Below are 242006 nucleotides of genomic sequence, written 5' to 3'. Positions count from 1 at the left end.
CTCTTTTATTTATGCTAGAAACATTTGAATTATTCCCATTTTGCTATTTTGAAATATACAATAGATTATTGTAGACTATACTCAGTCTTATTGGTCAAACTGTACCTTTGTACCCATTAATCAACCTTTCTTCATTCCCCTCCCCTTACTCGCCTCTGGTGACCACCAGTCTGCTCTTTTATTGTCATGGGATCCGCTTTTTAAACTTTCACATATTGAGTGAGAACACACAGTTTTGTCTTTCCGTGTTTGACTTCTTTCACCCAACATAATGACTTCTAGTTTCATCTGTTTTGCTCCAAAGGATAAGTTGTTTTTTTTTTGTTTTGGCTGGATAATAGTCCATTGCGTATATATGCCACATTTTCCTTATTCGTTCATCCTTCGATGGGGACTTAGGTTGCCACATTTTGGCCACTGTGAATAGTGATGTGGTAAACGTGGAAGTGTAGCTATCGCTTCGATAGATTGATTTTCTTTCTTTTGAATATATGTCCAGCAGTGGAATTGCTGATTTCCATTTACCTTTCTCTGATGACTAATGAAGTTAAGCACTTTTCATAGATTCATCATCCAGAAGTATATTGTCTTTGTAAATCACCTACTCAAGTCTTCTGCCCACTTTTTTTCCATTGGATTATCTGCTTTTTTTTAAATGTTGATTTGTAGTTCTTCATATTTTGTAGCTATGAGTCTTCTGACAGATATTTGTAATAAGACTATCTTACCCACCTTTGTGAGTTGGCTTTTATTCAATTAACGGTGACGGTAGAGAAGAGTTTCAATTTTAATGTTTCAGTTTATCAATTTTAAATAGTACTCTCTATATCTTAAGAAATCTTTGCTAAATCTTTGCCATGTTCTCTATGATTTCATCTGAAAGATTTACTATTTTACCTCTCACATTTAGACCTGCTATCAATGTGGAATTGATATTTTTATTCGGTGAGGTAGAGGTCAACATACATTTTTTATCCTGAAGTGTGGATATTCAATGGATCCAGTGCCATTTACTGAAAAAAACATCCTTTCCTTGCTCCATTGCAGTGGAAATCTTTATCATCAGTCTGGTGACTATATATATGAATCTGTTTCTGGAATCTTAATCTGTTCCATTTGTCAGTTTGCTTATCCTTATATCAATGCTCTACATATTAATTATTATATCTTCTAATATGATTGTTATATGATTTGCTTGTTCTTCTTCTTCTCTAGTATTTCCTTTTTTTCTTTGAGACAGAGTCTCGGTGTGTTTCCCAGTCTGGAGTATAGTGAATGGTACAGTCTCAACTCACTGCAGCCTCTGCCTCCCTGGTTCAAGCAATTCTCCTGCCTAAGCCTCCCGAGTAGCTGGAATTATAGGCATGTGCCACCATGCATGGCTAATTTTTGTATTTTTGGTAGAGAGGGGTTTCACTATGTTGGCCAAGCTGGTCTTGAACTCCTGGCCTCAGGTGATGCACCTGCCTCAGCCTCCCAAAGTGCTGGGATTATAGGCGTGAGCCACTGCCCCTGGCAGGAATTAGTGTCCTTTTAAAAGAGACTCCAGAGAGCTCCCTTGTCCCCTTCTGCCATGTGAGAACACAGCAAAAAGATGGCCATCTATGAATCAGGAAGTGGGCACTCACCAGACACTGGATCTTCTGGCAAATGGATCTTGAATGTCCCAGCCTCCAGACAGAACTGTGAGAAATAAATTTGTGCTATGTATGTCACTCAGTCTATAGTATTTTGTTATGGCAGCCTGAATGGATTAAGACATGTTCTTTGAAGGTATTGAGATCCTCCCCTGTTCCCCAACAGCTTTTAGGGTTTTTGTTGAGGGTTGGTTTTTGGTAGTTTTCTCCATTATGCCTGCATTTGGTTTTCTTTCAATTTATACTGCTTGAGATTTGCTGAGCTCCTTCAACTTGTAGTGTTATGTCTTTTATTGGTTTGAAAAATTCTTGGTTAATTATTTTCTCAAACACTGATCCTGTTCCATTCTCTTTCTCCTGTTCTTCTGGGACACCAGTTATATATAATTAGGCCTTCTGTGCATGTTCCATATATCTATTATGGATGCATCTTTTTTTTTTCCTTTAATTTTTTTTTTTTGTGCTTCAGTTTAGGTATTTCATATGACCTGTCTTCTAGTTTACTGATTCTGTATCTTGATATATCCAACTTTTTAAATTCATCAACTGAGTTCTGAATTTCATGTATTGTATTGTTCACTTCCAGAATGTCCATTGTGCTCTTTTTTATTTATGCCATTTGCTAGTAAAAGTTATTCATCTTTTTATCTGTTTCACATACTAATTGTTATTTTAAATTCGTCGTCTCCCATGTCTAAGATCAGAATCATCTTCCAATCTTTATTTGTTTGGTCTTAATTATTAGGCATGTCATTTTACCTCTTGCATGTATGTAGTAATATTTTATTATGTGCTGGAAGTTATGGATACCAGGGTTATAGTGACTTCAAGTGTTGTTTTCTCTACCAGAGATGGTACTTCTTTTCCTCTTTTATGCAGATATGGTGAGTGGGTTGATCACCTCAATTCAATCAAGAATTGGTTTGGGCTTAGGATTGGGTTGTAACTTCAGGAAGGTTAAGTTAACTTGTTTTCCTAGATTGTTTCTTCCTTGGGATTTTCATGCATCTTGGTCTCCTTAGCCCTGAAAAGTAATGAGAACCTTTCTTCAGAGGTTTTTAGCTTAGTTCTTTGGACTTTGCCTCCATGAAAATTCAATGTTTGGCAAACATCTTGAGGGAGAGAGCAGATAAGTGTTCAAAGAAGGCCTCTTCTAACAGTGTGTTTTCTTCCTCAGTCCTGAAAGTAGGCAGATTTTTTTTTTCTGTGTTTTGGTAGCCTCTGCCAAGGTTTCCAGCATTCTATCAGAGCCAGAAAATGTCTCATGGGGGAGAACAGTAAATGGGTTTGAGGCCCCTCAAGTTTCAAAATTGTTATTCCAATCTTGAGTGAATGCTACATGCTTCCATGCTTTCATTTCCCCCAGCACAGATCCTCTACCTCAGTCTGTGCCCAGATTCAGCAAGATAGAGTCTCACTCTGTTGCCAGGCTAGAATGCAGTGTCATGGTCTCGGCTCACTGAAACCTCTGTCTCCTGGGTTCAAGAGACTCTCCTGCCTCAGCCTGCTGAGTTGCTGGGATTACAGGTGCGTGCCACCATGCCCAGCTATTTTTTTTATTTTTGAGACGGAATCTCACTCTGTCACCCAGGTTGGAGTGCAGTGGCACAATCTTGGCTCACTGCAACCTCTGCCTCCCTGGTTCAAGTGACTCTTCTGCTTCAGCCTCCCAAGTAGCTGGGACAACAGGCACATGCCACCACACCCAGCTAATTTCTGTATTTGTAGTAGAGACGGGGTTTCACCACGTTGGCCAGGATGGTCCCGATCTCTTGACCTTGTGATCTGCCCACCTCAGCCTCCCAAAGTGCTGGGATTACAGGTGTGAACCACCACGCCCAGCCAATTACACTATTTTTATCTCCTCTGGACTGAAGAGAGCAAAGATAAGAAGCTGAGCATTCCTAAGCATGGCAGGTGCCAGAAACCTGAATACCATTCTTGCAGATGTGACATGAACAGATCCATGGGGCAGGTGGAAGCTGAAATGACCTCCAGAAAATGGAGTCTCTGTTTTCTCCTGTAGAAGTGGCCACAGGAGTCTCCCTAACCCACTTCATCTATTCAGAGAATAAAGAAGGATAGAATATGGATAATGGGCATATGGGTTATTCTTGATATCTCTTTGAGACACTGGCCAATTTATTGTATGTTCTAGAAATGTACTTATGATATACCCCTTTAAGTCAGCAATATAATGGTTTAAATATATTATTCCACTGGACTGAACAAAAGAACAACCACCTAACTTTATGCTAAAAAAAAAATCTAGGTTTATTATTTTTCTACCTTGGGCAAAGGAAAAGAGTAAGCTGCTCCTTTAAGAGGAAAGTAGAAGTATATGAAAGCCATATTCTGCCTTCCAGACACATGACATGGCTTAGCATGTGTGGTACGTGATGTTCAATCCATTCATCAAAGCGGAATGGCTACTGTATGGTGCAGCTGCATGAACAAAGTTGGGAAGAGAGCAATGCAGGTCTTGGAGCTGGAAAAATAGCCTGCATTGAGTCCTTCTTCCTATCTTCTTTTCTTAAAACCTGGAGAGGTAGGAATAAAGGGAGCCCAAATCCAACTCGTGTGTTCTCAGGTTGACCAGATGAGCATCTGAAAGGACCCCCTTTATCTTTCTTTGTCAACCTTATACACAGATAGGCCTAGTATGGTCACAAAGGATTGCAAGTTCTGAGGTCAGGCAGCCTGAGATTGAAATCTTGCTGTGTGGACCTAGGCAAGTTTCTTAAGTTCTCTAAGCCCCAGTTTTTTCATGTAATTGACCCTGAACCACTCATACATGGGACAGCTCCAGCTAAGGATGAAAGAACTGAGCTAAGATTTGAGCTGCCGCCCAAAAGAAGGAGTTTCCATTTGATTTTGGCAAAGCTGTTTATCTGCGGATTCAAAGAGGCAAACCAACATGCCTCAACATATTTGGAAAAATATAAAACAGTGGCACTATAATATAGTATTCACAATGTCCAGGAATTTATAAAGATTGGCAGCCATATGGAGACCAGAAAACAAGAGCCATTCTCAAGAAAAATGATATTTAAGGGAGACCAATTATAACATGACTTAGATGCTAGAATTACCAGGTAAGGATTGTAAAGCAACTATTTTTACTATTCTCAATGAGGTAAAGGAAAATATGCAACCAGTGAATGAAATTACAGAAAACCCCAGCAGGGATGTTAAAAGTATTAAAAAAAAAAACAAACCTAAATAGAAAATCTACAACTGAAAATTACAATGTTCTGAGATAAAAATAATAACATTGAGTGGCTGTAGCAGCACAATTGAAATGAAGGAGTCAGTGAATTTGCTGATACATATGTATAATCTGAAAACACAGGGAAAATTATTTCTATTATACTTTAAGTTCTGGGGTACGTGTGCAGAATGTGCAGCTGTGTTACGTGCCATGGTGGTTTGCTGCATCTATCACCCTGTCATCTACATTAGGTGTTTCTCTTGATGCTATCCTTCCTCTAGCATCCCAGTCCCCAACAGGTCCTGATGTGTGATGTCCCCCTCTCTGTGTCCATGTGCTCTCATTGTTCAACTTCCACTTATAAGTGAGAACATGCGATGTTTGGTTTTCTGTTCTTGGGTTAGTTTGCTGAGAATGATGGTTTCTAGCTTTAACCAGGTCCCTGCAAAGGACATGAATTCATCCATTTTTATAGATGCATAGTATTCCATGGTGTATATGTGCCACATTTTTTTAATCCAGTTTATCATTGTTGGGCATTTGGGTTGGTTTCAAGTCTTTGCTATTGTGGACAGTCCTGCAATAAACATACGTGTGCAAGTGTCTTTATAACAGAATGATTTATAATCCTTTGGAGTAAGTGTGATGTGGTACTGAGAAGAATGTATATTCTGTGGATTTGGGGTGGAGAGTTCTGTAAATGTCTATTAGGTTTGCTAGGTCCAGATCTGAGTTCAAGTCCTGGATATCCTTGTTAATTTTCTGTCTCATTGATCTGTCTAATATTGACAGTGGAGTTTTAAAGTCTCCCACTATTATTGTGTGGGAATCTAAGTCTCTTTGTAGGTCTCTAAGAACTTGCTTTATTTATCTGGGTGTTCCTGTATTGGGTGCCTATGTATTTAGGATAGCTAGCTCTTCTTGTGGCATTGATCCTTTTACCATTGTGTAATGTCCTTCTTTGTCTCTTTTGATGTTTGTTGGTTTAAAGTCTATTTTATCAGATACTAGGATTGCAATCCCTACTTGTTTTTGCTCTCCATTTGCTTGAAATCTTCCTCCATCCCTTTATTTTGAGCCTTTGTGTATCTTTGCATGTGAAGTGGGTCTCCTGTATACAGCACACCAATCGATCTTGACAATTTGCCAGTCTGTGTCTTTTGACTGGGGCAGTTAGCCCATTTACGTTTAAGGTTCATATTGCTATGTGTGAATGTGATCCTGCTATTATGCTAGCTGGTTGTTTTGCCCATTAGTTGATGCGGTTTCTTCATTGTGTCAATGGTCTTTCCCATTAGGTATGTTTTTGCAGTGGCTGGTACTGGTTGTTTCTTTCCATGTTTAGTGCTTCCATCAGGAACTCTCGTAAGGCAGGCCTGGTGGTGATGAAATCTCTCAGCAATTGCTTTTTCATAAAGGATTTTATTACTCCTTCACTTACGAAGCTCTGTTCGGCTGCATATAAAATTCTGGGTTGAAAATTCTTTTTTTTTTTTTTTAAAAGAATGTCGAATATTGGCCCCCACTCTTTTCTGGCTTGTAGGGTTTCTGCCGAGAGATCCTCTGTCAGTCTGATGGGCTTCCCTTTGTGGGTAACCCGACCTTTCTCTCTGGCTGCCCTTAGCATTTTTTCCTTCATTTCAACCCTGGTGAATCTGACCATTATGTGCCTTGGGGTTGCTCTTCTTGAAGAATATCTTTGTGGTGTTCTCTGTATTTCCTGGACTTGAATGTTGGCCTGCCTCGCTAGGTTGAGGAAGTTCTCCTGGATAATATCCTGAAGAGTGTTTTCCAGCTTGGAATCATTCTCCCTGTCACATTCAAGTACACTGATCAAATATCAATTAGGTCTTTTCACATAATCCCATATTTCTTGGAGTCTTTGTTCATTTCTTTTCACTATTTTTTCTCTAATCTTGCCTTCTCATTTTATTTCATTGAGTTGATCTTCAATCTCTGATATCCTTTCTTCTGCTTGATAGATTCATCTATTGAAACTTGTGTATCCTCCATGAAGTTCTTGTGCTGTGTTTTTCAGCGTCATCAAGTCATTTATGTTCTTCTCTAAGCTGGTTATTTTAGTTAGCATTTCGTCTAACCTTTCTTCAAGGTTCTTAGTTTCCTTGCATTGGGTTAGAGCATGTTCCTTTTGCTCAGAGAAGTTTGTTATTACCCACAGTCTGAAGCCTGCTTCTGTCAATCGGTCAAATTCATTCTCCATCTGTTTTGTTCCCTTGCTGGTGAAGGGTTATGCTCCCTTGGAGAAGAGGCATTCTGGTTTTTGGTGATTTCATCCTTTTTGCACTGGTTTCTTCCCATCTTCCTGGATTTGTCTACCTTTGGTCTTTGAAGTTGGTGACTTTCGGATGGGTTCTCGGAGTGAACCTCCTTTCTGTTGATGTTGAAGCTATTTCTTTCTGTTTTTTAGTTTTCCTTCTAACAAGCCCTTCTGCTGAAGGACTGCTGGAGGTCCACTCCAGATGCTACTTGCCTGAGAATCACCCATGGGGGCTGCAGAACAGAAGGATTGTTGCCTGTTCCTTCCTCTTGTAGCTTCGTCCAAGAAGGATACCAGCCAGATGTCAGCCTCAGCTCTCCTTTGTGAGGTGTCTCTTTGGATATATGGGGGTCAGGAAGCTGCTGGAGGAGGCAGTCTGTCCCTTATCAGAGCTCAGCTGCTGTGCTGGGAGCTCTGTTGCTCCCTTCAGAGCTGCTGTGCAGGGACGTTTAAGTCTGCTGCAGTGGAACTCACAACTGCCCCTTTCCCAAGTGCTCTGTTCTGGGAAGGTGGGGCTTCATTTATAAGTCCCTGACAGGCTGCTGCCTTTTTTCAGAGATGCCCTGACTAGCAAGGAGTGAGTGTAGTCACAGTCTGCCTGCAGAGGTGTTGCTGAACTGCTGTGGGCTCTGCCCAGCTGCTGTGTAAACTTGCTTGTGCCTTTGTTTACACAGATAAGGTTAGAATTGCCTCAGTAATGGCAGACTGCCGTGATAATGGGGGGCTGCCTCGGTAACGGCAGACTGCTTCAGTAATGGTGGACTGCCTTGTAATGGCAAACGCTCTTCCCCCCACCAAGCTCAATGGTCCCAGGTCTAGCTCAAACTGCTGTGCTGGCTGTGAAAATCCCAAAGCAGTGGGATTCAGTTTGCTGGTCTCTGTCGGGGTAGGACCCGCCAAGTGAGATCACCTGGCTCCCACCTTCAGCCCCCTTTCTCTCAGGGGTATGTGCAGCTCTGTCTCATAGGCACTCCAGGTGCCGTCCAAAACGGCTGCTCAGATTTGTGCTGGAAATCCGTGGTTCTGGCTGAATCACCCGCCCAGATTTGCACTGGAAACCCACAGTGCCTGTCAGCCAGTGGGAATCTTCTGGTCTGTGGGCTGCAAAGACCATGGGAGAAGCCCAGCATCCTAACTGGAGCATAGGAGTGGCTAGAAAAGTCCCTGATGGCCTCAGTTGGGTAGAAGGGAGGGTCTTGCAGCTGTTTAACTTCCCAGGTGAGGCAGCACCCTACCCTGCCTCAGTTTGCCCTCATTGAGCTACACCCACTGTCCAAACAGTCCCATCGAGATGAACCTGGTACCTCAGTTGGAAATGTGGAGATCACTTGCCTTCTGCATCGCTCTCACTGGGAACTGCACTCAGGAGCTGTTCCTATTCAGCCATCTTGGCATGGAATCTCCTCATCTTCATTTTTGAGGGTTCTGTCACGATCCGCAATCTGTTGCAGTGTTCCTCACACAGGGCACCAACTGCTGGGTCCGACCCGCAGACACTGACCAAGCGATGTCTGAAAAACATACATTGACAAGGCTTGCCTGTCAGCCTGGCCCGGGGTCCTCTACCAGAGTCAGCAGTGACCTCCATAAACCAGTGGCCTTCGAATTTATTTAGTACAGATTAAATGGCAAAGGTCTCAAGTCAACAACATTAGGATAATTAACATTGCTGACCCCCTGAGTAGAGAGCAATCATGGGCCCTGTGGAAGATCGAAAATTGGTCTTAGGACCACATGACTAAACAAGCTATTTAGGTAAAGTCCTCTGCATTGCTTTGTATCTACCCCTAGCTATTAGCTCAAGGTAAGGGGGTTAGGCTGCCTTCGGCCATAACCTCTTTCCCAAGGCTTTCACAAAACCTTCTGGCCTTCAAAGAAGGTTAATGTTTTCTAAAATTTCTCCCACCACCCTGACTGAACTACAGTGGTATATATGCACAATGGAATGTTATTCAGCCATAAAATGAATGAGATCCTGTCATTTGCAACAACACAGATAGAACTAGAAGTCATTATGTTAAGTGAAATAAGCCAGGCACAGAAAGACCAAGTTCACATGTTCTCACCGTTTGTGGAAGCTAGAAATTAAAACAATTGAACTCATGGAGCTAGAGTAGAAGGTTGGTTAACAGGCTAGGAAGGTTAGTGGGAGTGGTGTTGGGGGGAAGCGGGGATGGTTAACAGTTATAAAGAGCAGTTCTAAAGAATGAATAAGATCTAGTATTTGATAGCACAAAAGCATCACCATAGTCAAGAATAATTCAGTTGTACATTAAAACATAAGAGTATAATTGGATTGTTTGTAACACAGAGGATAAATATTTGAGGTGATGGATACACCACTTACCCTGATGTGATTATTACACACTGTATGCCTGTATCAAAATATCTCATGTACCCCATAAATATACACAACTGCTAATGTACCCAGAAAATTTTTAAAAGTGTAAAAAATAAAGAAAATTTATGACACTGATTTGGTTGCTTTGTAACGTTGGTAAATGTTATACATACAGCATCTGTAGCAAAAGGCAGCTGGAGCAGTAAATGAAATTATGCAAATGGAGCTTCAACATTTTACATGATGTGGGATGACATTAACTGTAAATGGCCTGTGAGAAGCTAAGTATGTATATTGAAATCCTACAGCAACAAATGAAAACATAAGATAAAGGGGAATAACTTTATTCAATAGGAATTATGAAAGGACTTATAAAAGGAATTATAAAAAGGACTATTACCATGGCTGGAGTGTCCTCTCTGCTTGTTGAAGTTCTGTCCATGTTTCCTGCTGGTGCACACATCCTGACTTAGTTGAGTATCTGTCCTTAATATTCTATATTCCCTCTATAGGCCAGCTGTGGAGTCAGAGGAAGAGCATTCAGCATGAGGAAAACCGGGCACAAATACAAGATCTGCATTTTTCTAACTGAAATACATGGACTAAGTCACTTTATCTTTGAGAGATGTGAGGTCTTCTTCTGGAAGGAGGGCTATTGCCACCTGTGCCACAAGACTGCGTTGAAAATTGAAAGAGACGATAATATATGTGATATACTAAATGCACACACCCACATGCATACGTACATTTCATATTTAATGAAATGGCTACTTTCTCTGAACCTACATGGCACATTTTTACTTTTTTGTCACACTTTCTTCCTTGTTTCATTTTTTTCAAAAACAAATACTTGAGTGCTCAGTCAATAGTGCATGATAATACGCTGTGCTATGTCCCTTGACTGATATAAAAGGGAGAGAGACGTCTAGTTTGACTTGGAGAGACATCAAGTCTTGACTGTACAAGTGTTTTCCTTCCCCAACCAGAATCCTCATTCTCCATCATGGCTTGCTTTCTTGAAATTTATTCATCCTGCAGTCCTCTTTGTTGAAAACTTTACTTACCAGCTCCCCTCTGATCCATGTTTTGTTAATTTTGTTCCAAAGCATTATATCTTCATTCTACTATTTAATTCAATACTTCCACAAGAGTTGCAGGAACACTAAAAACACACCCAAAAGGGAACTTTTTTTTTCTTAAATTGTTCTTTTGTTCACTACTGTCATTAAGGGCATCTTTTTCCCTTTAGACGCAAACTCAAAATCTTGTAGACATCTTCTTATTTGTTGTTATTGTAATAATTCATTCTATTGTTTCTATTTCCACATTACCTTTGCATCTAGATGGTAGGTGCAAAGAAGGATACCTTCTTATATAGTATCTATCCTCTTTGGTACTTACTATTGGCAATAAACATCTCATTCCATTTGACCTTACTGAGTTTATCCAAAACAGCAAAATTAGTCTTGTATTCATTTTGTATCTTCACTCTCTCTTCCCCAAATTGCTTTAAGCGATGTCTAATTTAATTAAACTCCTGGTCTCATCACACTTCCCTCCTCCCTCACTGCTCTCTTATCTATTCATTCTTGATTAAAGAGAAGTTCTTTTTATGCTTTCATTCAGAGCTTTTATCTATGTATCTATATAACTCTCTAACATAATTTCAAAATATCCTTGGACTCACCACTTAATCTGAATATTAGGACTGTAGTAATAACCTTATTCTCCCATCTCCCCTCTTGAATTTTCTCTCATCCTGAATCCTGTGGTCATTATTTCTTTTGCTTTTGTTTTTATTTTATTATTTTTTTATTAATGACTGTCATTTTAGTAACATTTTAGGATGAGTTGTGTTATCTTTAGATATAGTCTAGTCTAAACTATGAAGTAAGCACAAAAATATTTCCCCAGGTCAGTTTCTTGAAAGGTTTTAAGAATGAAAAAACAATGTCTGGTTTGATTATCTCTAATTACAAAATTACATTTCAGAAACTAATCTCTCCTTCATTCATTCCACTTCCACCGATATTTATTGGATGCCCTTTATATGACCGAGATTGTGAAGGTACAGTGATGTGTAAAGACAACTCCTACCCTCAGAGGCTTGCAAGCCTAATAAGGGTGATTAAACTTAATAGTCAAATAAAAATGGACACATGAATAGTGATTTACAATATTAAAAGCAGGAGCTATTGTGGTCAACACACCATGTGACCCATGTAGGGCGCTTGTGATTATTCCTAACATTTAGATATGAAAGCTGAGGCTCAGATCTTCCCAACTTGACTCTGCTAGTCAGGATTCACACCCAATATTACTCTACTGCCACTCTGCCAAAAAGAGCAGCAATTAATTAGTTGAAAGTGATAATTTCAATAAGATGGCTCATTAAAATGCTGTAAGATTTCTGAGAAAATGAATTTCAGGCTGGAAAGAACAAAGACTGCTTCTTGTAGGAGGATGACATCAGAGCTGGATTTCCAATACAGCATAATTGGTGACGACAGTATCAATGATGCCCTCACGTTGGTTCTGAGGAGATTCTCTTGCTGAAGAGTTTCCACAGGGCAGCCTTCATGTCCCGATTTCTCAGACTATAGATGAAAGGATTTAACGCTGGGGTCACTGCCATGTACATTACAGTCATCACTGCATCTTTTAGGCTGTAATTGCTCAAAGGGCGGAAATACATGCCCATGACCGTACCATAATACAAACAGACAACTGTGAGGTGGGAACCACAGGTGGAGAAGGCCTTGACCATGCCCTTGGCAGAAGGAACCCGGAAGACTGTGGAGAAGACTCGAATATAGGAGATGATGATGCATAGTAATGGCACAGAGAAAACGCCAACCCCTAGGTACATCATCTTCACATTAAAGTGGATGTCAGAACAGGACAGCTTTAGCAAGGGGGTAATGTCACAGTAGAAATTGGCCACTTCCTGGTTTCCACAGAAGGACAAACTAGCTGTGAGGAGAGTGTGGAGGAGAGCATTGGCATTTCCAATCACCCAAGACCCAACGACTAGCAGGACACAAGAGCGTGGACTCATAATTGTTATGTAGTGAAGTGGACTGCTGATGGCCACAGCTCGATCATATGCCATTGCAGCCAAAATATAGCTGTCTGTGTTCCCCAAGGCTATCATGAAATACATCTGCGTTAGGCATCCCCCAAAAGAGATGGATTTGTTGCCCAAGAGATGGCTGGCCAGCATCTTAGGGATGGTTACAGATGAGAAGAAGATGTCAACCAAGGAGAGGTTGGCAAGGAAAAAATACATGGGGTTGTGAAGGCGAGCATCAGAGCAGATGGCTAGGATGATGAGCAGGTTTCCGATTAATGTGGTGGGGTAAATGAACAGGAAGAGGATAAAGAAGAAATCTTCCTGTTCCTGCTGACCGGTAACTCCCAGGAGGATGAATTCAAGTGTAGAGGACTGGTTATTTTCCCTCATGGCTTCTTCAGCATGAAAGAGAAGAGGAATATTATTATATTAGCATAGTTACTATGTTTAGTGGTAATCCTCCATCACTTCTGACTTAAGTAATGCAGCTGTCTATATGCCTGAGTTTATTAAATTATAGAGATATCCAATATTTTGGGGAAAAATCCCTGTAGGTCAATAGGACTAATTGTCATTCACTCCTTGACAGCCATGTCTAAAAAGTGAGCAGTCTCTAAATCAAAAATACCCATCCTTCCTTCTCCAAGCACCACCAATAAACATCTAGAAATTAATCATATAACAAATATTTAAGTGTCATATCCCATGGTCTAGTCACTTTGCTAGACCTCATGAAGAAGTCATAAATATGTGACAAATACAGTTTATTCATCTATTTATTCAAGACATGGTCTCAGTTCTCAAGAACATTGCAACTTAATGGAGAAGCCAAAATGACACACTAATTTTATTACACATGATAAGGAAAGGACAGCATTTTGAAGTCTTTGACAAACTACTCCAATGCAAAGGGTCTGTTGGTGGAAGGGCCAGCCCAGAAATTAGAATTTTTTCATTAAAAAAACTCAGAGGAATTCCGGAGTCCAGGAGGTAACAGGTAACTACACTGGCACTGGAAGATTGTAAATCACAGGGACCACTGCATTTGGGTCCTACTAAAGCAGTCTGGAGAATTTTCTTCCCAGGTGTCTCATTTTCAAAGTAAATTTTCATTTCCTTTAAAAAAAAATAAGGAAAAAATAGGTTTTTATCTCTTTGGCAAGCCCTCAAATATATACCATCACAATGTCTTTCTTCCCAGTCTTCTCTTTCTGTTCTTAATTATTTCTCTGGGTGATTCACGCAACTCCTTAGTGGCTTCAATCATTGCTTAGTAAGCCGTCAGCTCTACCTGTAGGTGTGAACTTTTTTCTCCATTTTTCCACTTCAGTCATCTACCAACATGACCTAACCGCATACACTGCACATCCAACCTAAGATAAGGGCAAGATTTTGGGAGAAGGAAAACCACATCTTGCTTATTTTACCACCTTCAAATAGATTATTATGGAATATTTCCTTTTTTTACTTTTTTTCTTTTCAAGACAGAGTCACCTAGGCTGAAGTGCTGTGGTGCGATCTTGGCTCACCGCAACTTCTGCCTCCCAAGTTCAAGTGATTCTCCTGCCTCAGCCTCCCAGGTAGCTGGGATTATAGGCATTCACCACTATGGCTGGCTAGATTTTTTGTATTTTTAGTAGAGACAGGGGTTTCACCATATTGGCCATGCTGGTCTCAAACTCCTGACTTGAGGTGATCCTCCCATCTTGGCCTCCCAAAGTGCTGGGATTACAGGTGTGAGCCACCATGCCCAGCTGAATACTTTTTATTATTTGTATCAGTAAGTTTTCTCTTAAAATTCCTTGAGTCAAATCCAGGTGTATTTCTCACATTCCCCACATGTGGGATGCTCACAAGCTTAATCACTCAGTTTCTCTCTCACCTCTACATCTAATCGTGTTGATTCTTTATTTAAAATAATTATTACATAACTCAGTGTTTCTACTAAATGTCCCAGTGCTTAACTCCGTCATTGTTTTCTACCTGAATTATTGTAATGCTAACTTAACTGCTTGACTCCAGGTTCCCTCCTCTTTGATCCATCTTGTACTCTAATACTTAAATTATAGCAGAAACCATCAGCTGCTTAGTCAAATCCATGTTGTTCTCTTCTTCCTGGAAATTCAATTAGACTACATTTCCCAGACTCCCTTGCAGTGAGGTGTGCTCATGTGACTGAATTCTAGCCATTCCACATATATGTCCCAGTTCTGGGCTCCTCTACACCTTCTTACCCTCGTGCCAATTGGATGCAAATGGAGGGGAGGCTGAACAGGATGATGGCAACATATGGTAGAATGAACTGGTATCCCTAGTACTCCACATTCAGGAGAACCTCTCACCACCAAAGACATTTATTGTAACTGTGATGTAGGAGAGAAATAAACCTTTACTTTGTTTAAGCCATTTTACATTTTGCAATCAACTTGTGACAGCAGTCCGGGATATCATACGGCATTTACTAATTTTTCTAAAGAGGTCTTGATTCGAAAATTTATTAAATCTATAATTAATTCAATCCTCACTTCTCAACATCCCTCATCGTACATGTTTGAGTAATATGCTAGGCATGAGGGATGTAAGTCTAATTATCTTTATCATTTCTATTGATTCAGGAGGTAGAAAGAAATTATTTAGTCAGTGAGAGTAAAAGAGTCTTTGGCAGAACTTCCCTTTTAACAAAAAGCAGCCCAATTTTTTTTTTTTCTAACAGGGCAGCCTGAGAAATCGAGCTGTAAACATAGATAAGCAAGCTGGAAGCCTGCATAGGAGAAGGCTGGCAGCTGTGCCAATAGCAGAGGGCTACCTGGGGGCCTGACGTAGCCAACAAGTAGGCTCCATCTTCCTTTTTTTTTTTTTGTTATCACAAAATAAGGGACTGGGCAACATGGTGCAGGCCAGACAGAGAACCTACCTGCATAATTAAAGATGAGGGTGGGGGCTACCAGAAATTCATGCCCTATTGCAAATGGCACTTCTAGTCCTAACCAGTTTTTCACGCCCTATGCAAATGGAACACCTGGTCCAGCCAATCTTTCCTGCCCCATGTAAATCAGACCCCGCCTCCTCACCAGCCATCTAAAACTCCCCGTGTATTTCACTGCAGATCCGGTAGCCCATTCATTTCTCCAGGACCCCTCTCTCCAACAGAGAGCTATTCTCTTTCTGTCACCTGTTAAACTTCCACTTTTAACCTCACTCTTTGTGTGTCCATGTCCTTGAGCCATGAGACAACGAACCTCAGATACAACCCTAGACAAGGAGGCCGTTCATAATTATGATGTACTTTCTCATATCTGCACCTAAAGAAGTTTGATTTTCTCTCTTGAGATGCCCTCCCCTTTCTTCAAACAGAATCATAATACTGCAGGTTTTAAATGGGTCAGTAAATCTGGAGAGCCCAGAGAGCATGATTAGCTCATATGGTATGGAAATGTGATTCAGAGGTGGAGCTCTTGGCATCATGGCAGACTAAGTTGCTGTTGACAGTTCTCATTCCTGTTAAGATACATTGAAGTTATATAAAAATATAAAAGTAAAGAAAAAAAACCCAAAACACATAACCATATCTAAAAGAAAGAAACAGGAATATTTTAGTATGAGAAACAAAAATAAAACTCAGAACAAGAAACATGAGCCATAGTGATGGTATGGTGGCTCCTTGGGGATGTCCATTCAGACATCAGGTAGTTCTTATGAGCTGGGTATAAGGTGTTTATGCCCCTTGATACAGATGTGACCACATATCCACACATAGCAGGGAGATTAATTTGAGACTGTTAAAAACAACCCTATTTGTGAAAAGAGCACTAGAAAGAATTTTGCCATATAAGAATTGGAAATAAAAGAACAAAAAGATAAGAATTAACAGAAAATATGATTGTCTACAAAGAAAACCTAAGGGAATCTCTAGATAAAGTAAGATATTTTGGCAAGTTTATTTTTTATAAACAAATATTTCAAAACTCAATACTTGTACTTAAAATCATTTCTTGTACTTAAGAAACATTAAATTAGAAAATACAATTCATTTTTATTTTTTCCCAGAGACCCTTTTCCTAGTGCAAGAAAATATAATTTTAACAAAGATTTATTTAAAAAAAAAAAAAAACAAAAAACAAAATAGCCATAGAAAATTTTTAGGAATCTAGAAATAATTCTAATAAGAGATCCAAAATTGATTTTAAAAATCAATAAACTTTAGTGAAGAACAAAAAAAGAATATTTAAAAGGTGGTGAGGTAAATTACATTAACGGAAGCCTCAATGTTGTAAAAATGTCAATCCTCTTCCAATTAATCTAAATTTAATGCAACCCCAAACCAAATACAAGTTTCTTTTAAACATGAGTTCAGCAAACTGATCTAAAAATTCATGTAGGAGGCCAGGTGCAGTGGCTCACATCTATAATCCCAGCACTGTGGAAGGCTGAGGTGGGTGGATCACCTGAGGTCAGGCATTTGAGACCAGCCTGGTCAACATGGCAAAACCCCATCTCTACTTAAAATACAAAAATTAGCTGGACATGGTGGTACATACCTGTAATGCCAGCTACTTCGGAGGCTGAGGCAGGAGAATTGCTTGAACCCAGGGGTGAAGGCTGCAGTGAGCTGAGATCATGCCACTGCACTCCAGCCTGGGGGAAAGAGCAAAATTCTGGCTCAAAAGAAAAATTTAGGAGAATAAAGAGGAGAGAGAAGACAATTTGAGGAAAGAAAATGAAGAAGAAATTGTCTCATTAGGTACAAAAAAGGTTTACTGTGATAATTCAGTCACTGAAGTAATACTGACTTAGAGACTGACAGAGAAAATCGATATTTGGTCTAACAGACTTGGGAGGCCAGATGCAGATGAAGCATTTCTTAGATGGTGGTGTATGGCATGAGGTGGATTAGAAACAGGTAGGGAATGGATGCACTGACTAGCCCAGAGTTATTGCACAATTGGTTATCTACGTATGAGAAGTAATACAGAAAAATAATTCCTAAAGGATTAATTGTGAAAAGCAAAACGCCAAAAAATTTAGTGGAAAATAAAGGAAAATTTGTGTATGCTATCAATATAGGAATTGATTTCCTACAAACTCATAATAAAAGGACCAACAGGCTGGGCGCGGTGGCTCACGCCTGTAATCTCAGCACTTTGGGAGGCTGAGGCGGGTGGATCAACTGAGGTCGGGAGTTCAAGACCAGCCTGGTCAACATGGTGAAACCCTGTCTCTCCTGAAAATACAAAAATTAGCGAGGCATGGTGGCAGGTGCCTGTAATCCCAGCTGCTCAGGAGGCTGAGGCACGAGAATGGCTTGAATCCAGGAGGCGGAGATTACAGTGAGCTGAGATTACACCACTTCACTCCAGCCTGGGCCACAGAGTAAGATTCTGTCTCAAAAAAAAAAAAAAAAAAAAAAAGTAAAGAAAGAAAAGGACCAATAAGATGGCAGAAGAGAGTGGTCCAAAGACTTGAATAGGTGAGTCGTCATAGAGCGGAAACTGGCATGACCCAATAAGCAAAAGACCTTTAATTAAATTAAAAATAAATTTAACTTATTTAATCTTAGAGTGTGTAAAGGGTAAAACTCTGACAATTCCAACTGTTGGGAAAAATGAATACATTAGTATTATATTACATTTAGAAAGCCATTAGCCCGTATCCAGGAAAGTTGAAATTCATACATCTCTGACCCAGCAATTCTGCTTTCTGCTTAGCCTCTAGAGAAACTGTAGCACATGGGTAGAATAAGACAGGTGCAAGATAATTTCAGCCACTCAGGAGGCTGATGTGGAAGAATTGCTTGAGTCCAGGAGTTCAAGACCAGCCTGGGCAACAGTGTGAGACACCATCTTGAAAAAAAAAAAAAAAGGAAAAGAAAACAGATGGGCACATATGCATTGTCATATAGGAAACAGCAATGGTCTACCCACGGAGGCACGGATAAGTAAATTGGGCTATTTTTTGGTTTTTTGTTTGTTTGTTTGTTTTGAAATGGAGTCTTGCTCTGTTGCCCAGACTGGAGTACAGTGGCATGATCTCAGCTCACTGCAACCTCTGCCTCTCAGGTTCAAGCGATTCTCCTGTCTCAGCTTCCTGAGTAGCTGGGATTACAAGCAGGTGGCTATTTTCTTATTAATGAATCCCATACAGTAGTTAAAATGAATAAATTCATGGGTTAAATTAGGGAAGAAAAGCAATTGATTATAAAATGCAAGTTGCTGGAAGATATATGGCATGTTACAAAATATACGTAAATTTTAACACAAAAAATAATATGTTTTTATGTGGTAAAAGTGTAAATTCTGAATAGGAATAGACTATCAACAATAGAATAGTGGTAAAGCAGAAAAATAAGATTTTGGATGGGAACAAAGAAAATTTCAAGTGTATCTGTAATATTTATTTATTTAGAGACAAGGTCTCACTCTGTTGCCCAGGCTGGAGTGCAGTGGTATGATCATGGTTCACTACAGCCTTGAACTCCTGGTGTGAAGTGATCCTCCTGAATCAGCCTCTCAAGGGGGACTACAGGTGTGTGCCACCAATCCCAGCTAATTTTTAAAAAATTTATTTTGTGGATCTCCATGATGTGTTTATTTCATATGGCATGCCTGTATCAAACCATCTCATGTACCCCATAAAGATATGGTAAATTGAATTGTACTAGGTACTCACAAAATTTTTAATAAATAATAAAAGTAATTTAAAAATTATTTCTGTAGAGACAAGGTCTTGCTATGTTGCCTACATTGGTCTAAAACTCTTGGCCTGAACTGATCCTCCCACTTCAGCCTCCCAAAGTGTTGAAATTACTCACATGAGCCACCACACCCGGCCTGTAATATTTCTTTAAAAAAAAAAAAAACAGTTGGAGCAAATACCTAATGTTCCATTTGTTAAATCTAGCTGACAAGCTTCTGCTATGTTATTTCACATGTTCTGTGTTAATTTGGTCCCCAGTCTAGTCATGGAGCTGGGTGGCTTAAGTTCATGTTTCATTGAAGACAGGAGACGGAGAGTATGCCCCTTGTAAAGAGATTGAGAATAAATGCAGGTTTAATTAATACAGGAAGAGGGACCCAGGGGCCGTATATCAGACTAGGAGAAAGAGGTGAAAAGACCCTTCTACCACCAAGAAGAGAAGCCAGAAGGTGCATCAACATGCGTGCTAGAGACGCAGCTAGAGCCTTGAGTTCGCTGGAATGAAGTCAGAGTCTTGAACATTGTGGTGCCACTAATACTCACTTTCCTGGAAAGTGTCATCCTCTGAGATATCAGTCATATGAACGTGATGGTACTGAGAATAGTTATGCAGGGACAGAGGAGGCAAGTGTTTCCCTTTGTCATCTGGTAGCAGCGTGGACCACCAAGATACATCTCTTAGTACTTTGCGACTTCCATGGTAGCTCAGCTCATCAGTGACTTGGCAACGAAATACCATGTTTTCTAAGGGGCCCGTTAGCAGGTATCACAGTGCTTTTGTAGGTCTCTAAGACAATGCTCTTTTTGCAGGTGCTCGCGCACTCTCTCTCTCTCTCTCCCCCCTCTCCCTCATGTGCGTATGTGTGTGCACACATACACACACACACACACACAATATTACTACAGGAGGTAGAAAGAGCTAAAGACTGAAAAAACAGAATCAGAATTATCTTTTCCTGACCCTGTTTTTGAGACTAGAGCCCAAGGAGAAATATTATCAAAAGGGGAGGGTCCTCTCCCTCCTTATCTCTCTCTCTCCCCCCACCCGTTGCTCTCTCCCGCTCTCTTTCTCTCTTTCTCTCTCTCTTTTGTCCGTCTGATCTTGAGAATTTGAATACTGGAGTCAGGCCAAGATTTGGGTTCTAATTTTGCCACTATCTCTGTGTATGAATTTGGGCAATTCAATTTACCGTCTTTTTATGTTTGATAAAATGACATCATATCATGATTCTACTTACCTCTTGGACAAGGAGCCCGCAGTTGCTGGCTGTCTACCCTTCAATGTTACTGTCATAGACTCTCTTCCAATGTTTAAGTCCCTACCTGTGGAGTTAGTTCGGATGCTTTTAAAAAGGGTCCTAGCCCTGTGGCCTTCACTTCTTTTTCTGCAGTCAGCTGGTCTAGCACTTGCTATCATCCCTTTTAAGAGCCGCCACGCTGGAGAAGCAGTGGTAGGATGGGGCACAGGCTCCTGGTCCTCTGTTCCTGTGGTGGAGGACACAGGAATGAGATGGTTTAGAAGGAGGAGCCCCAGGTTTCCCAACAGGGGAGCCGAAGGGACAAAAGGAGCTGCCCTGGATGGACTTGAGGACACGGAGTTGAGTTCCCTCCTCCAGGAAGCAGAGAGAAAACTGTGCATCAGTCACCAGGTTACCAAGTCTTGGGAAAGGTGATTCCTCTGGGACTTCATTCAAGACAAAGTTAGAGTAATTGTTGAGGTTTATTTACATACTCCTTCAACTGTGTCCCGAAGGGACCTGCAAAAAGAGCCCTGTCTTAGAGACCTACAACAGCACCTTGATGCCTGCTAAGGGGCCCCTTAGGAAACATGGGATTTCATTGCCAAAGCACTGATGAGCTGAGCTGTCCCCCTGAAGGGACACAGTGGCTCACAAGAGTCATCATTGCCAGGAGGAAGGATGGACTGGAGGCTTTCCAGAGAGTGTGTCTCCAAGGTCCAAGCCCTGGGGTGAGCTATTCCAACCTCGCTGCTGGATGGTGACCTCCGTCTCCTTTGCACAAATGCAGAAGTGCCCCTTGGGATCAATAAGGATTATGGTGCAATTAAGCTCCTAGTCTTTCTTCCAGTCTACACTGGAGCCTGTGTGCTGTTCAGAGTGCAAAGGAGAGTTACACTTCATCTTTTCTCTAGAATTTATCTCAAGGAACGTTAGAATGGAAGTTATACTTGTCTTTAGCATGCAGATAGTAGGCCTCCTTTTTTTTTTTTAATTTGTAGAGTGGAAAGGGCCTAGGGTTATCTAGTCCATTTCACATATGTGACCCCTTGTAGTAGCCCTGATTTATGGTCATTATCCTATGACTTAGCATCTGCGGTGGTACAGAGTTTACTGCCTTTCTGCAGGGGACCCTGAGAAGACGGTGGGTTTGAATTCTGGCTCTGCCTCTAACTAATTGTAATTGACCTCAGATCTTTATGTATTTAACGTATTTACTCATATCTAAAATGGAATACCAACAATAGCAACAACAATGTCTTCATTAAGTTGCTATAAGGATCAAATGAATGAATATCTGGAAGCTCCTAAAACAGAGCCTGGCACATAGTTAGCACTTAGTAAATGTTAACTGTTACGACTTCCTCTATGCTTTGCTATTCCTACAGTACTGCCGTTACTACCTGTCATACTGCCTGTATTACATGACTACTGGTCACGTAATTGTTGTATTACACAACTCTGCAAAATCTATCAGATTATGCACATGGTGGAGGTTGAAACATTTGCGGAATTGCATTTTCCTGCTGACGGGTTGCCGCCTGCACCTTCCTATTTGCTGTGCCGTTACCTGCCCTCTATTGAGACCACGTTTCGGTTTCCTGGACGTGGGCTCTGAGGCACAGATAAGATGACGTTCCAGATAGATGCTTTCTTCTTAGTCATCACACCTTCGTCCTTGTGCTCTTCTCACAGCTTCTTACCAATTCCATGCTTTGTTTACTGGGTACCTATTGGGGCCAAAATTGCACAATGGCATAGAACTATGAAGAAAGTGATGGTTTTTTTTTCCCTTTATTTCTTCTAAAAAAATGGGATACATGTGCCAAATGTGCAGGTTTCTTACATAGGTATATGTGTGCCATGGTGGGTTTTTTTTTAACTTTTAAGTTCAGGGGTACATGTGCAGGATGTGCAGTTTGTTACATAGGTAAACTTGTGTCATGGGGGTTTGTTGTACTGATTATTTCATCACCCAGGTATTAAGCCTAGTATCCATTAGTTATCTTTCCTGATCCTCTCCCTCTGCCCATCCTTCACCCTCCAATGGGCCCCAGTGTCTGTTGTTCCCCTCCATGTGTCCGTGTGTTCTCATCATTTAGCTCCCACGTATAAGTGAGAATATGCAGTATTTGGTTTTCTGTTATCGCGTTAGTTTGCTAAGGATAATGACCTCCAAGCTCCAACCATGTCCCTGCAAAGGACATAATCTTGTTCTTTTTATGGCTGCATAGTATTCCATAGTATACATACCACATTTTCTTTATCCAGTCTATCATTGATGGGCATTTGGGTTGATTCCATGTCTTTGCTATTGTGAATGGTGCTGCAATGAACATATGCACACATGTGTCTTTATAATAGAACGATTTCTATTTCTCTGGTTACATCCCAGTTATGGGGATTGCTGGGTTGAATGGCATTTCTGACTTTAGGTGTTTGAGGAATCAGCACACTGTCTTCCACAATGGTTGAACCAATTCACACATCTACCAACCCCTTTCTTACACATTTTTTTTTAGCAGTCAGCACACACACACAAGATTTATTAAGTTTGCCTTCTTATATGGGCATGATTTGTGGCACGCCAAAACAATTACAATAGTCAGATCACAGATCATCATAACAGATACAACAGCAATACAAATATGGAATATTGTGATAATTATGAAAATGTGATACAGAGACATGAAGTGAGCACATGCGACTGGAAGAATGGCACTGATACTCTTGCTAGATGCAGTGTTGCCACAAACCTTCAATTTGATAGAAAACAGAAACCCAAAACCAAAAACACAATATATGTGAAAAGCAATAAAGTGAAGTACAGTAAAACAAAATATTCCTGTGATTAATGGTAAACATTGAAAGCTGATCCACAAATGTCTTTTTAATCTGCAGCATATCTGACACTATCCCTACGGGTCTGATAAGGAAAAGCCTGTGGTATAAGTAGGTTATTGAGAATTTTCTTTCCATTTTTACACCATATGCAAATGTTAGCTCAAGGTGGATTAAAGACTTAAATGCAAAATCCAACACTAGAAACCCGTGGAAGACAACCTAGGCAATACCATTCAGACACAGGCATGAGCAAAGATTTCATGACAAAGGCCCCAAAAGCAATGGCAACAAAAGAAAAAATTGACAAATGGGATCTAATTAAATGAAAGAGTTTCTGTACAGCAAGAGAAATTATCAATGGAGTAAAGTTGAAGACAACCTACAGAATGGGAGAAAAATCTGGAAAACTACACACCAACAAAGGTTTAGTATCCAACATCTATAAGGAACTTAGACAAGAAAAAAAAATAACTTCATAAAAAGTGGACAAAGGGCATGAACAGACACTTCTCAGAAGAAGACATACATGCAGCAGCCAAACATATGATAAAACCTCAACATCACTGATTATTAGAGAAATTCAAATCAAAACCACAATAAGATACCATCTCACACCAGTTAGAATGGCTATTAATAAAAAGTCAAAAAATAAAAGATGCTGGCAAGGTTGTGGAGAAAAAGAGACCTTTTAAAACCTAAGCATTAAGGCCGGGCGCAGTGGCTCACGCCTGTAATCCCAGCACTTTGGGAGGCCGAGGCAGGTGGATCACGAAGTCAAGAGATCGAGACCACCCTGGTCAACAAGGTGAAACCCCGTCTCTACTAAAAATACAAAAAAATTAGCTGGGCATGGTGGCGCGTGCCTGTAATCCCAGCTACTGAGGAGGCTGAGGCAGGAGAATTGCCTGAACTCAGGAGGCGGAGGTTGCGGTGAGCCGAGATCGCGCCATTGCACTCCAGCCTGGGTAACAAGAGTGAAACTCCGTCTCAAAAAAAAAAACAAAAACAAAAACAAAAAAACTTTAAATTAAAAAAAAAGTTCTTCTTTACTATTTTTAACTCCCGTTCTTAGGTTTCCTTTATTGTGCGCTATAGAATTGTTCCTCTTTCTTGTCCCTATGCATCATTTATATGGTTCTTGTTTTGGTACAATCCCCATAATATTCCACAATGTACTGTCTCGTGAGTAGACTGAATAGATTTTTTTTTGCTTCTTCACATCCAGTGCAGAGTTGTAATTGGAGACATATTTCCACCCACAAAGGCTCCAGATGTTAAAACGTTTCCCAACATCTACTTAATACAGTGACGGCAACACCTCCCTCCCGCCCCTCCCAGTAGGGTTGGGATTGTACTGTATTCCCTACTGGTTTACCCTTCCCTCCTGTAAAGGGTAACATTTTCCCTGGGTGCAGAGGCTCCCTCATAGTCTCCAAGACTGAAGGACCCCTAGTTTTGAGACTGCAGCTTAAGTGTATCAGATTAAACACCATAAAAAGCTGCAAGACACTCTTTTAAGGGAAGAGGAAACTGGTCAGAGAAACGCCTCCAATTTTCATCACCAACTTGATTTTTAAATCCATGAAGGATCTTACAGAACATGTCTCTGAGATCATCTTTTGGGTTAACCCATGATGCAACAGCATCACAAAAAAATATAAAATCCTGGATTACGCCACTGGGATTCACACTGATCATGCTACAAATTCCATGGAATGCTGAATCCTTTTCCTCATTGTCTCTTATGTGTCTCAGAGAGGTGCACCTGGGTCTTATAAACTGCTGTAGCACGGGGGCCAACTCTTGAGGACAAACGTAATAAAGATGACCAATTGTTATTGCTGTATTCTCTAACAACGTCTTTGGTGCGTTGGGTCTGTTAATGATTTCTGCAAGCTGGTGCAACACCATAGGAATATAAGGCTTCATCTCTATACCCATTTGTATGGAGATTTCTCCAATAGTCCATGTGGCATTGTTGCAGACTGAAATGAGTTCCGGATTTAGCTTGGTTCCCAGTATTGGCACGAAATCAGCTATACAAGGCTTAACACGCGGAAAGCAAGCTTTTGTGAGGTCACCTAACAGGGCAAAAGAACTGTCGAACTTCTGGCATTTTATCCTGCATGTACTGATACATTAGTGTTAGGATGTTACTTCGGGCTACCAGCTGTTCAATGTTGCCTCCGAGTCCCTCAGCCAGGCCACTCAGTAAATCAAGAGCCACTATCATAAAATCTTTATCTGGAGCTTCATATTGATCTGGGTGAGCATTGTTTAGCATGACTTGTGCAAGAGTCTTCTGTACTAGGTTTACACAACGCTGATACACAGGTTCACAGTGTGGAAGGAAGCCAGACTGCAGTGCTGTGGCAACCGAAGATAGGCACTCAAGTAAAGGGAAGAGATCTTTATCTTCATCCTTTAACATGTTCCATTTCTGGATCAGTGGAGGCATTAGCATCTGAATGTATTCCAGTTTGTTTACATGATGTCCTACTGAATCTGCTAGTGTTCCTATGGCATCATAAAGAATGAGCAGGTTCTTATGCCGGTATTTACTAAATGCAAAGACCAGGATATCAAGTATATAAGCAAGGTAAGGAACAGGTTCTGTACAAGCCTCCTCTTCTAGAGTAGCAAAGGCACTGCAGGCAGCTTCTTGTACTCTCTTGTTGCTATCCAGGATGCGCTTTAGCAATTCTGTCATTAGTGGCTTCAGATATGTGTCTGGTGGCTGGCAGACTACCAAGTGTGCATAGCAGCTAAGAGTCCAGCGGCCGGGCGCAGTGGCTCAAGCCTGTAATCCCAGCACTTTGGGAGGCCGAGGCGGGTGGATCACGAGGTCAAGAGAGCAAGACCATCCTGGTCAACATTGTGAAACCCCGTCTCTACTAATACAAAAAAATTAGCTGGGCATGGTGGCGCGTGCCTGTAATCCCAGCTACTCAGGAGGCTGAGGCAGGAGAATTGCCTGAACCCAGGAGGCGGAGGTTGCGGTGAGCCGAGATCGCGCCATTGCACTCCAGCCTGGGTAACAAGAGCGAAACTCCGTCTCAAAAAAAAAAAAAAAAAAAAGAGTCCAGCATGTTATGGAACGCACAAGAGCCTTTTTATCAGAGAGGCACTGAATGAGGTGAGGAACAAGCTCAGGCAAGTATGGAATCATGCCCTGCATGCAACCTTCAGCAATTGCTCCTAAAACCAAGATGCCTGATTCTTTAACAACCCATTCATGATGAAAAAGCAATTCTTTCAAAAGGGGCAAAATATGTGGCAGCAGTTCATCATGATACACATTTGCAAGAACATCTAGGGCAGCAGCAGAACGTTTTCTTAGATTCCAGTCAGAAATTGTATCATCATCATCAATCTCATCATCATCATCTTCCTCTTCAATTCCATCTTCATCATGCTGCTAAGCCACCGTCCTTGATCGGTGAGAACGTGGCCATATATCCCGTTCACTATCAGGAATCGTTTCGTCTTCTTCAACATCACCCTTAAGTAGGATAATATCTATATCTGAATATTTCATGCCATTCACTAACACAGGAACCAACTTAGGAAGATGCCTTACGAGTACATCTTTGCAGATTGGCTGTTCAGCTAAAGTTAGCCAAAATTCACAGGCTTCTAAAGCCCCATTTTCATCTTGATCTTGAGTCCTCTGTAGCAGGTACTCAAGTATATCATGCATGTGAGGGAGCAGGCGATCCATTCGGACTTCGAGCAACATCACAAGCGCTCGGCACACGTTTTTCCGTACCTCTGGTTCTTCATCACCAGCCAATCCAAAGAGATTCTCAATAAAAGAATCAGTGCGCAACATTAGAGCTTGAGTCCTACTGATGATAAACTGATTGACACATGCAACAGCATGAGACCTTATTTTGGGACTACTGTGCTTGAAGAACTGTAAAAATTTGGGAACCGTGATGTTGAGAGGACAATCTAAAACGTCACTATCTAAAGTCTCAGCTGAATCTTCACAAATCTTCTGAAGGGCGCGAAATGCCCCCTCACAGGTGTTGCGATCTTCAGAATCCAACAGGCTACAGAGTTTTGGTAAGAGGTCAGGCCAATTCTGCAATTCTCCCTCGGAGGCTATAGTTGTGATCAAAATACCAACAGTGGTTCTAATCAAAGGAGAGGAGTCACCAATGTTATTTAAACATTCACTTTTAATAAAGTCCGTTACACCATTTGGGAAGTTCTGAAAGTGTGCTTTCACGTTATTCTTCAAGATGAGACCACTCAATGACCTTGTGGGTCCATCTTCAGATTTTAATTTTGTAAGAACAAAAATCAAGTAGTTGTTAAAATCTGGATATTGATTAAGTTGTTCCAGTTTTTGTTGCAGGGTCTCTGGATGGTGGTGTCTGGGGACTGGGACTCCTTCAACAGCTGCAGGATTTGCTGAAGTCTTATGCTCGTCAGGTTTCCACTCATACCCCATCTTGGTCTGCTGCCCGGGCGACCAGACTGAGTCACCGCGAATCTGCAATCTGGCCCCAAGATCCGCTCACGGGCGCCCCCTGGGTCCTAGTGCCACGCAGTTTTCTCCAACCCAACCCATCACTCATTCCGTCCGGACTGTTGGCATTTTTCAAGAATACAGTATATCATTGACTATAGTAATCATGTTGTACAATAGCTCTCTTGAACTTATGTCTTTTCTTTTTTTTTTTTTTTTTGAGACGGAGTCTCGCTCTTGTTACCCAGGCTGGAGTGCAATGGCGCGATCTCGGCTCACCGCAACCTCCGCCTCCTGGGTTCAGGCAATTCTCCTGCCTCAGCCTCCTGAGTAGCTGGGATTACAGGCACGCGCCACCGTGCCCAGCTAATTTTTTTGTATTAATAGAGACGGGGTTTCACAATGTTGACCAGGATGGTCTCGATCTCTCGACCTCGTGATCCACCCGCCTCGGCCTCCCAAAGTGCTGGGATTACAGGCTTGAGCCACCGCGCCCAGCCCTTATGCCTTTTATTTAACTAAAATTTTGTGTCCTTTGACCAACATCTCTCTGACACTTTCTTCTTTTTGTTTTCATGGTTTGTTTAGTGATGTGCTTGGATTCCTTTCTCTTTCTCTTTTGTAAAACTTCTATATATCTTCTGGTTATATATATCTTCTGGGCTTATATATATCTTCTGGTTATGGCCATGAATTTTGATCTGATAATCGCATATGAATCCTCTACACTTTAATTTTTTCCTCTCTCACACTTTGTTATTTTTGTACTTCACATATATTCGTATTATATATCCTTTAATGTATTTTTATTTATATTCTAATACTTATCTCCTTAAACTTTTATATTAGTTTTAAAAGTGATTTATCCACCACAATTATAGTTATGCAGTAAGATGTATTTGTCATCATCTTTATCTTTACCAACAAGTTTCTTACTTTCTTTTAAAAATCTTTTGTTTTATAAATTAAAAAAAATTTTTTTAATTGCATTTTACGTTTTGGGGTACATGTGAAGAACATGCAAGCTTGTTGCATAGGTACACACATGGCAGTGTGACTTGCTGCCTTCCTCCCCATCACCTATATCTGGCATTTCTCCCCATGCTATCTCTCCCCAACTCCCCACCCCTCACTGACCCTCCCCGATTTCCCCCCAACAGACCCCAGTGTGTAGTGCTCCCCTCTCTGATTCCATGTGTTCTCATTGTTCACCACCCTTATTCTCAGCAAAAGAAAAATGTTTTCTTAGAGCCAGGATCCCAGCCTGTGACCAGCTGTAGTACAGTGGCATGAGCATAGCTCACTGTAGCCTTGAACTCCTGGGCTCAAGTAATCCTCCTGTCTCAGCCTCCTAAGTAACTAGGACTACAGGCATATTACACCATGCCTGGCTATTTTTTTTTCTTACAAATTCTTGGTACAAATTTGTATAAAGTTTTTTGTACAAATTTATTTTTACAAATAAATGGGTCTTACTATGTTGACCAGACTCATCTCAACTTCCTGACCTCAAGCAGTTCTCACACCCCGGCCTCCTAAAGCACTGGGATTGCAGCTGTAAGCCACCACACCCAGTGGACTTTCTTATGCTATGGCGAGGTTTACTGACATTTGGTTCTAACTTGAAGAACTCCCTTCAGTGTTTCTGGTAATGCAGGTATAGTGGTGATGAAGTTTTTCATTTCATGTTTGTCTGGAAAAGTCTTTATCTCCTCTTCATTTTTGCTAAAAACTCCCTGATCGTCTTATGAAACTTCTCTTGTGGATGACAAGTTGCTTTTTTGTTACTCCTTTCAAAATTGCCTCTTTGTATTTGAATTTTGTCAGTTGACTATATTGTCTCTCAGTGTAGATTTTTAATTTTTGGTTCATTTTCTCTGGTATACTTTGGCTTCTTGAGTATGAATATCCATTTCCTTCTGCAGATTTGGGAAGTTTTCAGCCATTATTGATTTGAATAAGGTTCCTGGTCTTTTCTCTTCTCTTTTCCTCCAGGGACTCCGTAACGTAAATATTCGTGTGCTTGATGGTGTCCCATAAAGCTTTCTTCACTCATTTCTATTCTTTTTTTCTCCCTTTACTGAATTATTTCCAAAAACCTGTTTTTGAATTCAATGACCCTTCAGTTGATCTTGTGTGCTGTTGAACTCTTCTGAGAAATTTTTCATTTCAAGTATTGTGTTTTTCAGCAACATGATTCCTGTTTGGCACTTTAAACATACTTTTTATCTGTTTGTTAAAATTGTTGCTTTGTTAATGCATTGTGCTCTTCTCCTCAGTGGATATCTTGATGATTGTAATTTTGGTTCTCTATCAAGTAAATCACATTACTCCATTTCATTACAGTTTGTTTCTGGATATTTATCTTGCTTCTTTCTTTGGTACATTTTAGCCTGGTTCTTCTCTCTCTTTTTTTTTTTTTTAACTCTCTTTGTTGGTGTCTGTGTTCTGTGCATTAGACAAAGCAGACACCTCTCTCAGTCTTCATGGGCTGCTTTTCACCCACTTATTCTGTGCTAAACTGTGGGGCAGGGACTCTGTGGCATCTACCAGCCCACACCACCCTCTCATTCTTTTTCTGGTGACTAGATTGTCCCGTCAGAGCTCCAAGACAGGTAAGAGAGACACCAGTCCTCTAAGGAGTCTTCCAGACACATTGGGGCACTGGATACACAAACCAACTTCCTCCCTTTAGTGGCAGAAGCTGGGAACTAGGGGGTCTCTTCCTAATTATATGGCCCTATGCTTGGTTAGGGAATCTGTTGGCAGGAAGTTCTGAGCCTCGTAAGTGGCTTCGGTCAGTCTAGTTTAACCTTTGCCTTTCAGTTAGTGTTAGGATTTCTCACAAAGGAAATTTATCCACGAATTGTGTCTAAATTGATGTATTTGTGGGTTAGGGGAAGGTCTGCAACTTCCTCCTCTGTCATCTTACTCTCAATTTTAGTTTTTCTTAAATTTTTCACAGTACTCTTGTTCACTATTTCCACTAAAGCCATTCTTTTTTTCTTTTTAGTGGCTCGACCTCAAAATCTTAAAGATATACCTTTACTATTATCATAAAAATACTATATCCTGTTTTTTCTATTTCCATATTACCTCTCTAGCTCGTCCCTCGTCTATGTCTTCACTGTCTCGTCCTAAGATTGTTCTAAGGGCTGCCCAATTTCACTCCTGGTCTAACCACTACCTGCCCCTTCCTTATTGCCCTCTTACTAATCATTGATTCAAGACAAAGTCTCATCCTCTCATTACTGCATCATGAAGAGCTTTTATTTAATCAGTCTACCTATCTATACATCCATCTGTCTATCAGACTGTCATGAATACCCAATGACCCATCACCCAACCTGAAAATTGCAACTTTAGTAGTAACTGAAATCTAACCATATGCTATCCCATTTCCATTCCCTTAGTCTCTCCTCTTGAATTTTCTCTCATCCTGATCCTATGCTCATCATCTTCTTTTGTTTTTCGTGCACTTTAATGGCATTTATGTATATTCCAGGAAAGCACACTTTTTGTAATTTTAGTTGTTCATAATCACATAAAAAGCATTAATAATCTTTTGGGATTTACATTTTTTAAGCTTAATATTGTGTTGCTAAGATTTACCAAATTGTAGCATGGCTCCGTGGGTCATTCAGGAAAAAAGGATTTCTCTATTGGCTGGAGCGACTGACCCCAGTTATCAAAGACACGGTGAGAGGCGATGAAGCTCATGATGACAGTGATGTCTGGGGTGCTTCTTAGTATTTCCATGCTCAATAGCAAAGGCGAATATAAACCGCACCAACCAAAAAAACCTAAAATGTCACCACTATTGCTGAGGTCTCAGATCCCCAGATGTGGACCAGGTGCAGGCTCTCTGGCAGCTGTGCTCAGAGACCTGAGCATCAAATGCGTGGTCACCCCTCCTTGATGGGCCTTGGTTTTGGTAACACCACATTTGCCTTTTTTATTTCCCTAGTTCTACCTCAGGTGTCTTCTTCATGCGGTTAGTAATCTGCAGGTGGCATCAGCACCTGCCTTTCACTACTTAGTCTCTTTCAGGATACTCTATGTAGCCAATTCTCTGTATCAAATCCTCTTGGCATAAATATAGCAAGTGTGATTTCTTTTTTCTGCACGGATCTTAACTGACCCTAACAGACGTGCAAGCTCTATAATGCATGAGTAAATAATATGTAGTTCGATTATGTTTAATCATTTAGATTATGTTTAATCAATTAAGATTATATTTCAGAGACTATTTTTATACATTTTCCTGGTTTCCACCATTGAGTTCCACCAATATTTTATATGATCAAAATACTAAAAAAGTAAGTGATGTGTCAACACAGCTTCTGCCACCAGAGTACAAGTATATAGTAAGGGTGGCTAGACATGAACGTCCAGTAAAAATTACATTAGAATAGTAATTTGTAACCTTCAAAGCATGAGTCATTTTGATATACACACCCTGTGTCAGAGAGTCAGGCAGATACTATTTTTCCTAATATGTAGATGTGGAAGCTGAGACTCAGACATTTTCAGTTCTACTCTGCTAGTAATTTTCTGCTAGCTGGAACGTGAACCTTATATTCTTGGGCTGCCATGCTGTCAAAAAAAAAAAAAAAAAAAAAAAGAGTGGAAATTTGTACAAAGTAATAATTTCAATAAAATATCACATCTGTTACAAGATTTCTGGTAGAGGAATTTCTGGTTCGAAAGAACAAAAGGAGTTTCTTGAAGGGCAATGATATTGGAGCTGGATTTCCAACTGTATCCCAATTGGTCATTGCATTATCCAATGTATAATCTCACAGTGGTTCTGAGGAGATTCTCTTGCTGAAGAGTTTCTGCAGGGCAACCTTCATGTCCTGATTTCTCAGACTATAGATGAAAGGATTTAATGCTGGGGTCACTGCCACGTACATCACAGTCATCACTGCATCTTTTGGGCTGTAACTGGTCAGAGGGTGGAAATACATGCCCATTGCTGTACCATAATATAAAAAAACAACTGTGAGGTGCGATCCACAGGTGGAGAAGGCTTTGAATACACTCTTGGTGGATGGAACTTGGAAGACTGTGGAGAAGACCTGAACATAGGAGACAATGATGCATAGAATGGCACAGAGAAAACGCCAACCCCTAGGTACATCATCTTCACATTAAAGTGGATGTCAGAACAGGACAACTTCAGCAGAGGCATAATGTCGCAGTAGAAATTGGCCACTTCCTGGTTTCCACAGAAGGACAGACTAGCTGTGAGGAGAGTGTGGAGGAGAGCATTGGCATTTCCAATCACCCAAGACCCAACAACTAGCAGGACACAAGACCGTGGACTCATAATTGTTGTGTAGTGAAGTGGACGGCTGATGGCCACAGCTCGATCATATGCCATCGCAGCCAAAATATAGCTGTCTGTGTTCCCCAAGGCTATCATGAAATACATCTGCGTTAGGCATCCCCCAAAAGAGATGGATTTGCTGCCCAAAAGATGGCTGACCAGCATCTTAGGGATGGTTATGGATGAGAAGAAGATGTCAACCAAGGAGAGGTTGGCAAGGAAAAAATACATGGGGTTGTGAAGGCAAATGTCAGCATGAATGGCCAAGATCATGAGCAGATTTCCAGCCAAGGCGACGGGGTAAATGCACAAAAAGGTCACAAACAAGACTTGATTCTCTTCTTGCCGACCAGTAACTCCCAGGAGAATGAAATCCACGTTAGAGGACTGATTTTCTTTCTTCATGGCTTCTTCAGCATGAATGGGGAGAGGAATCCAGAATTATTAGTGCAGTTAGCAACATGTGTTATGGTCTTCCTTATCTACCACTTAAAATTTATTTTATTTTATTTTACAAATTCACCTGCTGTCAAACATATCCACCACTTTTGATTAGCTATGGCTATACCTGGTTTTTACATGCATAAATATAGCCAGCACGTTTGAGTAAAATCTCTGTTGATCAATGGGATTAATTGTCATTCACCTCCTGGATGCTTATGTCTAAGAAGTAAATAATCTGTGAAGTAATGATGGTTATCCTTCCAAATTTAGCACCACCACCTTAATATCTATAATTTTTTTTATATGGAGTCTCGCTTTGTCACTAGGCTGGAGTGCTGTGGTGCCATCTTGGCTCACTGCAACCTCCGCCTTCTGGGTTCAAGCAATTCTCCTCTCTCAGCCTCCTGAGTATCTGGGACTACAGGCAGGCACCACCACGCCCAGCTAATTTTTGTATTTTTAATAGAGATGGGTTTCACCATGTTGGCCAGAATGGTCTTGATCTCTTGACCTCATCATCACCCCACTTTGGCCTCCCAAATTGCTGGGATTACAGATGTGAGCCACCAAACCCAATATCTATAAATTTAATCACATAACAAATAATTTATTTCATGTTTCAAGTCTCAGATTTTTTTTGACTGTGTGGAGAAATAACATGTGAAAATATATTATTCATCCACTTATTTAACATATAAGACACAGTATCTGTTCTCAAGGACCTTATAATTTAATTGGGAAGCTAGACTCACACAATAATTTTATTACACATGGTAATAAAAGAATAGCCTTTGGAGTCCTTGTTAAAAAAAAAAAATACTCCAGTGCAAAGGATGTATCACACAAGGAGTGCAGTGAACAATTTAAAGTTGTTCCTCCAACCAGTCTAGGAGTGATCCCAGAGCCCAGGAAGTAAGAGGTGTCTACACTGTCATCAGAAGATTCTAAAGCAGAAAAGCAACTGGCATTAGGTCCTAGAAAAATAAGCTCACCTTAACTATACATAATCACAGTGCTTTCTTCATTGGCCCTTGTCTTTGTTCATTTTGTGTTGCTATAACAGAATACTTGAGACTGGGTAATTTATACAGAAAGGAGGTTTAATTATCTCATGGCTCTGCAGGCTGGGAAGTTCAAGAGCATGGCCTTAGCTTCTGTCAAGAGCTTTTGTGCTGCATTATAACCTGTCAGAAAAGGTGAAAAGGTAGCGGACACAGGGGAAGAGAGAATACCCGATAAGTGTATCGGCTTTATCACAACCCACCCTTGCAGGAACATTCCCTTGAAAACTAATCCAGTCTCAAGAGAATGAGAACTCACTTACTACCATGAGAACAGCATCAAATCACTCATGAGGGATCCACCCCCATGACTCAAACACTTCCCAGCACCTCCCACGTTGGGGATCACATTTCAACACGAGTTTTGGTGAGGACAAACTCAATCCACAGCTGTCTTCTCTTCTTTGTTTTCCTTATTTTGTTTTGTAGTAATCCAAGTCCACAGTGGATTCAGCTATTCCTTAGTAAACTCTCACGTCTGTATCAGTGGTCTTGATCTCTTTTTCCCACATTTCCATATTCGGTCATCCTGCTAACATGTCTGACCAAACCCCACAGTTTGCACTTACAAACTAAGTAGTGTGGAAGATTTTTTTGAAGAGAAAAATCATAACTTGCTTGTCTTCCAAATAGATTTTTGTAAAATATTATTCATTTTGTGTACCAATTAATTTGCACTCAATTATTATTGAGTTGAACCCAGGTTTACTTCATGGTTCTCCACATGTGGGATTCGCCCAGAAATACTCATCCATTTTATCTTCCACCTGTACATCTGACCTTGTTGAATCTTCATTTGAAAAAATTCTTACATAACTCACATTTTCTGTCTACTTTCCCTCACTAATTTAGACCATCATCTTTTAACTTAAATATTATAGTAGTCCCTTAACTGCTTCACTACCGCTCCTTCTTTAATCCATCTTGCATTTTGAGATCACATTAATTGTTGCAGAGACTACTAGCTGCTCACCTAAGTCTGCGCTGATGTATTCTTCTCGGATACTCAGTTAGACTGCATTTCCCAGCCTCCCTTGCAATGAGGTGTAGTAAGGTATCTGCATTCTACCAACAGAGTTCTACTCGTGGGTTACGGTTCTGGGCTCCTCCATACCCTTTCTCTCCTTGTGCCAACTGGATGCAAATGGTGAAGAAGCTGAATGTGATGATGGAATTTCATGGTGAAATGAACCTACGTCCCTAGTTCTCCACATCCAGGAGAGCCACTCACGACCAAGAGGACCCACTATGACTATTAAAAAAAAATAACCCCGTCTCTACTAAAAATACAAAAAATTAGCTGGGTGTGGTGGCGCGTGCCTGTAATCCCAGCTACTCAGGAGGCTGAGGCAGGAGAATTGCCTGAACCCAGGGGGCAGAGGTTGCGGTGAGTCGAGATTGTGCCATTGCACTCCAGCCTGGGTAACAAGAGCGAAACTCCGTCTCAAAACAAAAAAGAAAAAGAAAAAGAAATTCTTATTTGCTAAACAATTACTTTTATTTGTTTTAAACATTTTCTTTTCTTTTTCTTTTTCTTTTTTTTTTTTTTTTTGAGGCAGAGTCTCACTTTGTCACCCAGGCTGGAGTGCAGTGGTGTGATCTCAGCTCACTGCAACATCTGCCTCCTGGGTTCAAGCGATTCGCCTGCCTCAGCCTCCCAAGTAGCTGGAACTACAGGTATGTGCCACCACGCTTGGCTAATTTTTGTATTTTTAGTAGAGATGGGGTTTCACCATATTGACCAGGCTGGTCTCAAACTCTCGACCTTGTGATCCGCCCACCTTGGCCTCCCAAAGTTCTGAGATTACAGGCGTGAGCCATCATACCCGGCCCAAACATTTTCTGATGTATTTGTTACTATAATCCACCCTCTGCCCTGCCAGAGTCAGGCCCATGTGCTGCCTGCCCACTGTGCCCCTTTGTCCCCACGTTAGGCAGAGGCGGAAGGCCCACTGAGCCAGAGGCTGGGCACCAGCCTTAACCCTCACTCTGCCAGCACCTCCTCGCTTTCCCCGAGGCAGCACATCTGGCTCACTTTCCCCTCTGTCCCTGGAGCCTGCCAGGGCAGGCCCTCAACCCCTGCCGCTACTTGTCCTCTGGGGAATGTGGGTTCCACCCAGGGTTGGGGGGGCCTCTCTGCTTACCCCCTCTGCACCCAGGATCCTATCCCCTGTCCTCTGGCATAGCTGCTTCCTGCAGGAAGGCAGGTCTTTGGTCCCCCTGAGAAGCCATGCCCCTCATGCTGTCTCTTGCCTGTCCCACCTGTGCCCTGCCCTCTAGCTTGTATTTAAGTCCCTGGGCTGCCCCTCGGGGTGCCCCCTGCTCCCAGGTTCCCCTCTGGTGTCATGTCAGGCATTTTGCGAGGAAAAGCCACTTGGGGAAAGATGGAAAAGGACAACAACAACAACAACAAAAAAGACACCCGGGTGAGGGGTCTGCCAGCTGCATCGGTCAGTCTCATGGCTCCTGGGAGTGTCACCAGCAACAGCTCACCCTCCTCGACTTCCACAGCAGGATCATCCAGGTCTCCTGAATCTGAAAAGCCAGGCCCAAGTCACAGCAGCTTCCCAGTGGGACGTCGCCACCCCCCCGTGCTGCGTAATCTGTCTTCTCCTGGCAATCTGGCAATTTTTTTTTTTTTAAGAGCAAGCAACGGTTATTTATTCACAGCTTGCTACATAAGGGAGTCAGCCAACATCACTTGCTTTTCATGGAGACTCAAAGGCAGGCAGAGGGGGAAGGCTTTATAGTGGAAAAAGAGGAAAGCTTCAGGTACACCCAGGTACGCGCTGTTGGTGCAGGAAGGCTACAGGTGGGCTAATTAGAAGAGGGGCATCCTAAGTAATTGGTTAGCAGAGCATATTTGGCTTTCTCCGGTTTGTCCTGCATTGGAAGTGGGGACAGAATTAGGGAAGCTGTCAGTTACCATCCACTCCTGCCATTCGGGGCTGATTGCTGCAGGGTTGTTCCTTGACTTTCTGGGCTGTTGCTTCAGGTTTGGGGGCAGAATTCTGCCCCCAAACCTTTTTTTTTTTTTTTTAATATGTGGTCTGGCCATTGTCCATTTGCATATTTGGTCTCCCAGACCCATCCACATTAGGAGCAGGACCCCACCTGGCCTGGACCCAGCCAACCACTCCCCACTCAGTGCCTCCTCCTTCTGAGGTTTCGGTCAGTCTTTCCTTTTATTTGTTTTTATTTATTTTTGAGACAGGGTCTTGCTCTGTCACCCAGGCCAGAGTGCAGTGGCACGACCTTGGCTCACTGCAGCCTCCAGCTCTCAGGTTCAAGTGATTCTCCTGCCTCAGCCTCTTGAGTAGCTGGGATTACAGGCATCCACCACCACGCCTGGCTAATTTTTGTATTTTTAGTAGAGACAGGGTGTCACCATGTTGGCCAGTCTGGTCTTGAACTCCTGACCTCAGGTGATCCGCCCGCCTTGGTCTCCCAAAGTGCTGGGATTACAGGTGTAAGCCACTGTGCCTGGCCCTGTCTGCCCTTTCTTGAGCCTCTAGTCTCAGCAAGTTTGGTTGTAGTTTGATGTGTATTAACTCTTAATTCTTATAATAACCCTGGAAGGTAAGGGTATTTGTTATTTATTGCTGCATCATAAATACCCCAAATTGAGCAAATATTTATTTTATTTTATTTTATTTTTCTCAATGAATGGAATTTAATGTAACTATGACATGAACACACATAGGGTGGGGAGGGTGGTGACCAAGCGCAGATGTGGGTGACACACGGCCCTGCTCTCTGGACGCTCAGCGGGAAGAAGTCTGAGGCCGGCGTCTCTCGCGGAATCCCACCTCCCCTGCTGGGTTAATACTGATCTGGCTGAATGACAGCGCCTTGTGACCCAGGCTGGCCCTGAGAAGGCGCCACAGGTGAGGTCTGTGAGTCCAGAACAGGGACCTCCAGGGAGCAGGCAGATGCTGCAGTGGCCCCCGAGAGCGCCAGGTCCCGGCACCGATGTGTAAACAGCCCCCTGCATGTACTGCCAGGAGGAAGACAAGGGTGAGGGCTGTCCTCACTAAGTGCTGCCTGAGTGCCATGGGGCGTGGGGATGGTGAAGGTAACACAAACAGCAATGAACTCACAAAGACAAGTTCCAGGAACACCCATAAACCCATCACGTTCAACAAAATGGCAACAAGATGACGCACTGGCTGGCCCAGTGACGCTGGCGCTTCCTTGGTGGCAGATGCCACCTGCAGCTGGCTGTCTGGCAAGCATTGGCCAAGCTTCTTAGTACCTGGGAGCTCAACAGCATAAAAGGCTGTAACCTCTAGAGGGAAAGTTTTCATCTCCTTCCCCTGAAACTGACTTCAGGGGCAAAGAGAGGAGACTTCTTGAAGACCAGCCCCTTTGGGAAAAGGGGCTTCTGAGATGAGTGTTGATGGCAGAGCAGGTGGCCTGGGGAAGGCAGGGGTCCCTGGGCGGAGGCTGGGAGGCTGGCGCGAGTCCAGGGAGGGCCCCTCCATCCGGTGGGCTTGGCAGGCGTGTCCCGTGCTGGGGCCGGGGCATTGGCAGCGACAGCCCCTCACTGGGTCCGGAGCTGGTAATCTCCGTTCTGTGTGATGTAACGCACCCAAGTAATTCAATAATTTTTTCTTAAAAGACTCACGCTCAGCTTTCTCGACAAGATGGCCACGCCGGCGGTATCAGCAAGTGCTCCTCCTGCCATTCCAGCTCCCGCCCCGGCGGCGGCCCCAGTCTCGGCCCCAACCTCAGTCCCAGCCGCAGCGCCCACGCCAGCACCAGCTGCGGCTCCGCCTTCCGCTGGGACTCCAGCCTCATCCCCAGACCCTGCGGCAGCAGCGGCTACGGCTGCGGCTCCTGGCCAGACCTCGGCCTCAGCGCAAGCTCCGGCGCAGACCCCAGCGTTCGCGCTGCCTGGTCCCGCTCTCCCAGGGCCCTTCCCCGGCGGCCGCGTGGTCAGGCTGCACCCAGTCATTTTGGCCTCCATTGTGGACAGCTACGAGCGACGCAACGAGGGTGCTGCCCCAGTTATCGGGACCCTGCTGGGAACGGTCGACGAACACTCAGTGGAGGTCACCAACTGCTTTTCAGAGCCACACAATGAGTCAGAAGATGAAGTGGCTGTTGACATGGAATTTGCTAAGAACATGTATGAACTGCATAAAACAGTTTCTCCAGGCCGGGCGCGGTGGCTCACGCCTGTAATCCCAGCACTTTGGGAGGCCGAGGCGGATGGATCACGAAGTCAAGAGATCGAGACCATCCTGGTCAACATGGTGAAACCCGTCTCTACTAAAAATACAAAAAATTAGCTGGGCATGGTCGCGCGTGCCTGTAATCCCAGCTACTTGGGAGGCAGAAGCAGGAGAATTGCCCGAACCCAGGAGGCGGAGGTTGTGGTGAGCCGAGATCGCGCCATTGCACTCCAGCCTGGGTAACAAGAGCGAAACTCTGTCTCAAAAAAAAAAAAAAAAAAAAAAACCAGTTTCTCCAAATGAGCTCATCCTGGGCTGGTACGCTACAGGCCATGACATCACAGAGCACTCTGTGCTGAGCCACGAACCCCACCCACCTCACTGTGGACACAAGCCTCCAGAACGGCCGCATGAGCATCAAAGCCTATGTCAGCACTTTAATGGGTGTCCCCGGGAGGACCATGGGAGTGATGTTCACATCTCTGACAGTGAAATACGCATACTATGACACTGAACGAATTGGAGTTGACCTGATCATGAAGACCTGCTTTAGTCCCAACCGAGTGATTGGACTCTCAAGTGACTTGCAGCAAGTAGGAGGGGCATCAGCAAGCATCCAGGATGCCCTGAGCACGGTGTTGCAATACGCAGAGGATGTACTGTCTGGAAAGGTGTCAGCTGACAATACTGTGGGCCGATTCCTGATGAACCTGGTTAACCAAGTACCCAAAATAGTTCCTGATGACTTTGAGACCATGCTCAACAGCTACCTCAATGACCTGCTGATGGTGACCTACCTGGTCAACCTCACACAGTCACAGATTGCCCTCAATGAGAAACTTGTAAACCTGTGAATGGGCCCCGGGCAGTATACCTGCCGGTCTAGGTCTCAACCCCAGGACTCAGAAGTGAAGGAGAAATGGGTTTTTTGTGGTCTTGAGTCACGCTGACACAGTCAACTGCCCGTGACTCTAATAAACATAGGCTACCTTTTGTAAATTTAAAAAAAAAAAAAAAAAAAAAATGACTTATGCTCAATAGCTAATCTGATCTATAATTAAGTCAATCATCAATTCCTGGTGTCTCATATAGTATACATATGGATTACAAGCTAAGCCCTGGGGATGCAGGTCTAATGATCTTATCCCTAAATATGAGGTGCTCTTTCATCTTTGCACCTAAAGTAACTGGTTTTCTATTTTGAAATGCCCTTTCTCATCTTCACACAGAATCATAACACCTCAGGTTTCAAGGGGATCAGGAGTTTTGGAGGGCTCAGAAATGTTAGCTCGTATGATACAGAAGTGTAAGATTTCAGAGCAGAACTCTGGGCAACATGGCATAGCAAACTCATGTTGACAGATCCTGTTTCTATTAAAACATAAACATTCTAGCTGGGCACAGTGGCACCTGTAATCCCAGCACTTTGGGAGGCTGAGGCAGGTGAATCATCTGAAGTCAAGAGTTCAAGACCAGCCTGACCAACATGGAGAAACCCCATATCTACTAAAAATATAAAATTAGCTGGGTGTGGTGTTGCGTGCCTGCAATCCCAGCTACTCGGGAGGCTGAGGCAAGAGAATTGCTTGAACCTGGGAGGCAGAGGTTGCAGTGAGCCAAGATCACACCATTACACTCCAGCCTGGGTAACAAAAGTGAAACTCTGTTTCAAAAAAAAACCCCATAAATATTCTAGATAAATTATAAATATTTTTTTAAAAATGTAGCTAAGCCTAAGAGAAAACTCAGAGCAGGGATTTTAGGCTATAACTGATGCTGTATTGGTCCTTTGGGGTTTTGAACAGGAATTTGGCTCTCAAGGATTGAGTCTGTGCTATTAATGCCCCTTTGGTACAGGAGATGTGTCACAGTTCTTCAGAAGCAGGAAGCTTAACTTGAGTTGTCTACTTAAACACTTAAAATATTGTCCTATATTTGAAAGGATCATTGTAAGAAAAATTTGCCCTATGAGAATTGGAAAGGAAATAGAGACAATTCACAGAAAATGTGGTTGTCTACAAATAAGAGAATTAATAGATACACTAAGAGATTTCAGAAAGTTTGTTAGATATAAATCATTATTTAAAATAATCAATGCTGTTTCTGTCTGTAGGTAAAAATAACTTAGAAATATAATTTGAAAAAAATCCCCATTCATAAAGCAACAGAAATTTTAGGGAATCTAGAATAATTCTAACATAAGAAGCCCAAGACTATTATCAAATATTACAAAACTTAAGGAGAAAAATGGAATAGCTAAAAATGTGGAGATAAAAGCATTGGTGATGGAAAAACTCAATTGGTAAAAATGTCAATTCTTCCCCAGTTAATTTATCAATTTGGTACAATCTAATCAACATACCACAGGTTTATTTTAAACATGGAACTTACCAAACTGATCCTAAAATTGATGTAGACGAATAAAGAGCCAAGAAGTCTAAGTCCATTTGAGGAAAAGCATGAGGAGAAAAAAATTACTTTTTCAGGTATTAAAATGAGTTGCTTTGTTCTCAGAAATAAGTTTTAGTATTCAATAGTACAGTAGGGAAAGTAGAGTTAACAATAATGTATTATTTCAAAATAGCTCAGAAGAGAAGAATACAATGTTTTCAACACAAATGCCAAATGTTTAAGACAATGAATATATCAGTTACCCCAATTATAGCATTATACATTGTATACAGGTATCAAAATATTACATGTACCCGTATGGCTATTACATATCAATTAAAAAATGGGAAGGACTTAAAAATGCAAAAAAAATTAAGTGTACATATTTTTTTAAAAATGAATTACTGGCCAGGCGTGGTGGTTCACACCTGTAATCCCAGCACTTTGGGAGTCTGAGGTGGCCAGGTCACCTAAGGTCAGGAGTTCAAGACCAGCGTAGCCAACATGGTGAACTCCTGTCTCTGCTAAAAATACAAAAATTAGCTAGGTGTGGTGGTGGGCACCTGTAATCTCAGCTACTCAGGAGGCTGAGACAGGAGAATCACTTGAACTCAGGAGGTGGAGTTGCAGTGAACCGAGATCGTGCCACTGCACTCCAGCCTGGGCAACAGAGCAAGATTCTGTCAAAAAAAAAAAAAAAAAAATTACTGTAGTAGTGCAAGCATTTGAGTAGTTCTGTAGGAACTGGAAATTAAGTCTATGTAACAGACTAGAGAGCTCAGAACAGACCAAGCAATTTATTAGACATTGGTATATGACATGAGTTGGTTTATAATACTGTAGGCAGAGAAAGGATGAACTGACTATTTAGCTGACTGCTGGAACAACTGGATACCCATTTATTTTAAAAATGCAGAAAAATAATTCCCAAGGGATTAATTGTAAGAACAAAACTTCCAAATTTTAAAAGAAAATATATTTGTGGTATAATTTGTTTCTTTTCTTTTTCCTTTTTTCTTTTCTTTCTCTCTCTCTTTTTTTTTTAGATAGAGTCTCACTCTGTCACCAAGAGTGCAATGGTACAATCTTGGCTCACTGCGACCTCTGCCTCCTGGGTTCAAGCAATTCTCCTGCCTCAGCCTCCCTAGTAGCTGGGACTACAGGCACGTGCCACCATGCCCAGCTAATTTTTGTGTTTTTAGTAGAGATGGGGTTTTACCATATTGGCCAGGATGGTCTCAATCTCTTGATCTCATGATCCACCCACCTTGGCCTCCGAAAGTGCTGGGACTACAGGTGTGAGCCACCATGCCTGACCTATACTTTTAAAATTAAGCTTACTAAAGGCAGGTATTTTAATTTTTTAGAGTTTCAGAGATGAAAAGGGCCTATATGTCTAGTCCACTCCATGTGCCTCTCACTTTTATAATGGCTTTGATAAATGTTCATGATACTATGACTGAATACCTCCACTGGCAGAGAGGTCACTATGTTTTTGTGTAGGGCAATGGTGAACACTATGAGCCCTGGCTAGTCTTCAATCCTGGCTCTGTGCATGTCAGCTGAAACTGACGTGCACAGTTATTAACTTATATACTCATCTGTAAAATAAAAATAGTGATAGTGACAACATCCTCATAAAGTTATTATGAGCACCAAATTAATTAATACGTGAAAAGTTTTTAAACTGAGCCTGGCCTATACTTAGCACTTAGTAAACATTAGCTGTTATTTACTAACACCTGAACTAGTTATGTAATTGTTGGACAAGCCTCTAAAATCTTCTAGCAGATTCTGCAGTGCTGGATACTGAAACAACTTTTGTTGAATTATGTTTTCTTCTAGATATGTTTCAGGTCACACCATCCCATTTGCTCTATTTTCACTTGCCGTGTTCAGCTTATGTTCCAGTTTCTAGGACGTAGGTTCCCAAGACACAGATACAATGACATCCAACAATGAATGTTTTCTTCCTGGTAACAACATTCAGCTACTGAGGGCCTTCTCAGAATCTCTTACTACTTCCACGTTTTGTTTACTGTGTACTCATTGGGTGCAATGAATTGGGCACTGGCACAGAACTATAAAGAAAATAATGCTTTAACTTTCAAACATTTGCATGTATTTTCTGTGGGCTGTGACTGCAGATTTCATTAATTTATGAAGGAAATCACTGTGTTCCACTTATTCCCCCAAAGAGAAAAATCTGCAGATAAGAGAGAGAGTAAATTTGTTTGTTGGCAAATTTCAGGTTTGGTTAAATCCATTCTTTTTTTTTTTTTTTTTTTTTTTGAGACGGAGTTTCGCTCTTGTTACCCAGGCTGGAGTGCAATGGCGCGATCTCGACTCACCGCAACCTCTGCCTCCTGGGTTAAGGCAATTCTCCTGCTTCAGCCTCCCGAGTAGCTGGGACTACAGGTGTGCGCCACCGTGCCCAGCTAATTTTTTTTGTATTTTTAGTAGAGACGGGGTTTCACCATGTTGACCATGATGGTCTCGATCTCTTGACCTCGTGATCCACCCGCCTTGGCCTCCCAAAGTGCTGGGATTATAGGCGTAAGCCACCGCGCCCAGCCCCCAAATCCGTTCTTTTTTTCACAGACATTTTGTATAAAAGGAATGATCAATGAAATATATTTGCAGAATAAAAAACAGCAATCAACACTTTAGATACTTGGAACAAAGTTTTTTACTTGAACACAATTTAAGAATGAAACAAATTTTTAAAAATTAATTTTCTTGTTCTTAGGACATTAAAACTGAGAGACTGTATAAAAAAAGAAACAAACTTAATGAAAATAAAGTTGAACAGCAAACAGAAATAAATAAGAGACAGAAAAAGATTTGAATTGGCATTTTAGCCAAATTGTCATATCAGAAAATAACAACATAAAACTGACTTCAAAAGTCTTTCCTTAAAGAAGATTAAAAAGATAAAGAGTTTAAAACAATAAGGAAAGAAAACGAAAAACTTTGGAGAAAATATAGAGCTCTCACTTAGGAGGAGTAGTTCCATAAAAATAAAGCAGAACAAACAGAACAAAAGCAACAGTCAAAGTTACAGGCCGGGCAGTGGCTCACGCCTGTAATCCTAGCACTTTGGGAGGCCAAGGTGGGTGGATCACCTGAGGTCAAGAGTTCGAGATCAGCCTGGCCAACGTGGTGAAACCCCGTCTCTACTAAAAAAACAAAAATTAGCTGGGTGTGGTGGTGCATGCCTATAGTCCCCAGCTACTCAGGAGGCTGAGGCAGGAGAATCACTTGAACCCAGGAGTCAGAGCTGAGATTGTACCACTGCACTCCAGCCTGGGCTACAGAGCAAGACTCTGTCTTAAAAAAAAAAAAAGTTACAGAAAAGAAAATATTTTAGAAAATCAAAAACCTCACTGTAGTTTTGAGACTGTTAATGAAATTATCCATAGATGTATCCTAGTGATATTTTGGTATTTTAGTGACAGGAAAGATATTCTTTTAAGAATTGAACATTTAATGCCAGAGAAAAACAGATTACATAAAGAGAAATAAAAGATCAAATTGGCTTTAGACTTCTCCCTACAAAACATCAATTCAAGAAAACACTGAAGAATTATTAGAGTTTTAAGAGGAAAACTTCACGACTCAGAGTATACCCAGCTAGGTTATTTCTGTTGTAGATATATTTACAACATGCAGTGAAAATACTGAAAATATCCTATTAAAATAAAATTTTATTTGCACAAATTAAATTTTTTGGAATAACTTGTATTTTAAGTCTTTGAATAATTTAACAAAGATCATGAATCTGAAGATTGGAAAGAAGTGCAAGGAGCAAAATATGTTCTTTATTTTTATTTTACTTTAAGTTCTGGGATTCATGTGTAGAATGTGCAGATTTGTTACATAGGTATACATGTGCCATGGTGGTTTGCTGGACCCATCAACCCATCATCTAGGTTTTAAGTTCCACATACATTATGTGTTTGTCCTAATAGCAAAATATATTCTAATTTTTGTGACTCAGGTTATTGTTTGGTTCTTGAGTTTATAAATAGAGAAAAAAAGTTTAAATATGTTAATGCTTCTAGTTAACTAAATATTACCTAGTAGAATTAAAAAAAGAAGTCATATCAGATCAACTGTGGTCTTACATGATCACAAGAATAGATACTTGGAACACAATTTTTTACTTGAGCACAATTTAATAATTAGCAAAATTTTTTTAAAAAAATTATTTTTCAGCCAGGCATGGTGGCTCATGCCTGTAATCTCAGCACTTTAGGAGGTCAAGGTGGGTGGATCACGAGGTCAGGAGTTCAGGACCAGCCTGGCCAACATACTGAAACCACATCTCTACTAAAAATACAAAAGAATTAGGCCAGATGTGGTGGCGGACACCTGTAATTCCAGCTACTCAGGAGGTTAAGATAGGAGAATCAGTTGAACCCAGGAGGCAGGGGTTGCAGTGAGCCAAAATTGTGCCATTGCACTCCAGCCTGGGCAACAAAAGTGAAACTCCATCTCAAAAAAAAATATTCTTCACATTCTTAAGACATTAAAACTGAGAGACAATATGAAAAAACAAACAAACCTAATGAGAATAAAGTCACTGAAAATATGATGTCATAGAGTAAGCTGTAGACTTATACTTTAGTTTAAAAGAAGTCCACTGGAGTCAGACATCATTTTTATCTTTAAGCAGAAATAGAAAATGGTTGAAATTCTAACAACAATAACAACAACAACAACAAAAAAGAACAAACAATAAAAGCAGGTAATACTAATAGTTCCAGAATTCAGAGGTGCAAAGTTAAAATTATTTAGTCAATTAACTAATTATTTGAGGCCATCAGGTTAAGATGCCTGAAAGACTCATGAGATTAAAGATTATATTCCACTAAGATATAAAAATAATCAAGTTTTCAAGGATATATTTATTTTGAACTAAAAATAATTATATTTTTATATAAAGGATATATTTCTACTTCTTTTCAAGGATATATTTATTTTGAACTAAAACCCAAATAGAATGCTTACAGTTGAAAATTTTTGCATGAGCCTTTATACTAGAAAAAGAGAATAAGATAATTTTGAGCTTTTTTTCAGTTTAACTCACGAATCCAGGGAAATGAGCTTTTTATCTCTTTACTTTCACATGCCTCATTTTTCTGATTGTAAAATGAAAAGTTGAATAATGTATCTTCCAGTGTTCATGTCTTGAGCATCAAATATTTCTTGAATATCTTTTTTTTTGTGCCATAAGTTATTTTAGGTGCTGAAAAATCACATGCAGAACAAAACATGGAGTGGTCCTGACGTATTGAAGCTTTCATCTGGTGATAGGTAGACTTGATCAAATAAATATTGGAAATTCTGGTGGTGTTAAAATAGGGGGACATTAGGAATATCAGAACATCCAGGAAACTGCAGAGTTCTCTTTGGGATATTTATGTCATGACCTAAGGGATGAACAGAAATTAAATTAAGAGATTGGGGTGGACAGTGGCAGAGGAATGTTTCAAGCAGAAGAAAGAGACCCTCCAGACATGAAGTCCAGGGGTGGGGTTGAGAGGAGCCTGTGTTTTTAAGGCACTGATGGAAGGAACTCAGGAGATACACGAGAAGATCTCTGGCACCATAAGTGGGAGAGACCCCAATCAGAATGAACAAAGCTGGCTAGGAGGAAGCTATTTGTATGCAAATGTAAGCTCTTGATTGGCATTCTTCTTTCCTAAGCACACCAACCGAAGCATAGCATTTGGAGTCAAAAGAATAATGATTGATCCATATTCCACTACTTATCAGGTTGAGGGTACTTGGGATATCCATCATCTCAAACATTTTTCATATTTTTATGTTGAGAGCATTCCAGATCTTCTAGAGTTTTTTTTTTTAAATATAGAATAAGTTATTGTTAACTATAGATACCCTGCCGAGCTATCAAACACCACAACTTATTCCTTCTACCTAACTGTATTTTTTGTGATTTGTATTTGTATTTTTGTACTGTATTAACCAAACTCTCTTCATTCCCCCTTCTCCCTACCTTTTCTAGCCTCTGTTAATCACCATTCTACTCTCTGTCTCCATGAGATCTTTTTTTTTTCTTGGCTTATTTCACTTAAAATGATGGTTCAGGTTCATTCATGTTACTGCCAGTGACAGAATTTCATTCTTTTTTATGGCTGAATAATAGTCCATTGTGTATTTATGCCACATTTTCTTTATCCAGTTATCCATTGATGGACACTTAGATTGATTCTATATCTTGGCTATTATGAATAATGTCACAATAAGCATATCAGAGCAGATATATCTTCTATTTCTTTCTATATATTCCTTTCTTTTGGATATATATTCAGCAGCAAGATTGCTGGATCATATGGTAGATTTATTTTTAGTTTTTTTTTCTTAGCTTCATTGAGCCTCAGTTTCCTTATATAGCACAGATTGATGGCAACATCTACCTTCAGTGACTCTTGAAGGGATTTAGGAAGTTCTCAGCAGCCTCAGCAGGGAGGCTTTGGCATGCTGTGCTCAGTTTTACTTTACAAGGAATGCTCCTTTACTTGAGGTAGGTGAGGTTCTTGCTCTGAGTCTGTCCTCTGAGGTCTGACAGAGCCTTAGTCCTGTGGAGGGAACATGCCCCTTAGAGGTCCTGGCATCTTGTGTTTCTGTCCAGCACATGAGACCCAAGTCCTCCTATCCTGGCTCTTTATTCTGTTGCTTATCACTCCCTACCACCACCACCTCTCTCTTCTCCTGTCTGTTGCTGGCTGCACATAGAGCACAGCCATTCCATGTAGCTCCTCCCCCTCTACCACCTGTGGATGGACTCACCCCAAGACTCTGAGCTTCCCTGGAATCACCACCACTGACAGGAGTCTGTCACTTTCAGACTCCTATCTGACTCATAACTCCTCAATGTTCTCCCTTACCTCTAGCTCCTCTTCCTTTCCCCTTTGTTAAAAGGATGAACACTGGAATTAGAGGTTCTGTGGAAGAAAACCTAGTTCATTTTTCTTTTAATCAGGAATCCTCTTTCCAGGAAACTGGAAGATGCTGTTTTGCCTGTTTACGGTTTACAGTGATGGGGAGCCCCCGAGGGTTCCCATCTTACTTTGTCATGCTGTAGCCTGGGCACATCTTAGTACTAACCAGTTGGGGGTCACTGGTCATTCAGGAGCATATTGCTTAATTTCCATATATGTGTATATTTTCCAAAATTTCTCTTATTGATTTCTAGTTTTATACCACTGTGATCAGAGAAGATACTTGATATTATTTAAATTTTTTGAATGATAAAGAATTGATATCTTTATCTTTGATCTTTGGGAGTAAAGAAGACTACTTGAGGTAGTCTTCTTTGGTTTAAATCTGCTTGTTGGAGGGAGATCCAAGATGGCCGGGTAGGAGGAGCTCAGGATTGCAGGTCCGAGTGTAAGCGCAGAGGGTGAGTGGATGCCACATTTCCAGACAGATTTTTACTGCCCACAGACCAGGAGATTCACAGGCAGAGGAGCCCCATGGGTCACCAGCATGGCTGTTTTGGCTGGCACGGCTGTTTGGCCTGCGCCCTGGCACAGTGGTTCCCAGTGCAGAGTAAACGAGAATGAGTCCCCTCTTAGCCAGCAAGGGGAGCCAAAACGGGGAGCCAGGCCAGGAGATTTCTGGGCAAAAAAGCGCCACAAATCTCAGAGCCACGATTTCAGCTGGCGCAGCGGCTCCCAGTGCAATGGAAACGAGACTGTGTCCCCTCTTAGCCAGCAAGGGGAGCTGAAGCAGGGAGCCAGGCCAGGAGATTCCCGGGCAAAAAAGCACCATGAATGTCAGAGCCACGGTTTCAGCTGGTGCAGTGGGTCGCCGCACGGGAAATCACACAGATCCCGGTGCCTATTCAACAGGTGACCAGGTCACCTGGTAGAGAGCCAACCGTTCAACTAAAAAACAAAAGGCTCTGAGGCAAGGAGCCAGGTGACCAGGCCTGGTTGGTCCCACCCCCACAAAAACAAAAACAAAAACAAAAAAACAGCAATTGGAAACACTTTGGGTTGAGACTTTGACGGCAAGCACAACTGAACCCGGGACGGTCCAGCTCTGTGGAGGAGGGGCGCCCGCCATTGCGGAGGCAGCCTGCAGTTGCCAGGCAACCTGCTGTCGCCAAGGCAACCCGCCATTACAGAGAGAGTCCATCACTACAGAGGTGGGCCAACATAGCGGAAGCAGTTCTAACTACACCCATATAAACAGGACTGCAGGGAAGTTCACATGGCAGTGGGGCGGAGCCCACAGCAGCTCAGTGAAGCCTCTGCAGGCTGAGAGTGACTAGGCTGCCTCCTTGTGGGCAGGAAAAATGGCAGCAGCACAGCAGAAACTCATAAAGCCCTAACTCCCTGGGACAGAACACCTGGGGGGAAAAAAAGGGGGGTTATGAGTTCTGCTGCTGCAGACTTAAACTTAACAAAATCAGAAAGTCAACAACTACAAAGTCGACAGGCGGATAAATCCACAAAGATGGGAAGAAACCAGTGCAAAAAGGATGAAAACACCCGAAACCAGAACACCTCTCCTCCTACAAGGGATCACAACTCCTCACCAGCAAGGGAACAAGACTGGATGGAGAATGAGTGTGATGAAATGACAGAATCAGCCTTCAGAAAGTGGATAATAAGAAACTTCCGTGAGCTAAAAGAACATGTTCTAACCCAATGCAAAGAAACTAAGAACCTTGAAAAAAGACTTGATGAAATGCTAACGAGAATGGACAACTTAGAGAGGAATATGAGTGAATTGATGGAGCTGAAAAACACAACACGAGAACTTCGCGAAGCATGCACAAGTTTCAACAGCCGAATTGACCAAGCAGAAGAAAGGATATCAGAAGTCGAAGATCAACTCAATGAAATAAAACGAGAAGGCAAGATTAGAGAAAACAGGGTAAAAAGGAATGAACAAAGTCAACAAGAAATATGGGACTATGTGAAAAGACCTAATCTACATTTGATAGGTGTACCTGAAAGTGATGAAGAGAATGCATCCAAGCTGGAAAATACTCTTCAGGATAATATCCAGGAAAACTTCCCCAACCTAGCAAGGCAGGCCAATATTCAAGTCCAGGAAATACAGAGAACACCACAAAGATATTCCTCTAGAAGAGCAACCCCAAGGCACATAATCGTCAGATTCACCAGGGTTGAAATGAAGGAGAAAATACTAAGGGCAGCCAGAGAGAAAGGTTGGGTTACCCACAAAGGGAAGCCCATCAGACTCACAGCAGATCTCTCAGCAGAAACCCTACAAGCCAGAAGAGAGTGGGGGCCGATATTCAACATCCTTAAAGAAAAGAACTTTCAACCCAGAATTTCATATCCAGCCAAACTAAGCTTCATAAGTGAAGGAAAAATAAAATCCTTTGCGAACAAGCAAGTACTCAGAGATTTCATCACCACCAGACCGGCTTTACAAGAACTCCTGAAAGAGGCACTACACATAGAAAAGAACAACCAGTACCAACCACTCCAAAAACACACGAAATGGTAAAGAGCATCAACACAATGAAGAATCTGCATCAACCAATGGGCTAAAGAGCCGGCTAGCATCAAAATGGCAGGATCAAATTCACATATAACAATATTAACCCTAAATGTAAATGGACTAAATGCCCCAATCAAAAGACGCAGACTGGCAAATTGGATAAAAAGCAAAAACCCATCAGTGTGCTGTATCCAGGAAACCCATCTCACATGTGAGGATACACAAAGGCTCAAAATAAAGGGATGGAGGAAGATTTACCAAGCAAATGGAGAGCAAAAAAAAAAAAAGCAGGAGTTGCAATTCTCATCTCTGATAAAATAGACTTTAAAGCAACAAAGATCAAAAGAGACAAAGAAGGACATTACATAATGGTAAAAGGATCAATGCAACAAGAAGAGCTAACGATCCTAAATATACATGCACCTAATACAGGAGCACCCAGATACATAAGGCAAGTTCTCAATGACTTACAAAGAGACTTAGACTCCCACACATTAATAGTGGGAGACCTCAACACACCATTGTTAATATTAGACAGATCAATGAGACAGAAAATTAGCAAGGATATCCAGGACTTGAACTCAGACCTGGACCAAGCAAACCTAATAGACATTTACAGAACTCTCCACCCCAAGTCCACAGAATATACATTCTTCTCAGCACCACATCACACCTACTCTAAAATTGACCACATAATTGGAAGTAAATCACTCCTGAGCAAATGTAAAAGAATGGAAACCATAACAAACAGTCTCTCAGACCACAGTGCAATCAAGTTAGAACTCAGAATTCAGAAACCAACCCAGAACCGCACAGCTTCATGGAAACTGAATAACTTTCTCCTGAATGTTGACTGGATAAACAATGAAATGAAGACAGAAATAAAGATGTTCTTCGAAACCAACGAGAATGAAGACACCACATACCAGAATCTCTGGGACACATTTAAAGCAGTCTCTAGAGGAAAATATAAAGCAATAAGTGCCCACATGAGAAGAAAGGAGAGATCTAAAATTGACACCCTATTATCAAAATTGAAAGAGCTAGAGGAGCAAGATCAAAAAAACTCAAAACCTAGCAAAAGACAAGAAATAACTAAGATCAAAGCAGACTTGAAGGAGATAGAGACACAAAAAACCCTACAAAAAATCAACAAATCCAGGAACTGGTTTTTTGAAAAGATCAATGAAATAGACAGACCACTAGCCAGATTAATAAGGAAGAAAACAGAGAATAACCAAATAGATGCAATAAAAAATGATAAAGGGGATATCACCACAGTTTCCACAGAAATCCAAACCATCATCAGAGATTATTACAAACAACTCTATGCACATAAACTAGAAAACCTGGAAGAAATGGATAAATTCCTGGACAGTTGCCTCCTCCCAAGCCTAAACCCGGAAGAAGTCGAAACCCTGAATAGACCAATAACAAGGTCTGAAGTCGAGGCAGCAATTAAGAGCCTACCACCCAAAAAAAGCCCAGGTCCAGATGGGTTCACAGCCAAATTCTACCAGACATACAAAGAGGAACTGGTACCATTTCTTCTGAAACTATTCCAAATAATCCAAAAAGAGGAACTCCTTCCCAAATCATTTTATGAGACCAACATCATCCTGATACCAAAACACGGCAGAGACTCAACAAGAAAAGAAAACTACAGGCCAATAACCATGATGAACATAGATGCAAAAATCTTCAATAAAATACTAGCAAGCCAATTATAACAGCACATCAAAAAGCTTATTCACCATGATCAAGTAGGATTCATCCCGGGGATGCAAGGTTGGTTCAATATACGCAAGTCTATAAATGTAATTCACCACATAAACGGAACCAAAGACGAAAACCACATGATTATCTCAATTGATGCAGAGAAGGCCTTCAACAAAATTCAACAGCGCTTTATGCTAAAAACTCTCAATAAACTAGGTATCAACGGAACGTATCTCAAAATAATAAAAGCTATTTACGACAAACCAACAGCCAATATCATACTGAATGGGCAAAAACTGGAAGCATTCCCTTTGAAATCTGGCACTAGACAAGGATGCCCTGTCTCACCACTCCTATTCAATATAGTACTGGAAGTTCTAGCCAGAGCAATCAGGCAAGAAAAAGAAATAAAGCATATTCAATTAGGAAAGGAGGAAGTCAAACTGTCTCTATTTGCAGACGACATGATTGTATATCTAGAACACCCCATCATCTCAGCCCAAAATCTCCTGAAACTGATAAGCAACTTCAGCAAAGTCTCAGGATACAAAATCAATGTGCAAAAATCACAAGCATTCCTATACACCAATAACAGACTTAAAGAGAGCCAAATCAAGAACGAACTGCCATTCACAATTGCTACAAAGAGAATAAAATACCTAGGAATACAACTAACAAGGAACGTAAAGGACCTCTTCAAGGAGAACTACAAGTCACTGCTCAACGAAATAAGAGAGGACACAAACAGATGGAGAAACATTCCATGTTCATGGTTAGGAAGAATCAATATCATGAAAATGGCCATATTGCCCAAAGTAATTTACAGATTCAATGCTATCCCCATCAAGCTACCAATGACCTTCTTCACAGAACTGGAAAAAACCACCTTAAACTTCATATGGAACCAAAAGAGAGCCCGCATAGCCAAGTCAATTCTAAGCAAAAAGAACAAAGCGGGAGGCATCACACTATCGGACATCAAACTATACTACAAGTCTACAGTAATCAAAACAGCATGGTACTGGTACCAAAACAGAGATATAGACCAATGGAACAGAACAGAGGCGTCAGAGGCAACACAACATATCTACAACCATCCAATCTTTGACAAACCTGATAAAAACAAGCAATGGGGAAAGGATTCCCTGTTTAATAAGTGGTGTTGGGAAAACTGGCTAGCCATATGCAGAAAGCAGAAACTGGACCCCTTCCTGACACCTTACACTAAAATTGACTCCAGATGGATTAAAGACTTAAACATAAGACCTAACACCATAAAAACCCTAGAAGAAAACCTAGGCAAAACCATTCAGGGCATGGGCGTAGGCAAGGACTTCATGACCAAAACACCAAAAGCATTGGCAACAAAAGCCAAAATAGACAAATGGGACCTAATCAAACTCCACAGCTTCTGCATGGTGAAAGAAACAGTCAATATAGTGAAAAGGCAACCAACAGAATGGGAAAAAATTTTTGCAGCCTACCCATCTGACAAAGGGCTGATATCCAGAATTTACAACGAACTAAAACAGATTTACAAGAAAAAAACAAACAAGCCCATTCAAAAATGGGCAAAGGATATGAACAGATACTTTACAAAAGAAGACATACATGAGACCAACAAGCATATGAAAAAATGCTCATCATCACTGGTCATTAGAGAAATGCAAATTAAAACTACATTGAGATACCATCTCACACCAGTTAGAATGGCGATCATTAAAAAATCTGGAGACAACAGATGCTGGAGAGGATGTGGAGAAATAGGAACACTTTTACACTGTTGGTGGGAGTGTAAATTAGTTCAACCACTGTGGAAAACAGTGTTGCGATTCCTCAAGGACCTAGAAATAGAAATTCCATTTGACCCAGCAATCCCATTACTGGGTATATATCCAAAGGATTATAAATCGTTCTACTATAAGGACACATGCACACGAATGTTCATTGCAGCACAGTTTACAATAGCAAAGACCTGGAACCAACCCAAATGCCCATCGATGATAGACTGGACAGGAAAAATGTGGCACATATACACCACGGAATATTATGCAGCCATCGAAAACGATGAGTTTGCATCCTTTGTAGGGACATGGATCAACCTGGAAACCATCATTCTCAGCAAACTGACACAAGAACACAAAATCAAACATCGCATGTTCTCACTCATAGACGGGTGTTGAACAATGGGAACACATGGACACAGGGAGGGGAGCACTATACACTGGGGTCTGTTGGGGGGACAGCGGGGGGTGGGGAGTTGGGGAGAGATAGCATGGGGAGAAATGCCACATACAGGTGAAGGGGAGGAAGGCAGCAAACCACACTGCCATGTATGCACCTATGAAACAATCTTGCATGTTTTTCACATGTACCCCAAAACCTAAAATGCAATAAAAAATAATAATAATAAATAAATCTGCTTGCTGTCTTATAACCTTCTTGTACTTGGATATTGATATCTTTCTATAGGTTTGAGATATTCTCTGCTATTATCCCTTTGAATAAAATTTCTATCTTTATCTCTTTACTGCCTCTTTAAGACCAATCACTCTTAGATTTGCCTTTTTGAGACTATTTTCTAGATCCTGTAGGTATGCTTAATTCTTTTTTATTATTTTTTGTCTCCTTTGACAGCATATTTGAAAATACAGTCTTCCAGCTTCCTAATTCTTTCTCGGGCTTGATCATTTTTGCTATTAAGAGACTCTGATGTATTTTTTGCATGTCAATTGCATTTTTCAGCTTCAGAATTTCTACTTGATTCTTTTTATCTATTTGAATTTCTTTGTTAAATTTATCTGATAGTATTCTGAGTTTCTTCTCAGTGTTACCTTGAATTTATTTGAGTTTCCTCAAAACAACTATTTTGAATTCTCTCTCTGAAAGTTCACATATCTCTTTTTCTCTAGGATTGGTCCCTGGTGTCTTACTTAGTTCATTTGGTGAGGTCATGTTTTCCTGGATTGTCTTGATGCTTGTGGATGTTTTTCAGTGGCTGAGGATTGAAGGTTTATTTATTTCAGTCTTGCCAGTCTGGACTTGTTTGTACCTGTCCTTCTTGGAAATACTTCCCAGGTATTTAAAGGGGCTTGGTGTTGTGGTCTACATTTTTTGGTCACTACAGCCATATCTGCATTAGGGTACACTCCAAGATCAGTAATACTGTGATTTTTGCCAGCTTGTAGAGGTACCTACCTCTTTGATGGTCTTGGATAAGGTCCAGAAGGATTATCTGAAGTACTGGGCAGAAACTCTTGCTCTCTTCCCTTACTTTCTCCCAAACAAATGGAGTCTCTCTGTGTGTGTGCTGAGCTTCCTGGAAGCTTCTTGAGCTTCCTGGGGGAGGAGTAACACAAGTACTTCTGTGGCCACCACCACTGGGGCTCTGCTGGGTCAGACCTGAAGCCAGTACTGCACTGGGAATCACCCAAGGCCCACCATTACCACTCCCTGGCTACCACATATGTTTACTCAAGGCTCTGGGGCTCTACAGTCAGCAGGTGGTGAAGACAACCAGGCTTGTTGTTGGACCACCAAGTTACCTGGGCCCTGGGTGAGTCCAGAGATGCCATCTGGGAGCCAGGGCCTGGAGTTGGAAACCTTAGAAATCTACTTGGTGCTCAATTTACTGCATCTGAGATGACACCCAAACCACAAGACAAAGGCCTTCCCACTCTTCCCCCACCTTTCCTCAGGCAGAGGAGTCTCTCCCCCTGTCCACTACCCACCATAGACCCATAAGGAATGCTGACAGGTGTACTAGGCTGTTCTTGCATTTCTATAAACAAATACCTGAGACTGGGTAATTTATAAGAAAAGAGGTTTAATTGGCTCATGGTTCTGAAGCATAACATTGGTATCTGCTTCTGGGAGGCCTCAGGGAGCATTTACTCATGGTGGAAGTTTGCAGGCACTTTACATGGCGAGAATGGGAGCAAGAGGGAGATAGCTGGTAAGGGAGGTGCCTCACTCTTAACCATATTTTGCAAGAACTCATTTATTATTGCAAGAAAGCACCAAGCTATGGAGAATCTGTCCCCATGACCCAAACGCCTCCCACCAGGCCCCATCTCCAACATTGGAAGTTATAACTCAACATGTGATTTGAGCAGGAACAAACGTCCAAACTATATCATACCACTTCTGGTCCTCCACGAGTCTCATGTACTTCTCACATTGCAAAATATAAGCATGCTTTCTCAACAGTTCCCCAAAGTCTTAACTTGTTTCAAAAGTCTAATATCTCATCCAAGACAAGGCAAGTCCCTTCTATCTATGAGTTTATAAAATCAAAAAAGGGTTATTTACTTCCAAGATAAAATGGGGGTATAGGCATTATACATTCTCACTGCAAAAGGAGAAGTGGGCCAAAGGAAAGGAGCGATAGGCCCCATTCAAGTTTGAAACCCAGCAGGGTGGTCATTAATTCTTAAAGCTCCAAAATAGTCTCTGAATCCATGTCCCACATCCTGGGCACACTGATGTGGGAAATGGCCTCCCAAGGCCTTGGGCAGCTCTACCCCTGTGGCTTTGCAGGGTTCAGCCCCTGTGGCTTCTCTCATGGCCTGGAGTTGAGTACCTGTGGCTTTTCCAGGTGTATGGTGCAAGCTGCCAGTGGATCTCCCATTCTAGGGTCTGCAGGGTGGCAGCCTTTTTCCACAGCTCCATTAAGCTGTGTCCCAGTGGGGACTTTGTGTGGGTCCTCTGATCCCCCATTTTCTCTCCTCACTGTCCTAATAGAGATTCTCTGTGAGGGCTCTGCCTCTGAAGCAGACTTCTGCCTGGGTACCCAGGCTTTCCCATACATCCTCTGGAATCTAGGTGAAGGCTGGCAAGGCTCCTTCGCTCTTGCTGTGCTCCTGCAATCTTAACACCACATGGAAACCACCAAGACTTATGGCTTATATTCTCCAAAGTGGCAGCCTGAGCTGTACCTGGGCTTCTTGGAGCCACAGCTGGAGCTGGAGTGGCTGGGATGTGACGAGCAGTGTCCCAAGGCCACACAGGGCAGCAGAACCCTGGGCCTGGCCCAAGAAACCATTCTTCCCTCCTAGGCCTCTGGACCCATGATGGGAGGAGCTGTCGTGAAGTTCTCTGAAATGTTTTCAAGGATTTTTTCACATTGTTTTGGATAGTAGCACTTGCCACCCCTTTAGTTATGCAAGTATCTCTAGGAAGCGATTGCTGTACAGCCTGCTGGAATTCCTCTCCATAAAAAGCTCTTTCTAATGTAGATTAGGTCTTTTCACATAGTCCCATATTTCTTGTTGACTTTGTTCATTCCTTTTTACCCTGTTTTCTCTGATCTTGCCTTCTCGTTTTATTTCATTGAGTTGATCTTCGACCTCTGATATACTTTCTTCTGCTTGGTCAATTCGGCTGTTGAAACTTGTGCATGCTTCGTGAAGTTCTCGTGTTGTGTTTTTCAGCTCCATCAATTCACTCATATTCCTCTCTAAGTTGTCCATTCTCGTTAGCATTTCATCAAGTCTTTTTTCAAGGTTCTTAGTTTCTTTGCTTTGGGTTAGAACATGTTCTTTTAGCTCACGGAAGTATCTTATTACCCACTTTCTGAAGGCTGATTCTGTCATTTCATCACACTCATTCTCCATCCAGTCTTGTTCCCTTGCTGGGGGGAAGTGGGGGGGACAGCGGGGGGTGGGGAGTTGGGGAGAGATAGCATGGGGAGAAATGCCACATATAGGTGAAGGGGAGGAAGGTAGCAAATCACACTGCCACGTATGCACCTATGCAACAATCTTGCATGTTTTTCACATGTACCCAAAACCTAAAATGCAATAAAAAAAAGCTCTTTCTTTCATTGCCACATAGCCAGCCTCCACATTTTTTAAACTTTCACATTCTGCTTCCTGTTTAAATATAAATTCCAGCCTTAAGTTATTTCTTTGCTCCTGCATCTGAGTATCAGCTGTTAAAAGCTGCCAGGCAACTCTTGAATGCTTTGCTGCTTAGAGATTTCTTCTGCAGTGAGCTGCGATCATGCCACTGCACTCCAGCCTGGGTGACAGTGTGAAACTCTGTTTCAAAAAAAAACAAAAACAATTTCTTCTGCCAAATATCTTAAGTCATGATTCTCAAGTCTGACCTTCCACAGACTCCTAGGCCAAGAACACAATGCAGCCAAGCTGTTTGCTAAGGCATAGGTTGGGTGACCTTTGCTCCAGTTTCTAGTAAGTTCCTCATTTACATCTGAACCCTCATCAGCCTGGACTTCTCTGTTCATATGACCATCAGTATTTTGGTCACAGTAATTTAGCCAGACTTTAAGAAGTCCAGAACTTTCCCACACTTTTCTGTCTTCTTCTGAGCCCCTCAAACCCTTGCAACCTCTGCGCATTGCCCAGTTCTAAAGTCACTTCCACATTTTCAGGTGTAGCAATTTTCAAGTATCTTTATAGCATTTCCCCACTTCTCGATACCAATTTTCCAAGTTACACTACTCTTGCATTAATATAAATAAATACCCAAGACTGGATAATTTATAAGAAAAGAGTTTTAATTGGCTTACAGTTCTGCAGGCTGTACGTCAGCATCTGCTTCTGGGCAGGCCTCAGGGAGCTTTTCTTCATGGCGTAAGTGTGCAGACACTTCACATGGCAAAAGTGGGAGCGAGAGAGTTGTTGTGGGAGGTGCTACACACTTAAACAACTAGGTCTTGCAAGAACTCACTCATTATCATGAGGGCTGCACCAAACCAAGAGGAATCTGCCTTCATGACCCAAGCAGCCCTTAACTCCTGCCAAGCCCCGTCACCAACACTGGAGATTCCAACTCAACATGAGATTGGGGCAGGGATCAATTTCCAAACTATGTCACCAGGCTACTGTCAGTGTCCACTTAAGGCCCAAGAATTCTTCAGCATCGTAGTGAATGCTGCCAGCCCTGGGACTCACCCTTCAGGGCAGTCGGCTCCCCTTGGGTTCAGGGTATGCCCAGAAATGCCATCCAGGAGCCAAGACCTGGAATCAAGGACTCTACCCCACTGTGGCTGAGCTGGTGCCTAAGCTACAAGACAAAGTCCCCTTTCCTCTTCCCTCTGCTTTTCTTAACCAGGAGGAGTCTCTTTTAATAGACACTACAGCTGTGAGTGTGCTGGGTCTAACCTGAAGCCAGAACATCTCAGAGTCTCACCCAAGGCTGATGGTGCGTACTACCTGGGTACTGCTGCTGGTTATTTAGGGCCCATGGGCTCTTTAGCCAGCAGGTGATAGGACTGAGTTATTCCCTTCAAGGCAGCAGGTTCCCTTCTGGTCCAGGCTGTGTCCAGAAATGTCTGGGAATTTGGGTCTGAAATGAAGGCCTCACAACTGCCCAGTGCCCTATCCTACTATGGCTGAGCTGGTATCCAAGCTGTCATTTCTCTTTACTCTTCACTCTCCTCTCCTCAAGCAGAAGGAAAGGCCTCTTTCAAAGCTGCAAGCTATGCTGCCTGGGGCAGGTGAGGGGTGGCACAAGCACTTCTTTAGCTGCCCCATCTGGTGTCTCACTAGGTCATGTGCCCACCGTGCCGGGTCCACTAGCTCTGAGCCCAGCACAGCACTTGAACTCACCTAGGAGTTTCAGTCCTTGTGGCCTAGACTGCCTTTCCAGTTTATTTCAGGCCCCAGAGTACTTTATCCTGTGCTGATGAGGCTTGCTGAAATTTGGATTCTGAGTCAGCTACTGGGATGGGCAATTTTCCTCTGGCTAGGACTTGTCTAAATGCTCCCTTCATTGGCATTAGTTGAGTTTTACCCAGTGTTGGCAGCACTGAGTTTCAAGACAAAGTCACACGGTCACTGCATTCTCTCTCCCCTAAGCACACAGAGTCTCTCTCTACACTGTGTGACCACTGCTGGGGGATGGGAGGTGGTATCTGCAACTCCAGTCTTTCCTGCCCTCTTCAGTGCCTCTTTCAGTGATATGAAGTTAAAACCAGGTGCTGTGATGGCTCATCTGATTTTTGGATCTTATGAAGGTGCTTTTTGTGTGTAGATAGTTGTAAAGCTGGTGTTCTCGCAGGGAGGATGATCAGCGTAGGTTTCTATGGAGCCATCTTGCACTGTATCCTCTATACCTATCTTTTGACAGTTTCTATCAAGAAAGAATGTTGAATTTTGTTGAATGTTTTTTTCTACTTCTGTTGAGACACTCGTTTCTCCGTGATCATTTATTTCTTTCATTTTAAAATTAATTCTGTTAACACATTTTTATTTTGTTCTCTTAATGTGGTGTATCACACTGATTGATTTGCATGTGTTGATCATTCTTGTACCCCAGGGATACATTCCACTCAATCATGGCATATGTGCAGTTAAACTGGGTTCGCTAGTATTTTGTTGGGGGTTTCTGTGTCTATGTTCATCAGGGATATTGGCAGGTAGCAGTGGTTCCTACTTTGTCTCCAGAGAGGGGGGTGCAATTGCTTGGGGTCTGCTCAGCTCTGTCAGGCGGAGTCAGCATGGCAAAACCTGCATAGGTCCTCAGTGGGGAGAGGTGTCCAAAGTGGAGAGAGCTCCTGAAGGATCGCCTACTCTTCTTTCCCACTTTGAGGGGAAATTGCTGCTTGGAAGAGCCCTCATGGCACCTGCTTTTCCAGCCTGAGGAATGGAATAATGCCAGAAAAATGTTTCGTAGACGGGTATGCCTCATTTTCTTCTACTTCACTTTATTGTACTTTGAAGACACTTCACTTTTTACAAATTGAAGGTTTCTGGCCACCCTGCCTTAAGCAAGTCTATTGGTGCCATTTTCCCAACACCATGTGCACACTTCAGGTCTCTGTGTCAAATTTTGCTAATTCGTGATGATATATGGAGATGGAGCCTTTGGAAAATAACAAGGTTTATATGAGGTCATGAGGGCACCCTCACAATAGGATTAGTGTCCCTATGAGAAGAGACACAGGAGAGTGTGCCTTTTTTCTTTCTTTCTCTCTGCCATGTGAGCAAACAATGAGAAGGCTGCCATCTGCCAGCCAGGAATAGAGTCTTCACCAGAGTCCAGCAATGCCGATGTCCTGATCTCAGAGTTCCAGCATCCAGAACTATGAGAAAATTAATTTCCACTGTTTAAGCCACTCAGTCTATGGTGTTTTATAACAACAATCCAAGCAGACTAAGATTATATGAAAAAGGAGAGGATCTGGGGGCAAGAATGAAGGCGTCATGCAGAGATTAAAGTGCCTGTGGACTGCCAAATGGAGAACTCCAACAAGACGATGAACTGAACAATGTTCAGGAGCAAAGTCTGAATTTACATATTGAAAGGTCAACAGAATACAGGTGATCAAGTGAGACACTACTGCACACATAATACAATGGATGATATTAAGTTTTGATAAGGATATGAAGCAACTGGAAATCTCACCCATTATTGATGGAAACGCAAAATGGCACAGCCACTTTGGAAAAAATGTGATGGTTTCTTGTAAAATTAAACATCCACTTCCATAGAGTACAATAAGCACAGTTCTAGTTATTTTCCAAGGAGAAACGAAGACATATCCACACAATTAACTGTGTGCACATATTTATTATATCTTTATTTGTAATGGTGCGAATCTTGAAACAACTGACAGGTTGTTTCCTGCTCCCCGCTACATGCAAACCTTTTTATATCTGCTTTAGAGAACGTGCTTTAACCAATAATCCTTGTATCTCTTATGCTTTCAACCTCTCTTGTGGGGATCGCTCCAGCGTAGAGACCCCTAAGTGTCTCCGCCATAATGGAGTTTGAGCCCAGACACATTTCTCCCCTCCTGGACGCAGTCGAGCTAAGGGAAAGAAGGAAGTGCAAGAAGTTTGATTTTGCAGAAGTTTTCTGGTTCACTGATCTAACAGTTTGGCTGGGTGAAGGCTGTGTGGTTTCACTGCACATGCTATTTCTTGAAGTTCCTGCTCTGGACTTGTTTTATGACTCCGTTACCAGGTACCCACTGAAGCTTGTGACTATTCATATGACATTTGAAATTGTTACCTCTAAGATTTATACCTTGGTTTGACCATTGTAAAATTGATCTTGTTTCTGTGTTTCTGATTATCGGATAAGTAGAAAAGGTCACCTGTTTGTTTTATGGCTTCTTGATCAATCTTTATGACAGTTGATTGTATGCTTCTCCTTTTACTAGTTTTAACTTGAACCCTAGGCTTGCAATGTTGTGATTTTCTCTTCTCCTTTGTTGTAGTTACCTCACTAAGTAACCTGACGTCAGCCACTGCAGGCTAAAGGGTATATAATGAGACCCTGTGCACAAAATAAATTGCTGACTTGGGCAATCCTCGTCAGCCCTCCAGACCCCAAAACTTTCCTGTCGTTCTTTTCTTCTGCGCACTCTTTCTTCCAGGTATTGGGACCCTCTTGCTGGTCAAGAGACCCCCGGCAGACGTGCCGATCTCACGGACCGCAACACTCTCTTCTCTCTTAAGAGAGATAATAAGCCGCTAAACAAATGAGAATATACTCACACAATGAGGTGAGTATGGAATGGAATACTACTCAGTGAGGAAAAATGAACCTTGAGTGCAGAGACAATGCATGCAGGACTCTCTAAAGGATTACGCTAATTGAAGAAATCCAATTATAAAAAGTCTATGACTCAGAGCTGTATACTTTTATCAAACTCATAAAACTTTAAAATTATACCTTAATTAAACTTTTTTAAATGATGCCTTTAAAAATTAAATAAACTTGAGAAATAAAAATTATGCCTTTCAAAAAACAGTGCGAAAATAAATGAGAAAAAAAAAATATGAGATTCAGATTATCTGGAGCCCAGCCTGAGCTCCACCATGAACCCATTCTCTGCCTTTGGCAAGTCATCTGAGCTCCCTGGATCTTATTTTTCCCATCGACAATATGGTGACTACATTTTTTCTCATTTTGTGGTGACATTACAAGGCTGGAATGATGTCATGAATCTCATGTTTTTCTCAATAAAAGTCCAAGATACTCGACAGATGAAAGAAACCGTTAAGGACTGAGGTTATTTGTCCACCTCTGGCATTCTGTGCAATCCCTGAGGGAGCTAATTTTTAGGGCATCTAGGTGTTAATTAGCTCCTGAATAGAGTGCCAAGACAGATTGTCCTGGCCCCTGACGGGTTACCTTGGGTCAGCTTAGCACTCACTCCCCTCTCGACAACAAACCCCACTTAGGGCGCCCAGAGTGCTCACAGGAAGGTAACTCTCCCCCAAGCCCTTCCACTGCTCCAGACCCCTCATTTCCCTCCTTCTCAGGAAGGGTGGATGAAGATCATGAGTGATCTTCACATGGTTAAGGACTAAGTGATCCTTGGACCCAGTGGTGGTGAAATATAATGAGGTTTTCCACTCGGGGGGACTGGAAGGATGAAGGGCAGAACTGGAAAACAGGGAGTGAGAAGGGAGCTGACTGGGGTGATGGTGCAGGAAACCAAGAAAGTCTGTGGAGAGCCAAGGAGGCTGTTTAGGTTGATCTGTGCAGAGAAATCAGTGCAATCTGTATTTACAGAATCTTGTACCTCTATGTTAACCTAGAGATAATGCAGTGCAGCCTTTCATATCACAGAAGGGAAAATGAATATATGACATATATATATACACACACACACACATTATCTATATATGTGTGTGTATATATTCATATATATGGCAAAGGCCTTAAGACAGCAGGAGTTGGCAGAAAAAGAACACGCTCTCCATTCTCACTGGTAAAACAAATTACCCATCTTCAAGAATTTTTGTAAAGTTTATATAAACTAACATATAATGGAGTTAAATGGAGTAGCATTGCTACTAAAAGTTTATATTCAAGTAAACGTTAGCTTAGTGTCTTCTTTTCTTTTCTTTATTCCTTCCTTAATTTGTTCCTTCCTTCCTTCCATATTTTCTTCTTTCCTTTTTCCTTTCTCCAAGTTCCCAGTGATAGATAGGAGAAGCTTGTTTATAATACAAATAACACAAAAACATCTGAACTCCAACTCCAGAGCTCTTTCCATGGTGCTGAATTGTCCTTATACACCAAGAGACAGAGAGAGACAGGAAGACAGAGAAAGCAACGTGTTTCTCTGCAGAGAAAAGGAACTGTTTAGAGCAAATTCGAGGCCAGAGCCTGGAGTGAACTACGTCTCATATGGCCGGGCAGGGTGGGGAATAATTGAAATGAGAAGTGGACAAATCTGACCGGATGGAGAGATATGGCTCAGAGCAAGGTTGAACTCTGTCACTGTGCTGCACTGCTGTGATTTCAAACCCAGAGGGGGCTGGTCTTAATGTTAAACTGGGAAAATCACCTGTCAGGACATTTCCTAAGGTGGCAAGGGCTTCTCACAGATACCCTCTGCCTTCTCTCCAGAATAAATAACCTGTGTCAACAAATGGCCTGTCTCAGGGGTAACAGGAGTTGCGGTATTGGTGTTGTGTGTTTTTTGTTTTTGTTTTTTTTTGAGATGAGATCTTGCTCTTGTCGCCCAGGCTGGAGTGCATTGGTATGGTCTCGGCTCACTGCAACCTCCACCTCCCAGGTTCAAGTGATTCTCCTGCCTCAGCCTCCGAGTAGCTGGGATTACAGGCGGCCGCCACCATGCCCAACTATTTTTCTATTTTTAGTAGAGACAGGGTTTCACTATGTGGGCCAGGCTGGTCTTGAACTCCTGACCTCAGCTGATCTGCCCACCTCAGCCTCCCAAAGTGCTGAAACTATAGACAAGAGCCACCATGCCGGCCAGGGTATTCTTGATGAATCCCTTTGCTGCCTTTGGTCAGACTCCGTGGCTTAAATCCCAGCTCCCAGTTGGGAGGTAGACTCTAGAAGGTAGGTACCACCTGTGAGACACTGCACTTACCTCTGTCCCAAGAAGGATCAGCATCGGCCCAACAGAGTTTGAGGCCCACAAATGGCCAGCAGTTTCTGTAGAACAGGACAGAATGGGGTGTTGGGAGTAGTGCAGTCTCCTGTGTTAGGGTGTTGACATCATCGACATTCTTTGTCTTGTGTTACTCATTTTGAGAGGCCCTCAGTGTGACTTTGGGCAAATTCCTCCTGTTAATGGTTCAGTTCCCTGTCCCTTTCCCCATATGCAAGTACTAGGATGATTCAGGTTACTGTCCGTGTCATCGGAGGCAGGAAAAAACAATTACACACTGCAGTGCATCAGGAGGGCTTTGTTAGGGAGATGGGATGATGACCAGGACTTGGCCTTGCAGGATGCATTAACAAGTCATGCAGACAGCATGGCCCTGCATATGCAAGAGTCCAGAAGAACAAGGCTCCAAACACACTTTTCCAAATCTACCTGTCCCTGCCACAGCCAAGGACATTTTCCTTTATGAATCATCCCTCCATTGTCCAGGCACCTGTGGGATGCCATGTGTGATGGGGGGAAGCCAGATAAATGGCCCTGGGATTTCAGTTTCCCTTTTTCCCCTGGAAAACCTACTCCCCCCCACACACACACTGTGCACACACTAAGGTCATTCATTTTTCCGGTATCATTTACTACCAACATCTTCCCAGATGCTCAGGCCAAGAACCTTGGAATCATCTTTCCACCTTCTCTTTCTCTCACACCTCGAGCCCCAAAATACATCCAGAGTCCTATAAACATTTGGATCCAGAATCCAAATAATTATTAAATGAAAGGATGAATGAATGGAATCTTCCTTGAATAGTTGTGATGCTAATACCTGAAGTCTTAGAAATACGATTCTTCTCTTTATCACATATGATGTCATTTACGAAGCCTCGATATCAACATGTCTAAGTTCGTTAAGAGGCAATGTCGTGTCGCCCTCGCTCCCTCCCTCGCGCCGCCTCTTACTCACAGCGTCCCTTCTTTCTTTCTCCCTCAGCCTCCCGAGCACCAGCGCACTCTGACCCCAGGGTCCCTCCCCCGCCGCCAGCAGCCCATTCGGAGGGGGGAAGGAAGGGAAGAGGAGAGGAAGAGAAGCCCGAGCGAGCGACTACCCAGAAAGAGCCGGTGAATGGGCTTGTGGTGACCCCCGCCCCCACCCCACCCTCCCTTCCCACCCGACCCCCAACCCCCATCCCCAGTTCGAGCCGCCGCCCGAGAGGCCGGACCGTCGTCCTAGGAGGAGTCGCCGCCGCCGCCGCCTCCGCCATGGAGCTGGTCACCATCCTCCAGAAGACTGTGTCGCCCGATCGGCTGGAGCTGGAAGCGGCGCAGAAGTTCCTGGAGCCTGCGGCCGTGGAGAACCCGCCCACGTTCCTCGTGGAACTGTCCAGAGTGCTAGCAAATCTAGGAAACAGGTTGCCAGAGTTGCAGCTGGTCTACAAATCAAGAACTCCTTGACATCTAAAGATCCGGATATTAAGGCACGGTATCAGCAGAGGTGGCTTGCTATTGATGCTAATGCTCAACGAGACGTCCAGAACTATGTTTTGCAGACACTGGACACAGAAACTTCCCAGCCTAGTTCTGCCTCACAGTGTGTGGCTGGTATTGCTTGTGCAGAGATCCCAGTAAACCAGTGGCCAGAACTCATTCCTCAGCTGGTGGCCAATGTCACAAACCCCAACAGCACAGAGCACATGAAGGAGTCGACATTGGGAGCTATCGGTTATATTTGCCAAGATATAGACCCAGAGCAGCTACAAGATAAATCCAATGAGATTTTGACTGCCATAATCCAGGGGATGAGGAAAGAAGAGCCTAGCAATAATGAGAAGCTAGCTGCTACTAATGCACTCCTGAACTCACTGGAGTTCACCAAAGCAGACTTTGATAAAGAGTCTGAAAGGCACTTTATTATGCAAGTGGTCTGTGAAGCCACACAGTGTCCAGATACGAGAGTACGAGTGGCTGCTATACAGAATCTGGTGAAGATAATGACCTTATATTATCAGTACATGGAGACATATATGGGCCCTGCTCTTTTTGCAATCACAATTGAAGCAATGAAAAGTGACACTGATGAAGTGGCCCTACAAGGGATAGCATTCAGGTCCAATGTCTGTGATAAGGAAATGGATTTGGCCATTGAGGCTTCAGAGGCAGCCGAACAAGGATGGCCCCCTGAGCACACCAGGAAGTTTTATGCCAAGGGAGCAGTACGGTATCTGGTTCCGATCTTCACACAGACACTAACTAAACAGGATGAAAATGATGATGATGTTGATGACTGGAACCCCTGCAAAGCAGCGGGGGTGTGCCTCATGCTTTCGGCTACCTGCTGTGAAGATGACATTGTCCCACACGTCCTCCCTTTCATTAAAGAACACATCAAGAACCCAGATTGGCGGTACCGGAATGCAGCAGTGATGGCTTTTGGTTGTATCTTGGAAGGACCAGAGCCCAGTCAGCTCAAACCACTAGTTATACAGGCTATGCCCACCCTAATAGAATTAATGAAAGACCCCAGCATAGTTGTTCGAGATACAGCTGCATGGACCGTAGGCAGAATTTGTGAGCTGCTCCCTGAAGCTGCCATCAGTGATGTCTACTTGGCTCCCCTGCTGCAGTGTCTGATTGAGGGTCTCAGTGCTGAACCCAGAGTGGCTTCAAATGTGTGCTGGGCTTTCTCGAGTCTGGCTGAAGCTGCTTATGAAGCTGCAGATGTTGCTGATGATCAGGAAGAACCAGCTACTTACTTTTTATCTTCTTCATTTGAACTCATAGTTCAGAAGCTCCTAGAGACTACAGACAGACCTGATGGACACCAGAACAACCTGAGGAGTTCTGCATATGAATCTCTGATGGAAATTGTGAAAAACAGTGCCAAGGATTGTTACCCTGCTGTCCAGAAAACGACTTTGGTCATCATGGAGCGACTGCAGCAGGTGCTTCAGATGGAGTCACATATCCAGAGCACATCCGATAGAATCCAGTTCAATGACCTTCAGTCTTTACTCTGCGCAACTCTTCAGAATGTTCTTCAGAAAGTGCAACATCAGGATGCATTGCAGATCTCTGATGTGGTGATGGCCTCCCTGTTAAGGATGTTCCAAAGCACAGCTGGATCTGGGGGAGTACAAGAGGATGCCCCGATGGCAGTTAGCACACTAGTGGAAGTGTTGGGAGGTGAATTCCTCAAGTACATGGAGGCTTTTAAACCCTTCCTGGGCATTGGATTGAAAAATTATGCTGAGTACCAGGTTTGTTTGGCAGCTGTGGGCTTAGTGGGAGACTTATGCCATGCCCTGCAATCCAACATCATACCTTTCTGTGACGAGGTGATGAAGCTGCTTCTGGAAAATTTGGGGAATGAGAACGTCCACAGGTCTGTGAAGCCGCAGATTCTGTCAGTGTTTGGTGATATTGCCCTTGCTATTGGTGGAGAGTTTAAAAAATACTTAGAGGTTGTATTGAATACTCCAGCAGGCCTCCCAAGCCCAGGTGGACAAGTCAGACTATGACATGGTGGATTATCTGAATGAGCTAAGGGAAAGCTGCTTGGAAGCCTATACTGGAACTGTCCAGGGATTGAAGGGGGATCAGGAAAGCGTACACCCGGATGAGATGCTGGTACAACCCAGAGTAGAATTTATTCTGTCTTTCATTGACCATATTGCTGGAGGTGAGGATCATACAGATGGAGTAGCAGCTTGTGCTGCTGGACTAATAGGGTGAGTTATACCCTGCTTCTAAGAGCTGACTAGAACTACTCACAGAAAATGAGAAAACATGTAGTAAGTAATTTTGAGAGTAGCTTGGATAGCAACAATTCACTTTTTTGGCAGAGATTTCTTCTTTGTAGAACCCTTTATGTCCTGTTTTGAGTGTTCACGTGATATTTATTCCAGACCCTCAAGGTCTCTATTGCACTCCATTAAACTCTGATGTTGGTCAACAAATTGCCTCTGTTTAGTGACCTCTACTGAGGGTTTTATTTATCTCTGAAATTTGCTAAGAAACCCATAGCCAGCTTAGCACTGGTTTGGAAGGCTCAAAACATGATACTGGTATGGGTCCAAGAGCTCATTCTCAGCTGTGTTTATTTTGCACAGGGACTTATGTACAGCATTTGGGAAGGATGTACTGAAATTAGTAGAAGCTAGGCCAATGATTCATGAATTGTTAACTGAAGGGTGGAGATCAAAGACTAACAAAGCTGGCTCACGCCTGTAATCCCACCACTTTGGAGGCTGAGGTGGGTGGATCACGAGGTCAAGAGATCGAGACCATCCTGGTCAACATGGTGAAACCCCGTCTCTACTAAAAATACAAAAATTAGCTGGGCATGGTGGCGTGCGCCTGTAATCCCAGCTACTCAGGAGGCTGAGGCAGGAGAATTGCCTGAACCCAGGAGGTGGAGGTTGCGGTGAGCCGAAATCGCGCCATTGCACTCCAGCCTGGGTAACAAGAGCGAAACTCCGTCTCAAAAAAAAAAAAAAGACTAACAAAGCAAAAACCCTTGCTACATGGGCAACAAAAGAGCTAAGGAAACTGAAGAACCAAGCTTGATCTGTCACCATTGGGATGATAATCTGAGGACCCCCACTGGAAATCTCCAATCTTTTGAAAAACCTGGAAGTGAGGTGTGTGCACGGATGCTGAATGTTTGGGAATGAGAGGATGAGTGAGTGAGGCTTGAAAATACACCACATTGAAAATCCTGCCACAGCAGCAGCGCAGCCGCCAACAGCAGTGCTGTTAGTGAGCTAAGTAAGCACTGACTTCGTAGAAAACCATAACATCGGCCATACTGAAAAAGAGAAAACAATGGAGTTACTTATTAAAAAAAAAAAAAGAAAGAAAGAAAAAAGAAAGCTATCCCTTCCCAGGAGAGGCTAGAAGTAGCTTTTCTGTCTTTTGGCCGGTGCCGAGTGGAATGACTGGTTTGGGAGAGGAGGAGGGACTGGGCCATCTGTTGGCCTCTCACCTACAGCACTCGTATGAGCGGTGAAGTCCAGGGTGCCCTGGTGGGCACTTGCTGCACTATCTCCTTCATCAATGCTCTGACTACACAGTGGCTGTGTCTGTGCTTGACTTCTGTGGCCCTAATGTGGTCAACCACTTCTACTGTGACCTCCCACTTCTTTTCCAGCTCTCCGGCTCCAGTATCCACCTCAATGGGCAGCTGCTTTTTGTGGGGGCCACCTTCATGGGAGTGATCCCCAGGATCCTTATCTCAATGTCCTATGCCCGTGTCGCAGCTGCAGTGTTACGAATTTACTCAGCTGAGGGGAGGAAGAAGGCTTTCTCTACATGTGGCTCCCACTTCACTGTGGTCTGTATCTAACAGAACTGGCTTCTTCAGTTATGTGCACCTGGGCTCAGTCTTAGCCTCAGACAAGGATAAGGGGATTGGGATCCTCAGCACTATCCTCCATCCCATGCTGAACCCAGCCATTTGCAGCCTCCGGAACACTAACATGCAGGGCGCCCTGAAAAGGGTGCTGACAGGGAAGAGGCCCCCAGCATGAGAAGATGGGGTGGGTGTCAAAATGCAACCTCCCTCCTTGAGCAACCCCCAACTTTCTTATGCTGAAGGACTGGGTGTGGGCAGAAAACATCTTCAGGGTTGGGTCATGGGATGGGAGGAAAGTAGATAGCGTTGGTCAGGGTAGAGTGTGGTCCACCTCGGATTGAGGAGAAAGGCTAAAGCTTAGGTGAGAGAGTGTCTAAGTCACTAATACAAAGTGAATTGAAGACAGGAGAAAATTATGATGTGGGTCAGGTAGTGAGAGATGAACTATTTTGTATTTTTTAAAATTTAATGATGTTCAATTGAAACATATTTAAAATGTTAATAAAAATGAAATGTCTGGTCTTTTTAGAAAAACTATATTTGTATTTGAGTGGGGGTGTGTAGTTTTTAAAAGATTCTACTTTAAGAAATAAGTCTAGTATTGTAAAGTTAAATTTGGGCTTGACATATGCTAGGAGCAGAGTGTTTGTACCTGTCAGAGCACCCTGTAAACATCTTCAGAGCAACGCTATCAAACACCTGTTCCCAAAACCGGTGGCCCCTTTCTGCTACTTATTAGTAGGGTACATGGTACATGCACAGGTACATGGCAGTGCATGAGCAGATTCTGACAACCCCACCAGAAACATACGAATGTATCATTATATGTTCCCTGAGAAGAAGCATTAATAACTATTTATTTATTTATGTATTTATTTATTTTTGAGATGGAGTTTTGCTCTGTTGCCCAGGCTGGAGTGCAGTGGCATGATCTTGGCTCACTGCAGCCTCAACCTCCTGGGTTCAAATGTTTCTCCTATCTCAGCCTGCTGAGTAGCTGGGATTACAAGCCCCTGCCACCGTGCCTGGCTAATTTTTGTATTTTTACTGGAGACAAAGTTTCACCATATTGGCCAGGCTGGTCTTGAACTCCTGATCACATGTGATCCACCCATGGCCTCCCAAAGTGCTGAGATTACAGGTGTGAGCTGCCGTGCCCAGCTGTAAGTTTTAGTAAGTTATATTTTTAATGGCAAAATACACTGATTTATGTTGGACATTCTCTTCAATATGTGCAGATAATTAGTAAAGGTGAGGAGACTGATAAGAAGGGAAACTAGAGGGGAACATGATTTGCAATTTATCAATGAGTAAGTACTGGAACCTGAGATTTTAACAACAGAGAGAAACTATGGCACTCTAGAGAGAAATAATAGAATGATAGTCAATTTCATGTGCTGTAGTGCCCATTTCTAGAACTTATTCTGTGAAACCTTCAGGCACTTTCTGGTCAAGGAGTTGGAAGTCAAAGACGGACCTTGCCCGACATGCTTATTAATTATTTGAGGAGGGCAGCAGGGAACTCTTAAGGGGCCTGAGATTATCTCAGCACACAGAGGCATCCACAGTCATTCTCCACATCCGGCCAGGCGAGGGTCCCACTGAGCATCATGCTGAGCTCTTTTATACCACTGTCCTCTAACAGATATCTGCCTCCATCCAACAGTTTCTGAGCCCTGAGCTCCTCCCTAACTCAGTGCTGTGTACACTGCCCCATTAATCCCCTGGTCCAATGTCTGCTCCATGTCATTTCATCTGCCAAAGGCTCCCAAGTCTTTCTGATCAAATCTAGACCGTTTTCAGGTATGCAAAGTCTTCTGTCATCCCTTCCTGGCTTCTCCACTCAATCTTCATCTTTTCTTTTTTTTTGAGATGGAGTTTCACTCTTATTGCCCAGGCTGGAGTGCAATGGTGCAATCTTGGCTCACTGTAATCTCCACCTCCCAGGTACAAGTGATTCTCCTGTCTCAGACTCCCCAGTAGCTCAGATTACAAGTGTGCACCACCATGCCGGGATAATTTTTGTTATTTAGTAGAGACAGAGTTTCACCATGTTAGTCAGGCTGGTTGTGAACTCCTGACCTCGGGTGATCCACTCACCTCAGCCTCCCAAAGTGCTAGGATTACAGGTGTGAGCCACCACACCCAGCCCAATCTTCACTTTCAACCACAGGTGCTGACTTAGGTGGTTCATGAATCCTTTTGCTTGTATTCATGTTCTTAATCTCCTCTGAAAGAGTGTGGCCTACACAGTAGGACAGCATCATAATTTTCTCTGTATTCCTCAAGGCTTCTTTTGTTCTCCCCAGCTAAGTTATAATCTCCTTAAGGATGAGATCCATGTCTTATATTATGTCCTCCAAACACACAACAAAGGACTGAGTGGATAGCTGATGTTCAAGCCATCTTGTGGGTTAGCTGACAACAGAAAGCATGACTTAAAATAAGAAATTTGTCTTCCACATAGGAAGTCACTGAAACTGCCAGATATTTTCAAAATATCCGGAAGGTCCCAATATTAGGATAGTATAAAGATATAAAGAGAATTTCTTTTTAAAAAGAAATTTTCTTCTGATGAAATAAAGACAATCATTGAATTTGACATAGCAAGGAGAAGCTTTCCTGACTTTGTGCATGAACTGCAATATCATTTCTCCTCAAAAAAAAAAAAAAAAAAAAAATTACCCTGAAGCGAAAACCAAAGAAGTATCTCCTTGCAAAAAATTAGAAATAGATCATTTAATTAGCAAAATCTGAGCATAACACTACAGGTTGGGAAATTCTAAAATATCCAAAGGCTTGGGAGCACATTACAGAGAGGGGAGTAATAATAAATGAATGATCATAAGTTGTGTCAAAGTGTTTGTCTTTCCTTGATTCATCTTCTAAAATGATTTTTTAACCCTGCTATGCCAATATAAATAATTCATGTTTTACATAAATAACTTAAGTAAAAAGCATGTATTTGTTTAAAAAGAATGAAGGTATTGACATAAGTTGTATACCCTATATTATGAAATTTGGAAAGTGATGATGATGTAAACAGGGTATGGACAGAAAAAAGTCCTGGAGGAAAACCCTTAAGCTGCACGTGATGATTCCCTCTGTGGAAGGGAATAGGACTGGGGAGGGCTGTAGAAAATGAGGAATGACTTTCAGTTTTTACTCCATTTACTCTGGTATTATTACAAGTTTTTCACTGAGTTCTGTAATTAAAAAAATTAAATAAATATATTGTTTAAATTTCAACTTTTACTTTAGATACAGGAGATGTATGTGCAGATTTGTTACCCTGTGATACTGCGTGATGCTGAGGTTTGGAGTACAGATTCCATCACTTTGGTAATGAGCATAGTACCTGATAGCTAGTGTTTTAGCCCACACCTCCTCCCTCCTCTCTTTAGTAGTTCACAGTGTCTCTTGTTCTCATATTTATGTCCATATGTACTCAATGCTTAGCTCTGTTCTGATGAGAATGTGTGGTATTTTATTTTCTGTTTCTGTGTTAATTTGCTTAGGATAATGGCCTCCAGCTGCATCCATGTCGTGGCAAAGGACATGATTTCATTCCTTTTCATGGCTGCATAGTATTCCATGGTGCATATGTATAATATTTTCTTTACCCAGTTCACCATTGATGGGTACCTGGGTTGATTCCATATCTTTGCTATTGTGAATAGCTCAGTAGTGAACATATGAGTGCTTGTGTCTTTTTGGTAGAATGATTTATTTTCCCTTGGGTATATACCCAGTAATGGGACTGCTGGGCCAAATAGTGGCTCTGTTTTAAGTTCTTTCAGAAATCTCCAGACTGCTTTCTACAGTGGCTGCACTAAGTTACATTCCCACCAACAATGTGGAAGCATTCCCTTTTCTCTGCAGCCCTGCCAGCATCTGTTGCTTGTTGACTTTTGAGTAGTGGCCATTCTGACTAGTGTGAGGTGGTGTCTCACTGTGATTTTGATTTGCATTCCTCTGATGATGAGTGATGCTGAGCACTTTTTCAAGGGTTTGTTGGCCGCTTGTACGTCTTCTTTTGAGAAGGGTCTGTTCATGTGCTTTGCCCATTTTTTAATGAGATTATTTGATTTTTGTGTGTGTGTGCAGGTTAACCAATTTTAATGGAACCAAGGAATTACACAATACAATTTTATATTCATCCACAAAAAATCCATCTTGCAACCTTTGGAAATTGTAGAAAGAAAACAGTGGGGAGTGTATCTGTAAGGCTGGTTGCGTCGCCGAGAGCTCGGACACACCCCCTCCCCTCGCGGGGACCTCGGACATGCCTCCCTCCTTCGCGGGGACCTCGGACACGCCCCCCTCCCTCGCGGGGACCTCAGACACACCCCCTACCCTCGCCAGGAGCTCGGACACGCCTCCTTCCCTTGCCAGGAGCTTGGACACACCTCCCCCACCCCCCAGGAGCCCGGGAAAAAAAGCCCTGTCAGGACCTACCTGATAGCATTTTGTCCCATCCAGGCCCCACTCCCTACCTACCATTTTGTCCTATCCAGGCCCCACTCCATGCCTGCCATTTTGTCTTCCTGCTTACCATTTTGTCCTATCTGGGCCCCACTCCCTGCCATTTTGTTCCATCTGGGCCCCACTCCCCACCATTTTGTCTCACTCACCTTGGGTACAGCCAATCAAACACCTCCACTCCCTATATAACCCCATGCCTGAGGGGAGTCCACGGGACTTCTTTGGCCCCTCCTGTTGGACCGCAGAACCTCACCCGGGAGCCTGAATAAATTCCCTTGCATTGGATTATTTTTGTGCTGGTCTCAGTTTCTTCATTTTATCCTCAGTGAGAACAGACCTTACAGATGGTGCCAAAACCTGGGAAGGAGTTGTAAGACCCCTCCTGGGGGAAACTGACTCCTCCACACAGAGCCAGACCGGGGAGCTGCTGTTTCACCATAAGGTAAGACATCTGTTACCCACTACCCCACCTGCTGCTTTCAGGGAGTCCCTGTCTGAAAACCGCTGCACAGCTTCAGGGATTCCCACCTCCGTGGGGTCCGTGACCCCCGGCTTCCCTCCTGCCGCGAGTCCATGACTACGGCTTCCTTCCCCACGAGTCCGTGATTCCAGTTTAGGACCTGAGTGTAAGAGGAGACATCCCTACACTCTTGTTCTCTCCCCGTGAGGGGTTTTTCAGGGTCAGGAATTTGAGGGAGATGTCCCCACTTTCCTGAACTCTCACCAGCAACCGAGGTGTGGGTACTCAGAAGCCCTGTTTGGCATAAAAGTCTCCAGTTTTTTAAAAAACTGTATTTTCGGCTTCTTTCTTTTTCTGTCTCTCTCTTAGCTTTCTCTCTTTCTCCCTCTCAAAATGGTGGCCGTATCACACCCTTAAGATGGCAGCCACTTCTCGCTCTTAGCTTTCTCTTCCACCTAAGATGGCAGCAGCTTTCTATTAACTCTACTTTCTCCTGCTTTCTATTAACTCTACTTTCTCCCACTTTCTACTTTTAACTCTACCATCTCCCGCTTTCTACTTTAACTCTATTTTTCTCCTTTTCTTCCTAATTCCAGAGTGAGTGAGTGAGTGAATTTATGTGTAGTCCCATGGCCTAACAGCTACGGGGCTTGTGTGGGTCTCAACCCACAGTTCCACAGGGACGTGGCCGGGAAGACATCAGACTGGTCTCCCATCTGGGGGGCACCCACCCTTTGTTCATCAGTCTTGTATGTGGTACTGTCTTTATTGTAGCCATGTGGCAGATAGCCCTAGCCATGTCTTTTTGTGTTTTCTTCCTAATTATGATCATTATAAATGTGCAGGCTTTCTGGTATCTTCGTTCCCGACCCACCCTCTGTTCCTCTTGCACCACCGCCCAGGTGCTTCTAGCCAAAGAGACCACCTCTTTGCCCTTAGCCCCTCCATCCTCCTTCTCTTCCTTTTCTGACCCCGATGCGTCTGAGGAATTCTCCTTTCCACTGGCCCGACCCAATAATCCTCCGCCTTATGATGAACCTCAAACCCCTTCAGCTCCTCCACCTCCTAATTACAACCTGGCCTCTCCTGTTAGTGCTCACACCCACTCACACAGTGCTCCCAATGACGAGGCCTCCCTCCTTTGCTCCCTCTGTGAGGTGGCCACAGCAGAAGGCATTGTCCGAGTGCATGTTCCCTTCTCCCTCTCCGACCTATCGGCCATTGAGAAATGCCTAGGTTCTTTTTCCATCAACCCTACTGCTTACACCAAGGAATTCCGTTACCTTACTCAGGCATATGATTTAACCTGGCATGACATGTTTGTAATCCTTTCCTCCACCCTCACCCCAGATGAGTGTGACCGGATTTTTACAGCAGCCCGGGAACACGCTAATCAGGTACATCTGACTGATAACGAGATGCCAGTAGGTGCGGCAGCGGTCCCAGAGGCCGACCCTAATTAGGACTATCAGGACGGTTGAGATGGCCACTGCCGCCGAGACCGGATGCTACAGTGCCTCCTGGCAGGCATGCAAAATGCAGCCCAAAAGATAGTCAATTACAATAAGTTAAGGGAAATAACTCAGGGACCTGATGAAAACCCAGCCATCTTCCTTGACCACTTAACTAATGCTATGATCCTCCATAAACGGCTGGATCCGGCCTCCTCAGTAGGAGCTACGGTCCTAGCCACCCACTTTATCTCCCAGTCGGCGGCTGATATAAGGAGGAAACTTAAAAAAGCTGAAGAGGGCTCCCAGACTCCCATGCGAGACCTGGTAAACATGGCATTTAAAGTTTTTAACAGCCGAGAGGATAAGGCTGAGGCCATCCGACAGGCCCACTTAAGGCAGAAGGTAGGCCTCCAAACCCGAGCTCTTGTAGCAGCCCTGAGGCCAGCAGCCCACCAAACATCTGGTGAGGGAGGTCCATCAAAACCCTTCCGAAATGTTTTAAGGGCCCCGCCCGGGTCCTGTTATAGATGTGGTCAAGAAGGACGTTGGGCCCGGGAGTGCCCCTGTCCTCGACCACCCCCTGGACCATGCCAAAATTGCAAACGAACTGGACACTGGAAGGTTGATTGCCCGTCCCGGACTAAAGGCCCACTCCCCGCACCTCTATGTGGGGAGCAGGCCGGTCTGCAGGAGGCAGTCCCTTCACCTGAATTTCTTGGCCTTCTGGATGACTGATGTAGCCTGGACTCGAGGACCTCCATCACCCTTGCCAAGCCCAGGGTAACGCTGCAGGTAGCGGGTAAGTCCATTTCCTTCTTAGTGGACATGGGGGCTGCCTACTCTGCATTACCTTCCTACTCAGGGCCTAGCATACCTTCCCAGGTCTCGGTCATGGGAGTTAATGGAAGGCTTTCCTATCCCAACCAAACCCCTCCCCTAACCTGTCTCCTCGAGGGACACCCCTTCTCTCACTCCTTTTTAATCATACCCTCATGCCCAGTTCCCTTGCTAGGACGAGATATTCTCCAGACTGTAGGGACCACCCTCCAACTCACTAATCTCACATACACGAAGCCAAACCCCTCACATACACACCTCCTATTGTCTCTCCTAACTGAGACTACGCCCTGTCTTAACCCTTTGCCTCAACCCCCTATCCCTCCCGATATAGTCAATCCCTTGGTATGGGATACTTCCAAGCCTGTAGTGGCAAGACATCACACACCAGTTAAAATATTTCTCAAGAATCCTACTCACTTTCCCTCACATCCACAGTTTCCCATTTCAAAGACCCACCGTCAGGGCCTGAAGCCCATCATCACTCGACTCCTAGCCCAGGGACTCCTTATTCCCACCAGTTCTCCTTGTAACACTCCTATATTACCAGTCCAAAAGCCGTCTGGTGACTATCACTTGGTTCAGGACCTACGCCTTATCAACGAGATGGTAGTACCCCTGCACCCAGTAGTCCCCAACCCATATACCTTGTTATCTAACATTCCCTCCAATACCTCCCACTTCACAGTTCTGGACCTCAAGGATGCCTTCTTTACCATCCCTCTACACCCTGAGTTGTACTTTCTCTTTGCCTTCACCTGGACTGATCTGGACACCAATTTGGCACAACAGCTTACCTGGACAGTTTTGCCCCAGGGATTTAGAGACAGTCTTCATATTTTTGGGCAGGCCTTAGCAGCTGATCTCAGCTCCTGCCCTCTCCAACCCAGTGTCCTCCTCCAATACGTGGATGACCTTTTACTCTGTAGTCCCTCCCTCTCCCTGTCTCAACAGCATACCACCACTCTTCTTAACTTTCTGGGATCTAAAGGATACTGAGTATCCCCATCCAAGGCACAGTTGTCAGTCACCTCAATAGTTTACTTAGGCATTTGCCTCACCCCTACAACTAAGATCCTAACTACAGACCGGAAAAAGGCACTCCTCTCGTTACAGCCTCCAGAAATGGCAGACCAAATCCTCTCCTTTTTAGGGTTTAAAGGATTTTTCCACCATTGGATACCTAATTTTGCCTCCCTGGCTAAACCTTTGTATGTGGCTGCTTAAGACACACCCACAGGATCCCTCTCCCACCCTGGGGTAGTAAAACAGGCTTTTAAAACCATACAAACTGCTTTGTCCATGTCACCTCCACTCCAATTACCCGATCTCAACTGCCCCTTCCATTTGTTCACTGAAGAAAAACAGGGAATTGCGGTTGGAGTCTTAACCCAGCCCCTAGGCCCTGTATATCATCCAGTAGACTACTTATCAAAGCAACTTGACCCCACAGTCAGGGGAGGGCAGTCTTGCCTGTAGGCCTTGGGGGCGGCAACAGAACTCACTAAGGAATCCCTAAAACTTACCTTAGGCCAGCCCATCTCGGTATTTTCTCCCCATCGGCTCACTGATCTTCTCTCTCATAAGTCTCTTACACACCTAGGACCTTCCCGGTTACGAGTTTCATCTACTCTTCATTGAAAAATCCTTCAGTCAGTCTTCATCCCTCTTCTCCACTCAACCTGGCTACTTTACTTCTCCTTCCATCCCACTCCCCTTCCCCAATTCATTCCTGTCCTGAACTAATAGAGGCATTTGCTAAACCACGAGAGGGTCTGTCTAGCCTTCCACTCCCCAGCCCCAACTTTACCTTGTATGTAGATGGGAGTTCAGTAATAACGGCCGAGGGATGGCGAAAAGCGGCCTATGCTGTAGTCACAGATTCAGCCACCCTCAAGGCAGGCCAACTCCCTGATAGGACAACATCCCAAAAGGCAGAGCTCATCGCCTTAACCCGAGCTCTTGCACTAGCAAAGGGAAAACGGGCAAATATTTTTACAGACTCCAAGTATGCTTTCCTTATTACCCATTGTCACTCTGCCCTTTGAAAAGAGCGAGGATTCCTTACCATAAAGGGGACCCCCATAGTCAATGCCACCCATATCTCAAACCTCTTGCAGGCTCTGTTACTCCCCAAAGAGGTCACTGTCATCCACTGTTGGGGGCACCGGGCCCAGCAGGATGCCATTTCTTGGGGCAATGCAAGGGCAGATGCGGTAGCAAAGGCTCTAACCAGTACCAGGCTGGCTCCCACTCCGGTCCTGTTCCTTACCACAGCCATGTCGCCAGTTTACACACCATCAGAAAGACAGGACCTTATGTTAAGAGGTGGAACCGAGTCTGACCAGGGCTGGATCTTCCTAAATAATAAGATCGCCCTTCCACGGGAACAGGCTCCTAAAATTATTGCCAGAATCCACCAATCCTTACATATAGGGCCCAAAGCGTTACACCGCTTTGTGCAACCCCTCTTTTATTCACCAGGTTTGCAACAGATGATTGAGCAGGTACACAAAACATGTGTTACTTGCTCTAAGGTCTCGTCTCGGGGAAGCTTGAGGCTACCGTTTCCCACCCACCAAATGCGTGGCAACCTCCCTGCTCAGGATTGGCAAATTGATTTCACCCATATGCCCACTCACAAAAAACTTCGCTACCTCCTAACCTTTGTAGATACCTTTTCAGGTTGGATTGAAGCCTTCCCCACTTCTCGGGAAACAGCAGACACGGTAGCCTCCATTCTTATTCAAGAGATCATCCCCTGCTTCGGTCTACCTGCCACCATCCAGTCAGACAACGGTCCAGCATTCATAGCCCAGGTAGTCCAGCTGGTCATCAAGTCTCTCAACATCTCCTGGAAACTACACATCCCCTACCACCCTCAGTCATCGGGTAAGGTCGAACGGGCCCACAGCATTCTCAAAGACCATTTGGCCAAACTGACCATTGAGGTAAAACTTTCTTGGCCTACTCTCCTACCTCTTGCTCTAGCCTGGATCCGAGCCACCCCATGGGAACCAACGGGCCTTAGTCCCTTTGAGTTGCTGTATGGCCGATCCTTCCTGGTCTCTCATAATTTCCCAGTGCAACCACCTCCCCTAGCCTTGTACCTTCCCTATCTATCTCTCCTCTGCCACTTACTCAGGGAGCACGCAGATCATGCTCTCCCCATTGTTCCAGGGCCTGGAGACTCACACCCAGCAGCACTCCTTCAGCCAGGTGACAGTATTCTCCTCCAGGAGCTCCAGCCAGGATCTCTGCAGCCCAGGTGGTCAGGACCCCACATTGTAATCCTGACCACCCCCACAGCTGCCAAGCTCCTGGGTCACACCCTGTGGTATCATGTGTCCCACCTTAAACCGGCACCACAAAATGACCAGTGGAAATCCAAATCCCTGGGCCCCACTCACCTTCACCTCACCCACTGCCCCTGCCCGTCAACTCCTAATCTTTTGAATTCTCCTCCTAACATTTCTTCTAATATCTCCCTCTAAAGCCAGCTCCTACTATGCCTGGCAATTCTACTTGCAGGAATCCTGGAAACAAGGTCCCACCACTAGAACCCAATACAGTGTTACAAGCTCATATGTGAGAAGTTGGATGTGTCCGACTCTTCAGTCGAGGTGCCAGCTGACTGACCTGTCCCCCTTACCTTGCCCCTATTCAGCAGGAAGTAGTCAGGAAGAGCGGCGCCCTCTATCTATCATCAAAAGGTCAGAATGTAAGGCTGGTTGCGTCACCAAGAGCTCGGACACACCCCCTCCCCTCGCGGGGAGCTCAGACACACCCCCTCCCTCTCGGGGACCTCAGACACGCCCCCTACCCTCGCCGGGAGCTTGCACACGCCTCCTTCCCTTGCCGGGAGCTTGGACACACCTCCCTCCACCCCCCAGGAGCCTGGGAAAAAAAGCCCCATCAGGACCTACCTGATAGCATTTTGTCCCATCCAGGCCCCACTCCCTACCTACCATTTTGTCCTATCCAGGCCCCACTCCGTGCCTGCCATTTTGTTTTCCTGCTTACCATTTTGTCCTATCTGGGCCCCACTCCCTGCCTACCATTTTGTCCTATCTGGGCCCCACTCCCTGCCATTTTGTTCCATTCAGGCCCCACTCCCCACCATTTTGTCTCACTCACCTTGGGCACAGCCAATCAAACACCTCCACTCCCTATAAAACCCCGTGCCTGAGGGGAGTCCGTGGGACTTCTCCGGCCCCTCCTGTTGGACTGCAGAACCTCACCCGGGAGCCTGAATAAATTCCCTTGCATTGGATTATTTTCATGCTGGCCTCGGTTTCTTCATTTTATCCTCGGCGAGAACAGACCTTACAGTATCCTTGTGGAGAGTCTCTGGTTGTAACCAGAGATTAGTATTTTGGTCTTTTGACTTCAACCCCATCAGCTTCCGTCTCCTTCCTCTTCTCAATGATCACCCTAATCTTCCACTGGCAGCTTCTGTCTCCTTCCTCTTCTCAGTGATCGCACTAATCTTCCACTGGCAATCAAACTCTGCTTTGTCACTGGTTGCCTTGAAGTGCCTGGTTTTCCACCCTCAGACATTTGGAGACCATACTGGAATGCAGCCTTGGGCAAAGCCTCCTTGTGCATATACTTGCTGTGATGATTTGAGTTTTGCTTGTTGATCTGTTTAAGTTCCCTATAGGTTCTGGATATTAGGCTTTGTGAGATGCATAGTTTGTAAATATTTTCTCCCAATCTGTAGGTTATCTGTTTGTTCTGCTGATGGATTCTTTTGCTATGCAGCTCTTTTTAATTAGGTTCCATTTGTCAATAACTACTAAATAAAACTTTTAAAGTGCTAATGGTGAAAATGTAGTGGGCAGTGGTAAGGTGAGTCAACTGTAGTGTTTTCTCTCCAGCCTTCAGAGTGTCCTCTGCCATCCTCACCTTTGAAAAAACTGGTAAGTTTGCCTGTCTATCCAACACAAGGCCACCCTGTTCACTTGATCAAGATTCAGAGACCCAGAAGAAACATTAAGTAGTCATCAGTCATCCTGTCCATCTCTCCTCATCTAAGTTAAAAATCAAACATTCTCATCCTTAAGAGAATAACCCTGGTAGACCTTCTTTCCTCTTTTGATCTCCCATCCCTGAAGACTGAAATTTCACCCTCCACTCAACACCAATCCTTGATCCTGCACCACCATCAACAACCTGTTCCCCCAGCACCCACTGCCCTGTTGCATAGTTTTGAATCTTTATATGGAATTCCAGTCAAAGGTGGTGACTCATCTTGGTTGGGATGGATGTGTGATCTATGTAAATATAAGTCCATGGATTTCTGACACTAAAAGAAACTTCTAGCAATATTTTTGCCCAGCCATCCTAACTGAGATAGCTGATATTCAAAGAAATATGTTTCAGACATTGTGAGTTCTCAGCACAACTGTGAGCTGTTGAGTACGTCCACGGTCCATCTGTGAAGCTCAGCAGATGTCATTTTATACACCATGGGCATCTACATATGTTTACTTGGAGATGGTCTCACACACATCTCAACAACACCTCCTTCTCCCACATTTATCCTACCATCTGTGTCCAGCCCAGAGAAAAGCTCTATTAGGACTCAGCAGAATTATAACAATAGTATATTTTATTTTATCATTTTATTAGTACATAACAATATTTACAAAGCAAATTTAAAATCTACATTCTCATTTGAATTTTTCAGTAGCACAGTTGAATGTAACCCACAGTGACAACCAGGGCCAGGATTAGAAAATAGGAGGGCCAGTTTTTATTACACTTAATTCACAGATGACAGATTAGGTGACTTGCCAGAAGCCATAGAGTTAGAAGGTAGAGCAGCCTCCAGGTGCTGACTCCTGGCCCAGTAGCTTTGCCTTCCTCCCTGCATCCAGTTAATCAGCAAAGAATTCAAAACTAAACAGAGTGATAATGACTGTGGGTGCAATGGGTCTCAGAAATGCAAAAGGCAGTACAGTTGAATGAAGAGAACCTTGAACAGAATATATGGAGGCCAAAGTTTTAATTCAGTCTCTGCCATTTTTAGCCTACAGATCTGTTCAAGTCTTGATTCTTTATCTGTAGAATTAGTCACTTCCAAGTATCTCAGGTTTTTTTCATTCACCTACTACATAATAAATACTCAAGCCCATACAGGATGCCGAAAACTGCAGGGATTAAGAGACTATGAGCTATTAAATGGACAGGTAATATGGCTGAGTACAGATGCATAAACCCAGAAACAATTTATGCACAGTGGATCTTACGGGCAGAAGCTCCTTCTTGGGCTTCAGTGACTGGAGAGATGCCTGAATTGGAGGTGGTGACAGTGAGCCAGGAAGAGATGTAAAGGCCTGAGAAGTAGCAATAAGTGAAACAGAAAGAAGTGAGCTTTGGAAAGAGTCTTGGAACATCAGCCAGAAAATATACAACCTCTTTTTTAGAATATGTTTGTAAAATCTTGAAGTGCAAAGGCATCAGGGGTCTGAAAGGGTTACTTTTATTTGGTATTTATGGGTAGTTGTCCAGGCCAGCATATAAGGACAAATAAATACAAATCCAGCATCTTCTGTGTGGCAGGCAGCAAGCTAGGAAGCTCATGCACCTTGTTACATTGAGTCAACTTTGGTCAAGGGAACACAGCATTGGACTGAGAAGTTGGGAGGCCTGAGTTCTGGGCTAACACTGCTGTAAGGCTGGCTGCCTCGCCGGGAGCTAAATGGACACACTTAACTCTCCCCGTGCCGGTCTCTCTATGCAGGCTCCACACACCCATTCCTGCATTCCTCACTCGACCCCTTCAAAATTTAAAAAGCCTGCCAAAGATTTGTCCAACGGCAGCTTAACATTGACCTCCCCAGCCAGTCAACCCACCAGTAGTCCCGCCTGGCAACCAATGGCAGCTCACCCCATCGGCACCTTGACTTCCCCTCACCAATGAAACTGTCTGCTCTTTGTTTCCCTAGTGATCAATCAAACCCCCTCACCAATGAAACTCACCAATGAAACTGTCTGCTCTTTGTTTCCCTAATGATCAATCAACCCTCCTCACCAATGAAACTGGCTGCTCTTTGTTTCCCTAAAGACCAATCAATTACCTCCACTCCCCATAAAACCCTGCACCCTGAGAAGCCCAGTGTGACTTCTCTGGCCCCTTCCCAGACCACAGAACCTCGCCCGGGAGCTGAATAAATTGGATTCTCATTTTCTCACACTGGCCTCAGTTTCCTCATTTTGACTCAGCAATATACTTTACAGCTGCTCCTTGCTAGCTGTGTGACACAGGGTAGATCACTTCCTCTCTGTGGGCCCCAGTTTTCCCATCCATAAGACAGGAATGGGAATCATACCATGCACTTCAAATGATTATTCTGAGGACTAAATGAGCTGAGGCACAGAATTGCTGAGTTGACAAGTATAGTGTAGAACATGTTAAGATTTCATTGGTTTTTCGTTGAAGGAGTTATCCTGTTTCTAGAGATGTGCCTTCTCTCTAATTAAAACCAGAGTAAGAATTTATCTCCCTAGGCCCAAAACTCTAGCCCTCCCAGCCAGTGCTAGGCCCTTTGTCCCACATGAGCCCTCATTTCCATAAATGAGCCAGTGGAGAACTCAGACATGTAGAAGCCACAGTGTCTCCCACACTGGGAGAGAGCATGATTCATCTCTTGGGCTCCAGACCATTTCAGTATATTTTGGCATGTTAGATAAGCAGCCACTCGTTGATAAACTTTGCCAACTTCCCCAGTTCAATGAGGCCTAGGGAGAGCATCCAGCAAGTTGTCAAAGAAAGGTTCCCACAGAGGCAGCCAGGGCTAGGACAGAGGAGTTAAGTGCTTACAAGTTTCACAAACAGCATCCCTAATTAGCTCCCAAATGAGAGCTCAGGATAATGCAGTCGAGGCACTGAGGGAAGGCTGGAGATTTGCTGATTGTCTTCCGTGTCTCCACTAATAAGGCCAGAGGGAGGGAGGCACAGAAAGAGACTTAGTTTCTTTTTAGTCCTTAGTCTGGAGGAAACTGGGACCTTAGAGAGTGGAGGAGGCCAATTAGTGCTGGGGGAATTCAGTACTTTGGTTAGCAAGACTCATTAGCCAAGTTGGGAAAAGCAGGAAGATGAGTTCAAAACAAGAACGCCTGGGCCTGAGTCAGCCTCCCCTTTATTTGCTTGTTGTCTGCTTATCAAGACTGCATTCCTCTGCCCTCCTTGTTAATTGCACTCTTGTTAATTTCACTCTTGTTCCTACCTAACACAGCCTGCTTATCTTTTAGTTCCAGATGAATAAAAGTATCTGCTGGGTTCGGGGCGGCCAGGGGTGGGGCTCAGGGAGCCCCCTTCCCTGGTCTGGGAAGTCCAGACTCTGGAAGGTGTTGCAGGGTTGCGTGACTCCTGGAGCGTGCTTCTTTCAATTTCAGTTGTGGGGAAATCATGTCTCCTCCTGCAGTTTACAGATAAGTGGTTCCAGCCTGTTCACCACCTCACAATAGGTGTGGAGTTTGGAGCTCGTATGGTCAACATTGATGGAAAACAAATCAAACTGCAAATCTGGGATATGACTGGGCAAGAATCCTTCCATTCTATCACCTGTTCCTACTACAGGGGAGCAGCTGGAGCACTGCTGGTGTACAACATTACAAGGTGTGAAACCTTCAACCACCTGACCTCATGGTTAGAGGATGCCTGGCAGTACTCTAGTTCCAATATGGTTATCATGCTCACTGGGAATAAGAGACGGAGTCTTGCTCTGTCACCCAGGCTGGAGTGCAGTGGCACGATCTCAGCTCACTGCAACCTCCACCTCTCCTGGGTTCAAGTGATTCTCCTGCCTCAGCCTCCTGGATAGCTGGGACTACTGGTGCACACTACCACACCCTAGCTAATTTTTAGTATTTTTAGTAGAGATAGGATTTCAGCATGTTAGCCAGGATGGTCTTGATCTCCTGACCTCATGATCCGCCTGCCTTGGCCTCTAAAGTGTTGGGATTATAGGCATGAGTCACCATGCCCAGCCTAGGCTAATTATTTTTATTGGATCAATCAGTTTATTGAAAACTACTGGCCAGGCACGGTGGCTCGGGTGGATGACGAGGTCAAGAGATCAAGACCATCCTGGTCAACATGGTGAAACCCCGTCTCTACTAAAAATACAAAAAATTAGCTGGGCATGGTGGCACGTGCCTGTAATCCCAGCTACTCAGGAGGCTCAGGCATCAGAATTGCCTGAACCCAGGAGGCAGAGGTTGCGGTGAGCCGAGATTGCGCCATTGCACTCCAGCCTGGGTAACAAGAGCGAAACTCTGTCTCAATAAAAAATAACATAAATTTAAAAAGCCAGGAGTGGTGGCTTACGCCTGTAATCCCAGCACTTTGGGAGGCTGAGGTGGGTGGATCACGAGGTCAAGAGATCGAGATCATCCTGGTCAACATGATAAAACCCCGTCTCTACTAAAAATACAAAAAATTAGCTGGGTATCGTAAGGCTGGTTGCGTCGCCAAGACTGCGGACGCACCCCCCCTCCCCTGAGGGGAGCTCGGACACACCACCCCCCACCAGGAGCCCGGGAAAAAGCCCCGCCAGGACCTACCTGATACCATTTTGTCCTATCCAGGCCCCACTCCGTGCCTGCCATTTTGTCTTCCTGCTTACCATTTTGTCCTATCTGGGCTCCACTCCCTGCCATTTTGTTCCATCCGGGCCCCACTCCCCACCATTTTGTCTCACTCACCTTGGGCACAACCAATCAAATGCCTCCACTCCCTATAAAACCCCACGTCTGAAAGGAATCCGCTCGACTTCTCCAGCCCTTCCTGTCGGACCGCAGAACCTCACCTGGGAGCCTGAATAAAACCCTTTGCATTGGATTATTTTTGTGCTGGCCTCAGTTTCTTCATCTTACACTCAGCGAGAACAGACCTTACAGGCATGGTGGCGTGTGCCTATAATCCCAGCTACTCAGGATACTCAGGAGGCTGAGGCAGGAGAATTGCCTGAACCCAGGAGGCGGAGGTTGCGGTGAGTCGAGATCGCGCCATTGCACTCCAGCCTGGGTAACAAGAGCGAAACTCCGTCTCCAAAAAAAAAAAAAAAATTGAAAACTACTGTGCCAGACTCTGAATTTGCAAGGTGGGAAAAAGTCATGCCCTTGCTCTCATGGAGCTTACAGTCTAATGGGGGCATAGATGTTAAATATAAAATTATTTGTATCAAATTTTAAATTGTGATAAATGCAATGGAGGAAAAAGGGGGTGCTATGAAAGAGTAACAGGAACTACTTTTGATTAGGAGTGATACTAAGCTGGGATCTGAAGGATGGGCAGGAACTTGCTGGGCAAAGATTTTTTTAAAGGGTATTACTTAGGGGGAACAAACATATGAATGCCTTGAACTTGGAAGAAACTTGACACCATTATGGAAAGAAACCTAGTAGGGTTGGACTCAATCAAGAGGGAATAGTGCAAGGTGAGGTTGGAAAAGTAGACGGGGACCAGATTTCATCATCTTATAGGCTTGAGCAAGCATTTTGGATTTTATTCTAAATACATGGAAATTGAAGTTTGGGAGATGGGGGATTAAAAAATAATAATAAATAAATACACTAGAAGCATTTTAAAGTTGTAAGTAGAGAAGTGGCTTGATCAGATTTTAAAAGATCACTCTGGAGGGGAACAAGGGCTGAAGTACGATCCTAGTTGCAATAGTCCAAGTGAGAAAGAATGGTGGCTTGGTCTAGGAAGTAACCCTGGAAAGACAGTGAAAAGGATGATTTTAAGGTTTATTTTGGAAGTACTTCACTTTGGGATGGATTAGATATTTGGAGTAGGGAGAAAAAGGTATCAATAATAATACTTTGGTTTTTGGCTTATGCCATTTACTGAGATACAGAAGCCTGGAGCAAACACAGGTTGGGGAAAAAGAAGTTCCAATTTGATGTGCTAAGTTTGAAGTGCACTTTATGTATCTGTGTGGAAATGAAGAATTCACAAATGTATAAATCTGGTGCTTAGTCAAGCATCTGAGCTAGAGGTACAAATTCGGGAGGGTTGGCATTTAGATAGTTCTTCCCTGGTCTTCACACAGCTGATGTATAATAAATTAAAATATTGTTGATTTGTTGTTTTTTAATAGTCTTACACTTTTTTTTCCAAGGAGTTGAAAAACTGGAAACCTTCCAAATGAAAATTTTCAAATTGAAAAATAAAAATCACAAACAGCACCCCCCCCCCAAAAAAAGTATCTGCTTCATTGTTTGCAATGGACACATCATTTGATAACTGCATTATCAACCCTCTATCTTCACCCATTCGGCCGTTTCCAGCTTCTCACTATTAAGAACCGTAATTTGGGCCGGGTGCAGTGGCTCACGCCTGTAATCCCAGCGCTTTGGGAGGCCGAGGCGGGTGGATCACAAGGTCAAGAGATCGAGACCATCCTGGTCAACGTGGTGAAACCCCATCTCTACTAAAAATACAAAAAATTAGCTGGGCATGGTGGCGCGTGCCTGTAATCCCAGCTACTCAGGAGGCTGAGGCAGGAGAATTGCCTGAAACCAGGAGGTGGAGGTTGTGGTGAGCTGAGATCGTGCCATTGCACTCCAGCCTGGGCAACAAGAGCGAAACTCCGTCTCAAAAAAAAAAAAAAAAAGAACCATAATTTGCTGTGTTCTTCGCACAGCTATTTTCCTAAATGGGCCATATGTATGTGTATATTTTCAACACTTTTATGAATATTTACAAACTATCAATGAGACAGATTGTACCACCAATTCAGTGTGAGAGGTCCACTGTCCTAATCCTAACCAACCCTAAGTATTGCCATTTTTAAACACCCTTACAATGTGATCGGTGATCTCTATTTCATATTGTTGTTTTAGCTTGCACTATTTTTGTCAGGTTGAGATTTTCTTATGTTAATGCATGTATTATTTGTCATAGATGCTGCAAATATTTTCCTTATTAAATTTGTCTTATTTATGCTAATGTTTTCGATGTATATACTTTTATGTAGTCAAGCACATAAACATTTTACTTTATGTCTTTGCTGTTACGCTTGAAACTATTTCCCCATCTCAAGTTTATATTGTCATCTATTTTTTTTTTTACTATTTCTAAGAATTTTTTTGTATCTTATGTTTTTATACTTTTATATTTAAAATTCATCTTAGTACATGTTGTGATAAAGGGATACAACCTTATTTTAACTCTATAGCTTGTGTCCAAATTTTTAATTTTTTTTAGACAGGGTCTCGCTCTGTCACCCAGGCTGGAGTGCAGTGGTGCAATCTCAGTTCACTGCAACCTCTATGTCCCAAGTTCAAGTGATTCTCCTGCTTCAGCCTCCGAGAAACTAGGATTAAAGGCACCTGCCACCACACCTGGGTAATTTTTGTATTTTTAGTAGAGATCGGGTTTCACCATGTTGGCCAGGCTGGTTTCAAACTTGTGACCACAGGCAATCCGCCAATCTCGGCCTCCTAAAGTGCTGGGATTACAGGAGTGAGCTCCCCTGCCCAGCCACTTCCAAATGTTTTGAAGTATCTCCTTTTATTGAATTATATATATACATTTAAAATTTGTCTTATTTATGCTAATGATGTTTTTGATGTACAGAACATTTTGATGTGACAGAGATGGTGCCTTAAAAAAAATTGAAATATATATACTTGTATATTCTGTTACACCAGTCTGTTAGTACCACAATGTTTCAATAACTAACTTTATTTTATTTTTCTAATCAAGCCTCTTTTTAAAACTTGAGGTATAACATCTTGGCCTTTTGGTTAAGATCAAGTATAAAAATTGAAGTAAGATATGCATGTAAAATTTACCATCTTTACTACTTTTTTTCTCTTCAACTTTTAAGTTCTGGGGTATATGTGCAGGAAGTGCAGGTTTATTACATAGGTAGATATGTGCCATGGTGGTTTGCTGCACAGATCAACCCATCAGCTAGGTATTAAGCCCAGCATCCATTAACTGTTATTCCTGATGCTCTTCCTTCCCATCTTCCCCTGAAGGCTCTGGTGTGTGTGTTGTTTCCCCCATGTGTCCATGTGCTCTCATAGTTCATCTCCCTCTTATAAGTAAGAACATGTGGCATTTGGTTTTCTGTGCCTGCGTCAATTTGCTGAGGATAATGGCTTTCAGCTTCATCCATGTCCCTGCAAAGGACATGATCTCATTCCTTTTTATGGCTACATAGCATATCATGGTGTATATGTACCACATTTTCCTTACCCAGACTATCACTGATGGGCATTTGGGTTGATTTCATGTCTTTGCTATTGTGAATAGTGCTGCAAGAAACTTATGTGCACGTATCTTTATAAAAGAATGGTTTATGTTCCTTTGGGTATATACCCAGTAACGGGATTGCTGGGTCAAATGGGATGCAATTAAACTAAAGAGCTTCTGCACAGCAAAGTAAACTATCATCAGAATGAACAGACAACCTACAGAATGGGAGAAAAAATTTGCAGTCTATACATCTGACAAAGGTCTAATATCAGAGTCTACAAGGAACTTAAACAAATTTACAAGAAAAAAAACAACCCCATTAAAAACTAGGCAAAAGACATGAACAGACACGAACAGACACTTCTCAAAAGAAAACATCCATGTGACCAATAAACATATGAAAAAAAGCTCAACATCACTGATCATTAGAGAAATGTAAATCAAAACCACAGTAATATATCATCTCACACCAGTCAGAATGGCGATTACTAAAAATACAAGAAACAACAGATCCTGGCGAGGTTGCAGAGAAAAAGGAATGCTTTTACACTGTTAGTGGGAGTGTAAATTAGTTCAACCACTGTGGATGACAGTGTGGCCAATTCCTCAAAGATCTAGAAGCAGAAATACCATCTTTACTATTTTTAAGTGTACAATCAGTAGTAACATTTATATTCTTTTGTTTTCTCTTCATCCCCTGCCTTCCACTTACCCTGCCTGGCCTCTGGTAACCACTATTATACTATCATCATGAAAGAAACTATTATTTGCTTCCATGTATGAGTGAAAACATGCAACGTTCATCTTTCTTTGCTTGGCTAATTTCACCTAACATAATAACTCCCAGCTCCATCCATGTTACTGCAAATGACAGAATTTCATTCTTCTATATGGCTGAATAATAATCCATCACTGTAGATTTACAATGCGTATTCACATCTCATTCTGGAAATTTCCCTCATTATTCGCTTTCCTCCCAAATGTTTTCAACTGCTCTCAAGTTTTCTTTTCCAGGTTGACTATAGAATTATTTTTGCTGATTGAGATTTTCTGCCATTGGGATTTTAATTCAAACTGGCTTAAATTTATAGATTGATTTCAGAAGAACTGAAAGCCTTAAAATATTAGATCTTCCATATAGAGGCAATATTAGATCTTTCCTTACAGAGACTTTCTAGAGAAGAGTGTCATAGCCTTTTAAAAATTAGAGTTTCTGCCTTTTTAATAAGTTTGTTTCTAAATATGTAATACTTTTTTTAACCATTGTGAAGTGGGTATTTTAATATGAGATGAACATTTTAGGACTCATACATATTGCTAAACTCTCTACTAACAAGAAGGTGGTGGTTTGTCTCCATTTAGAAATGACTTTTGTCAATTTCACTGCATCATCACAAGTATTAACTAGTTTTAGTCATTGCTAATTTGAGAGGCAAAATTATAACTGCGTTTTCAGCTTATGAGTGAAGCTATTTTCTCTTATCTGTTAAACACACTTTCATTTGTCTCCTTGTAAATTGTCTTTATGTTCTTGGCTTATTTATCCACCAATATCTCAGTGTTTTCACATGCATTTCTATTAGATCTTTACATGGTAAAAATATTAACCTTTTCATATTTTCTGCAAATATCTCTACAAGTTTGTTTTTTGCCTTCTAACTTAACTTTTCCATAAGTTTTAAAAAATGTTTATGAAGTCAAATCTGTTGATATTTTTTCCTTTGTGACTTCTTTCTTTGCTTGTGTGCCTAGAATATTAATCTAGCCTGTATTTTGATACATTTTATCATATATGTATCCAAGAGGGATTTTTCCAATGAATAATCAATTACCACAACACTATGTATTTAGTATTTCACTCCATGCCCCACCACCACTGACTTTTGATGCTTAATTTATGCATATATTAAATTATGATAAGTTCAAAAATGTGTTTATGGTCTGCATCTTCCATTCTATCAATTTTCTATTCCTAAGTCGGTATGCTTTTTATTGTTACACAACAACAACTTCACATATTTCCATTCATTCAGAGACCAGCCAGAGACTACACTTTACATACTGTAAGGCTTGTTCTTGGGTTGTTGCCGCATTTAAAATGAAGAAACTGAGGCCAGCACGAAAATAATCCAATGCAAGGGAATTTATTCAGGCTCCCGGACGAGGTTCTGCGGTCCGGACAGGAAGGGCCGGAGAAGTCGCCCGGACTCCTCTTAGGCACAGGGTTTTATAGGGAGTGGAGGCATCCGATTGGCTGTGCTAAAGGTGAGTGGGACAAAATGAAGGGGAGTGGGACCCGGATAAAACAAAATGGAGGGGAGTAGGACCCGGATGGAAGGGAGTGGGGCCCAGATAGGACAAAATAGTAGGCAGGGAGTGGAGCCTGGATGGGACAAAATGGTATCAGGTATGTCCTGATGGGGCTTTTTTTTCCTGGGCTCCCGGCGGGGGGGGGGGAGGGGGCGTGTCTGAGCTCCTGGCAAAGGAAGGAGGCATGTCTGAGCTCCCGGCAAGGGAAGGAGGCGTGTCCAAGCTCCTGGCAAGGGAAGGAGGCGTGTCCAAGCTCCCGGCAAGGGAGGGGGGCGTTTCCGAGCTCCCGGCAAGGGAGGGGGGCGTGTCTGAACTCCCCGCGAGGGGAGGGGGCGTGTCCGAACGCCCCGCGAGGGGAGGGGGCGTGTCCGAATGCCCCGCGAGGGGAGGGGGCGTGTCCGAATGCCCCGCGAGGCAGCCAACCTTACACATACATTATCTCATTTAACTCATAACAGAAGTCCTATGAGAAAAATGTTAGAATTTTCATTGTATAGATGAAGAAAGGCCCAGGAGAAAAATTCTGACAGAGAACACATTCCAGCTTTGTCTTCATTTTTTTCCCAGTTTGTTTAAGAGTATACCACCTGGCTTCTCCCAATCCGAATTTATCCGACTTAGTGCCCATGCATACCTCCTAGCACCTCCTAATTTGGACTCGGGGCCAGATCAGCCAAAGAGCTGACAAGGTGCCAACACATAAGAAGTGTTAAAATGTTACTGCAACATTTCGACTCCAATTCACACACACAACTTCTTTCATAACTGGCAAATGCAAACTCACTGACTTTTCCTGCTGGGACACGCAGAGCCACCCCAGTGGAAGTTTTACAAACTCTCCTTGCCAATGCTGCCTGTCTTCATTCAACATATTGTAGTATGCATGTGGAAATAATGACATCACCAGCCCTGATGTCAGCCAAGCATTCATCATTCATTCAAATACAGCAGGTGATGTAGGCTAAACTTCTAAAACTGAAAAACGCCACCATGCCCAACTGAACTTTTTAGTGATAACGATTCATTTTTTCCCCTGTTGTCTAAATTATAAACATTTTAATCTGTACCTTGAAAAGTTATCTGGTTCGAAAAATCACAAAAGAAAACTGAAGAGAGAATAAATGGAGAATAAGTGTTTCGCTGATGTGAATGCCAGAAAATCAATAATTTTCATGCATATATTGACAAAACTTTAGAACTGTATTTATATAAACTTCCTCTATTCTTCAGAAGTGTAACTAATGATAGATATAAATAGTGGAAAAAAACATTAAATGAAAGAATTTCAAATAAATTAAGATGTTATGTTCAATGTAACCACTAAATCCATTAATGGTAGCCAACAGAAAGAGATGTGCAATTACAATTAAAATCTAGAGGGGATCCAAGATAACCAAGTAGGAGTAGCTCTGGATTGCAGCCCCCAGCAAGCACATGGAGGGTGAGTGGTCACTACATTTCCAGACAGATTTTTATTGTCCACAGACCAGGAGATTCCTAGGCGGAGGAGCGCCATGGGGCTCCAGCGTGGCTGTTTCAGCCAGCGCAGTGGTTCTCTGCTCAAAAAACTCACACAGGTCCGGGTGCTATTTCAGGCGGTGACTGGAGCACCTGGGAGACAGAGTAGCCCATTCAACTGATAAAAAGTGGACTCAAATAGGGAGCCAGACCAGGAGATTCCCAGGTGAAAAAGCACCACGAGTCTCCAGCGTGGCTGTTTCAGCCAGTGCAGTGTGTCTCCACACAAAATCTCACATGAATCCACGTGCCTTTTCAACAGGTGACTGGAATACCTGGGAGACAGAGTCACCCATTCAACTGAAAAAAAGGGGACTGAAATGGGGAGCCAGACCAGGAGATTCCCAGGCAGAAAAGTACCTCCAGCACAGCCAGCACAGCAGGTCTCTGCACAAAATCTCACACAAATCTGGGTGCCATTTCAACTGGTGACTGGAACGTCTGGGAGACAGAGCCACCCGTTCACCTGAAAAAACAGGGGTCTGAGGCAGGGAGCCAGGTGATCAGGCATGGCCAGTCCCACCCCTACAAAGACCAGCAATCTGAAATGCTTTGGATTGAGAGTTTTACAGCAAGCACAGCTGAACCTGGGACAGTCCAGCTAGGTGGGGAAGGGGCATATGCCATTACTGAGGCAGTCCACCACTACGGAGGTAGTCTGCCATTGCTGAGGTAGTCTGCCATTGCCGAGGCAGTCCGCCATTACCAAGGCAGTCCACCATTGCTGAGGCAGTCCTCCATTACACGGAGAGTCTGCCATTACAGAGGGGGGCCGCCATTGCCGAGGCAGTTCTAACTATACCCCTATAAACAAAACTGCAAGGAAGTTCACACAGCAGCAGGGCAGAGCCCTCGGCTCACTGCAACCTCTGCCTCCTGGGTTTGAGCCATTCTTCTGCCTCAGCCTCCTGAGTAGCTGGGATTATTACACTGGCACCCACCACCATGCCCAGCTAATTTTTGTGTTTTTAGTAGAAACAGGGTTTCGCCATGTTGGCCGGGCTTGTCTTGAACTCCTGACCCCATGATCTGCCCATCTTGGCCTCCCAAGTCCTAGGATTACAGGCGTGAGCCACTGTGCCCAGCCTCCCAGTAATTTCTTAATCCTACCTCCCTGCTTCTATTGCCTAGCGCATACATTTGAGGCTTCCATGGAGCTTTCTATGGTACTGAAGGATTTGGAGTGAACTGTGGATTTGGAGTGAACTATATGCAACCTTTCTAAGGTGGCTGGGGAAAATTCTTGTACAGCAAGTCAGGACAAAAGCCATATAGACATTAGGTAGAAAAATTGGGATATTAGAGGAAATACATGATTTTCACTTAAGGAAATGGAATGCCACATGTTTGCAAAATGTATTTCTCCTTTTCACCTTCTTGACATCTGAATATTAAAAGCAGTTGTTAATTTCCTATAATAAATTGAGACAGATCATTACTCTTATAATAAATAATTCCTTTCTAAATGTTATTTGTAAACTTTGATGGAGAAAGCGACTCTTAAGAGAACAAAGATCAGCCTGAGCAACATGGCGAAACCCTGTCTGCAAAAAGTGCAAAAATTGGCCAGGCCTAGGGGCACATGTCTGTGGTCCCATCTATTCAGGAGGCTGAGGTGGGAGGATTGCTTGAGCCTGGAAGGTGGAGGTTGCAGTGGGCTGGGATCATGCCACTGCACTTCAGCCTGGATGACAGACTGGAGTCTGTCTAAAAAAAAAAAAAAAAAAAAAAACCACAAAATATATGACAGTAAATGTTATGTTATATGTTTTTTAACAATAAAACCTATATACGTACATATAATATACCTTTGGGATTTTTAGGATTTTTCTTTCCTAGACTCTGAAATTAGAATCCTCACTGAAAATCTGTTTTGGAGAATTCCAATTTGTCACTCAGTCTCTTGTGTAATTAGTACATGTGGCTTCCTGTTTTGTATTAAATATTCTTCAGTTCTCACTTTACAAAGATATATATTTTTTGTCCTAAGAAGGGCGGAGCAATTAGTTTTTACCAGGTAAACCTCGAGTATTATGTCTAAGAAACATTCCGTGTATGTTTAAATTGTAATTATTTCCCAAAAGCTGAGAAAAGTTTCAACACAGTGAGCATTTGACGTCTGCACTGAGAACAGCTGAGTTATTTGTGCCATGTAGAAGTTCTTAACTGTGGGCTGGGTGCAGTGGCTCATGCCTGTAATACCAGCACTTTGGGAGGCTGAGGCAGGCTGATCACCTGAGGTCAGGAGTTTGAGACCAGCCTGGCCAACATGGCGAAACCCTGTATTTACTAGATATGCGAGGATTAGCTGGGCATGGTGGCAGATGCCTGTAATTCTAGCTACTCGGGAGACTGAGGCAGGAGAATCACTTGAACCTGGGCAGTGGAGGTTGCAGTGAGCTGAGACAGTGCCATTGGGCAACAAGAGTGAAACTGTCTCAAAGCAAAAAAAAAAAAAAAAAAAAATTCTTACCTGTAAATAGAACTTGGGGGAAAGTGTTATATGTGTCAGTAGGAATGCAGTAAGAAGACTGGAGTAAGACAGGATGGGGTCGCATGTATATAAATGAATAAAATAAGTACTGCTAGAACTTGAGTCTGATAAACATTTTTGCCCTGAAGATAATCATCCCACTGAAAAGAAAACGCCCGGGGAAAATGTGCCGGATACTAGGACCAAGCATGGAGACATACCAAATACAGTGCTTTCAAAGAAAACATACTGTCTGTTGTTACCATTATAACTGTAAGTATTGCTTATTCTGTGCTAAATGACTGAACTTCAATTTTTACCTGTTATAAATAAAGAGAACCTCTTTTTACTTTTGTTTTTCAAAAAAAAAAAAACTTTAGCCAATTTCTACCAATTCCCAGAAGTGAAATTTCTTCATCATAAGGTACTATGAAACTAAATCCAATAGCATAATAAAATAATAATGTACTGTAACTAACTGGCATTTATTCCAGGAATGCAAGGGTGGCTCAATATGAAAATCAATCAATGTAATACACCACATTAATGGAACAAAGTGGGAAAAAACCTCATGGTCATCTCAACTGATACAGAGAAAGCATTAGACAATCAAATACCCTTTCATGATAAAAACACATAGCACTCTAGGAATAGAAGAGGACTTTCCTCAAAATGGTAAAGGGCTCCTATGGAAAACCCAAAGCTAACCTCGTACTCAATGATGAAAGACTGAAAACATTTCACTGAAGATCAAGAACAAGACAAGGATGCCCACCCACTTTCACCACTGCTATTCAATATCGTATTGGAAGTTCTAGCCAAAGGGATTATGCGAGAAAAAATTAACAGATATCCAAATTGAAAAGGAAGAAGTGCAAAGGACAAAATAGACAAATGGGATCTAATTAAACTCTAGAGCTTCTGCACAGCAAAAGAAACTATCATTAGAGTGAACCAGCAACCAACAGAATGGGAAAAAAATTTTGCAATCTACCCATCTGACAAAGGGTTAATAACCAAAATCTACAAAGAACTTAAATTTATAAGAAAAAAGCAACCCCATCTAATAGTGGGAGAAGGACATGAACAGACACTTCTCAAAAGAAAACATTTATGCTGCCAACAAACATATGAAAGAAAAACTCATCATCACTGGTCATTAGAGAAATGCAAATCAAAATCACATTGAGATACTATCTACGCCAGTTAGAATGGTGATCATTAAAAAATCTAGAGACAACAGATGCTGGAGAGTGTAAGGCCGGCTGCCTCGCTGAAGAGCCAGACGGACACACTTATCTCTCTCCATGCTAACTCCCCACACACACTCCTATCTGGCTTCTCCATGCAGGCTCCACACGCCCACTCCTGCATTCCTCGCTCGTCCCTTTCAACAAGAAAAAAATTAAAAAGCCTGCCGGAAATTGTCCAGCGGCAGTTTAACATTGAACTTCCCTTAACCAATAAAACTGTCTGCTCTTTGTTTCCCTAACAATCAATCAAACTTCCCCACCAATGAACCTGCCTGTTCTTTGTCTCCTTAGCCCCGCCTAACTGCCAGTGGCTACTCACCCCATCAGTATCTCAACTCCCCTTAACCAATAAAACTGTCTGCTCTTTGTTTCCCTAATAATCAATCAACTCTCCTTACCAATGAAATTGTCTGCTCTTTGTTTCCCCAATAACCAATCAACTACCTACACTTCTTATAAAAACCCCATGCCCTGAGAAGCCTATTGCGACTTCTCTGGCTCCTTTCTTGAACCACAGAACCTCGCCCGAGAGCTGAATAAATTGAATTCTCATTTTTCTTCACTGGCCTCAGTTTCCTCATTTCGACTCAGCAATATACCTTACAGCTGGTGCCGAAACCCGGGAGGGGTTGTGAGACCCCCTCCTAAAGGGGAAACCGACTCCTCCACCTGAAGCTGGACCAGGGAGCCACTCTGCCACAAGGTAAGACTTCTGTTACCCATAGCCTCTCCCGCTGCTTGACTCCGGACTCCCTGTCTGTAACCGCGGCCGTGTCAGGGACTCCTCTCTGCCATGGGCCCAGGGCCCCAGCTCTGTTCAGCTGAGGGCCCAGGGCTCCAGCTCCACCTCGAGGACCTGAGTGTAGAGGAGACATCCCTACGCTCTTGTCTTCCCCCCATAAGGGGTCTGCAGAGGGTCAGGAACCTGAGGGAGATGTCCCCTTCTTCCTGAACCCTCTCCGGTGTCCGGTAGTGTCGTCTGGGATGCCTACTGGTCATCTCTGCGGCAGCGGGTGAGACTTGAGTGACTAGAAGTCCTGTTTACTCCTCCAGGCCCTTAAGGCCTGGATTAAACTTTGGCTCCTAACCCCAAAACCTGCCCTTTGGCAAATCAGCTCCCGTTTAATTATTTTCAGTTTCTCTTTCTCTCTCTCCTTCTGTTCCCGAGTGAGTGCATGAGTGAGTTTATGTGTAGTCCCACGGCCTAACAGCTACGGGGCTTGTGTGGGCCTCAACCCACGGTTCCACAGGGGACGTCATAAGGCATAACGGTGATTCACCTCAGAGCTGTCCTACTTGGACTTCCATCCTGAGGTGACCAGGCCTGGGGGTTATACAGGTACACCTTCAGCCAAGATGCCCCTGAAATATCCCTTCAGGGATGTGGCTGGGAAGGCATCAGACTGGTCTCCCGTTTGGGGGGCACCCACCCTTTGTCTGTCGGTCTTACATGTGGTTCTGTCCTTATTGTAGGTTTGTTAGTTTTGCTAGACTCCTGTTGGCTGATATACAGTGGTTTAGGCCTGCTTCCCTCGAAGTAGGAGACCTCTTACAGTGGGTAACAGACCACTGGCTGCAGGGAACTTTCACTGAATTTTTGCCTTTAGAAATAACTCTGTTCTCTTTTTCCTTCCTGTTTTTCTTCTACCACTGAGATCTTTCATTCCAGCTCCATTCTTATTACATCCTCAAACCCCCTCATGTAGGAAATAGCGCTAGCTCTGTTTTTCTTTGTTCTCCTTCTCGCTATAATCATTGCAGTCTGCAAGTTTTCTCAGCCGCCCCCTCCAGGAAAAGAACTCTTCTGCCCGTGTTGGGTGTAAAGCCTTTCCAAATTCAAAAAAAAGAAAGAAAGAAAGAAAGAAAAAACCAACTTTGTCTCTTTCTTTGTCTCTTCTTTTTGCCTCTTCAAAAGTCATGGGTAATCAGAAATCCCACCCAAACCCTAAGTCACCGCTGGGATGCCTAGTCCTAAACCTGCCCAAGCTAGGCCTCTCTATAAAAAAGAAAAGGCTGCTCTTCCTCTCCACTGTAGCCTGGCCACAGTATCCGCTAGACAACCAGTCCAAGTGGCCTCCACAGGGCATGCTTGACTTTAAGGTCCTCACTGATTTAGATAATTTTTGCCAAAAAAATGGCAAATGGGCTGAAGTTCCCTATGTCCAGGCATTCTGGTACCTCCGTGCCCACCCTGACCTCTGTTCCTCTTGTGATATGGCCCAAGTGCTCTTAGCGAAAGACTTACCCAAACAACTTTTAACCCCACAGGCGACCTCCTCTTCCTCTTTCTCTGACCCCAACTTGCCTGAAGAACTCTCCCCACCCCCAATGCGACCTAATAATCCTCTGCCCTATGTGGAACCCCAAACCCCTCCTGCTTCTCCAGGTCTTAATTTAACCTCTCCGGTCAGTGCTCACACTCGCTCACACAGCAATCTCACTGATGGAAGTTCCCCGCTTTGCCCCCTCTATACTGAACCTCAAATCCCTTCTGCTTCTCCCCTTTCAAAACCCCAGCCATCTCCTGCTCTCCCAGGCCCTAATATGGCCCCACCTGCTAGTACTCACACTCACCTACACAGCGCGTCCACTGATAAAAACTCCCTTCTTTGTCCTCTCTGTGAGGTGGCTGGAGCGGAGGGTGTAGTCCGGGTACACGTCCCTTTCTCTCTCTCTGACTCGTCCACCACTGAAAAACGCTTAGGGTCATTCTCCGCAAATCCTACTGTCTACACTAAGGAATTTCGCTATCTAACTCAGGCCTATGACTTAACCTGGCATGACATCTATGTAATTCTGACTTCTACCCTTACTCCTGATGAGCATGATCACATTCGTACAGCAGCTCGAACGCATGCCGGTCAGGTACATCTCACTAATCCCCAAATGCCTGTAGGTGCAGCAGTGGTCCCTGACGCCGACCCTAATTGGGAAATATCAAACCGGCCACAATGACCGCCGCCACCGAGACCAAATGCTGCAGTGCCTCCTAGCAGGCATGCAAGCTGCAGCTCAAAAGGTAGTTAATTATGACAAGCTGTGTGAAATAACTCAGGGCCCCACTGAAAACCCAGCTGCTTTCCTTGACCGGTTAACCAATGCTATGGTTCTTCACACCCGAGTAGACCCAAACTCCCCAGCTGGGACCACCCTCTTAGCAGCCCATTTTATCTCCCAGTCAGCACCAGACATTAGAAAAAAACTAAAGAAAGCAGAGGAGGGCCCCCAAACTCCCATACGAGACCTAGTGAACTTGGCATTTAAAGTTTTCAATGGCCAGGAGGAAAAGGCTGAGGCCGTTCACCAGGCCCACTTACAGCAACAGGTGAGCCTCCAAACCCAAGCTATCGTAGCAGCCCTGAGGCCAGCAGAGCGCTCGGCAGACAGTGGGAGAGACTCCTCAAAGTTTCAAAAAGGTCCCCTAGGACCTGCCTGGGCTGCTTCAAAAGTCCCGCCAGGGCACTGCCTCAAATGTGGCCAAGAGGGACACTGGGCACGGCAGTGCCCCTGTCCACGTCCACCTCCTGGACCTTGTCCAATCTGCAAGCAAACTGGACATTGGAAGGTTGATTGCCCACGCCGGACTATGGGCTCACCTCCCGCACCTCTATGTTGGGGGCAGGCCAGTCCGAAGGATGCAGTCCCTTCGCTTGAACTCCTTGGCCTCATGGACGATTGACGCGGCCCGGACTCGGAGACCCCCATCACTCTCGCCGAGCCCAGGGTAACGCTACGGATAGCGGGTAAGTCCATTTCCTTTATGGTGGATACGGGGGCTACCTTTTCTGTATTGCCTTCCTACTCAGGGCCTAGTACGCCTTCCCAGGTCTCGGTTGTGGGAATTGATGGAAAGCCCTCCTGTCCCAACTGAACCCATCCTCTAAGTTGTTACCTAGAGGGACACCCATTCACCCACTCCTTCTTAATCATACCCTCGTGCCCAGTCTCCTTGCTGGGACGAGATATCCTCCAAACTTTAGGGGCTACCCTCCAACTCATAGGCTCTTCACAGTCCACCCTATCCTCTACCCATCTCCTGGTATTAACGTTAAATGACAATATACCCAGTCACGATTCCTCGCTTCAATCCCCATCCCTCCTGAACTAGTTAATCCCTCAGTATGGGATACTTCCAAGCCCATCATTGCCACTCATCACATGCCAGTCAAAATATTCCTCAAGGACCCTACCCATTTCCCCTCCCGCCCTCAGTTCCCTATCTCAAAAAACCATCGCCAAGGACTAAAACCCATCATTTCTCGACTTTTAGCACAGAGACTCCTCCTCTCCACCAGTTCCCCCTGCAATACCCCTATCTTACCGGTTCGAAAACCATCAGGCAACTATCGCCTAGTCCAAGACCTGTGCCTAATTAATGAAGCAGTAGTGCCTCTCCACCCAGTAGTTCCCAACCCCTATACCCTACTATCTCAAATTCCCCCCAATACCTCTCACTTTACAGTACTTGACCTCAAGGACACCTTTTTTACTATTCCCCTTCACCCAGAGTCTTACTTCCTCTTTGCCTTCACTTGGACTGACCCAGACTCTAACCTGTCACAACAGTTAACCTGGACGGTCCTGCCTCAGGGCTTTAGGGACAGCCCTCACATATTTGGACAAGCATTAGCAGCTGATCTCGCCTCTTGCCCTCTTCAGCCCAGTCTCCTCATACAGTACGTGGATGACCTGCTACTTTGTAGCCCTTCCCTCTCTATGTCGCAACAGCATACTGCCACTCTCCTTAATTTTCTGGGGTCTAGGGGCTACCGGGTTTCCCCTTCCAAAGCACAGCTGTCAACTACCTCAGTAATCTATTTGGGTGTCCACCTTACTCCCCAAACTAAGGGCTTAACAGTGGACCGCAGACAGGCACTACTTACACTGCAGCCCCCAGAGACAGCCAATGAAATCCTTTCCTTTTTAGGATTCATAGGATTTTTCCATCACTGAATTCCTAACTTTGCTCTTCTGGCTAAACCCTTATATGCAGCAGCTAAAGACACCCCCCTAGGACCTCTATCTCAGCCAGGAGTTGTCAGACAAGCCTTTAAAACCCTACAGGCTGCCCTGTCCAAGGCACCTCCTCTTCAATTATCGGATCTCACTCGTCCATTCCACTTATTCACAAATGAGAAACAAGAAATAGCAGTAGGAGTTTTAACCCAACCTCTGGGCCCCACCTATTGGCCTGTAGCCTATTTGTCAAAACAGCTTGACCCTACTGTTAGAGGATGGCAGCCCTGCCTGCGGGCCCTAGGAGTGGCAACAGAACTAACCAAAGAATCCCTAAAACTTACCCTGGGCCAACCCATCTCGGTGTTCTCCCCCCATCAGCTAACAGACCTACTCTCTCACAAGTCTCTCACACACCTAGGACCCTCCCGTTTACAGGAGTTTCACCTACTCTTCATTGAAAATCCCTCAGTCAGCCTCCATCCTACCTCTCCACTCAACCCGGCCACCTTGTTTCCTCTTCCATCTCACTCTCCCTCTTCAGCCCACTCCTGTCCTGAACTCATAGATACATTGACCAAAGTGCGTGAAGGCCTAACTGACCTTCCTCTACCTAATCCAGACCTCACTCTATATGTCAATGGGAGTTCTATAGTAATGGCTGAAGGACGGCGAAAGGCAGCTTATGCAGTAGTTACGGACTCAGCCACCCTTGAGGCTCGCCAAGTTCCCGATGGAACCACCTCACAAAAAGAGGAGCTCATTGCTTTAACCCGAGCTCTCACACTTGCACAGCGCAAGTGAGTAAATATTTATACTGACTCAAAGTATGCTTTTCTTATCACCCACTGTCATTCTGCTCTCTGGAAAGAACGGGGATTCCTAACTACAAAAGGATCTCCCATAATTAATGCTACTCAGATCTCTAATCTTCTAAAGGCCCTGTCTCTGCCCAAAATGTTGCCGTCATTCACTGCCAAGGGCACCAGTCCCAGCAAAATGCTGTCTCCCGGGGTAATGCAAGGGCAGATGCAGCTGCTAAATCATTAACAAACACCAGGCTAGCCCCCGCCCCAATCCTTTTCCTCGCCACAGCCACAATGCCTGTCTACTCGCCATCAGAAAAACAGGCTCTTATAACAAAAGGGGGAAACGAATCTGACCAAGGTTGGATTTTCCTAAACAACAAAATTGCCCTTCCCCAGGAACAAGCCTCACAAATAATTACTGAAATACATCAATCCTTGCATATAGGGCCCAAGGCATTATACCGCTTTGTACAGCTGCTCTTCTTTCTACCAGGCTTACAACAAACAATTGAGCGGGTACACAAAGCATGTGCCAAAACCGACGGGCCCTAGACCTACTAACAGCAGAAAAAGGAGGTACCTGTCTCTTTCTCCAGGAGCAGTGTTGCTATTACATCAATGAAACAGGCCTAGTAGAAGAAAATGTCAATACCCTCTATCACCTTAAGGAGGACCTCCGAGGAACGCCAAGTGCGCCAAACTTTCCTCTTAACCGGTGGCAATCGCCCATATTCACCTGGCTAGCTCCTGTTGTTATTCCCCTAATCGTGGTTTGTCTTCTACTAATGCTGGCCCCATTCTTTCTTAGGTTTTTACAAGCCCGCATGAAAGAAATCTCCAGAGTGGCAATAAATCAGATGCTACTTCACCCCTACGTCCAACTCCCAGCTGAGGCACCGGCCAACTGACCCCCCCCCCACTCCACCCCTGTTCAGCAGGAAGTAGCCAGAAAGAAGCGACGTCCTATATCATCAAAAAGGTCGGAATGTAAGGCCGGCTGCCTCGCTGAAGAGCCAGACGGACACACTTATCTCTCTCCATGCTAACTCCCCACACACACTCCTATCTGGCTTCTCCATGCAGGCTCCACACGCCCACTCCTGCATTCCTCGCTCGTCCCTTTCAACAAGAAAAAAATTAAAAAGCCTGCCGGAAATTGTCCAGCGGCAGTTTAACATTGAACTTCCCTTAACCAATAAAACTGTCTGCTCTTTGTTTCCCTAACAATCAATCAAACTTCCCCACCAATGAACCTGCCTGTTCTTTGTCTCCTTAGCCCCGCCTAACTGCCAGTGGCTACTCACCCCATCAGTATCTCAACTCCCCTTAACCAATAAAACTGTCTGCTCTTTGTTTCCCTAATAATCAATCAACTCTCCTTACCAATGAAATTGCTCTTTGTTTCCCCAATAACCAATCAACTACCTACACTTCTTATAAAAACCCCATGCCCTGAGAAGCCTATTGCGACTTCTCTGACCCCTTTCTTGGACCACAGAACCTCGCCCGAGAGCTGAATAAATTGAATTCTCATTTTTCTTCACTGGCCTCAGTTTCCTCATTTCGACTCGGCAATATACCTTACAGAGAAGATGTGAAGAAATAGGAACGCTTTTACACTGTTGGTGGGAGTGTAAATTAGTTCAACCATTGTGGAAGACTGTGGCAATTCCTCAAGGATCTAGAAATAGAAATTCCATTTGACCCAGCAATCCCATTACTGGGTATATACCAAAAGGATTATAAAACATTCAACTATAAAGACACATGCACACATATGTTTATTGTGGCCCTGTTCACAATAGCAAAGACTTGGAACCAACCCAAATGCCCATCAATAATCCCCAAAAATAGGAATACCCTTGCATTCCTGGATAAAGAAAATGTGGAACATATATACCATGGAATATTATGCAGCATAAAAAATGAGTTCATGTCATTTGCAGGGACATGGATGAAGCTGGAAACCATCATTCTCAGCAAATTGACAGAAGAACAGAAAACCAAACACCACATGTTCTCACTCTTAAGTGGGTATTGAACAATGAGAACACATGGACACAGGGAGGGGAACATCACACACAGGGGCCTGTCAGGGGGTTGGGGGTTAGGGAAGGGATAGCAGGGAGGGGGGATTGGGAGGGCTAACATTAGGAGAAATACCTAATGTAGATGATGGGGGGATGGATGCAGTAAACCACCATGGCATGTGTATACCTATGTAACAATCCTGCACATTCTGTACGTGTACCCCAGAACTTAAAGTATAATAATAATAAATAATCATTACATTTTTGTATAATAAATTAAACAGTGTTTTGGCATTTATTAGCTTCCTATTCTTTAATTAGGTTTAGAATAATCTCTGCTATAGACAAAAATATCTATTTTTGGTTTTACAAATAAGAATCTAACTTTCTTGGCTTCACAACCACATGCTGACCGCTTTGAGTTTTTGTGGTTTTCTTAAACTTTATTTAAATTTAAATTATTTTTTAAATTTTATTATTTAATTACTTATTTAGTAATTAATTACTAAATAATTGCTTATTTAGTAATTAATTAATGTGTATGCTGAAATTAATTAAATAATAAATAATAAAACTTGTACACTGAAAACTATAAAACACTACTGAAAGAAATTTAAGTCTTAAATGAATAGGACTACACGTCCTGTTCATGGCTTGGAAGATTTATTATTTTTAAGATGACAATACTACCCAAAGTGACTTACGGATTCAATGCAATCCCTATCAAAATCTCAAAGGTCTTTTCCGCAGAAATGAAAAGGCTGATCCAAAAATGCATGTGAACATTCAAGTGACCTTGAACAGCCAAAACAATCTCGAAAAAAAAAAAGCAAAATTGGAGGGCTCACTTCCCAATTCCAAAACATACTACAAAGCTACAGTAATCAAAACTGACATAAGGATAGACACCTAGATCAATGGAATAGAATTGAGAATCCAAAAGCAAACTCATGCATTTATGGTCAATTGATTTTTACAAGACTGCCAAGATCATTCAACAAGGAAAGAGTAGTCTTTTCAACAAATGATGCTGGGACAACTGGATGTCCACATGCAAAAGAATAAAATTGGACCCTTACTTCACACTATGTAGAAAAATTAGCTCAAAATGAATGAAAGACTTAAATGTAAGAGCTAAAACTATAAAACTCTTAGGAGAAAATGTAAGGGTAAGTCTTCATGGCATTGGATTTGGCAGTGGTTCCTTGGATATGACACCAAAATCATAAGCAATAGAAGAAATAGGTGAATTTAATGTTTTTATACATCAAGGGACACCAACAAGAAGGTAAAAAGACAACTCACAAATGGGAGAAAATATTTGCAAATCATATATCTGGTATGTTACAATTTAACAACCCTTACAATTTAACAACAAAAACGTAAACAATAAAAAAAAACACAAACAATAATTTAAAAAACCATTACAATTTAACAACAAAAATGCAAACAACCAGGTTTTTTAAATAAGCAAAGGACTTCAACAGACATTTCTCCAAAGAAGATGTACAAATGACCAAGAACATGAAAAGATGCTCAATATCATTAGTCACCAACTAAGGGCATTGAAATATTTAAAGAAGGCTTTCAAAATAGCTAATCACCCACTAGCATGGCTATAATTTTTAAAACAACAAATAACAAGTGTTGTTGAGAATGTGGAGAAATTGGGGCCCTGATACATTGCTGGTGGGACAGTAAAATGATACAGTTGCTGTGGAAAACTATTTTGGCAAATCTTCAAAGAGTTAAAATAGAATTACGTAGTTAAAATAGCTAGGATCATATGACCTAGCAATTCCACACCTAGGTATATACCTAAAAAAAAAATAGGCCGGGCGCAGTGGCTCACGCCTGTAATCCCAGCACTTTGGGAGGCCGAGGCGGGTGGATCACGAGGTCAAGAGATCGAGACCATCCTGGTCAACATGGTGAAACCCCGTCTCTACTAATACAAAAAATTAGCTGGGCACGGTGGCGCGTGCCTGTAATCCCAGCTACTCAGGAGGCTGAGGCAGGAGAATTGCCTGAACCCAGGAGGCGGAGATTGCGGTGAGCCGAGATCGCGCCATTGCACTCCAACCTGGGTATCAAGAGCGAAACTCCGTCTCAAAAAAAAAAAAAAAATAGTACTCAAATAAATGCTTGTACATGAATGTTCACGGAAACATTATTCATAATAACCCCAAAGTAGAAATAGCTATTAGCTGATAATTAGATAAATAAAATATGGCATACCCACACAACAAAATATTATTCAGCAATAAAAATAAATGAAGTACTGATATATACTAATACATACCACAGTATGGATGAACCTTGAAAACATTGTGCTAATTGAAGAAGGCAGTCATAAAGGCCACGTATGCTTCTATTTACATAAAATATCAAGCATAGGCAAATCCATAGAAACATAAAGTAGACTGGAAATTTCCTAGGCATGGGTGAGTGGACAGAAGGGCTGGGAAAAACAAAGAGTGGCCATTAACGGGCACAGGATTTCTTTGTGGGTAATAAAAATGTTCTAGAATTTGTTTTTGTATATACACAGAGTAAGCAAAAAAAGCACGCTACTGCCTCCCCTACCAAACTGTCCATAGCTTCAGTGTTGGTTAATATTCTGGGAGTTTCCTCTCAAGTCCTCCTGGAGTCTAAGTGTTTTGGAACTCTGAAGCCATAAGCTTCTTAGGATCATAAGCCGCTTAGGGATTCTGCGAGATTCTCCTGATGGCCCGTGTTTGAAGAGAACAAGTCTGTGAATATACAAAACTATTTAATTGCAGGTTTTAAACAGGTGAATGGTGCAGTATGTGCATTACATGCTAATAGATCTCTTATAAAGTAGGTCCTTATAATTGGGGGGATCTGTGTCTAGACTGGATGTTAAATTTATGTGTGTTAATGCACATTTTCTTGGGTGTAATAACAGTATTATTAATGTAATCATATTATATAATAAGATAACAGTATTGTTAACACAACTACAATGACATTTGTAGACAGTTTGGTGGGGGAGGAAGCAGCCTGCTTTGCCTACTCTGTGAATATACAAAACATGCTTTGTGATAATGTGACAATAACATGTATGCGAATGTTCTTTTGAGGAGATCCTGAACACTAAATTATATAGTGATGAAGTGCCTTGATGTCTGAACATTATCTCAAGTGGCTCACCCATTAAAAATGAAAAAAAAAAAAAAAGAAATGGGAGTGGAGAAAGCAAAAATTAAAAAGAGAGGGAGGGAGGAACAGAGAGAAATTTACATATGCTACAAATATGAGCAAATGGAATGTGGCCTGATTTTAGAAATTTATGGAGTGCAAGAAAGGGAAACAAATTTCACATTAAGCTTGTAACCTTTGCTTTGAACATCACAGCCTTAATGATGTAGGATTTCATTTTTTAATCTGTGAGTTCAATCCTACATCTTGCTTCTGCAGTAGCAATATTTACATAATTATACTATTATAAATTTTGTTTTCCATTTTCATTTGTAAAAACAAATTTTTGTGTATATTGATTGTGGCATATAAACTTCAAACTTGCTACAAAATTATTGGTCTTACTACAGAACAGAATAGGGAAAAAAAAGAAAAAATAATGTTCCAGATATAATAGCAGAAAACTGTCTAGAAATGAAGGTGCAGACTTGAAAATCAAAAGGAAACTTCTGTGCTATAAAAAATTATAATAAAGGTCAGCAAATACAAAAATATAGTCTGATGAAGAAATAATCCTACATGTGTCAGTGGGGGAAGATATGACCACATATAAAGTAGAGGAAAGAGAGAATATCAGCCTTACTTCAGATTTTTTTCACAGCTATTTTGGAAAATGAGTTATAGATGAGAAAACAGATGTTCACAAATTTTATACCTATCAAAGTCATCCTTCAGTTATATAAATACATATACAAAAAAAATCTGAAGTATGTGAAAAAGCAATAAATATAACATGCATATACTAGCCATTTAAAAATGACTTGATGCAATCCAACCAAGGAATTAGTCAAAATTTAAAACTCAAGAGTTTAAAAGTCATAATATTAAAATAATGGTATAGAAAAATGCATTTAACATCAATAATAAAGAAAAATATGTGTTATGGTAATAAATGCAGATAGCATTCTTTATCTTTTAATAACAAAGTTGAATTTAAGGCAAACAGCATTACAGAGACCAAAATTCACTGCTATAATAAAGTAGATAAAAAGATCACTTTCAGGTAAGGACAGGTTGGAAAAGACAATATAGGTATAAAAATATATCAGGAAAAAATAATGTGACAGAAATAGAATGATTCTAACATTTTAGGAAGAGTAAGTTAAGTAGGAGACATATAGACCAATAGCACAGAATAGAGTCCAGAAACAGACCCAACCCTCTTGAGTTAATTTTTGTCTATGGCATAAGGAAGACGTCCAGTTTTGATCTTCAGCATTTGGCTAACCAGTTATCCCAGCACCATTTATTGAATAGGGAATCCTTTCCCCATTGCTTGTTTTTGTCAGTTTCGTGGAAGATTAGATAGTTGTACGTATGCAATCTTATTTCTGGGTTCTGCATTCGCTCCCATTGGTCCATGTGTCTGTTTTTGTACCATGCTGTTTTGGTTACTGTATCCCTGTTGTATGGTTTGAAGTGACGCCTCCAGCTTTGTTCTTTTTGCTTAGGATTGCCTTGACTATTAGGGCTGTTTTCTGGCTCCATGTGAATTTTAAAATCATTTTCTCTAGTTCTGTGAAGAATGTCAATGTTTAGTTTCATTTAGTTCAATAGGAATAGCACTGAATCTATAAATTGCTTTGGGCAATATGGCCATTTTAATAATATTGATTCTTCCTATCCATAAACATGGAATGTTTTTCCACTTATTTGTGTCATCTCTGATTTCTCTGAGCAGTGGTTTGTAGTTCTCCTTGTAGAGACCATTCACCTCGCTAGTTAGCTGTATTCATAGGCATTTTATTCTTTTTGTGGCAATTGTGAATTCCTGATTTGGGAGTGCAGTCCTGATTTGGCTCTCTGCTTGACCATTGCTGGTGTATAGGAGAACGCCTGTACACATAGAGGGGAACAACATACGCTGGGGCCTATCAGAAGGTAGAGGATGGGAGAAGGGGGAGGATCAGGAAAAATAACTAATGGTACTAGGATTAATATCTGGGTGATGAAATAATCTGTACAACAGACTCCTATGATACAAGTTTGCCTGTATAACAAACCTGCACACATACCCCCAAACTTAAAAGTTAAAAAAAAAAAAAATAGATCCAACTATATACAGTCAATTGACTTTCTACAAGTTACCCAGATAATTGAATGGGGAAAAGGATAGCATTTTTCAGCAATTCATATTCTAACACTGGATATATCCCCAAAACTATGAAAAAGTAAAAGAATGAACAAATCATGGTATATTTATACAATGAGATACTACTCAGTAATTAAAAAACCCTGCTGATCTACACAATTACATGATGAAATCTAGAAAACATTATGTGGAGCTCAAGTAGCCAGATACAAGAGTACATACTAAATGACTCCACTGATGTGAAGTTCAAAAGCAGGCAAATCTCATTTGTAGTAATAGAAATCAGATAGATCAAAATCAGATTAGTGGTAGGAAGGGCTTGATTGCAAGGGTTCACATTGAATTATGAAGTGATGGAATTATTCTAGATTTGGATTGGGGTAGGGGTTACATGACATAAAAGTCCTGTATTCCCTCATCCTTGCCGTTACCATAGAAGATCAATCATTTCTAAATTTTCCAAGTATGTGGTCATTCAATAATCCCTTATAGTTTTTCAAGATTTTTTTTTATTTTTTGAGACAAAGTCTCGCTGTGATGCCCAGGCTGGAGTGCAGTGGCTCAAATCTCTGCTGACCGCAACCTCTGTCTCCTAGGTTCAAGTGATTCTCCTGCCTCAGCCTCCTGAGTAGCTAGAACTACAGGCACCCACCACCACACCTGGCTAATTTTTGTACTTTTGGTAGAGAAGGGGTTTCACCATACTGGTGGTGCTGGTCTTGAACTCCTGACCACAAGTGATCCACCCGTCTCAGCCTCCCAAAGTGCTGGCATTACAGGTGTGAGTCACCACGCTCAGCCTTTTTAAAGTTTTTTTCCCGGTTAATACTAAAGCTGAACATCTTCTCATATTGTTTATTCTTTATGAATTTTCTGTTAATATTCTTTGTACATTTTTATTCAGTTATGTTTTTTTATTAGATTATAGGAGCTCTTTGTCAATTTTAAATTTTAATATCGTGTTTATTAGATGTGTTATAACCTGTCACTTCTTTTTCAAATTTCTGTTATCTTTTGTCCCAGAAAACTTTCCTATTTCTATCTGGTCAAATATGTCAACGTTTTTATAGAGTTTCTGAGTTTTGCATAAATTATAAATATTATTTTATGTTAGAATATTTTTATAGGTTGTAATTTTTTAGGTTTTTAAGCCATTTAAAATATAGTTTTACTTGTACTGTAAAAATTTCATTTAATATTTTCCCATGTCAATATTCCTGGTAGTAAATCCTTTCTCCCATTGATTTTCTTAATCACAAAATAAATCTTCACATACACAGGACTATTTTAATGTTGCTTCACTTGATCTTTTTTGTCAATTCTTCTGGTGTAAAGAAAAGTGATTTAATTTAAAGACCAATTTTTTTTTAATAAAAAAATATTTTATTAGGCATGGGGGTGTTCTACTCTCCCAGGTTACCCCATGTCTTCATCCTACCTTCAGTCCTGATGAGACACTGCTTCCTGGCTCATGGGGCGGGCTCCATAGACAAGGGGAACCAAGGTGGGGCAGGGATAAGGTAAGGCCAGCACAAACAACAGAGATGGCTCTGGGCCCAAAGTCTTCCCGTGCCCCTTCCAATCACAGTCTAATAAAATTTGGCCAGTCAGATATCTAGGTCATCATCTGGGTCTTTTTGGACCAGGTCATCATAAGCATCTGGCTCATAGAAGATGTGGCTGGTAGCCTGGCTTGGCCTAGGCCGCAGTAGAGCCTCCTGTTTTTCAGAGCTGAACTGGAAGGGCAGGGTCAGGCTATCTCTGGCTTCTCTCTCTTTCTTGGACAGGTGAAGGTTAAAGGTCAAATGAACTGTGGGATCCACCAGGGGTATATGAGGATCTGAGTGGGGCTGGGACTCTATGGAGGGCCCTGCTTGGAGATCCAGGCTGAAGTCTGGAAGGATGGAGAACCACTGAGTCTGATCAGTTGGATGCTGTCGGGGCCTCCGACACAAGATGCGGGCCGAAGCCTAGCCCATTGTACCGCCCAGGGTCTCCTCAGTCTGAGCAAGGCTGCTGAGATCTCCCATGGGGCCTAGTCCATGAAGCTCTTCGTGTAGCAAGCCCAGCACATGCACCTTCACCACTGGGGAGCCGTCACCAGGAGGACAGGAGTCCTGATGGCTCACTGCATGCAGGGTCTGGCAGAGGGGGGTGCAGGGAAGATGAAGCAACAGCCAGCTGAGTGAATCGAGAGCAATGGTGACAGGACCAAGTCTGTCCTCTTGCACATGGCTCTCAAGGCTCCCAGTGGTCCTTCAGGAAGGGCCTCCCCAGTTTTTGACCAGTTGAGAGGGTCTCTGAAGAAGTCATGGTAAACCAGCCGATTGTTGATATCAGAGTCAAAACCTTCACGAAACTCTTCCTCGCTTACTTCACAGCCCAAGATATGCACTTGCTCCCGGCAAGCGCCTTCAAGAGACTGCGCCCCTCCCACTCCACGGAATCCCGAAGCAGCACCGGGCCGCCCAGAGCCAATAGCGAGTCCAACGTCTCCAACTCGAGTCAGGTCCCTGCTCTGGCGCCCTCTGATAGCGTCGTAACCCACTGCCCCAACCCTGGGGTGAAAGGGGCGGGGCACTCAGGCGTCCTCCTACCATTAAGACCTAACATAATCTGGAGAGGCGATTATGTTCAATATTCCCAGGGGGGCGCCCCTCCCCGAGCCCTGGCGCACAGTCATAGTTACAACGACCCCGTCTACATTTTCACTGTGACCGGGGCAGGAAGAGCAGTTAGGGCAGTTGTCAGTGGGAGGAGGAGGGGAAGCCACAAGCCCTCTGCGAAGGTCCTAACCGCGGGGCTTTTTTTTTTTTTTTTTTGAGACGGAGTTTCGCTCTTGTTACCCAGGCTGGAGTGCAATGGCGCGATCTTGGCTCACCGCAACCTCCGCCTCCCAGGTTCAAGCGATCCTCCTGCCTCAGCCTTCTGAGTAACTTGGATTACAAGCATGTGCTACCATCCCTGGCTAATTTTTGTATTTTTTTTTTTTTTTTTGAGTCGGAGTTTCGCTCCTGTTACCCAGGCTGGAGTGCAATGGCGCGAGCTCGGCTCACCGCAACCTCCGCCTCCTGGGTTCAGGCAATTCTCCTGCCTCAGCCTCCTGAGTAGCTGGGATTACAGGCACGCGCCACCACACCCAGCTAATTTTTTTTTTTTTTTTGTATTTTTAGTAGAGACGGGGTTTCACCATGTTGACCAGGATGGTCTCGATCTCTTGACCTCGTGATCCACGCGCCTCGGCCTCCCAAAGTGCTGGGATTACAGGCGTGAGCCACCGCGCCCGGCTCCCAAAGACCAATCTTTTTTCTTGTCTCTAGTATCTCTGCTGTATTATGCCACTGAGATTTTAGAGTGTATCCATTACAAAAACTGGAATGACCATATGGAGAGTAATAAAGTATTTCAGGAAATATTCAATGAAAAAGGCAAAATTCAAGATGGCAGGTATACACATATAGAAGTGGTTGGTCAGGTAACTGAATGAGAGGAGACCCCGATATGGAAACAATGACAAAGAGCAGACTTAGATGGAACACGAAAAGCTCAGTGTTGGTGCATGTCGAGTTTAAACTGCTCATAGAGCCTCAAGAGGAGGTATCTACGAGGCAGCTGGAAGTCCTGGAGAAAGGCTGGGCTTCAGACAGAGCTGTGGACGTCGGCAGAACATACAGGAGGATGAAAGTGATAGGCTTGGATGCCATCACTTAGAGGGGAATACTAAGAATACAAATTGAGTGGGGCGGGGTGGCTCACGCCTATAATCTTAACACTTTGGGAGGCCAAGGCGGGACGATCACTTGAGGTCAGGAGTTCAAGACCAGCCTGGCCAATATGGTGAAACCCAGTCTCTATTCAAAACACAAAAATTAGCTGGGTGTGGTGGTGGGCGCCAAAGGTCCCAGCTACTCAGGAGGCTGAGGCAAGAGAATCACTTGAGCCTGAGAGGCAGAGGTTGCAGTGAGTGAGATCAGGCCATTGCACTCCAGCCTGGGTGACAGAGTGAGACTCCTCAAAAAAAAAAAAGAAAAAAAATACAAATTCACCAATATGGGAAACTTACCCATGCCACAAGTGGAGATAAGAGTTTTGAAAAGATTTATAATCCTTTGAGTACATACCCAATAATGGGATTGCTGGGTCAAATGATATTTCTGGTTCTAGATCCTTGAGGAATCACCACACTGTCTTCTACAATGGTTGAACTAATTTACACTCCCACAAATGGCTGATCCCTTTCTTTCTAAAGTGAGAGGAAATGAGAATAAACTGCAGAATCAGCCTGGAATTTTACATAAACTCAACAATTGACACACTGTATGATGTAAAAAGTTGCTGAACTCCCTACTTCTCCGCATATAACACGGTGTTAGCGCCTTCTCTACTTGCTGGGAATTGTCGTGGGGGTAGAACACAAACATAAATATGAAGTTCTTTGTAACACCAAAAACACCAAACAGAAGAGAGACATTCTTTCTTTCTTTCTTTTTTTTTTTTTTTTTTACCAGCATCTAGTTTCTTTCCTGGTGAAATAAATTTTAGGGCCTCAGGATATTAGTCAATTCCAGGTAAAGACAAAAGACACCATTGTAGTAAAAGGGTTAGAAAACTGTCTTGAAGGTCAGGCCAGGTGAGAAAAGACTATGGAGAAGTGAAAATAAATCAGGAGCAAGGGAGAAGAGGTAAAATGATGTGAAAATGTGTTCAGAGAGAATAGGCAGGAGACACACAAAGGCAGGCTGGGAGGTTGAGCTGTTTGGATGTTATTTGGCACTGACCTAAGATTATAGAGCACTATTTAAAAATGATTCTATCCAAGCACTTTGGGAGGCCGAGGTGAGTGAATCACAAGGTCAGGAGTTCAAAACCATCCTGGCCAACATGGTGAAACCCCGTCTCTACTAAAAATATAAAAATTAGCCAGGCGTGGTGGCACGTGCCTGTAATCCCAGTTACTTGGGAGTCTGAGGCAGAAGAATTCTTTGAATCGGGGAGACGGAGTTTGCAGTGAGCCAGGATCGTGTTATTGCACTCCAGCCTGGGCAACAGAGAGAGACTCAGTCTCAAAAATAAATAAATAATAAAAATAAAAATGATTCTACAAGCTGGGCGTGGTGGCTCATGCCTGTAATCCCAGCACTTTGAGAGGCCAACACAGGAGGATCACTTGAGGCCAGGAGTTCAAGACCAGCCTTCGAAACATAGGGAGACTTCATCTATATAAAAAAGTTTTTTTAATTGGATGGATGTGGTGGTGTGTGCCTGTAGTCCTAGCTACTTGGAAGGCTGAGGCAGGATAATCCCTTGAGTCCAGGAGGCTGAGGCTACAGTGAGCCATGATTGTGCCACTGCACTCCAGCCTGGGTAACAGAATGAGAGCCTGTCTGAAATAAAAAATAAAAATAAATAATTAAAAATTTTTTAATTGAATAAAAATGATTCTACAATCAAAGCAGAATTCTGAGTAACATAACAAAATCCTGTGATAATTTAAGGATATGGGGCATGAAGACCATTTAAAACAGTCGTTCTTCAACTATATTTTTCCAGGATCACCTCGGAAAGACAAAAAAGGAAGTCTTAGCCAAGTCACCAAGACACTCTCTCCTAGTTCAAGTACTCAGCTCTACTTCATCTCCACTACATATTGAAAAATTGTGTAGGACGCCATTTTAACAAAAGTATTTATGGTGAGGAAATAATCTTGAATAATATTCCAATACTAATGTCAATATTTTACTGGATAAACTGTGTAATAGCTCCAAGTGTTATCATCATAGAGAGAAGGAAGTTTTCTTTTGACGGATGACTCTGCCCAGGGCTCCCTTCATGTCTCTGTTCCTCAGGCTGTAGATGAAGGGGTTCAGCATGGGGATCACCACAGTGTACATCACAGCCATGACAGTGTCCTTCAGAGTAGAACTGTTTGCTGATGGGCATAAATAGAGACCAATAATTGTCCCATAGAACAGTGACACCACAGAGAGGTGGGAGCCACAAGTAGAGACGGCCTTGCAGATACCCTTAGAAGAAGGGACTTTGAGGATGGAGAAGACAATTCGTGCATAGGACCCAATGATAAGTAGAAATGGGATGACAAGAATGAAGCCTCCCATGATAAATATCACCAATTCATTAACTCGAGTGTCAGAGCAGGCCAGCTTCAGCAGAGCAGACATATCACAGAAAAAGTGGAGGATCACATTGTCTGCACAAAAACACAATCTGGCCATGAGTAAAGTGTGCAACATGGCATGGAAGGTGGTCAGCACCCAGGACAGCACCACCAGGGAGAGAGACAGCATGGGGCTCATGATGGTGGTGTAGTGTAGGGGGAAGCAGATGGCCACGTAGCGGTCATAGGCCATGGTTACAAGGAGGAAGCTCTCTAGATCCGAAAAATACAAGAAGAAGTACATCTGGGTCAGGCAGCCCGCATAGGGGATGGATGAGTCTTGGCTCTGCATGTTCTGCAGCAATTTGGGCATTGTGACAGAGGAAAAGCAGAGGTCAGAGAAGGACAAATTGCTGAGAAACAAATACATAGGCGTGTGGAGATGGGAGTCCAGTCGAATGAGGACAATGATGAGGAGGTTCCCCAGGAGGGTGGTAAGATACATGGCCAAAAACAGGGCATAGAACAGGTTTTGCTGCTCTGGTTGGATGGGCAGGCCCAGGAGGAGGAACTCTGAGATGCTGGTTTGATTTCGTCCCGTCATGCTGTCTTCAGGTCCTTCAAAAACCTGAATCAAAACAAACATGTTTCTATAATACATGGTTATTAGGTGTTCTTCAGTCATTGGTTTCACCATCATTATCCCTAACAACCATCTCTATAATCAGAAATGTGCCACATCACAAAATGCATGCTTTTCACGATGATTGATCTCACCTTTCATAACGTGTAACACGATTGACTTCTTTCCTTCTAAAACACTCTGATCTATTAGCCTCTGTGCAATCACACTAGTTGCGTGACACATACTGATCAATCCTTCTTAACAGCTGTAATTGGTTTCTTCTCTAACAGTATCTTATATATCGGTGTTTTCTGGGGATTTTTCCTAAACTATTCTAATTTTACAGACCGAGCCCTGAAAGAGTTCACCTGTCCCTGTGACACTGATTATCATCTACACCTTATGGGTAAACATATCACCATTAGTATTTTATAACCAGTTGCTTCCTGATTATCTCCCAGCTTAACAGATCCCAAGCTATTCTCAGCTTAACAGATCCCAAGGGCAACTCATGATCTCACCCTGCCACTCTCCCAATCCACTCACTCCTCCAGTCTCTCATATCTCAGTAAAAGGAATCCAGGCTCAAGTCAGAAACCTGGGAGTTTTCTTTCATTCATTTATTTCTCTCAAGACCAACATCTTATCCTAGCAAGTCATATAGAGTCTGTATTTCATTCTCTTTCTAATCCACCCACTGCTTATCCCAACTGCCACAATCTAGAACAGGCTGACATCCTGATCCCCTGTCTGGACTACCGGAATGGTCTCTTCATCTCCCTACTCCTGTGCTCACTAGCCTTCAATCCATTCACACTGTGGAATTCTAAGATAAAAATTGGATCATCATTCTCCTGCTCAGAGTCCTTATGGATTCTCATTATTCTTAAGATATAGGCAAAATTCCTTTCAAGGACACATGATTTTTCGTTATCTGACCCATGCCTACCTCCACAGCCTCATCTGGTCCCACAATGAAGCTTGCATCAGCATTCTCCAGAAATGCTGGCCTTGTCAGTCACAATTTCTTGCCTCCAGATGTTCACGCTTGCTGTCCTTCTGTGTAACATCTTCTTCCCTCTATCCCCTCTTACTTGGCACACCCCTGCTTCATGTATATTACATGTCACTGGCTCAGCTAAATCTTCCTTTGTCTCCCCAGGTGAGACCAGCTTCTGTGTTTCCACAGCATCCAGTACTCACCCAGCAGCATTCAATGCCCTTGCTTGCTTGTTTATAGCTCAGTTTCCTACCAAACTGTAAACTCCACACAGGTAGGCTGTATAACCAGCCCAATACTCAAAACTATCCTATAGAACATCATACACTGGGGAAATGAAGACCCTCAGGTTGTAGGGACACTAAGGTACCAGCTTATTTACTACCCTCCTTTGTGACTGCAGCAAGGCCAGCACCTGGGATGATGCCTGGATATGGCCAATGTTTCACTAATATTTGTTGGCTGTCCTTCAGGCTGAGACATACACTCCTCCAACTTTAAAGCAGCCAACTCCCATTGTAGTTAAACTCCTATTAAATCCTCCCAGAATAAGAATTCACTAGCCTTAACAATTTGGTGCTAGTTTTGACACTGTATTACAAAATTCTGAGATAAACTTCCGACCTATGGAAAATGTTAGACCATCCAACCACACTACTCTTTATTTTAAAAAGACAGCCCAGGCCAGGCACAGTGGCTCATGCCTGTAATCCCAGCACTTTGGAAGGCCAAGGTGGGTGGATCATGAGGTCAGGAGTTCAAGACCAGGCTGACCAACATAGTGAAACCCCACCTCTACTAAAACTACAAACAAAATTAGCCAGGCATGGTGGTGCATGCCTATAATCCCAGCTACTCAGGAGGCTGAGGCAGGAGAATCACTTGAATCCAGGAAGCAGAAGTTGCAGTGAGCCAAGATTGCACAACTGCACTCCAGCCTGGGCGACAGACTGTCTCAAAAAAAACAAAACAAAACAAAACACAACCCATTACGTATGTTTACACTGTCATTTTGGTTTTGGTGTCGATGTCTACGTGGTTCAGTTCTGTTGACATGAAGAAATGTATCTGAATGTTTGTATAATTCGGAGAGAAAGGGAATGAATATGCCTACCCTTGTGACCTCGATGTACATCCTCTCTAGATATCCATACCTCAAAATGCCTCTGAGCTAAGAAAGCTGAAGGGTGTTAAGGTATATGAGAAGTTCCTTCCTGAAAGGGATGTAGCTGAGTCTAACCGCTGGGATTTTCACCCTGCCGATGCTTAATCTAGCCACATTAATATTTTTTCACATTTGGACGTAATGTGCTAGTACCGTAGCAGGGAAATGGCATCAAGTGAAGTTTCCTATGCCTGTTTTCTCAGAAGTCTGCCTCCTTGGGAAATGAGTGGGACCAATCTCTGGTGTCAAGGATCTTATTAGAAATTTCAAACCAGAGGGACATCACTTGCGAATACTGCCACTGATGGGGAATATGAATTTCAGCAGCTCCCTCAATAATGCCTCTCATTTTCTTCACCTGGTAAATCTATAGTTCTCAATGGACTGCATAGAAGAATCACAAAGGTAGCTGCTTCTAAAATTTTAATTTACCTACAAACCATCTGGTGGTCTTGTTAAATGCTGATTTTGATTCAATGGGCCTGGTGTAAGGCCTAATTAACATTTCGAAAGTTAAAATTTTACATTTGGTGATGCCAATTCTGCTGTTCTGTGGACCACACTGAGTAGTAAAGGACATATAATACATTTTAAAAATACAGATTACCGCACCATCCCCCAATACGTGTAATCAGAATCTCAGGGAGGGGACCTTAAGTAAGCTCCTTAAGTAATTCAAATATATCGCCGAGGGATTGAAATCTCTGTATTAAATGCCTATCTCATAGATATGTCATTATGTTGAAATGATACAATCCTTTAAGAGAGTACAGTGCATAGTATTAATGGACGCTATCGTTAATGAAAAGATACTAAGTTGTGAACATTAAATCAAAGAATTTCTGGAACGTAGGAAAGTCTTGAAAGGCAGAGAGGTGAAAGGCAGAAAAGGAAAGTTATCATATCTGAAAAACTATCCTATAGAACATCATACAACCGGGGAAATGAAGACCCTCAGGTTGTAGGGACACTAAGGTACCAGCTTATTTACCCTCCTGCCCAACTTACTGCATCTGAGGTTAACTCCAGGGCCCTGATCCAAAATCCTCCTCCCCTTTATTCGTTGTAGGCACATGACGTAATCGCCTTTATAGTCATCACCTTTGTCTGTAGCCACCCTTCTCACTTCTCCCTTCCTACCTATCCCTGGCCCTAGGGGACTGTGCATCCCAGAGGAGTCTAGATCCTAGAACTCATTACAAACAAAGCAATTATACAGGGCCTCTTTAGAACAAATTATCTTAGAGTCTTGCAACAGTGACTGATTACAGTTGCTGATCACATCTTACTACACTTTGGGGAAGCATGAGAATGGAGAGCTCAGGGATGGGTGCTTAATCATTGTGTGCTTAAGGAATAGAGAGTACACCTGTAAGGCTGAGGCCTACATCTTGAGAAGTGAATAAAAATGGTTGGAGAAGTCGTAAAAGTAAGCAGGGACCAGTCTGTAAATGTCCTAAAATATCTGAAGGGTGTTAAGAGTTTAAGCTTTATCCTGTAGACAACAAGCCATCAGCGGTCTTTGAATAGAGGACAACTGTGGAAGGACATATGATTTGGAAATATTTCCAAGTGGCAGAATCTCTCACTATAACCCAAACAGTCACTGAAAATAGGCCCTAGGAGAGAGAAAAACTGTAACCAACAAGGATCAGACTTTCATGACCCAACCATATACAGATACAGAGAAAGGACAGGAGTAAGACAAAAGATGAACTCTCAGATCACATTCAATTCTTCCTCGGGCCAATACGGAAAAGGAAATCCAGATCTGCAGCCCTCTGAGTTACTTCTAGCTCCTTACCTCTCTAGGAAACCTTAATAACCGGACACCATCATTATCCCAACCACTCTCCACGTGTCAAGTTACCTCCTCGTACTAGCTTTTCCTTACCCTACAATTGATCACAAGACCACAACTGACGTTTACAACTCCTTCTTCCACACCTAGTCCATGTTCCCTTTTTCTTAACTGCAGCTAGATTCACCCTTCCTTGTGAGCCTGCATCCTCAGTGTTATTGCTTTTCTTGGGTTGCTATAATAGTGTTTCATTAACCTTTACTGACATCCAAAAGAATCCTCTGCATATCAGATATGGTCTTCCCTTTCCTCATTATGCAGAGAAACACAGTTTTCCATTGTTAACTGGGATTGAAGTACCACAGGCAGTAGAGTAAACCCCTTTCTGCCTACTGATTCAGAAACATAAAGAACCAAAATTGCCAAATGTCAGTCTCAACTTTCAGTAGAATGGAACCAACAAAGCACTTCTGGTAAAAGCATTCCTCCCTTCAGAATCGTACCAGACACTTCCTGTGCACAATTTCAGATTCTCTCAGCCATCTTCTTATTCCAGCCACAGCTGCAGTAACCAATTCTGCACAGACTTTGACCAGCTTCACATAGATTCAGTCTGACAGTATTACCTCAGGCCTATTCCATCTGCTTCTTGTGTCCTGCCATAGGGTTTCTCTGATCCCATGGAGTGGAATATCATGGAAAACCAGCCCAATACTCATACATACCCAACCAGAAGTGGAAGAGAGTTGTTGCTGTGTTGGTCACCCCTTAAGTACAGGTGCTGGGAGCTTATGCGTATATGCCTTAGGTCCTCCTAGTGGCTGCCAACTCATTAAGCCATCCTAGTAACTGGTCTTCCTCCTTCCCTACTTAACACCCCAGCTATTGCTTACTTCTTCGTGTGAACTAAAATTCTCAAATAAACTACTTACAAATAAGACTTTTTCTCTGTCTGTACTGGGTAACTAAAGCTATGACAGAAAGTAAGATCTGTAAATCAACAGAGCCCAAAATTGTGGGGGTAGGAAGCAAAAGTTCTGTGGGTACACGTTAGTTGGTCTAATAATGAGGAAAGTCGGCCCTGCTACCATTCCCTGATTTCCAGACTCATGAATCATGGCTATGGGAGAAACATGATGATATATTGGCTCCTGGTTCAAAGCATACCAACCTTTCTGGTACCCCTAATTTTTGTTACTTTGTGAACTGCTTTGTCTCTAGCATTTGCAACAATGCCTGGCACAAAGCAGATTTTCATTAAATATTTGAATTAAATGAACCACACAGACTAGCAGTTCCAGAACAATGCTTAGTAACAGTACTGACAGTGGGCAGACTTGTCTTTTTCCTGATAGTGCAAATTCCTCTAGTATTTACCCTTTAAGCCTGATGCTGGCTTTTAAGCTAACTCAGATGTATTATTATCCCATATTAAATAAGCATGATCTATTCCTGTTATAGTGAGCACTGTTATCTAGGATGGTTGTGAAATTTTAGCAAATATATCATTTTAATAAAAATATTAAAATTATGCTTCAAAAACTCCACATTTAAAAGGATTCAAATACTTTAATTCAACAAGTGAAATACAGGAATACAGTAGCTATAAAACTATGGAAATGGTAAATTAAGCAATAGCAGAAAACTGCTATAATCTATGCTATTTAAACTTCCTTTTATCCCTACTTAAGTTTCATTCATTACATTAACATAATACTGCATCTCAACATCTGCAATTTTGACAAATGCCTGGAAAGTTTTTTGTTCAGCAACAGATGCCGGTCTGACAGAAACACATTTGAAAATGTTCTTTTTCTGGTCATAGTTGCCAACACATCTATGAACTCGGCCTCTAATCAGTCTTGGAAGTTCACGATCCTGTTTTTCAAAAAATAAATATCAAAAAAATTAATTATTACTTCCTTTGAATTTCAATTTTTTAAAATATTGATACAATCAACTAAACATGTATCACCTCAAAATGCTATAATTCTTTCACGTGAGTCAGGGCCCCACTGTTGACAAGACTATGATAGTTATTCACATATTGGTGCCCTGTAGCAGAGGAGAGACCCTCACTTCGTAGGGCTTTTACAAGCTAGCAAGTTGTTGCTTCTTCAAAGACTGAATAATTCCCAGGGTAACAACACATGAATTACCCACTTTTATATCGGATTCTCAGAGTTCCACTTTCAGTAGGCAGCAGACTGGGTGATTCAAAACAGCTCATCGGATAAGAGCAATTAGAATAACTGGATGAAATGTTTTGTTAAAAATCTCCTGGCTGGGCGTGGTGGCTGATGCCTGTAATCCCAGCACTTTGGGAGGCCACGGTAGGTGGATCACGAGGTCAAGAGATCGAGACCATCCTGGCCAACATGGTGAAACCCCAGCTCTACTAAAAACACAAAAATCAGCCGGGCGTGGTGGCACGCGCCTCTGGTCCCAGCTACTCGGGAGGTTGAGGCAGAAGAATCTCTTGAACCCAGGAGGTGGAGGTTGCAGTGAGCCGAGATTTCACCACTGCACTCCAGTTTGGCAACAGAGCAAGACTCTGTCTCAAAAAAAAAAAAAAATCTTCTTGTGGCCAGGCATGGTGACTCACACCTGTAATCCCAGCACTTTGGAAGGCCAAGGTGGGTGGATCATGAGGTCAGGAGATCAAGACCATCCTGGCCAACATGGCGAAACCCCATCTCTACTAAAAATACAAAAATTAGCTGGGTGTGGTGGTGCCCACCTGTAATCCCAGCTACTCGGGAGGCTGAGGCAGGAGAATCACTTGAACCCGGGAGGTGGAGGTTGCAGTGAGGCCAAGATTGTGCCACTGCACTCCAGTCTGGTGACAGAGCAAGATTCCATCTCAAAAAAAAAAAAAAAAATCCTCATAAGCTTCAGAGAGGTATCAAAACAGTGAGGAATTACAGAGACCCCCTCCCCATCTAGAAGAGTATGGGAGTCTCAGATGAAACCTGATTTGGGGGGTGCTTTCTCCCTGAGATATCTGCAAATTACAGAAAGGCAGGTGAGATTCTAAGAAACTGAGCAGAGCTTTCAGACTTGTATATGTGGGAAACAAGTCTGAGGCTCCCAAAGAAAAGAGATTCTAGTAACCATGCCAACTCTGACCCAAGGCTTACAGTCGGTACTCAAAAGTGCTACGGCTTTAGAGACAAGTAAATCAGAAAAAGACTAGCAATCTCCAAATCCTCTCAATTATGAATAAAATTAAAGCATTCTGAATTGTTTTCATTAAATAGTCACAAAAAGCACTAATTATAAGGGAAAAGACTGATGATTGATAAAAGGATTGTATTAAAATGAAAAACTTCTGTTTATCAAAAGCCATCATTAAATGTGAAAAAGCGAACCATGTATATGAGAAAATATTTGCAATGCACATTATGGACAGAAAACTTATTCCCAGAATAGTTAAAAAAAATTCCTAGAATCAATAAGAAAAAGACAAATAACTCAATAGAAGAAACGGCAAGATGCCCAAACAGACTTTACAAAAGAAGATATCCAAATAGCATATGAAAATGTATTCAATCTCATTACTCCCCAGAGAACTGTAAAGAAATAACACTAAACTTATTCACCAGAATGATTATAATAAAAAAGACTGACAATACTAAGCATTGGTAAGAATACAGAGAAACCACAACTCTCTTATATTGCCTATGAGTATTTAAATTGACAAAATCCTCTGAAAAATTCTTTGGCAATAACTACTATATTTGAATATATACATGATCTATGACCCAGCAATTTTACTTCTCAGTATATATCAAACAAAAATACATGCAAATGCATAAAAGACATAGATAAGAATGTTCATAGAACATTATGTATAACAGCAAAAATCCAGAAACCCAAATCCCCACCAACAGTGAAATAGAAAGCTGTGGTATATTCATGCAACACAATATTATACATAGCAATATGAATGAGTGTACTATAGCTACACACAACATAGATGAATTTTACAAACACTTTGTCAAATAAAGGAAATCAAATATTTTAAAAGACATACTATGATATTATTTCTATAAAGTTCAAAAACAGAATTGATGACATTAAAAGCCAGGCTAGTGGTTACTTGTAGGTAGAAGACAAGAGGTAGTGAATAGGAAGAGGCACAAAGGGGTTTGGGGGTGATGGCAATGTTCTATTTTTTAACCTGGGTAGCATTCACTTTGTGATACTTCCTAGAACTGTACAGTTATGATTTTTATACTTTTCTGTAAATGTTATACTTCAATAGCAAAGTTTTTTTAAAAAAATCAGACTAGATAAAAATAATACTCATTCAAAATATTATAGGAATTGACATGACAATTATTTCTTGATCACCTACTATGTGTCATGCACTGTATATTCATGTCTCATCATTTAATCTCCATAACAACCTTTTAAAGTAGGAATTTGTTTACCCATTTTATAGATTTTTTTAAAATCTGAAATTCAAGTAATTTAAGCAGGTTACTTAAGGTCATAAAACTAGCAAATGCTGGAGTAAATGCTAGAATCCAAGTCTGATTTCAGAATTGAGGACAATTTCAGAACTAAGGTTAAACTTTTACAAAGTATGTAGGTCTATAGCCTCCTTTGCAATTTCCAGACTTCTGTGTCACCAAGCCAACTACTTTCAGTTCCCTAAACAAGTGAAGCTCTCTCTTAGCTTCATGTCTTTGCATATGCTGCTTCTTTACGTTAGACTACATCCTTCTTTCCCTCCCCAACACATTTGGCTGAGTTGATTCTTACCAGTCCTTAAAGATCCAGGATAAGTTACCACCTTCTTTAAAAATCTTTCCCTGATTTGCCTCATCTTTCCTACCTACTTCTTTAGCACCCTGAACATACCTAGCTCCACTATGCCATTCACCATACCACAATGTAACATTTCTGTACCATTCTACCTGGGATTACAAACTCTTTGGGAGAGAGAGCCATTTACCATTTATATCCCACTTTATATCCCTCGCATCCAGCACAGTACCTGGTACATAGAAGGCTCTTCATATTATACAAATAAACAACTTTCATATCAGAACTAAAACCAAAGTGTTGAAAGTACTAAATTGTTAACAGAATTTCTATTTCAACTGAATTGTAGCCTGCACTTTTATATTTTGTTGACATAGGCTTTGCGAAGAATACTTTAAAAATACTCACGATTTCATAAAATACGCAAGGCAGAGTATTTTTCCCATCCCTCAGAAGAAAAGTCTTTGAATAATATGGGCCAGGTGTAACAGCTGAATCAAGAACAGCTAAGCAATATTGAAATGGGGGAAAAAAATAAATGTTGGTAAATTGCAAATAAAATTTAACAAAGTTGATGTTTAAGTATTCATGTTATTTATAGTTTTTATACAGTAATAATAAAGAAGACATTTTAAGAAGGGAAGATATTTCTCAGACAGTTTTATATGAAGGAAAACAAAACTTCTGACTCTCTCCAACTTAGGAACAGATCATATGCCAAGCTCATACAATTGACGATAAATGGCCATCTGAAACTTTTTGCTTAGAATGTGCAGTATACAGTGGTTAAATCCCCAGAACAGTCTAAAATATTATAATAATAAAATGCACAGGTATAACAAATAAGCATCATAATTAAATGAAAAAAGGAACATTGAATTAGAATCAGGAGTCAGGTGTTCAAGTCCCAGGTCCTTCAACTTACTAATAGTTTGTGACTTTGAGCAAACTGAGTTTTTAATTTATTTTCATTATACACATTTAAGGTATACAACATATTTTCATATATATATATATATATATAAAATCATTCCTACAGCAAGCAAATTAACATATCCACCACTGTCCATAGTTATTCTTTTTGTGTGTGGTAAGAGCACCTGAAATCTACTCTCTTAGCAAACTTTTAATATACAATATGGTAATATTAACTATAGACCGCCTCTGTGCATTAAGTCTGTAGACTTATTCATCCTACATAACTGCAAGTTTGTACCCTTTGACCTACATTTCCCTATTCCCTCCTCCTTGAGTAAATTGTTTAACCACTTTCAAATCTGTTTCTTCACCTATAAAATGCAAATTGTAATTCATGTTTATCTCAAGAAACTATTATCAAATGATAGCATTATTCATTTATTTAATAACCATCTACTGAGTTATTTTGAGGCTGGCCTCCATTTCTTCTAAAAAACACCCAGTTATCCTTTAGGAAAATTCCATTTTTAGCCACATTAGTTGGATAGGATTTGTCCCCATCCTCAGATCCAGGAGTGAACTGTGAGTGACTTAATTCAATCAGCATATTTTATTACTCAACTACACAGTTCAGGGTTTCTGTACTGGGTGTATTACATTCAGAAATGATTATATGCAAAGACTCATTTGTTAGTTTCTAGGAAAGAGCAACCAGAAGAAAAACCTAAGAATGTGACAGTGTGGCATAAGAATGCATAGTCTACAGAAATTTAATAATCAACTTGCTACCATAAAGGGAGAGTCAGAAGCTTCTGGAGAGACTACAGTGTGTAGCCTTAAGATGAAGCCAACACTATGACTGGCCAGAAAGATGAAGAGAAATCACTGTGCCATCTCTTGAGCAGCTAGATCAAGCTTTGCCTAAAGTAAAAAACCCAGCTGCTTTTCAGTTTCATGAATAATTCTCTATTATTGTTTAAAAGTCACTAAAGTTGCTTTTTTTTTGGGAGAAGGGGCAGGGGGGCTTGCAACTGAAAAGGACTTCCTATATACTGTGCAGTGTGACAGACATTAAAAGTCTAACAAAAAGGAAGTATCTACCTTAGGTAAGTTTAGAGTCTAGCCTAGAACTCAGGATTATTAAAGCACTAGGAAAGCTAATCATCACATATAAAAGCATGGAACCCCTTCATTTCCTGGTAAGAATGCCTACTGCTGTTTATATTGGGTATTGTGATATTTTTAAAAGGATTATTCTGGAGTGAACCTGAACAATTCACCAAAGAGAACCTGGGGAAATGAATGGAATTAGCACATCCTTTTAATAGGCTCAGGCTATTTCTAATATTTCTATTCTGCAAATGAGGTGAGAACCAAAGGCATCCTTCACACAGGAAAAAGCAATTTAGTGGGAAGTCCAACAGGGTTTAAGAATTTGAAATAGACGTTCTACCTCCAACAGTATTCTAGTTCTGACAGAAAACAGACATGAAACAGAATACCATCTGCTATTGCAGTTATATAGCTACCAGTAAGAACTGAACAAAATAAGAGCTAAGACAAGCTTCAATGTAGAGTAGTAACAGCCATACCAACCAGCTCAGAAATATGCTTCAGGCAAAACGAGTAGGACTTGACGAAGAATCCCTGAAGTATATGGGAGTTCCAGAGGCCAGAGGCATGGAAACCCCCAAAAAGCCAAAAATGAAAACTGAACAAAACCAGCCCAGCCAACACCTTGATTTTGGCACTGTGATATCCTAAGTATAGAACACAGTCAAGCCCACGTGGACTTCTGATCTACAAAACTTGAGTTAAGAAGTGGGTGTGGTTTTTAGCTGCTAAGTTTCCATTAATTTGTTCAGCAGCAATTGAAAACTTATACAGTGTGTTTACTCAGAGTCTGAGTCTCTACTGAATCCAATGTCACTTCATATAATAAAGCTTCTTCCTTAATGGTAACAAGAGACAAACTGGAATCATTTTTAGGTGAAAGTTACACATGTGAAATGAATGCACTGATGGAAATCTGAGACACTGATCACTACTTGCCGAGGTCTGTCGGGCAGACCTTGACTCAGTGACGGATAGATGAAATACATTTATACACTTAGTACAGTGATTTGAGTGGGCTAGGGATGGTCATCAGCTGCCTTTAGAGGGCAACTGCAGCTAACTGACCACTACTCCTTATATATACACATTTATATTTACATTTATATATAAATACAAGGAGAAGGAGGCTGTATCTTTCCTGTTGCTGCTATAACAAATTACCACAAACTTAGTGGCTGGCTTAAAACAACATAAAAGCATTATTTTAATAGTTATGGAGGTCAGAAGTCTATAATGAGTCATCAAAGCTATGTTCCTTTTGGAGGCTCTAGAGTAGCATCTGTTCCCTTAACTTTTCCAGCTTCTACAAGATGCCTGCATTCTTTGGCTCATGGCCCCTTCCACCATCTTCAAAGCCAGCAAGGTAGCATCTTTCAATCTCTCTGACTCTGACCTCGATGCCTTCTTGTATAAAGGACCCTTGTGATTACACCAAACCCACCCAAGTCATACAAGATAATCTTCCCATTTCAAGATCCCTAACTTAATTACATCCACAAAGTCCCTTCTGCCATATAAGGTAGCATTCACAAATTTTGGTAATTATAATGTAGGCATGTTTAGGGGGCATTATTCTATCTACCACAGGGACTATTATTAAAACTTCAGTTCTTTGAATATACTTTAGGGAGTAGCAAAAATCAGACTGTTTTATTTGGAAGAAAAAGGACTAATCAGACATTAAAACTTGTTGTCCAAATAGTATTAATGAAGTATTTTTGAAGTATTTTACCTACCTAATACTTCAAAAAGAAGTACAGTTTTCTGTACATGTTCACGCCAATACTTCATGCTTTCAATAACTGCAGAAATAATTCTTAAAGAATTGTCTTTTTCCTTAAACTGTACCTGATACAATGAAGTTTCCTTTTGAAAAAATAGAAAACATAGCATTAGAAAAATATTTCTTTTTTTCATCATACTCATTTATCTTCTATGTAAAAATTCTAAGCCCTTATAATGGACAAATGTGTAAAAAGAACCACTGAAAATTTTAGTTACCTCCCTAAATTAATGCCATCATTACTCTATTGGAGGAGGAGAAACCAGGGTGCACTTGGAGACAATTAATCAAGAGGAGAATTATTTATATGGGCACTTGTTCACTCATTCATTCACTGAATATTTTAAAGCATCATATGCCAGATCCTGTGACAAATATAGGTAAGGCCATTCCTTTCCCTAATGCACTCACACTCTAGGGAAGGAGCCAGACACATTCATTCATTCATTTACTTGTTTCAAAAGTGTTTATTGGGCACCTCCTACCTGACAAACATAGCTATTAAGGAAACATTCGTGGACAAAACAATGAAGATATCCGCTCTCAAAGATTTTATAGTCTAGTGGAGGATTTATAAAATAAATAACACATAACAGAATGTCAGGAAATGTACTTTTTAAAGAAAAAAACACAAGGTAAAGGGAGAGCGAGAGATGGGGGTTATTATATTAAGTGGGTTGTTGAATGAGGTCAGAGGGAACAGCAAGTACAAAAGCCCTGAGAATGCAAAGTTCTTAGCATTTTTTAAGATCAACTAAGAATAAAGTGTGTTAAGATACCAATTTTCAAAGGTAGGGGGACACCCTCCTTTGTGAGGGTGAGGGTTGTGAAGAATACATGATGAAACTTTTCTTCAAAATACAAGTAGTTTCTTCCCTCTTCCCCCTCTTAACCAAGATCCTAACATGCCTCCTGTTGATGATTATGGCCACAGTAAACCCCTGTTACTAAGGTGATTATGTCACACAATTCTTGAGTGCAAGGAAACATAAAGTTGAGAACCACTGTGAAACATGCTTTATTAGTCTTTTTTCCAACAAAAAACAAAACACGCAAAAACAGATTTTACCCCAATGGCTTACGCTTTTTCAGACATACAGGCAGAACAAAAACTAACAACAGTAAGAAGCTGTTAGCAATCCTAGGCTGAAAGGACAAGAGGAGAAAATAAAAGTGGCAAGCCCAGGAAAGCTATACTCATGAAAAAGCTACATCATGCAGTGACACAGCCACTGATGGTGAAAGAACTTAAAGACTGGAGAAAGTGAGAAAACTCAATCTTTCCTCCCACCCTTTGACGTCATACCAGTGACTCCTACTGGATGACCTCTAGCAAAAGCCAGCAAGTAAAGAATCTCAGGATGATGTACTTTGTAGGACTATTCGGCCTTCCAGAACAGAGAAGGGCAGGTGAAGAATCAAGTGGGCCAAGGGGCCAGGGAGCAGAGACGAGGAATAACCAGCACACATAATATATAAATAACATTTACAAAGAATAATTAGAGCACTGAGCGTAGAGAGGAAGTACAGTTGACATACAGCTTTAGGGAAGAATATAAACCAAAGCACAGATCGTATGCTATGTTTAGAGAATTGTGATGAGTCCGAAGTGGCTAGAGCATTGGACAATTAGTAAAATACGAAATATGAGGCTACAAAGGTAGAATAGGACAAGATCATAAAGCAAAGGTCATAATAGGTTGATCATAAAGAAAACTATGGACTGCGTGCAAATCTAACCTGCCATCTGTTAGTGTAAATGCTTGTTGGAGGACAGCCATGCACATTCATTTACGTATTATTTATGGATGCTTACAAGCTACAGTGGCAGAGTTGAGTAGAATTGAGTAGCTGCATCAGAGACAGTATGGACCATAAAGCCAAAAATACTTACTAACTGGCCCTTTAAAGAAAATGTTTGCTGACCTCTGTTGAAAAATACTTAGAATGACATATGAAGAGCCTGGGTAACTTCACCAACAATAGATAAACTAACATTATCTTTAAAATGAGTATAAACTGAAAGTCAAAAATCCAGTAGAAAACTCTAAAGTTTGAAAGGAAAAGGAGCAGCCATTCATATCCTCTAAGAAAATATTCTGGAAACTAACATTCACCCACTTCAATGGAACTGAATATTTATGCTAATCAAGTAATGTATGTCATGGAATTGATTTCAGATGCTCTAATCTCTGCAAATTTCTAAATATTTACCTCACATTTTAAAAAATGTGAATAGGTCATTAATTGATATTTAAACATTTACCTTCAGAGTGTTTTCTTCTGGAAAATCATCCAACATTTGTTTCTTATATTGATTTTGTTGAAAATTGGGCTTAAATGACTGTAATGCACTGTTTTTGTCTAGCCCTCTCATTGTGGAACCAGATATTTTTGATGAATGTGTTTGTCTAGGTAGCTCGGTTTCTTTGTTGCGAGATAAGTTAGGAGGTTCAGGTATTCTTAACTGTTTTTGTTGCTGAGCTCCCAAACTCATTGGACAGGAATTTTTCCCATCATTTGCCACTAAGTTTGTTCGTTTACATTGAGGCCTAAAATCATTTTTATTCCAAGTTTTCAAGCTGGTAGTTTTGTTGCCATCTTTGTAGCTGTAATAGTGAAAAAAAAAAAGAGGATTTGTTTCTATAAGGTTTCTTAATTATAAAAAAAATAAAAAATTAATTTATATGACAATTTATGATTTAGAAAGCACTTTATAACTACTACTTAGAAATTCCAAATACATCACAACAACCCTACAATATATTATTATCTCTCTTTCTAGATGAGAAGACTGATCCTTAATGAGGAATTAACTTGCCCAAAGTCATACAGCAAATTACTCACAAGTCTAGAGCCCGGGAAATACAACATCTCCCAACTCAGAGTCTAGAACTACGAAGTATATTTCTAAACAATAGCATCCTTCTTACCATCCAAGTGGTAAGATTTTGAGGCATTTGCATACTTCTTTATATATTCAATTTTAAAATTTTCTACAAAGTAAAATTTTAAGAAGTTAAACTATGGCTTATCAATGATTTTAAATCACAAGGAGAATATATATAGGCAGGATGGATAGCTATTAATATTTGATTAGAAATTTTGTGCTTTTACTACGTAGCTTAAAAGCCCTATAATGAATTAAGTGCAGCATTTGCCAGCAACATTAAGTGTGTTATATCAGCTGACCAGAACATTATGTTAGATGCGAATGAGGCCAAGATCAAAAGCATAATTTCTGAGCAGGCTAGTTAGGAGTTCCACAGGAAATAAAACTAGTCCAAGTCACAAATTCTTTTTTTGTTTGTTTTTTCTCACAGACAGGGTCTCGCTCTGTCACCCGGGCTGGAGTGTAATGGTGAGAACACAGCTCACTCTAGCTTCAATCTCCCAGGCTCAAGTGATCCTCTCGCCTCACCCTCCTGAGTAGCTGGAACAGATGAGTGCCACTATGCCCAGCTAATTTTTGTTATTTTTTTGTAGAGACAGCGTTTCACCATGTTGCCCAAGCTGGCCTCAAACTCCTGGGCTCAACTGATCCACCTCCTTGGCCTCCCAAAGTGCTGGGACTACAGGTACAAGCCACTATTTCCAGCCCACAAATTCTTAATTCTCAATAATTTTCCTGGAAATACAAGTATCACAAGAGGGCGCCAATACAACCCATCCTTTATTTAGGTAAATAATCCAAAAGAGGTCTAAGTATACTACTGAGCAGGGACAAATTCAAATTTTATGAGGCCTGAAGCTTGTATAATTTAGGAAACACTGTTAATTGGGTACAAAGTTAGTATAAAATAATAAGAAAGCACAATTATAACAATTTAAGTTATAAACACCACAAACATCACAATACTCAGAAAAAAATATTATTAGAATTATTATTAAATTAACTGCCTGATACCCCTTTATCGGAAGTTTTTCCTACATTGATCACTTCTTCATATGACAATAACTTTAAAATATTTTTTGGATCCATTATCTCATTATGTTGCCCAGGTCAGTCTCAAACTCATGGGCATAAGTGATTCTCCTGCCTCAACCTCCAGAATAGCTGGCACTACAGACATGTACCACTACACCCAACAATTTTGTAATTTTATTTTCAATAAAGAGAACAGAAACACACTTTGTCTTTCCTCTCTCTCATGGTTATAGAAATTACTTTTATTATTCATGGTCTAGAAAAATTTATTTCAGGTTTACAACTCTCTATTGGTAACGGGACATTTGTAGTAATATCAAAGATCACTGATCACAGATCATAACAGATATAATAAGAATGAAAAAGTTTGAAATATTGCAAGAAATACCAAAATGTGACATAGAATCATGAAGTGAGCACATGCTGTTGGAAAAATAGCACCAACAGACTTGCTTAATGCAGGGTTACCACAAACCTTCAACTTGTAAAAATGCAGTATCTGTGAAGTGCAATAAAGTGCAATATAATGAGATATGCCTGTATAAAGAGGATTTGACTGGATTAGAGATCCAACTATATGCTGTCTACAGTCAACTCAGTTTAGATTCACAAGACACATAAAAGCTTAGAATAAAGGGATGGAAAAAGATATTCCATGTAAACGGCAACCAAAAGTAAACAGGGGTGGCTGAGTTTATGTCAGACAAAATAGACTTTAAGTTAAAAGTTGTATCTAAAGACAAAGAAGGTCATTATATAATGAAAATGGGTAAATTCAATAGGAAGATATAAAAATTGTAAATATATACACATCCAATAACAGAGCTCCTAAGTATATAAAGCAAATATTGACAAACCTAAAAGAAAAATTGACAGCAATATAATAATAGGAAGAAAGCTCAATACTCTACTTTTAATAATAGATAAATCATCCAGACAGAAAAATCAATAAACAGTGACCTTGAATAACACTATGGATCAAATGGACCCAAAAGACATATATAGAATTTGCCACCCAACAGCAGAAGACTACACATTCTTCTCAAGCACAGATGGAACTTTCTCCAGGATACCTCCCATGTTAGGTACAAAATCAGACTTAACAAATTTAAGATCAAAATCATACCAAGTATCTTTTCTGACCATAACGGTTATAAAACTAGAAATGAATAACAGCTAGAAAATGGAAAAATTCACAAATATAACAACACACTCTTGAACGACCATTGATCAAAGAGGGAATTAAAAAAGAAAAATTTTGGCCGGGCGCGGTGGCTCAAGCCTGTAATCCCAGCACTTTGGGAGGCCGAGACGGGTGGATCACGAGGTCAAGAGATCGAGACCGTTCTGGTCAACATGGTGAAACCCCGTCTCTACTAATACAAAACATTAGCTGGGCATGGTGGCGCGTGCCTGTAATCCCAGCTACTCAGGAGGCTGAGGCAGGAGAATTGCCTGAACCCAGGAGGCGGAGGTTGCGGTGAGCCGTGATCGCGCCATTGCACTCCAGCCTGGGTAACGAGCGAAACTCCGCCTTAAAGAAAAAAAAAAAAAAAAAAAAAAAGAAAAGAAAAATTTTAAATTATCTTGAGACAGAAACAAAACACAACATACCAAAACTTATGGGAAAGCAAACGCAGTGCTAAGGGAAGTTTATAGAAATAAATGCCGAAGTGGGAAATAAAAAGATCTCAAATAAACATCCTACCTTCACACCTAAAGGAATTAGAAAAAGAGTAACAAACTAAGCCCAAAATAAGCAGATAAAGGAAATAAGATGACTAGAGTAGAAATAAAATAGAGAATAGGAAAAAAAAAAAAGTAAAACTAGGCTGGGCACGGTGGCTCACGCTGTAATCCCAGCATTTGGGAGGCCGAGGCAGGTGGATCACCTGAGGTCAGGAGTTTGAGACCAGCCTGGCAAACATGGTGAAACCTCATCTCCACTAAAAAATACAAAAATTAGCCAGGCGTGATGGTAGGTGCCTGTAATCCCACCTACTCGGGAGGCTGAGGCAGGAGAATCACTTGAACCTGGGAGGAGGAGGTTGCAGTGAGCCAAGATCGCACCACTGTACTCCGGCCTCCAACAGAGTGAGACTCTGCCTCAAAAAAAAAAAAAAAAAAAAAAAAAAAAATGGCAAAACTAAGAGATTATTTTTTGAAAAGATAAAGTCAACAGCCCCTTACATAGACTAAAAAAAGAAAACAGGAGGTTTAAATAAATGAAAGAGGAAACATAAAATGGATTTCTCAGAAATAAAAAAAAGATCATAAGGGGTTATTACGAACATTATATGACAACAAATTAGATAACAGAGAAGAAATGGATAAATACCTAGAAACATGCAAACTACCAAGATTGAATCAAGAAGATGTAGAAAGCCTAAACAGACCAATAAGAAGATTACAGAATTAACCAAAAACCTCTCACAAAGAAAAGCCCAGGACCAGAAGACTTCACAGTGAATCCTATCAAACATTCAAAGAGAAATCAATACCAATTTTTCTTAAATTCTTTCATAAAATAAGAGGGAATACTTATAAATTCATTTTATGAGGCTAGCATCACTCTGATATCAAAATCAAACAAAGACACTGCTAGAAAACTACAGACCAATATCACTAAAAAACATAGACGGAAAAACCCTCAATAAAATGTTAGCAAGGCAAATCCAACAGCACATCAAAAAAATTACCTAACGAGTACTCTGCTCACTACATGGGTGAGGTGACAGGTTCCATACTTCAAACCTTAGCATTAACATGTAACAAATCTGCACATGTATCCCCTATATTTAAAGTGAGAGTTGAAATCTTTTCTTAAAAAATTACACACCATGATTAACTGAGATTTATTTCTGGGATGCACAGTGGTTTAATATACACAAATCAATAATGTTATACACCGCAGTAGCAGAATTAAAAATAGATGCAGAAAAGGCATCTGACAAAGTTCAACATCCATTTAGTTTACTCTCAAAACAGTAAGCACAGAAGGAACAAACTCCAACACAATAAAGGTCATTTGCAAAATTCCCACAGCTAACATCATAATGGGGAAAAACTGGAAGTTTTTTCTTGAAGATACAGTACAAGGCAAGGATGTCCACTCTCACCACTTCTATTCTATTTGGAAATCTGAAAATCCAAAATTTGAAATCCTCCAAAATTTGAAAGTTTTTGAGCAACAACATGAGGCTCTATGGAAATGCTCATTGAGGCATTTCAGATTTTGAATTTTCAGATTTCGGATACTCAACTGGTAGGTATTCTGCAAATATTCCAAACTTCAAAAAAATCTGAAACATTTCTGATCCCAAACATTTCAGGTAAGGAATTCTCAACTTTTCTTGAAAGTCCTAGCCAATCAATTAGCCAAGAAAAAGAAATAAAAGGGAGTGCAAATTGGAAAGGATGAAGTAAATGTCTCTGTTTACAGATGACATGATCCTGTATGTAGAAAACCCTAAAAACTCCATCAAAAAACTGTTAGAACTAAAAAAACAAATTTAGTAAAGTTGCAGGATACAAAATTAACATACAAACATCAGGAGCATTTCTTTACATCAATAATAGATATCCCAAAAGAAAACTAAGAGAATGATCCCACCACAATAACATCAAAAAGAATAAAATACTTAGGAATAAATAGCCAACATGGAGAAAGGGCTATACACTAAAAAGTATAAAACACTGGCCAACATGGTGAAACCCTATCTCTACTAAAAATACAAAATTAGATGGGCATAGCGGTGCATGCCTATAATCCCAGCTACTCAGGAGGCTGAGGTAGAAGAATCACTTGAACCTGGGAGGTGGAGGTTGCGGTGAGCCAAGATCACACCATTGCACTTACATTGTCTTGTCGCCATTGCCAGGGCGACAAGAGCGAAACTTCACCTCAAGAAAAAAAAAAAATCCAAGATATATAAACAATCTAAGTGACAGATAAATGGACTAAAAAATATGTCATAAAGAGATAACAGAATACTATTTAGACATTAAAAGGAAGAAAATCCTGCCATTTGTGACAACATGGATGAACCTAGAGGATGTATGCTAAGTGAAATAAGTCAGAGACAGAAATAAAAATACTGTACGTGCTTACTTATATGTGAGATCTTTACAAATCAGACTCACAGAAGTAGACAGTAGAATAATGGTTTCCAGGGGTGAAGAGGTGAGAGAAATAAGATGATGTCAGTCAAAGGGTACAAAGTTATACAGGATGAATAAAATCTAGAGATCTAATGTATAGCATGAGGACTACAGTTAATAATACTGTGCTATACAGATGAGATTTGCTTAGGGAGTAGATCTTAAGTGTTCACACTACAAGAAAAAATGGTAATTATGTGAAGAGATGGATATGTTAACTGGCTTGACTGAAATAATCAGGTCACTATGTATATGCATATTAAAATATCAGGTTGTACAACTTAAATACATATAGTTTTAATTTAAAAAAAAAAAACAACTTTTTTTGAAACAGGATCTCACTCTGTCTCCCAGGCTAGAGAGCAGTGGCAGGATTTCAGCTCACTGCAAACTCCACCTCCCAGGTTCCAGTGATTCTCCTGCCTCAGCCTTCCGAGTAGCTGGGATTACAGGCACGCGCCACCACGCCTGGCTAATTTTTCTATCTTTTGGTAGAGACGGGGTTTCACCATGTTGGCCAGGCTGGTCTCAAACTCTCAACCTCAAGCCATCTGCCCACCTCGGCCTCCCAAAGTGCTGGGATTACAAGTGTCAGCCACCGCGCTCGGCCCTAATTAAAATTTTTTAACATAATAGAAGTACAATAAATATTCAATTGCAGTCAGAACTATAACAAGGATGAGAGTGTCAAGAGAGTGTTCCAGAGGCAAAATATCTTTGGCCATCTTGAGCAAGTTGAAGGAGATTTAAAAGATTAAAAATTTAGTTATATGGGTACTGGGGGTCTGCCACCTCCTTTTATGAATTACTGATAAGTTATATACCATTTTAAATTATTAAACTTTTACAATAGATCTGTGTAACAAGAATGGTTGAAAGATATGCTGTGTAATAAGAAAACAATACTGGGTGAATCAGTGCAATAGGCATTCTAAGTATTCCACCACATACAAACACGTTAAATATATTTGTGTTTTTGTAAAATCCTTAATCAATGGTTTTCTTGGTGGTGATAGACAAGACAGCACAAACTTACATAAATACATCAAAACTGTATGTTTTATCCACAATATATAATGAGCACTGAAGGAACCTTAGATATCATCTAGTTCAACTTTTTCCCCATGGATAAAGATGTAAGACTCAAAAAAGGTGAAATGGCTTGTTTTTTCTGTTGAAAAATAAATAAATGGTTAACTACGGATCTGTGCAACTATGAATAATTTTCTTTTTACCTTTTTTCTAGAATTATTCTATTATTTTTATAATGAATAATAAGTTATTTTTAGAAATAAACAATATCCCAATATTCCTTTAAAATTTATGCATTTACCTGAACCCGTTTGCCAGTTTGTGTTCAGTTCTCAGCTTCTAAAGCCTTCATCTCACTGAGCACAATAGTGTATGCCTGTAATCCCAGCACTGTGGGAGGCTGAACTGAGGGAATCACTTGAGACCAGGAGTTCCCAACCTGGGGAACACAGCGAGACCTCATGTCTACTAAAAATTTAAAAATTAGCCAGGCATGGTGGTGCACACCTATAGTCAGTCCCAGCTACTCAGGAGGCTGAGGTGGGAGGATTGCTTAAGCCCAGGAGTTCAAGGTTGCCATGAGCTATGATCATGCCACTGCATGGCAGCCTGAGCAACAGGGTGAGATCCAGTCTCAAAAAAAAAAGATTAAAAAATTTTAAATTTTGAAAGTCCTCATATCACCTCAATTCCTCAACTGAGATTTCTTAACTACTAAGTAAGTGCAAGCTCAATGTCTCCTCAGTGTCTAAAGCCAATTGTAGGAGCTTTGGCAAAGAAGCCCATCTTTACTAATCTTACTAATTGCCCATATCCTAATTCTGGTGAATGAAATCTATATTGACAATGTGTCTAACATAGGAGTGTACTTTGTTCTTGAAAACTCCATGTCCCAAGGAAGTCTAGACTAGGCTGCCAGAAAAAAATACAAGATGCCCAGTTAAATTCGAATTTCAAATAAGCAACAAATTTTTGATATAACAATATCCCAAATACTGGCTGTAACACATACTAAAAAATTATTGATTACCTGAAATTCAAATTTAACTGGGAATCCTTTATTTTTATTTGCTAAATCTGGCGACACTACCTGGTCTTTAAACCTGAGGATTAGACCTTTAACTGGTTCAAAAGATCTTCAACAGATTACCAACTGCCTGTATGGATTTTTAAATGTTCTCTGTTCCTGGATTTTCTGTTGTATTCCAACAGTCTGACAGATCATGTATTAATTCAAACTGTAATATCCAATACTGGCTACCTGTCCAGATTAAAATCTTTTACCTAGTTTTCTGTCTAAAGCTTGTGAAAATGGATTTTCTTCTAGCACCTGAAGTTGGAACAATGTCTCTAAGAACCATCCCAAACCACTGAACAGGCCGTTTTAAGGCCTTGTTGTGAAGAAACTAATGGACTGGTCCTGGGGAAACTAGCATAAATAATAAAATCAAAACTTTTTTTTTTTTTTTTGAGACAGAGCCTCACTCTGTCACGCTGGCTGGAGTGCAGTGGCACTATCATGGCTCACTGCAACCTCCACCTCCCCAGTTCAAGTGATTCTCCTGCCTCAGCCTCCCGATTAGTTAGGACTACAGGTGTGCGCCACCACACCCAGCTAATTTTTATATTTTCAGTAGAGACAGGGTTTCACCATGCTGGCCAGGATGGTCTCAATCTCTTGACCTTGTAATCCACCCACCTCGGCCTCCCAAAGTGCTGGGATTACAGGCATGAAATAAAGATATTATTTCAATGTATTTATTAACAACTATATAAAAAGTTCCTCCTTTAAAAAAATACAGTATCTTTATCTAATAAAAATAAGATAGTATTAACTTCATATGGTTGTTGTAGGGATTACTGAAATAATATATCGAAGCACTTAACAATGACTGATATATGTATTTGGTGGTGTTTTCCCAGTACTTTGTTTCCAAAATTATTTCCTTCAATATTGCCATTTATCCAAGGCTATTAAAGTCCAACCAAAAAAAATCCATGTTCTTTTTCTATCAATTTTTTCATGCTATTTAAATATTAAACTTTGGTCCTTATGGCAAGAACCCTCACCATCTTTCGACCATCTTATTCACTCCTTGAGCCCCTACTGTTGCAGATGCATATGCATCTAAGCCTCCATTTTTCTTTCTTCTTCCATTCTGTTTACCTTGAAGCTGACTGTCTTACAGGATAAGAATGAGCACTCTAACTGGTTCTCAATTCCTAAATATAACCAATACTAAGATATGATTCCTATCTATTGTCAATTAAATCATTAATAACCCATAAGCAAAATCATAAATTCATGGCAATATATATTGCCAGAAATTTCATTATCACATTAAGAATCTTTTGAAGCATAATCACTGTCAAATTTACATATTTTTTAAGTTTTCCATGCATGTTCTTAAGTTCTTTTATAAAACATGATTAATACCGCCATAGTTACTATTTATAGAAATTTTCTAAATGTAATTTTATTTAAGAAATGAAGAAGTAAAGGAAGAGGGAAAGATGAAGAGAAAGACAGGAAAATGAGAAGGAATAGAAGAACAAAGAAATTTTTAAGTAGACTCACCTCCAACCACTCTGGCTTCTTTCAGATTTTGATTGAATAGAGTTAAAGACAGAATCTTGACTTCTCAGAGGACGAGAAACTGAATGTGATATTTGCCTTTCAAGGAAATATATCTTGTTAAATATTAATAGTTTGTTTTCAAATTGAGAAAATAAGATATACACAGAAGAATAACATCCGTCAGTAACAGACACACATTCATTGATTTATATTTTTCTACATACCCAGTGTCCGTTGTTTTTATTACAGGAACCAACTCTGGATTCATAGCTTCCCAGGCCCAATCTCAAAAGATGTAAGTAACATAGATAAAAGTAAGATAGGTAGTATTTTTCAAAATAATAACTTCATACTTATTTAATTTGGGGGGTTTAAACACTTGAAGAAGAAAAGAACTTGCATATACAAATTTCTTCAACAGTACTTTGTTGGAAAATTTGTCACAGCCTGCCTTATTAATTTTTATAGATGTCTTTCTTATCCATTATATTTTAAGCAAAGATAATTTAATCTGTATCTTTTCTACAATCAGTTCTAGTATAGTATCTCGAACTTTGTAACATAAATTTCACTTAATCTAATGTTTCTTGAACTTTTTAAATCCCACCAACAGAAAGAAATACATCATAACTCAGAACATATATACACATGGTGTGTGTGTGAGACAGAGACAGAGAGATAGAGAAAGGAGGAAAAAGAATATAAAACTTCACCATCAAATCTTATCCTTAATATGTGTGATACACTGACACAGTCATGTGTCACTTAATGACAGGGATACATTCTAAGAAATGCATTGTTAGGTGATTTTGTTGTTGTGCAAACATCAGAGAGCGTGCTTACGCAAACCTGGAGAGTATAGCTTGCTACACACCTAGGGTGTAGTTATAGCCTATTGCTCCTAGGCTGCAAACCGTGCAACATGTTACTTCACTCAATACCATAGGCAACTGTAATATAATAGTATTTGTGTATCTACACATAGCTAAACGTAGAAAAGATATAGTAAAAATATAATACAAAAGATAAAAACCAATACACTCAAGAGGGCACTTACCATAAATGAAGCTTGCAGGACTTAAAGTTGCTCTGGGTGAGTTAGTGATTAAGTGGTGAGTGAATATGAAGGCCTAGGACATTACTATACACTACTGTAGACTAAACACACCATATATTTAGGCTATACTAATTTATAAAAAAATAATAAAGTGTGCTATGACATCATCACAGCTACTATGTCACTAGGAGACAGAAATTTTTCAGCTCCATTATAATTGTAACGGCGCCACCATCACACAGGTAGTCCATCACTGACCAAAACATTGTTATGCAGTGCACAGCTGTATTTTCTATTCTACTCTACATTATTCTCTTCTATTTCTTCTTTTTAAAGATCAATTATATGTCAGCCCAACTAATGGATCAAGACAAAAATTTAAAAAAAAAACAAAAAACAAAAACACTGATGTAGTCCTCTCTCTTACCCAATACAGGAAAATTACTATTTCTGACAAATAGTAACCCTGGTCAGAGCCTGAAGTACTTCAGGAGGACACACATCATGAGATACAGAGGACTGCCTACCAATGACCTCTGAGAACTAGAACTAAAAGGTTATGTAAACTCCCAGCAAGGGCAACTTAGTTCATGTGCCAGTTGAAGCTATAAAGAAGCCCACTGGACGAAGGTGTGTCTTAGTCCGTTTGAACTACTATAACAAAAAATACTTTAGGATGGGTAATTTATAAATATGACACGTTTATTTCTCAGTTTTGGAGGCTGGGAAGTCAAGGCTTTTTACTGTGTCCTCACATGACGAAAGGATCAAACAGCTCCCTCACACCTTTTATAAAGTTACTAATCTTATTCGTGAGGGCAGAGCCTTAATTACCTCCTAAAGGCCCCACATCTTAATACTATCACACCAGCAGTTAAGTTTCAACGTATGAATTTGGGGAGGAAGGGACACACTGAGACCACAGAGTAAACAGCCAACAAATGAATGAGGTGAAAATGCCCTAAGAAGAGAAAAAGACTACGGCCAGGCACCAGGTATTTCCAGGCATTTGCACTTCCTAAAATCTATCTTTTTTTTCCATTTCTCCTGTGTTCCCATGCATACTCATCCCCACTCTTAAACAATTCATGTGTTTCCATTCTTTACCACCAAATGTATAAGCTGTAATATCCACATGTATTTTGAGAATGACAAAATATTTTTTACAATATATGTTACTACTTTATTAGAACAAAGGTTCCAAATCTAAGATACTCCATTTAAATGCTAAGCCACCCTTGTAGATAAGGAAACTCAAACTCCTGACCTGGAATGTTCAGAAAGAGCCATGCAATTTCTATATGTGGATAATGGAAAGAAGAAAAAATAAACTCTCTGTTTTCATTATAATAAAATAGAAAATACAATTTTCTATAATCCTAGTTTGTATTTCGTGAAAATTTTTACCTTACTAATTTTCTTACCTGCAGGAAGAGGAGGAAAATCAAAATTGTCAGAAGGAGTACTGATACCTGGATCATCTTTAAGTGGATTGGAAGTTAATGGCTGTCGATTCCTCTTTTTCTGATTGAACAATGGAACAGGCAAACAGCCTAAATTGAATATACCAATAAATTAGTACATAACAGACACATAAGCAGATCTAGTTGTAAAATAACTAGCATATAATATACATTTTAAATTTGTCTACTTCTATATGCTAATATACTTCTACATCTCTATATCTTTGGATTTTTACATTCTTTTTAAGATCCTGAATAGCCTCATTTGTCTCTTCAAAAACCTTTTCTTATTCTACCCTAACACTGTTTTAATTCCTCGCATATGGAATTAATTCCCATCTCCTCCCTCATCCCCCAACCTTTCCAAATCCACTTTTTGTCTTCCTTATCCATGTCCTGTGCTTGCCTATTACCATATCCACTGCAGGGGACCTTTGGAGTACAATGGAGGTGAGGAAGAACCAAGCTCTGAACCATGCTTTGAACAACAGTGCCATATCCTTTTGGGCCTTGGTTCTCAAAGCTTCATTGGACTAAGATTCATCTGGAATGCTTAATATGCAGGTTCCTAGACTCCACTCTCACAGATTTTATTTCAACAGAGTTAGCCTGGAACTCAAAACTGTGCAATTTTAAGAAGTACCCCAGGTGTCTGTAATTATATTTCTTTGTGGATCATTTTGAGAATGCCTTAGAGAGTAATAATATTCGGTCCAAATCAGAATAAATACTACTACCAATTCCTTCAGATAGCAGATCTAGGATCTCAAGTCAGACTAAAAGTCACAAAATATAAACTTTAAAACTTAGGGAACTCGAAGGGGAAAGAAGTTCAAAATACTTGTGCATTGCTGTAAAGCAAGTCAGTAGAAGAATCTAGACAGGACCAAGATTCTTAAATATCAGTTCAGATATCTTGCCACTGTACCATTCTCTAACTGGTCATCAATTGTATTATAGGCAAATACAGACTCTCTGAAAACTCTCTGATTGAAGGCTGGGAGAATTATGGGCTCTGGCATCAAACTGCCTGGTTCCGAATTATGACTTCAAAGTAGGTTTGAATTACAACTTCAGAGTATGACCTTGGGCAATTTCCCTAAACATTTTGTGCCAATATGACATATACTGACAGCATAATGATTAAGAGCATGGACTAAGAGTCAGATTCCTAGGTTCAAATGCTGATTCTGCTATGTCATAGATTACTTACTTAACCTCTTTCAGCCTTGGTTTTCTCATCTGAACAACAGAAATGTTTATAATAACCTATCTCAGAGGATTGGTGTAAGGATTAAATAAATATATATAATTAATGTCTTGAATATAGTTAATCCACCATAAATAACAGTTACTATTATCTTCATTATGCATCATCATTCCCCTAGTTCTCATCATCCTTGTCCTCTGTCTTTATACTAATAAATTGGGAAAGCAAAAGTGATAGGAGAAGCTATTAAAAAGACAGAAGTGCTTCTGAAAATATTTTTAGCAAGTCAGTCACAAATACAAACAAAAACAGATCTATTTCTTTGCTTCCACTTTAAAAGCATAGAATAACTCAAGCACGTCGAATTTGTAGGAAAAAACACCAGAATAAATCCAAGAACTTTGATCTTACTCCCATATCTACCACTAAATGTTTTGTCTTGAGTAAGTTATTTTACTTCCTTGGGCCTAAAAAGTAAAGAGGCTAGACTAACCATTCAATCTATTTTAAAGTTATTTCCAAAACGTTACATCTATAAACTATACAAGCTTTATATGATATATAGAAAATTGTAAAATAAAATTTGTTCAATACCTGCTGTACTTCGAGCTGAATTTTCATTTAGACTTCGCTTCATTTCCTTCAGTATCAAAATCTACAATTTTCCCTTCAGCATTCCAAATTTATGACGTTGTCCCACTAAACCTGCAAAGAAAGAAATTTATAACGCATATTGTCTCACCACAAAACCAAATCCTCAGCCCAGTAATTACTGAAATTATGGTTTTAAACCACTTTCAAACCCGATCATGTAAATACTTTAGGGAGTCCCTTGCTTTCCAAGAGTTTACAACATAATCCACTTCTCCAACCCCGTTCAAATTAAGTTATGACTATAGCAACTGTAACCTTGCTTCCGAAACATATGCAGATTTTTTCACACAGTATATGTAATTTATTTTAGAATCCAGCACCCACAAAGAGAATTCTGAACCAGAACTACAAAGAGGAAAATGGACGACAGCATTGGCAAATATATATGCTTCCAAGACTAGGAAGGAAACACAGTATTTAGCCACTGGGAACATCCTCCATGCCCCACCTTAAGACACTGTGCAGTTTACCTGCCTTGGCATCAGTTATAATACCAAAGACTAAGTCCTCCTGAGATCAGGACTTCAAGACCAGCCTGGCCAACACTTGAAACCCCGTCTCTACTAAAAATACAAAATTAGCCAGGCGAGGTGGTGGGCACCTATAATCCCAGCACTTTGGGAGGCCGAGGCAGGTGGATCATCTAAAGTCAGGAGCTTACGACCAGCCTGACCAACATGGTGAAACTCCATCTCTACTAAAAATACAAAAATTTTTTTTAAATTAAAAAATATATACAAAAATTAGCCGGGCATGGTGGTGGGCACCTGTAGTCCCAGCTATTCAGGAGGCTGAGGCAGAATTGCTTGAATCTGGGAGATGGACAGAGGTTGCAGTGGGCCGAGATCCCACCACTGCACTCCAGCCTGGGCGGTAAGAGCCAGACTCCGTCTCAAAAAAAAAAGAAGACTAACTCCTCCCTTCACATCCAGAATAATTGTAATGATAAGTTGCGACTCCATTTCCACAACTTCAACAAGTGAAACAAGTTTTTCCTTAGTTTTCTTCTTTTACAATAGAAGTTCTCTTGTAATTTTGCATGTTTAGCTCCTAATACATTTCAACCCCAATCTAATTCAACAAACACTTGCCCATCGCATGAAGAGGCAAGATACAAACCCAAACCAGGTAACTTCTGTTCCAAATTCACGACCCAATGAGACAGACAGACACATACACAACTAAGCAACATGCGAGTCAGGCCGAGGTATTCATTTTCAACTATGGTGTGTAAAAATAAAACTTGGGAAACACGAGGTCAGGTGCTGCCTCTGCTTTGTTTCAACATCTTTGGCTTGAAGCTGGGCCGAGACGGACCCTTTAGAAAATATTCTTGTGGGCCGGGCGCGGTGGCTCGCGCCTGTAATCCCAGCACTTTGGGAGGCCGAGGCGGGTGGATCACGAGGTCAAGAGATCGAGACCATCCTGGTCAACATGGTGAAACCCCGTCTCTACTAAAAATACAAAAAATTAGCTGGGCATGGTGGCGCACGCCTGTAATCCCAGCTACTCAGGAGGCTGAGGCAGGAGAATTGCCTGAACCCAGGAGGCGGAGGTTGCGGTGAGCTGAGATCGCGCCATTGCACTCCAGCCTGGGTAACAAGAGCGAAACTCCGTCTCAAAAAAAAGAAAAAGAAAAAGAAAAAATATTCTTGTACCATACTAGGAGCCAGGAAAGAGATTCTGCCACTTTCTCTACCAGCGCAACTCACATCCTATATTTAGAGGGATTTACAAAGGCTAAGATGTTTTTTAGTATCAAACAAACAATAAACAGCAGCAAAAATTTTCTTTTTTATTTTTGAGACGGAGTCTCCCTATGTCACCGAGGCTGGAGCGCAATGGTGCGATCTCTGCTCACTGCAACCTCTGCCTCCCAGGTTCAAGCGATTCTCCTGCCTCAGCCTCCCGAGTAGCTGGGATTACAGGTGCACGCCACCACGCCCGACTAATTTTTGTATTTTAGTAGAGATGGGGTTTCACCATGTTGGCCAGGCTGGTCTCAAACTCCTGATCTCGTGATCTGCCCACCTCGGCCTCCCAAAGTGCTACGATTACAGGTGTGAGCCACCGCGCCCGGCCAACAAAAATGTTTTCAAGTGTAACATTCTCCCCACAAGGCCACTGATCCTGAGGGCAGGGACCCCAAGATGAGCAGGGACCCCAAGATGCCACTCATCCTGAGGGCAGAAGCCCCTAACCCCGGCTTCTGAACGGACCTAAGCGGTCTTAGTAAGAGGGTTGGTGGCATTCGTGTGCAAAAAGTTTGCAGATTGAGCATGTGGGCGCGCACACACGCCACCCACAAACGCCACCCACAAACGCCGCGGCCTCAAATGGCGGCCGTTTTGGCTCCTGGTAGGGACGCGAGCGAAGAGGCTCCAGTCAGAGCAGAGATGCTCTTCCAAAGGCCTCTCCCGACCCGCCCACCGATGGGGCAGTTTGGTATCTGGGGTCAATGCCTAGTCTTTCCCTTCTAGACCCTCCTGCCAACCCGACACACAACTTCAGCCCTCAGTTTCCCTCGCCTCAGTCAACGGTCGTCCAGAGAGCCTAGTCAGCAAACGCTGCCCTTCCCGCCTGCGAAGAAAGTGAGGGAATCCGCTGTGCGTAAGCGCCGTGCACTGCGTAGGCGCCGTGCACTGCGTAGGCGCCGTGGATCGCGCATGCGCAGAAGCCGCCTCCTCGGAGCAATGGCCTCATCGTGGCCTGCCTAGTCTCGTTTGGCAGGGAGCGATAATGTTGACGCACCTCCTTGGCGATCTCACACTGTGAAGTTCTCACGCTGTTGGTGCAAGGATGGCACCAACCCTTTAGAGTTTTGCCCAGAGAGGAGAGGAGACTGTCTTGTGACTGGAGAGGCAGGGGCAGATCTCCTGCCCAACCGGCCTCAGCCCCAGCATCGTCAAAAAAGTGTGCCCTGCTTCTCTGCACCACGTGGCCGTGTCTTAGGGCCCAGACATTCGTTTGTTAGATGCTGGTGGCCACCCAGAGGGTGCCTTGAAGGCCACCCGAGGTATCTGGCTGAATTTCTGGGTCGGATCAGGGTCAGGGAATCTGAGCCCCCAGGAGGCTGGGGACAGAGCTGAAGCCCGGGTTCGGGTGGCAGCCATGGAAGGCGGAGAGCCGTCAGCGAGGCAGGGCCCGGGGCTGCGGGAGCTTGCGGGACGGAAGGCGCCCGTGAGACGCAGAGACGGTCTGCGGGGTAAGCCGCGTGGTGTGCGACCCTGGGCGTTGAGCTGCAAATTCCTGGCCCTGTGACCTCGGTTAAGTTGTTTATTGAACACCTTCTAGACCTACATTTACTTCCTCAGTAAAAGAGCAATAACAACAATCGCCCTAAAAAAAAGTACGGAAAGATGAAATAGACAATCTGGCACACAGTAAATGTTAGCCCTTATTTAATATTAATAACGGTGGCTGCCATTTATTTGGATCTTACTGTGGGCCAGATAGTGGATTCTAGCTCTGTCTGAGTTCAAAGACCATGTTTGGTTGTTACCATATCTTCTAACCATTTGAGGACGGTGGAAAGGGCTCAGAGATGAAAGGAAGATTGTCAGTAAAGCCCTAGGACTAGAAGACATAGACATTTTAGTAGTTTCTTTGAAAATTATCTCAAAAAGAGATAATTTATTAGGAAATAGGAAATAATATTAGATGTAGTCTGAGACCAGATAATAGCAGACCTTGAATGCCAGAGTAAGGAATAGCTTTTAAGAAATAGGGTCATCTTTTATTTTGGGAAGAAGAAGACTTGGAATAATGAAAATAAAACTTGTTATCTATCATGGTTCCAGAGAGGAGTTACCCAAAACATGAATGGAAGCTTCAGGGAAGCAGATTTTGACTTGACATCTACATACATATATACATACATTTACAACATGCACCTACCCACCCCAAAAATAGATTTTTCATTTAAAAAAAAAAAACCTGAAGCCAATTACATCTGTAAGGACTGCAGATATGAGCAATATAGAATCTTTGCTAACAATTTATAAACTTAATCTATTTTATCCTTGTCTGTTCTTGTTATTTATTTTCACCTGGAAAGTTGGGTCAGGATGGGCCACTGGGAAGGAGAAAATTGAAGTAGTAAAAGTAGTTTTGATTACATAACTATTGAACATCACATTATGTATGAGCCATCTTATGTATAATTTTTAACAAAAAACCCTTCTTATCCCTGAATCATACTATTTAAGAAACAACCCCCTGTAATCCCAGCACTTTGGGAGGCCGAGGCGGGTGGATCACGAGGTCAAGAGATCGAGACCATCTTGGTCAACATGGTGAAACCCCGTCTCTACTAATACAAAAAATTAGCTGGGCACAGTGGCGCGTGCCTGTAATCCCAGCTACTCAGGAGGCTGAGGCAGGAGAATTGCCTGAACCCAGGAGGCGGAGGTTGCGGTGAGCCGAGATCGCGCCATTGCGCTCCAGCCTGGGTATCAAGAGCGAAACTCCGTCTCAAAAAAAAAAAAAAAAAAAAAAAGAAACAACCCACCTTAAATTTGTCTCCTACAAGGCCAGGCACAGTGGTTCACACCTGTAATCCCAGCACTTTGCGAGGCCGAGGCAGGTGGATCACCTGAGGTTGGGAGTTCAAGACGAGCCTGGCCAACAGGGTGAAACCCCGTATCTACTAAAAATACAAAAAAATTAGCTAGGCGTGGTGGCACATGCCTGTAATCCCAGCTACTTGGGAGGTTGAGGCAGGAGAATCACTTGAACCCGGGAGGCGGAAGTTGTGGTGGGCCGAGATCGCCCCATTGCACTCCAGCCTGGGCAACAAGAGTGAAACTCTGTCTAAAAAGAAAAAAAAAATTCTCTTTTACTGGACAGCCACAACTGTGAAGTAAAACTTTGCTCTCCTTTTGTTTTCTTTTGTTTTGTTTTGTTTTGTTTTGTTTTTGAGACGGAGTTTTGCTCTTGTTGCCCAGGTTGGAGTGCATGGGGCAATCTCGGCTCACTGCATCCTCCACCTCTGGGTTCAAGTGATGCTCCTGCCTCAGCCTCCTGAGTAGCTGAGATTACAGGCACTGCCACCACACCCGACTAATTTTGTATTTTTAATAGACACAGGGTTTCACCATGTTGGCCAGGCTGTCTTGAACTCCTGACCTCAGGAGGTCCACCCACCTTAGCCTCCCAAAATGCTGGGATTACAAGCCTGAGCCACCACGTCCAGCCTTCTTTTGTTTTAAACTACATTATTTTACTCTTAAATTAGGCAACTCCATCCCACAAAACATTTGTAATGCTGGAAGTTACGCTTACTCTTTTGAGTACTTCAGAACATTACATATTCAGCTTATTAATGAGATAGTGACAACTATAAAGGTCTCACTTTGTATACTATCAGGTCTCTGAACTCTCAAAAAAGAAGTGAACTAATAAAAATGTGTGGTTTTTGTGGGTCAAAAATCAAGTATGCTTTGGGAAACAGGGAGTTAAAAACTTTTCGGAAGTTAACTTGGTATAAGAGTATGAAAAGCCTCTGTTGCTCTAGTTTAAGGAAATGCTCTCCTTTTTCCTAATAAAGCTTCCCACAGAAGACAGACTCTGTGCACAATCAACGAGGTAAGTATGGGAAATAATTACTGCAATTCACTAACTCTCAAAAAAATTATTCCTTCTGACATGTAAGAGAAACTTTATTTATGAATGTGAAATGTGCTTCAAACTGCTGATCTGTTAAAATTCCATAAAACAAGCTTCAGTATGCAAGTCATTTGTGCCAGATACAAGTAAATAAGTGAAGCAGCATTTCTAGAGAGACTAGGGCAAAGGACAGAACAAACTACAGATCTGCAGAAAAGAAACCAAGCATAGTAGCGTGTTAATAATTCACCATAGTTACTGCTCTTAAAACCAGAGCAACTAAACAACTGTCATCTGTTTCCTTTTATGTGTGTTTTCATCATCTCTACACCATCTGAATGAAGTGTTCAGTGTACATGGACGCCGATAGACAGTCAAAGGCTACAGGAGCTTTTTTAAAATATTACAACAGTAGTTTTCACGTGTAGATTTGATTTGGTGATTTTGCTTTCTCTATCTCTGCATTAAAGCTCTTAAAGGAAGAACATTCAATTTGGTTTATTAAATATTAGAAAGCATTCATATTTTATTTTTCCACCATGTATTTTTTTTATATGCATGTTGGTTGCCCGAGCACTCTGTAATGGCTGTTTATGTGAATTCGGAAAGAGTAAAACTAGAACCGAACCATGAAGAAGACCAAAAATAACAGAGAGGCACCCTATTGTCCTGCGAAAAACACAAGACTTGGAATGAGAAACATGGGTCCCAGGCCTAGTTTCTCGTATGTCCCTGCAGAACCTTAATTGGGTTACTTAACCTCTTTTTCATTTACCCCTACAGTGGGGATCTCAATACCTAACCCACCCTACCTTATAAAATTGATGTATGAGTAAACTGAGTGGAAGAACATAATAAATTAAGATACTGTGAAATGGTAATAAATTACTCTTACCGTACCCTCTATCAAACCTGGCATTACTAGTACGTGGTATTTCCAGTACTTGAACATATTTGTCCTTCTGGGTGATTAAGCATGAAATCAAATCAGATTGGCTCAGAGTCATTTCTCCAAAGGGATGTAATCATCTTAGTATTCTGGATAATTTCCCCTAATAAGATTCCCTTTGGAGTAACACAGTTCAGTGGAGAGTCCCTGCTGACAGTGAGTTAGGCGGAGTGTGTAAGTTCACATGATGTGGTTAGTACATGGAGTATGTTCCAAGATATTTTCAGGCATCATAAAGACTTGAAAATTACTAACGGTTGTCTTTCCTTTGGTATTTAGGCAAAAAAATGAGAAAGATTCATAAGGAAGTTAACAGAGAATGACCAAAAACTTCATGAGAAAGAAATTAAGGGATGTTTCAGAGTAGTTTTTCAAGTCCCAGTGATCATTGAATTGGCCCCTCTGTTTCTGACTGTGAAACAGCATTCTGAAAGAATGGGTGTCAGTTCAAGAAGAAGTCTCTGAGGGTCAGCCTTTGACTGCTTAGAGAGGTGAGATTCGGATGCCCTCAGATCATGAAAAGTGCTTGAACTCATTTCAGAGTAGAAATGTTTTTAAATGCCAGTGGAAATACTGAGTGGGCCACTTTTTCTGAGATTAGAAATGTATAAACAAGTTTTATTATTGCAAGTAATTGTGAAAGCCTCCCTGGATGACATTCTAGCTGAGGAAAAGAACAGAATTTTTGTATTAGTATGAAATGCTAATTTATTACTGTATTTAGATCTACTGGCCATCTGAGGGAGTTAGAAGTTAAAGTAAACAGCTGTATCTCTAGTTGATCTTTGCATATTTTAATCCAAATATGGAAAAGGGTAGGGCTTAAAAAGGGAGTGTCCATAAACGGGGCTCAGAACTTGTAACAGAAAATTAAAATATACTCCTCTCAAGTGAACTCTGTACTTTGCCCTTTGGTTAAAGTCTCATTTAGATTTAAATTTCTAAAGCTTTCTTAATAAATTGAATTTCTTTTGATCTCTCCTCTGAATTGCAGAAATCAGATAAAAAACTACTTGGTGAAATGACTTCTTGTCACATTGCTGAAGAACCTATTAAAAAGGTTGCTATCTTTGGAGGAACCCATGGGAATGAGCTAACTGGAGTATTTCTGGTTAAGCATTGGCTAAAGAATGGCGCTGAAATTCAGAGAACAGGGCTGGAGGTAAAACCATTTATTACTAACCCAAGAGCAGTGAAGAAGTGTACCAGATATATTGACTGTGACCTGAATCGCATTTTTGACCTTGAAAATCTTGGGTAAGACTATGTTTTATATTGTGTATGTATGTATGTATTTGTGTGTGAAAAGTGGTAGGCATGTGAAAGAGAACACATATATGTATATGCATATAATTCATGTCGGTACATGCAGTCGCTATGTTGAATAAGATCACTTTCACTTTTAATTACACTGCATTGTGAATTACACAATTATCTAAACTAAGCGTTCAGATGCTCTTCTATAAACTTTCTTAAGCACTGCATTAATGATTAAGTTTTCAAATGTATATAGACTGAGACCGTATATAGAAAAGAGTTTTGTTTTTAAATCATCTCTTTAGAGAAAAAGATTTAATAATCCTTTGCATTGAGTTAGTGCTTGGCTGCTATACTTGCACACATTATTGTTAGCTTCTTAGGAAATTCACTACTATGTTCTCAAGCAACTATGCTTATAATATGCATAGTTCAGAAAAATGTAATGTTTCAGATAATATTTGTTGAAGGAAAGAGTGATTAAATACTTTTTGCCAAAAGATATCAGACTACCCTGTGATCTGAAGTAATAGACGTACTTAACCTCAGCGGTGGATTGTCATAGGTGGGATGCCAGAGATGAGAACTAAAGACACTTCACCTGAATTTTCAGAGTTCCAATTTTGCTGGATGCAATGTATGTCATCATAACATGCTAGGTTAGGTCCTTATTAATTATTTTTGCCTTCGATCACATCATACTAGCTATCACTGTGGATATAATATGCCTCCACATATTTGCTTTTTACCACTTCTTTCTTTTTTTTTTCCTTTTTCTTTTTTTGAGACAGAGTTTCACTCTTGTTGCCCAGGCTGGAGTGCAATGGTGCAATCTCATCTCACTGCAGCCTGTGCCTCCCGGGTTAAAGCAATTCTCCTGCCTCAGCCTCCCGAGTAGCTGGGATTACAGGCGCCTGCCACCATGTCCGGGTAATTTTTTATGTTTTTTATTAGAGACAGGGTTTTGCCATGTTGGCCAGGCTGGTCTCAAACTCCTGGCCTCAGGTGATCCACCCAGCTCGGCCTCCCAAAGTGTTAGGATTATAGGCATGAGCCACCACACCCGGCCACTTTCTTTGACTAAAAAATATTTTGAAACATCTGTTTTTCTCGGGAAACCGTGCCAGGTACTGAGGGAGTACAAAGCTGTATACAACATGGTTTCTACCCCTCGAGGAGTCAGTAGACTACTAGCTAAGATAGAAGACACGCACAGCCACAACTCGGGGCATCGTTCTGTGAGCTTGTTTTCTGATCAACTCTAATTTGAGTTAGACAATTCCTTAGGTTTAGTCTCACCACAGATCAAAAGATGGACACTATTCTTAATAGAAATATGCCTCGCTTTATGGAATAGATGTTATTTAGAGCAATTACACAGAAGTCATCCTGTTTGTATCAAGTCATATTTTTACTAGCGTAAATTTTAATTTGAGAAATGCTTTATCTTCATGACTAAGGTTATGTCAACATAATTCATGCTTATATTAACCTAAGATAGCTGTTAACTAACTTTTTTTTTTCTTTTTTGGAGATGGAATCTCAGAATCTCACTCTATCCCCAGGCTGGAGTGCAGTGGCACAATGTCAGCTCACTGCAACCTCTGCCTCCTGGGTTCAAGCAATTCTCCTGCCTCAGCCTCCCGAGTAGCTGGGACTACAGGTGCCCACCACCACACCCAGCTAATTTTTGTATTTTTAGTAGAGACGAGATTTCACCATATTGGCCAGGCTGATCTCGAACTCCTGACTTTGTGGTCCATGTGCCTCAGCCTCTCAAAGTGCTGGGATTACAGGCGTGAGCCACCACACCTGGCCAATATTACAAGTAAGAATTTATTAAAGAGTAACTTTTAGTCGGCATATTAAGTTCCCAAATAAGTCTGAAATTGACTGGGTGAGTTTATGAGCGCCCAACTGCATGCATTTCAGTGAGCACAGTCTTTTCAGTTAAATCCACTTTCTGGACTGGGCGCGGTGGCTCAAGCCTGTAATCCCAGCACTTTGGGAGGCCGAGGCAGGTGGATCATGAGGTCAAGAGATCAAGACCATCCTGGTCAACATGGTGAAACCCCGTCTCTACTAATACAAAAAATTAGCTGGGCATGGTGGCGCATGCCTGTAATCCCAGCTACTCAGGAGGCTGAGGCAGGAGAATTGCCTGAACCCAGGAGGCGGAGGTTGTGGTGAGCCGAGATCGTGCCATTGCACTCCAGCCTGGGTAACGAGCGAAACTCCGTCTAAAAAAAAAAAAAAATCCACTTTCTGCTTCTTACTGTTAAAAGTATTCAGAGACTACACCGTTCTCAAGGTGGTTAAAAATATAAAAAAGATAAACTAATTAACTTCTCCCATCTTACCTCTCCCAAATTTATTCATTTTCCTGTATTCCTCCTCTCAGTGGTAGCTTCATTACCTACCAAGTCGCCTATGAAAATCACCCTAGAACTTTCCCAGGGCTCCGTCCCCCAGGTCTAGCAGGTTGCTAAGTCCTCCCAATTATTCCTTGAAAGTTCTTTACAAATCCAGCCTTTCTCTCCATTTCTACTTCATTAGTTTATTTCTTCTCTGGACAGTTAGAATAGCCTCCTAAAAGATCTCTCTGCATCTAGACTTGCTCTGACCCTTCCTGCCATCTGTTTTCCATCTGATACCTGTAGGAATCATCCTACTATGCAAATCTTATCATGTCTCTCCCCTGCTGAAAATTCTTTAAAAATGTGTCCAGAGTAGATTTAATCGACTTAGTACGGCTAATGCCCTTCAGAATCTCACTCTTGCCTATTCTTCATGCCTTTGGACTCTTCCCATGGGAGCTGAACCACAGGCATGAGAACTCAAAGTGTCCATCACTTCAAAACTTCAAGACTTGACTCTGAGCAACTAGGTAGATATTAGCTCCATTTACTCAAATGCAGAAGAATGATACAGAATCAAAATTGTTGAAGGCAACCTTAGGGGATTATTTCATGAATTAATTTTTAAAATGCATAAATACCCATTAGGTTTTGTTTGCATATAATAGGAACCTGAGAATAGTGGTTTAAACAAATAAGGGTTTCTTTTCACAAGTAGTAAGTCCAGAGGTAGCAGTCCGGGGCCCGTGCAGCAGCCACACCGTATCATCAATGTCACAGGCTCCTTCTGTCTTCCCGCTGCACTCTTTCAACATGCCAGCTTTGTCCTCATGGTTTTTGCTTCTAATTCACAAAATAACAACTCCACCTTCCTGATTGCATTCCAGGCAGGATTTACCCAGCTGTAAGCAGTAGGTCCCTTGAAGATACTAGCAAAAACAGCCAAGGAATACAAATAGATGGAATTTTAGGAAAATGTGCTTGAATGGCTTAATGAGGAAAAGTAAATTTAAAATATTATAATATATAGAAAAAACGTACCCTAACCATTTCGGGAAGTGGGGAGAGGACAGAGGCCCATTTGAGAATGGAAGAAAAACTATTGGCCCTTGTGCCAGAAAAATACACATGTGTGTACCAGCAAACTTTTGGCATTTTTGAAGAGGTTACAGACTCTGTGGAAACTTTGTCCCTGGACCTCTGGTGGTTCCTGGACCTCAATTAAGAACCTCTAAGTAGGCCAGGTATAGTTGCTCATGCTTGTAATTCCAGCGCTTTGGGAGGCCAAGGCAGGAGGATTGCTTGAGGCCAAGAGTTTTGTAACTACCCAGCAAGTTCTCCTTGTCCACTGCCCAGACAGAGCTGATTTATCGAGACAAGAGAATAGCAAGAAAGAGTTTAATTCACAAAGAGCCGGCTATACAGAAGGCCAGAGTTTTATTATTACTCAAATCAGTCTTTCTGAAAATTCAGAGATTAGAATTTTTCAGGATTATTTGGTGGGTAGGGGGCCCGTGAGTCAGGAGTGCTGATGGGTTAGATTGGAGGTAAAATCATAGGGAGTGAGTCAGGAGTGCTGATGGGTCAGATCGGAGGTAAACTCAGGGAACTGGAGCTGTCTTCTTGCACTGAATCAGTTCCTGGGTGGGGGCCACAAGACCAGAGGAGCCAGTTTATCCATCTGGGTGGTGCCAGCTGATCTATCAAGTTCAGAGTTTGCAAAATACCTCAAGCACTGATCTTAGGTTTTACAATAGTGGTGTTATCCCCAGGAGCAATTTGAGGAGGTTCAGAATCTTGCGGCCTCCAGCTGTACGACTTTTAAACCATAATTTCTAATATTTGGGCTAATTCGTTAGTCCTGCAAAGGCAGTCTAGTCTCCAGGTAGGAAGGTGGTTTGTTTTGGGAAAGAGCTGTTATCTTTGTTTCAAAGTTAAACTATTAACTAAGTTCCTCCCAAAGTTAGTTCAGTTTACACCCAGGCATGAACAAGGATGACTTGGAGATTAGAAGCAAGATGAAGTCAGGTTAGATCTCTTACATTGTAATAATTGTCTCAGTTGGCCAGGTGTGGTGGCTCATGCCTGTAATCCCAGCACTTTGGGAGGCTAAGGTGGACAGTTCACAAGGTCATGAGATCAAGACCATCCTGGCTAACACAGTGAAACCCTGTCTTTACTAAAAATACAAAAAATTAGCAGGGCGTGGTTGCACGTGCCTGTAGTCTCAGCTACTCAGGAGGCTGAGGCAGGAAAATCACTTGAACCCAGGAGGCAGAGGTTGCAGTGAGCCAATATCACACCACTGCACTCCAGCCTGGGTGACAGAGTGAGACTCTGTCTCAAAAATAAATAAATAAATAAATAAATAAAACAATTGTCTCAATTACAATTTTTGCAAAGGTGATTTTAGTTCAAGACCAGCCATGGCAAAATAGCAAGACTTCATCTCCACAAAAAATAAGAAGATTAGCTGGGCATGGTGGCCCACACCTGTAGGTGCAGCTGCTCAGGAGGCTGAGGTGGGAGGACTGCTTGAGTCTAGGAGTTGGAGGGTACAGTGAGCCATGATTGGGCCACTGCACTCCAACCTGGGCAACAGACAAGACCCTGTCTCAAAAAAATTAAAAGGATCTCTAATTAGATTCTCTGAGCCCCTGTGACTATATTTGTGCACTAGAATTAGCTAAAGTGGGGGAAAAACGATGCATTTGATGATCTAGTCCCATGATAAATAACCCAGTGTACCATAACTACTAAGAAACTGTTCATTAAATTAATAGATATGTTTTATTCAAGATTGAAATCAAATGATAAATTCTGCTTGTTATGTCTGTCTTGTTCGTGACCAGCTGCATAAATGAACTTATTATTTTGCAAGCATGCCAATGCAACATTAGTTATATGGAATCAAATGAAGAAAAAGTATGTAATTTTTCATTTATAAACATTTCAGGTAAGTTTTTACTTCCCATACAGGTTTTTCATATTAAAGATTTGGCAACTGGTCGTTTTCACACTGTGTTCTTATTCTATGTTTATATTATCTCAGCACAGATGTTGTTAATCTTTTTCTTTCTGCTTATAACAGCAAAAAAATGTCAGAAGATTTGCCATATGAAGTGAGAAGAGCTCAAGAAATAAATCATTTATTTGGTCCAAAAAATAGTGAAGATTCCTATGACATTATTTTTGACCTTCACAATACTACCTCTAACATGGGGTGCACTCTTATTCTTGAGGATTCCAGGAATAACTTTTTAATTCAGATGTTTCATTATATTAAGGTAATGTTAATGTTATTAATTTATAAACTAGCAAAGGACTTGTACTTTTAAGTCAATTATAGATGTGAGACAATCAGAAAACAGTTACAAGGAAAGTTGTGAGACAAATGGGATTTATTCCACAGCCAGGCTTGGTGGCTGAGGGAAAGGGTGCTGTCAAATACAGAGGCAGTGGTGAAAGGAAGGAGAAAAAGAGAGGAAATAAGTAAAATCATAAACACAATTAATAAAATAATAAAACACTTGTGGATTCTTGTGTCTATAAAATTACACATTTTATCCAGACAGCCACCAGATTGTGGGCTATTTGTTAAAACCAAGTAAAATTAATATTAAAATTTTAAATGGTGTGGTCAAAGTACTCAATTACAAGGTTTTAGGAAACTTCAGAAGTAGTCATTTAATGTTGACTGAAGCCCAGTGATAAAAAGATTCCTCCCTTTAGTCCTGCCCTTGTCTGCATTTGATCTAGATACCCCAGAACACATCTAATCCTTCAGTGCTTCATATAGCTAATCATTTTAAGGTTCAGAAATCTCAGAGAAAATTTGCTAGAAAATAGCAACCAACCAGAAACACACATAAAGAATTATATGCTTATTTCTGTGCACTAGATAGCCTTCCTTCCTGAGAGCTAGTATGATTGGTAGGAAAGAGTGTAACCTGTGTTCAGATCCTCACTTTCTCCTTCACTAACCTTAGACAGAACACACCATTCCCAAAACCTTGCTCCCCTCATTTTTTTTTTTTTTTTGAGACAGAGTCTCACTCCGTTGCCAGGTGCCAGGCTGGAGTGCAGTGGCGTGACCTTGGCTCACTGCAACCTCTGCCTCCTAGGTTCAAGCAATTCTCCTGCCTCAGCCTCCCGAGTAGCTGGGACTACAGGCATGCACCACCACACCCAGCTAATTTTTGTATTTTTAATAGAGACAGGGTTTCACCATGTTGGCCAGGATGGTGTTGATCTCTGGACCTCATGATCCGCCCGCCCCGGCCTCCCGAAGTGCTGGGATTACAGGCGTGAGCCACCACACCCGGCCGCTTCCCTTATTTTATAAAATTGGGGTTGTAACAACACTTACCCCTGAGGGTACTGAAAGCCTTAAATGACATAAAGTGTTTTAAGCATTTAGCCTAATACCTAGCCTATAGTAAAGATTAACTTATTTTTGTTTCCCTTAAGCTTTGGATAATAACTGGGCGGTGGTCCTGGTAGGAGACACAGTGTTGCCTGTTGAAGAGAGAGCTGAATGCTTTGGTGGCCAGACATGGAAGCAGTATTGCTGACACTTTGTTATAAAAACCAAGGGGCCTGTCTTAAATTCTCATGTGGATAAGCAGGAGGAGGGGGAATCGCCCAACATCTGTAGAGAGCTGGACCACAGGAGTAGAAACAGAATTGTTTAAGACACCAATACCAAGCTAAATAGTTAGTGCAACCAGTGATGAAATAAAAATAACCACAGCCGTTAAGAAAGAACACTGAATTCATGTTTTTGGATCATGGGTCTGGAGAACTATTTAATGTACATTTTACCTGGAAAGACATGGCATAATTCAATTTTATATGAATTTTATATTGTATAATTTATTTGTCTGTTTTCAAATCTATAAACATTGGGTTTTACAGTGTTTCATACAGCTGTCTTACCAATCTTACTTGATGAAGTAAAACGTACTGAAGGTATTATTGACTCTGTTGAAGTGAAGAGAACAAAACACGCGGTTTTTACATAATGAGAAAGATGTTTTAAATGTTTTTCAGACTTCCTTGGCTCCACTACCCTGCTATGTGTATCTTATTGAGCATCCTTCCCTCAAATATGCAACCACTCGTTCTATAGCCAAGTATCCTGTGGGTAAGTCGTAGTTCCCATTGACATAATAAAGTAAAATATATCCTAGCTGAAACTCAGAGGAATTTTTCTTTTTTTTGAAGCAGAGTCTTGCTCTGTCACCCAGGCTGGAGTACAATGGTATGATCTCGGCTCACTACAACCTCCACCTCCCCAGTTCAAGAGATTCTCCTGCCTCAAGCTCCCTAGTTGCTGGGATTACAGGCGTGTGCCACCACGCCCAGCTAATTTTTGTATTTTTAGTAGAGATGGGGTTTCACCATGTTGGCCAGGTCGGTCTTGAACTCCTGACCTCAGGTGATTCACCTGCCTTGGCCTCCCAAAGTGCTGGGATTACAGGTGTGAGCCACTGCGAAATATACTAGCCATCTAACTTTGGTAATACATACATTCAAGAGCTTGTCCAGAGTGGTCAGATTTGATTGGATCAGAAAGGCAAGGGGTCTGTTTCGCCCAAGTGCTCGTGCTGCCAGCGACCTACTCCGGGTTGTTTTCCGGCCTCTCCTTATCAAGACCTGTAAAAGATCTGAGAAATTTTACCCGACTTACCCGTTAACGATGAGCTTGGCACTTTTGAGTGGATGCCAGTAAAGACACAAGACTCCTAAAACAGAGACCAAGAATAGGTGACTAACAGTACTAGTAGCAGAGTGTCAGCACTTTCGCACCACTCCCCAAACTCCAGTTCCCACAGGGTGACGTGAAAGGAGTCAGAGGCAGTTCTACATGCCACTGGCTGCATTCTAGGAGAGAAACACTAAGTAGAGGAATCTTAATTTTGTATAATGGGCAGTAACCACGAGTGCCCTTTGCCCCAAGGAAAACCCCATTCCTAACTTCCAAGGCTGTTCACTGTACAGACATCCTTGAAAAGATAATCTGGAACAAAAATAGTCTGTGTCAGGCCGGGCTCGGTGGCTCATGCCTGTAATCCCAGCACTTTGGGAGACTGACGCAGGTGGATCACAAGGTCAGGAGATCAAGACCATCGTGGCTAACATGGTGAAACCCCATCTCTACTAAAAATACAAAAATTAGCTGGGCATGGTGGTGGGTGCCCATAATCCCAGCTACTTGGGAGGCTGAGGCAGGAGAATTGCTTGAACCTGGGAGTCAGAGGTTGCAGTGAGCTGAGATCGCACCACTGCACTCCAGCCTGGTGACAGAACAAGACTCCGTTTCAAAAAAAAAAAAAATTTGTGTCTTGCTCACGAGACTTGGAGAAATGCAAAAGACCCATGAAGAGGATCCACATCCCTCTTGTCACCTGCTTTGCAATAGATGTTTCATGAACTATTTGTCATCTGTTCTCTTGTTTACCCTGCCAGTTACTAGGCTGTGAGTCCATCATTACCTTCTGGCAATTCCAACATGCAGCCCCACACTCTGGTGCACCCTCTCAAACAGATGCTCTTTCTTATATATTCCATTCTCTTTCCTGAGCGCGCCGTTAGCATAATTAGTTACCTGCAGACTACACTACACTACAATTAAAATTACAACTTAAAATAGTTTTGTTAAATCTCAGATGGCTTAGCTAAGAGTAATTTAATTTAAAACCAGGTTGGCAAACAATGTAAATAAATAAAAATCAAAGGTTATTCTTGATTTCCAAGTATTGATCCTTTTGTGCATAATAAAGGGATCTTTATATAGCCATCTTTGGTGACCATATTGTCCAAACCAAAAGTTAAGTTTTCACCACAAGATCTCATATCAGAGCAGAATATTTAGATTGTAGGACACGGCTATGGCAGTCAGGGGCAGAGCTGAATGAATAATGGTTACACAAACAATTTTTCTAAGTCTCAAATAAGACTATGGTTGATCTGAGAAAGTTAGGAGAAGGCTGTTCTGGTTGCTTTCCCGCCGTGTGTGTGTGTGTGTGTGTGTGTGTGTGTGTGTGTGTCTGCATGATCCTAAGACTGGCTGCAGTATACTGCTTCTTTCCAGTATAAGGTTTACCTAGAATGATCCTGTCACATTTCTTCTGTCTTGGAAACAGAATGCAAAGGTGGTCCTTGTAAGTGCCGACTAGAAGTTAAAGCAAATTTGTATGCAGTAATATTCTTAGTGTGTTATAAGATGTTGACTCAGAAAGATTGTCTCTCTGATGTTAAACATACTTTATTTTCCAATGAGTGCATGAGATAAAAATCATCCAAATAAAACAGCAAAGTTGAAAGGAGAACATGTAACATTTCTAATTATTTACAATAAGCTTAATATTCCCTCCGATTGAAACATTTTAAAGACTTGGCTCAACTTGTAAGGGCCAAACGTACCAGCAGATGTTTGTTCTGGCTAAGAGTAGCATTACCTGCAAATATCAGAGACCAAGACTGATATTTGAAAGTTTGGAAAGCTTGTGCTTTTATTTGGTGTCACAGAGAAACAGGATCTGTATCTCTTATTGCTAAGTATTTAGTTTGTTTCAGCTAATTGCCTATATTTGGGTATTTAGCTTACGCCAATTCCTTACTTCAAGTATTGATGCTTTTGTGCATAATAAAGATTCCTTTATTCTTAAATCATTGACTAGGGGATTACTATGATTGACTCAAACTATTCAACATTTACTCTTCAACTGGAGAAAAATTTACCTACCTTGAAGATTGGAAGCCCAACTAAAACCAGGATTCTATTAGAAAAAGGAGGAAGGTGAAGTGGATTTGGGGTAGACAAATGACACCATATTCTGTAGTGTTCCTACGAACATATCTACAAACACACTTTTTCACATATTTGCATAAGTCATTTATGCACAGGTGCATTTATGACACCATATACTTAAATATATGTTCATACATTCATGCAAGAAATCTAAGCACAACAAACAAAGCATGATGCAAGAGGATATGATAGGATTTTGTGTATTGGGAAATAACAGAAGTGGGTGAAAATAGGATGAGTGTAAAAGAATGTAGCCCATGAATGGGGTGGGAGAGAATGAGGGCAGAATGAGGGTCGTGCATTTGGTAAATGGTTTGATAAATGGAGAAGGTGATGGCTGGGGAGGTGGCTTTGTGGGAGGCTTGAGTAGGAAGGAAGGGTCTACAGAAGTAGTTTACAAAAAGAGTATTTTGTAGGTGTCAGGATGGATGTTTGACAGCCATACAAAGTAGACCCAGCAGTACAGGCATTCTTTCATATGAGTCACAAAAAATGAATACACATTTTTCCTACATAAAATTAAAACCAGGCCGGGCACGATGATGGCTCATGCCTGTAATCCCAGCACTTGGGGAGGCCCAGGAGGGCAGATTACCTGTAGTCAGGAGTTCAAGACCAGCCTCACCAACATGGCAAAAGCCCATCTCTACTAAAAATACAAAAATTAACTGGGCATGGTGGCGCACGTTTGTAATTCCAGCTACTCGGGAGGCTGAGGCAGGAGAATCGCATGAACCCGGGAGGCAGAGGTTGCAATGAGCCAAGATAGCGCCACTGCACTCCAGCCTGGGCGACAAAGCAAGACTCCGTCTCAAAAAAAAAATTGTTGCTGAAGGGTCACACAGATTGTCACATTGACTTACATCCATGGTTCATCTTGTCTAGATTTCTGTGACTAAATAGATGTCCTTCCTCCTGTCAAAGCTAAATGTCAAACCTTAACAGTTTCTCTTTGTGTCCATCTCTTATTTTGTCAGCATAAACTTGTTCACCTCTTCTACTATGTTATGATTTTTAAATATTTTGCAATATTGAAGGAAATTTAAAGGAAAAAAACCACAGAGTTTCCTATGTCTAACATTACTGATTTTCTGTCCATGTTCGGTCCCGATCTTTATTCACTATGCGTATAACTTAAACGTGTAAATGTTCTGCTTTCCTTTTGCCAAACATGACGCCTCAAACATTTTCCATGTTGCTACGTGATTCACCTTTTCAATAATTTTGAAGAACATAATTCTAAATCTTGATACATTAAAATGCTTAGTTTTATAATATATTTTAATACTGATATAAATGTGACTCTCTCCTTCTGTACCTAGGTATAGAAGTTGGTCCTCAGCCTCAAGGGGTTCTGAGAGCTGATATCTTGGATCAAATGAGAAAAATGATTAAACATGCTCTTGATTTTATACATCATTTCAATGAAGGTAGGTAAGTAATGAAGGTAACATATATAAAACTTAACCACCAAACATTTAAATTACAATTGGAACCTGGTCAGATTTGCCATGCTAATGATATTAAGTGCTTTAAAAATTTTTTTGTTTACTTCAGCCATTCCAGAATAGACACATTCAAGAAAAGCAGCTGCCAAATAAAGCCTCCAAATTAAATCCTTATTTCCTATTAATCTCCATTTTAAAAGGAAAAGAAAGGCTAGAAAGTACGAATGCCCAGTAAACATATGAAAAGATGTTCAACATCACTAGTAATTATAGAGAAATGCAAATTAAAATAAGAAACCATTTCCCCCATTAGGTTGGGAAAATATTAAATTCTGACAATATTAGGCATTGGTAAATGTGCAGGAAAGGGGACACTCTCATTCCCTGCTGGTGAACATATAAGTTGGTAAAGACATTTTTTTTTTTACAGCAATCACTTATCTTTCCAGATTGGTAAAGACATTTTAGAGGTTAATTTTACAGTATCCATTTCTTAAAACACACCACTAGTCGGAGCTTGGTGACTCACGCCTGTAATCCCAGCACTTTGGGAGGCCAAGGCGGGCAGATCACCTGAGGTCTGGAGTTTGAGACCAGCCTGGTCAACATAGTGAAACCCCGTCTCTACTAAAAATACAAAAATTAGCCGGGTGTGGTGGCAGTTGCCTGTGATACCAGCTACTAGGGAGGCTGAGGCAGGCAGGAGAATCGCTTGAGCCTGGGAGGCAGAGGTTGCAGTGAGACGAGATCGCGCAGACGGACAAGGGCGAGACTGAGTCAAAAACAAAACAAAAAACAGCAATCTTATTACCCAGCAATTCCACATCCCAAAGAAACACAAGCACAACCAACATGTTGTTTACAAAGACTATGATTCTGCATCATTTATAACAGCAAAAGAATGGAAACAGCACCAATGTCTATCTGTTGGTGGACAGATAAATAAACTAACATGGAAGAATCTTCAAAACACATTGGTAATTAGCAGAAAGCAAGCTGCAGACCAAGACATTCAGGACACCAATTGGCTTTAAAATAATGATTATAATAATAATCACTTGCTAGGATACATATATATGTTAACATATCACAGGAAAAGTCCTGGAAGAAAACACACAAAAATGATCACAGTGGTTACCAGGAAGAGGAGGAAAGACCCAGGCTAATTTTGCCTTCATTATAGTCAATAAGAATAATGCATTCATATATTATTTCCGTAATTAAAAATAAATTAAATGGGGACTGGTGGACGAGGTGCATATATGGAACCCTAGGTACTATCTGCTCATTTATTTATTAAGTAATTTATTTGGTAAATCTAAAACTGCACAAAAATGTCTATTAATTATAAAAAATAAATTTAAGATGGAAAATAATTGCTTAAAATCAAAGAGGCATTCTATGTGAATAATTATTCCATCAGACCAGGTTGGAATTGCTGTTCAGGAATGGATAATGACAGTAACAGAGCTGGCGAGACTTCAGTGTCTGTGGGGAGTAAATTCCTTCGCCTCAGATGGCGCATCCCGCTGCAATCACAGGCTTTTCTTTTGTGCTTGGGAATCCTTGGACCCCAAAGACATGAAAATTGAACATTTGATTTTCACCATCTTTGTCTGAGGGCAGGTTCTATACTGTTTAATGGAACTGGTTTTGAGAAGATCACAACATATTTGCAATAAATCCTTTGAACAGTAAGTGTGGAACTATGATATGTTATGAAGTGATACGGCCGGGCGCGGTGGCTCAAGCCTGTAATCCCAGCACTTTGGGAGGCCGAGGCGGGTGGATCACAAGGTCAAGAGATCGAGACCATCCTGGTCAACATGGTGAAACCCCGTCTCTACTAATACAAAAAATTAGCTGGGCATGGTGGCGCGTGCTTGTAATCCCAGCTACTCAGGAGGCTGAGGCAGGAGAATTGCCTGAACTCAGGAGACGGAGGTCGCGGTGAGCCGAGATCGTGCCATTGCACTCCAGCCTGGGTAACAAGAGCGAAACTCCGTCTCAAAAATAAAAAAAAAAAAAAAGAAGTGATACATTCAGATAGAAGGCCACAAATCTGGGTGGAAAACATGATTTTCAGATTATAGTCCATAGAATCCTCTCACAGGGTGGAGAAAAGCAGTTCCTGGAACACCTTACCCCTCATCTCTGCATCAACCAGAGTTGTTCTGTGTGTCATAGCTCTTCTGTGTAACATTTCATTTTAGCAAAGGATTCTGCCCAACCACAATTCATTTAGACTATCCAGCTTGGTGGATTTTCAACTGAGCACCCGTATCCAAAGAATGCTGACAAATGAATCAGACCCGCCTAGTGAAAAGTCTCAAGAAGTGTGTAGAAGGGCTTCATCCTTGACTCTGTACTACTCGGAATTATAGTTAGTGACCTGAGTGACAGGTCACAGGAAGGTAGCAGGAAAACACCCTGGGTGAGAAGGCAGATCCCAGGAGTCCTGACAATCTTTAACAATCTTTTAAACCAGACGTTAAAGGTTAACATCAGGGACAAAGTTTTGCTCTTATGTTTAAAAAAAAAATCCCAGAACAAGGGAGGTAATGGTCTTTTTTCTGCCTTGAATAAACAACACTGGAAAACTGTAAAGTAAATAATCCAGGAGAAACATCTATAAAGAGGAATTTAGCCAAGGAGACATTGAAAATGTTGAAGAGCTTGAAAACCATAATGAGAATAATTCCTGGCTCATGCCTGTAATCCCTGCACTTTGGGAGGCCAAGGCAGGTGGATCACTTGAGGTCAGGAGTTCAAGACCAGCCTGAGCAACATGGGGAAACCTCGTCTCCACTAAAAATGCAAAAATTAACTGGGTGTGGTGGTGCCTGCCTGTAATTCCAGCTACTCTGGAGTCTGAGGCATGAGAATCGCTTGAACCCAGGAGGCGGAGGTTGCAGTGAGCCAAGATCATACCACTGCACTCCAACCTGGGTGACAGAGTGAGACAATCTCAAAAAAAAAAAGGAAAGAAAGAAGTCTACATTGGAAATAAATTAGACGTATTTTCTGTGACTCAGAGAGCAGAAGAGAATCAATGAGGTAAATTTACCTAGAGGCAGAAATTTTTGTCTTTTTTTCTTTTTATTTTTTGAGACAGGGTCTCACTCTCTTGCCCAGGCTGGAGTGCAGTGGTGCAACCATGGCTCACTGGAGCCTCAACCCCCTGGGCTCAAGCGTTCCTCCCACCCAGCCTCCTGAGTTGCTGGGACTACATGGGAATGCCACCACGCCGGCTAATTTTTGTGTTTTTTGTAGAGATGAGGTTTCACCATGTTGCCCAGGCTGGTCTTGAACTCCTGAGCTGAAGCAATCTGCCCGCCTCGGCTTCCCAAAGCACTGGGGTTACAGGCCTGCACCACTGCGCCTGGCAAGACAGAAATTTCATTAATAAGCTTTGTTCTTATTAACAAAGCTGAGCAGCCATGAAACAGGCCACACTTTGTGAGGCTGTTCATGCAGAAGTAAGATGACTAGGTGGCCAGAACAGTATGGAGAATACTCAGACATAGATGGAAGTTAGGCTTTCAAGCCTCCTTCCAACTCTAAGTAGCAAAAACATGCTCCTCTGTGTTCCATCAGTTTTTACTTTTTTCCTATCAAACTTTCTGGTTTAAAGACATGAGATCTGGTAAGTTCCCATCTTCGTCTTGGAAGGCCTGGTAGGTTTTAATTCTTCCCTTTCCTGCATCCACATCCTGGCAGTGTGAGGTTTCATATCCTGCCATTCAGAGATAGTCTATTTTCCCACTCCTTGACTATCTGGCTCGGCCACGTGACTTGTTTTGTGCCACGGAAAGGGCTTGAAAAGTGCTTGCACATTGCAGCTTGCCCTCTTCCTGCCCTTGAAAGCCCTGTACATGTACCTTTATGCGCACCAGTCCACATTGGCCTGCTGGATGATGGAAGCCGATAAGGTGGAAAACTCAGGCACCCTCACAGACAGTCATGAAACTCCAGCTGACAGCCTGTCAGACGTGGTCATCCCATATGGTCCAGCTTCCCGGTGAGCTGTCAGCTCACCCCAAAGGCATGAACGAAACAATCAAAAATCAACAAAGCCAGTGTAGACCAAAGGAGCTTCCCAACCAACCCATAGAATCATAAACTAAATTAAGAGGTGATTATTTCAAGCCACCAAATTCTGGGATAGTATGTTACGCAGCAAAAGCTAACTGATAGAGAAGTGATCACTGGGTATCCCCATTCTAACTCTGCTCTAACGGCAAAGGAAGCCTTTCCTTTCAGTTGTGGCCGTAACATGCTATGGGCCCTACATTGGACCAAAAGTTCATCCTGTTTGCTCAGAGATAGCCTGGTATATATGTAAACTACTCCTTTTCCAAGTTTCTGGGAATTGGGTTGTTTGATGTTGCTGCATCTTTGGAAGTTGGTCTCCACCGTTGGCAGGTGCATTTGTGAACAGAGAGCCGAAAGGAATAACTGAAGAACATCTTTTGCTGAGTGTTGTCTGTGAACATCCTTAACCAAACGCGATCTGTTCTCCCCGTCGCTGTCTTCATTTTGTTACCGCTGTTGTTACTGTTTCTTCCTTACATTATCAACTTCCCTTTTTCCAGAGATTTCCTTTTTTTTTGAGATGAAGTTTCACTCTTGTTGCCCAGGCTGGAGTGCAGTGGCACGATCTCGGCTCACTGCAAACTCCGCCTCCCAGGTTCAAGAGATTCTTCTGCCTCAGCCTCCCAAATAGTTGGGATTACAGGTGCCCATCACCACGGCCGGGTATTTTTAGTAGAGATGGGGTTTCACCATGTTGGCCAGGCTGGTCTCAAACTCCTGACCTCAGGTGACCCACCAGCCTTGGCCTCCCGAAGTGCTTGGATGACAGGGGTGAGCCACTGCACTGGGCCCAGAGATTTTTTTACTTGGTATTTATACATATTGCTTTTGTTATAGGAAAAGAATTTCCTTCCTGTGCCATTGAGGTCTATAAAATTATGGAGAAAGTGGATTATCCTAGGAATGAAAATGGAGAAATTGCTGCTATCATCCATCCTAATCTGCAGGTAACATTTATTCTTTCTTTAAAATATTGAAAATAATAATGCTGTATCTTTGAGTAGAAGTTTACAGTTCATACAGCACTTGGTGTACATTCGCTCATTTGATGCTCTCAAAGACACTGAGGGTAGGGAAGATGCTCAGACAGTCACTCAATAAATACTTTTTTGTTTTTTGAGACAGAGTTTCATTCTTGTTGCCCAGGCTGGGGTGCAATGACACAATCTTGGCTCACTGCAACCTCCACCTCCTGGATTCAAGCAATTCTCCTGCCTCAGCCTCTCAAATAGCTGGGATTACAGGCATATGCCACCATGCCCAGCTAATTTTGTATTTTTAGTGGAGATTATACCTGTAATCCCAGCACTTTGAGAGGCCGAGGCGGACAGATCATGAGGTCAGGAGTTCGAGATCAGCCTGACCAACATTGTGAAATCCCATCTGTACTAAAAATACAAAATGTAGGCCGGTGTGGTGGTGAGCACCTGTAATCCCAGCTACGCAGGAGGCTGAGGAAGGAGAATCAACTGAACCTGGGAGGCGGAGGTTGCAGTAAACTGAGATTGTGCCATTGCACTCCAGCCTGGGTGACAAAGTGAGACTCCATCTCACAAAGAAAAAGGAAGAAGAAGAAGAAGGAGCCATAGGCAGTGTTTTAAAGGAAAGGGAAAGACTGGGGGAGAGAAAGGAAGAAAGCACCACTGGTGACAAAAATACCAAATACAAGAAACAGAGGCCAAGGTGATGATGTCATGACAGGCTAAAACAGGATTTTTCAAGTTTTAGGATACTCTTGAGGAGTACAAAAATAATCCTGGGGAGGCTGGGAAGTGAGATGAATGAGATCAGTGGCAAACTGGGTTAGCGGTAGGTCTTGAAAGTGTGGAAGGATAGCTTTGATTTCATAGACAATAAGGAATGGCTCAGTATTCTACAGGAGGGATTGATTGGTTAATTATTACAACAAATATTTTTCAATGACAACTAAGCTTGTTCTGGGCCCTGAGATTCAAGATAGGGAAGGTTGGCTGGGCGCAGTGGCTCACACTTGTAATCCCAGCACTTTGGGAGACCGAGGTGGGCAGATAACGAGATCAGGAGTTCGAGACCAGCCTGGCCAACATGGTGAAACCCTGTCTCTACCAAAGATACAAAAAAGTGGCTGGTTGTGGTGGCGGGCACCTGTAATCCCAGCTGCTCAGGAGGCTGAGGCAGGAGAATCGCTTGAACCCAGGAGGCGGAGGTTGCAGTGAGCCGAGATTGTACCATTGTACTCCAGCCTGTGCAACGGAAAAAAAAAGATAGGGAAATTTCCTCATGGAGCATCCATGCTAATGGGTGAGGAGAACTCACCATGAGTACATAAACAATACATAAACCAAATCATTTCAAACTGTACTAAGTGCTATACAAGAAATAAGCAGAATGATACAGCAGAGGGTAACAAAGGGTTTGGAACCTAGAAGATGAGAAGCCAGCCATGCGGAAGGCAAGTGAAAGGCCTCGAGGCTGGGACAAACTTGGAGCACTTGAGGCACAGCAAGAATACCTGTGTCCATGGAGAGTAGGAGTGAGCGGAGGACGGCAGAGCCTGGAAAACACGCAGTCCGGGACCAGGCTGTGAGTGTAGATTTTGCCCTAAGAGTGATAGTTCTTAGTAAGAGACGCTCCTTGGAATCACGTAGGGGACGCCCTCCCAATGCCTGGAACGCACCACAAACTAGCCAAGTAGTGCTTCTCAAACTCAAGCCACATGAGAATGACCTGCAGAGCCTTTTAAAAATGCTGATTCCTGAGTCCCATTCCCAGAGGTTCTGATTGAATTCCTGAGTGTAGACAGGGAATCAGATGAGTTCACCAGTGGTTTTCATGTAGCTCAGCACGACATCAGAATTTCTGCAGGTACGGCTAGTCATATGTGTGCTGAAGACGTTCCTTTAGTGATTCTGGGGCAAGCCTCTGCCTGAAAACCACTGGTTCAGAAAAGCAGTTCTCAGCCGAGCCACCCCATAAATCATCTGGGGCTTAAAAACAATAAACAGAGAACAGTCGACTATAAATGGGTAGCGTGAGGGATTCGAGGAGCGGGTAAAAGAAGTATGTATCCGGCCAGGTGCGGTGGCTCACGCCTGTAATCTCAGCACTTTGGGAGGCCGAGGTGGGTGGATCATGAGGTCAGGAGTTCAAGATCATCCTTGCTAACATGGTGAAACCACATCTCTACTAAAAACACAAAAAATTAGCCATGTATGGTGGTGGGTGCCTGTAATCCCAACTACTCTGGAGGCTGAGGCCGGAGAATTACTTGAACCTGGGAGGCAGAGGTTGCAGTGAGCCGGATCACGCCACTGCGCTCCAGCCTGGGCCACAGAGCCAGACGCCATCTCAAAAAAAAAAAAAAGTATGTATCCTGATTGCATGATTGTAGGTTCTGTGTGTCAAAACTCACAGAACTGTACAGAAAAATGAGTGAATTTAACTGTATGTAACTTTTTAAATAAAATTTAAAAATAATGATGCCTGGGCCCTACTCTGAGACTCTGATTTGGTTTGTCTGCAATGGGCCAGCGCCTCTTCCTGTATATGTATATCTGGCATCCCGAGTGATTATGACGTGCCACCAGGATGGAAAAAGTCTCTGTGATGTGGCAGCTCTCAACATTCATGTTGCGCAGGTGAACGTCTGGGGACTCGTTAATGTGAAGATTTGGATGTGGCAGGTCTGCTGTGCATAATGAAATCCTGCTTTTCTAACAGGCTCCTAGGTGATGCGGATGCTGCTGGGAAATGTTAGAAATGCAGAGTCTCAGGCCCCCGCCCCCAACCTATAGAACCAGAATCTTCATCTTAGCAAAATCCCAGGCTGGGTGCAGTGGCTCATGCCTGTAATCCTAGCATTTTGGGAGGCTGAGGTGGGTGGATCACCTGAGGTCAGGCATTTGAGACCAGCCTGGCCAACATGGTGAAACCCCATTTCTACTAAAAATACAAAAACTAGCTGGGTGTGGTGGTGTGTGCCTGTAATCCCAGCTACTCAGGAAGCTGAGGCAGGAGAATTGCTTGAATCCAGGAGGTGGAGGCTGCAGTGAGCTGAGATCACACTGTACCACTGCACTCCAGCCTGGGAGACAGAGTGAGATTCCATTTCAAAAAACAAACAAAATCCCCAGATGATTCACAAGCACATCAAAGTTTGAGAAGGACCGTTCCAGGGTTCCTGTGGTGCGACAGCCTTGGTGCTTGAGGTCTCAAAGGTCCAAGTCCCCGGTGCAGGACCCTTCAGGTAACTCAGTTGTTACCCCAGCGTAGGAGCACATTTGGAATACGCCCACCTGTCTCAGACGTTCCCCAGCCAAGCACCACCTTCTCCTGCCAATCCCCCCATCAGAATAGAACCTCCTTGCATGCAGGTTCAACATGGCTCATTTTTATGTTTCCCAGTGGAGAATGTCCTGAACACAGAAGACTCTTAATGGCTATTTCCTACATTTTGCTGAACAGACTTCAACTTGAGCTGGCAAGAGGTCGAATGTGCACTTACACAGACGTGCATTTAGTGCTGCCTTTTAATGTTGTTAAGCCCTTTGGCTACATTCAAGGTAAACCTGGTATTGAAGCAAACTATTTTTTATTTTTTTAGAGACAGGGTCTCGCTCTGTCACCCAGGCTGGAATGCAGTGGTGTGTACACAGCTCACTGCAGCCTCGACGACCTCTGGGGACTCAAGCAGTCCTCCCACCTCAGCCTCCTGAGTGTCTGGGACTACAGGCATGCAGCACCACACCCAGCTAATTTTTTGTATGTTTTTTTAGAGACAGGATCTTTACGTTGCCCACGCTGCTCTTGAACTCCTGGGCTCAAGCAATTCACCCACCTCGGCCTCCCCAAGTGCTGGGATTGCAGACATGAGCCACTGCACCTGGCTGAAGCAAACGTTAATTACGTATGTCAATCATGAAAATTTAAAGGGGAGCCTTTTTTCTTTGAGATGGAGTCTCCCTCTGTCACCCAGGCTGGAGTGCAGTGGCATGATCTCGGCTCACTGCAGCCTCCACCTCCCAGGTTCAAGCAATTCTAGGCCTCAGTCTCCCGAGTAGCTGGAATTACAGGTGCCTGCCACCACGCCCGGCTAATTTTGTATTTTTAATACAGACAGGGTTTTACTATCTTGGCCAGGCTGGTCTTGAACTCCTGACCTTGTGATCCAGCCTCCCAAAGTTCTGGGATTACAGGCATGAGCCACCGCACCTGGCAGGAACTCGAAACTACTGCCAAAATTCATTCCCCAATTTCAGCGTAGTCAGATCACTTGCCTGAATCTCGATGTCTCTCTCAAGGGTCTCTTTTAAAGGAGTAGAATACTGTAATGTGTTAGTTGTCTAGAGTCTGACACAGATTTTTAAAGGAGAAAAGCCAAATATAATGTATTTATTTTGATTGTTTCCTGAGAGGATCAAGACTGGAAACCATTGCACCCTGGGGATTCCGTGTTTTTAACTCTTGATGGGAAGACGATCCCACTGGGCGGAGACTGTACCGTGCACCCCGTGTTTGTGAATGAGGCTGCATATTACGAAAAGAAAGAAGCCTTTGCAAAGACAACTAAACTCACACTCCATGCAGAAAGCATTCGCTGCTCTTCACATTAGAAATCACTTGTGGCTCTCATCGTGTACATGTGTCTTACACATTCTGCTAGTTTGCAAGCTCCTCAAGAACAGGGCTGTGCCTTACTCAACTGCACACATAGCTCCCAGCACAGTGCCTTACTCAGTAGGCATCCCAGCAAATGGATTTAATTAATTAATATATCTTAAAGATACCATATTTTAAGTATGTAGCTTATTCAAAGAAGTGTTTCCTATTTCTGTATAGTTTATTATACATACTACTTTGGTAGTTCAACATTCTCAATAAACAGCCTTGTATTCAGAATATAAAATGGAAATAGAGGTATATATAAAGTTACTTGTTTTATGGTGCTTTGCTTTATTTCACGTCACGGTTACTGTATTTTTTTTACAAATTGAAGGTTTGTGGCAACCCTGTGTCTAGAAAGTGTAACAGTGGCATTTTCCCAACAGCATCTGCTCACTTCTTGTCCCTATGTCACAATTTGATAATACTTCAAACTCTTTTTTCCCTTGAGACGGAGTCGAGTTCTGTTGCCAGGCTGGAGTGCAGTGGGACGATCTTGGCTCACTGCAACATAAGCTTCCCCGGTTCAAGCTATTCTCTTGCCTCAACCTCCCGAGTAGCTGGGATTATAGGCACGTACCACCACACCCAGCTAATTTTGTATTTTTAGTAGAGACACAGTTTCACCATGTTGGCCAGGATGGTCTCAACCTTCTGACCTCATGATCTGCCCACCTCAGCCTCCCAAAGTGCTGGGATTACAGGCATGAACCACCGCGCCCAGCCTAAACCTTTTTATTATCTATTATATCCGCTATGGTCATCTGTGATCAGTGGCCTTTGCTGTTACTATTGTTAAGTGTTTGTGGGCACCATGAATCGTGTCGATATGAGACTGTGAGCTTAGGGAATGTTGTGTGTGTTCTCACTGCTCTACTGACCAGCCATTACCTTATCTCTCTCCCTCTCCTCCGGCCTCCCTATTCCTTGAGACACAATAATTAATAACTCTACGACAGTCTCTCTGTGTTCAAGTGAAAGAAGGAGTCATACTTCTAGAAATTAAGCTTAGTGAGGAAGGCCTGTCAAAAGCTGAGACAGGCTGAAGCTAGGCCTCTTGCCCCAGTTAGCCAAGCTGTGAATTCAAAGGAAAAGCTCTTGAAGAAAATTTAAAAATTCTACTCTAGTGAACACACAAATGATAAGAAAGCAAAACAACCTTATTGCTGATATGGAGACAGTGTTAGTGATCTGGATAGAAGATCACACCAGCCACAACACTTCCTTAAACCAACGCACGTCCCTAGAGCAAGGCCCTAACTCTCTTCAATTCTGTGAGGGCTGAGAGAGGTGTGGAAGCTGCAGGAAGCTGGCAGAGGCTGGTTCATAAGGTTTAAGGAAAGAAGCCGGCTCCAAAACCTGCGAGTGGAAAGTGAGGCAGCGAGTTGCTGATGTGGAAGCTGCAGCAGGTTATCCAGAAGGTGTGGCTAAAGTCATCGATGAAGGTAGCTACACTAGACAACAGATTTTCAGTGTAGTTGAAACCGCCTTCTATTGGAAGAGGATGACATCTAGGACGTTCCTAGCTAGGGAGGAGAAATGAATGCCTGGCTTCAAAGCATCAAAGGACAGGCTGACTCTCTTGTTAAGAGCTAATATAGCTGGTAACTTTCAGTTAAAGTCAATGCTCATTAACCATGTCAAAAATCCCAGGACTCTGAAGGTTGATGCTCAATCTGCTCTGCCTGAGCTCTATAAATGCAACAACAAAGCCTCGATGACACACATCTGTTTACAGCATGGTTTACTGTATATTTTAAGCCCACTGTTGAGACCTACTGCTTGGGGAAAAAAAAGATTCCTTTCAAAATATTACTGCTCATTGACAATATACCAGGTTACCCAAGAGCTCTGTGGGAGATGAGCAGAGATTAGCATTGTTTTCATGCCTGCTAACAAATATCCATGCTGCAGGCCAAGGATCAAGGAGTCATTCTGACTTTCAAATCTTAACTATTTCAAAAATACACTTCAGGCTGGGGGAGGGGAGAGAAAAAGAAAAGAAAGAAAGAAAAATACATTTCGTAAAGCTATAGCTGCCATGGATAGTGATTCCTCTGATGGATCTGGGCAAAGTAAATAGAAAACCTTCTGGAAAGGATTCAACTTTCTTGGTGCCACTAAGAAAATTCAGGATCTGTGGAAGGAGATCAAGGTATCAACATTAACAGGAGTTAAAAAAAAAATTCCGACTCTCTCTGGATGATTTGAGGAGTTCGAGACTTCAGTGAAGGAAGTGATGCAGATGTGATAGCAAGAGAATTAGAAGTGGAGCCTGAAGATGGAACTGAATTGCTGTAATCTCACGATCAAGCTTGAATGAATAGGAGTTGCTTCTTATAAATGAGCAAAAAAGGGGCTTCCTGAGATGGAATCTAGTCTTGTTGCAGAAGCCGTGAACATTGTTGAAATGACAAACAAATTAGAATGTTACATAAAGGTGGTTGAAAAAGCAGTAGCAGGGTTTGAGAGGATTGACTCCTACTTTAAAATGAGTTTGGCTGGCTCATGCCTGTAATCCCAGCACTTTGGGAGGCCGAGGCAGGCAGATCACCTGAGGTCAGGAGTTCGAGGCCAGGCTAGCCAACATGGTGAAACCCCATCTCTACTGAAAATACAAAAATATTAGCCAGGTGTGGTGGCACACGCCTGTAGTTCCAGCTACTCAGGAGGCTGAGGCAGGAGGATCATTTGAACCCAGGAGGCAAAAGTTGCAGTGAGCCGAGATTGCGCCACAGCACTCCAGCCTGGGCAACAGAGCAAGACTCTGTCTCAAAAAAGAAAAAAAGAAAAAGAAATGAGTTCTACTGTGAGTAAAATGCTATCAAACAGCATCCCATGCTACAGAGAGCTTTTTCATGAAAGGAAGGGTCAATCAATGCAGCAAACTTCATTGGTGTTTTATTTTAAGAAATAGCCCCAGCCATCCCAACCCTCAGTACCCAGCACACTGATCAAGCAGCAGCCATCATCAAGGCAAGGACCTGCACCAGCAAAAAGATCATGAATTGCTGAAAGCTCAAATGATCATTAGCTTTTTTAGCAATAAAGTATTTTTAGTGAAGGTATGTACATTTTTTAGACATAATACTATTACTTAATATACTACAGTGTGAGCACAACTTTTGCATGTACTGGAAAACCAAAAAAATGTGTGTGACTCGTCTGTTATATTTGTTTTATTGCGGTGATCTGGAGCCAAGGCCGAAATATCTCTGCAGTGTCCCTGTAATGTATAAGTGCTAGTAGAAACTGGTTATGCAGGCTTGCTATTTTTTCAATTTTTATATTTGAGTTAATGGAATATGCTAAGTATCCAGTCTATAAACTTCAGCATTCCTTAGAAATCCAGAGGAAACTTTTTTGGGGTTTTTTTGTTTGTTTGTTTTGTTTTTTGATTGTTTGTTTTGTTTTGTTTTGAGACAGAGTCTCGCTCTGTCACCCAGGCTGGAGTGCAGTGGTGCAATCTCGGCTCACTGCAACCTCCGCCTCCTGGGTTCAAGTAATTCCTCTGCCTCAGCTTCCCAAGTAGCTGGGACTACAGGCACTGGCCAGCACGCCTAGCTCATTTTTTTTGTGTGTGTATATTAGTAGAGATGGGGTTTCATCATATTGGGCAGGATGGTCTTGATCTCCTGACCTCATGATCCACCCACCTCAGCTTCCCAAAATTCTGGGATTACAGGCATGAGCCACTGTGCCCAGCCCAGAGGAGACTTTTAAATGCTGTTTTGTAGATGAAATGAAAGAGAAAGGAGGGCTTCATGGTAAAGATGACATTATGAATATATCAAGGAGCTGAATGGTCCTCTGTCCACAAACAGACAATAACCCCACACAGCATCGCTCCTGTGGCTGACCCACTGGCTCTGCACTGACCTCGCGGAGCAGAGAGCCTCCTCCAGACAGATTATTGTCAGATCACCCCACACACCCTGAGGAGCTAATGTTTCTTCCCAACATGGGAAATTTGGAAGAGGCATATTCTTCACAGCTGTCACTTCTCATTTTGAAAGAATGTGCATGCCTTTATTCCCAAGCAAGGTGTGAGAAGGTCTTTGAGTTCCAGCTGTTGCCAGCAGAGATGGTGAAAGTCAGTAACAGGGCTGTGGACACTCAGAGAAATGTGACTCACAGCTCTGGTTTGCAAATGCAGTCTTTCAAGAAATCCTGCCATGTCTAAATGCCCAAATCCCCTGCCTCCCATGATCCTTCTCTGCACAGGACCTTCTACTGGACGCTGCCCCTCCCTCTCCAGCCTCCCCAGGGCCCTCCCCTCTGTCCTATTAGGCCACAGCAGCCAGTAAAGCGTGTTTTTATTCCACGATCTGTACTCCAAGGAATCCATAATCATAGTTTCAAATGTTTTTACCGAAAATATTAATATTATCTGGAATGAATAAATAATAAATATTATATAAATATCATATACTTAGACATTTTCATTCCTAAGTGAACCCCTCTAAGCCGATTTTGCTCCATATTCAGTGTTCTAGAAAGCACATATTGTTTCTAAATTTTTCAGCATTCTTTCTGTAATTGTACTTTACTAAAATTGTTTGCATTGGAGTAAACTCTCTTCTTTCCAGATTCTGTAGTAAAAATGTGATTTATCAGCTTTTGTACCTAAGTTTTAGCAAGCTTCCTTCTCCCGCTCTGAATGTTCCATTGTGTTTTATTTCTGAGTCCAATTTTTCTAGGTCAGCTTTGTCCAGATGTAAATTTTGGCAAGAATACTCTGTTCTCCCATCAAACTTTAGTTATTTGTAAAATTTACAAAGCACAGTTTATACTACCGTGATTTCAGTCAGTTTGAGGGTTGGTTATTTCTATCAAGCCTAATGTTTCCCTTTTACAAGTCTTTAGCGTTTCTAATTAGATGTGTGGTTTTGTTTAATCTATAACATATTGCTGTGTGGTTTTAGCCACTCTGAGTTTTGTTTTGTTTGAGGTGGAGTCTTGCTCTGTCCCCCCTGCATTTGCATGTTCTCTCATTTATAAAATGGGAATGATCATAATAATAGTGCCCCTTTCGTAGGGTACCATAAGGATTAAGTGGGCTAAGACCTGTAAGCACTTAGCTCCGTGCCTAGCACGGAGTATGTACCTAATAAATCATTCAATTTCAAATTCCTGGCACGAAAGGCCATTCATGACTGCCTTCCCCTCACACCTCCCCCCGCCATCTCTCTACACTCATCTCCCTTCGGGCTGCGTCCGCTCTGCGCCCTTACTGCTGTTTACCCCCTAGGCCTTCACGTAGACGACTCCCCCACCTCGAATCCCCTCCCACTCTCCTCCATCTCCCACCCGCCTCAGGCTTCGCTCTAGCTAATGATGCCTGTTTCTCCTTTAAAATGCAACTCAACTTTCATTCCATAGACAGCGCCTTCCTGGTCTTCCTCTCCCTGCCTTAGTTGCCACTCTGCCCCCCACCCCACCCCATCTTGAGGGCTTTCGCAGTGTCTTTTTCAATGTCTACAGTCTAATCAGTGACCAACAGGGTCAGCTGAATAACTGAACATGCTCAAACGTCCCTTCTCTACCGAAACATCTTCGTGTTCCACCAATGCCCCTGCCTTCTTCTCTTCTTCCTTCCCAGTCACTTCCTGAGGATTGTCCCCATCGCTCCCAAGTGAAACACTTCGTTCTACACCCTCAGACTGTTACTATGTCCCAAAGGACAGTGGAAGGAAAATACACCCACTGAAGTCGGCAAATCCATGGGGAAAAAAAAAAAAAAAAGAAGGAAATGTTCACACTCAACAATTGCCCTGTTTAAAATCCTTTGGTTGCATCTTACCCTCGTTATGAGATCTCAAAGCCTCACTGTGGCTGTACAAATCCTCCGTGCCCTGGCCTCTGTCCATCCCTCCAGGCTTATTTCATGTCCCTTGACCCCTTGCTCCCAGCAATCTGGCCACATAAGGCTTCTCCTGTCCTCAGATGCATGAAGCTCCCTACTACCTATGGGTGTTTGCCCACATTTTGAAACCCTTCCCGGTGTCCACACTTCTATTGGCTAAATGATGCTTACTCTTAAACATGACTCAGGCGGCTGAGTGCAGTGGCTCACACCTGTAATTCCCAGCACTTTGGGAGGCTGAGGCAGGAGGATCACCTGAGGCCAGGAGTTTGAGACCAGCCCGGCTAACATGGTGAAACGCTGTTTCTACTAAAAATGCAAAAAATTAGCCAGGCATGGTGGTGGGTGCCTGTAATCCCAGCTACTTGGGAGGCAGAGGCAGGAGAACGGCTGAAACCTGGGAGGTGAAGGTCACAGTGAGCTGAGATTGTGCCATTGCACTCCAGCTTGGGAGTCTCAAAAAAAACAAAATGGCCCAGGCTAGGTTAGGCCAGTCTTACACAAGCTCACTGACAGTGCCAGACCGGCAGTTACCCAAACTGCAGCCATGATGCTTTATGACATCGGGGCAGGGAAGTGCTGGTCTGTCTCTTTGATTAAACTGCAGGAGCCCCGAGAGCTCGGGGATAGCATTTGTCTTACTCTTTGTCGCGTCTGCAGCGCTTAACGCATGGAAGGAGCTCCACGCATTTTGCTGGATAAACGCAGCTGGTCTGGTGAGCGTGAACCTACCTGGAAGGGCTTCTTTGGAAGAGTGGGTTGTCACTTCCCTCACAAGGGTGACCCCAAGATAGCCATTGGAGATGACGGAGGTGGGGATGGTGAACCACGCACAGTCAGTGCTCCAACAGGAGCAAATGAAAAGTGAAGCCGGAGAGTCCCCTGGGGGTGAGCAAGGCCGTGAGGCTGGGAGGGAGGCCTGTGCAGGTCACGGGGTTCCAGCTCGGCAGGACCAGGGAGCGTCTGAAAGGCCTGTATTTGCATATCCAACAAAGACAGAGTCTGGAGGGAAATAGCTGCTTAGGGGGCTCCCAGCGCTATTTTTTTTTTTTTTTGAGACTTTGTCGCCCAGGCTGGAGTGCAATGGCATGATCTCAGCTCACTGTAACGTCCACCTCCCAGGTTTCAGCAATTCTCCTGCCTCAGCCTCCCGGGTAGCTGGGATTACAGGCACCCACCATTACACCTGGCTAATTTTTGTATTTTTAGTAGAGACGGGGTTTCATCATGTTGGCCAGGCTGGTCTTGAACACGCGACCTCAGGTGATCCACCCACCTCTGCCTCCGAAAGTGCTGGGATTACAGACATAAGCCATCACGTCTGGCCGCTTTTAAAATATCTCTATAATTCTGACACATACTGCCTTCAAGAGACTTGTAATCTACCCGTGGAGACCTTTGTAAGCCTGTTCCTAAAGCAGACACGCCAGAAACCCTCATCTAGAACTTGGCAGACAGTAGCTCCTGAACACCTCCTGAGCCAGTGACAGAGAGGCTCACTCAGAGGGGACTTCGCCCAGGGCCGCCCATCGGGCTTGGTGGGTTCCACAGTGTGAGGCTCCAGGGAGGCCCTGCACACACTGCAAAGTCAAAGTCAATGGCACAGCCCAGAGGCTTCCATGGCATCAAAGCAAAAGCAGAATTAAAGTTTCCTCCATTCCTCCAGGAAAAAGAACAGGAACTTGACGAGTAAACAAAGTCAACCCAAAAACTGAGGTCTGTGGGGGATTCATGTAGCATGATTAAAAGGAAAAAAAACACTAGAGCTCCATTAGCTGCGCATAGAGTAAGTGTTTAACAGAAAACGTTCATTTTTAGAAACTCCATCTATTAAGGGAAAGAATAACTTTCATAGTCTTGAAACATAAGAAAGCTCAAGGGCACGGTGAGAGGTCCCCAGGCAGTTTTCTTGCTCTGAGTGAAAGGCAGGACCACACGCGGTGGCTCACACCTGTAATCCCAACACTTTGGGAAGCCGAAGCAGGTGGATCACCTGAGCTCAGGAGTTCGAGACCAGCCTGACCAACATGGTGAAACCCCATCTCTACTAAAAATACAAAAATTAGCCAGGCATGGTGGCAGGCGCCTGTAGTCCCAGCTACTCGGGAAGCTGAGGCAGAAGAATTGCTTGAAGCAGGAAGGTGGAGCTTGCAGTGAGCTGAGATCATGCCATTGCACTCCAGCCTGGGCGACAGAGCAAGACTGTCTCAAAAAAAGAAAACAAAAAAGAAACAGAGAAAGATAGAAAAGGAAGGAAGGAAGGAAGGAGAACGAACGAGAGAGAGAAAAGAGAGAAGAAAGAAAGAAGGAAGGAAGGAACGAAGGAGGAAAGGGGGAAGGAAAAAGAGAGAGAGAAAGACAAAAGAAGGAAGGGAGGGAGGGAGGGAGGCATCCGAAGCTTAGGAATGTGGGCTCAAATAAATTCATTCACAGGTTTGGTGGTTAGAAGCTGAAGGTGTTTCCAACTTATGGCTTCCAAGCTATTGATACGGAAGCAGTGAGGCCACAGGTTTAAGAAGTGTGATGGTTTTTAAATAACAAAATAGGATCTTTTTTTTTTTTTTTGAGACGGAGTTTCGCTCTTGTTACCCAGGCTGGAGTGCAATGGCGCGATCTCGGCTCACCGCAATCTCCGCCTCCTGGGTTCAGGCAATTCTCCTGCCTCAGCCTCCTGAGTAGCTGGGACTACAGGCGCAAGCCACCATGCCCAGCTAATTTTTTTTGTATTTTTAGTAGAGACGGGGTTTCACCATGTTGACCAGGATGGTCTCGATCTCTTGACCTCGTGATCCACCCGCCTCGGCCTCCCAGCAAAGTGCTGGGATTATAGGCGTGAGCCACCGCGCCCGGCCAAAATATGATGATTTTAAAAAATAAAACTGATGAAAGAAATAGGACAGCTGGACAGTAATCAGAGTTGCTATACACATTAAATGAGACAACGTGTGGAAAGAGCATGGCGCTTTATAAACATTTCCTTCCTCCTACCGCCGTCTTAAATGGAAGAAATTGTCTCGCTGATATCTGTATCATCTATCATTGCACATACTTCATATTCCTTTTTTGTTGAACCGGTTCTAAATCTTCACACATATAGGTGAGATACATTTTCAGAGTTGGACTGAATCCCTTCTTTTCTGCAGAACTTTGCTGTTACTGACAGAGAGGTTGCTGGTACAGCAAGAAAAATGGTAGCTCTTGCTACTGGACTAATTAAACTTCAGAGAACCTGAATCCTCCAGCCAGGAAAAAGCGTGGTGAACTTTGCATGTCATTCTGTCTGTCTCCAAGTCTGGATATCCCTACCTATTAAACCGGGATATGACACTCACCAAACCTACAAAACAATCACCAACATGCCCACCAGAGCTTTGTAAATAGCATAGCGTACAATCTCAAAGGCTGCACAAATTGATGAAACGCTTTGGGGAAGTAATTTTTCACAGTATCAAGAACCATACAAATGGTCAAACCTATTGACCTCGGCAGATCATTCCCAGAAATATATTCTACCCTTTTTCTATCAGTCCACCCAACATATTCCCATGGATGGCACATTTCTAGACTTTGGACTAATGCCTATATAAGCTAGGATGTGAATCACATGCAATCCCTGTTCTGTTGCCAGTCAACAAGATACAGCCCAGTGAATGAAGTTATTCTAGGAATCATCTGAATTAAGTAAATAATTCACCAAATACAGTATTTCACTTATTAATAAAGTGGTTGCAAGCTCCACAGCCCACCAAGACAAGCACTCAAGACTTGGCATTCAAGTTGAGAATTGCCATCCTTACGAAATAACTCAGAGGAATGAAAAACTGCATATACCTCCGAATTAGGCTGATAGGCAGTAGTGACAGTCACAATGTCAGCTCTTCCCTATCCATTCTCTCACTGCCTCCTCATGAAAATCCTGTGAGGTAGACATAAGGGATTTATACCTTCCGTTCTCCAGGTAGAACCATGGGTTTAGGTTCACCTGAAATAAATTGACAGCCAATAGGCATGATGGATCGAGCACTCTTACCTTTTTCTTTATTTCTTCTAAAAAAATGGGATACTTGTGTGGAACAGGCACGTTTGTTGCATAGGTATACATGTGCCATGGCAGTTTCCTGCACCTGTTGGCCTGTGCCCTAAGTTCCGTCCCCAACCCCCCAACCCCCCAACCCCCAACAGGCCCTGGTATGTGCTGTTCCCCTATCTTTGTCCATATGTTCTCAGTGTTCAACTCCCACTTATGAGTGAGAACATGTGGGGTGTGGTTTTCTGTTCCTGTGTTAGTTTGCTGAGGATGATGGTTTCCAGCTTCATCCATGTCACCACAAAGGACATGACCTCATTTCTTTATATGGCTGCATAATATTCCACGGTGTATATGTACCATATTTTCTTTATCCAGCCTATCATTGATGGGCATTTGGGTTGGTTCCATGTCTTTGCTACTGTAAATAGTGCTGCAATAAATGTATGTGTGCATGTGTTTTTATAGTAGAATGATTTATATTCCTTTGGGTGTATACTCAGTAATGGGATTGCTGGGTCAAATGGTATTTCTGGTTCTAGATCCTTAAGGAATCGCCACACTGTCTTCCACAATGGTTGAACTAATTTACACTCCCACCAACAGTGTAAAAGTGTCCCTATTTTCCCACAGCCTCTCCAGCATCTATTGTTTCCTGACTTTTTAATCATCGCCATTCTAACTGGTGTGAGACGGCATCTCATTGTAGTTTTGATTTGCATTTCTCTAATGAAAATTAGATGATGTTGAGCTTTTCTTCATATGTTTGTTGGCTGCATAAATGTCTTCTTTTGAGAAGTGTTTGTTCATACCTTTTGCCCACTTTTTGATTGGGTTGTTTTCTTCTTGTAAACATGTTTATTTTTTTTCTTCTTTTTTTATTTTTTTCTTCTTGTAAACATGTCTTGTACCCATGTTGTCAGATGAGTAGATTGCAAAAATTTTCTCCCATTCTGTAGGTTGCCTGTTCACTCTGATGGTAGTTTCTTTTGCTGTGTAGGAGCTGATAGGGCACTCTCTGAGGGGTTTCGTGGCCTGAACCACTGACATCTTGTGGCTGTGGATCTGTGAGCGCATACTTCAACCCCCTGAGTCTCCTTTTACTCAAACTGCTTCCAGAGCTGCTGAGTGGCTCAAATTGGCTCCCTGATGCGAATGCACTCTGAGATGTAAACATGTACAAAGGTGACATGTCTTCTGGCTTGCTGGCTCTGCTCCTGAGCCAGAGCCAATGATAATGCTTCAGGCCCAACAACTGGCCTTCCCTTTATCCACCCCTGTTAGCAACCTTCTAGGGGTCCTAGTCAGTCTGCACATTGGCACACCTAAGGCAAGGATAAAGCGTGGCCATAACAAGGCAAAATAAATATTTATTAGAAATCAGAACACCATTTCTTCAATGGCACAAAAATGTTCTTACTCTTTTTATGATTTCTTTCTTGAACACAGAGTTTCACACACACACAACACTAAGAACAAGTCATTAAATTAGAATTTACAAGGATCCAGCACATTCAAGGAGAATGGGGTGACAATTCTTTGTGAGGAACCAAGATCACAGTAAAAAGTATGTAAATCAATGCAGAAGTCAAGTACGGTTTACAGGCCCAGACGATGGCCCATCTACCCCGGCCCTGCCCAGAGCGAAAGGACACAGGTCACCTGGCCTTGAGGAAGGAAAGGAACGTCAGTAACACGGGGCTCTCTCAGGCAGGAGCCTTCTAGGAGCTGAATCACAATGCAATCTCCGGCAGCTTCTCCCACGTCCCCGGAAGGAAGGCTAAGCACCTTGAATTCCAAACAGATACATCACATAATGTCTAGAATAAGGAAATTTTCCTGAGGAAATGTTTAGCTAACAGGGCATTTGCAGCCAAAGGCACTATCTGAGCCTGAGAGAACCTATCCCTGGAAAATGCCTTTCCCTGAAATTACTGAAATGTCAATCACGGAGATTTTCAGATGTCCTGATGGACCCATGGTTCAGTGGGTGTGTCTGTGGGTGTGTGTGGGGGGGGTGTGTGGGTGTGTATGCATGGGTGTGTTTGGGGGTGTATGCATGGGTGTGTTTGGGGGTGTGTGGGGGGTGTGCATGGGTGTGTTTGGGGGCATCAGGGGGTGTGTGTGGGGTGTATGGGTGTGGGTGTGGGGCTGTGCGTGGGTGTGTTTGGGGGCATGGGGGGTGTGTGGGTGGCTGTATGGGTGTGGGCGTGTGTGGGGGTGGGGTGATGGGTGTGTATGTGTGTGTGGATGTGCAGTGTGTGTGGTTTTGTGCACCCCTATGGGCATACTGGAATTTTCAACCAGTCATGGGGAGCACAGGGACAATGTGGACTGCCAAATGAGACATCTGAGAAAATAGTCCTGCCCCCCAACATATGCCAACCACAAAGAAGGACTCAACATTATGGAATAATGGTGCTTTTTAAAAATAAATAAATAATGGCTCAGGCAGGCATCTGTGGTCCGAGAATCAGGACACTCCGGCTTCCACAGCGCTGACAGGACTTCCTGCCTGACTCTGCACAGGTACATGTTCCTCTCGGAGTGTGAGTCTCCGGGAGTGAAGTGAAGGAAGTGGTCCTTCTGACGCTGATGCTTCTTGACTCATTGCTTCCCTTTGCCTTGGTGAACCTTCCTAGGCTCAGACCTTTTGGATGAAAGCCTTTTGGGGTGGACACTGTTGGGAAGAGTCTCCAGTACTGAAAGTGGTCTTGTGGCCGGGCGTGTGGCTCACACATGTAATCCCAGCACTTTGGGAGGCTGAGGCGGATGGATTACCTGAGGTCAGGAGTTCAGGACAAGCCTAGCCAACCTAGTGAAACCCTGTCTCTACTAAAAAATATAAAAATTAGCCGGGCATGGTGGCCGGCACCTGTAATCCCAGCTACTTGGGAGGCTGAGACAGGAGAATTGCTTGAACCCGGAGGGGTGGAGGTTACAGTGAGCTGAGAACACGCCGCTGCACTCCAGCCTGGGTTACAAGAGCGAAACTCTGTCAAAAAAAAAAAAAGAAAGGAAGGAAGAAAGAATGAAAGAAAGAGAAGGAAGGAAGGAGGGAAGGAGGGAGGGAAGGAAGGAGGGAGGGAGGGAAGGAGGGAAGGAGGGAGAGAGGGAGAGAGGGAGGGAAGGAAGGAGGGAAGGAAGGGAGAAAAGAAAAAAGAAAAGAAAATGGTCTCACCAACAGGTTCCATCCAGACCCACAGAGAGCAGCGCTCCATCACGTGAGATGACAAAGATCCCTGTGGCTCTCCATTTCTCACTTGGACAAAAGCTGGCAGGTTAGGCAAATAGAAATCAATCATTGGCTTTATCCATTAGTATCTGAGTCAAAGTGATTCTGGATATGGCTTTATCCATAAACAGATAACCTTATCCATTAGTGGGTATGGCTTTATCCATTAACATCTGAGTAAAGCAGTTCTGGGATTCCCAGCTCCGTGGTGTAGAACCTGGCACCATGGATCCAAACCACTTCCTTTCAAACAAGAGGTCTGTTCAGGCTTAACACAGGTAGCTGGCTCCACATGTGGAATGCTGATCCGTAGACTCTCCAGGCTAAAGGGACCTTAAACTTCATCCAATTACCGTTTTCCACAACATGCCTCATTAAGTGCTCAACCAGCTTTCGCTTAAACACCTCCAATATCTGGACCAGTTGCTGGATTGGATTGAGCCGAAGTCTTCCTCAGTTGACTAGTTCTGCCCATTCTAGAATGCATCTGCTCCTTCTGCCCCAGGACAGGCCCCCTCCAATCTTCTCTTCTCCAGGGGCCCATGCCCAGCCCCGTTCCCCCTCAGAGCCTGGTGTGACCGCTGAGGCTCAGAGCACACGGTTCCTCCCTAGGTCAGCTGGGAGGGCAGGGGCTGCTGGGGTTGTGACGCCTCTCATACCCCAGACCACCTCTCCCCAACCGGCCCCATCAGGGACACGGAGGCCGATTCTCCACCTGCTCAGCTAGTCTGGCACACGGAGTGGCCCAGAGCAGAGAAACTGGTCCCAAGTGCACTGCCAGGCCTGGACGCCTCAATCTGCCTCAAACCAGATTAACTCGTCAATTGCCATGTCATCCAAAGGCCAAATTTCTATTTCTGCCATTTAAGATTAAAACTTACATTACTATTTTTGTAATTTTTACATGAATCCTTTCACCAGATAATGGGGGCAGAGGAGATTTTCTAGCGGTTTAGGCCCCAGCCACCCAGAAAACCCTTCCGTCTCCACTTCCCCTCTGCCCCCAGCCTGACTCCGTGTCATTTCCAAGGGAGGACATTAGAGGATGAGGACCTAAAAATAAGCCCAAAGTCTTGGCAAATGTTTCTCTTTCACAAGCTTCCCCTTCAGCGTCAAAATTCACAGTTAAAAAAAAAAAAAAAAAATTCATACCAAAGCAGTTGAGGCATTTTGTTAAATTCCCCCAGAGACGTACTGAGGTATGCTGACTGCTGAGCTCTAATATGGTAGAGACAGAGCAGCTGCTATTTCTGCTTCTGCAGAAGCCAGGATCCCAGTGTGGAGGCGTGCGCTGCTGCAAGGCCGGGACGAGGAAAAGAGCCAGGCCCTTTCACCCAGATCGCTGCGGCCCAGCAGGACCTGCCCCGAGCGTCTCATGCAGACTTTTGTGTGTGTGAAGAAAAGCTTTTTGTCTTGCTCTGCCAACCCTGAGGCCAAATATATAATACTTACATCCAGCCGCAAAGGCCCTAATCTGTTTCCACTTTTAAAATCAATACTTCATTGTAGTTCATTCTTAACTGAAATGTCTTTTCCATACTGAAAATAAAAACCCTGTGTTAATTACGCTACTAAAAACATCTCTCCGTTTGAGACAGTTTGATCCTTGGGGTTTCAGGGGATGCTCACTCCAAGGATGGTTTCCTTCTCCCTGAAGAGTTCCTAAATGTCATTTCCAAAGCTCACTCCCCTCCTCTCCCAGGATATCCAGCTTACCTCCATCCCTTGCACATTCTGGGATGGGATCAAGGGTCTCCCACAAATTCAGGCAACCCCGTGAAATGGTAGAATGTGTGGACTGGGGCCAGGGCTGACGAGGGGAAAACCTCCTCTCCCCGCTCCTCAAGGCCCCTTCCCCGCCACCCACCTCTCCCAGCCAAGCTGACCTGCAATTGGTAAAACCAGAGGCTTCACCCAGGACTTTAGGGGTGTCCGAGGCTCCAGACTGTGGCTGGCTGTGGGTTTACACAAGCTCTTTGCCAAATAACAAAATCTAGGATGTTTCCCACTCAGACAAACCGCCTACTGCCCCTCAGTCCAGACACCCACTCAGCATGAGGGTGTGTTCTGCGTCTAGGCCAGCAGAGCCAGCCTCCACCACTCCTCAAAGCCCTCAGCACAGTCCATGATTCTGCCTGCAGCACCAGACAGCCCACGTGCACACCAGCTCTGGGTTACACTTCTACACCGACGTTTCTGGGAATTCTTCTATTTCTTCAAATGCATTGAGAGTGGTTTTGCTGTTGTTCCTGGAAGACTCTTGGATTTTGCTGAAATCTGCTTTTGAATAAAGATATATTTTAGAGGCCAGACGCGGTGGCTCATGCCTGTAATCCCTGCACTTTGGGAGACCAAGGTGGGCGGATCACCTGAGGTCAAGAGTTCAAGACCAGCCCGAACAACATGGTGAAACCTCATCTCTACTAAAAATACAAAAAACAATTAGCTAGGGGTGGTGGCTCACACCTGTAGCCCAGCTTCTCAAGGAGGCTGAGGCAGGAGAATCCCTTGAACCCAGGAGGCGGAGGTTGCAGTGAGCCAAGACTGCACCACTGCACTTCAGCCAGGGTGACAGACAGAGACTCCATCTTAAACAAGCAACAACATACGTGTGTGTTTTAGAAATACATCACTCTGCCTGATGTGTTTCTATGGCTTAAGGCTATACCATTTTAAAAGTTGTTCCAACTCGGGTTCTAAAAGTCAGAGCTGGAAGAGACCTAAGAAGCACTTCCCTTCAACCCTCCCATTTGACAGATGGGGAAATCAGGCGCCTTAGACTTGATCTGCCCCAGGTCACATGGTCTCAGACAGGAGCGGACGCCGTGTCACCTCACGGCAACAGTACCTGTTCGCCTCCCAGGCCCCGGGTCTTCGTTAAGGAAGGAGACGTGTGTTTTCCATTCAGTCCACTTCACCTCATTGATCCTGCAAGTGCGGTCATCACTCTTACTATTTCGCCATTGCCTCACTGGATGCAAACAAACAGCCCTGCGCTTGGGGCGTCCCGGTGTCTACACAGCTCCCCTTCTGTCTGTCCTAGAGATCAGGAGCACCCCTGCCCCGAGCGGTCACACCAGCGTTGTTAGAGTTTCAACTCTATCCCCATCTCCATTTCCCCAGGCCTCAAAGACTCAGTTCTCCTTCCACTGTATAGAACTCGGAAAGCCTGCAAGTTACTCAGACGGGTGTAAAGGGTACAACTTCAGACTGTGCAGCTGTGCCTGATGGGTGACAGCCCATGGGGAAGTGGGGACAGACAGAGGGAGGGCCCGGGCCATGAGGGTGTGAAGATTAAACTCCAAGTGTCACGAGGGTTGAGGAGGTACTAGGAGCATGTGATTAGGGCCCGTGACCAATGAGAGAGGGTAGCATCTGAGGTGCAGAACGGAACGGCAGGCACTGATTTGACCTTAATTCACGTTTAGAGAACATCTCTAGAGCGAGCGTGGCAACGTCAGAAATACTTGTTAGGGTAACGACTGAGTCAGAAATGCTGCTGTCCAGGGGCTGGGATTTCAGCAGAGAAGTGGGTTAAGGTTTGGTCATACTCAAAAAAGGTGGTCTGTAGGCTCGGGAAGCTGGATCAGGGAAGGAGGACGTGGGCTTATCAGAAAAGGTGGTCATGGGGCCGGGTGTGGTGGTTCACACCTGAAATCCCAGCACTTTGGGAGGCCGAGGGGGGTGGATCACTTGAGGCCAGGAGTTCTAGACCAGCTTGGCCAACATGAGGAAACCCCCATCTCTACGAAAAATACAAAAATTAGCCAGGCGTGGTGGCACGTGCCTGTAATCCCAGCCACTTGGGCGGCTGAGGCAGGAGAATCGCTTGAACCTGGTAGACTGCAGTGAGCAGAGGTCACACCACTGCACTCCAGCCTGGGAGACAGAGTGAAACTTTGTTTAAAAGAAAAAGAAAAGGTGGTCATGAGACATGTAAGGACTTTTTTAAAAAATCAAAAAAGATCTGTCAAAGAAGCCGTGTCACCTTCTGTCTGCCAGGGGCAAATGTGCCTCATGTCCTCCGGGATCACAGGAACTCACACAGGGTACACAGCAGGAAAAGGAGTGCCAAGCGGGCAGATCTCCCCTACACCAGATAGTGAATGGACAGAGACCCTGGAGGCACCTCCAGAAAAGCAGAGAGGGGACCCTCTGCTGCCAGTCTCCTTCCCTTCCTTTCTGGAGCTCGGGAACCCCCATCCCAGGCCCTGCAACCCCATAAACAAATTCCTTCCTCCAAGAGGCCCCGGGACAGAAGGTAGCTGTGGTTATGGTGAGCAAGCTGACCTGTCCCTCTCTACCCACCCCAAAGCCCACCACCCCAGGGCCCTCTGTTACCGCAAACACAGTCGGAAATCTTCCTCGGCCACTTTACACATCTCCCCCATCCGGAATCTGCTCCTCAGCCATTCTGGTAACATTTTCTCAAACTCCAAGATGGTCCTGGCTCTCTGGGGACATAAGCAAGCCTACGGAGTATGCAGGCACACTCACAACTGCTCACAAGAGCACACACACAGCCAGGGCACACACACACAACCGCACAAAACAGCATACACACCACCAGGGTGCCCACTCTACAGAGTATGCAGGCACACTCACAACTGCTCACAAGAGCACACACACAGCCAGGGCACACACTCACAACCGCACACAACAGCACACACACCACCGGGGTGCCCACTCTACAGAGTATGCAGGCACACTCACAACCACACACAAGAGCACACACGCCGCCAGGGCGCCCACTTTACAGAGTATGCAGGCACACTCACAACCGCTCACAAGAGCACACACGCCGCCAGGGCGCCCACTTTACAGAGTATGCAGGCACACTCACAACCGCTCACAAGAGCACACACGCCGCCAGGGCACCCACTTCACCCGTGCCCCATGCTTAATGCATAGATCCCAAGGGTTTGGCTCATCTACAGATTCAAAGACAAAAAAGCAGGCCAGGCGTGGTAGTTCACACCCGTAATCCCAGCACTTTGGGAGGCTGAGGCGGGCAGATCACCTGAGGTCAGGAGTTAGAGACCAGCCTGGCCAGCATGGCAAAACCCTGTCTCTACTAAAAACACAAAAATTAGCCAGGCATGGTGTTGGGTGTAATCACAACTACTTGGGAGGCTGAGGCAGGAAAATCACTTGAACCCTGTGAGGCAGGGGCAGAGGTTGCAGTGAGCTGAGGTTCTGCCATTGCGCTCCAGCCCGGGCGCCAGATATAAATAATATTTCCAAAAGCAGGAGCTTCCTATCGGAAAGTGCTGGATCCTGGAATCCCACGGTAGGGGACGGTTCAAATACCATTTAGTCCCACCCCCTTCCAAGCTTTGAATCCCCTCTGCATTGTCCTAGACACTGTACTCCTTGTTTTCCCAGTCTCTCTTCAACAATATCAACAATCCAATTAAGAGGTCCTTAATAGGCAGGCGAGGTGGCTCATGCCTGTAATCCCAGCACTTTGAGGCAGAGGCGGACGGACCACCTGAGCTCAGGAGTTCAAGACCAGTCTAGAAACATGGTGAAACCCCATCTCTACCAAAAATACAAAAATGAACCAGGCGTGGTGGCACATGCCTGTAGTCCCAGCTACTTGGGAGGCTGAGGTGGGAGAATCGCTTGAGCCTGGGAGGCGGAGGTTGCAGTGAGCTGAGATCGCACCACTGCTCTCCAGCCTGGGTGACAGGGCGAGACCCTGTCTCAAAAAAAAAAAAAAAAAAAAAAAAAAGGAGGGCCTTAATAATGAGAAATGGGTTACACAAAAGCTTTTCTCCCTGCAGTGCCCCATGTACACCTGCCTCCCGGGACCACGGAAGGGGTCTGCTCCCTCTTCCACAGGCTGCTCTGCAGATATCTGAAGGAACTCTCACCTTTTTCAAACCTAGTTCCAACAACCGTTTCTTTTTTTTTTTTTTCCCCTTTTGAGACAGAGTTTTTGCTCTGTCATTCAGGCTGGAGTGCAATGGCACGATCTCGACTCATTGCAACCTCCACCCCTTGGGTTCAAGCAATTCTCCTGCCTCAAACTCTAGGGTAGCTGGGATTACAAGCCCACACTACCACACCTGGCTAGTTTTTGTATTTTTAGTAGAGATGAGGTTTCACCATGTTGGCCAAGGTGGTCTCAAACTCTTGACCTCAGGTGATCCACCTGCCTCAGCCTTCCAAAGTGCTGGTATTACAGGGGTCAGCCACCATACCCGGCTGCCAACAACCATTTCTTAAGACAGTCTCCAGTCCTCTCCCAAACCTGGTTACCACCTCTGGACCCATCCTATGTACTGGTTTCCTCAGCACGTAAAAAGTGTTAAGGCCAGGATGAAATAGAGCAGAACTGTCACCTCCATTGTCCTGGACGCCATACATGTAACCTAAGGTCATACTTCAACATCCACACATCACACAGTCAACCCTGAAGAGAGCACCCTTATAAGCCTGAGTTTTTCTACACATGCTGTTGCACAGCCACACCTCCTAGACCCTACACTCAAAGAACATAGGCTAAAGCTTCCTCAAACCTGAACAAACACTGCGGAGCTTATGCAGATTCTCAGACCCCATCCCAGATCTGAGAACAAACCATAGTAGAGGATCACTGCTGGATGGATGGATGGATGGATGGATGGATGGATAGATGGATAGATGATGACTGGATGGATGGATGGATGGATAGATGGATGGATGATTAGATGGATGGATGATTGGATGGATGGATGGATGGATGGATGTTTGGATGAATGGATGATTGGATGGATGGATGGATGGATGATTGGATGGATGGATAGATGGATGGATGATTGGATGGATGGATAGATGGATGGATGATTGGATGGATGGATGATTGGATGGATGGATGGATGGATGATTGGATGGATGGATAGATGGATGGATGATTAGATGGATGGATGATTGGATGGATGGATGGATGATTGGATGAATGGATGATTGAATGGATGGATGATTGGATGGATGGATAGATGGATGAATGGATAGATGGATGGATGATTAGATGGGTGGATGATTGGATGGATGGATGATTGGATGGATGGATGGATGGATGGATGGATGGATGGATGGATAGATGGATGGATGATTAGATGGATAGATGATTGGATGGATGGATGGATGGGTGGATGGATGGATGGATGATTAGATGGGTGGACAGATGGATGGATGATTAGATGGATAGATGATTGGATGGATGGATGGATGGATGGATGATGACTGAATGGATGAATGGATGATTGAATGGATGGATGGATGGATGGATGGATTAGATGGGTGGATGGATGGATGGATGGATGATTGGATGAATGGATGATTGGATGGATGGATGGATGATTGGATGGATGGATGGATGATTAGATGGGTAGATGGATGGATGGATGGATGATTAGATGGGTGGATAGATGGATGTATGAGTAGATGGATGGATGATTGGATGGATGGATGGATGGATAGATGATGATTGAATGGATGGATAGATGGATGAATGGATGGATGATTAGATGGGTGCTGATGGTAGTCAATGACCATGTGCTGAACTGAGTCCCGGGGAGGCCCCCACACTGGGGTCTCTGCCTAGACTCACCTGCAGGCGCCAGATGCGCTCGCTCTCCTTGGAGACATTCTCCACGGTCTCTCCCATCAAGGCAATGAGCATGTTGAGGAGCAGAACGAAAGTGAGGATGACGTAGGTGATGAGCAGGAACAGAAAGAGAATGGGATACTTGGAGTTCTGCTGGATGTTCAGGTCACCCAGGCCTATGGTGAGCTTGAAGAGTTCCAGCACTGCATCGCTGAAGCTGCCATAGGAGCTGCAGTCCTTGTTGTCTTTGGGACACTTCTCGATCAGTGAGGCCAGGGCTAGGGGAACATAACAGAGTGCTCTCCTCAGCTCTCCGTCTGGCAAATTACAAGCTTGCATGTATTTGCCCACACAACAAGCCTGCTGCCTCCTTCCCTCTGGCCATTAATCATCTCCAGCTTCACATCCTCCCAAAGTCTCATCAGGCTGGTGCATCTGCCCTGGCCTCCTGCAGAAAGTCCTCTGCCTAACAAAGCCCAGAGTCTTCTCTCCTTCCTCTAACCCCTAGTCTGCCCTTGATCACTTGCAGCTTTGCAGAGCTGCTAATTATAATCCATGTGTGTGTCCCTGGATTCCCAGCTTGTCTTTGAGCTCCTGACTTCCTCTAGTCTGGGTCACCTCCCTCAAAGCTGTAAGATCCTGAGTCTCCTCCTAATGCTCTGTTATGAGCTCCTCATGAGCAGGACTAGGCTCACATTTCCCTTCTTTCCAACACACCACAGTAGAGGTTCACTGCTGAATGGATGGATAGATTGATGGATGGATGGATGATTAGATAGATAGATGGATGGATGGATGGATGGATGATTAGATGGATGGATGGACGATTAGATGGATGGATGGATGATTAGATGGATGGATGGATATTAGATAGATGGATGGATGAATGGATGATTAGATGAATGGATGGATAGATGATTAGATGGATGGATGGATGAATGGATGGATGATTAGATGGATGGATGGTTAATTATATGGATGGATGGATAGATGATTAGATGGATGAATGGATGGATGGATGAATGATTAGATGGATGGATGATTAGATGGATGGATGGGTGGGTGGATGGATGGATGATTAGATGGATGAATGGGTGGGTGGATGGATGATTAGATGGATGGATGGATGATTAGATGGATGGATAGATGGATGGATGATTAGATAGACAGATGGATGAATGGATGGATGATTAGGTGGATGGATGGATGGATGGATGGATGAATGGATGGATGGACAATTGGATGGATGGATGGATGGATGATTAGGTGAATGGATGGTTAATTAGATGGATGCATGGATGGATGATTAGATGGATGAATGGATGGATGGACAGATGAGTAAATTAAATGAGTAAGTAAATAGATGGATGAATAAACAAGCAGGTGAGGGAGCAAATAAATAAGCAAATCGTGACCCAGAAAAGGTACCAGACAGATGGAAACAGCTGCCTAATTTCAAATGTCAATGGTCACTGAAGAAAAAAAAAGCAACTGGTATGTCGGGGAAAACTATACCTCTATGCAGAGGTTAGAAATACAACCAGATTGTGATGTTCCCTCTGTTGTAAATGGAAAGATTTTAAGAGGGGGCTCCTTCCTGGTCCCAGCAGACCAGAGGCTCTCACAGTTGTCTAAAGCAAACTGTGAGAGTAACACAATGTGAAAGCCAAAGGAAGTTATCTCCGTGCATTCCTTTGCTCCTGTTTTGCAAAGACCATCAGTCGAGTTTCTGTGGACTTTAGTTTCCCCATCTGTGAAATGAGGTTGAAAACACTTGCAGAACCTCTTAGGTCATGAGCAATGGATGGGAAAGCAGGAAGTATATACCACTTGGCAAAGTTGGATTACGAGTGGCTGGCCTGGTCTGAACCCTGGAGTCTCTACGCTTCAGGTACCTGATGATCAGGGTGATGACCCCCTTGATCAAGTTGTTGAGATGGATAATTAGATGGATGGATGGAAGGATGGATGGATGGATGGATGGATGATTAGATGGATGGATGGATGAATGAATGATTAGATGCATGGATAATTAGATGGATGGATGGATGAATGGATGATTAGATGGATGGATGGATGGATAATTAGATGGATGGATGGATGGATGAATGGATGATTAGATGGATGGATGGATGGATGATTGGATGGATGGATGATTAGATGGATGGATGGATGATTAGATGGATGGATGGATGATTAGATGGATGGATGAATGAATGATTAGATGGATGGATAATTAGATGGATGGATGGATGAATGGATGATTAGATAGACGGATGGATGATTAGATGGATGGATACATGGATGGATGATTAGGTGGATGGATGGATGAATGGATTCTTGGAAAATTCTTGGAAAATGGCAAGCATGGAAAGTGCCCCACTGATAGCTGATGTAAGTGCTGCCGAGGCCACCATGCACTTTGTCATTTTGACATCTGAATAAAGTGTTTACGAATGTGGGAGTTACTACTATTTACAAATCAATTACCTACTCCAAATCCAAGCAAAAAAACAATATATACGAACAAGAACTTCAGAACATCATGCAAAATGACCTACAAAGAAAGAAACAGAATTCCAGCGTAAGGTGCAAGCACATATTCACCGTACCTTGATCTTCCTGTTTTCCACCCTCTCCCAGCCCCCACTCTAACCGTCCCTTCATGTGGGCCACTCTCCCCTCCCCCAGCCAAATCTTCCTGTTGCTCCAAGGCTCAGCCCCAGGTTCTCTTCTCCCTGTCATCTGCCCTGTACCTTTCACCACAGGTTCTCACATCTGGAATCCTTACACTTCCTGGGGGCAGTGGCATGCTGGAGCCAGCTCAGAACAGCTCACAAGAGCCGATAGTTAAATTTTCCTGAAGCCTGTGAGCTGGTTTTTAAACACAGCCATTACTCGGAACTAAATCAAACTTTCAGTTCGAAGATGAGTAAGTTCTAGGGATTTAATGTACAGCACGATGACTATAGTCAGCAACACTGTGCTGTGTGCTGGAAATCTGCTAAGAGAATAGATCATAAATGTTCTCAAGGCACACAAAGAAATAGCAACTATGTAAGGTGATAGGTGTGTTAACTAATTGAAATTGGAAATCATTTCACAATATATACCTATATCAAATCCTTGCATTGCAAAAAAAAAATTAAACCGTATAAACTTACAATTAAATAAGTTACATTTTTTAAAAAAGACAGGCCAGGCACAGTGGCTCAATCCTTAGGACAGTGATTGAGAAAGTGTTAATCCAGATCACATTTTTAAATCTGTTCTGTCTGCAGCCTTTACACTGTGTACAGCACACACATATCAATAAAATATTCTTCCAGCGTTTGCAAAGAAGTTGCTCACATCATTGATAAACAAGTAAAGTTCGCCATAAATCTTAACTGTTTCACTTTAATCACTGCTTATAAAGAAGAACAGCAACCAACATTCATGTCTGAACAGCGCTCTTCTGTCAATTGCAACTAAAGGTTGATGACAAAAACTAGAATCCAATAAAAAGCAACAAATAAGCCAGGTGCAGTGGCTCACGCCTGTAATCCCAGCACTTTGGGAGGCCAAGGCAGGCAGATCACCTGAAGTTAGGAGTTCAAGGCCACCAACGTGGTGAAACCCCATCTCTACTAAAAATACAAAAATTAGCCAGGCGTGGTGGCGCACGCCTATAATTTCAGCTACTCAGGAGGCTGAGGCGGGAGAATCACTTGAATCTGGGAGGAGGAGGTTGCACTGAGCTGAGACTGGGCCACCGCACTCCAGCCTGGGGAACAGAGCAAGACTCAGTCTCAAAAAAAAAAAAAAGCAACAAATTATTCTAAGACTCAACTGGCTACGTGGAATTTACAATAAACTGTATTGTATATTTTCATTATTTGCAAATTGCATGATACACATCCTTTAATAGTAAAATGTATGATAAGTGTATGTGTATACATACACACACCTATATATACATATTCCACCTACACACACACACACACGCGCACACACACACACACAGAGTGGTTGTTAAATGTTTACCAGCACGCCACTGCCCGGGGGTGAGAACATTCCTCCACAAAGCATCCCCTCCCCAGTGCTCCACAAGCCCGAGGGATTTAAGGTCTGGACGCCTAAAGCCTGTCTAAAAGCAAAGGGAGACCACGGCATTCGGGAAAAAGAGCAGTGGCCGCCCCTCGGTCAGCCCCTCTGCCTCTGCAGATCCCAGTGTCCCCATCTGAAAAGTGGCCATCCTCTGAGGGCCCTCCCGCTGGCGCGGCTCCCAACGCACCTTCTGGATCATGACGCTGTACATGCCCATGGACTGGAATCCCCGCGTGTAGTAGAGCATATTTGCCCAGCCCAGGGCCATGGCCAGCACGAGGCAGGCGAGGTACTCTTTGTAGGCAAACAAGTACAAGAAGACAGACAGTATCACAAGCACAGCTTGGATAAAACTGTTCAGGAGACACAGGAGACACCAGCCTTACTTACTACTTCTCAGCATCAGGACAAAGACATGCAAATCCCCAAACCTCCCCTACACCTCCCGAACAGTCATCCCGGTGACGGGCACTGAAGAGACGGGTATCAGGCTGCCCCAGATCCATGCAGCCACCGTAGAATTCAGCCTGTAGAAGCATCACCAAAGGCCAGTCACAGCTGACCGGGACTTAAAAAAAAAAAAACAAATCCACAGGGCTGCAGAAGGTTCTAGGGTACAGCCCAGGAGGTCATGTATTTTTTAAGTTACCCACATGGACCGGGTGTAGTGGCTCACGCCTGTAATCCCAACACTTTGGAAAGCCGAGGTGGGAGGAGTGCTTCAGGCCTTGTCTCTACAAATAAAAAATATGTAGAAAAATAATCTAAGTCACCCACAGAATTTCTGATTCCCACATTGATTTGAGAATTTCTAGAGTAGACCAAAGATGTGGCACTGCATTTTTAACCAAAATGACAAAAACTGCCAACATCTATACTTATAAGCCAATCACAACAAAAGTCCCCCAAACCCTACTTTTTAAATCTTTCTGTGTGCTTGGGAGATTGAGTCTCACTCTGTTGCCCAGGCTGGGGTGCAGTGGCATAATCTCTGCTCACTGCAACGTCTGCCTCCCGGATTCAAGCAATTCTCTTGCCTCAGTCTCCTGAGTAGCTGGAATTACAGGCGTGCAGCACCACGTCCAGCTAGTTTTTGTATTTTAGTAGTGACGGGGTTTCATCATGTTGGCTAGGCTAGTCTCGAACTTCTGACCTCAGGTGACCCACCTGTCTCGGCCTCCCAAAGTGCTGGGATTACAGGCATGAGCCACTGCTCCCGGCCTCAAATCTCTTTAAAGTATGATACATGATAAGTGAAATAAGCTAATCCTAAAAAAAAAACAAGTACTATATGACTCCACATATGAGGTACCTAAAATAGTCCAATTCACAGGGAAAGAAGGAAGAATGGTGATTCTGGGGGTGGGGGGGGCAGGAAGGAGAGGAGTAGGGGCTGTTGATTAATAGGTGTGGAGTTTCAGTTTTGCAGGACGAAAAGAGTTCTCGACACTGACGGCCCAACAATGTACTTCACAGTATTGATTTGCACGCTTAAACAATGGTTATGATGGTAACTTTATGTTATGTGTATTTCACCACAATTAATTTTTTTTTTTTTTTGAGATGGAGTCTCCCTCTATCACCCAGGCTGGAGTGCAGTGGCATGATCTCAGCTCACTGCAACCTCTGCCTCCAGGGTTCAAGCGATTCTCCCGCCTCAGCCTCCCAAGTAGCTGTGCATGCCACTACACACAGCTTTTTTGGAGAGAGACATATTTTTTGTAGAGAGACAAGGTTTTGCCAGGCTGGTCTCGAACTCCTGACCTCAGGCTTCCCAAAGTGCCAGGATTATAGGTGTGAGTCATTGTGCCCGGCCCACAATTAAAATGTTTTTAAGTACAATATATCCCAAACATACAAAATCAAAATCTACTACACAGCCCACACACTATCCGTGATGCAGACATCTAGATACAAACATTGTCTTACTTATAACATTAGGCAGTTTCCAAAGTTATAACATAGTTAACCAAAGTGACGACACAGGCAAGGTTGTAAGAAAAACCATCTGATTGATCAACTGCTTTTCAGAATGAAATGAAGAAGAATGTCAACTCCTTCCTCTACACTAACAAAACAAGAAGCAGAAGAGGCCGAGCGCGGTGGCTCATGCCTGTCATCCCAGCACTTTGGGAGGCCAAGGCGGGCGGATCGCTTGAGGTCAGGAGTTCGAGACCAGCCTGGTCAACATGGTGAAACCTCGTCTCTATCAAAAATACAAAAATTAGTCAGGGGTGGTAGCGGGCACCTGTAATCCCAGCTACTCAGGAGGCTGAGGCAGGAGAATTGCTTGAACCAGGGAGGCAGACGTTGCAGTGAGCCAGGATTGCGCCACTGCACTCCAGCCTGGGCGACAGAGCGACACTCTGTCTCAAAAAAAAAGAAAAAAAAAGTGAAGAGCAAAATAATGCCTTGGCGCTTTTTGTCTGCACTAACTAAAACCAGCGTCTGTGTACATGGATCTTGTCTGGAATCATAATAGTTCCTCCCACGTGGTTTGCATTGTGGGGCAGTACTGGCTGATCCATTTCCTGCAGGATCTGGGGCCCCACCTGCCCTCAGGGATAAAGAACTCAATTTACGCCTCTGGAAAGCTGGTACCTACTTAATAGAACACCTAGGTATTTGGAAACACTCAAGGTCCTATAGATCCAGCTTCCCAAATGCTCAGAAGAGAGACTTGAGTAGGGTCTAAAGAGCTTTTGAGCTCAATTTTCTTCATTCCAAGCTGCAGAATCTGTTCCGTTCCACAGCAGCAATGCTAAATCAACTTCTGTTCATTCAGAGGCAGAGGTCACACACGCCCGTGATGTCAGCTACATGTGAGCTCATGCAGAGGCTGCTGAGCTGGGCTCTCTGCCGAGGGCCCTGCGGTCATCAACCCGGCACTAGCTTGGAGTGAACACGATCAATGGGCTGGGGCTTTGTGTGACTCTGAGTGACTCACCTCCCTGCCGTGGGAGCTTTGATGGTGTCTACAGACGAGATCAATAATTTCTCAGGTACCTTCCAGTCCTGATCTGCCCAGGTCTCAAACAGCAACTTCTAGGCCCCCGTAACTAGGGGGTTTAGGGCCCCATTCGACTGGAACATCCCTTTGTCAAAACCTAAACAGGACGCTAAGCCTGCTCCTGCCTTCCCCATGCTGCCTTCTGCCAGGAGCTCTGTGACAGGTGGAGTCGGCCATTGCCACCAGCAGATGGTGGGCACTGCCCTGAAGTTTTCTTTCTTTTTTTTTTTTTTTTGAGACGGAGTCTCGCTCTTGTCGCACAGGCTGGAGTGCAGTGGTGCAATCTCAGCTCACTGCAACCTCCGCCTCCTGGGTTCAAATGATTCTTCCCGCCCCAGCCGCCCGAGTAGCTGGGACTACAGGCATGTGCCACCACGTCCAGCTAATTTTTGTATTTTTAGTAGAGACGGGGTTTCACCACGTTGGCCAGGCTCGTCTCAAACTCCTGACCTCAGGTGATGCGCCCGCCTCAGCCTCCCAGAGTATTGGGATTACAGGTGTGAGCCCCCGCGCCTGGCTGCCCTGAAGTTTTCTGATCCTCTCCACTGGCATCCATGTGTCTCCTGCTAGGAGGGAGAGGAGATCCCTGGTGTGTCCCTGTGGCAGAGTGCCTGGGATGGCTGTTCAAGGGGAACGCAGCGGCCATCACACAGGACGTCAGCCCCGCCTGTGAAGTGGTAACTAAGGGGCCAGACCTACTTACAAGACAAAGTGAAACCAGGCATCTGAGAGGATGGACTGCAGATCCGAGGGTCTCAGCAGGAAGATGGCAATACCCTAAGGCCAGGAAGGAGAGAAAAACTGCACCCTCTTCATGGCCCTCGCTGGGGGAGCTGAGCGGGAGGTGCTTCCCCAGGACCGAGACTCAGTGAGGGTTGAATGTGCAAAGGCCCGGCTCGAGCCCTGGTGATGGATATAAAAGGGGGCCTGTGCCTGAGGGGGCGTAGGCAGCTCCACGGTGAAGGTGGGCGCGCCCTCAAATCTCACCTCCCTCACTCCTTACCCCATTCTCACCCCAGAACCTGCAAAGCAGTACAATGTACAGCTACCTTCCATTCCCCAAATCCAGCCTCCGAGCCTTTGCTCATGCTGTTCCCCACACCCGCCCCGTAGTGACCTTGTCCCCATGGTCCTCATGCCCAATCCTACTCCACCAGAATAAGTGTCATGTCTGCCTTCAAGCATCTCTGCCATCCCTTGGCCCCAGATAAAAGTCACCTCCCTTCCTCTGAACACTGATCTGAACCCAGATTAGGGTCTTGTTTTGTCTACTGTCAAGTCTTAATATTTGTACCCATACTATATCCCCCACCAGGCTGTGAACTCAAAGATGGTAAACTCGTCCCATCCCTATCACCTCCTCCAGGGTCACGCATAAATAGAAGGTGTTCAGATTATATGTGTTGATTCATTGAATGGATGGATGGATGGACAGATGGACGGACGGATGGATGGACAAACGGACGGATGGATGAATGGATGGATGGAGGGAGGGATGGATGGACAGATGGATGGACAGACAGACAAATGGATGGATGGATGAATTGATGGATGGAGGGATGGATGGACAGATGGATGGATGGACGGACAAATGGATGGATGGATGAATGGATGGATGGATGGAGGGAGGGATGGATGGACACATGGATGGACGGACAGACAAATGGATGGATGGATGAATGGATGGATGGAGGGAGGGAGGGATGGATGGAGAGATGGAAAGATGGTTGGATGAAGGATAGAAGGATGGTTGGTAAGGATGAGTGGGCATGTGAACAGATGAATGAGTGGCTGGGTCCATGAAAGAGGGCAGGTGATCGGATGGGTGATGGGGGTGGGAGAGGAAGATGGACACTGAGGGGCTGGGAGGGTAGATAAATGGTGGATAGTTGGACAGATGGATAGAGAAGTAGATGGATGAAGTAGGGATGATAGGCCAGACTTATTCATTTGTTCCTACAACTCAGAGAGCTAAGGCTTGGGAAGGAAATGCCTCCCCAAAGCTCCCCAGCTGTAATGGCAGAGCAGACAGGGATGAAGGCCAGGCCCACTGCCACCTGCCTGCCTTAAGGGATGGTACAGAAGGGTCAAGTGGCCACTCACCTCTTTCACAGAGATGCACGTGGCCCAGATGAGCACAAACATCCTCCCCAAGAGCTGCAGCCACCCCATCTTGTGGGTCAGGGCCAAGGGGTGCGGGAGGGCCTGGGAGGAAGGAGGAGGGGTTGTCAGAATAGGGAGGAAGAAGAGCTGAGCTGGCCCCAACACTAGAGCAGCCAAAACATGGGAAAAACACTCAAGCCAGGTCAGAGGCCAGCGTGAAATCCCATCTCTGTACAGGTCGAGAGAAGGAAGAACCGCTCCCTGACCCCCACCCTCCCCACCCTTGATGGAAGCCCAGATCTCTACGACAAGGAGTATCATCCAATCCGTGCTAAGCACTCTCACGCTCTACTGCAACAGCCTTTCCAGAACCCTCTGTATCCAGACACTCAACATGGCCTCACAGCACAGTTCAATAAAGCTGAGGCTCCGTGACCCACGTGACGGATGGGAAACCGAGGCCCAGCAGGCAGGGAGCGCTTAGCACCCTCCCATTTCCTGCAGCCCTCATAGCAGAAACACCCGACCAGTTCTATATTTACACAGAGACCCTGGGCAGGGCCTGAGTCTGATTTCTCCAACTTTCCCCAACATGGGTCTACCTGGGACTCAGCACCTGGGCCTTAGCCCAGCCAAGCACTGGAGACAAACTCAGTTCCCTAGAAAGTGTGAAGGACGACTGGGGCCCACCCAAATCCCCTGGCCTCCCTGGGGCTCAGTCTCCCCATCTGCACGTGGGGCAGCTCCAGCTCTGACCGCCCCCTCTTCCCCCTGCAAGGGGCCCACGTACCTCCTCCTCCCGGGGGCGGTAGTATGAGACGAGGGTCAGGGTGATGTTGTAGAAGAAGTAAAAGCAGAAGGACAGAAAGAACATGTACTTGGCAAACTTCTTCCACTTCATTCGCAGCAGCGTGTGCAGCGGCTCCAGAGTCAGCATCTCGTGCCGGTTCTGGGGGGGAAGGCCAGCAGTCACACGGAGGCGAGGGAGGAGGGGGACCGAGTTCAAACGGCCCGTGGGAGCTCCGAGTCAGTGCCGCCCTGGCGGAAGGGGTCATCATTACGCCCAGTGGACTGGTTTGGCCGCAAATGCTGGGAGGGTGATGCCAGCTCCTGAGGCTCCTCCCCAGGGTGCTCGGGCAGCAAAGGCCACCAGAGCCGGAGTTCCAGCAGGAGGACCCGAAGCACAGCAGAAAGTGAAGGCTAGAAGTGGGCAGGAGGTGGTGACAGCAGTTCCAGCCCCAATTTGCTCCTCCTTTGCTGTGTGACCTCAGGACAGCCTGACCCTCTCTAGGCCTCAGACTCCTCACCTATACAACTGCGAACAATCCCTGCCCTGCCAGCCAGGCTGCTGTGAGGCTCTGGGAAGACCCAACGCCAGGAGACTCTGGGAAGCACGACTCTTGGTAAAATACGAAGGAGGAAGGCCCAGCCTGCTGCCCCGCTTCCCCTAAGAGCTGAACACGCTTCACCTGTTAGAGTGGACAGGTGCTCCTGTTCACAGGAGGAGGACAGTGTCCAAGGCCTGGTCTCACCAGACCCAGGGGATTCCCATCCCATCGGTCAGGAGAGCCCAGGCAGACAGCTCCTAGGGATAAGGCCAAGTCTCTCCGTCCCGCACCCCAGCCTATAAACCCTATAAAAGCCCCAGGACAGTGGCCAACCTGGGCAGCATCCAGCTGCTCCTCTCTTCACCTCCATTTGCACCAAACTCTCCCTGCTAGCCTTCTCCAGGAAGGCCCCCCTGATTTCTCCAGCAGTGCACTCTCTGACCCTCATTTGGGACCAGTTTTTGGGAGAGAGAGCATTCTAAGCCTGGCCATATACACCAACAGGGGGTGGGAGAGAGACAATATGTAAAGGATCAGCCCCAACCACCCCTTCACCCACACCCACCCACACCCACACCCACACCCACACTCACACCCACACCCACCCTCACCCACACCCACACCCACACTCACACCACCCACACCCACACCCACCTATACCCACACCTACACCCACCCCTTCACCCACACCCACACTCACACCCACACACCCACACCCACACCTACACCCACCCCTTCACCCACACCCACACCCACCCACACCCACCCACACTCACACCCACCCACACCCACATCCACACCCACCCACACCCACACACCCACACCCATCCACACCCACACACCCACACCCACACCCACACCCACACTCACACCCACACCCATACCCACACTGCCCTGGATACTGGGTCCAGAAGACACCCCCCCCAATCACCACCACTCAGGTGTATATTCCAAGGTCAACCAGGAAGAGTGGGGCCCAGCATCTGTCCCAGGCCTCCCTTCTGTGCCTGGCTCTGCCCACTAAGGCAAATGAGCGTGGGAGGCAGACACGGCAGGGAGGGCCGGGAGCACTGGGTCTTCCCAGCATCTGTGAGCCCCTGGCCTGAGGCCCAGCCCTTGGTGCCCTGCCCAGCCTGCCCGGGAGACCCACGTCGATGTTGGTGTTGTAGACGGTGATTTCCAGCACTGAGTTGTCCGTGGTGGTGTCCACGTTGGTGAGGTCGTACAGGGAGGACGACACGGGTCCGTACGCCCAGTCCGTGAACTTCCTGGACAGGCTTCGGAGCCGCTTCTCCTTGATCTCACGACTCAGGATGTACTTCAGGATCTAGGACGGGACGAGGCACAGCCGTCAGCTGCAGAACAGGGGCTGGGGCTGGCAGGGCTGGGCCAGCCAGAGGCAGGCTGGGCCCAGGAGATACTCCCGCCCAGGATGGGTGGAGACCTGCCTCTGCGCCTGGTGCAGTGACCCCGGGGCCCCATCTTTATCTGTGGAACACGCATGAAGCTTGCTGTTGTGCCCATCTCGTGGGAGGTTGAGAATACCAGGGAAAAAGGTGTGAAGGTTCTCTGCAGGCTGCAGCAAGCTGCACAATCAGCTTGAAATCCTCACACCAGCTGCAGCCCCGGTTCAGTGAAAAATGCAGGCACTGATTGTGAGGCCGGTAGCCTTGCCGGGAGCTCGGGCACACCCCGCTCCCTCGCTGGGAGCTTGGACACCGCCCCCCACGCCGGGAGCTCGGACACACCCCCCTCCCTAGCCGGGAGCTTGGACACACCCGCTTCCCTCGCCGGGAGCTTGGACACCCCCACTACCTCACCGGGAGCTCGAAAAAGAAGCCCCGCCAGGACCTACCGACAGCATTTTGTCCCGTCCAGGCCCCACTCCCCTTGGGCTCAACCAATCAAACGCCTCCACTCCCTATAAAACCCCACGTCTGCGAGGAGTCCGTGCGACTTTTCCGGCACCTCCTGTAGGACCACAGAACCTCGCCCGTGAGTGGAATAAATTCGCATCGGATCTTCTTGTGCTGGCCTCAGTTTCTTCTTCTTCTTCTTTTTTTTTTTTTTTGAGATGGAGTTTCGCTCTTGTTACCCAGGCTGGAGTGCAATGGCGTGATCTCGGCTCACTGCCTCCTGGGTTCAGGCAATTCTCCTTCCTCAGCCTCCTGAGTAGCTGGGATTACAGGCACGCGCCACCATGCCCAGCTAATTTTTTGTTTTTTTTTTAGTAGAGACGGGGTTTCAGCACGTTGACCAGGATGGTCTCTATCTCTTGACCTCGTGATCCACCCGCCTTGGCCTCCCAAAGTGCTGGGATTACAGGCGTGAGCCACCACACCCGGCCCAGTTTCTTCTTTTTAAACTCGACAAGAACCCAAGGACGTTTACACTGATGATTTCTTAGAACCAGTTTCCATTTGTTCTGGACTTGAGGAGAAGCCAGAAGTCTTCTCAGCTGCCCCAGCCCACCCTCAGCCAAGACCCCTCCAGCTGTGGTTCACCACTCTGGCCAGACGGGTGGTGACGATAGACACCACCCCCTACAGGGAGGCCCGTGGGACTTTGGTAGGTCAGTGATCTTTGAAACTCTGCTCCATATTAAGGTCACTGGGAAACAAATTCCCACAGCATGGCTGGGTGCAATGGCTCACACCTGCAATCCCAGCACTTTGGGAGGCCGAGGCGGGTGGGTCACTTGAGGTCAGGAGTTCGAGACCAGCCTGGCCAACATGATGAAACCCCATCTCTACCAAAAATACAAAAATAAGCTGGGTGTGGTGGTGCATGCCTATAATCACAGACTCGGGAGGCTGAAGCAGGAGAATCGCTTGAACCTGGGAGACGGAGGTTGCCGGGAGCCGGGATCACACCACTGCACTCCAGCCTGGGTGATGAAGTGAGGCTGTCTCAAAAAAAAAAAAAAAAAAGCCACATGCAGCAGCTCATACCTGTAATCCCAGAACTTTGGGAGGCCAAGGCAGGAGGATCACAAGGTCAAGAGATGGAGACCATCCTGGCTAACATGGTGAAACCCCCGTCTCTAGTAAAAATACAAAAATTAGCTGAGCATGGTGGCGCACACCTTAGTCCCAGCTACTTGGGAAGGCTGAGGCAGGAGAATCACCTGAAACCAGGAGACGGGGTTGTTGCAGTGAGCCGAGATCGCACCACTGCACTCTAGCCTGGCAACAGAGCAAGACTCTGTCTCAAAAAAAAAAAAAAAAAAAAAAAAAAAAAACCACAGCATCAGCTAATGAACTTGAAATCTCTAGTGGGGGACCTGGATCCTATTTTGTGAAGCTTCCTTGGTGGATCCAAGTGCAGGCTGGACGAAGAGCCGCTGCTCTCTGGCTTCCTACTTCTGAAAGCTGAGCCCTGGGTCACCCCAGGATGGGGACATGGGCTTCCTAGGGCACCAACTCAAGACCCAAGAGGAAGGGACTGCTGGGAAGGACAGCATCCAAGGCCTGGTCTCAGCTGACCCAGGGGGTTCCATCCCAACTGTCATGAGAGCCCAGCCAGAGAGCTCCTAGGGATAAGATCAAGTCTCTCTGTCCCACACTCCAGCCTGTAAAAGCCCCAGGACGGTGGGCAACGTAGGCAGAATCCAGAAAAGTTGTCTAGAGGACACGGAACAGAGGAGGGGAGCAGGATACAGGTGCCTCCACCAGGCTGGCCACAGAGGGCACACTGTCCCCTAGAGAGCAAGGGTGTCCTGGGGCCATGCTCCATGCAGGAAGCCTCCTCCCTGGGCTGGGGTGGCAGGGACAGCGCACGCCACAGTGGCACACAGGGAAGCTGGCCTTGGAGAAAGCTCCATCTGCAACCACAAACTGACTCCTCAAAGCCCCGGCAAGCTGTAACCCTGAGGGTGGGCAGGAGCCGCGGGAAGGCAGGCACACAATCCCTCCTCTGTTGAAGCCGTTCTCCGGCTCCTCCTCCCTTACACAAGAATAAAAAGGGCCCTTGTAGGGCCCAGCCCTGGCCACTTGGGACAGGACCAAGGCCCTCAGGGTAGCTGACCGGGGGGAGGGGATACCCCGAGGTTGGCACCGCTGTGATTACTCAACAGCCACCCCCCCTCCAGCGTCCTCCTGCGGCTTCCGGGGAGCCACGGCCTCCTCGCAGAGGGCAGAGACAGCGAGGCTGAGGAGCACGCTTGGTCCCCAGGATCAGTCCCCCAGAACATGAGGCCCAGCCACGATGCCAGCCCCTGAAAGAGATCCGCCCAGCCCTGCTCCAGCCTTCACCAAGGCTCCCAGCTAAGCCTCGACTTCTCAGCCGCGTCACACAAGGCAAGAAGGGCCCGAAGCAGCCACACTCTGCTGGGGACGTGGCACAGAGTTCCAACCCGACAGCCAGGCTGGGGTCTCTCCATCTGGGAAATGGCAGCCCATGGGTTCCGGGCTGGAGCAGCCGTCCTGAAACTCCCGTCCTCATGAGGGACAGAAGTCCCCGAGGGCCACCCACTCAGCCCTGCGGGGACTACGGTGTCACCTCAGCCTCAGGCTCCCCCAGCGCAGTCCTTCCAGGACGAGGGATGGAAACGGGGCGGATTGGGGACAGAAATGTGGGGATCGGGTGCACAGGCCGCATGGCGCCGGCTCCGTGGGGCCCCTCAGAACAAATCCACCTCGGCCGCCACTGCGTTTCTGGACCTCAGGCTGGGACCTTCCCAAGCCCGCGGCTGTGCTCTGTGGATCCCCCGTCGGGGGCCCTGGGGCTGAGGGAGTGGCCGCTGTGCCTCCCGACCCCGCCCCCCGTGCCCGGGGCCCCGCCCCCCGGGCTCCGGGCCCAGCCTACCGCTCCCCGAGCCCCGCCTCCCGCGCTCCGGGCCCCGCCCCCCGGCGCTCCGGGCCCAGCCTACCGCCCCCCGAGCCCCGCCTCCCGCGCTCCGGGCCCTGCCCCCCGGGCTCCGGGCCCAGCCTACCGCTCCCCGAGCCCCGCCTCCCGCGCTCCGGGCCCCGCCCCCCCGCGCCCCGGGCCGCACCTCGGCCTTGCCCATCTTGGCCGCCAGCTGCAGCGGCGTGAGGCCGTCGTTGTTGCGCGTGGTCTCCAGCTCCCAGCTGCCGCTGCGCCGCAGGATCGTGTCGTACATACGCTTCACGAAGTCGTTCTGCGTCTGGAAGTCCTCGGCCACGGTCACCAGGGCGTGGAGGATGTTATTGCCCCGCGAGTCCTGGGAGGCGATGTCCGTGCGCTCGTGCTCCATCAGCAGCTCCACGATCTCAGGCTGGTTGGTGCACGCCGCCAGGGCCAGGGGCGTCTCGCCTGGGGGAGAGGGCGCCGAAGCTGGGTTCTGGGTCCTTGGCTTGGGCCGGAAGCAGTATCCTCAAGCCCCAGGACTGGGACCCACATCCTATCTCAGCAGGATCGGCAGGTGAGGTTCCCTGGTCCTCTCCCCATCTCCTGCTTCTGTGGGGGAGGCTGAAGCTACATCACTGTGCAGCCTCACTGGCCTCCCTGCTGGGCACAGCAGCCAGACCAACCTGTTAGCGCCTCCCCCAGAATGAAAGCTCAGGTTCCAACGACACCTACAAAGCCCGGTGTCCTCTGACCTCCTCTCCTCCTCTCCCATCACTCACTCCCCCGGACAATGGCTTTCCTCCACTTCCTCCAACACGCGGCTGGCCTGGGGCCTTTGCTTGGCTGTTCCCTCTGCTTGTAGACAGCCAGTCCCTCACCTCCTTCAAGTGCTTGCTTAAAGGTCACCTTTCAGTGATCCGGCCTAACTGGCTCTATTTAAAACTAAAGAATTTAAAACTATTTAACTCCATTTAAAATTGAACTGTTTAACTCTACTAAAATTGAAATAAGGCTGTGGGTCACGCCTGTAACCCCAGCACTTTGGGAGGCCAAGGCAGGCGGATCACCTGAGGTCGGGAGTTCGAGACCACCCTGACCAACATGGAGAAACCCCAACGCTACTAAAAATACAAAAAAATTAGCCGGGCGTGGTGGCGCATGCCTGTAATCCCAGCTACTTGGGAGGCTGAGACAAGAGAATTGCTTGAACCTGGGAGGCAAAGGTTGCTGTGAGCCAAGATCAAGCCATTGCACTCCAGCCTTGACGACAGAGGGAGACTCCGTCTCAAAAATAATAATAAATAAATAAATAAAATTTAAATCCATCCCCCTCTTGCCCCAGACAGAACTCCTAATTCCTGTCCTCAGCTTTACTTTGCATTTTTGAAGAGCACTTATCATTTTGTGTCATACTACACCAGCTCCAACCAGGTTCCGTGCAGGGCAATGGTACACACTAGGAACTGGACAGTACCCTGTTTGCCAGGACACCCAGACCAGGACACCCAGGGCTGCCCAGAGCGCTGGCTACCTAGTCCTGCTGATTAAAAAAAGACTACCCAGCAGATAGTCCCAGCTACTCAGGAGGCTGAGGCGTGAGAATCAGGAGGCAGAGGTTGCAGTGAGCTGAGATTGTGCCACTGCACTCCACCAGCCTGGGCAACAGAGCAAGACTCCATCTTCAAAACACCCAGAAGAGAAAACAGATGGGTGATCCCCAGTGAGGCAAGACTGGATGGGAGGAGGGGTCTCCTCTGCAACAAAGTTGCACAGAGAACTTTCAGGTGTGACAGAGCCCTTGGTTCCTGTCCTGATTGCAGTGGTGGTTAGCCAACCGTCCACACTGTGAAAATGAACAGAACCGTGCTCTAAACGGCTGGATTTCACTCTGTCTACATTATGCATTTCCGTTTCTTTTCGTAGAGCATCCTAACCCCAGTGGCTTTTGGACTCTGTAACTTGTCAAGCAGAGGAGTTTGGTCCTCTCACTCTCGACTCCCTGTCTGCAGTCCTGAGAGGCACTGGGCCCCGGCACAGAGGCCAGAGCTGGAGGCCAGGACGCCGAAGTCAATGCCCTGCTACGCTGGAGCAAGTCCTTCCCCTTCACAGAACCGTCTCCTCACCTGTAAAATGCGGCTGCCTCCTTGGCCTCCCTCCCAGGTCTCTGTTCCCTCAGAGGGATGTCCAGGACAATGCTTCTAAGACCATCAGGTAACACCCCCGGAATGTGGGCTCCTCCCCGCCACCTCCCAGCCCCTCCTTCTCTGCTCCACACTGGTGTCCTCCCAGATGGACATCTCCAGCCTCCTCCCGGCCCAACTCTGTCCTCTGGGGCACCAGAGCCTCTTGACCGTGGGGGTGGAGTGCAGAGCGAGGCGGCCCCCCCCTTCCTCCCTCCTCCCTTTCTCCTCCCTTCCTCCCTCTCCCTCCTTCTTCCCTCTGTCTCCCTCCTCTCTTCCTCCCTCTCCCTTCTTCCTTCCCTCTTCTTTCCTCCCTCCTTCTTTCCTCCCTCTCCCTCCTCCTTCCTCCCAGACTCGGCGCGGGGCGGGGGCGGCACCCACCGAAGTAGAAGCCCTCGTGCTGGTTCTTGGGGTTGAAGAAGGCCCCCTTGGCGTGGGCGTTGACGTCGGCGCCGGCGGCGATGAGCAGCGCCGTGATGTCCCCCTGCCGCCGCTCGATGGCGATGTTCAGCGCCGTCTGCCCTGCGGACCGGGGACGGGGGCGCGGGAGCCTCAGCGCCAGGGGGCTGGCCCGCCTCGCCCGCCCTCTGTGGCCTCCACACCCTCCCGCGAACCACAGGGAAATCGGGGCTGCTCGCTGTGTCTCCCGCCACCGGGAATCCCAGCTTTTTTTTTTTTTTTTTTTTTTTTTTGAGGTGGAGTTTCGCTCTTGATACCCAGGCTGGAGTGCAATGGCGCGATCTCAGCTCACCGCAACCTCCGCCTCCTGGGTTCAGGCAATTCTCCTGCCTCAGCCTCCTGAGTAGCTGGGATTACAGGCACGCGCCACCATGCCCAGCTAATTTTTTTGTATTAGTAGAGACGGGGTTTCACCATGTTGACCAGGATGGTCTCGATCTCTTGACCTCGTGATCCACCCGCCTCGGCCTCCCAAAGTGCTGGGATTACAGGCTTGAGCCACCGCGCCCGGCCTCCCAGCTTTATTCTTTGCTTCCTTCAGGCTTGCGCGGCCCAAGGAGCGCCTGTGGAGCGCCTGCTCCGAGCTCCGGCACCAGCGCGGGGGTTCAGGGGGTCAGGGGTGCACAGACGCAGTGTCCATGATTTTCCCCAAGAGGCCACAGTGGCTGGGCGAGGTGCCTCACGCCTGTCATCCCAGCACTTTGGGAGGCCGAGGTGGGTGGATCACCTGAGGTCAGGAGTTCGAGACCAGCCTGGCCAACGTGGTGAAACCGCATCTTTACTAAAATTACAAAAATTAGCTGGGCGTGGTGGTGCGCGCCTGTAATCCCAACTATTCGGGAGGCTGAGGCAGGAGAATAGCTTGAACCCAGGAAGTGAAGGTTGTAGTGAGCTGAGACCGTGCCACTGCACTCCAGCAGAGCGAGACTCCATCTCAAAAAAAAAAAAAAAAAAAAAAAGCCCACAGTGCCACTGAGAACTAAGTGCCACGATTCAGAGGGGCAGGAGCTGGGGGACCAAGAGCAAGGGCCCTTCACAGCCAGAGAGCATCGGGGTCTTCCCAGAGGCTCTCACCTGGGACCTCAGAAGTTTAGGAGGCTGGGCGGGGCCAGCTCCTAAGCCAGGCTGAGAGGGCAGAGCTTATCCTAAGCGCTAAAGTCACAGAAGGCCTTGAAGTAGGGAACTGGCCAGACCAGAAGTTGGAGTTTGGTGCCTGGGTGCTTTCAGATCTCTCAGGCTGCAAAATTGGAGGATGCATTAGAGGCAGCTGAAACCAGGGAAAGAAATGAGGAGGCCTGAGCTAAGGAGAGGCAGAGGGCACACGAAGGGTGGAGAAAGCAGGATGTCCGAGGACCCTCAGGACCATCGCTGGGGAGAAGGGTGTCCCAGGTGAGGCTAGCATCCCGCCCTTCAAGGGAGTGAATTGCATGCTGGAGACTGAGCAGGAATGGCAGAGGGAGAGGCATTCAGCCTGCTAGAGGCCGGAGAACTTCCAGATGGAGGGGACAGAGGCTGGGAGGAGGGGAGGGTCTCAACATGTACCAACAGAAACAGCATTTCCCAAAGAGCTGCCACCATGCTGTGAATTAAAAGAACTAAGCTTTAAAAAAAATTAGGAATTAATAACTAACTTTTTGGTAGGGAAGATCCGAAGAGCTTCCTTCTTTTTAAGCAAGATCCAAAAGGCAGAAACCACAAAGAAAAGGCTGACATACTGGCTTACAAAAAGGCTTTTGGGTTTGGGGTTGTTTTGTTTTGTTTTGTTTTTTTGACACAGGATCTTGCTCTGTCACCCAGGCTGGAGTTCAATGGTGCAATCTGGGCTCACTGCAACCTCTGCCTCCCGGGTTCAAGCGATTCTCCTGCCTCAGCCTCCAGAGTAGCTGGGATTACAAGCACGACCCACCACGCCCGGTTAATTTTTGTATTTTTAGTAGAGACGGGGTTCTACCATGTTAGCCATGTTGGTCTTGAAACTTCTGACCTCAGGTGATCCACCCACCTCAGCCTCCCAAAATGCTGGGATTACAGGCATGAGTCACCATACCTGGACACTATTATAACTTTAAATGTGCATGCGTTTGAACCCAAATGTTCCAATGCAAAATATTTTCTAAAATATATGTGCACCTGTGCACAGGGTCATAGACAGGAACGTGCACTGCGACATTGTCACAGCAGAACAACCGGAAACACCTGGCGACCGTCTGCCAGTGGCGGGGAGGAGGGGAGGTGAAATTAGCCGTGGCGCAGACTAAGCTGCTGGAAAGAAGCTAGACTTTCACATTTTGGCATAAGAAGTGCTCTAAGGCTGGATGCGGTGGCTCACACCTGTAATCCCAGCACTTTGGGAGGCCGAGGGGGGCAGATCATTTGAGGTCAGGAGTTCAAGACCAGCCTGACCAACATGGAGAAACCCCATCTCTACTAAAAATACAAAAATTAGCCGGGTATGGTGGCAGGTGCCTGTAATCCCAGGTGTTTCCAGTTGTTTTGCTGTGACAATGTTGCAGTGCACGTTCCTGTCTATGACCTTGTGCACCCTCTCTATAATCCTGAGGCTGAGGCAGGAGAATCGCTTGAACCCAGGAGGCGGAGGTTTCAATGAGCGGAGGTCATGCCATTGCACTCCAGCCTGGGCAACAAGAGCCAAACTCCATCTCCAAAAAAAAAAAAAAAAGTGTTCTAAGACATATAGTTAAACAACAACAACAACAAAACAACTTGTAGAATACAGACAGTATGATACTATTTTATGTTAAATAAATAAAACCTTTTCTGTGCGCACATATACATGCACATATGTCAAAGGCCTAGGAAACTCCTCAAAGCATATGGGTAAAGGCCCTAACAAAAACTTATCTAAAACGCTGGACTGCTTTACAATGAAACTCTATTCATGTGATGTGGATGTAGTTAAAAATAGTTAGGCCGGGCCGGGCGCGGTGGCTCAAGCCTGTAATCCCAGCACTTTGGGAGGCCGAGGCAGGTGGATCACGAGGTCAAGAGATCGAGACCATCCTGGTCAACATGGTGAAACCCCGTCTCTACTAATACAAAAAATTAGCTGGGCATGGTGGCGCGTGCCTGTAATCCCAGCTACTCAGGAGGCTGAGGCAGGAGAATTGCCTGAACCCAGGAGGCGGAGGTTGCGGTGAGCCGAGATCGCGCCATTGCACTCCAGCCTGGGTAACAAGAGCAAAATTCCGTCTCAAAAAAAAAAAAAAAAAAAAAGTAAAACTCTGAAGGCCTCTGATAAAATGGTTTAAAATGACATTAAGAGAGAGATCCAAGATGGCTGATCACTAGCAGCTCAGGCTCCTAGCTCCCAGTGAAAGCACAGAGAACGAGAGGACGCCACACTTTCAGACGAATATTTGTTGCTCACGGACCAGGAGATTCCCAGCAGAAGAGCCCCACGTGTCGCCAGGGCGACTCTTGTGGCCGGCGTGGCGGTTTTGCTGGTGCCTTAGCGCGCCAGTTTTTGGTGCAGAGTCCGGAGATTCCCGGGCAGAAAAGCACCATCAATCTTAACATCGCTATTTTGGCCGGCGCAGTGGACTGCTCAGATTTCGGCGCTGGGAATCAACAAGTTGGACGTCTGCTCAGAGACCTAGTTAGAAAGTCGCTAATTACAAAGACAACAGACGGATAAATATATAATGAAGGGAAGAAATCAGCGTAAAAAGGCAGAGAATACTCAAAATCAGAATGCCTCTCCCTCTACAGGGGATCGCAATTCCTCATCAGTAACGGAACAAGGCTTAATAGATTACGAGTGTGTTCCAATAACAGAAGCAGGCTTCAAAACGTGGGTGATAAGAAACTTCTGTGAATTAAAAGAACTTGTTCTAACCCAATGCAAAGAAACTAAGAACCTTGAAAAAAGGTTTGACGAAATGTTAACGAGAATGGACAATTTAGAGAGGAATATAAGTGAATTGATGGAGCTGAAAAACACAACACGAGAACTTCGCAAAGCATGCACAAGTTTAAACAGTCGAATTGATCAAGTAGAAGAAAGGACATCAGAAGTCGAGAACCAGCTCAGTGAAATGAAACGAGAAGACAAGATTGGAGAAAAAAGGATGAAAAGGAATGAGCAAAGTCTCCAGGAAATATGGAACTATGTGAAAAGACCTAATTTACGTTTGATAGGTGTACCTGAATGTGATGAAGAGAATGAATCCAAGTTGGAAAATACTCTTCAGGATATCATTCAGGAAAATTTTCCCAACCTGGCAAGGCAGGGTAATATTCAACTCCAAGTAATACAGAGAACACCACAAAGATATTCTTCAAGAAGACCAACCCCAAGGCACATAATTGCCAGATTTATTAGGGTTGAAATGAAGGAGAAAATACTAAGGGCAGCCAGAGAGAAAGGTCAGGTTACCCATAAAGGGAAACCTATCAGACTTACAGCAGATCTCTCAGCAGAAACCCTACAAGCCAGAAAAGAGTGGGGACCAATATTTAACATCCTTAAAAAAAGAACTTTCAACCCAGAATTTCCTATCCAGCCAAACTAAGCTTTATAATCGAAGGAAAAATTAAATCCTTTGCGAACAAACAAGTACTTAGAGACTTCACCACCACCAGGCCTGCTTTACAAGAGCTTCTGAAAGAAGCACTATACATATAAAGGAACAACCAATATCAGCCTTTCCAAAAATATATCAAAAAGAAAAGAACATTAACACAATGAAAAATTTACACTAACTAATGGGCAAAACAGCCAGCTAGCATCAAATGCTAGTATTAAAGTTATATATATTCTAATCGGATAAAAAGCCAAAACCCATCGGTATGCTGCATCCAGACCCATCTCACATGCAACGATACACAAAGACTCAAAACAAAGAGAAGGAGGAAGATTTATCAACCGATCAGAGAGTAAAAATAAACAAATAAAAAGCAGGAGATGCAATTCTCGCCTCTGATAAAGTAGACTTTAAAGTAACAAAGAACAAAAGAGGCAAAGAAGGACATTACATAATGGCAAAAGGATCAATGTAACAAGAAGAGCTAACGATTTTATAGATCAACGAGACAGAAAATTAACAAGGACATCCAGGACTTGAACTCAGACCCGGAACAAGTAAACTTAATAAACATTTATAGAACTCTCCACTTCAAATACATAAAACATACATTACCACCTCACACCTATTCCAAAAGAGACTACATAATTGGAAGTAAATCACTCCTCAGTAATCGCATAGCATTTCATAGGTTTAAATGAAATATTGGTTGGCTGCTCCTTTGTTATTTTCTTCCCTTATTCCTTCCTGTTTACATCAAGTATAATTATTGGTATAAAAGAGGTTTTCAATACCCATTACTAAACTGCATTCTAGCCTGGGCAAGAAAGCAATACTCCCATTCTCTCTCTCTCTTTCTCTTCCTTTTTCCTCCTCTTCTTTATTCTTTATCTTTCTTTCTTTCAAAAAAAAAAAATGACATTAATAAAGTTGTATTGGTTCCTCTTAGCAGCATAGGGAAGAAATATTAGCCCTTGCCCAGTGGGGAAACTGAGGCTCGGAGAAGCAAGGTAACCTGCCCAAACCGTGGAATAGTGCTACTCTGCTGGTCCCGGAGCCCCTCTGCCCCAGGTGGCGGAAACGCTGAGAGGGAGGCATCAGCAGAGAGGGTGGAACGGTGGTGGGGTTGCTTTCAAGGAAGACAAGACTAAATGGCTCCTCCCACCATTCAGAGAGAAAGTAGGTGCCCACAGCACCCCAGACCTCTTCACCCCAGCAAGAGGCAGATTCATGAAAGAAGCAAAGCAAAAGGGAGGCCGAGAACAGGGAGAGGGAAGGGTTTGTGACCAGGACAGCAAAGCCTCAGTAGAAACACTAACGACCTTCTTTTTTTTTTTTTTTTTTTTTTTGAGACGGAGTTTCGCTCTTGATACCCAGGCTGGAGTGCAATGGCGCGATCTCGGCTCACCGCAACCTCCGCCTCCTGGGTTCAGGCAATTCTCCTGCCTCAGCCTCCTGAGTAGCTGGGATTACAGGCACGCGCCACCGTGCCCAGCTAATTTTTTTGTATTAGTAGAGACGGGGTTTCACCATGTCGACCAGGATGGTCTCGATCTCTTGACCTCGTGATCCACCCGCCTCGGCCTCCCAAAGTGCTGGGATTACAGGCTTGAGCCACCGCACGACCTTCTTTTATTCACTCATTCAAAAAATGCATGTTAAGCATTTCCTACGTGAGACCGTAAGGGCACCAGGAAATCAACTATGTTCAGCGGACTTCATCCCTGCCCTCAAAGGAAACATGCTGCTAGCACAGGGTAGCTCATAAGTCCTGCAGTACTGACAAGAAAAAAGCAGGAGACAAAGGGGACTGAGAAGGGAGGAGAATTAGGACAAGCAAGCTTAAGGCACTGCCTGAACCTCCCTGTCTACGGGGCTGCTGTCAACTCCCTAGAGACAGGCTGAGAATGTGATATGGTTCATCTAGTTTCTCTCTTTGCTTTGGCTACCAGGGAGCTCAGTGTGCAGTTTAGCACTCAGTAGCAGCAACCTTCCCTAGGTTTCCTCTCCTCCACTCCATACCTTCTAGTTTGTCACAATCCTTGACTTCTTATATATAACAAAAATGCTTTTGAAAGTCTGCAGAGTTCAAATAATAAATCACAATTACTTTCTCCCATGAGAAGGGTTAAGGGCTCAAGCTAGATTCCCACCTGGAAAGAGCTAAAATGTGACCAGGCGTGGTGGTTCATGTCTGTAATCCCAGCACTTTGGGAGGCAGAGGTGGGTGGATCACCTGAGGTCAGGAGTTTGAGACCAGCCTGACTAACATGGTCAAACCCCATCTCTACTAAAAATACAAAAGAATGAATCCCAGTTACTTGGGAGGCTGAGGCAAGAGAATCACTTGAACCCGGGAGGCAGAGGTTGCGGTGAGCTGAGATCAAGCCACTGTACTCCAGCCTGGGCGACAGAGTGAGACTCCGCCTCCAAAAAAAAAAAAAATGCTGAACTGTTGCGTGCCCCTGGCATGTCAGCAGGACGGCATCCGGTCATTCTTGAGCCAATCACCTTTGCCACAAGCACCTCGTAAGACCCTAGAGGGCTGTTTGCTGACTCCAAAACTCAAGTAAGGACACACCTCACTGCTTGTCCCCAGTGGATTTCCTGGCAGGGAACCTATCTCCCAAACCTGGTCTCCCAGCCCCGTCTCTGGCCCACTTACAAGGAAATCCACAGAACTGAGACCCAAACGGGGACAGTTAATGATGATGCTGCTGACAGCTGACTTTCAGTGGCCCCTGCCCGGCTCTCTTGCCTCACTTCCAGCCTTCTTTCCATTGCTCAAGCACGCCAAGCCCAGTCCTGTCTGGGAGCTCTTGCCCTGGTCCCTCTCATCATGCAGGCCTCAGGACAAAGGTGACCACCCTGACTGTCCACTCTAAAGTGGCCCTTCCCAAACAGTCGCTTTCTGTCACATTATCTTCACTTGTTTTCATAGTATTTTTTTTTTTTTGAGACGGAGTCTTGCTCTGTCGCCAGACTGGAGTGCAGTGGCGCGATCTCGGCTGACCGCAACCTCTGCCTCCCAGACTCAAGCGATTCTCCTGCCTCAGCCTCCTGAGTAGCTGGGATTACAGGCACACACCACCACACCCAGCTAATTTTTTGTATTTTTAGTAGAGATGGGGTTTCACCAACGTTAGCCAGGATGGTTTGATCTCCTGACCTCATGATCCACCAGCCTCAGCCTCCCAAAGTGCTGGGATTACAGGCCTCAGCCACCGCGCCCAGCTTTCATAGCATTTTTATCTAAAATTACCTTATTTAGAGCTGTGACTTACTTTATTTATTTATTTTGAGATGGAGTCCTGCTCTGTCGCTCAGGCTGGAGTGCAGTGGCATGATCTCAGCTCACTGCAACCTCCACCTCCCAGGTCTCAGCCTCCCGAGTAGCTGAGATTACAGGCACCTGCCACAACGCCCAGCTAATTTTTGTATTTTTAGTAGAGATGGGGTTTCATCATGTTGGTCGGGCTGGTCTCGAACTCTTGACCTTAGGTGATCTGCCCCCCTCGGCCTCCCAAAGTGCTGGGATGACATGAGTGAGCCACCATGCCCAGCCTTAGAGCAGTGACTTTAATCTCTTATTCACCAGCGCATGCCAGTGCCAAAAGCAATGCCTGGCATGTAACTGGTGCTCAAAATTACTTGCAGAATGAAGGAAGAAAGAGGGGTGTCTGCAGCGTCCCTGGCCCCGTGCTGCATGCTTGGGGCTTCTCAGTGGCAGCAGTGGCTCCACATGGCGTGGCCGGCAGTGGCCCTGCAGCCCCGCACCCACCCTCGGACCCCGAGGCACAGCCCGTTGGTGGCAGGGTACCTTCATAGGCCTCCTCCGTGTACTCAGCATTGATGAGCCTGCCCAGCATGTCATTCTCTTCGGCAAAGGCAAGCAGGATCCGCACAATCTCCTTGGTGTTGGGGTTGATGTTTAACAAGGCCTTCATTAGGCAGGTCTTCCCCGTGTCTGAGGCCGTCAGCTTGTGCATGAGGAAGTCTGCAGGCAGGGATGGAGCTACTGGGGGGGCCCGGCTGCCCTGGGCCCTCACAGCCCCGAGGAGGTGGGACTGCAGCTGCAGACCTCCAGACCGCGCTCCCAGACCTCACACTGCGGCTCTCCTCCTCCCTCTCCAGCTGTTCCTCCGCCATCTCCTTTGCAGGTTCCTTGCTCTCTGTGGCCCACGGGAGCCTCCTCTGAGGCCTGTTCCTCTGTGCCCACTGTATGACTTTCTTCTGTGCACTCCCACCCCGGAATCTCTGTCTCCGGCCTGCCCCCTCCCTCCCTATGGCCTGCAATTAAAGCTCTTGGCCTCCCCTCAACCTGAGACAGCCAGGGCTCCAGCATCCACCAAGCTACCCAAGTCTAAACGGCACTGTGCTGGACTCCCCCCTCCCCCTCTCCCCAGGTCCGAGTCCTGCCAATGCCGACGCCTGGGGAGCCCCTCAGAATCCTTCCCCTTCTCAAGCCCTGCTTCGGGGTCCCAGCCCTGCCTGGACGGTGGCCTTCTCCAGCTTTGCGCCCACCTCCCACACAGTGGTCAGCCCACGATCTCACCTGCCCAAACCCTTCTGTGGCTCCCCATCCCCCTCAGAGTCAAGTTCAGAGTCCCTAGCCAGCATGCAGGGCTCCTCACACTCCAGCCCCACGGGTTGCTGAGGGGAGGGGAAGGTGGGCACCCGAAGCCAAGCAGGACCCCAGCCCTGTACCCTCTGCCAGGCTCAGACACTGACCAGGCACGTCCTGGTCGCGGCGCCGCTTGCAAAGCTCCTGCAACTCCGCCAGCAGCTCCAGCAGCTCGTCCACGCAGCCCTCAGACACCGCCGCGAAGATGCGCTTCTTCAGCCGCCGCTTCCGCCTCCTCTGCTCTTCCCTCGCCAGGTGTGCGCTGAAGCCAGACAGTGTTTCCAGCTCGCCACACACGTCCTCTCCACCTCAGCCCCCTCTTTTCCCCGCCAGAGCTGTCCACAGGGCGCCGCGCCGGCCCCGTGCCTGTCACGATGCCCGCAACCCACTGGGCTCCGTGCAGACCCATCAGGTGCCCCTCATAATGCATAGGCAATCGCATTTTGTCAAAATATCTGTATTTGGATGCATGCAGCAATGGTCAGGAAGGACACATGCCTAACTGTTAATAGACATTGCCTTAAAAATGTGAGATTGCATATTTTGTGTTGTTTGAACTTTTTTATTATTATTATACTTTAAGTTCTGGGGTACATGTGCAGAACACGCAGGCTTATTACACAGGCATACATGTGCCATGGTGGTTTGCTGCATCCATCACCCCGTCATCTATATTAGGTATTTCTCCTAATGCTATCCCTCCCCTAGCCTCCCACCCCCTGCTATGCCTCCCCCAGCCCCCCAGCCCCTGCTATGCCTCCCCCAGCCCCCCAGCCCCTGCTATGCCTCCCCCAGCCCCCCACCCCCTGCTATGCCTCCCCCAGCCCCCCACCCCCTGCTATCCCTCCCCTAGCCCCCCACCCCCTGCTATGCCTCCCCCAGCCCCCCACCCCCTGCTATCCCTCCCCTAGCCTCCCATCCCCTGCTATGACTCCCCCAGCCCTCTACCCCCTGCTATGCCTCCCCTAGCCCCCCACCCCCCCGACAGGCCCCACTGTGTGATGTTCCCCTCCCTGTGTCCCTGTGTTCTCATTGTTCAACACCCACTTACGAGTGAGAACATCAGTGTTTGGTTTTCTGTTTGAACTTTTTAAATCGATCCCTCCCCGTCCTCCCTCTGTAGATAAGCAACCGTGGTAATGCCTTGACGTCTCCTTGTCTGTACGTGTTCTTGCAGAATGCATGTGCGTGTTGGGCACGAGTGTATTTTAATTCACATAGACGCTAACATTGTTGCTCCACTGCAGCCTGCTGCTGAATGTCTCAGAATGAATGGGTGTTAGGGAATTCGACGCCCCACTCCTTCCCCCCAAATCTGTCACATACTATGGGTCTGAGACCCCACTTTCCAAACCCCCAGGAATGCTGGCTTCTTTCTCTTTCCTGCAGGACCCCGATCCTGCCTCTCTGGCACCCCCAGCCTCAAGGGTGGGCACAGTGGGAGGAGGGGGAGGGCCAGACTTACCTGGGGCTGTTGGGATTGGATGGGGTCTCTGTCCCATCATCCTGAGGAGACTGGGGGGAGTCCATGTCATCACAGTTGCCAGAGATGCTAGAGGTGTTGGGGGAGGGAACGGAGAGGGGTTTAAAGTTTTAAAATGGGCCAGGCGCGGTGGCTCACGCCTGTAATCCCAGCACTTTGGGAGGCCAAGGCCAGTGGATCACTTGAAGTCAGGAGTTCAAGACCAGCCTGGTCAACATGGTGAAATCCCATCTCTACTAAAAATACAAAAACTAGCCAGGGGTGGTGGCATGTGCCTGTAATCCCAGCTACTTGGGAGCTGAGGCAGGAGAAATGCTTAAAGTCACAGGTGGAGGTTGCAGTGAGCTGAGACTGGGCCACTGCATTCCAGCCTGGGCAACAGAGTGAGACTTCGTCTCAAAAAAATAAATAGTACTACTAATAATAAAGTTTTTTTGTTTTTGTTTTTTGAGATGGAATCTTGCTCTGTCATCAGGCCAGAGTACAGTGGCTCAATCCCAGCTCACTGCAATCTCTGCCTCCCAGGTTCAAGTGATTCCCCTGCCTCAGCCTCCCAAGTAGCTAGGACTACAGGTGTGCACCACCACACCCGGCTAATTTTTTGTATTTTAGTAGAGACGGGGTTTCACCATGTTGACCAGGATGGTGTCAATCTCCTGACCTCATGATCCGCCTGCCCTGGCCTCCCAAAGTTCTGGGATTACAGGCATGAGCCACCATGCCTGACCAATAGTTAAGTTTTATAATAGACAGTGGTAGCCTCCCAGAGCCAGGCCTGGCCCCATGGCCCAGGGGGAGTCACTGTCCGCATACGGGAGCTGAGGGCTGAGCCCAAGGCAGGGGGTGGGGCTGGGCGAGTACTCACCACTGCCGGATGTTGGAGTCCATGGGCTTGGAGAAGACAGGGGGAGAGGTCTTGGCCACGGTGGGGTTGGGCTCGAACCCCTCTATCTCCAGGAAGAAGTGCGCACTGAGGGAACATGGAAGAAGCCCGTCGGGGCCCAGCTGGGCAGAGCCTGTCGGCCTGTGTGCTGCCTCCAGCCACAGAGCGTGCCCTCACGCTGAGCACACAACCCTTCAACTCTGAGCCCGCATGGCCCCGCCCAGCCCTCCTGGGAGCCCTCAGTGATGGGCACTGTCATCACCCGCGTTTCACAGATGGACACCGGGAAGCTGCCGGTCAAGTGTGAAACCCCAGAACAGGACTGAGGCGAACTCAGTTACTAGAGAGGGTTATTTAGCCAAGGTTGAGGACACACCCAGAAACGAGACGACACAGTGGGATCCGTGGCCGCACTTTCTCCTACGAGCAGGATTTTCAGAGCTTCAATATTTATAGGGGAAAAGTGTGCAGGAGAGAAAGGAGGAAAGAAAAAGAAAAGAGGGAGCAGGCCAGGAGCAGGGGCTCACACCTTTAATCCCAGCACTTTGGGAGGCCGAGGCAGGCAGATCGCCTGAGGTCAGGAGTTCGAGACCGGCCTGGTCAACATGGCAAAACCCCATTTCTACTAAAAATACAAAATTAGCCAGGCGTGGGGGCACATTGCCTGTAATCCCAGCTACTGGGGAGGCTGAGGCAGGAGAATCGCTTGAACCCGGGAGGCGGAGATTGCAGTGAACCAAGATCGCACCCAGTGCACTCCAGTCTGGGTGACAGAGCAAGACTCCATCTCAAAAAGCAAAAAAAAAAAAAAAGGGAGCATAGGGCCACATTCTTCTGAGGCTTTGACTCTGCTTCCTAAGTACACGTGTGGCACGTGAAAAGGGGTGAGTAGAGGAAACGGTCAGTTATGGATTCATCTTGCTCTCAGTAAATCTGTGCTTCACATAAGATAAACATACATGCGCAGGGGAATTTGTCAGATATGCATTTGTCTCATTGGGAGGGCGGGTGAGGAGGGACGATTTCTAGTCTCTTCTTGTCCTGTAGCACCAATTAGCTGTTAATTCACAATGTCAGGGTGAGGAAGGCCTCCTGTGGAGACACGTGGCTTCTGTCTGTAGGTAGAGCAACCTGCCCAAGGTCACGCACCAGACAGGTGGCAAAGCCCAGATTCAAAGCTGGGTCTAGGCCAGGTGCCGTGGCTCATGCCTATGATCCCAGCACTTTGGGAGGTCGAGGCGGGTGGATCGCTTGAGGTCAGGAATTTCAAGACCAGCCTGGCCAACATGGTGAAACCCCGTCTCTACTAAAAATACAGAAATTATTAGCTGGGCGTGGTGGCACGCACCTGTAATATCCCAGCTACTCAGGAGGCTGAGGCAGGTGAATCACAGGAGGCGGAGATTGCGGTCAGCTGAGATTGCACCACTGCACTCCAGCCTGGGCGACAGAGCAGGACTCCCTCTCAAAAAAGAACGAAACAAAACAAAAACTGGGTCTTGGTGACTCTCCCTGCTGGAAACACTGGGTGGATGAACCTGAGTCTCTACTGCAGGTGGCCAAACACTTGAGCCAGCTTTCCCTGTCTGCGGCTGCCCCAAGGATGGGCAGGATGGCACTGGGAGCAAGGCTTTCCCATCACCACCTAACCGCCCCCAGCCCTCAGGTCTAAAGTCAGAGCCCTTCTGAGGGGCGGTCCCTAGACTCAGATCTATGCAGGCCTTCCTGGCTCTTGAGGGAAAGGGAACAGCCGGAGTTATACCTGCCCCCTTTGATCAGTACCTGTGCTGTTTGTCACAGCAGAAAACAGGGTGAAAACGGCTGATCCGGGCCGGGTGCGGTGGCTCATGCCTGTAATCAGCACTTTCGGAGGCCGAGGCGGGAGGATCACTTGAGGTCTGGCCTTGCCAACATGGTGAAACCCCATTTCTACTAAAACTACAAAAATTAGCTGGGCGTGGTGGCACACGCCTGTAACCCCAGCTTTGCAGGAGGTTGAGGCATGAGAATCGCTTGAACCTGGGAAGTGGAGGTTACAGTGAGCCAACGTCATGCCATTGCACTCCAGGCTAGGCAACAGAGCAAAACTCCGCCTCAAAAAAAAATACTGATCTACAGCAGGGAGGACTTGAGGGGTCAGAGGACAGGGCTGGGAACCCCCTTGGAGAAGGAAAACCCAGGAAGCCATCTCAGGCAGCAGAGGGGAGCGGCGGAGGGGAGGGGAGGGCAAGGCAGCTTTCTCCTTGGGTGGGGAGAAGAGAGACAGAGGCCAGGGCCCTGTGGCCTGGCTTAGCCGCAGGAAAGGGGAGACACTGGCCTATGAGAAGCAAGACATACACCCAAGATGTGACTCCCAGCCAGACACAGCCCTAGCTCCACCTTCAGACACACCCACAAACGCAGGCACCCATGTCCTTGGAAATCACAATTACACGCTCAGAGACGACAGCCAAGACTGTGAGGATCAGGCTGGGGGCGGCCTCGGTGGCAGTAACACCCCTGCCCTGCCACTGCTACAGGACAGCTGCAGCCTCTGTGACCTGCCCGGGGACTGTGGCCTCCTGACCAGCGGGGCCTCTCCTGGCATACGGGGTCCTAAGCATCTCTGCTGCCTCCTTCATTCTCAGGCCCAGAAGGACCAACCTGCGCCCTTCCTTCCTCACAGCACTACAGAAGAGCTCCCAAAGGGCAGTCTCAGTCATGTCAGATCCAGGAGGGAGGGCAGCAGGGAAGGGACTGTGGCCCCATTCTGCAGACGAGAGAGCCGAGCCTCAGCTTGGAGAGGCAGCTCCTCCATGGGCCCCCCAGGGTGAAAGCCAAGTTGGTCAAAGAACCTGCTTCCTGATGTCCAGGCTCACAGTCCACATTGCAATCCACACTGCTTTGCTCCTGCCTTAGCAATCCTAACCTTCTTCTAGATACAATAGTTCCAGGAGTTGGCCACAGAGGGGAGCATGCCTGGCACAGCCACTTCCTAGGATGGGGCAAGCAAGAGAGAGACCCTGGGCTTGCCCAAGAAAGCCCTGTCCTTTCCTCCAGCACAGGCAAGCCTGGAAGGGTCAGCATGAACCCAAAAATGGAGACACGCGGTGGGGAGCGCGGTCCTGGCTGACACGTTGGCCCTCACCTGCCAGTCTCCTGCTCACCAGAAGCAACCTTCCGACCTGAGCTGCCAATCAAACTCTTCTTCCAAAAGAGAAGACGAAGGGAGGAGTTGAACCCTTGCCTGGAAACCGAAAGCCTGGTTCTAGTCCAGCTCTGCCTCTGCTTCCTGTGTGACCCCAGAAGATCACCTGCCATCCCTGGGCCAGTCATCATCACCTGAATGGATGATGGTTGGGCCAGATGACCCATAGGGCCTGGACTCTGGAGCCAGGGCAGCTCTGGGATCATCCTCTTAGGGAATATCCAGCTGAAGTGGGCATCAGAGGCCAACCAGTCTGATTGCCACTTCCCTGCAGCCCTGCATTGCCCCAGGGCTTTCGCCCTAAAGTAGCCTCCAGTCCGCCACAGCAGCCTGACCCAGAAGCTCCCAACACATTTGATGGTGGCTGAGCCCCAAAACATCCCGGTTGAGATTTACCAAATTATCTCTAGACAGAGCTTCAAGTCCTGTACCCACAGCTTTTTCCCCGAGACAGCCGGCCTAGTCCCTCCCCTGCTGCGATCCCACGCTACCTGTCTGCGTTCCTCAGTGCTGCATTTACTCAACAAATATTTACTATGCATCTGCAATGTGCCAGGCACTGTTCCTGCAGTTGGGGATAGAGTAGTGAACAAGTGGACAAAATCTCCATCCCTTCCAGAGCTGCTGCTCCAGTGAGTTGGTCAGAACTGACTGAGAAATAGTACAGTGAGGCCACGACTTTCCACACTCTGCAAAATACACCGTCCTACAGCCGTGCATTCCTCAATGGCAGAGACTACAGTTGAATTATCTTTGATTCCCAGCACTGGTCCTAACACTCAGAAGACTTCATCAGTGAATGAGTGGAGAGATAGATGATGAGTGAAGGACAAGTGAGTGGAAGGAAGGATGGTTGGTTGTATAGATGCCCAGATAAATGGATGAATGAATAATGGAGAGATGATAGAATGAGGGATGGATGAATGACAGATGAATAGATGGATGATGGATGGATGGATGGATGGATGATGGGATGGGTGTATAAGTGGATGATGGATGGATGGATGGATGGATGGATGATGGGATGGGTATATAAGTGGATGGATGATAGATGAATGAATGATAGATGATGGATGGATGGATGATGGATGGATAGAGGGATGGATGATGGATGGATGGATGATGGGATGGGTATATAAGTGGATGAATGATGGATGGATGATGGATAGATGATGGATGGATGATGGATGGATGATGGATGGATGGATGATGGATAGATGATGGATGGGTAGAGGGATGGATGATGGATGGATGATGGGATGGGTATATAAGTGGATGGATGATGGATGAATGGATGATGGATGGATGGGTGGATGGATGGATGGATGGTGAGATGGGTAGGTGAGTGGATGGATGATGGAGGATGGATGGATGGACAGATGATGGATGGATACATAGATGATGGGTAGATGAGTGGATGGATGATGGATAGATAGATGAATAAATGATTGATGGATGGATGAATAGATGACAGATGGGTGAATAAATGATAGATGGATGGATAGATAATAAGCAATTGGGAGGGTAGGTTATGTGGACAGGACCAATAAGCAGATAAACCAACATAACCTTAAACCAAAATATTGGGAGGTTGCATCCTTCAGGTGACTTCCATTGTGCTCTCAGGTGTTTAAAGCCTTTACCTCTCCTAAGCCTCATTCCTGTCCCAATCTCTCACAAGAAAATGAGGGGCAGTCCTTTGTCACTGCCCTACCTCCCTACCTACTCAAGGCCGTTTCCCAGAGTCCACAGGGACCCAAAGAGGGTCCAGAAAGCCGTATCACAAGAGCTTCTATCCACTCCAGACCTGAGGCTGAGAGCCCGAGGGGAAGGAAGAAGCATTTCCCCATCACTCCATAGAGTGTCCTTGTGCATGGGAGGGCTGTGCTGAGCCACCAGGCTGCTAGCTCCCCCTCTCACCCGCTCACCGGCTCACCCGCTCACCCGCTCACCCGCTCACCCGCTCACCCGCTCACCCGCTCACCCGCTCACCGGCTCACCCGCTCACCCGCTCACCCGCTCACCGGCTCACCCGCTCACCCGCTCACCCGCTCACCGGCTCACCCGCTCACCGGCTCACCCGCTCACCCGCTCACCCGCTCACCGGCTCACCCGCTCACCCGCTCACCCGCTCACCGGCTCACCCGCTCACCCGCTCACCCGCTCACCGGCTCACCCGCTCACCGGCTCACCGGCTCACCCGCTCACCCGCTCACCGGCTCACCCGCTCACCGGCTCACCCGCTCACCCGCTCACCGGCTCACCTGCTCACCTGCTCACCAGCTCACCCATTCCTTCTCTCATTTTCCTGCCTGCTCTTTAATTGACTCATCTGCTTACTCAAAAACTGCTAATATCCTCTGTGCAGGAAACTCAGGGAGACAGAAGGAAAGAAATGAACCTTCCAGGGCCCCAGGCTCAGAGATCTCAACCAGAGCGAAGACATCATCCCCATGACTGCATCACCCTCTTCAGAGATGGGCTGAGCTATGGGAGCTCAAAGCAAGAGAAGAGTCTTCCGGCTGGGGGGTGAGATTTGGTCTGCGTCTTGACACCAGCCTCTGGTTTGGGAAAAGCCCTGAAGGCAGAATGGGAGAAAGTCTCGGGAGAAGGGAGGCCTGTGTCTGGAGAAGGAAGCCCTTGACAGCTGGAGCACCAGATGTGAGAAGACAGGGAAAAGAGCGGGGCTGGGAGGACCCAGCTGCTGGGCAAGGACCTGACTCCTGCAGCAAGGCAGCCGCTAGACGATGCAGGTCTGTGCTGCGCCCGCCCTCCCGGCCACTGCACGCGCCACATCCCACCCACGGTCATAAGCACATGGCAAGGCCTCACCCTGAGGCATCCCAGCTCCTGACCTGCTGTAGATGCTATTTGCTTCTTCCTTCCTTCTGTCCAGACCGAAGGCCACCAGCTGGCTGTGGTTGACCCAGCTGAGCAGATCATACCATTTCTACCATATTTCTGTTCCACTGAAGTCAAAGAACTATCCCTGAGCAGCCCAGGGCTGGGAAGGAGACTGTCCGGCCATTTGCTCTGTCCCAAGAAATGCCCAAGTGCTCTGTGCCCCGCAAGGCCAGTGCCCCCGCTGCCTCCATCAGTCCGTGTCTCTGACCCTGGGCGTCACCTTTCCAGGGTCCAGGAAGGAAGCCAAGATGACGGCTCCTCTCAGGGAACGGCAGATGACCCAGGAGCACTCCCAGGTCCAAAGTCTCTCCCTGCTCCACCCTCCCCGGTGCCTTTGACTCCAGCATTAGCACCTGTTTCCTTAGGGGTCCGCATTGTCCTCTTTCTTTACCTATAATTTATTCTTTTTTTCCTTTTTTTTTTTTGAGACAGAGTTTTGATCTGTTGCCCAGGCTGGAGTGCCGTGGCACAATCTCAGCTCACTGCAACCTCTGCCTCCTGGGTTCAAGCAATTCTTGTGCCTCAGCCTCTTGAATAGCTGGGATTACAGGCGCCCACGACCACGCCTGGCTATTTTTTGTATTTTTAGTAAGGACGGGGTTTCTCCATGTTGGTCAAGCTGGTCTCAAACTCCTGACCTCAGGTAATCCACCCGCCTCGGCCTCCCAAAGTGCTGGGATTACAGGCGTGAGCCACCGCGCCCGGCCTTTAATTCATTCTTTTCTTTTCTGTTTCTCTCTAGGACCAAGTCCTCTACTCAGTCTGAGGAGGATGTCCAAACCTTCACATGAGGGCCCTCGGAGAGCCTTTGGGCGGAGGAGTGGACACCAATTCGGGAGGCAAAGGTCACAACACGCTTGGCCCTGGCGGGGCTGAGGCTTTGCAGAGCCGAGCCCAGAGCTGAGTCTGTGAATGAGGGCATAGGCTCAGAGAAGGCGGCCTGACGGGTCCTGATGAGGAAGGAACCCGGAGTTTTCCTGGAACTCTGTCCTCCACTTCTTCCCGAGGTCCAAACCCCGCCTGGAAGAGGGAGGGGGAGGGGGATAGTTGGGGGAGCAGGGAGCTGGTTCTTGCCAGCCTAGCTCAGGGATGTCTCTGCCCTTTCCTGGACAAGCCCACCCAGACCAGGCTGCCCCCGTGACCCCAAGTGACACCTGTCTGGTCTCCACTTCCACGCAGTTTTCCCTTTTGCATTCCAAGATGGAGCCTCCTCCTGGGTGCCCCTCCGGCACCTCTTCCCCAACATTTCACAGCCGAGCCTGGCTCGTTCCTCCTGGCCGGATCTCCTCTGCTGCACCGTGTCAGAGATGGCCCCGCCATCCCTTCAGGCCCTCTTGCTGGGATTCCTCCTGCTCGATTACCTCCCGTGGCGGACCCCGTGGACCCCGTGATGCTGACACCTCTCTGTGCTGCCCCCTCCGCTTTACCCCTGACCACCCAGGCTCAGCCGTCACCACCTATCACCTGGGCTTCAAGGCCTCCTCATGATCTCCCTGCCGTCAGCCTCTCCTCCAATCTGTCCTCCACGCACATCCCCCAGAGTCACCTCTCCAAAATCCAAATCTCGCCATGCCCTCCCTCCCTCCCACACAAAAGCCTTCCATGGCTCCCTACCGCCCTCAGGATCATCCAAGTTCCTTGACTGACCCCCAAGACCCAGCTCCAACGGGACTCATCTCCCCAGAGACGACTCCACTGCCCAGCATTCCAGCCACTCCAGACTCCCCACCTCAGTGGCCCTGCCCTGAGCACTCCTCCTCCTCCCTCTGCCCCAGATGCACTTTCCCTTCTGCTCCACATCCTCTCTAGCACCACCTCCTCCAGGAAGTCCCCTGAGATTGCCTACAGGATCAGAGTAACCTGCCGCTCTCAAGGCCCCGCTGGCTGGTTCACCTCTCTCGGGGCGCTTCCCACCATCTCCTCGACTCCCCTTCTGCCAGACTGAGCATCCGTGGGCATTTTCTCTCCATGTCTAAACTCCTAATCCTGAGCCCAAGCCCGGGGCTGATACGCAGGACACCTCAGTGATTATAACTCCAACTAACAGGGGAAGCACCAAGCAGGCAGAGGGGGCAGGGCCACCCCGGGTTCAGGGGACGCACAGGTGAATCGGGTTGGCGGACAGCTGGAGAAGCATCAATTCAGCTGGGGGTGCAGAATCTATGCTGGGGGCCGCGGAGAGGCGGGACGGGTGACCCCAGAGAGGTCCTTTCTCTGCTCCAGGCCTCCTCCGTGTCCCCAGCCAAAAAGAAAAGCTGATCATCCCAGCCCTGCTCCGTTCCCAGAGGCCCCGTGGAGTGAGGGCAACAATGAGGATGGTGACGGTAACAAAAACACTCAGTGCCGACACGTGCCGAGTGCGGACCGTGCCAGGGCTGCGCTGCGCACTGTGTTGACTCGATCCCAATCAACCGTCACCCTGTAGTTGGAGCCATTGCCGGTGTCCCCCTTCCAAAGGTGGAGTCGAGCAGCTCGAATAACCTGGCTGCTGCACAGTAGATGGAAAGCCTCGGTGTGTGTGGAGACTGCGCCTGGCAGAGGGTCCAGGTGACCCGGAGCTTCCACCCGGCGTTTTGCTCCTGCGTCTCAAGGACGGCTCCAGCCGTCTGGCACCTCCCTCAGGAGCCCTGCGGACTGTGCCTGCCTCAGCGCCCCCGATCCCTCCGCAGAGTCTTCCCTGACCGTGCCAGTCCATCTGACCACCAGAGTGCCCTGTGCTCTTGCCCGCGCCACCCCCAGCCATACCTCGCCGGACGCCGGGCCACCCCAGGCGAGACTGAGTGTCTAGGGTCTCCCCAAGGCAAGGGCTCTCTGGTGTGCCTGGCCCCTGCTGGTGCCCCTCACAGGATCCCAGCCCCGGGCCTTCCAGACCCACCTCTTCTTTGTGGGGGTGGTCTCCGCCGGCCTCTTCTCTGGCAGGACGGCAGGGTTCCCACCGAGGGCAGCGACTTTCCTGCCCATGAGAGGCACCATCTCCTTGGGGTAGGCATTCATGGCTGGAACACAACCACAGGGCAGAAGCTCAGGCCGAGGGGACGGGGGGAGCTTCCAGGAGCTTAGGACCCGCATGTGGCAGCATCCGGCTCCCGGTCACACTCCCTGGGACAGGAAGCTCACTTCTCCCTTCCCAGGTCACCAACCCTTCTTCAAGGACAGGGAAGCTGTCCCCAAAGCTTCCCCAGCTCCCTGCTCCAGCACCCCTGATGCTATGGACCACCATGGTGATCCTGTAGAGACCCCCATGCCCCCAGCCTCTCTCAAGACACCATCTCCAGCCGACCAGTCCCCAGGCGGACTCCTGAGCACTAGCCCTGCTTTCTTGAGGTCCCTCTCAGATTTTGTGTTCAGAGCAGCTCTCAAAGAGGTTTGACCTTCACAGAGCAAGATTATCACCTCCTTTGCTCTAGATGTTATGCTCCTAATAACACATCTTCAAGCTCCTCGGGTGTTTTGGACTCCCCAGTGCCCAGGTGGTCTCTGCAGCCAACACAGCGATCATCTCCCCCATCCACCCAAAGCTGCATGGAACCGGTTGATGGCTGGCTCTCCATGAGACTCGCCTCTCACCTGCAGGGAGCAGCTGAGTCCCCTCACCCCAGGAGGAGGAGGGTGACCCCTCAGTCCAGAACTGCTTTACTGACTCTCAGTATGGGCTGAGCTCAGAGGGGTGTGCAGACTGGGGAAGAGGAAACGATACATCTTCCAACAAGACCTGGAGAGATCTTACAGGCTGCTGTGTGGACAAGGGGCAGGCGGGCAGAGGGCACAGGCTGGGGGCAGGGGGGTCAGGAGTGGCAGGTGTGGTGGGAGCTGCTGTGGCTGGAGAACCTGCGAGCTCACAGGGACCCTGCCAGCGAAAGGCGTGCAGGCAGGTTGAGCCTCGTCAAGTCTTCAAACACCACATAAGAGCTGTGGCTTTAGCCGGACGCAGTGGCTCACACCTGTAATCCTAGCACTTTGGGAGGCTGAGGTGGGCAGGTCACCTGAGCTCAGGAGTTGAAGACCAGCCTGGGCAACATAGTGAAACCCCATCTCTACTAAAACACAAAACATTAGCCAGGCATGGTGGCGCACACCTATAGTCCCAGCTACTCAGGAGGCTGAGGCAGGAGAATTGCTTGAACCCAGGAGGCGGAGGCTGCAGTGAGCGGAGATTGTGCCACTGCACTCCAGCCTGGGCCACAGAGCAAGACTCCGACTCAAAAAAATAGATAAATAAAATTTTATTAAACATTAAAAAAGAGCTGTGGCTGACCCCCGGGGGCTGCTAGGAGTTGGGGGCAGGGGCTCAGGGACTCTGGGTTACACAGGAGAGAGCAGGCTACGCTGGAGGGTGCGGGAGACCAGAAGCCAGGGGCCCAGAAGAGGCGGCCGTAGGGACGGGAAGGGGGCAGCTGGCCACAGAGGGGTGACACGGGCGGGGAAAGGGTTGTGTGAACAGGTGGTAACTCTGCAGTCAGGGGGTACCATTCTCAGCTTGAGTCACCCTCAGGGAACTCACCTGGAGACACACAGATAGGGGCAGGAAGATGTATTCCTGTAAGAAGCAGCCAGTCGGGTGGGGTGGAACTGGGGCACTGGTCATCCTACCCCAATAGGAAGGCTTCCTGGAGGAAGTGTCTGGAGCCGAGCCAGGTGTCAGCAGGCTGGAGAGAGTCCCCCGCCCTCCAACTCAAAGGGAGCAGGCCCAGGATGGGGGCGGCAGTGACGAGGGGAGCTTGGGCCCTGAAGTGTGGGCACCCTGAGGCCGGGCAGGCGAGCAGTCCTTGGGGAGGGAATGCTGGGCAGCAGCCCTGCCATGTCCAGTCCCAGCCTGATGAGGACGGGGCAGCCTCTGCGGCTTCTGCAGCCCCACGTGGCCTGTGGTGGACTGAAAGGCTGAGACGCACCAAGCAAGAAGGAGGCAGAGGACGGACACGTCTCTTGCTGCTCTTTGGACCTCGGGTTTCCTTTCTTTCTTTTTTTTTTTTTTTTTGAGACGGAGTTTCGCTCTTGTTACCCAGGCTGGAGTGCAATGGCGCGATCACGGCTCACTGCAACCTCCGCCTCCTGGGTTCAGGCAATTCTCCTGCCTCAGCCTCCTGAGTAGCTCGGATTACAGGTGCGTGCCACCATGCCCAGCTAATTTTTTGTATTTTTAGTAGAGACGGTGTTTCACCATGTTGACCGGGATGGTCTCGATCTCTTGACCTCGTGATCCACCCGCCTCGGCCTCCCAAAGTGCTGGGATTACAGGCGTGAGCCACCGTGCCTGGCGGGTTTCCTTTCTAAGAAGTGGGCCAAAAGGTCCCTGAGGACTCCGTGATCCTGCCAGCTGGTTGCTCTCTCCCTTCCCTGGGCCTGCGAATGTGCACGGCCCTGGGCAGGTGGGACAGGAGAGGCTCAGGGAACCCCAGACGAGGGCCGCGGCAGCTGTCATTAGCTCCCTGAGTCACCCCGTAAACCCGGCGTTCTCACCTGCTGGACTCTCTCATGCCCTGACCCTCCCTCTCTCTCCCAGTCCCTGACACTGAAATGGCCTTTCCTGGGCGACAGAGCAGGCCTCAGAGCCACAGCTGCTGACTCAGCACCTGTGAGATGCTGGCCGGTCCCTCTCCCACTGTGGGGCCACCTCCTCCCATCCTGAACTCCCATCACTCTCCTGCCCCAGAAAGCCACATCCCTGGGCTGGCCTGAGGAGCCAGGAACCTCACCTCTGCCCCTCAACGGGGGTGATACTGAGATGTTCTCCCTCCCTCCCCAGGATTCCCAAACCTCAGAGAAACGTGCCTGAGTCTGTAGGGACCTGTATCCTCACACACCCCTACAGCCGAGAGCTCACGGCTTTGCTTTTCTTGCTGGGGCCCGAGCTCCTTCCAACCCTCCTCCCAAGGCCTATTGGCCAAGGGCAGACACGGCCCAGAAGACCTCTGAGGGCCTCTCTCTGGGCTCCACAGGGGCCTTGGAGATCAGCAGCTGCCTCGTGCAGGGAGGACTCACCTGGTGAGGTTCTGGGTGGTCGTGGCCACACTTGCTCTGAGATCACCACATGTCCGGGACCCAAGGCCCCTGGGTGGGACTGTGGCTGGGGCGGCGGGAAGCTGTCATGGCAGGCAGAGGGATGGCTGGAATGAGGCTTCAGAGGCAGAACTGGCTGGGCCACCTGACCTAGGCACCAGGCGGGCCACACCTACCAGCCGCAGCTGCAGCGCCCTCCCGCCCACGTGGCCTGTGTGAGTCACCCCCACACCCACACAGCAGCCTCACCCCCACCAGGGAAAAGGCAGGGGAGGCACCAGGTGCCAAGGTCGAAGTTCTGGGTCCAACTCGTCCTGCTTTGGCATTTGATGCTGGTCGGGTACATCCTATCACAGGCCTCAGTTTTCCCAGCTAGGAAATGGGAATCATAATACCTGCTTTCCGAGAATGCCATGAAGAGGGGAAGAGATCACAGGGGTGAGAGGGCTTAGTGGAGGGTCAGCGCTCTGCTCTGTACCCCGAGAGAGAATGCCTGGCTGACTTCAGGGTGCCTAGCCCCAGGACTCAGCACTCGTCAGTTCCTGGATGACTGGGCGCGGTGGCTCATGCCTTTAATCCCAGCACTTTGGGAGGCTGAGGCGGGCTGATCACAAGGTCACAAGTTCGAGACCAGCCTGACCAACATGATGAAACCCTGTCTCTACTAAATTTACAAAAATTAGCTGGCGTTGTGGTGGGCGCCTGTAATTCCAGCTACTCAGGAGGCTGAGGCAGGAGAATCACTTGGACCTGGGAAGCAGAGGTTGCAGTGATCTGAGATCGTGCCACTGCACTCCAGCCTGGGAGACAGAGTGGGACTCCCTCTCAAAAAACAAAAGTCAGTTCCTGGGATGAGGCCTCTCAGGGACAGAAGTCCCCATTTAATGCTTTCCACCAGCAGCCATGCCTCACAGGCCTCAGTGTCCGCCTCACCCCTTCCTGGCTGTCTGACCTTCACAAGTCATTTCTCTGAGCCTCAATCTCCCCATCTGTGAAATGTGCTTCACAAACCCACTTTGCAAGGTTACCATGGGGCTTCAACAAGTGCAGGTAGAAAGGGCCAGGGCAAGCCGGGCGCGGTGGCTCACACCCGTAAGCCCAGCACCTTGGGAGGCCGGAGCGGGTGGATCACAAGGTCAGGAGTTTGAGACCAGCCTGACCAATGGTGAAACCCTGTCTCTACTAAAAATTCAAAAATGAGCCGGGCAGGGTGGTGGGTGCCTATAATCCCAGCTACGGGAGGCTGAGGCAGGAGAATCACTTGCACCTGGGAGGCAGAGGTTGCCGTGAGCCAAGATTGAACCGTGACACTCCAGCATGGGTGACAGAGCGAGACTCCATCTCAAAAACGGAAAGAAAGAAGGAAGGAAGGAAGGAAGGAAGGAAGGCAGGAAGGAAGGAAGGAAGGAAGGAAGCGGGAGCCAGAACAGGCCCAGTGCATAGCGAGAACTCAGTGACCCACGTCTGCTCTTAGCTGTCGTCATTTTTGTCGTCTCAATGTGTCCTCCCAGCCACTGCCGGGACAGCCTGTCTCCAAGGCCAGAGCATGGCAGGAGGATGCTGTGTCCTCTCTCCTGGCCCAGGCTGCAACTGCGAAGTGGGTGGAGCGAGGTCAGCATGGCCCTGCCTGCCTCTCGTCACTCAGGAACCGCACACCTGCTCCCCAGGGCAAGATGCGGGCAAGACCCGGCTGGGCCCGAGCAGGAAGTCCCTGCTGACGTGGCCGGAGCTGGCGCCTGACAGGGCAGGGAAATCCCCGGCTGTGAGCCTCTCAGTCCCTCATCATCGCCACCTGCCTGGTCCGGGAGGCGGCCGGAGGCAGGTCAGGCTCGGAGGCCGCGGGAGAGCAAGACGTGCAGTCGGTCGGTAAGGGCGGACCGGGCCTGCAGGTGTGGGTGAAGCGGGGGACTCTGCTTCTGCCGTTGAAGTCATGGGGTCCTGAAGCTCCCACTCACAATTGAAATCTCATCACCATGCCTGAAACTCCGGGAAAGCCTGAGCTGGGGCTAAGCACAGCCTCCCACCCCCTTCCTCACGCGCCCTCCCCCAACTCAGCCCCCGTCCTGGCTTGCCTCTGGCGGCTCAGGCGGCTGGGGATGAGGCTGCAGCCAGGTGTCAGTGCGACCATTCTGCTTGTGTTCGTACCTTCTCTCAGAGGGCAGGTGGGAGCTGGTGAAAACGGCCTGTGTCTCCCACCCAGAGGTGCGCTCTGTGCTCAACAAGGAAGAAGGGGAGAGACAGCAGGAGCCAGGTCACCCCATGGAGCCACAGTCACTACTTAGGAAGCCGAGCCCACCCCAGTCCCACCCCAAACACATGGGAGCAGCTGCTTTTGCCCCTTGGGTGGTCTGCAGGGAACCCCATTTGACACATCGAACCGAGAGAGCCCACAGGAGAG

General features: G+C 44.6%; 8 protein-coding genes and 2 pseudogenes across 12 annotated transcripts; 3 read left to right on the top strand and 7 right to left on the bottom strand.

Annotated features, from left to right (window-relative positions):
* Window positions 1-11991: 11991 nt before the first annotated feature.
* Window positions 11992-12930, bottom strand: LOC105714435 (olfactory receptor 1A1). Its single transcript, XM_012448391.2, has one exon. The coding sequence runs from the start codon at window positions 12928-12930 to the stop codon at window positions 11992-11994; it is 939 nt and encodes a 312-aa protein (XP_012303814.2).
* Window positions 12931-24594: 11664 nt separating this feature from the next.
* Window positions 24595-27774, bottom strand: LOC105714394 (transportin-1-like). Its single transcript, XM_064378019.1, is given in 5 exon segments — window positions 24595-25413; window positions 25415-26093; window positions 26403-27683; window positions 27686-27743; window positions 27745-27774. Coding segments are annotated over 5 exon segments (2664 nt in total). The 3' UTR covers window positions 24595-24797.
* A 4817-nt stretch (window positions 27775-32591) lies between these two features.
* On the bottom strand, window positions 32592-33529 carry LOC105714436 (olfactory receptor 1A2). The gene is given in 2 exon segments (XM_012448393.2): window positions 32592-32902; window positions 32905-33529. Coding segments are annotated over 2 exon segments (936 nt in total).
* A 5740-nt stretch (window positions 33530-39269) lies between these two features.
* LOC105720856 (eukaryotic translation initiation factor 3 subunit F-like) lies at window positions 39270-40664 on the top strand (annotated as a pseudogene).
* A 26863-nt stretch (window positions 40665-67527) lies between these two features.
* On the top strand, window positions 67528-70983 carry LOC105714395 (importin subunit beta-1-like). Its single transcript, XM_021671308.2, is given in 5 exon segments — window positions 67528-67663; window positions 67666-69739; window positions 69741-69992; window positions 70374-70476; window positions 70762-70983. Coding segments are annotated over 5 exon segments (2634 nt in total). The 3' UTR covers window positions 70831-70983.
* Window positions 70984-114345: 43362 nt separating this feature from the next.
* LOC105714437 (elongator complex protein 5-like) lies at window positions 114346-116805 on the bottom strand (annotated as a pseudogene).
* A 1343-nt stretch (window positions 116806-118148) lies between these two features.
* On the bottom strand, window positions 118149-119457 carry LOC105714462 (olfactory receptor 1E1). The gene has a single exon (XM_012448409.2). It carries the CDS (start codon window positions 119455-119457, stop codon window positions 118513-118515), a length of 945 nt encoding a protein of 314 aa, XP_012303832.1. The 3' UTR covers window positions 118149-118512.
* Window positions 119458-124993: 5536 nt separating this feature from the next.
* Window positions 124994-192536, bottom strand: SPATA22 (spermatogenesis associated 22). Of its 2 annotated transcripts, none has more exons than XM_064378016.1 (9): window positions 192131-192536; window positions 148058-148168; window positions 146215-146343; window positions 143958-144018; window positions 143734-143829; window positions 134301-134643; window positions 131988-132117; window positions 128626-128723; window positions 124994-125322 (listed from the first exon to the last, which is right to left on the bottom strand). In XM_064378016.1, exons 2-9 carry the CDS (start codon window positions 148098-148100, stop codon window positions 125131-125133), a joined length of 1092 nt encoding a protein of 363 aa, XP_064234086.1. In that variant the 5' UTR covers window positions 148101-148168; window positions 192131-192536; the 3' UTR covers window positions 124994-125130. The 2 variants fall into 2 exon arrangements, with proteins under 2 accessions (XP_064234086.1, XP_064234087.1); XM_064378017.1 differs by having other exon boundaries at window positions 146263-146343.
* ASPA (aspartoacylase) lies at window positions 155533-188276 on the top strand. 3 transcript variants are annotated; one of them, XM_064378087.1, is made up of 6 exons: window positions 155533-155930; window positions 161379-161574; window positions 163340-163433; window positions 167426-167533; window positions 172484-172593; window positions 188180-188276. In XM_064378087.1, exons 1-6 carry the CDS (start codon window positions 155695-155697, stop codon window positions 188216-188218), a joined length of 783 nt encoding a protein of 260 aa, XP_064234157.1. In that variant the 5' UTR covers window positions 155533-155694; the 3' UTR covers window positions 188219-188276. The 3 variants fall into 3 exon arrangements, with proteins under 3 accessions (XP_064234157.1, XP_064234156.1, XP_064234155.1); XM_064378086.1 differs by lacking the exon at window positions 188180-188276 and adding an exon at window positions 177040-177556; XM_064378085.1 differs by lacking the exon at window positions 188180-188276 and adding an exon at window positions 176401-177031.
* Window positions 192537-192590: 54 nt separating the features above from the next.
* On the bottom strand, window positions 192591-236605 carry TRPV3 (transient receptor potential cation channel subfamily V member 3). Of its 2 annotated transcripts, none has more exons than XM_064378015.1 (17): window positions 236487-236605; window positions 227503-227607; window positions 226620-226706; window positions 225262-225416; window positions 224351-224527; window positions 215909-216049; window positions 213532-213812; window positions 209689-209865; window positions 208001-208159; window positions 207211-207312; window positions 205811-205884; window positions 202285-202450; window positions 200499-200565; window positions 198012-198286; window positions 194756-194868; window positions 193263-193342; window positions 192591-192694 (listed from the first exon to the last, which is right to left on the bottom strand). In XM_064378015.1, exons 1-17 carry the CDS (start codon window positions 236603-236605, stop codon window positions 192597-192599), a joined length of 2376 nt encoding a protein of 791 aa, XP_064234085.1. In that variant the 3' UTR covers window positions 192591-192596. The 2 variants fall into 2 exon arrangements, with proteins under 2 accessions (XP_064234085.1, XP_064234084.1); XM_064378014.1 differs by having other exon boundaries at window positions 192591-192691.
* Between the last annotated feature and the right edge of the window lie 5401 nt (window positions 236606-242006).

Source organism: Aotus nancymaae, unplaced genomic scaffold, assembly GCF_030222135.1.
Source record: "Aotus nancymaae isolate 86718 unplaced genomic scaffold, 86718_ANA_hifiasm-v0.15.2.pri h1tg000018l, whole genome shotgun sequence".
Lineage (NCBI taxonomy): Eukaryota > Metazoa > Chordata > Mammalia > Primates > Aotidae > Aotus > Aotus nancymaae.
The sequence above is the reverse complement of the archived record's forward strand: the minus strand, read 5'-3'. Positions and strand labels throughout refer to the sequence as shown.

Bases quoted from the DNA above. Each gene is read 5' to 3' on its own strand.
- LOC105714435 (XM_012448391.2), bottom strand. From the start codon at position 12,930: ATGAGGGAAAATAACCAGTCCTCTACACTTGAATTCATCCTCCTGGGA.
- LOC105714462 (XM_012448409.2), bottom strand. From the start codon at position 119,457: ATGACGGGACGAAATCAAACCAGCATCTCAGAGTTCCTCCTCCTGGGC.
- SPATA22 (XM_064378016.1), bottom strand. From the start codon at position 148,100: ATGAAGCGAAGTCTAAATGAAAATTCAGCTCGAAGTACAGCAG. The intron at 146,344-148,057 runs GTATTGAACAAA...TATTCAATTTAG, and splicing joins TTCAGCTCGAAGTACAGCAG to GCTGTTTGCCTGTTCCATTG. The intron at 125,323-128,625 runs GTGAGTATTTTT...TTTGAAAAACAG, and splicing joins CTTGCGTATTTTATGAAATC to GATCGTGAACTTCCAAGACT.
- ASPA (XM_064378085.1), top strand. From the start codon at position 155,695: ATGACTTCTTGTCACATTGCTGAAGAACCTATTAAAAAGGTTGCTATC. The intron at 161,575-163,339 runs GTAATGTTAATG...AATGTTTTTCAG, and splicing joins AGATGTTTCATTATATTAAG to ACTTCCTTGGCTCCACTACC. The intron at 172,594-176,400 runs GTAACATTTATT...ATGTTTTTTTAG, and splicing joins TCATCCATCCTAATCTGCAG to AGACAGGATCTTTACGTTGC.
- TRPV3 (XM_064378015.1), bottom strand. From the start codon at position 236,605: ATGAATGCCTACCCCAAGGAGATGGTGCCTCTCATGGGCAGGAAAGTC. The intron at 198,287-200,498 runs GTAATTGATTTG...ATGTTCCCCTAG, and splicing joins TTTGCTTGGATTTGGAGTAG to CCCTGGCCTCACTGATCGAG. The intron at 193,343-194,755 runs GTAACAGAGGGC...CCGCACTTGCAG, and splicing joins GATTTCCGACTGTGTTTGCG to GATCAATGAGGTGAAGTGGA.